Genomic DNA, 266,988 nt, shown 5'->3' with positions numbered 1-266,988 from the left:
TATGTCATTAAAAAATAAAAAAAAATTAAAAAGTAAAAAATAAAAAAATACTTACTTGGTAAAAATATATAGAAAAGTCCTTTCAAAGTCTCCTTTTTGTTATCAAAAGCATCCTACTTTTTCAACTTAAGGTATTTTTAACATACTAGGTAATTCTATTTGAAGTTAAATTGATCCAGTTGTATTCCTAGACTGGGCCCAGACTAGATAACCCATGGCATCTTGATAAACAAATTTCAGTTAAAACTCATACATTATCACACCTAAAAATCCTCCTTTACATATAACAAAACAACAACAACAAAAACTTATCCAATCATTTGTTTTACCTCTAGAATAGTCTGATGTTTCTTATTTTTCCCCCACATGATAACCCAATTGGTCAAAAACATGGTGAGGTTAGCTATAAAGCCTGCAACTGGGAAAAAAAAAAAAAAGGCAAACAAGCAAACAAAAAACCTTTCCCTTTATATAGATTTTTGTCTTCTAATGCAACATACTTTCAAATACCACTATAATATGATGAAGACATCATTCGCATCTTTTAAAGGTAGTCCCAGTCAAAATGTCTTATTTATTGTAATTAACTTTGACTTAGCATTTCTATATGAGATGGAGATGCCAGACAGTGTCTCATTTACCCATGCTTCACCTTTCACTATGCTTAACACAGAGTTTTTAACAATACCCTATGAAACTAGATTGACTGTTCATCTATCCTGAACGGGTTAATTCAAGTTCAGAGCATGGATCGTATTTCAGGCTTACTCGGCACGGCCTTTAGTTGAGTTAGTTATTTTTGGAATAGGCCAAGTTTTTGACAAGTTTTGCAAGAATTTAATGTTTATCCTCATCTCTGTTCTGGATGCGCTTGTGACATCGCTTCAAGGTCATAGGTGCTTAAATGTCACCTAGATACAGAAACACAGAACCTGGAGTCTTCCTTGTACCCTGCTGCTTCACATGAGCAGTCCTACTGATTTAACAGAGTTTTCTAAGCATCACTGTGTCAGACTAAATTTTCTCCTTCCAGTGGAAAGGTTTAAGTGTAAGCCCAAATTCAGAGTTCTGAGATGAGGACACCACCTTCAGATGAAATACCAAGCATCAGTGAGATTCCTCATCGTATTCATTTCAAGACATCTGGGCTATCATAAGGGTATGAAGCTTCAAACAACTTTGTAATCTATTTGTCCCGTACCAGTGAGAGATTTAGCCATTTCAGCCAAATGAAATGAGGTGTCAGTCCTCTTCAAATGCCAGCCAACAGCCAGTTTCATGACACAAACTCTGAGAGCTGGAGCACAAGAAAGAATGTGCATATTGTGATGTTTCCTCACGTTGTGTTTTAGTTGAATGTCAGTGTTCCTCTGGGGAGATCAGGATGGAGGTCATAGTATTGAAGAATGCTTTGATGAGATCTTGATTTTGTTCCTGCATATAGGGAACTTGACTCCCTTTGTTGGGAACTCGCCTCTGATTCTTCCACATTCTTTGACCTTTCCCTTAATGGCTTGGATGTGACCTGGTAGATGTTGATCTACAGCATATTTGAAATGACCTGGAATGGAACTGAGACTGGCTGCAAGAGTGTCACCTGGACTCTGGTGTGCAAAATGGACCCAGTATTATAACAGCACTTCTTCCATAAAAAAACAGTATTTCTCTTGCAGAAATTACATCTTAGGCATGCATCCTTGAGCTATCTTGTCAATTCTGTGTACAGTGTTCATATTTCTTGCTTTCAGTTTTGAAATCTATTCAAGATTTTTAAAGCAGCTCGGTCTCATATCTATGTACCACACAATACCATTTTTTCATATTTAACAGTAGTTTCTTTGCCTTCAGATTTATGCAGTCTGACAGCTCTTGATTTGTGCTGCAAAATTAGTCACGAGGGATAAAAAATACTTCAGTTAGTAGGGTGATATCATCAGCAGAATAAATATAAAAAACATTAAAGAGACTGTATTACCCCTACAGTCTCTTCAGAATAATTTAGGCACTGGCATATTTTTGTGTTTAATTTTTTTTCAAAGTAATTTTCTAGTTTTTTTGTTTGTTTGTTTTACATTTTGCACACAAATTGCTTATTCCTGCATGAGCACGGAATCTGCAGAAGATAAAAGAAAAGGAGATATCTAACAAATGAAAATGTCAGGCTGTCTTAGCCGTGAAGCTAAACAAAGCTTCATTAACAAATTAATCCCTTATAATGCTGAATGAGATAAAGCGCCTCTCACCCTGGGACCTCTACCACATGCGCAGAGCAGTCTCCTGCCCCAGCCACACATCTGCCCACCTGGGTAAGTTTCTCTACACGTAGCCAGGAGCTGTCCCCACAGACTTTCCAGAAACAGCTCATCTGGCGGGTGTTTGGGAGTCTCCTGAACCAAGACAGACACATTTGCAAAAAAATAAAATAAAATAATAATAATAAAAAAGCCAAATACTTCTGGTTTGTGGAAACTACGCACAAAATGTACCAATAGCAGAGTAGTGGTTTTCTAGATCTGTCTAGAGAAAATAAAAACGGATTCAACTTTCATCTGTTTAAGCTTAATTGAGCGTTGGCCTCCTCTGCAGGCAGTGCAGGCTGGTGTACCCAGGTGAGGACATTCAAGTTCTGGGAGAGGCATTCTGGAGAGAATGCAAGCCCAAACAAAACATAGCACATATATTTCATCTCAGAAAATTGTAAGGTCCAAGGCCTGACTCTACAGACACTTTCACAAGTTCATCATTTTTACTAGTGAGTGGACTTACTGAAGTGACAATTCATACCAAAATCAAACACATGCTGAACGTGTCTTCATGCATAGGGTCTTACCATGCATGAAAAAGATCCATTTTGCACATTAACCAGACTTACTAATATTTTCTGTGCAAACTGTATGGACACATTCATTGTTTTCATTGCTCCCTAAGGGCAATCTGCAGTTTGCATCCTGCAGAGGGCATGAAAGAGATGAACATGACAGCTGGTAATCACTGCTTGGATTAGGGCAAGACCTGCCCTGCGAGAAGGGCAAGTTGAGGAAATATGTTTTGTGCTGCAGGCTGTGTATTTGTGAACTCTTCACGGTTCCTAGTAGCCCCTCTCTGCACAGGGAGGTGGTGTCAGAGCTGCTACCATGGGTGGGCAGTGAAGTTTTGTGCCTGCTTGATGAAAAGGTCTGTGCACAGTACAGCTGCAGTGCCAGTGGGGACTCCAGCAGCAGTAGCGGATCATGTGTGGTAACTGAAGGAGCAGAAAGAGAGGAGAGAGCTGTAGTAGCAAACGAGATGTGTATTTTGAGGACATCTATTCATGATCCATGGGTTACTTGAGGAAATAATTTTCTGTTGTTGTTTACATACGGGTAAGGGCTCCTTCCCCTTTGAAGCAGGAGTGTGGTTCCAAACCGGGATGTCTGAAATGGTTTTGGTGTAAGCTGAACACCAACACTAGGGGAGAGCTGCTGGTCGGTTAGCTGATCTCCGTCCACATTGGTTATAGAATGGAAACTTGGAAGTTGCTTTTGGCACTCAAGAAAAATAATTTTGCTAAGGCTCCCCATATTAAAGTCTAATGCAAAGAATAGTTCCCAATATCTGGCTATAGGGTTAATCAGGCTGGAAGGTGCAGTCAGACCACCCTGTCTCACAGCAGGATCAGACCAGGTTATGCAGGACTATATCTAATCACCTGATACTGAGCCTGGCAGAAGGATGGATGACTGAATTCCTTTACCTTCTTCCTGACACGCATTTTTCCCTGCCAGAGTGTTTAAATGTATCTCCATAAAGCTAATGCTTTGGGAAAAGTTTGACACCAATCTATCCCTGTTTTCTTCATGTTGAGTTAAAAGGCCTGCAATGTATAAAATGTTTAAGAATGAGCAGGAAAGGTTAAAAATCATGATGGATCTAGTGCAAAGTGTTCTAACTGTGCAATTGTCGTCTCAATACATATGGATGTTTAGTCTGCTGTCTCTTGAGAGTGTTTGTGCCAGACTGGTGGGAAAGCACAAAAGCACACCCTTACACTACCCACAGGCAGTTCAGAAATGCTTCTTGAACTCCATCAGGTGCCCATGTCTCTGGGGAGCCTGTCCCAGTGCCCGGCCACCCTCTGGGTGCAGCACCTTTCCCTAACCCCCAGCCTGACCCTCCCCTGTCCCAGCTCCAAGCCGTTCCCTCGGGTCCTGTCGCTGTCCCCAGAGAGCAGAGCTCAGCGCCTGCCCCTCCGCTCCCCTCGTGAGGGAGCTGCAGGCCGCCATGAGGCCTCCCCTCAGCCTGCTCTGCTCTGGGCTGAACAAACCAAGGGGCCTCAGCTGCTCCTCATACGTCTTTCCCTCCAGACCTTTCACCATCTTTGTAGCCTCCTATGGACACTAATCGTTTTATGTCCTTATATCGTGGTGCCTAAAGCTGCACACAGTACTTGAGGAGAGGCCACACCATCACAGAGCAGAGCAGGACAATCCTTTCCCCCAGCTGGCTGGAAATGCCGTGTTTGATGCACCCAAGGTACAGTTGGCCCTTTTGCCTCTCAGGGCACACTGATGGCTCATGTTCAGCTTGCTGTTGACCACAACCCCCAGGTCCCTTTCTGCAGGGCTGCTCTCCAGCCTTTTGTCTCCCCAGTCTGTACATACAGCCAGAGATGCTCTTTACCATGGACAGAATCCATCACTTGCTCTTGCTAAATTTCATGTGTTTTGTGATTGCTCAGCCTTCTAATTTATCAAGATCTCTCTGCAAGACCTTTCCACCCTCGAGGGAATCAACAGTTCCTCCTGATTTAATATTGTCTGCAAGGTTACTTAGTGTGTATTCAAGTCCTGCATCCAAGTAATTTATGAAAACATTGAAGAGAACTGGCCCTAAAAGGGAGCCCTGCGGAACCCCACTAGTGACTGGCCACCAGCCTGATGTGACCCCATTAAGTATAATCCTTGGAGCCTGACCATCAGCCAACTGTTCACCCATTGCATCAGGTATTCATGTAGCTGTACCCTGTGCATTTTGTCCAGAAGGATACTGTGAGATACAGTATCTAAAGCTTTGCTGAAATCCAAAACCATTACAATAACTGGCTTCCCTTGGTTAAGCACATGTGTGTGACCTTGCCATAAAAGCAAATTAACAGGACTTTCTCCTCACAAACCTGTATTGGCTGTGCTCAATGACTGCATTGTCCTTCAGGTGTTCTTCAGTAACTCCCAGAATAATCTTCTCCATAATTTTACCAGGTACTGAAGTCAGACTGACAGGCCTGTAATTGCCAGTGCCTGCTTTCTTGCCCTTCTTGAAATTTGGGATAACATTTGCCAGTTTTCAGTTGACTGGGACCTCTCCAGGTAATTGAGTAAGTCTTGTGATGATACCAGCCAGCTCTTTGACTACTCTGGAGTGCCCAACCATCTCTTTAGAGCACCCAAGAACCTCCCTGGGCACCCAAGTCCATCTTTGGGGCACCCAAACATCTTCCCAGGGCATCCAAGCACCTCCCTTGGGCACATAAGCATCTCCTTGCTCTTTGTTTAATGAAAGTTCTGGAAAAGGACAGATATGATAGGGAAAATAGGTGGAATTTTTTAAGATGGTTGGTGAGGAGAGTGAAGACACTTGATATTATAAGGAAAAAAAAATAGATTTTCCCATTGGAATTAGCAGTAGTTCTAATAGATAATGTATAGCTTAAAGCGAGAGGAGAATGGAAAATCCTGAGAATTTTTTTATGTCTGTGGTGCTCATTGAAAGTACTGGACAATATTTTTTTCTTCATAGAAGTTACATGTTTGCTAAGGGTTTACTAAAAGTAAAAAGTGATACTGTAGAATCAATATCCAGCCTGACTCCAGAAAAGACATTGCAAGGGCTGGAAATTTAATTTTGCTCTTCTGACTTGCTCAAACCTTGGACTTTCTGCCAATCTGCAGAGCAATCACGCTAGAGAGTCTTATGATAGAAGCACCTGCTGCTGGGAAGCCCAGATTAAAATTACCAGCACACAGCGTGCAGGCTGCAGAGCAGCCAGCACGTCCTGGAGATGCCTGGGCTGCCAGGGCAGCTGGCAGCCGTGGGACACCCATTGTCACTTCCCTGTGCCTGCCGTCACCTTCGCTTTCCAGTGCTGGTACAGGCACTCGCTGCCAGGGCAACTTTATTCTCTCTTTCTGATTTATTTATCCCAAAGTAGGTCACTCTGTGCCATCTGTGGACGCTTAAGAGTTGCAGCAGGTTGCAGATTCCCTATCCTGCAGCTTAATATATATATATTAATAACCTCTTGTTCTACCTAGCTGTTGGATATACTGTTGGATATAATTCAATCGGGAAATGATTTTAGCAACTGAGTACTGGTATCGTTTATATATGAGAGTTTTGTGTAATTGCAAGGGGAGTTAATGCAGCCTGATATTTTCCTGATGGTGAACCCTGGGCAAGCCCTGCTTTCAGCAAAGAGGTACTCATGGTTGTCTTCTCCAGCAGCCTTGCTGAAAGCTTGAGGAATTAATTGTTGCTACAACGGTGATTTTTTTCAGTAGGGCTTTAGATTTGAAATGATGACATGTGAGTTATCCCCAGGAAGATTTCTGGAAGGACTTCTTTTCACATGGTTGAAATAGGGGATACATCCCTGGCACCACACAAGTCGTAACCAGTGCCTTATGGACAGATTTTGTATGTGATACGATAAGCAGCATTGACAAGGAATGGGGAGGTCACACACACGTGGTATAAAACATACATAAAACATACTACAGAGCACACAAATGCCTGTCGGTGCATGAACTATGTGTGAGAATGCAGGAGATGATGAACGTTTTAATTACAGTCACCAGTCCTGGCCATCTTGCTGTTTGAGGCATACCCTTATTCTTCCTGTTAACATTAAGCCACCTCCGTCACCCATTTTGTGAAAAGATTAGGGACAATAGGACAGTCAGGTTTCATAAAACCTATTCTTGACAGCAGTAAGTCTAGGATTATACAAGGTGAGTGAAAACATATTCTGTAAGTGCATTAAAGTATGCAATATTACTTAAATTAAATAAAGACTAAAAAAAAATAAATCTGTGTTATAATGGCTATAACCAGTTTCTTTATTCCCACAGTGAATTGATAAAGTATGTTTATGGAAATATTTATTTTTACATGAATAACTTAAGCAAATAATCATTATTAAATGAAACGTGTTCTGTTTGCATTTGCATGATTGGTACAAATCCGTTCAGTAATAGGAGCAAAACCAATGTCTATTCTAATTTAATTCCCAAGGTATTATGAAAGATACCAACACTTAATATAGTTGTATCTATGGTTATGCAGTCCCTCATACCTTGGTTTAAAAAAATAAATAAATAAATAGTAAAGAAAGCTTTGGGGGTAACGGATTTGCAATTAGACACAGCAAGCTGCAGGCTTGCTGTCTCAATAACCCCTCAGTACCACTAAATCCACAACAAAGTACTTGGTAGTAATACTGTGATGCCTAACAGAAATAATCCATTTAAGATTTTGTAAATATACCATATTTTTGCTTACTTCAAAACAGTATACTAGAATAAAATAAACTAGAGTGTTTCACATAAAGTCTTTTATGAGGGAAAACAAACAAACAAACAAACAAACAAAAAACTCCCTCTATATTTAAACTGGAATTTAAAGCACTGAAAATTGAGTATTGTATTGTTTGGGTTAAGCAGTCATTTTCTGTCTGCTTAACCCACAAACAGAGATTGTCTATGAACAAACAGCTGTAGTACTTTGAAAAATTAATTGATTAAAAATAAAGATCAGTAAGAGCTGCAAAATATTTTTTCTCCAATGGGCTAAAAGAGTTTGGGCCTGCCTGCAGTTCTGTTTGAATCAATATCAGAGTTAAACTTTATTTTCATCATAATGGGACCTGACTGTAACTAATTGGGAGCATACATATGTTAGTAAACAGGTATCTCTTTTGCGTTACTTTGAAAAATTTTGCACAGACTTCATTTTCACTTACATTTGCACTCATGGTAACATTAAAATAAATCAACCTTTTTTAAAAATTGACAGAGGAGAGAAGCAATTAAATGTGTGGAGATTTGTGTAACTTTTTTTTTATATACTTTCTGTTTAGCTGAATAAATATTTACAAAGGATATCACTCGGTCTCATGAATCCACTTAATTTTTGACCATTCCATCTGCCTGTTTTCTGTGTGGCTGTTCATGGTGCTGTCCATAACACAAGAGGTCATTGAGTAAACTGGTGAGCTTACAGCAGGAAAGCCAGTGGTAACAGTTGATGTGCAAGCTCTTCTTACTCAGGAAGAGGATGGCTTACTCAAGAAGAAGTGGTTTGTTTCAGAGACTGTAGAGAAGTTTTTGTAGCAGTGGAGTCTTAAGCTGTTATGGTCACTTTTCCTTCCCCTCTTGACTGATTGTGTTTACAGTCCAGTGAATAAATCACATTATGAAATGAATGGTTTAATTTACCTGTCTTTAAATGAGCAAAACCTGCCTTTTGGAGGTAGAAAGGAGTTGAATATCTAAAGCACAATCAATTAACAAAGCACCTAATACAACAAGGTCAGTAACGGGGCTGTTTTATCATTAAGTGTCTTGATGGGACATCCATGTGATTAGGCCATTTTCATCACAAATCCCTTCAAGTTTTAATAGCGTTATGACCATAATGGTGCTGCTACTACAGAAATGGTACAAATGTAACATTTGACCCATAGTACAACGTGAAATACATGACTTTATTAGAGGTTAAAATATATATGTAAATTTAACAGTGTAAGAAATAAAAAGTCATATTGGAAGCAGGATTTTTAATTGCAGCAGTGGGAAAGGTTCAAGGCAGTTTCCTCCAAGGCAAGAATCTTGATATTTGCCATTTTTCTTGCAATCACAAAACTAACAAAGGTTGAATATGGAAGAGAGAACAAGCAGTCAGTAAGCTTTCTGTGTTAAGAGTATTGGCTATTAGTAGAGAATTAATTCTCTGTTTATGTTCTGCTGTGCAACTTCAAGCAGCCCCATAGTAGCTGATAAGTTTTATGTTAACGAAAGAAACTAACAGGAGTTTATCTAGCCCTATCTTTCCAAGAGCTACCTTCCCTAACTGGCAATACTTAACTCATGTTAACTTCATGAACTGTTCATGAAGTTAGCTAACGCTTCTTGTTAAAAAAGTTACAGCCCAGATGGAAAAGAAAAAACAGCAGGAATACAGAATACAGCTAAATCTTGTCTGCATTCACACAGCTTTCTGAGTGCAGATGTAAATATGCATCAGATACAAGAGCACTGGTCTGTTGAACCAGTCTAAATCTACCAAAGCTTCCACCAGTCCCTGTGGTTAATGGTGCATAAAAGTGATTGTTTTGAAAATAACTCTGTCGGTTTACAATATTCTTGCCTCTCTCCCAGAGGATACCACCCACACAGCAGAGTCAGCAGGCTGAAAACGCAGCTAATTCTAAGCTGCTTCAGGATAAAGTCCAGCATTTAAAGCATAAAATGCCAAGGGGGGAAGGGGCAGCTGGAGTTAAGCTCCTGGACTTTGAAACAGCTCCCAGACATTTGTGTCCTTCATTCTGCCACCAGAGCTGGAGCAGGCATCCTTGGCAGTTACAATGAGCTGGGGGCAGTGACATCTCAAATAGCCACAGCTGTCTTCTGAGCAAATGTATCTGAGCTCCAAGCACAGTTTTCGCATTGCCCTTTTGGGTGCAGGTTCACAGCATTTGAACAATTGGTGAGGTCTTAGCCATTAAGTCAAATAGCTAACACATGGGAGACTGGGAAAGGAGGACAAAAAAGATCCTGAGGAATAAAAATGCTGTGTGAGGAATTTCCAATTTAACTCCAAGTTTTGTACATGATGTGACCAAATCTGAGGGAAAAAAAAATATATATTCATATTTTCTGACTCTGTCTGCTCTGGACAATGGAATTTTGACTATGCTGTGATTAACTCCTAAGTGGTGGGAACAATATGGAAGGAGGGAGAAGGGTTTGCTTTTCTGAATCCACCTATCGTGCATTTATTTTCCCTTAATAAGCAATGTATAAAATATTGTGGCCTCCTTTATCCATTCACAGTTAAATAAGACAATGTGCTTCAGTGATTTAAGACATCTCTCTTCTCAAGATCTTTAAAATTTGTGTGCTCTATTGTGATTGTGCCATTGTGATCTAACCAAAGACCCCCTTTCCACTCTTGCTTTTTAAACATGTAATCCACTCTCACTTCACTGCATGTCTTGATAAGTACTTCCTAATACAAGCCTATTTGTAAACCATGCTGGAATGTTATTTTAGGCAAGTCAGCCTACAGTTTCTACACATAGCATCAACATACTTTTGCTTTTAGGACTTACTGTACTATTGTTTTAAAGCTTTGGATTTTGCCTTGAAATCCAGGCCACCCTGAATTTAATAACAAGACTTTCATTGGGTTCAGTCAGATCTGGATTTCAACCTAAATGCCTAATGTTGCTAATGTGGGATGAGGTAAACTTGATCATCATGTTTTTTATGGCCACAACAGATGTTCCTTCCTTTAGACCAATGGAAAGGTCCAAAACCTCATCCACCCTCTAAAACAAAAATACAAGTATTTGTTTACAGCTTGGTTCCAGGAATATGAATTGAATCAGCAGCTGCGAAGTTTGTTTTTGTTTACTCACAAATAAATATATGCATGGTTCTTGCTTTTCTGAAACAACAGTGATGATGTCTGGATTGCATTTCATCTGTCTAGTAATGGTATTTTTAGCAGACTAATAGTGTGTTATAATTTGTTTAGCAAAACAGAAATGTCAGCATGATATCTTTGATCTTGTTTTTAAAAAATGCACTCATACATGTCTACTAAATCAGAACAACATGTTTTGTATATTTTTTTTATTTTGTAGATTTCTTATTTATGTCAACTATACTACAATATTCTCATAATCATAGGCCAATGTACAACTTATAGCAAATGCAACTAGTAAACAGAAATGTTTTCTTCTTAGCAGTGTAAATCAATGAATTTTAGAATGTGCACAAGATATTGAAAGTCTAGTGTCTTCTAGAATAGGGGAAAAATTGTGATAGTCTAACAACTGTGAGATGAAGTTTTGTAATATGAGGAGCAAAAGTATTATTGCTTGATTTGATAGGTACCATCACACCTCTGGTGTAAATATCCAGTAGTTCTTCCACGCAAACAATTAACACACACCAAGGAGAAGACACATAGGAACAACAGTAGGAAGGCAAGGGCTTTGTATAACAGGATTAGAAGCCCTCACTTGGCATACATTCATTACTTACAACTAAAAATACCTACACCTTTTGCTTTGTCTTTCCTAAATAGATCTGATTTCAGAATTCACATCTCTGTTTTAACTGTGACAGAGAAAACTAACTCTTGTGGTCTTGCTTACTCTTCTCCTTTATACAAAACTGTTCCCATGCTTTGCTATTAGCCAAGATCCCCCTTTCCTCTGATAATGAGCTAGAGCAGTAAATGTAGTTTAATTTTCTTTTTGCTGGATGGCCTTGGCAGGGATGCTCCCAGCAGCTCTGCCAGGATGGGATTGACCATCCTCATCTCATCCCCAACTCACTGAGCTGAGCTGAACCAACAACTCACTGCCCCCACACCATTAGTCTCATGATACCCCTTGCCCCCAGCTAGGCAATTCTGTCCACCCCACTCCCAGCACTGGCACATTTTGGACCTTTGCCCAAAACAGTTTATCTCACTATATCAGAAAGAAATTTCCTAACTTGTTGCAAAGTTTTTTTTTTTTTTTTTTTTTTTTTTTTTTTTTTTTTTCCTGCCATTTTAGTGAATTACATCCACTCATGTACAGATCCAACAAATACCAAAGACAGCATGTGGCAGGAGTTTTTGTCTGAGAGAGGGAAAATCATGGTGGAACTAGGGAAGACCCATGGGGGGCAGAGAGATATTATGTGACTTGTGAAACTGTAGCCAGCTGAAAAAACACCATTTTCTTTTCTGAGTTGCATCTCACTGACTTAATTTGCTCATTGAAATGCCCAGGCAAGAGAAGCTCCTGGGCACGAGAAGGTATGGAGCCCAGCAAGGCCCTCTGAGGGAACAGCACCCTCAGGCACACTCTGCCTGGCCTCTTGGTGTGCTTGCTCCTTGTAGAGACAGGAGACACTTGTGGTGTGATATCCCTTCTGTGAAGGATAGTCAAGCCCCTTGGAGCCTCTCTACTTTGATTAATTGCTAGGATGTCAAGACTCTGGTCTGTTTCATATAATTTTCCTACTGTATTCTTTGGGTTTATCCTGTCAATGCTTTCTGTCATCACCTATCATTACTACTGACATGCTGTCAAGGCCATCTGACAGACTTAGAAGCCTAAGATGTATCTGAGCTGTGATTCCAAGACAGCCTAAGCCAGTCCTAGACGGGGTCCAATCTGTGAACTGGCCTCCTCCCTGCTTCTGCCCTTTTGCTCACAGTCACCCTGGCCCTGCCTTGGCACGTCTCTGACTGCTCTCATCTGATCCCCATGGAGCCACTGCAGCAACCTGGCAGAACACTCACTTGCCCAAAAAGCTCCTGGCTTCCAGTTCTCTGCACTGTGCAGATGCAGATAGGATATCAAGAGAAGGAGGTCATGTCTGGGGAAGGAGAGGCTGAAGAGCTTGTGCTCTGTGTAGGATACTCCTCCTCTGCGCTGAAATGGGGCCTGAGTCCCCATCTGCCCCTCACCTTTTGCCCACTGGCAGCAAATACCTATGAAACCCAATTCAGGGTTCTCTCTGCTTCTATTCCCCTTGGAAAACTAGGGCTATGGCTTTGTTAGAGCAAATGGATGAAGTCCACACCCTAGATTTAATCCACCTGAGGAACCATCTTCATGTCACTTACATGTCACACCACAGAACATGCACATTTCCAACGCAGAAGTTTGAAAACTACTGAAAGCACCCACCTTTGGGTGAAGATCAAGTGTATAAAGCTGTACAGGGTACAGGATGAATCTGATCTAAGGGGCTGAGCAGAGCCCTGCTTTTGTTGAATAAATATGAAACTATAGAGTAAACAATACTGCCTTGGGGAACCGGGTAGTTAGGAACAAAAAGTTGTGGGTTTTGTTTGTTTGTTTGCTTGTGTTCCCCTTATTACAATTTAAAGTGTGAGCCAGCTCTCCCTAGGTGTGATCTACTCTTTTCTGAACAGCCACTCAGCAATGCAGACAAGTGAGTGCAAAAGAGGTTGGGTTTGATGGATGCCTGGAGTGGCTGTTGCTGAAGCATGCTGGTAACACCCTGCCTGCTCCAAAGGGCTCCCAGCCCTCAAAATCAGTAGACAAGAAGACTTTATGTGACCCTTTTGCTATGTATGTGCACTGTCTACCACTGACTGGAAGTATGGATGGGACAGTTGGAAGTCCAGGGTGTGTTTCTAAGTGGAGGCATTTGTCTGCTTGAAAGTATTTGAGGGAAAGAACAGACCACAACCACGGTATTTGCTGGAGTGTGTTACAAGAGTAAAAATAGCTTGTGACAAACACTTGCGTAAGGGGCATGAGTGCCTGAGCTCTGCTTGGAGTGACCGAGGGTCATGCAAAGTTTGGGTGGCACCAGGAAAAGGAGAAGGGAAACCTGATGTTCAGCATGCCAAAGCACTTCTCCAGGTGACAGAAACACTGTGGAGCAGAGTTGATAAACAGTTGATAAACAGACTGGAGAAGAGTTTTGTCCATTAAGCTGAACAAAAAGTAAAATTTCACTACTTCAGTAAATACAAGAAAAATGCCAGAATTAGTCTTTTTTTTTTTTTTTTTTCTTTTCTTTTTTTCTGCTGACTTCAACTTTGTCAGGTACTGAACAGTTAGACAGGCAAGGACCCTGCTATCTGGCTTGTAGCTAATATTAACCCATGACGAGCACTTCACACCCATTCCAACTACTGGTGAGTCCTCATTAGCTATAAGTGCACATGGGACTTCAAACAAAAGCTGTGTTGCACAACAGCTCCAGGGGGAAGAAAAAAAATATGCATCTGATCATCAGGATTTCATTATGAAAGTCAGCAAGGCCATAGGCAATCACTTGGGCTTTTGCAGCAGCATGGTGCACGCAGCATACTGGCAGCAAGGCCAAGGCTTCCCGAAATCGTCACACTGTCTGTGCTTGGGCTGTGCAGATGTTTAGCCCACACACTTGGCATTCTGTGCTGTGGGCTGCAACAAGGAAAGCATCCATGCTGGGTGTTGCTGCAAGTTCACAGCTGTGCATTGCCTTTGTCCCAAAGGAGCAGGAAATTCACTTTGCAGTGGAGAGGCTGGGACATAGGCTGTGGGGTCGGTGATATGCTGCTTGGGGAGATCTGGACCCACCATTGCTTGGTCAGCCGAACCATACGGAGACTTCAAGCACTCGGGCCAAAAATCCCACAGACATGTCAAAGGGGGAGCAAACTGCAAGCAGACAGGACTTCTGGTTGATGAAACGACTCCCTCCCTTCCACCCCATACAAGAGAGACTTGGAAAGAGGCCATCGGAGGGCCACCAAGGTGATCAAGGGACTGGAGCACCACTCCTATGTGGAGTGTCTGAGAGAGCTGGGACTGCTCAGCCTGGAGAAGAGCAGGGATCTCCTCAATGTACAGAAATACACAAAGGGAGGGTGCAAAAAAGGCAGAGCCAGGCTCATCTCAGGGGTGCCTGTAGCCAGGACAAGGCAATGGGCACAAGCTGAAACACGGGAGGTTCTGTCTGAGCACTGGGAAGCACTTCTGTGCTGTGTGGTCACTGAACACCGGCACAGGCTGCCCGGAGAGGTGGTGAGGTGGTGGAGCCTCCTCTGTGGAGATGTTCAGAAGCCACCTGGACATGGTGCTGGGCAGTGTCCATGTGGGAAGGGTACGGGGCAGGTGGCCAACCTCAGCCATTCTGGGACTGTGGAATAAAGGGAAAGTCTGGGGAACAAATGTGATGTTGAAAGACCAAAAAAAAAAAAAAAAAAAAAGGTCTGAGAGGCAGCAGCAAAGCCTCGGACTCCCAAAATGGCCGGCGGCGCCCGAGCCCCGACGAGAACTACATTTCCCAGCGCGCCCCGCGGCAGGGCAGAGCCTATAAAAGGCGCGGCCGCGGCGGGCGGCGCAGTGTGGGCTCGGCAGGTGCGCGCGGCGTGACCGTTGGGAGCCGTTAAGAGCCGTTAGGAACCGTTGGGAGCCGCGGGTGCCGATGAGGCCGCAGGACGCGTTGCTGGAGGAGCTGAAGCAGCGGGCGTGCGAGGGCGTGGAGCTGAACGCGGCGCGGCTGGGCGCCCTGAGCCGCAGCATCTGGAGCCGGCCCGAGCTGGCCTACGAGGAGCACCACGCTCACGACGCCCTCACCCGCTTCTTCGCCAGCGGGGAGCTGCCGGGCGCCGCCTGGGCCGTGCGGCCCCGCTACAAGCTGGGCACGGCCTTCCGCGCCGACTGGGGCACGGCCGGGCCGCAGGGACCCCCCGCCCCGCTCCGCATCGCCTTCCTCTGCGAGTACGACGCGCTGCCCGGCATCGGGCACGCCTGCGGCCACAACCTCATCGCCGAGGTGGGGGCAGCCGCCGCCCTGGGGCTTAAAGCCGCCCTGGAGAGCCTGCCGCAGCCCGCTCCCAGCGCCGTGCAGGTGGGAGCCCTCCTGAGGGTCCCTTCGTGCCTCCTTCGTGCCCCCGGTCGGTGCCCGCTCCTGACTCGGTGTGTTTCTGCTGCAGGTCGCCGTGCTGGGGACGCCTGCGGAGGAGCAAGGAGGTGGCAAAATTGACCTGATAAACGCCGGGGCGTTTGACGACCTGGATGTGGTGTTTATGGCGCACCCGTCGCAAGAAAACGCGGCCTATCTGCCTGATGTGGCTGAGCACGAGTGAGTGAGTGGGTCCACGTGGAAAGGGGTGTCTTGCTGTTGGCTTTGGTTCCCCTCCCCGAACGGGGTTGCTGCTTGGAAGAGGCTGAACTTAGGCAGGGGACCTCGCAGGTGCCCTCCAGGCAAGGAGTTTGCAGTCAGCTGAGGAGCCGTATCCCTCTTGTGGACTCTGAGCAGTGCAAAGTGCAGCGTTCAGCATGGCATTCACATAGTTGGCTGCTCAGGGATAATCTTGTGTCCCCCCCCAGGCCATTTTCTCTTGTGTTTCAGGGCTATTCTTATACGTGCATGTGATAATCCTTTGCCTTTAAAAAAATCATTTTAAAAGCACTTAAAAAAAAAAAAAAAGTATGCAAGGGGACATCTCACTGATTGTAGCTTCTTGCTTTCCTGGCTATCAAGTCATGTAGTTCTCTGTATATTTTAGTCAGCTGTGGAAGTGCTTGGTTTTTCTCCTACTTTTGGAAACAGCTAACCAGCTAAGCCTGACTGCTCTTTGGGTCCTTATTAATTTTTAGCCTAAATTTAATTATGGCCATTCAGTATCTATTAACTCTTAACAACAGCTTTGTCTTTGCCGAAATTATTTCCTGGCATTACTTCATGTGTACCCCCAATATGTGTAGGCAGCAGTCATACCCTCACTCCACTTTTTTTTGTTGGATAGCTCTTTGGGGACGTTGCCTTGCCATCTTTTCATTAGCTCTAGTGTTTATTCTCTGTGGTTGTTCTTCATTTGTATTCAGGGAGACTCATCTTGAAGTGCTCCTTGCTGGATGTTCCTAACTAGAACTGTTCACAGTTCTGCCAGGGGAATTATATTAGACCTTTCTGAGCTAATGCTGGAGCCACAGTGTCTTGTTTCCTGGAAATCTCAGCATAAATGCATCTTAGAGGGATGTGACTTTCAAAAGCCTGCCTTTGTAGGCACAGGTCTATTTCATAGACAGCTAATGAACTTTCCACTTAAGTCATTTTCAAGCAAGCAACTTGCAAAGACATGCTTTGTCTGGAACTGCATGATTTCTAAAGTATTTTTGAGTTTAATTCTATTCCTGATATGTTGGTCTGCAGGGTCATGCTGTTCTTTTGGTATTTGAAACCTCTTCTGTTTTCATAGGGTCCCAGCAGTAGTCTTACCAGCAGGTTTTGTTAGTACACTTTACTCCATGGTTACTAGTGATGCTCGATCCCAAGGACTGAACCTGCAGGGACTCTACTAGTTACTTCCCTTCAGTGCAAAGGAGATTTTGTGTTGAGTGTTTTTTACAAGTATTGCATTGGGTTCTCTAATCAAACATGTGACCTTCCAGACTCCTAAGTGCTTGATTTTATTGTTCCTTTTAATTTTGTCAGTGATCTTCCTAGTGAATAATTTACCTCAGTTACTGCTTAGTTCAATGGTAAAAATTGACAGGGTTGGCATGAACTAGTCATCCTTCCATAGTTAGTCCTCATATTTGCCTTCATTGTTCTTATTGCAGTGTCCTTTTGAGGCTTTGCTTGGCTTTTGGTTGCTGTCCCTTAAGACTATAATCTTCAAAATACAATTTTCACGGATGTATTTGTCTTTCTGTTAACTTCATCTCTTGTAATGGCCTTTTTTGGTTGATACAGTAACATGTAGGGATCTCCCTTCAGAGGTGATAGTCTCCTGCTGGATACAAGCCCTACATGGCCTTTAAACCTTGAATACGGAGGAGGCATGGAACTGAAGCACTGAGTGAAACAGCTTGAAATATTCAGCTTATCCCACGATTTATGTAATAATGAGATTCCAGAGGCACAAAGGCTGTTTTCATTCATTGCATTTGGCCTTTTGGTTGTTCCCAAGGAATTTAAGGATTACTGATCACTGCATTATTAGTTTTACTGTATCTGCAAACTCTGAATTCAGCTATCTTGTGTCTGAAGTAAAATGAATGTATTGGGATAACTGTTTTGCATATGTGCCATAACTTGCCAATTCTTAGTCAGTTACTCTTCACCTAATCAACCTACTTTTTTGTTGGTCAAACAGGATCCATGTTGTTCTGCTGATACTCATCAATTTGTTCAGGGTTGTATTATTCACCAAAATGTGTTTTTATTCTGAATGTGACATGTAGCAATAGAGGCTACAAGAAAATGAATGCTGAAAGAACAATTTTTGTTCAGCAGCCCATGGTTCTTGCAAACAAAAATGATTGCAACATGACTTTCTGCTTTGTCTCCTCTCCATTATTTTTGGAGAATAGCTAGGGATCTGTCCTGCCTTCTTTTTTGCAAGTTGATTTGAGGGACCACAGTCTAGTGCTTGGGATGTTAATGGATAAGTTTTCTTGATTACATATGTGATAATTGTAATTAAAACTCAGCAGGATGTAAGATTCCTGTGTGGAAAGAAAGGGGCATTACAAAACCTTAATTTGGATTGCAGTCATCTGTGAGGGAGACTTTGACCACTTCAAGCGTGGACTCCATTGTGTCCCTCTTTGCTCTCCAGTATTTCAGTACAGCTACAGACTTACAGCTGTGCCACGGCTTGGGACATGAGAGGTCAGTTCAGGATAAGTGGCTAAGTTGGTGTCTGTGCAAGGCGGGGACAGCCCAGCAGGGCTGTGTCTGGCTGGGTGAGAGCCAAGTGGTGTGTGTGTCTTGGTGGAGAGTGAGGGCCGAGGATGAAGTGATATATGTACAGGACTGGGTTTTGAGATCAAACCCTAGGATGGATAAAACCAGTATTTGTGTTTGAGAAATGGTAATACTTTATATAGATGTAAGTATTCAGTGTAATGTGTTTGCATGTAATTCAAAACACCACATAAATTACTTCATAAGCCTAAGAAGCGACACTCATAAGAATTCATGCTTGGCTTCATCTTGCTGGACATGTTTAGGTACAGTATTTTGAGTTTTGCAACTTCTGCACTACATTTCTCTATCTTTGCAAACATTTCTACCAGCATTTTTGAGGTGTGAAGGGAAAGGACATCTTTGAGGTAGCATGGTATGTATATTTTATATACTAGGTTGTGTTTTTATTGCACTTAAAACTTGTTTTTATTTAGGCATGGTTTGTATGTGATATTACTAATGTGCTTTTGCTGTCTTTTATGCAGCACATGTCTAAAAGTTTGGCAAGAACTAGGACAATCAATTTCTCATTTTGAATTGGAAAAAGTTTATTATCCTCAGAGAAGAATATTAGTAGCTTTGTCTCAGAATAGGCAGGCATAAATGGGCAATAGGCAGAAAAGTGGAGACATTCAATTAGTATCTGAAGCCTTCAATACATGGGAAAAGCTGTACATTATGGGAACTTTTGCTCACTTGGTTCTTTGTTTCATTCCATTAGTTTTCTAGAACTTTTTCAGGACTGTCCTGCACTCAAATACAGCTTAGCTTTGTAACAGTGTAGTGCTAGGTAAATTGTTTGGTGTTCTGCTGCACATAAGTTAAATATAATTGTGTGAACAAAAGGAACTTTGTATTTTAGAGGGTTTTTTAAGTAAATGAACAGCAAGTAAGCAATGCCTTTTATTTCCTAGCGTGACTGTGAAATACTATGGAAAAGCTTCTCATGCTGCTGCTTATCCTTGGGAAGGAGTTAATGCATTAGATGCTGCTGTTCTTGCATACAACAATCTGTCTGTTTTAAGACAGCAAATGAAACCAACCTGGAGAGTTCATGGTGAGATCTTCATTAAATCTGACGTCCAGCACGTAAGACTTTAGGCTGTTCAAATACTAACTTATAAAATCCCACAACTTAAGATACTGCATTATGGCATTAAATGACTAGTGTCACCTCAAATATGAAATTGCACTATTTAACTGAAGTAGTTTGTCTGTAATTTTTACAATCATGGTGTCAGAATTAACTGCTGGAAATGGACCTATGGGTCAGATTCAGAAGCAGACACTTGTATGTAAGTAGATAGGGGACAAATCTTAAATCTTTGCACCTGATGTTGCCATTTAGAATGAAACAGCTAAGTCTTTGTTACAGGGCTTGGAATTCCTTAAAGCCAATGTATGCCTTTTTGCACAGGCATAAGATTAAATGCTTCTGAAAAAGCATGTTTTGTTCATGCTGTGTTGATACATGAAAATGATTACTTTCTGCACCATATTTGTAGTAGGCATTCCATTAATTAAGAGTAATTTATGTTGACATTTATGTAAAGGTATAGTGGTCCTGTGACTGAAATTGATTTGCTGAAGTGTTAAAAACAAGCAATGGCAGGAATCTATAGTTCTGAATAGTGGACCAGTCAGATGTGTGCTGGATTCTATTGTTTAATACCTTGTAGGGCTTCAGGTAGAAATGTGTGTTCCTTCTGCAGTAAGATACGTTAACTGTTAAGTTTAACTTAACCTTGAATACCTTGCATTTCTTTTTGTGTGGTGAGAAAGTCGCAGAAGTTTAGGTGGAAGCTGCCCATTACCTGTAGGCACCAATTTCCCTTACTGCACCCAACACAGCTTTTTCAAAGTTGTTAAATTAAGAAATTATTAAATTAAGAAATATGGCCATTTCTAAAAAGACTTGGGAATGCAGAACTATTTGGAAAATTCTGTGAGCTACAAAACTTCCAGGAGTCCTGTGATCATTGTGTTTTGGCTGCTTGTGCTATGTAATACCTGTGCATATTTCTCTCCAGGATATCAAAATGGAATCTGGAAGCCCAAATCCTTTTCACTGTAGATGAGGATATGTATGCAGTTCTGCTGTACAGCTTGCCCAAATGAACTTCCTGCAGAGGGCACAGCCTGAGCTCTCTGTCCTATAGCTCTGTGGGAGACAAGGCATACCGTTACAGGCTTTGGTGTATGAAACTGTTGTTGCAGGTTAAGATTAAAGTTAAAGGTGTCCAAGTCTTCTATCAGATTTGAGCCTAAAATGGTAGTTTCTTAGTTTCTAAAGGCCACGTGGGTAAAATATGCAAAAACTATCTAAACAAACCTTGTAGGGGTAGCACGTCCTGAACTACAGTGAAACTTAAATTGCTGTGTTGATACAACTGCTGCCATAAACTTGATTTTCAAACTGGAAATATTTAAAATGCTTCTGGGAAGGTGTAAGCAACCAGAATGGTGCTTAATTTTAGGAACATTTTACTTACAGCAGTGTTGGAGGTCTTGTGTTGCAGCCTTCAGTAACATCACTAGTTGCCTTAAGTGATCCTAAAAATCTTAGTCTTAACCCACTAACAAACACTGAAATAGTTTCCATTATTTCATGTCTAGAATCTCTGAGCAGTGTAATTGAACAATGTTTGTCTAATATTTGATAGGATTCTCTTTTCTCCACTTCCAAGTAAACATTGCCCCTTGAAAAACAGGAATATATATTTTTTCCTTTCAAGCAGTATTAAACAGTTCGCAAAAAAGAAGTTCCACCTAGGAGCAGGATACGATCTGTAAGACAGCCTACTTCTTAAGATCATCTCTCCATTCAGTATTGCATATCGATACTGAAGAGACTGCATGCTGCTAGACCCTGTCCTGTTCTGTTCACAAGTGCATTGAAGATAGGGGGAAGCTGTTTGCTCATTAAGCAACTTGTTTTGAGCAAATGTGTCCTGTCATGTAGATTCGTGTGATTACTTATTTGCTGACTTCTTGGTTCCCTTTTTTGTGATGTCCATCTCACCTGAGCTGTTCCTTTTACGGACCAGTACTGACTGGTGTTTCAGTGCTTTGTTTACTTTGTATTCAAGACAAGAAAGCTCTACTTGAAGGGGTGGAAGTTCCTAGTCTTTATGGACTTTCTGTACCAGAGGTAAAGATATGTTGCCCATTTGCATTCTGATAGCGCTGTCTTTTAAGGCTTCAGTGACACACATCTAAATTACCCATCAGTAATTTTGTGCAGTATTTCCATTTAAAGCAGAAAAGGTAGTTTCTCAGGTTCTAGAGAAAACCAGTTGTTTTTGACATATATAAATTGAGGCTAGGAGACCTAGGAACAAAAGCAGCCTGTGTAAAATAGCTAGCTGTTACTGCATTAAAATCTAATGTGATACTGAGGTCTACAACTTTTTATTGTTAAAATAGCTGAATGCTACGGTATTTTATGTTAATGTCTCTGATGCCATAACTGAAAGCTATATAGTTGTTTCCTTGAGGGAGCACTTCACCCTTGAATAAAATTGTCCATGTTGTACACACTGCAATATTCCAAAGAATTGGTATGAGGAATCTAACAAACTTTGTCCCCTGGAGTAGGCCCATTACTCCAGCATTGCAAACAAATGTAGCTTAATAAAATTTCTGTCCCAGCTGGCAAAAGAAGTTGGAAATACCCTAGATGTGGAAACCTTTAAAAGATGGAATCCACAGTAGCCCTTATAACAGCTCTTTTGTCAATGGCAGACAGATTGCTTTACAATTGTGATGCATCAGATTCCAGGGGATTAATTATAAATGCTAGTTTGGTTTGGTTTTAGGCTCATAATGGATGTCTAACCAAGGAATAGGATGAAATCACACTGGAAAGCATGTACGCATCCCACTTAATCCAATGTGGTGATGAAATTTTGTCCATGCGCTACATTTTTGGCATTTTGTATTTCATGCTGAGCTGATGTTTTGGTTTTGTCTGTATTTAGTTCAAGTGAAGAGTTTCATGGCAGGGTGAAGATCAAGCAGTTGGGTTTAACACTGTTAACATGGCTTTTCTCTTTCTGCAGGCGTAATAAAAAATGGTGGTGTGAAACCTAACATTATTCCTTCTTACACCGAGCTGGAGTTCTACTTGCGTGCCCCATCAATGAGAGATCTTTCTGTTCTGACAGAGAAGGTTGAGAACTGCTTCAAAGCTGCAGCACTGGCCACAGGATGCAGAGTAAGTATGTATTCATGGTCCTGTGTTTCTGTTACACTGGAGATGAGATATTCCCTGTTCAGGCCCAGCATTTTTCTGCATGGTGTTTGGCTGGAAAAAATGTAAATTTCTGTGATACTGTTTGCTATTCAGCTGAGGTTTCTTGAGGTTTCTGTCAACCTGTTTTTATTTTTTGGCCTCTTGACATCCTTCTGAATAGTACATAGTCAACCCTTGAGCTTATCTGTTGCCTCTACCCTCCAGCTTTTCACCTGCTCCCCACTGGCTTGGTATAGTTGGCAAACTTGCTGCGTGCACTCTCACCTGTTGTCTGTAATGATAATAAAAACACTAAACCAGCAATGACACCAATAATTTACTGCAAGAAACATGTGATAATTTGGGTTTTTGTGCCACTGATCATAAACCTTTGAACCTCAATGTGTTCCATGTCTGCCACGCCAGACATCGTCATGAGAAGCTAAGTGTGGTTATGCACCATCTGCTCTTTAGTAAATCTATGCTGGATGTTCTCAACTGCCTCGTGGTTCTTGTGCCTGGGTATTGGATGTAGGATTTGCTTTGTAATCTTTCCAGGAGCTTGAGGACAAGATGATAATGTCAGTATGATGGTACAGTCAGTAATTTCCAAGATCCTCGTGGCCCTTCAATATAAATGTCACTTTTAACTCTTCCAGTCATCTGGAACATCCCTCTACTTCAGTGACATTTTCGAAATCATAGCTCCTTGGTTGCAGTGCTGCCCCCTTCTCACTGAGCACGCTTGGATGCATCCACCTGGTCCCATGGACTGCTTCATAAACAAAGAGGCTATGATTATTAGAACCGATCTAAATATAAAAACAATAAAAAAAAAAATGGTGGAAGACTAAATTGCTTTTGACCTAACTTAATAGTACCTGCAGTGGAAATCATTAGAAACAATTGCAGGTCATTTTTGTTTGCTGTTTGTGGAGATGCAGTCTATGAAGTCTGTGCTTCTGGAACTTGGCTGTCTAGTGCAAGCTTGACAGCAAACAAGCTGTTTTCATCAAGGCCAATGTTTGGCTGAATGTTACATTGCTAAAATAAACTTAGCACTTAAGTCCATTTTGATAGGGGCCTGAAACAGGGGCATGTATTTAACTTCTCCAGTCCTTGTTTGTGATTGTTTACATTAAACTGGCTTAGGTTGGAGAAAAATGTCTAACCACTTGTTTCTTTTGGCTAGGTGGAAATAAAAGGTGGAGAGAATGATTACTACAATGTGCTTCCAAATAAGAGCCTGGAGAAGGCTTACAAGGAGAACGGAAAGAAGCTTGGAATAGAATTTATATCAGAAGACTCTATTTTGAATGGTTTGTCAGGTAACTCAATCTGATTTTTTTTGTTGTTGTTGTTGTGACTTAAGGTTAGATTGATCAGCTTCCAAGTGTCTGAAATGATGGGTTAGAGTTAAGTTAAACAAAATGGGTCAGAGGAAAAGGTCAAATTAAAAAATTGAAGTAGTGTAAGAGGTTCGTGCCTCTGGCCTGTTTTTGTGTGCTTTGGAAGCTCAGAAGTAGCCCCAGCACACGAAAAGCTGTAATCCTTTTCTGTTATCTTTGGAAAATATTTCAAATATGAAACACTTAAGACTTGGAATGAATTGAGGCTTGTCATACAGAATCCTGCTTTATGCTATGAGTGGAGATGAGGTCTAGCTTCTAGAAACCTTGTTTAATAATATTGTCCAAACTTACATATAAACAAGTTTACTACCATCTAACTAAAATTTTAGATTTTTTTGAAGAGATTTTTAAGTGGAAGTATCTCAGGAACTAATCAAAACCTCTTTCCATTAACAGATAATCCTATGCTTCTAATTTTAGTTCACAAATTGAGCACATGGGTTTTCAAAAGGTGGTGATTCAAGTAGGTGCTCGCTTTTGGGTCTTGACCGTGTTTCAAACTACTTCATTTTTTTGGTCTCTCAGGCCTATTGTAATTGGAGGGTGAGTTCTTGAATGCCTGGGTGTGTTTCTCGTTACCCTTTATGTTTTTTTCCTTCCTTGAATCTTCTACAGGAGCTCTTTTTAAGTATCAGCAGCACTTAGAAGACTTACTACTGTTTGTAGCTTTATATATAAACATTTGTAGGCCACTCGTGTTAAAGGTCTTTCTTTGGTCAGAAAGAAACAGCGGTGCTTAGTAAAAAACTGTTATTCTCATTAGTTTGATCATGTTACTAATATCCCCTATATTAAATGCACATCATCTTTGGGTAGTTGAGATCTTGATGTTTGGAGGCAGTTCTCCAAACTTTTTGGAGGGGGGCCACAACATATCTAGTGTTATTTTGGTTGGTTTTCCTCTATTTGCTACTTCCCTTCCAAATTTGGATAATGTTTTCTCCAATTGTTTTTATTGTGTGTATTTAAAATCAGATTAAAATGAAAAGCAGTTTTTTCTTCCTTCAGTATGGTACATTTAAGTTTTAGGACTTTGCTCATTTAACCTAAGAACGGGTCTTACGTGAGGGACCTTATTTTAGAACGGTTACTGTAGTGAATTTTTCTGGAGCTGTTTTGGTTCCTTCCCTCAAAACATTGTACTAAGGGTTCAGGAGGTTGTGAATATGAATACTGGGGATCCTTTCAGTGAACTTGACATAAACACCTACTTTTAATAGTGCTTTCCTAGTTCAAGTTACATGATAGATTAAATATTAAACATTAACTTGCTTAAACTGAAACTCCTTGTATGTCTGTCTTGTCCTTAAATTGCCTGTCAAATGTCAAAATATACTTGAGAAATTAAATTTTTATTGCATGCTGCTGTGGGCCTTTACTGACTTTTCTTTCCACAGCTTCTCCTGTGAATACTGGTTGTGTTGGGGTCAGAAGTAATAAAGTGTAGTCTCCAGAGACAGAAGCAGAATTTCGTGTGCTGCAACCCTGTTTGGGGGAGGGCTGAGTGTTTTGTCTCATATTTTTCAAGACCTTTTATTTCTGTTTAGTTTTCATATGGTTTTCAATGTTTTCTTTTAGGATATCAGGTTCTTCTGTTGAAAGGGAAGGAAGATAGCTCAGTTGCTTCTCCATGTCTGTGCAGCAGAAAAGTCGTTAACAGATGAGCATACTCGCTGCCACCTCTACATGGGTATTAGTATCGGTCTGCTTACAGGTATCGCTCTAGGCAGCTAAGCATTGTGAAGAATTCCTTTAGTCTCTCAAATCACACTGCCTCATGGCATGCTCCACTTGTTTTGCACGCAACCAGAAGGATGTGACAGAATGAGGTAGCTTTGAGAAGGTGCCACGAGCTGTTCCTCCTGCTGGTAGATAGCTCTGCTTCAGGGTATTGATGACCTCCCACAGCAGATGGCCCAGCCTTAGTTGAGGCACCCCTGCTTGTGATAACTTCAACATTTTTAGTGTTCAGAGGTTTTGCTGGTGTCCTGTGGATAGCCGAGGCATAGTTGATAAGGAGCCAGTATGTTTTGAAAATACACTTTTGAAGTCTGGGGCTGAATATAAAGGCTTCCTGGAATCAGATGCATTTTCTCCTGTTCTCATGCTTGTGGTAATAACTGGCTTCCATGATGTGCTCAGTGACTTGAATAGGTGTCAGCATCTGCTTCAGGATATTTTTTTTAGAGGCCGGAGTCCCCAATACCCTTCTATTGAAGATAGTGCATGAATCTATATATCCTATTGATAACTGTGCTATTATTTATGCTTCCAGATGGAAATCTGATCTGTAGATCTCTAACAAGTATACAGTTCTGGATGGTTGTATGGAACCTACTGGGACATGCTGATAGGTTGTTACTGAGGGCCTAACATTCTTCTGATAGGAAGAATTGACTCTCACAATATTATTAAAAACTGTCTGACTTTTGACTTGGCAAACTCTCATCTTTTAAAACATCAATGCCTGGTTTAAATAACTTACATTCAGTAAAAATAACTTGGAACTGGTAATAGGTTGGAGACTAGTCTCTGTGGACTCACTTTTAATAACCATGTTTCCACATAAAATCTATACTCTGCAACCGATTAAATATGAAGTCTTAAGGCATAACTGATATCTTCTCTGTCATCTTACAAAGATGTCATGATGTGGATGCTGTCTGATGTATTACAAATTTTAAATCTTTAGAAGACTCCTTTCGTATGCTACCTCTAAAGAAAAAAAAACATTCTGATTGACCTGAAAAAAGTTAATTGGGATCTGCTAGTTGGTTATCCCCTTTTACCCCCGTATGAAACAAGGTCGTGTTATGCTTTCTGTGGTACCTGAGTTTCACAATAACTGGTGTGTCACTTTCTCCAGCTTCTAAACATCTTTTTAACAGTAGGGGAGAACCTGACTTTACTGAGTGGATTGCCTGTTTGGCTTTAAAAAAGTAACACTAAAACACTCAAGACATAGTTGTGGATTCTTGGATGACTTACTATAAAGGATTATCACCTCTGGATGGCATCTTTAAAGGGACAGCGTAGTACTTAGGGATAGTTACTGTCCTACTGATAGTGTTAGGTATGAAAGAATCATTAAAATCTGCAGCATTGCTCTCAAGATTTCTTGACATCTACAAAGTACTACTCTTGTTTGGAGTTTAGTTCTGATCTTGTTTTTTCAAGAACACTTGTGCTGTTAATGCTTCCATAACTGCAAACAATCAAAAAATACCAGAAAACAGTTGTCCTCAGTCTGTTTTTGTTTAAAAATAGATTTTGTTCTTCAGAGTCCCTACCTCATGTGGAACATTGGCATACTAGTGGGAAGGGTGACTGTTGGGCCTGATTTCTAGGGGCTGTACCAGGGTGTGAAATAGCTGGCCTGCGCCAAACTCCAAGGCTTGGAGCTTTCATCTTTTCTGAATTACACCTTACTATCAGGAGATGCTTGATGAAAATTTAACAGTAAATGGAATAGGGACATGTTGATAGCATTTTCTTGCAGTCCAGGAACAGATTGTTGTTCAGAAGCATACTGGAGAGAAGCATCTGAAGATGGCTAGTTAGGAAAAGCTTGGCTCTGTGATGGGGGATTTTTGTATGGATAATGAATAATTAGAAATGCTTACATTTTAGTACTTGGGACAAAGGATATTCTGTTTTAATTATGGGATGGAGATAATGTCTATTGTACATTTTCCTACAGCGTTTAAAACTCTTCAGCACATATTCACTGAGAATTTTCATGCTGCTTCTAGGTTCCACGGACTTTGGAAATGTTACCTTTGTAGTCCCTGGGATTCATCCTTATTTTTATATTGGCTCTGATGCATTGAATCATACTGAGCAGTACACAGAAGCTGCAGGTGAGTGGAAGTAGAAAACAGAGGTTCATGTTTAGAACCTGTAGGTGTTGCGGAGTCTGGCTGCTGACTCTTTGTGGTGGTGTATTTAGAAACTAGATATTTTGCATTGCCCAACATTAAAGTTTTCCCATGCTGCTGTGGTGTTCAGAGCTGATGTATAGTAAATGTGTGAAAGTGTAAGTAGTAGATACAGAAGTGGCTGCATATAAACAGCTATCCAGAAGTGCAGTAGCTTTCCTCGAGCATTACGAGATCCGAGCTGAATGTGGACCCTGAAACAATTAACTTAGCTTTTCTCTGCAACTCTGCAACTGACAATTTCTCTAACTTCTATTTTTGTATTTAAGATTAAATGTATATGGGAAAGATGATCCATTCCTTACACTAAAAGCCAGACTGCTCTTCAGTATACTGCCTACTCTGAAGAAGTTAGAAGTGTTAGCCCTGGCAGCGTATTTTTGAGGAGTTTCTAAACATGAGTCAAAAGATAGCAGTAATTTTTACTCATAAAACACAGTGCTCTGCAAATAAAGATAACATTTTAAATCTGTCTTCTAAAAAGAGAAGTGTGAACATTTGCTTTCCTATTTTCCATCTTGTTTACCTCGACAATAGGAAGTTAAGCACCTGCATGTAAAAAATTGTTTTGAGGCATCAGAAGATAGTCACACTTAATGCAGCTAGATTTTTGAGAATCTCTTCTTGTAATTGAATCTCCAGGATCTTATTTTATAAAATATGCTTTATGTGGTGCTCTAGTAGTTTGCGTCTAATATTAGTAATGTGGCTTGAAATTTCTCTTGCTTTTTTTCCATAGGGTCACAGAATGCTCAGTTCTATGCTTTGCGCACAGCAAAAGCTTTGGCAATGACAGCACTCGATGTCATTTTCAAGCCAGATCTTTTAGAACAAGTCAGAGAAGACTTTAGACAAGTGAAGCTAAAGGAAGAGGGGCAACTAAATCCAGCAGAACCTGGCAAAGAATCTGGTGTTGACACAGGAGCATGTGCATCGCGCTAAGCTTCATTAAACATCTCAACGAGTGTGACTTAAAGGAGACACTATTTGAATCCCAGGAGGGGCTGAGTAGGCGAGTAGCTGAAGAAATATTTTCTCCTGTGCTTTAGGGACTTTATGAGAATCAAATAGTATCACTGCTTTCAAAAATGTGCACTTCCATGTAGCTGTAATGTTTGCTGTAGTCAGTATTGTGATAAATTTCAGAGATCTCAAGTACGTTGTCTTTCAGTTGCAGTGTTGAATAAGTGATGGATCCCTGTAAGTGATTTTAGATCCCTATTTGGGATTCCTGAATGGGTTTTTAGATCCCTGTAAGTGATTTTCTCTGCAATAGTAATATTCCTTATATATAAATACGGCATTTATGTGGAAGCTTCTAAAATAAGTATTATTCACTCTGATCACAGGCTGATTCTGACCTATGAAGCACTTCTGTCTGGCTTTTTCTTGGGGCAAGACAGACTTCTAAAGCCTGAGCTGGTTTCAGTGGAGAGAAGGGTATATATATGTTTGGAGGCATGCCTGTTTTTGATGATGGTGGCTTCTAGTGATGGAAGTGTTTATACAGAAACAGGATCTCTAAAGGTTGACTGTCCTGAAAAGCATTGACCACCTTCCTTACAAATTTCTGGAGGTATTGTGGAGGGGTCATCAAAAAAAAAAAAAAGAAACAGTAAGCAACTAAATACATTGAACAGTAGCTTGTATGTGTTCTAGTGTAGGGCACAAGGTGTTGCACTAGCTTAACTGATCTAAAGAAAGTGTATAAATGTAGCTAAACTAGTGGAAGTGCTTTTTTAAAAAGGTGCAAATGTGGTACCATGAGTCAGTAAATGAAGGTAACCTTAACTTGCTGCGTGCAAGCTCCTGTAGTAAGCTCTGAGAAGCTTGCACTGAGGATTGCTTGTGCAGTAACTGGTTTCTCTAAACTGTTTGTTCCTGTATCCTTAGCATCAGATCTGTTAAGTCTTTCCAGTTGCCCTTTCTGTGTGGTGTGTGGTTAGCTTGTTTAATCCTTATTACCCGACTTCACACAGAAACTAAAACAGCAAGTCTTATTTAGGGGGTGTTCTGTGTGTGAAAACCTGTTAAGAATGTTTAGTTGGCTCATTAAAGGATCATATGAACACACAGAAGAACTAATTTTTTATCAGATACAAATTACTGAGAATAATGGACACGCTGAATGAAAAGCAGCTTACTGGTGGCTGACATTTTCCTAAATAATAGGTGTTATAGTAAGCTTCTGAAAAAAAGTCAGGCAAACTATACCCCAAGAAGTCAATAAACCCAAAGTAATTTCAGAAGCATTGTTTGTAACAGCACAGATCTCTAAATGGGAAACTCTAGAAGTCTAATCAGAATTTATATTTTATTAATTACTAAATTCTGTTTCTAGCTTCACAAGAGACAAATCCTGTACTTAAACTGTTTGCTCCCTCTGCATTTGTTTCTTTGCTACTTCTCTGTTTCTGAGATGTAGAGGTGGGATCCCAGTGGCAGGAATGTGCAGCACTGATGTGCAAACTGATGTGCATTACTGCCTGCTCGCTTCTCTGTCCAGACTAGCTGTTGGTCATGTCCAAGATCACTGAACATCTCTGTAATAAAAGCACATTCTAACTTTGTTGCAATCATTGCTGAAATTAAAATTGTCTGATGTACTGATTAAAAATGAATTGACACCAATAAAACAATGCAGTTGTGACTGATTTTTGTCCTGTGATTAATACTGGTGTGCTGCATTACTTCATTTGAATACCAGGTTTATTTTTTTCTTGTTTGGTATAATTCTGAAAGAGCAAGAGATTTTTTTTTGAGCTTCCCATTTCCATTTTTGTTAGCCAGTGAACTTTTTTTTTTTTTTTTTTGAGGGGTATAATGCTGCTCTTCAAATATGATGGTATTATAATCTTTGGGCTGTTTCCACTATTTAAACTTAATAAAATTCCTAGATTCATGTGAAACTTGTTTGGGATGGCTCTCCAGAGGATCTCAGGCTGTACCTGGCCCAGCCTCCAGGTTGAAGTGTAAGGCTAAACTCAGTGCTAGATCAAGTCAGCTTGGCTTCATCTGCTCAATCCTGAAAACCTCCAGGGGGAGAGGCTTTTCAGCCTCCACAGTCGTGTTAATTCTGCTTTGTTCAAAAACATTTGTTCTTCAGTTGGTAAAATTCTTAATTCCCAATTACAATGATGAGAGTTTGAATACAGAGAATTTGTCCCATGGGAATAAACCTTGATTTTCAGTAATCTGTGCTCATAAATCACAATATATATGAAAATACCTGGCAACTTCAAGTTGCAGCAACTAGAATTTTCCCCAAACTGTGTTTGTAATTTGAGAATATTTTAATATTTGTCAAGAATAGTATTTTGGGAAATGAATCAAAATGTGTTTATAAAGTTAATTGGTCAAAGGATTCAGAGACTACCTGATAGCAAATCACAACTGTTTGAGGATGAAGTGATTACATCCAAATTTTGTGAAGAACTTCAAGCCTGTGTCTGCCTGCCAAGCTACAGTGTTTACTTAGTCTGTCCCAGAACATGAGTGGAAGATATGCTTGACTTAAAACAAAAGCCTTTCCTCAAATGCTGAATGGGGAGTAACCTTTACGTTCCTGTGAGCTGTGTTTCTATAACCATGTAGTCCTTGTGCAATAAATGCATCAAGGAAGCACGAAGTTAATAAATAAATAAGAGGCCATGAAGATGGCTAAGGGCCTGAAGCACCTCTCCCAAGAGGAAATACTAAGAGCTGAGACTGGAAAATGTTCATGAGGATGTTAGCAATGTGTAGAAATACCTGAAGAGGCAAACTTCTCTCACCAGTGTCCAGTGACAGGACAAGAGGCAATGAGCACAAATTAAAAACTATGAAATTCAACCTGAACACCAGAAAAGACTTTTTTGTCCTGTGACTGTGGCCTAGCACAGATGCCAACGAACAGGATCAATGGTAGTTCTAGGTGATTTAAAACTAAATCGCCAGTAATTGTGTTTTTAAATCTCTTTAACAGATGAGGCCTTCAAAATTTACATCCGGAGGCCTTTGCAGTGCACTGTTGGCCTTGGTCACGCCTAAGGAGGATTCGCAGCACTGGGTTGAAAAGGAAAAGGTTGGGAACTGCTGTAGGCTTTAGATTTAAGAGAGAAGGTGGGAGGCAAAGTTCCCTTCAAAATGACTTTTGCTGAGGAATATGTGCCTCAGAAATAACAGGTCAATGCAGGTGAAGTACCGTAAGCAACTTCTGAAGTCCATGAAGGCACTTTCACCTTTCTTTTACTCATAACAAAGCAGCAGATGTAGAGTTATAGGGTTTAAGGCTTTTTTTTTTTTTTGGTGGAAATATTTTTGCAATCCACCAGTTCTTTCTCTACACTGAAATGTCGACTGCATTTGCTTAGACATGTTATACATACTAATCCTGAGGTTTGTATGCGTGCCTTGGATTCCCAAGTATTTGCAAAGATTTCCTTAAGCTGGCTTTAAATATCAAAAACTCATTTTTTGTAGACGTGTGATGGTGTATATAAATGAAATAGCTTCTGTAAAACATTATAAACAAATGCTTGCTAAGGAAATGTTCACAGTGGAAGATAACTCGCTTTGTAATCATTATGGTTTAAAAAAAGAAAAACCATGAAAGGGTTTTTGTGAGTTGCTTGTTATCCAGAAGAATTCATAAGACTTGGAACACTGGATTTGTGACATCCAGGCATCCTTCAAACCAAATTTAGGATTAAATAATCTTTAAAAGGAAGAAGAAGAAGTAAATTTATATGATATCCTGTCTTTTCCTAATGGTTAACGTTTCCTGGTCCTGACAGCAGCAGCCTTCCACAAAGCCTTTGTCTGCCAGCCTGTCCGGTTCTTTGCTGCTGGCGCCTGCATTTTGTTGTTTTTATTAGTGGGGTTTCCTCACCTCCACTTGCCAGCCCGGCAAGATTGCAGTGTGCCACGGTAGCATAACTGCTGTGCAAGGTATCAGTGGCTTTATGGAAGGAACAAAACACCCTTCCATCTTCTTACCTAAACTCTGTAGTAGGATATATGGTTTACATTTGCTTTCAGTTCTCGGAGAATGAAATATGCTTCACAACCTACACTTTGTTGACTTTCACGAATTTGTTTCAGCCTCCAAATAGCCCTCGTGCCTTGTGCTCCCCTGAGCATACTATGTCCCATTGTGGAACAAGCTGTATGGGAGGGCACAGCAGTGCTTTTCCTTTCCCATTGCTGCTCCTTCAGAGCTCCATCAGATCCCACCTTGCCATAGGAGCAGGCGCAGGAGAGGGGAGTCCCAGGGGCTTCTGCTTGATCCTCGGGGCTTGCAGGGAGCTTGGTTCTGGTTTGTACTGACAGAATCACTCAGGCATGAGATGTAGAAAACCAAAATCTAATTATTGTTATGAAAATATCCTATTTACTGTGAAAGAAAAGAGAAAATTGAATTTTCTTCGTGCCTTCTCATTCTTCTACCTGTTTCCGGCTGAATTTTCCTCTTGTTGCTTCACCCTCTCAGCACTTACCAACGTCTTTAGAGACTATTAAAGGCTTCCATCTCCAGAGCTTTTAATCTGGACGTGCTCCCAGGCAGAACTGGTGTCTAAGCAGGATTCACACAGCCCAACCAATATACCTCAACTTCTAGAGGCAGCAGCAGCCCAGACTGGGTGTTGGGTTAACCTCTGAGAAATTGTCTTAATTATATCACAAAATACCACCCTAAGTAAGAAGAGTGAGGCCTGTAGCATCCAAACAGTCTAGTGGGGGAAAGCTTTGTGTCATCTCCCCTGTGATTTTGACTTTGCATGCAGGCTTCTTATCTGTGAAATCCCAGGGTCGTGGGATTTAAGGACATTTGGTATTTGACTGGATCAGACTACTGGAGCAAACGGGTCTTACATACACGTATAAACTCACGGAGATCATTCTTTTGAAGGTAAAAACCACACAATGCTGTACAAATGTGAAGTTTTATTGTGATTTTGAGCATTTCTAGAAATAAACTGAAAACCAAACCACTCTGATTTATTGCGGAAATGAAAAGGAGCAGAGTGTTTATGACTGGATACAAACCCATACACTGCGAGGTTAAAAGTCCAAAAACTGTATATGTGGTTATGTTTAATGATTACAGTCATTAATAGCAAACACTGGCTGCATATGGCATGTCCTGTCCGTATAGAATACATCTATGTACACATTTATATAAGACTGAAAAGGCACTAGAGTTTCCAAAATAAAACACAAGTAAATTAACAACGTAAATCCAGACATGGGGGCTGGGGAATCTGTTCAGGAAGACATGTCAGGCTTACTCTAAAATCTGGCACTCCTGTTCATGCTATGCTTATAACTGTGGAGACAAATGGGTTCTTACAACACCAAGGATCTAAATACATTCCTGTGCAAGCAGTCCCCAAGAAAGCTTGGAGCTATTTGTGGGCTAAGGTGCCATCGGAATAAAAGAGGGTGGCCACTGCTGATGCTTTTGCCATGGTGAGCTTTCTACTTTCATCTGATTAAATTGTTTATGGTTTAAAAAATATATGTATTTTTAATTATCTCGTGAAAAAAAAATCTCACTGGAGAATAACAAGAAGGAAACTCGGTAAAAAGCTAAGATGGTATCTATATGAGATGAAAAAGTTGTATAGAAATCAGTAGTAAAGCTATCTTGTGGTTGGTTTTGTCTTATAATTACTGTAATTTTTGTGATTTTGTTGGAGTGTAAGCTATAAGTATAGCAAAGGTACTTTCCATGTTTCTTGATTTTTAGCAGTTGTAAGAAATGCTGTGTTTGTTTTTTTGTGTTTTTTTTTTTTTTTTTTTACATGAAATTTACTTACATATTAAATTAAAGCAACGATCAGCAGTGTTCAAGCAGCTGCAATGTCAGTGTCACAAGCATAATGCCTGTAGTAGCAGATCAGATAGTCCAGGGCAGACTCTGTGTAAGAGGATTCGCTTTCCTTTTGGAGACACTACTGCTTTGGTTTTATTCTCAGAGCAGCTACACGCATGAAAGACAACAGCATCTGCTGTGTAAGGGATAACGTTGTTGCTGTAGAAAATGTTCCTGCAGAATTTCATAGCCTTGTGCAAAGCCTGCGGGTGTTTGAAGTCCTGTTACCCCTGCAGCTGCAGTCAGCTGTGCAGACGTAGGTGGGTAACGCCTAGCAGCACGCCAACAGAAAGACCAGTTTTTCTGTGAGATACCTTCAAAACTCCGATTATTTTAAAGGCCCCTGATTATATTCAACCAACTCTTATTTTTCCTGAAGTAATTTCCTGAAATATTTTACTGCTTCTACATTACAGCTGGCTGCTCTGCAGGAACCGTGATGTCAAGTAGGGACTTAAGTCAGTGCTGAGTGCCCCCAGCGCCAGCTTTGTCTTCTTGTTCCTGCCCTGGAAGGTACTGAGCCTCCTCCAAGGGCATGGCGGGCTGTGAGGTGCCAGGAGAAGGATCCAGCATGAAAGCAGAGCCGGGTAGATGGACTTGGGTCAGGTGTCTCATGGTGGAGGCTCCTTTTCACTTCGTTCCAAAGCTTTCAGCATGGTAAATTTACTTCTACTAACATAGCTATGTTAGTAACTCTGACATGAAGTCCTTACAGCTGCTTTTGTGACCTGCTGAGCACCCTTCTTCTATGTTTTTACTAAATCTGGACAGAGTAGGCTTTTCCTGGAAGTGAGTGCACTCACCAGTGGCTTTAGCAGGGATGAGACTTCACAGGCTTCAGCAGTGTCTCAGCACTCGGGCTGTACGGAGCTCTCCTGTAGCACCTGGACTATCTCAGAGAGAAGTGGCTTCTCCTACAGTAGTTTCATTCTTTTTGTAGACACCCGGTTGTTGTCGCTGGATCACTGCAGAGAAATCTTTTTCCTCTCCCAGGAAACTCAAGAGCAAAACTCCCACTGACCTGAATAAGCAGATCCAAGGAGAGGTCCTGTGGAGGATTTGGCTGGCATCACAGAAAGTCCAACTTTTGTTCGGACTGCGAGATTCCTTAGGAAATGTACATTGCAAGTTATGTTTCAAAAGGTTAATCAAAACAGCTTCAAAATGCTTCTTTGTTTTAAATACAATTCAGACATAGCACAAGTCTACTACTGCTTGGCTCTGTCAGTGCAGTACTGCTAGCATGGCAGGCATTGAGCACTGAAAGCAAGCTTTGGCCCTCAATAACCTTGCCAAAGCATTTCCCAGTACTGGGTATTTCGTGTTTGCAGTAGCTGTTTCTGACCTCATCCTGCAAACACGCAACCATTTGCATATTCCTTGTATTCATCGGCATCAAGTGTTGTAAGTCTGCTGAGTCCAGAGATGTTTGCATGTGCTCAAGTACTGAAAGAATTAGGATTTCAGGGGCACACAATGGAACCTGCACCATACATAAGCAGCTGGCAATTACTGTCACTTCTTAAAATAGCTTACAGTGGCCTGTGAGGCACAAGAAGGAACATAGCACAGCTTCAAATAAGTATAAGGTTTTAGATTGTATATCCTATATTTATTTGAAATGTGAAACTTGCACAGTTATTTATGCCACAGATGAGTTGCATCTAATAAAAAAAAAATATAATCCTGAAAAAAATCAATATTTGTGATATTCCTTCCTTCAAATTTAAAACAATCTCTATTTTCTTTCTGTTCACCTATGAGACAGTACCTTCATGTACCATGGCAGTACACCGTGACTATGGAAGTTACAGATGTTTATGAAAAAATCGACCAGTATATCAAATTAAATAGAATGTATGCACCAGGGAATATTATCCTGGAGTACTTGTCGATGGCGTGAGTGTCGATCCTCATGCTGACGTATCTCTGGTTTTTCCTCCTGCCCGAGCCCCTCTCGGACCCCAGCGCCAGCTGCACCATCATCCTGTCCTGCTTGTCGCCGTTCTCGGACACGTAGTGCCCCAGCTCGCCCACGTCGCCGTCGTTGTAGCTGCCGTCCATCATCATGGGCCGGGGCTGAGGTAGGCTGCACGCACAGGGAAGCTGCGGACACAGGTCAGAGCAGAATGCTTTTGAGTTATGTCCCGGTATTCACAGGCATCCCATTGCTCCTTACCAAGTGAGACATGCCTGGGGAACTGAGGCTGCTGGGACACAAAAAGGAGAATGAGATAATGCAGCTGAGCAGCAGCTTTTTCCTTTTTTTTTTTTTTTCTTGTAATTTTTTTTTCTTGTAATTTCGTGCCTGCTGGACACAACGCAGTCACAGAGAAAGCAGGGCTGTGTGTTAAAAAGTTCCTTTGTCCTAAGCACATGTACCAGGGCGTGAATAAAGGTTGGATCTGTATTTTGAAGCAGAGAATAGGGCAGAGGGAACCTTCAACGAGGAACGTATCAGGCTTGGCCCATCTGAAGAAAAGAGCTTAGACTGAATTTTGGGTGGTTGTAGTTTAAGGCAGAAGGAGGAAGTTTGGATCATTGTGTGTAAGTCTAGAGTCTGCTTGGAGATAGATGTGGGAAATCTGCCATGTTATCTGAAACCCAAAACATGGTATCTGTGTGATGCTACCCACAGGTTTGGATGTTCAATGCACAAAAAAATATGTAAAGGGACAAACCTAAAACCTCTCCCATTTATACAGCCAGTGGAGGGCTACACGTTGAGGGACATAATGCCCTCGGGTCCTGAAGAAGGAGGATTGAACCTGGATGTCAGGTGTCTGTAGTAAATCTCTATAACCAAGAATGCTTCACTGCTGCTGTCTCCTTGCATGCACTGCATTCTCCCAGCCGAGAGCAACGCACTGTAGTAGCCTTTTTTTTTTTACATTTCCAAACATTTGCCATGCTTTTTCTCAGTGGCATAATGCTGCATCTGAAATAGAAAAACTCACCTTGTCCCGGAGTTTCCTCTCCTTCCGCTCTTGCACAGTGGTCAGGTAATTCACGGCCGCGTATTCCAGCACCGAGAGGAAGACGAACACAAAACTGACCCACAGGTAAATGTCCACTGCCTTGATGTAGGAAACACGGGGCATGGAGGCGTTCACCCCCGTGATGATCGTGGACATGGTCAGCACGGTGGTGATCCCTGGGAACACAGCAGCAGAGAGACCATAAGGCGTGATCAAACTTGACTTTTCATCACAAATACAGCTGCCATTACAATTTCCCGACATCTTAATTGACTTTGGTGCTAAAAGTTTTGCTCAAGGCAGTGCCCACATCTCAAAAAGCCACGGCCCAAACCTTTAAGTTCCCTTTCAGTGATGTCTCAAGGCAATGGATGCTGTTTCTTGTGGCCCACTGCTGTCTCTGTTATGTCTGTTCCCTCTCCACTGAGGAACATAGCTTTAACAATAAATAAAGCCCTGAGAGGTGTTGCCTGGAACAAATGGAAGACAGCTTGGACTCAAAGTCTGCACATGTACTAATTGCACTTTGCTAAAGGCAAAGCTTCCTCTTTAGAAGAGCTTAAGTCCATAACATAGTTCTGCTCCCGTGGCGACTCCTCTGGCATATGGCTTCATCTGTCTGAAGGCTGCTTCAGAAGGGAATGCTGTACCCCTCATGCTGCACTGCAATCTTATTTAACAAGTTAAAGAATGCAGCTTGGCTTGCTATGTTACCTCCACCCTCTCTCCTCCAGAAAAAAATCAATAAACTGGAATTTTTCGGGGCTGCTAATAGCGATTTTCACCTCTTTGCTCACTGAAGTCTCTGAAGGATACCAGCACTTTGGCTCTCTGTGTCCCATGTATCCGCTAACGGCAATAAGACAAGAGCGTGACATTTGCTCCCTGATTTGCACCAGGTGCAGCTGACACTCGTGAGAGCAGGGAAAGCAATTCTCTTGGCACTGCAGGGCGAACAGAGAGAGGTCCCCGGGCCAGTTCCTCCTCCATGGGAGGAATGTGTGACACAGCTGATGTCTGTGCCACTTATACACTGCATAGCACAGGTGATTTTGTCTTGATGGCCAAGGCCACAACTGCATGGAACTGCCTCTTAGGTGTGCCGAGTCCAAGATCGTTTTTACCTAAAGGGACTCTGGCAGGTACCGCTCGGCGGTCGATCCAGAAGGACACCCAGGACAACATGACCATGAGAGTGGCGGGGAAGTAGGTCTGAAGCAAGAAGAAGAAGATGTGACGGCGCAAGGTGAAGTTGATGTAGAGGCGATTGTACCAACCTGTAGGACAGGGAGAAGGAAACACAGAAGTCGCACCACACCAACATCAAACTACTTTCAGATAACGTGATGTACCAGGGGAGCTTTTAGGAAAACAATTAATAACCACAGACTCTTGCACTTTACAGAACAGACTCCTCACTGAACCAACTATCAAAGTATCTCAACAGGATCAGACCTTCAGAGAGTATAATACAGCCTGTACACTCAGGGACTCGAATTAAGGCCTGGTATGATCTTGAAGAGGTATTGCCTTTCAAGACTACCTCACCACAAAGATGTACGTCTCTGTCAGGGATCCCTGACATCTTGCAGGGGACACCTTGGCACAGAAAAGAGGCAGGTCTGGTGGGACCCATAAGGACCTCCCAATGGACAGTTCTCCGCAGCCAAGGCCAAGAGCCTTCAGCCCTGCCCTGCGGCCTGCTCTCTGCCAGGCCCTCTGGTACCCACCTGTGCTGCTGTAAAAGGCGAGCTTGGTGGTGGTGTGAAACTCCTGGATCAGGAACTGGGACAGAGATATCCTCTCATCTGTTTTTAGGGAGTCATTCCCATTCTTCCAGTAGAGCATGAGGTCATCTTCGGTGTAGGCATCTAAGGGAGCAGAGCAAACCTCAGTGCAGTGCACTGAACCAGCCACTATTGCACCTGCAGCCCAGGTGTAATAAAAACCGTATTAAAACAGAATTAAGATTATAATTCCATATTGCAAATTTAAGGAAAATAAACACCTCCTGAAAAGCTAGAAATTTAAAATGCCTCTGTATGAAATACAGAGGACAAAGGAGCCACCTGCGGGGATAAATTGGGTTTCTATCACATAGATATAAGGAACATAAAGAGAAGGTGATTAATACCACTGCCCTGTCATGGTTTCTACACCACAGATGAACGGGGAGGTGCACAGGGAAGGCATAGAGCCTTATATTTATGTGTTTAAGATCTGTGGTGCAGAAAGATACCTGGGCAAGGCGGTGCTGCTGGACACCACTGACCTACAGGCGAGTGTCCTGATGCCCTCTGGGGATGTGTTGGCAGCAGGGCAGCCTGGCTGGCTTTTAGGGACACTGGCAAAATGGTACTCAGCTGGCATTTGCAAACACTGCTTTGTTGCAAAAACTGTCTGATTCTAGTGGAAAAAATCAGGCAGGAAATTTTTCTTGGTGTTGGAGCTCACTGACTTTGGTTAGAGCTCTCACGAATGTGGCAGCTGCTTGTTGATATAATTAAATACACCACGGGGTGCAGCATTTAATTCCCCTGTGCCTGCACTTTACTTACAGCTTTCAATCTCCAGGGAACACGTCTGTGTGTCCAGGGGAAAGCGACTGAAATCCATGTTGCACATTGCTGTTACTGTAACTCTAGGAATAATTAAAAAAGAAAAATAATTAAAAACTTGACTTCTCATGTGACTGAAAAGTAGTAAAGCTGCAGGTTTGTTTTTTTAAGCAACTACCTGGCCAGTAACAGTCCACTGAAAATAAATATCTCCCATTCAGCTAAAACCATGCCACTGAAGTTAAAGCTGTTTTTTTTTCTTCTCAGTAAACCAGTGTTAGCAAAGGGGGCTAGAGAGTTAGGCCACAATGAACTGCTACTAGAGGGCATAAATATTGGAGATGAAAATGGGAAAGGACAGAGAGGGCACTTTATCCCTTTTGTCTGCCAGCAAATACCTCTCCACAGAGATCTGTACTTTCAGCAGATGCTTTGTACTATAAACTAATTTAGGTTTATCAAAGCCATCCTAGTGGTGTGAAGGATGCAGGTGGGTTTCTCCATGCCCCACAGTTTCCAGCAGCTCGGTGAAAGCCCGGTGGTCACCCATGGGTGCCAACCACCAGAGGGCACAGGCAGTGCCTCGACTTTGGGCTGGGGCTGGCGAGCAACCGAGACGGCTGACATGCTCTGCTCTGTACATCAAAAGCTCTGCTCTTGCTGTAGTCTGATTATGTCGTTTTTAATGGCATTATTTTGTGTTTGCACTGGAAGCTACCGTAAATCTTGACTCAACTGGCTTGAACTCGGGGAAGCAAACAAAAAGAAAAACATGAATTGTAATGGGGAGAGACTTAATGAGTTATAACAGGGTTAAAGATAGACAGACATCTGTCACAGAACGATAAAAACAAGATGCAGCCCCTTATGTTAGCAGTCTTCCTGCGTGTGTGGATTCACAGTGATGTTGCTTTCCTATCTGTGTTTTGTCTCAGAGTCAAACTGCTTGGCACAGATTTGTTGCTTAGGTGCCAGCGAGGTCTACAGCATTTTCCAAGAAAACAGAAGACAACGTCTGGCAAGAACCTTAAAAAGGCAGACACCAAGGGAAAAAACAAAATATACAGTTGGTTAGCAATGACCTGTTTGCTGCTAAGTATTCGTACTTCCCCAGGATCCATAAAGCACTCCAACGTGCAGTCACAACCGAATAAATTAAAGTGCTGTTGTTTTGTGCAGGGCGGTTATAAGCGATCTGCTTAAGCACAAGTCTGTGTGTGGCAGCATCTGAGTAGTTCGATATTCTTTTTGCATCTTTGTCAGACAGATAGACAGATAAAATGCTTTCAGTGCCAATGACTTGTATCATGCAGCTAAATGAGAGAGCGGATAGGCATGTGTGGTATAGCTGAATGTTGCATTGCTTTATTACATCATTTTGTTATCATTCTAAGGATCTGAGCAAACTTTCCAAAGGCCTGAGGAGCACCTGAACCTAGTCAAACACGCTGGGTGAAGAAAAAAGCTTTAATAACGAGAAGGCTGACACTGCCCAGGCTGTGACTCGCAGTAAACAGTATGATAAAAAATATCATAGAACAAGAAAATTCCTGTCACACCAATACCCCCAGGCCTGGCAATTTCGTGTAGTGTTTCCTTTCATAAAAGGAAAGATGCCTTGGTAGGCTGAGGAGCTGAGGAGGCTCAGCTCTGCCCCTCATGAAGGATGTTGTCTAACATGCCCTTAAGGGCCTCCACAACCATCCCAAGCAGCGTGTTCTGCAGCCTTATCATTAGCTGAAGTTAACTCCATGCATCTTGGTGCTCCTGACCCCCCTCTCGGCCAGATTTTCCTTCCTTTTTTATCCTTCAGAATATGCTATCTAGCTGCTGTTTGGTTTATTTATCACATATTTTGCTGTTTCTTTGCTATGGAGCTGATGTTGACAGTCTTGCATCAGACTGTTGTACAGCAATTTGCTCTCTCGTGGGTTTTTATGGGCCATTTGGCAGTACTTGTTTTCTAACTGAATGGAGCTGCAGACAGGAAAAGCTGCAGTACTGATTTCAGTTTCTTCTGGAGATGGACAGATGCTCCTCACTTAGCGCCTCCAAGCATGAAAGTAACAGTTAGAAAGAAAAAAATCCTGTTTTAATACTCTTCAGACTTATGGTCAGCAATGTTCAGCTCTTTACTGAGACATCTGTTTTGTGTTTGAAACTTGAGATCAGTGCTGTGGAAAAAAGGAAGGGAAGGGAAGGGAAGGGAAGGGAAGGGAAGGGAAGGGAAGGGAAGGGAAGGGAAGGGAAGGGAAGGGAAGGGAAGGGAAGGGAAGGGAAGGGAAGGGAAGGGAAGGGAAGGGAAGGGAAGGGAAGGGAAGGGAACTTGTCACTGCATGTGCTGAAGGACGCTGTGTTTTGCTGCTTATCATAAAGCTAAACCTGTGTTCAGTATGATTTATACTTCTTCATAATTATCTGTAAGAATAGTAATTATACATTTTGCTAGGCCCAGAGACTGTTACAGAGTGAAGGTGAAGGGATCCTGGGGGCAGGAACCAGCAATGCTGGCACAGAAATTGGCTTCATGTGAGGGCCAGTTGTCCTCCCAGTGATACACATGAGCATTTTTTCTTGTGATGAAGGATGGCGCCTGTTCTTCCTGATGTTGGTGGCTAGCCAATGCATTCAGACTTGTAATTTTTTTGTGTGTGAAGTCATGCAAAAATTAAATACGGGAATCAATTAAAGTACTTTCCGTTCCACACCACTAATAGCTCACACTGACCGAGTGCAGTTTTACCTGAGGCTATAAAGTACCTTCCCATCTGGCTGGACCCGCAGCATGACGTTGTCCGTGGTGGTGTCGTGGATGAAGGAGCGCTTGGAGTGCACAAAGAACATGTCAGGGACCCAGATCTTCTTCACCAGCCGGCCGTCAAACGTCATGCTCTGGTTGTTGGTGCTGGGGAAGGAGAGCCTCTCGTCTTTCCAGTAGTGTCTCAGGTAGAGCGTCATGGTGAAGTCCTGCAACAAACAGGTTTGTGTCACAGCTTATGCATTATCAGCATAGCAATGATTTCTCTTCTCTGGTACACACTGCACAGTACAAAGCGCTCTTCCTGAGGGTTTGGGTTTGCTTTTTTACTTATTTCAAGGGAATCTCTCATGTACCTGATGATAAACTCAAGCACAAGTTTGCACATAAGCATGCTAGCTTAGAGTGTAATGTAATATATTACCATAGTCTTTTAAATAAAGCTGCACGAGTTAAAAATAATCGATTCTGGCAATAAAATGTATTTTCCGTCATTATTTAGTCAATAGCCCAAGCTGACCCTGAATGATTTTTCTAAACCCAATGTGATACACAGCACTTTCCCCATGTTGCTGCGAGTTGCGGCCTGATGGTACATGAGGGGCAGGAACAGTATTCAACAAACAGAGGAAGTCCCTCAAAATCATAATGCTTTCCTAAAAAAAAAGGTGATTTTTGTTGTTGTGGATTTAACCTGTGTAGAGTGCCAGCATCAGTCCTGCATGCCCCTGAAATACCGCTTTAGCATCAGCATGAAGATCCAGGACAGACTGACAAAGCCTTACGCTGGTCCCCAGCACACAGCAGGGGTGACACAACTGCTAATGAGCCTAAGGCAGGTTCTGGAGAAAATTCTGTTCTCTGAAAACTCCTGCCGTCTTATGAGCACACACTTCCCAGTGAGATGGGTAACTTGTTGAAAAGAGTAACCGTTCTTTTGATGTGAGGGGACACTGAAATGGGTATTTCTGTTCTCATGGTAGTGCTGCCACATGAGAGAGACACTCTCATGAATTTTTCTATGCTGTTGCTCATTCTGCTGAAAGCAGAACTTACCAGTCTGAACCAGTGCAGATTTTAGGACGTCTGTATGGCTTCTGGCTGGGAGCAAGCTGGGCCCTGACCACTTCAGAGCATGGTCAACGTGGAACCTCGTCTGCAGTGTATCAAAGTGCCCTAAACCTAACACATTAATTAGTCTCCTCAGAGCTTTTATATGCTTTGACTTTGTAAGAAAATGTAAAAATCCAAATCCTTTGGGGGCAATTCTGGCAGTGTATCATTTTGTCTTAGAGAAAAGAAAATGTCAGATCAGCTTTTATGCCTTCTGCTTCAAGACATTTAGAGGGATGAAATGATAGCTTGAGTCAGTGGAAGTAATTGTTGGCAGATTCGAGTCAAATAACGTGCCCAGGAGGCAGCAGAGTCTCCATCCTTGGAGGCATTCAAGCCCAACAGGCAGAGCCTCAAAAAGCCCGCTCTATCTGACCCTGCTCTCAGCAGAAGTTTGGGCTAAATGGTCTCCGTCTGTCCCATCCAGCCTCAGCCCTTCTGTGACACTTACCATATCCACCTCAGAAATGCTGTCCAGACTTTCAACTTGGACATCCACCCCAACAGGAATTGCAGGGCCTGGAAAGAAAACAAGAATTGAGAAAGTATAAACTTGGTGAGAAAAAGTAGTCCTCAGCCTCTCACGTCTCAGAAATTAAATCAGATGTCCAGTCTGATATAGAAACAACAGAAAACTAATTACAAGTAGAAACGATTGGAATTCATAACAAATAACTAATAACAATCAAAATCAGCAATGAGTCTGACCTACTTCTTTTACTGTTACATCCTATATTCCTTCAAAATTTCAGAGTAATGTCTCTAGTGCTAAAGGCTAGAGCTCACCAGAGGGATGCCCTGCAGAGCTCCCATTCACACAGAGAGCAGCAATGGCACAGCTAAGGGGATGTGGGAGAGTTACTCCAATTTTTCCCTCACATCCTCTGCTCCCCTCTCAGGCTAATGCCACCTCTGAGAACTGCTCCATGTACTTGGCTTTCACACCACTCAGTGCTTAGCTGTGGAAAAGACAGGGTGATGGACAGGGCTGCATTACAGCACACAGGTGTGTGCACTGAACCTGGGGCTCCCAGGGGGAGATGTCTGGCTGTGACCTCGTGTTTCCCTCCTCCAGGCTTGGACTAGCCCCCCACATACCTCTGGCAATTACAGTACAGGAGATCTGTCAAGATAAATAATACTCACATTAGTGGACTGCTATGAAACTGAAACCTTTTTAAATTAATTGAACGTGTTAGTGTTTGGTATATTGAGCATTTAGCAATAAAACCTTCTTCCATCAGAGTATATAATGGTAGCCTGGATTTGAATGACCATCTGTCAGCCAGAAAGGGTAGATAAATTACAACATTCTCTAATCCACAGGCTGAAAGAAAGCGTGTTCCCCCTCATCCTTTTTCCCTGAAAGCTTAGCTTTCTGTACAGCACAGCCACAACACTGTGAGCAAGCATTAACACACAGCGGTCAAAATGTTTTATTTTGTGTTATAAATGACATAGCCAGGTCAGCAAGCATGGCACCTCATTTGGTTGTGCATACAAATTGCCATAGGAAGCCAGGTTTGTAGAATTTCCCTGTCATCCAGGAACACATGGAAGGTGTATTTGTAGATTTTGTCAGAAGAACGTGTCTCTGAATACCAGGAATATTAAATTGCCTCTAACTACACTTCCATTAATTCAACTAAGCTATTTGTTCATCCAAGGAAGAAGGCTATTTTCCTGTACATCTGTCCCCTTGAGCATGTCATGAATTCACAACAAAAATAAAAGTTAGAGACGGAAAAGGCTCTGCTTGTCAGCCTGCTTGTTGGCCTGACTACATGCTAAAAAAGAAGTGCTGGTGTAAAATAGGAACAATGACAAACGTGCAGGTGTCATACCTCCAAAACCTGGTCTCATGCTGAAGTCATGGTCATCTATTCGCAGCAGCTGTTCTGACTTTGTCAGTGGAGATTTGGTGATGTCAGGGCTTCGTTTCAGGATTGGGCTACTGGGAAGAGAGAAACACAGGTAGTAAGTCCTGCACGGTGCCTGTGAGAAGCACACACCCACTTCAGTCCTAAAACCAGAACCTGCCTGGGTTCATTTACCCCTTAAGCTACAGCCAGGCGAGTGCTTGCAGTAGTTCACAAAACTGTGATCACAAAACGTCCCCAAAACCAACACAGAACGCTTGGGCACCTGTGGTAGCTCTGGCACCCTGCGAGGACATTTGGTTTGTGTCTGTAAAATTGGCTGGGCTTATCACACAGTTTGGATACAATCACTCACGTGTATGGGCTGGAGAAGTAGTGTGCGTGTGGTTAAGTGGGGAAATGAAAAGTAAGAAGGAAGTTTTCTGACAGTGATTTCTGACAGGCCAGGAATTAGGGAAACAATATATAAAATAAGCTACTGGCTGTTGCCCAGGAACAAAATGGAGATAGGCTGGGAACCAGGCCAGGAGGCAGGCCGTCCCCTAACTGGGGATAAAATGATTAGCTCCTGCTCCAGATTTCCAACAGAGATAAAAAGGAGCATTAAAGACTAGAGTCTAGGATGGTCCTTGCAGAAGCTACTATTCAATGGTGGGCACAGGGTGCTCTGCTCCTCTTCCAAATCCACTTCTGGAGTTGAAAAGCTCTATTTGGCTCCCCAGACCTTTGGCTGGGACAGAAGCTGCAGCACCTTTTCTGCTGCCCAGTCATGTGAGGAGCCTTCCTGCGCTCCCAGCAGCCACACAGCAGCAGAGAGGGAAGGCTTGGCTGTTCCTTAGCTTGAGAAAAGATGCTATGTTCCAAGAGGCACTTGTCTGACTACGCAGAAGACACGTCAGCAATAGATTAAACAAACCCAGAAAAACAAAGAAAGTTGGCAGGGAATATTTTCCTGTGATAAAACTCGTCCTAAATGAGATTGCCTAACCATGCTGTACTTCTCATAGGCCCTCATAGGTACCTCAGAAAACCAATACAACAATCTCCTAACAGGGACCAGAGGTGTTACCAGTGACTCCTCCCTGAAGCCCTGAGCTTTTTTGAGACCTGGTCAGTCTCAATTTAGTAATTTATAGGAGTTAAGATTCCTCTGCACTCTGATGAGTCTTAAAGTCACTGCTTACCCCTAATGCAGTTTAAAAGGTGATCCCTGCTTCTACTTTAAATTTGTTTAATTCAGCCTCTTCCCATGGCATTTTCCCCCTATTTTGTCCTTATTTTGTTAAATAAAAAGACAGGGGAGTGTTATTACCAGGTCACTGGCAAGACCTCAGACATTCAAGAGGATCATCAGTGCTCAGAAAGACACTTTTCTCCCTGACATGAGCAGAGGGAAGGGCGAGCAGCGTGATGGAGAGCCATGCAGAAGGGCTCCATGCAGAGGGAAGGAGCACGGCACTGGCTTTTAGGGACTGAATATTGCTTCTCCTGTTTCACATGAGGTGATAAGCACACTTTTTGCTCCCCACTTTTATTTGTGCTCATACATGATGCATTTCATGGGCAGCTTCCTTCCACAGTGCATACCTCCTCATCCTGGGGGACCTACACATTTCATGCTTAACAACCTCATGTCCAGGCACATGCATTCGGCATATTGCCCAAATAGTCTATAGCTTAGGTAATTTGGGATGACTGACCAATCCTACAACTATTTGCCTCTCCACTGTTTTGTGCTCTTCGTAACCTTGACTAGCAATCATTTCACGGGTTTTATCAGCTACTAAAGATACTGAATAACAGCAGATGATAATACATTTCCTCACATTTCTATTTTAAACTGCTTGCTCAGAAATAGTCTTACATCTGCAACGAGATTCTGAGACACCAACTCCCCTGTATTTAATCTGTTTACAGTGGATATGTTATTCATTTGCATGATACTATCTAGTGGTAAGTTTTAGCCATATCTCCTGAGTCTTCACCATATACTTCACGGGCACCTAACTCTACCATATCAGCACTTTGGCCTTTGTCAGCCACATTTGTAGCCTTCCTAAATATAGTTTAATTGGAAAAAAAATAATAATTAACCTTCCTAAAAATAGTTTAACTGGAAATATAAGGGGAATACGTTTTAGGACTATATATCACTTAACTTTTTACATGTCCTTTTATATGAGCAAGAATGGCATTATTGAGAGCATATAAGAGCGCTTTTTGCATTCCCAGTCCTTATTCCTATGTTTAATGGCTGTGGTGGTTTTTAATTTATTTATATTTTCCTGTCACTGAACCCAACTGTTCAGTTTTGAACTATGAACATGATGCCATGTAGTGGGTGACATTGGTGGTAGGGGGATGGTTGGACCAGATGATCTTGGAGGTCTTTTCCAACCTTAATGATTCTGTGGTTCTATGGCTGTGATAATGGGGATCATTTTTGTTCATCTTAATTTTTCGGCCATACCTTTATTACAGTGGCTCACTCTGAAAATTTGTAAACTCCAATATGAGCAAAAAGCCGATAAGAGAAAATATTTTAATCTTGAGTAGTTATTTTACTTTTTAATTTTTGGTAAAAATGTGAAAAAAATATATGTTGATGTCTATTTTAAATAAAGCTGTTAAACCAATAGTTTTTATTTTGTTTTAAGAAAAAGAACCACTATTGTTGTTTGGTTTTCTTTTGTTTTCTTGCTTTGAAACTTTCACATTTTCAACTTGGTGAAGAACCCAGAAATACAATCAGAATAGAAAAAAATAAAATGCTCTGTCCTGCCAGAAATCATGTTTAAATTTGAAGTATTTTCCTTTCTGAAGATTAAAGCTATGTGTTGTTGTTTTTTTCCACTTCAAATTATTATTATTATTATTATTATTATTATTATTATTATCATTATCATTATCATTATCATTATTATTATTATTATTATTATTACTTTAAATTTTGCTTCTGTACTGAAGTACAGAAAAAAATCAAAACGTCTTTCAAGTAAAACAACTGGATTTGTCTTGAGTCTGGTAGGTCAGTATAAAAATAAGCTGGGGGGAGGGCTGTTCCCCAAAGTGATGCAATTTACGGTTTTTTCACTTCTGAAAAGGGAAACGTGCCCCAGAGGTGACAGTGGAAGTCAGGCTGGTTGTACTGGAGGTTTGGGGCTCTGCAGCTCTGAAGGAGGATGGGTTTTGGGGCTGTGCTGCTTCCCTGCACTGTCTGGTCCTGGCCAGACAGCCCCAAATTGTTGGATGTCTGACCATGCCAGGCAGGCACCAGTGGCCGCAGATAGTGACCGGGGGCAGAGGGGATTATACGTGACCTAAATACTGCCCCGCGCCTGACACAAATCACGCAGCACTGCAGTGTGAAGCCAAAGGGCCGCACAAAATGGCTGTGGCATCCAGCTCTGGCTCCACAAGGGGAGCTTGGCGTCCCCCCAGGCCTTGCTCGACACCATTAACAGCATGAATCCTACTTATGGCCTGTGTGTTAGACTCTTTACAGCCTCAGATGATTTTGCTTCCCTCTGCCTTCGCCTACCTGCCCTGCTTGTGCGCCTCGCCGTGGGCTTCCCGTCTCTGCCGCTGGGGCCGGCTGCAGTGAAACGACAAGAAAAGGGTGAGATGAAACAGCCTGGTTTTGGGACACCAACACACAATTTAACAACATCAGGAGGAAAACATGGTTGGGTCTGTGGTGTTTGTTGTAGCACAGGCTCTTACCTGGTTGTGCCTTGTCGCCAAAGGCCAGAAGAAATGGCTGCTCTGCCTGCTGCCATTTTGCTGGGAGAGGAGGGCAGAGCTGGGGGTGGGTTGTGAGAGAAAACATTTTGGGGCATTTCTGCCAGCAAAAGGGGCTTTGCCTCATCCAGGGAGCCCTGGAGTGCCCAGTCCCACCCCACCATGTCAAACCCTGTGTGGGTTACCCAGTAGTGTCCCCTGCAAGGGGATCTGCTGCCTTACTGGTCTTGGTGGGACAAAACAAGCAACGAGCCCATTAAACACATAAATCCTGGCTTGACAGCTAAGGAAACAGTGCAACGCATTAACAGCTTTGCTTGGTAGTCTTTGGTTTCTTGCTCACGTAGGGAAAGACTTTTATAGATAGACGTACACAAGCTGGCTAAAAAATGAAATGTAATGTACTCAAAGCCACAAAGGAATAGGAGAAACTGTGTGTAAACAGCGCTTTTAATGCATTACATCTACTCAGCTGAGAGAGTTGAATAGTTTCATGAGAAGAAAACCTTTGCAAAGTATTGCCTGGGGCAGTGGTGGAATAAATATTTATAATAAATATTTGTTGCTGTTTTGTATTGTCTCCCAGCTGTCTGTCAAGAGAGTCCCTGCTCCTCTCAGGTGTTTGGGAAATGTTTTATTTTATCATTAAAGGAACACAGTACTTTTAGAAGCATGCTAGCTTGAGTAAAGCAAACAAACAAAATTTTAAACATACTTGACACTCATCTTTAATTAAAACTTTTAAAAAATGTACTTATCTCTGAAGTAAACACTAGCTCTAACCAACTCTACTCATGAGACTTTTCACCCATTAACGTATATTTAAAGTCCTGCTCTTGAGACTGACAGAGAAGAAGCTCTGTTTGCAATGACTGTCACCACCCGAGTGCCATTGCCCCTTGAGTGAGAGGTGGCCAAACCCCAAGTTTTGTGGGCTGTCTTTTTTTTTTTTTTTCCTGGGCTGGGAACTCTCTAAACACTGATGGTGTTGTAGGGAGATGCATCTTTATGGAGTCTTCTGCCTTGTTGGTATGCCCTTATGCTGCTGCTGACGTGTCTTGCTGCTGTCTGCTTCTTGTTTGCTGGCTGTCAGGAAGTAATTTCACATGTTTTGGGCATAAGCAGATTCTGGTGATGAGCTGACCTACTAAAATGACTTTAAAGTGCCCTAGTAAACTCCTGGCTGGTTAGGAATACGGTAGGTATTCGAACAGGGATGAAGCAAGCCATATTTTTGCTATTTCTAATTTCCATTCCTCATTATAGAGTTTATCTAATGCTTCACATTGGCCCTGACCCTATCCCAGGTGCCAAGGGAGCCTTCAAGGCATGGCACCAAGGATTCATTGCCAAATCCTCCCCATCCTCCGCAACTGGCAAACCTGCGTGGTTCCTCTTTTCTTTTCCTTCCAGGTGACTCTCCACAGCCCCGAAACTAAGCTTTATTTCTGTATCACAAACCAGCTTAAAATGTCCCCCATGCTCCAGTTACTGCAGGACACCAGGTTCATTTGTGTTCATCTCCTTCACTTGTTAACACCGATCTCATTCCCCTTGTCCATAGCTCTGAGGTTAACAAGCTTCCTCAGCTTTTCTGTCTCCCCCTGTAGCAGCAAAACATTCGTACCTGTTGCCAGCCATTCCCCAGTTGCTGTGATGTGAAGTCCCATCTCTTTCTACTCATTGCATATATTTTCTGTTCTGGTTTCTGGGGAATACTCTGCTGGCTTAGTGATCAGTGGCGGCCACATTATGAGACCCAATTTGCCTTCCTGCTCGGGCTGTGAATCAATTGAAAGGTGCTGTGCCTTCCTCTAGCACATCTGCTGTCCCTGAGTGTTTGCAGCAGATAACTGTACTCAGGAGTTTCAGTCCAGACATTGCTCACAGATTGCTCAGCCCAGCTGCCTGCCAGCGTGGCCACAAAGTGTGATGGCGATGCTCCTGCCTCCGTCCGGATGACAGGCAGACTTCAAAACCAATCAGTCACTCAGGAGGTAAAATATACAGAATAAAGAACAATTTTTTATTATTTTTTTTTTTGCCAATGTCAATAGTTAACTCCTAACAGTTTTAGTGCCAAGAGGCATTTCATGGCTCATGAAGCTCACTGAGATGCTTTATGAAAAAGCAGAAAACATCACTGGAGCAGGCTGGCATTTATTTATTTCTCCCTGTGCGTTGCTAGAGCAGCTCTCAGGCCTCTGGTGGCACCTGGGTGATGCAGCCTTTCCAAAGTCCCACCAGCTGCCCCTACTACATGGCTAAACCTTAGGACTTCCAGGGAAAAAAACATTCAGGAAAAGTGCTACATACACAAGGCAAAAGGCAGTTACTTCTTTATAAAAGAAGTCTGAGATTTACTATGGCACTTATAGTCCCTCCAGCTCAGCAAAGAAAGCTGCAGAGTTAGGGATAACCATGTCTGATTTTCAGAAGAGACGTCCAAACATAACATATGAAGGACACAGCAAGCATTTCCAAATGCCTGGCTTCACAGGACATGTGCCAGAGGAGTGTCAGGTTCACGCTGTGCACCAGACGACCCACAATATTCTTCAGCTTTGAAATAAGAGCTTCTGAAAGGGAACACAAGTGATAGAAGCCCCTACGCATCTTAGCATTTTGGTCTGTAATTACTTACACAGGACACATTTCCCACCTATAAATCATACTCTGTTTTCTCCAGAAGAGGCAATATACCTCTATTGTATTGTATATTGTACCTCTCGTATACACAGTGACCTATTTTACACTCTTATTATGATAATCTTGTTAAGATCTGAGAACATTTCTTCCTTGAGGAATTAAATACAAAACCAGTTCCAATTCTTCAGGGAAAAAACAAATTTGGAGTATTTTCCTCAAGAAAAATGTGAAGGGAAGTTGCTGAAATATATAAGATGTCCAGGGTTCATTCATACCAACATCTCCACATCATGTTACAGGCAGAAACCAGGTAAGGGGTGCTGGGCAAGGACATGGTGGAGAGGCAGGAGGGGCTGATGGAGGTGTGGACAAATGTATAAAATGGTCATGAAAGCACACTAATTTTTTACTTAAACTGGGAGAGTTACAAAGTTGTGAGCTGTAGACAAGCCACAAAAACTGAGAAAAATTAATCACAACAAGTATTTTCAGCTTGGCATTTGGCAAGCTCTTGTTTGCCTGTAATTATGTTGGGTCATTTGTCCTTCTGATTAGTAGGTTTAAAGGTGGTGTGGAAAGGTCACCTCTTGCTATTGCAGGTGGTTAAATCTTTGAAAAGAAATGGGGGGAGAGAGCTATTTTCTGTATTCACATCATGAAGTCTGAGAAATAGTGTGATTCAGAGCTGTTCTACCATCTTATTTTTGAATGACAGAAAATTCAATGAGAATGCCATTTTAATGCAATATTTCTTGAATATAGATCAGTTGTAAGATTCAAAATATCCTGAGGCAGAAGACACACAGGCACTCATTACATTTTGTGCTTCCTTTGCTCTTTCCCTGGTCATGAACTATGGCAAGAGAAATAAAAATAAAGGAACCCATAGCTATTGATTATTCACAAGAAACGCATGTCACCTGAGATCCTAGCACTGTGCCTGAGGTTGCAGCAATGAAATTCCCTTCATGCATCCAGTGGGTATACGATTGTTGGGTTTTATGGCAGGCACAGCACCAGGGCTCGGCTCAGTGAAAAGGAGGAGCAGATGAAGGGGAGCAATGCCGAAAGGTTCAACGTCTGCCCCAGTCTTTGAAGAAAAGACTTCTTTTGACTTGTGAGCACAGTGAAGGGCATGTTAAGGAATGTGTAGGTAAGCTGGGGGTATTTAAATCAACTCATGCCAATGGCACTTCCCCCGGAGCACCAGGAGTACCAGCTGATGGAGTCTCCAAGCCATTAGCAGGTACCTCTGAGGACTCCTCACACCCGGGAGATATCCCTGAGGGAGGATGAATACAAACACAAAACATAGCTTTAAGCAGGGATGAAAATAAGGATGCTGGAGTTCTGATGTTTGGAAAGAAACTGGGACAAATTCATGATCCATTTGTATGCCCCCCCAGGGATAATGAGATTATAAAGATCACTCAATGCAGATCTTTACAATAATTGACGTCAAAGCAGTCTAATGTCCTTCTGACAATGTAACTGGCCGCCTTAGCGTGAGTAAGAAGAAAAGTAGATTTGAGGGAGGTTTTTAAAATTTCATTACTAGACCTGAGAAGTATGGTGTAGATGAAACTGTGACTTTGAGCGTGGTTGAACGACCGTGGTTAGAGCAACTGGCGTTACCTTGCTGTCAGGCTGGGGAGACGTATTAGATGACATCTCACAGATTTCATCCTGGGAACTACTAGCCAGCATGTGCAATCATAATGCAGATGACAGAACCAGAAAACTTGTGCACGACAGCATGCTTGAAAGGGATACAGACACTTTGGGGTCTATGAATGCAATCCAAAGCAGCCCCAACATCAGTCCACCAACAATAGTCCAGCATCAAAGCAGTCCAGCATCAATAAGATGAATTTCAGTTTGAAAAAATATATATAAAGAACTGTGGAATACAGAAAACTAATTGTTCAAATTCAGGCTGGGGAGTAAGCAGCCAATTAGCAGTACTACACTTGTCTTAACTCCATACAGGGAAATCTCTCTGTCTTCATAAGGGCAATCAAAACCATCAATGGTTAAGGGATTTGTTTGCACTGCAAAAAATACAGGACTGTAATGATTCCATCGTTGGGACAGCGTTAAGAAATATTCATACAGGCACAGGACCAGAGAAGGATTTAAAATAAATGGACCAAAGAGTAAGAGGGTACCAGGCTTCCACCCAGAAGCAAGCCAAGTAAGAAAGTGCTGAATTAGCATTTAAATTGACCCTGGTGTCACAAGAGTGACAACTCTACACTTCGGAAAAGAGCTCCAAGTAGAATCTGAGAAGCTACGGGCACCTCCACCGGACAGATTGCCTACAATTGTAGTAAAAACCACCAATAGTAGACATCAGGGAAATACAATATATATTGAAAAAGAGCTAGGGACAGTTTGACTTTTCTTGAGGGATATTATGTCCTTTTTAGAGAGTTCTCCAAAAGGTTAATGTACTTGCAGTCAAGATGACACAGTACACCTGAGTTTCCAAAAAACTGTTGACAAGACCATCCCAGAGGCTGGTAGAGACACTGGCAATTCAGGAAGAGGGAATGACTGACATGAATGACTACAAAATAAGAAACAAAAGGAATAATTGAGAGTTTTCACCATGAAGAAAGGTTGTCATTATAGTCTCATGAGAATCTGTGGTAGGATCTGTGCCATTCAATAAATTTGTAAATGATTTGAGCATTTCAATGCTGTTAGCAACACCAAGCACACCCACATCTCACATACCCAATGCCCATAGCAGGGAAAAAAAAGAGATGGAGGAAGAGGAGGGAGACCGGGCAGCTAGGAGGTGGGAAGGGCTTCCAGGCAGCCTGAACAGGGCTCTCTAGATCAGCAGGGTGACAACTGACAAGCAGTAGGGTGTAATTATAGAAAATCAGGAGTGGAACGGTGAAGGTGAACAGGAATTTGTTGCTGACGGCTTTTCATAACACGTAATAAGAAGAAAATTGAAAGGAAGTAGACAAGCACAGCATGTCACTGTGAAATTCACTCTCACCAAGGGCTGAGAATGCTAAAAATGGAAGTGAGTTGGAAAGGTGTCTGTTCACAGAAGAAAGACCAGAAGGATCATTTCTAATGTGAGTCCAACCCCTGAATCGGAAAATCAAACACTTTATGTGTAGTCAGGAGGGATAAAACTGCCTTGCAGTACCTCTGGGTTGGTTTGCTGTTATATTTTTGTTTGGTTTGGTTTGGTTTTCATTGTAATGCTGGGTTGCAGATATGCTTTTGGAGCCTCTTATGTCTCCTCACGCCAGCTCAGAAAACCCACTGGAGTAATGGCAGGCCAAAAGTCAGTATGAAGCTGCTGATCCTGACCAAGTAACACGGTGGCAACGTTGACAAGAGATTTTATCATCAGTCACTCAGTAAAGAGGCACACAGTACCTGGGTATGTGAATGTAGCTACAGAAACACTGGTAAAGATGGTAAAGACAAGTTTTCTGACACAAATCACCTGAATAGAGATAGAAAGCTATGTGAAGTGCAGACCCGAAATAAGTACCAGAAAGGATGAAAGGAGGCTGGTGATAATGATGAAAGGAGAAAATACCATTTGCATAGAAGCACTGTTTGCAATGATAAGCAGAGTGAAGACACTTTCGGCTGGATTTTGAGAAAAATACGCAAGACTTCCAAGAAAATTGTCGTGCAGGATTGCAGTGACTTGAAAGAGAAATGTGTGGAAAGGGACAATGAGAGAAGTAGCAAAGAAATAATGAAGAAAAAGATAATGTGTATTAAAATAAAGAAAATGAGTGCTGTTGGACAGAAGAAAAAAGATTTCTGGCAAGTGGAAGAAGAGGAAAGACAGGCTGCTGAAGGAGAGGAGGAAGCTAGAGAATAATGCTGGATCAAAGCAGCAGGAGCAAACCTGGCAGAGCTGGGAGACGGGAATTGGACGTGCCTTGGGGCAAATAGCTGAGGCAGGTGAAGAGGAGGGCAGAGGAAGTCAGAGGCAAAATAAAAGAGAAGTTGAAGAATAGGAAGCTTGCATGGGGGAAGCAAAAGGAGTACAGGAGATGGAGGTGAAAGGAGGAAAGGGAAAGGCAAGGCACCAACAGAGATGGAGAGACTCCCGTCACACTGGCCTGAAGCCCACACTGGGCTCTGAAGGCACTGCCGGTGCCTGTGGTGTCAGGGCACAGCCCAACCTGCTGGCCTGAAAGCTCGGTGCCTCGGGAGCTGCAGGAGCTCTGCTGGGCCTGGCTCGCTGCTGATAAAGTGCTCGCACAGTCAGTGCTTTCATGGGGCATTTCACAGGCTTATCATGCACTCAAGATCTGATCAAAGACAGCTTGCGTTAGTAAGCTTTGTTTATGCAAATAAATGCTTTCAGGATCAATTGTGAAGATAAGATACAAAGGCAAAATTCTGGGACAAGAGAAGAGCTTAAGGAAAAGAAATCCTGTTAGGGCTCATGGATGAATTTATGAGGCCAGAGAAAGCCATGAAGGTAGGAGCTGCCCTAGGTGTAGTGAGGGTACCAGGAGAGCTACATGAGATTTACTGATGCTGAGCCCTTGAGAAAGGACTGGGAGGGAACCATGGCTGTAACGATGCAGAGTGGCTCCCCTCACTTAGGAAGAGTGCCACTAATGGTAATAGCATCAGAAAATGTCATAAAGATCCTTGGCCGTGAGAGGGACCCTGTGATGACAAGCAGAGGGCTTGTTGTAGAGGATGTCAACCAACTGCTGGCAAAGATAGTTCTCACTGGCAGAAATGTGAAGAGATAGATCTGGAAGACTGGGAAACGAGTTGCTATTTGGAGACCAGAGGGAGGCAAAATGATTATAATGCAGGCAGGGAATGGCAGGGACATGGCTAAAAACGTGAAGCCAGTCTCTCAGCTAAGATTAAACAAACACAGGCCGTAAATCTTGTACAGTGAAATCTCTTTTGCTGAGAGTTACTTGTCTGAAAGGTGGTTATAAAGCTGTCCAGGGAGATTTTAGTGTTAAAGGAGATTTTTTTCCCAGCAGTTAGCTCTGTCAAAGCAACCTGGGCTCTGCTCCAGGCCAGTTCTTTTCCTTTTGCTCATCCTCTCTAGCAGATTCTGCAAGTCTAATTAGCAAGGCAGGCTTTGGCCATTTTGTTGACATCATGATTTTGTGGCCTTTATGCTGTCCTTGCTGTGATCCCCGTGCAGCCTGGTGGCTCTCCAAGAGCAGTTGGGAAAGCAGCAGACAGCCCTCGTGCTGGCTCTCAGGGTTGCAGCCTGGGCCTGTAGGAGTTTTGGCACTGTGCACCTTGCGGGCCCGAATTTGGCTTTGCGAGCCCTACAGGATTTGCACATGGCTGACTGCAAACTGCGAGCAGGTCTGCAAGGTGCAAAAGGTTTTGTTTGTGTATTGCTGCTCTTTAAAGTGAAGTTCCTGTGAGGTGATTTGTCCTGGAGATAAGCAAAAATCAGTAGCCGAGTCTTTGACTGGCACACAGACATTTTTACAATGAAATAGAGGGTCGGAAGGCGCTGTAATAAGTCCCATGCAGTAAAGGTCTCAACATTGCTGCTTTCACTGTGTATGCATACTTTCACCTGTTCTTATTTGCCATATTCTTGTCACACTCCAAATTGTGTCCCAAAGCCTCATCAGCTATATTTAAAGAATTATTTTGGACCCCACCCTTCATCAAGGCTGTCCCGTCTCTTGCTAGAATGGCTGCTCTGGGGTATGTGCAGTGCCAAAAATTGTGGCAGTGTCTGACACCGTGTCTCCCATCCACCCCATTCACCCGGTCAGCAGGAGCACAAGGACTGTGGGATCAACTGGATTTGGGCAGATGAAAGGAGAAGCCCTGGGGCTTGCAACTGCTGAGGAAATGGTGAGCTTTTATTTGAAATCAGAGAGTCTCGCTGGAAGAACCTAACACTTCCATCCAAATAGACAAGCCAAAAGAGTGCATCTCCTCCATCAGCTGCACCACGAGATTCAGGAGCAAAGCTGGACGCCTCCCTCAAGGACAGCAGGAAGCTGGCAGCACACCCGAGGTGACAGGTCCCTGCAGCAGATGCCCACTCTGCCTGCCAGCACTGGTGGCTGGCACTGAGCTCTGGCAGGAGGGCAAGTGGATGGTCTCACGCCCCCAAAGGGCTTCTGGAGGCTTGAAAGGCCATGGGTGCAAACCGAGACAGCCTGAGCAGCCTGTGGCCGTGTGGAGCCTGCCTTTAGATAGATTTCCTCCATCAGCCTCCAGTGAGCCTCTGCAGAAGACAAAGGCTGCGGTGAAGGGATGGATTTCCATCCTGGTGCTTGCCTCAAGCCTTATGAGCCAGAGGCAGCAGTGCCTGAAGAGAAGTAAGGAAATACATTGCTGTAACTTCTTCTGCATAATGGATACTCAGGGCTGAGTCCTGAAGGGAAGGGAAGCAGAGCTCTTCAGGAGCAATCTTCACTACAATTTTCTTCTGATGTTATATAGGATCCCCCCTCACCCTGTTTTTCTCCGAGGCTCTAATTCTGCAATGGGAAAAGGCACTGACTTTGAAATGCAAAGGAACCGTGCCTTCTTCAAAGCTCTCTCATTTGATCAGCATTTTAATGTACACTGCACCCAGTCCTGCTGTCAGCCCTGCGAAAGCAGCGAAGGGGCAGAGTCAAGGTGTGGGAAACATCCTACACTGAGAACTTTAAGAAGCTTGAGCTGAACATATCTAAGAGGAGATATCTAAGCTTGAGCTTCGAAGGAAATCAGATGGATGGCCAGAATCATCCTTTCTGATCTGATAGCAGCTAAGGCTGTTAAACCATAGGTCTGACATGGCTTGTCCCATCACAGGGAAAGTGAGCAGTGTACTGCCAATGGACAACCTCTGGCCACGCACCAGTGCTGCTCCTCTCTCCCCATCAGCCCTCCCCAGCATCAGCACCATGCTACTGAGACAGAAATAGGCCAGAAGGGACCTCCCAGGCCCTCAGAGGGCTGCCCCAGGGGCTTGTCCTGGCACAGTGACACCACATGTACAAAGAGCAGGTAAAGAGGCAGCTCCTGTGTGAAGTAGGCAGAAGGGAACACTGGAAAATAAAAAAGGACCACGCTTTCCTCACTTAAAAGAACAGAAACAGTGACTATAGCAAAGCAGAAATTGCATAGGTTCGGTCTGTCACAAGCAGAGGTACACAACATTTGAACAGCGATCTAAATGTGTCAGCTATATCCTCAAAACAGAGCAAAAACAGACAGACACAAACAAAGGGGTTTTCCTCCAGGTGTACCTTGCGATGTGCCCAAATATAAAAATCCTCCTACAAAATTGCAAATAGTCTCCAAACAGAATAGAAGTAATCATAACTCAATTGCCCAATTGTAGCAAAAAAAAACAACCTTCCTCAATCAAAACCTCCTAAAATGGCTGTCTACAAGACAGAAGGAGAAAAACATCACGTATCCTTCTTGAGAGAGGGAGAGAGGGAAGGGAAGAACAGACTGAATATTTCCATTCACTTTGAATATCTCCATTCAATATCCTGCATGCTCTCCCTGTTTCCTCTGTTAACTGACCATAGCCTTGAGGCTTGCAGAGAGACTCTTTTTTTTTTTTTTTTTTTTTTTTTTTTTTTTTTTTTACTCTCAGAAGCTCTATAAACAACCAGCAAAGGAATAAGAAAATAAATTCTGAATCTTTGAATCTTTTCAAATCACATCTCCAGTCAATCTAATCTTCATAGCATACAACAGTCCTCAAGGACCTCACTTTCCTCTCCACTCTCATGTAAATACTCCAGCATATTTCGACCACAATAAATATAATAAAATGCTTCTTTTCTGCACCATTCCAAACTTTGAGATAACTCACAAACCCACTTTTTTTTTTTCTTTCTTTCTTTTTTGGAGGGGGAAGGAAAAATGGTTTTCACTATAGAAAATGCATTAAGAATTATTCATCGGCAAAAACAGCACAAGAAAATATTTTTGACTGAGAGATCACACTCTGCAAATGCAAACTAATTGTCTGACAGACATTATATCTTGATCTGAAGCATTACATTTTTCCACATTGTAGCTATTTGAATGTAAAAAAAAAATAATAATGAAACTCACCTGCCTTTTTTGTACGCCTCATGTATTTCTTTTCCTTGTCGGTGGACTCTGCATTCAGTGGATAAAACCCATCCCCACAACAGCAGGAAGATGCTAAAATGCATTTTCTGGACAGTCAACATGTTACCTGAATGTTCTGTATCCAGAAATAGTCCATACAAGAAGAAGAAAAGCAAAACGTAGATCCTGTTTCTCTTTTTAAGACATTATCGGTCTGATCGTTATTGGAAGGATGTTTACTCATACAAAAAATCATCCTGCAGTATTTAATCTGGACAGTGGGGAAAGCAATTTCCACTAAACCTATAAATCCCTCTACGTCAGATGGCAGGGATTTTCTAGCAGTGTTGAATGCATGTATTCTCAGAGAACAATTATTTTTTTTTTTTTTTTGCCCAAACAGGCTATTTTATTAATTGGTTTAAATTGAACCCTCTTCTGGTGCCTCCCAGAAGTGGCAGATATGCATTTCTGTCTGGTTAACCGCGGTGGTGCAGCTGATCAGACAGGTGTCATAAGTCATTTTGTAATCCCTGAACTTATCTGCATTGTGGTGACATTTGTTACAGGCGTACCACAGATTTATAAAGTGTTAATAGACATATGGGTTTGCAGCAAGAAGTCTTCGTTTCCATTTAGCTCTGCAAGAGCGAGCTTTGATCCTCTGTGGTTTTCTAATTACTTTAATAAACAGTGGTACTGTGGCTGGAGTGGTCAGTGCCCTCAGGGCTTGTGCCAGGTATCTCACTGCTGAGCAGGGTCTGTGGAAAGCATCTGGGGACACAGAGGGACAGAAGGACAGCCTGAGCACGGGGCTATTTGGGAGGATCCTGTCAAAGCAGAGCTGCTTTATGCCTGAGCCACAGGAGAGCTCCAGGGCTGATGTGCTGGGTCCCATGTGGCTAACAAAATTCTCATTTTTGCTACCGAAAATCAAATGGCATGGGCAGGAACACGTGGTTGAATCAGCCACATTGTCCATTCCTTTGGAGCTCACTCCCTTGCTGTATAGCCCACAGCTTCGTGTTTTCTCTCCTTCTCCTCTGTGCCTCCCTGCAAGGCTTTACGACCCTAGTCCCACTTGTGCCTTGTCACAATGTTCGTGTTGGTTGCTCTTCACAGATGTTGCCCTGAACTCTGCAAACACCACCAGCCTTGTCCCATCCATCCCTGTGCTGACAAGGCACTTCTTCCCCTGCTTGTTAACCAAGGATTTCTCTTGCAGAGCAGTTTGTCAAGTCACCCATCTCTTTTCATGAAAATCCTTCTCCAAAAACCCTGGGGAGATCTCTACCTGATCTTAGCTGCTGTGGCTTTATTAACTCCAGTGAGCATTTACACTGCCATGGGATCCACAGAAACAACACATCAAAAGCCACTAAAGTTTCTTTCCATCAACCGAGATTCAGGAACCAGGAATCCACTGAGGTTACTTGGTGCTACACGTAAGAGAAGGGAAACCTTCATCCTCTGATTAACAGGGGGAATTTACTAAGAGAAGATATCGAGAAAGCCAAAAAATGTGTTCAAATGAAATATATTTTTAAATATTATCCTTGAGTTTTGCTCAACCTTGAGCTTCAGTAGATGAAGAGTTAATGTTGCCTGCTTTCTTTATGAGACTAAGAAAAAAATGAAAGATACAGCACTATTTTCATTCAGGAGTTAGAAATCCCGTGAATACTGAACCAGAAACAAATGTATAATTTTCAATGAACAGTTATTTTCAGCAAATTAATCTGTCTTTACAACATGTAGATTATCTGGGAGCTGAATGCAGTTTCCTCAAAAGACTTTATTATTTAGGTTTATCAGGTGATGTGTTTGGGGAGAGGAGTGGTTCCTAGGGATTCCTAACAAAACCTTGTAAACACAAACCACTGCTTAGTTTTACTTGGTTTGATAATCCCATGCATTTTTTCCAGTTCACCCATCAAATGACTTCACAAATATAAAATTAAACACATCCTCTGCATTCCAGATTCCCAGTTAGTAGTAGCGTGAGTACAAGAACTAAACATCTACCCACGTCTGACAACATTCACTGGAAATTTTTTAAATGTCATATGAAAACTGCAATGCCCTTGACTTTGATTGCATCAGATACCTTGTAGACAGTCAGTAGCTGATCCAGGAGCAAATCAAGGAATGAGAGCGGACTGTGGAGATGAAGAAAAGTGAGCAAAATTGAGGTTGACAACAGGAAAGGCCATTTATTCCCTTTTTAAGGCATCTTTCCTGGAATACTTTTGTGCTTGAAGTTGGATACTTCAGTACTTTATCTGGGTTAGAGTAGGAGCTGAATGCAAATGATAATCTACTAGGAAAAAAAAATAAAATAAAATCTCAGGCAGCTGAAAGAGATGAAACTGAACAGGAGTGGTTAAAAAAATGCAGAGTTATTGCCTAAGCAGAAATGAATATGGTTTGAATACTCGTTGTTGGCTCCCACCCTAGCCCTGGGCTGCCCAAGGCCCAGCTCCACGTCGGTGGGTGCTGCTGGGTGCTGATGTCCGCACGTGGCTGTGCTCTGCCTCCCTTTCCCCACGGGGCTGAGCGTCAGGCCAGAGGGATGAAGCAGCAGAAAATGCATCGCTCCTATTTTTCTCGTTGCCTCCAGAGCAATGCAGCCCTGCAGACCCATCCCCAGCCCAAGGGAAGGGCAGATCCCAGCAGCCGTACCATGCATGGAGGCTTGGCCTTCACGGGGATGCAGCCTCCAGCTCCTGTGGAGCTCAGGGACCAGCTCAACACTCGCTGCCCCTGCTCAGGGGCTTTATCACTTCAGTACCTTCAGTCCTCAAAGGATTTCAGTGGGACCTTGGGCTTTTACTTAGTAACTGAGGCCTCTAAGTGCAGGCCTCACCGGCTGTCTGGGACTCTAATCCTGTGTTTCCTGGGTTTTCGCAAACAAATGATAAGAAATGTCAGAAAAGTAAATATTTCATTCTGTTTGACCCAACTACATTATTCCGGTTTGTTAAATCAACAAGTTTTGGGCCAACTAAAGATACTTAGCACTACCCACTTTTTCCATTTGGTCAAAGAAAAGCCAACTCTTTGCCTGATTCTATTTATAACCAGCCTATCTTCAAAACGAGAGTGTAGTCAGACCAAAAAAATGAGCCTGATTTTTTTTTTTTTTTTTTCTTTCTCTTCTTTTTCCTTTGACTCAGCTGCATACCGAGATCCTGACCTTGCCAGGAGTAGGAATCCAGTCTGAAGAGCAGTCTTGTGAGCCAGCAGCCAGCACTGGAAACCAGAAATGCTTTCAGTGCCCAAGAGGTCAAGGAACTACACGGTGTAGGTGTCTGACACAATGACAGCTCTACCCAAATCGTGAACCCAGCCTTCTCGTCTTTAATTACACAGAGCTTCAAATTGCACGGTGATGCACAGAATACACAGTGTACAACATCCCTGGAGCTATAACCAGACTGCAACAGCCACACGTAAAAGACCCCATCACATTTACATTTTCTTACCTCTTCCTAATGGGCGCTTGCCTTTATCGAAGAGCTTTTAAAGCAAACACGGGTGGATGTGTCGTGGTACCTCTGTTGTGATTCACTTTTGCAATAGCCGGAGGAGCAGGAGGGTACCAGAGTGATTGATAGGATGCTGTTTGACTTCTGGGAAGCTGTTTACCCTGTGCAGCTCTGTTTCTTTCAGAGACAGCACTCTGTGTCTCCAGGGCACACTGCCAGAGTACTGTTTGTTACTTCTTCAGCAGATTCAGTCATGGATGTTGTCAGAGACTCTCAAAATCAGGCTTAATACGAGGTTAGTGGGGTTTCTGCAGCCATTACCCTTGCCTCTTCCTAACAAGTGTATTCCATCCTTTGCGTCCCTCACAAGAGATATGTGCTCACCCTGCCTAAGCTGAAATACATCAGCTGGATACTTCGTACTTGTTGGATACAGGACCAGCTGCAAGAGGATATAAGCACAGACACCAAACAAAATTTGGACAACCTGGGGATGAGGTGGTGTATCCACAGTACATCTCACTATGGTGGTGTCAGCAGAGGTGCTGGTTATCCACAGTGCTCCCAGCATTAGTGTGCTCTCTGCACGACTTGAAATCAAACTCTCCAGACAGCTGAGAGGATGAGAGGAGTATGAATACACCTGTGTACACTGAGCTGACTAAAACCAAAGGAGCCTGTGCAGAAAGGGAAAGAAGATAATATTTCCTTTGCAGGCACAGGAGGCAAATGCACTCTTTTCCAATCTGTAACTGGATGGACTGTGGTTGTGGGGAGCAGAGACCAGGAGCTGTTGGGCAGAGTGGTGCATTTGGGAATTTCCTAAGAGGAAGATTTTGCTTTTTAGTGTTAAAGAGCAGAAAATGAGATAGCATAGGAGTTCACCAGGTTGGGATCATGCCACGTTGTATAGACACCAAGGATTTCATCATGAATAGCTTTTGCACTTTATTATCGCATTTGTGTTTATGCTCCTGTCTCTCTTGCACCTTGCTTATAACACATCAGAGCAGGCTCCCATGCTCCTCATGCCAACGCTGGGACTTCTGCAGGGAGTGGTGAGGACATTGGTGGACCTCAAGAAATCATAAATGCTAATGAATAATTAGGTTTCAACACGAGGTGAATGGCAGGGAGGAGAGAAGTGCCAATGAACCCATGACCCCAAGGCCTTCTTATCACAGAATAAAAATCAGATAGAGGCAAGGCACTATACATGTGCCTCTAAGCCGCTATAAATCCCTAAATGGATTGTGCACTGTATAAAAGGAAAGGGAAATAGGCCAAGCCTGCACTGGGCAGAAACCCGAAAGGCTACAGCAAACAATGTGCTTGAGTGAATTGCAGTGCTCTGGGACTAATGCCTCTGGCTGCTGTTCCTCACTGCTCAACAAATAACGATGCTACAGCACCACAGCGAGGCAAACCCTTCATACCGCTCCCGCTTCACTGCAGCTCCTTGCTCGGGGAGGTCTTTGTCCACCCAATGCTTTTCTTTTCTCCCCTCACGGTGTGGTTTTGTGCCTGGGGAGAGCCACTGGAGTTCACAAGTGTCTTTCTGTGGTCCTACACTCTGTTGGAGAGATTATGTGCGTTGCGTGCCGAGCCGTGCCCTTTTGTTTCAGGCCGTCCTGTGATTTCCTGGAGCTGGATTAGGCGGCTGCGTGAGCGCTCGGCAGTGGGCACCGGGCCTTTCATACAGAGGTTCTGCTGCTCAAACTGGGGGAAGGCTCTTTAAGAGGTAAAAGATAGATAAAAGAGACTTTTAAAAAGATATTTTGCTCTGAGCAGTTTTAAGGGGCTGAATTAAAATAGTGAAATAGGCACTTCATTGCCTAACACAGCCCATTGGAAAGTGCTGTTTTCTGATATGCTAGGAGGAGGCAGAGGTGAGATGCTGAGTGTTAAGGATTCCCCCAGCACTTCCCATACATCCTCATCCCCGGAGTGTACAACACACTCATTTACCAGGAGGGTCAGTACCCTTAAAGGGTGCCAGATTTGCTCCCTTGGAAGATCCAGAACTAAAAGAGATGAAAGGGTTCAGACTGAATTGAAGCTATGCTCTGCACAACCTGGGTAGGGACTAATTTTGCTCTGACTGCTAGATTCTGGTCTTCAGCTCTTCTATGGAGGCCACACCATTCCCCCTTTTTATTTTTATTTTTTTTTATTTATTTTTTTCAGTACGTACATTTCTAGCTAAAAGGGTTTCTCAATTTCCTCTTCTCTACTCGCAGCCCATCTGCATCACCTCCATCCAGAATTTATTCAGCATTATGCTCAGTGCACCTGCTTTTCCATCAAGAAATAATTCAAAGTGCTTTAAATAGACAGCAATGGAATGGAAGAAAAAAGGAGTCAGAAATCCTTATACCACAAACACAGACACTGACAGAGCCATCTCAAGGCAGAAGCTAATGCAGGTGTAAATAACAGCAACAGAACCATCGGCAGCAGTTCAGAGGAGGCAGAAGTGCTTAATAAGAGTTGTTCTGCCAATATTCGGAGGGGATTAAGTGAACAACCAGAGTAATTACAGCTCTCAGCCTGACACTGATCCCAAAATATTGGAATGGCTGATATGACACTCAATAAATAAAGAGTTAGAGGGCAATTTAATTAATGCCAATTAGCATGGCTTTAAAGAAAATAGATCTTTCCAAGCTAGTTCTCTTTCAATTAATTTAAAATGTATTTGCTGGAGGAAATGAATCTATGCAACATGTGTCTGTAAGGCATTTGATGTTGCACCATATGGTGTTTTCATTAAAGAACAACAATAATACAGTATCAATATTAGGTTATTCATAAAATAATGAAAATACTTTAGAACCGGATAAAAATACATATTGAATGTGATTGTAAATGGCAAATCTTCATCAAGGAAAGTTAGTATCTTCATATTTGGCTCTTTATTCTATTCTGTTCTTGTCAATGAGCAAGAATAAAATGTGGACTGCTTCCTGACTAAGCCTACAGTACCAGAAAGCAGACCAGAAAAACTGAAGGAGTCCAGAAACTGGTGGTGTCATTGGCTACAGCCTACTGATTTATGCATCTAGAAGACAAGAATGTGGCTTATCATTTTAGCACAGGGAGGAGAAATTCTGAAAATCGATGGAGAATTTATTGGAAAACTCCCCCCTTTTTCCAGTTCTTTAACTGAAGATGGTACACTTTTCTGAAGGACACGGGCTGCTTCTCAGGCAAGGATAAATCTGGGGAAGTCCAGCAGGCAATGCAGCAATGAGCAGGTTGGATGCTCAAGCAGTCACTGAGCCAGGCTCAGAACAATTCTTTACTGGCACCAGCTAATGTGGCAAATCATAGCAATGCTTTTCAAAGACAAATTTGTTCGGATCTGACAACCTTTGCTGAATTTGGTAGTGATAATTGTTGAAAGCCTGCACAGAAGTTCTCTCCATTGCTGGCTCTCATGATCTAGAGCTGTGTTCCTGAAATGTGCCCAGTGTGAAACGTCTTGGATAACTCGGTGTTGTTACTGAGATTCCCAGCAAGCTTTGAGCACCTTGCCAGTTCCATGGCTTTCTGTTGCTTTATGCAGAACATAATTAGGTAATTTTTCTGCAATTGCTCTGTCAAAAATACTCTTATATGACCTGAAGATGGCCTTAGCAGGACACACTCTACACGGTCTGTGTGCTTACAGGAAACTTGTTTGGTTTTGAGGTAATTCATTCAGTGCTGCCTGTGCTCAGGAACCTGGACTTCATAAGCTAACTTTCAGCTCTCTGTTTTTACCAAAATCCACCAGCTTTTCACATACACTTCTGTGTGCTTCAGTATGTTTTCTTTCTCTAAAATCTTTGCATGCTTTTTCCTTAGTCAATGTAAAGTTTCTGTCTACACATCTGGTCTCAAGAGGACTTCCCTTGGGGTCACCATCACCTTGGAATCACCCACTTCATGGACGTCCATCTGACAGACCCACCAACCAGCCACAAATCTGCCTGGCCATCACTCCTAGCATCCCCACATTTCACTTGCAGCTTCAGCGTCAGTTTTAACTTTTTCAGTCGAACACTAGCCATCTGCATAACATCAGCCATGAGCACATGAATGGGACAACTGAGAGAGACACTTCTGAGCGACAGAGTCGACTGGCAGCCTCTGGACTGCATCCAAAGCACTCTGCACCTCTCAGCCTGTACTATGGAGGGGCTCATCTGTCCAAATTACCTATCTGCAGTGCTGATAGCTACATCCAAGCCAACCATCAAGGGCTGAGGGGGAAGAGTTTCCAGGAAACGGCACGTTATATCAGGAGGTGGCTGTCTGACATCAGCCAGGTGCAGCTGGCTGCCACACAAATATTTGCACCATGGGTTGCTCCTCGGGGACTTGTGAGAGCCAGCCTGAACCCAAAAACCTGCAAGCCTAAGACAGGTTTGGATATTCTAACAGCTAGGCAAAGATTTTATTTACTCTTTTTATTATTTTATTATTTTATTTTTTTTATTTTCTGAATGGGCAGAGTCTATGACGTGTGTGGTTAACATTAGCAAGTCACATACTTCTATTCTTGCTTTGTTCTCATGGAGTCTCAGATGTTGAATGTCCACGGATAATATGTCCCAGCAGCTTCCTACGTGTTTCCCCTCTCTGGAGTCACTGCAGACTTTTGCTCTTGGCACAAAGAAATCCAGCAGCTTTTGTTCTCCACTGTGAATGTGCTGCAACATTTCCAGCTCTGTCAATTCTGAGGTATTTCATGGTTTTGGACTGACGTTGGAGTATGACTGCAGATCTGGGCAGCTCTAACAGCAATATTCCTTGAATTTCTGTGCTGAAATGGCTTTAGTCTGACACTTGGATGTACTGAAGCTCTGTGAATTATACAGTCATTTGGAAAATTACCAGTTGGCTCCTTCTCCTCTGCTACCGATCTTCATCACCATAACATTGATGTCTCAAAGCAGCAATTAAAAAAAAAATGAAGAAGTGAAGTGTATTATAAACTGCACAGAAACACACCAGCATGGCATAAATAGGAGGAGAACAGCAAATAGGAACCACAAATCTATATCACGCCATTCTGATTCCTATGGCCATCTTCTAAAAGCTTCTGGATGTGCTATTGCAGATGAAAAGACTCTACCAAATTGCACAGATAAAGTTGTCTGATAGTTTCACCACCACAGCTGGTTCCTGCCTCTGGCACTCAAGGTACCAACAATCCTCGGTCTTCAGATGTGTAACAAAACAGAAATGCCACAGCAGACGTGCCCAGCTGTGTCTCCCTTTAGCCTGCTGCCAAGAAGCGTAACCCCACTGCAGTGCCATGGCTCTGTCCTGGAGTTATTTTCTCAACCAATATATTTCCTGTCAGAAATGCTTATGCCAGATATCGCTTGGATTTGAGCTTAGATTTATTATTATTTATTTTAACTGAATGAATTGCCTGCTTTGTTGTCTCCCACAACCTCAGTTTAGTGAAGCATTCATTTGCCCAGTTTGGCTTCCAGCTCTTGTTAATGTCTCTATATGACTGGTGGGCTGGATCTTCAGTGAAACACACTGTGTATTTCCTCCAGCTTAGCTTCTGCTCCTCTATCTCCTTGTCTGCAGATAGCATATGGTGTAATACGGGAAGACAGAAGACTGTAATTAGTAAAACATCAGTCTGATCATAATAATTAACTGAAATAAAATATTAATGAGAGGTCTTGTTTCGCAGCAAGAGACTGCAAGAGTGCAGGAATCAGCAGACAATTATGTAGCACAGAGATCAGTGCCATTGCAAATGAGCAAGCTTAGTATATCTGTAGAGCTTCTAGAGTACTAGAGCATCCTGCTTGTCCCTCTGCAGAATGAGGGGGTTCCTCAGGGGCCAGCACCATCAGAAGACAAAGACCCACTGCCCCTTCTGTCACCCAAGTGACACCTGTGAAGAAGAGCAAGTGCGGCAGTGTCCCAGACTTTGAAGGTGACAAGCTCAATACTGAAGTGTGTGTCTTAAATCCATGTGATCCAAACAATTTACACCCATCAGCTTCCCTTGCACCAGCCCTCCTTGCAGCATCCTTGTACAGAAACCAAGAGAATGGATGCCCAAAGCCTGCAAGCTCTTCTCCATAAACTCATCGAGCCCCATCTTGGAACACTTTAGCTTCTCTGATCTCACTCCTTGGTGAGTAACGCAGGTCTTCAATATGGTCAGAAGCTTTCTAGTTTCCAGTTTTGCATTATTCATGATGAGCTCGATTCATATAAACCTGTACCAGCTTACCCTTTGACACCGGTAATTCTCCTTGTCTGGCAATTATCCTTCCTGAAGTGTTCACCGACAGAAATCATATGCCTTCACAGCTGTGATTTTGCAAGGCTCAACAAGAAAAGCTCTTTAATTCTCTCCTTGTTAGACAGCCTTTCCATTTCCCTAACCATCCTAGAAGTCCTTCCCTACCCCTGTACCTGTTCACATACATATTTCTTCAACATAACTAACCAGAATTGTACAAAATGTTGGAAATGAGGTCTTACCAAATGCTCTACACCTGGTGATAATATTTCCTACTTTTACCAAAGAAGACACTTGGTACCTGCTGGTATATCATTTATTCTCTTTAGAATCTCTTTTTTTTTTTTTTTTTTTTTTTTTAAATTTTCAATGTCCTGTCAGTAAGGGAGAGCAGCACACAACCCTATTAAATGTAAGGATCCTTTGCCTGGCTCAGCCTCCTCTTCGCCCAGGGCCTCCATGGAGGCTGCTGAGTTTTCTCAGGAGAAACTCAGGGATTTTCAGGGGTTCAGCTGACCTCACAAGTCAGGATTTTTAATCCTGTCATTTCTGCATGACCAGAAGCAGCTATTCACTTCAGGCCTCTGTGGTGTCACGGAGTTGTGCTTGGAACAGAACTTTTATTAATTTTGGTCTTCATCTCATTTACATTTTTTTATCAGTAGAATCTTGACATTCATTTTGCAGCACAAAATATTGTGGTTTTAGTCAGATTTTTTTTTTTGATATGACATCAATGTCATAAAGCAGCTGGGCTTTGATGTGAAACCATCAGCCTTGGAAGCTGGTTTCTTGCTATTCCAAGAAACTGCTTGGGAGTCAGATAATTTATTGAAGTAACCACAGTCTAGAGCAGATGTATTTATCCCATGCTGTGGTTTTAATTTCTCCATTTGGTCTGCAAGAACATTTGAGTCTTCATACAAGTATGAACTGAGTCTTAAGGTGAAGTATTAAAGTTTGCATTTCTTTTCTGATCAGTATACAAGCAACAGGCTTGTTTTCCTGAATGATCTACTAAAAGAAAGTCTTGAGGGTGCTTTCTGCTCTTACACCTGAGAGTTTCAACTTACACCAGGATTCTCAGGGCCCTGTACCGTTGAATTTCACCTCCAAGGGTGGCATTTCCACAGCCTCCGTGAGCAGCTTTTTCCTTGTATTTTGCTGGAATTTTCTTTGCTGCATCTTACGACTGTTGCCTCTTGCTGAGCATCACTGAGAGTGGGTCTGTCCCTCATGGAAAGCAAAAAAGCCTTTTCCAAAAGCCTTCTCCATGTTCTGTCACCATTACTGGGCGAAGCAGCGCTTCCCATGCTGATCAGGGAGCAGTGATTCAGCAGGGGACAGCCAGCTCAGCAAGGGCAGAGAGGCCTTGACCTGCCACGAGCAAAAGCTGCACAGAAAAATAGAGTGCCAGATGTTGAAACGGAAGGAGCTGCGGTGTTGGGATTGTAATGTGGTAGATGAGCTGTGTTGCAGAAAAAACACAATTTTTTTTTTCTTTCTACTTACCCACGTGGTTTCATCATTGTTTCTTATTTTCCCTTCCAAACCAGGTCAAAGCCAGTCATATGAATCTATACACATCCAACTAAAGCGGTCACATGCTGAAGCCACTGCAGAGCCACTGGAGTGTATGAGAGAGCAGTGCTGGGGGAACTGGGGCACAAAAGGTCTGTCAGGCAGTGTTTATCTTGCATTGCTCAATTGCCACATAAAATAGAGAACTGGATGTTCCCTTCCTCTCAAGCACACTAGCAGAATGGTGGAGCTAAGACTTATTAGGCACACCCATAAAAGAGGAAAGCCTCAACTAATGCCCTAAAATAATGAATATGGGTTTTGTGCGATCTCACATCGTTGCTTTCTGCTCATTTGTCCTCTTCCTGTGTCTGTCCTCTCTTTACCACCTCAGTTTTAAGACAATGCAGCCCTGAGTCACCGCCTGTCCCCCAGGACATGTCTGCATTGAGGTCACCCCGCTTCTGCCAGCAGTGCTGGCTGCTTGCTCCCCTATGGCACTGGTCCTGGGGATGGGATATGGCTCTTACACCCAGCACCAAACCTTTTGGCTGTTCCTGTAATCACAGTCAGGATCATCTGCAATTTTCATTTCCATTGGGGTATAAATGCATAAAAGAGAAGGAAACAAAACAAAACAAAACAAAACAAAAGACGGAATTTGTAATATTGTTCACTCTATTTTTCCTGTGCTTTTCCATCCAGAACACCAGCTTGGTACTTTTTTTCCCTGCCAGTGTTGCCAGCTTCCTGCAGCTGGAGCAGCGCTGGTTTCCAGCGGTGCAGGCAAGTGGTTTTTGGGTTGAGCAGGCAGAAATACAGGCAGGCAGCAGTGCAGGCAGGCTCCCACCTGCTGGACACAGGCAGCTCTGCAACCACCCTCCCTGGCTGCCCAGCAGGAGGGTTTCCCAGGGCAGAGAGCTGGTGGGCATCTCCAGACCCCCAGCCTCCTGTCTGGGAGGTGACGGGTGCTTTGGTGTATCCGGGGAGTGCACCTCAGCATGAAAAAGAGACCATAGTTAGATGTGTACTTGTGTCTGGAAGAAACAACACCTTCCTGGTGCCCTCTGGGGAAGGCAGAGGAGAGGAAACATGCTAAAGGCCCATAAAACTGGGGGTAGTGTGGGAAAACTCTGAGAGAGTTTTTTTTTTCTCTGAGGCGAAAAAAAAAAAAAAGTTGTTCAAAAATGGAAATATGATCACTCTTTTTCCTGTATTACATGCCATACAATCACCGTAGAAAATGGAACTGTGCATTTTTTCCAAAAGTGTACTTTGCAAGAGTTACCAAGAGGCCTGGGATGTGCTCCTGTTGACCTGATTCTTTTAAAACCCCAAAGCCCAAGAAGACATTGGCATTTCTGCCAAATGTTGTCTGTGCTTTTTTGTCTTCCTCTAGTGCCAGAGAAAATTTTAAAAATGTCTTTTATTAATTTGTGCATGCTTTTTGCACATGGCTTCTGCAGCTCCTTAGAGGATCTCCCCTTTCCATGCAGCATTACAGACACTGGCCAGTGTGCCAGGCCCACAAAAGCCCTTCACAGTCCCCAGGCTGGCAGCCTGCTAACAGCAACATCTTTCACAGGCCCCAAATTAGAAGAAATCCAGCATTTCTGAGAGATGATTAAGATGATCTAGTGGAGCTGTTCCATCCCTGATGTCAATAACCCGATGTTTTATGTCTCACTGCTCACCTTGTGTCAGCACCACAACATTTGCTGATGGTTTTTAGCGAGGCCTGCAATCTCCACTACATCACGTGCAGGCAAAAAGGAGCTGGATTGTGCTGTGTGCTGCCACCATTCAGGGCCCCTTCCCACAAATGTATGCAAATGGAAAGAGCTCGACTCAGTGTCTCAGAGACATGCAGCACTCGGCCTCTCTGTGGCAGCAGCAATTAGCGGCAGTGTTAATCACCCGTTGTGATTAACTCTCTGGAAGTCTCCGCCGTGACAGTGTCCCCGCACCAGCCCTTCTGGCTGTTTGAAGTCCTCGCCTGCACAGGGCTGGCTTTGTTCTCACACCTCCTCCAGGTTTAATCCGCTCTCTGCAGCCTGGCATCACTGCAGGAATGCAAGGAGAAATGGAAAGAAGAAAAAACACACAGACATAATCTGAGACACCCCAGCCGTCCCTGTCTCTTCCCATTTCACCTGCTCAGGAGAGATGAGTCTCATCTGTCCTCGCCTATTTACATGGCACACCTTGGGGGGGTTCCCACCTTAGGAGCATTCATTTTGTGTAAGTCAAAGCATTGAAAAATACAAAACGGTGAAGTAAAATAAAGTAATTCTTGCTTTATACTCCAGTTATAACCTTCCTTCCACATATTTTCTGTGAGACCATCAGAAAACCGGTAGGCTGGCTCCTACCAGGTGATGAGTAAGATGAAAGAGCAGTAAAAGCCAGCACTCACAGGTGTAACTCTTTCCCTTTCTTGTGTGTGAATCACTTTAATTGTATCAGTACCCTTGGGATAACCATAGCGATTTTACTTCTTCACAACCAAAGTTATTATAGGCATTATTTAATGATGTTTCAGCGGGTTTGGCTCTCTGGTTGGTTTTATTTTTCATCCCACAGCTCCGGGAGAATGCCTTGGACCCTTGCCCTGCAGGGTGGCCCCATGGTGTCCCCTGCCAAACCCCATGGGCCTCCTGCTTTCTGCTGGCTGTTTCACACGTGGCCATGTCACCCCGGTGTGTCCAGGTCCCCTCCTGCCTCCCTGTGCTGTTCTGTAGCATATTGTGGAGTTTGGGTCCAAGTGATACGGCCTGAGCTCCAAGTACATATTTTTGGGGTCTATTTTTCCTGTGGTGGAACAAAGCCGGATTTAGAGGTCAGGTGTGGGTGGATGATTGCAACCCCTGATCCACGGCCAGAAGCGTTACATTACATAAAGAGGTTTTTTCTTCATTAGGGATTAATCTGTGCTAACCAACTGTCAACTGTTGGTAACGAGGGTTTATTAACATGCCGCCCTCCCCGGACTGGGGGCATTTAGCTGACTTATTACGTTAGATGTAATATGAAAATGCACTTATACATATCCCAGGCGTTCAGAGGCCCAGCTCGCAGCCTGCCTGCCCACGCAAGCAGTGCTGCAGGGGGTGAGGGCAGGGCCCGGCCCTCTGCCCTCCGCTGTGCTGCCTGGCTGCGGGATGAGGCACTTCTGTGTGAGAGTTTATTCAAGTCAGGATTGGGATTTGGTCTCCCCTGTAGTAATTTTGTAAATGTTCAGCAACTCCTCACTTCTGGGCTGTCAGGAGGGGTTAGCAGGTGTTACGGGAGAGATGAGGGATGCTGCTCATGGATGAGCGGTAACCTCCATGCAGCATAACAAAGCGCTTAATGAAATAGTTTAAAAACCCATACACCGAAAACATAGATAAATAAATAATCAAATTCGTGTTGGGCAGAAACAAGGGGCATGGCAGACAGCAGAAGATGGCTGGAGGGGAGGCTGCTTGGCAGCAAAGTGTGAAGTCATCCCCGCTGAGCTGGTTACCTGAAAGCAGGAAGAGGGGAGGGCATGGGCAAAGCGCTCACGGTGTTTGGGCACGTCCAGGCTCAGGGAGAGAGATGGGAGCTGGCACAAAAGGCAGTGCAGACACCCCCGTGCCGAGTATAACTAGACAACCAGGATCTACAAGCCTGAATTGGCCCTCTGAAACATGTGGAGAGAGGGTGGCACATAAAGGTGTGTCGACACCGGGCTGTACTGCAGCATCCACACTCTTGAGAGTCTCAGGCATGAAATTCTGGACTTCAAGTGCCTCAGACATAATATTTTGTTTGTTTGTTTGTACAAAGTCGTTTTATCTCCTACCAATTAGCCTGGTTAAACCAACTGGTTGAATAGATGGATGTGGTAAGGAAGTAGCCTTGCGGGTGGGGTTTGTACTTGAAAAGCAGCCTCGGTGATCTCTTCCTCTGGCAGAGCACTGGAGCTGTTAGTCACACATTTTGATGGGTGACTTTCGTCACCAGCTGTGACGTGGGAAGAATATTGACACGCTGTAGTGTTTATGTCAGCTCCCAGAGGACTAAAGGAGAGAAGCAGAAACATAACAGCCATGATTTATTTAAAAAAAAAAATATATTTTTTTTTTTTTTAAGGAAGCCACATTTAGGAGGTGGGACAGCCCTTCCATGGGAGGCTGAGCTTGGGGAAGGGCTAGCCAGGGGCAGCATCAGCCCTGGGCAGCATCATGTCAGGCATCAGGCATGTCTGAATGACACACACTGAGCTCGTGCCCCAGCCTCATGCTGTATGAATGCTGGGGTGGGCTCCGGGCAGCTTGGCAAGTGCCATTTCCAACTAACAGCTCAGTTCCTAATTGAGTTACAGTTTTCACTTCCTTGGTCATTTAGGGCACAGAGTGCCTGAGAGCCTGGGGCAGACCATTTGGCCCCACGTAATCAGCAAGGCCTCCCATTTCGATCCTGTCCTTGCTTTCTGTGCCGTACACCTGCCCCTCTCCAAACTAGCCAGCCTTGTGAAGCAAGGGCTCCTCCTCCTCCTCCCAGGGCCATCAACACGAGGAAAGGGAGCTCCGATGTGCCAGGAATCTGGCAGCAAAATCCTGCAAACACCCATCACATCTGCAGAACCGCACTGATCTCCTTCATGGACGAAACACAAATACAGAGCCTCCCACCCTGCCCTGTGAGGAAGAGAAACCTTTCTTTCCACTCTCCATCCTTGGGGCAGATCAGAGCCATCTGGCAACACCAACCCCACAAAGAAAGGGTGCCTGCAGGGGCACAGCGTATGGGACCATGGGTTGAGGAAATGTTCTTTGTTACCACCCCGGGGGAGGCAGTTTGCAGTCATTTCATGCTCACAGCTGGGGGTGACCGTCTGAGCTGCTTACAGTCTCCAGACCCAGCTTGAGCAGACTTCCCTCCCCATGGTCTTACAAAGTCTTCCTCAGCACCACATCGAGCACCCAGCAACGTGTGTGAGATGCCAAGGCTACTTCTTGCTGCGGTGATGTGGTCTTTCTCTTGCCCAGCTCCTTGGAAAGTGTCTTGTCTCCCCACCTCTGGGCTGATTAATTCTGCCTTTCCTATTTTGTGGAACAACATAACTGAAACTGTAGATGACAAAAATGCACGTATTTACTTGGAGGCCATTGCGATTACAGTCAGCTTGAGGCACTGAAGGTCTCCTCCCAGCCCTACCTTTAATATGTGTTTATTATGCACCTATATAAGAAAGGTTTAAAATTTTATGGTTGAAATGAATTTGGACCGTAATAAAAATCCAGATAAAATGGAAAGAGCCAGGAGGGTAGAGTTCTGCCCCATTTCCCAAAATATATTTGTTCAAGTAATTCAAACTGTCGTTACAATTAACTTGTTCTTTCATTTCCCTCTCTGAATTCCCTCTAAGCTAAACACACAATTTTCTTCTATAAATCTGTGTGACAAGTAGAGCAGTAAAATCTTTATTTTTTTTTCCACATCATTTATATGCATTTTCCACGGATTGGGTTCCCAGGCACATTTCCTAAGCTAATTTCTTTGGTTGCAAGGGCACATATCAACATTCAGAGCACCCCGAAAGTCTTGTGGGAGCAATCCCATTTGGACAGCTGGCTAAGATGAGTCATGTATGTTTACTAAAAGGCAGAAATCAATCTTCTAGTCATCTTCTAAGGGCTTTCTATTTGCTCTGAGGAACAGGCAACACGAGGCTGCCCTGGTTAGGGGGTCTCCGAAGGCAGGCATGGGGAATACCCTTCATGGCACATCAATGTGATATGAGTGCCCCGTGAAAGGCTGGCTAAGGACCAGCTAATGACACAGGTGGCTGGAACCGAATCCAAACTTTTTGCCAAAACAGCTACATCACCACACGCCACCACCCCACTCCACTGCCCCATGGCTTGTGGGGATCCCCCCACTTCAGGGCTGGGTCCTGCTGCTGCCAGCCATACACAGGCCATCAAATCTGCTTGGAAATCAGTCACTGGCTGGGCCCCACCACATCGTGCCCACAGCAATCCCAGCATAGCACAGCAGGGCTTCCAGCTGTGCTGCTTGCTACCTGTGACCCCACAGCTGATATACATGGGCAGGTGAAGTCTTCTTCTATAGAGACAATGAAGGTTAGCGTCAAAAGCTGGTGGCATAAGGCATGGTTTATTTGGAGAACATTGTATGGACAGCCATGGCTGACCTTGAGCATCTCTTAGGAACCAAGAGCCTGGAGCTTTTCTGCTGAGTGCTTTGGGAAGTTATTGAGGGCATTTACTGTCTAGGGCCTTGGTCGGCTTGTGGAGTAGAGCCTGACTAAAGGGAGCCAGCTGAAGGACTTGTCCCACACAGCAGAGGATGGCTTCTTCTAGCCCAAATCAATGCATGCCACATGATGATGTGTGATATCCAGGCACCAGCTGCCTTGGGAAAGCTGGGTCCTCCCCTCCTCACCTGTGGTCACCCCATATGGCCACAAGAACTGGACACAATGAGCAGCAACTCATCCTGCTCATGTCTGGTGTCTCTCCCCACTGTTCTCACTTCATCTGAAACAGTAATTCCTCTAACCAGGAGAATAATGACCCCAATGCGTTATTTCAAATGTCTTTTTTTTCGTAAAGGAATTAATCAGCTTACTGTGATACTGGATTACATTTTAATTTTTATAGTGCTAAAGTCTTGCTGTTTGTAAATGCATTTTGCAGTTCTTTAAATTTCAGGAGGGCAGCATCTCACTTAGTTAGACCATGCTTTACTCTAATCCTTTCAATGTGGAAATTTGACAGACAATAGCCATTATTCAGTGGTCCTGGTATCAGTTTAGCCCGTGCACATTTCTTTTCAGTTGTATTGTCTGCGTTAGGGATAATAGCAAAGATTGGGCAGCTGGGAACTACAGGCAGTTTTATCTTCCATTACTAAGTGTGGAGAGAATCTTTTCAAGACACAAAGGATGAATTATACGTAAAGCTCTCATTTATAGTCAAATGGAGATATTATAGTCAAATGGAGAAATCTACCTGCCCTGAAAAACGTGCCCTGAAATTTAAAGTAATTATTAACATTTCTTCAGCTGTGGGCTGCAGTTTTCACAAAAGGTCTCTGTAGCTTATAGCTGTAATTAATGGCTCAGTTTTTCCAAGGAGCTTTGCGTATTTCAAAGTACTTGAATGCTTCCACTGAATTTCTTCCACCTTTTGAAATGCTTTTTATTTAAAATCAATTACAAATGAGGTGTTTATTCAAATCCTCTACCACTGGGCATTAACTTGTAGCTAGCAGATCTCCAAACAGAATTTAAATCACACTTTAAAGCTCACACCATTAAGCGAACTCATTCCCATCCTTTCCATTTTCTGTTTTATTAACAGGTTTGATTACAGTGATCAGCACAGTGGTTTGTACCCCTTGTACAACAGGTTTAGCACCAGCATTCCTCACAAGCTTTCTCAACATGTCCTTTTTCAGAAGGAAAACGTGAGAGAACCCATAACTTTTATTTATGGAATAACTTGCGAATGCCTCGTTTCATGGCCCTTGGCTGTCAATAAAAGACTTTCTTCAAATCAGCATAATCTGTAAATTTTCTTGGGCATAATAAGTGTTAATTTACATACTATATGTTACAATTTCACATATGTACACTCTTTGACACAGGTACACATCCCAGTGTCTTCCTTTGTTATATGCTACCCGTATATACATTATACATATGTGTACATATATATGTGTGTATATATATAGTTGTTGGTTTTTATTCAAAGACATTATCTGATTAGACAGTAGTAAGAATATAATGCAGGCAGACGCAGAATGATTGGAGCCGACATTTTGTCTCCTTGTGGTTGGACCAGGTTACTCAGAGATGGTGTACTCATGGGCTTTATTTGCCCAAATCCCTTGTACACTTCTGAAAATCCTGTCCTTCAGTAGGTTAATTGTCCAGATGCTCAGTGCATCACAGAACTGGGTTGCATCCATCCAACAGTGGTCAGAGCCTGGCTTCAGGCACTATTTTTCAAAATATTGGTTGGATGGATCTTGTGATTGTACATTACTGCCCGTGAAGTCTCTTGGAAACCGGGAGAGATGAAAAGTGAAATACATTCTCAATATCATACTTTAATATTTGCTCTAGCTTCGTGCCTAGCCATTTTCCTCCTAATAAGCAGAAAAACACATTTCATAAGCTGCCTGAAGCAAATGCCTTGGTTTTATTCACAACTATATTTTTCATCTGTTGTTTTAATGAGTAATAATTATAAGCAGTGCCCACGATAGAGATTTTTTTTTTTCCTTTAATGGAAAAATACTCCTCTTGATGACGTTGCAGGCTGTATAATTGTGTCTGGTAGAAACAGATGTGGATGTTTCACCACACACCAATCTGTCAGTCACGTACACAGGCGTGTACAGTAACAGCAAGGTTCAGGAACCATTACTGTGCTCCACACACATGCTAGCTAAGCCGTTCAGCCCCTCCTGAGGTAGGTAAATGTCATTGCCCCCCATCTTCCAGATGGAGAAGCCGAGGCACCGGGAAGTTGAATGGCAGCACCGGGCCTGGTGGTGCAGGCCTGCCGGCCTCCTGCAGCGCATGGCCCCGGCAAAGGCCCCTGCCTGCCCTGCTCCCCTGCCCCATCACAGTGCTGGGACACATCCTGCTTTAACATCTCAAAAGTTGACTAGGCTCTCTTTTTTTAATAGTTTTTGCCTCTTCAATGTGGTTATCCCCACTTGTTGATGACAGAACTGTCCAGTAGGGTGTGGTAAATGCTGATGGCTCCAAGAGAGGAATGTCAGGCTGGGGGAGAGGACAAGGCTTCCTCTCAGACACTGTCCTCCCATCGCTTCCCTTCTGTAGTGATTTCAGGGCTGTGTTTTCTTACTTCCATGACCACACAGGACTCCGTAAATGACAGTTATTAACATGGCTGATGAAGGGGGTACACCGTTCTTAATTTAATTCCTCTGATCAATTTTGTTTCCAGTATACCAGCGTGACCATCGGTGTGACTTAGGCAGCAATATCTGAGGCACAAGGAAAATTCTGGGTGTTTTTGACAGCCCGGAGTTGACAATTCCCAGCCCACTTCTACATCTCTTCAGATTTAAGATGTAAGATTTACGGCGACAGTAAGCAGGAAAATTCACACACCAACAAAGAGTTACAGTTTTATTATTTGCTTGTTTGTTTCTCCTGTATTAATGTGATTTAGATGAATCTTCCTGGCCCAACCCTAGTCAGATGTGTAATTGAATCTTATCATTGAATTGCTTTCTAACTTCAGTCCCAGATCTTCATACTTCAGGCTTTGCCCATCCTGCTGAATTTCAGCTTGGCAACCAAATGCTTTGATGAATATAATCTCCTCCACAGCCAAAAAGCCATGGTGTTTTTTTTTTAAATAAAAGGCATGCAAATTAGTCCATCATTGTCTTGCTGCTATTGTGTAGAAACATTTGGGTTTTGTTGTCCGTGCTGTTAGCAAAGGAAGGGCAGATATCACTGGATGGAAAATGAAATGCCAAGCTCTGTAATTTTTTACAATGCTTTCCAACAGCTTCAAAGGACTTACATTGACCTTGTAGCCAGAGGCCAGACAGGGTTTCACTGAATCCCACAGTATTATTCTTGCCACTTCAGTCTCTGACATGTCTATATTTCTGTGGAAAGAAGTTCTGACAGGCATCTCTCCCACTTGATCCAAAATCCCTAATCAGAAGGGCAATGTGTTGATTTGGAGAGGCATGTCGGGATATACTGTTTCTCTGTGGGCTGTGCTTTCCTCACAGGGGTGAGGAAAATCTTTGATAGTTACCTGTGCTTCTCTCAACAATGTTTTCTACTTCTGAAGAAAATGATGGTCCCAGAGATGATGCCCATTCCCATGCAGTGACTGTGCATGCTCCTCACAAGTTTTCCTTCTCATTTTAGAGGTGAGGTGCTACGTATCACGTGCTACACTTAGCTTATATGGAAACACATGCCTAAACCTCCCTGTTTTCATTATGCACATACCCTGGGAGCCATCTGCTGTGAATTCATGGGCTATGAATTCATTGTTCTGTTTTATCCACTCACTCAAACATACCACCTGCACTCTGTAACCAGCCCTGTGGATCCTCAACAACCAACAGTCTTGCTGGTATCGAAGTAGGTCCTGTCCAGAGAGAACACAATTTCGACCCTAAATGGATGTTTGGCTCATAAGTCAATGGAAAGAAACATGGTATTCATAAGCCAAATAAAAGTCGTTGGTCAAAGAGAGATTTTTGAAAGGAGAGACCTCATTCAGACCCCTTTCAGGAGATGGACTGCCCAGGCCGCTCTTTGCAAGTTGCATATGTCAAATTCCCCAGGACAGCCTGTTTCAACGCACTCTCTGGTTGTCCATTGCACAGCAGGCAGCTCCAGTGTTGCCAGCCCCAAAGATACATACAGCACCTTTTGAGCAAACAGTGAGCATATATTTTCAAGTATGAGAAACAGCAATGTATCACAAAGCAAACGGGAGCTGGGGAGTGGGTTGGAAAGCAACTGGCACAGCAGGCTTCTCCATGATGTGCATGAAGTTGCCCACTGGCACGTGTCCTTCACTTTACCTGCCAAAACAGCTGTAAAATGTTCAGATTTCTGGCTTTGCATCCAAACTGAACTTAAAAAAGAACCAACCAAGAGAGTTTTGTAAATGTCTTTTGCTTCAGTCATTGCTGTGCAGTCGTGCCTAGCTAAAGACAGACCAATATATCAAATTAAAAAATATATAGGTGCCTGGAAATATTAATCTGGAGTATTTATCAATTGCGTGAGTGTTCTGGATGATGCGTAAGCCCACATGGCCCTTCAGGCCTCTCTTCCTTGATGAATTAGATGCGTTGCTCATGGCTAAGTGCACAACCATCTTTTCTTGTTTTTCTTCCTCTGGGACCATCTGGCTTCTTGTATATCCTGCCAGGCTGTTGGCATCAGATTCACTGTAGTTTCCATCCAGCATCATAGTTTTTGAATGAGGTATTCCACATGTACATGGAAACTAGGAACACAAACAAGAAACACAGCTGAACACTGGAAGAGCATGTTAACAACAGAAATGGTGTCTTTCTTTTAAGAGTTTTCTCAGCTAGTTCTGTTCAGCCTTGCTATCTTGAGATTCCTTGTTTTGCATTCTTTGTGCTTACAAACATTCAAAGGCGAGATACAGTTTTATCTGTGTCAGTGGGTTATTCAGTACATATTATGGAAAAAGAGCCAAGTTCTGTTTCACAGATAAATGCATTTCCTGTGTAAAACTGGTTTTAAATGAGGGTAAGATTCAGTTAGAAGTCCAGTGTAAAATCCCAGCTCTGTTTAAGTCAATGTCAAAACTCACATTGATTTCAGCAGCGCCAAAGTGCATCCCACAGTGAATACAGGTAGAATTTTGAATAGCAAATACTATACTCTCACAGATAAAATCTGTATGTTTTCTTTCTCAGCAACATGGATTATATATTTATATGAAATAAAAATGGATTCCAAAACCTCCTTTCTGTGAGGTGTTGCTGCCTCTGACTCCCCACAGATTGCTCTGTGCTTTCCTCACCCAGTAACACTTTGCCCCCAGTTCCCTCTTCTGCCAGCTTTGATGGTTGGATTATTCAAGGAATTGTTTATATAAGTTCAACTAATGTAGTAAAGGATATATACACACAAATACAGTATATTCAGGATGCTGTTGGAAAACTCCACACTGAAGACTTGCTCCTCAATTTAACCAACAGCTCGTGTTGCTTACTGAAAGCCTGGAAAATGATTTATGAACTGTTTTCTGTGTTACAGTCATAACCAAATGCTTTGATAGCAGCAGATGGTGTTAAGAAAGAAAATGTGACAAGTTTGTAGCCCGTTTGCTCTAACATGTTAGTCCTATCACTCTGGGAACTTTTTGGAGCACTTCATGTGTACAGTTGAATAACTGGGTTTTAAGACATACTTTATGCAAAGCAGGTGTACATGCAACTTGAGGGGTTTTTTGTTGCATAAAGAGATAAGCTTAGTTTTATCTCTCTTCAAAGATAAATCATATCTCTTTTATCCTCCTCTCTCAAACAAAATAAATAAATAAAGAAAAAAGAAAAAAACAACCAACCAAACCAAACCAAAAAAAAAGGAAAGAATTATGTTAGACACTTTATCATCAACTGATGACAGATCTGGGAGATGGTGGGTGGAAGGGAAAGCAGTTAAAGGCAGCAGGCTAATTGTTGCAGGACCTAACAGAGAAAGAAGTACATTCTGCAGATGTACTTTTAGCCCCCAGTTCCCTTGTTGCAGTTCCTTTGGTTTAATGTGCTGTGTGCTGACAGTCACCCACGTGGACAAGGGAGCCTGATGTACTAGAAGGCCACCTCCACACAGTCTTAAATCATACCTGTCTCCACAAACACATACACACAGAAGGACGCTGCATAATTTCACCCTGCAGCAATTTTAGTCTCTGTCTACATCAATAAATTAAATACTGCCAAAGAGTGTCCCTAGGCATGGGAGCTTAACTGACAACACTACTGAAGTGTCAGAAAGGTCTCTGGCCTCAATTTTATCCAGGCCAACAAGCTCCAAAACACTCCTGTGTTTGGTTTGGGAATTAGCTGGGCACTTTAAAAATTGTGAGCATAAACTTGGCTGTTAGAGTATGCTTGGTCTCACAGAACAACGCTGCCAATACACCTACTGAATGCAACAGAAAGACCAGGTCAGCTTTAAATATAAATGAATAAATAAATAAATGGCTAAACAAGATCAGTTTTCCTCACCTTTTCCCGGAGTTTCCTCTCCTTCCGCTCTTGCACAGTGGTCAGGTAATTCACGGCCGCGTATTCCAGCACCGAGAGGAAGACAAACACAAAACTGACCCACAGGTAAATGTCCACTGCCTTGATGTAGGAAACACGGGGCATGGAGGCGTTCACCCCCGTGATGATTGTGGACATGGTCAGCACGGTGGTGATCCCTGGAAAGAACCAAGAGAAATAAATGTTACTAGCTGATCCAGTCCATAGGGCTTTTGCCTCAAGAAAAAATAGAATTATGCTCTACAGAATGTTCTGGCAGATAATAGATGTGAAGTATTTGTTGATAAGTATCTCTTCTGGTGATGCAAAACTGCTTTACCACCTGCACTTTGTGCATATGAAGGGCTGAGTTTCAAGGAAACTCAGAAAGCAACCTGACCTCTGGTCACAGCAAAAGAGGATTTGATCTAAGTCACAGGCACTATAACAGGTATGCAATGAAGATAAAATAAATACTTTTAATTGTGTGGTAGAAAGGTTTTATATTAAAGAGTGCAGAAGAATGGCATGATGTTTTTACCTGTAATACTTTGCAGTTTGAGCAGTGGGAATTAAAAAGTTTTGAAAACCACCCCATGCTACCTATATAGATGTGTGCATGTGTAGCTATTTGTATGTAAATATATATATATATGTGTGTGTGTATATATATTTAAATAGATACAGATAAAACCCTGCAAAATAGTATATGCTTACTTTGAGTAGTCATGGAGACAAAAATATTTACAAATTGTCAAAGCCACTTAAGTAGAGAAATGTAGCCACAAAGCATTGACAGCTACTTCAACCTTTTCAAAGTAGTGACCTCTGCAAATACAGTTAGTGTTGTTCATTTTATCATCATTTTCTCTTTTATTTCTTCCTTTTCTTTTTTTTTTATATCCACTGAACAGACTTCTTTCAGTGGAGTAGATTTTTGGCTGCCTCTTCTCATATGTTTGCTGCAGCGCACAGCTTTCTAATTGAGACAAAGTGTGGGGCTAAAATACTGTTTTATGCTTTTAGTATTGGAAACCTTATATATCAAAATTCAGAGATTTTTCTTTCTCTGATCTTTGTACGGAGTAATAAACAAATCATTTATTTCTATTCTCAGATGAAAGCATTTCCTCCAGCTCTGGCACAGACAAAGCTCCTCCTGATGGGTCTTCAGATGTCCAAAGATGCAAAGTGGTGTGTGCAGGATTTTCAAGCCTTCTCCTTCCCACTCCTTCAAATGAGAGACATCCCCACTCCAGAACCCCTGGATCCTCAACACAGGGCACACTTGGTTGAGAAGACACACACCTGGGCAGGATCCTGCTCTGTATCCAACTCTAGGCACTGATGAAAGCTGTAACAGAAGCCTTAACCTCTGTTCAGGTGCTTAAACTGTAAAACATGACCCTCACTGACAGCAGCACGCGTCTCAGCACTACAGGACTGGGCAATGGGATAAAATCTTGGTTCACTGACGTATGAATTATGAAACCTCTCTTCTCTGCCCACTTTTCTTTTTTAAACCACAGCTCTCTCTGTCCTGAACTAAATATAGAGGATTGCTTGGCAATGACGGACAAACTGCAAGTTTTGCAAGATATTAATCATCAGATAAGAGACAGTTGCTTCCCCAAAAACTTTAACAGTTCCCTTTCCTGCCAAAACTTTCACATTCAAAGATTCTCACACAGTTGGGATTGCTCTTACCCAAAGACACTCTGGCAGGAACTGCTCGGCGGTCGATCCAGAAGGACACCCAGGACAACATGACCATCAGAGTGGCGGGGAAGTAGGTCTGGAGCAAGAAGAAGAAGATGTGTCGGCGCAAGGTGAAGTTGATGTAGAGGCGATTGTACCAACCTGTGAGAAAGGAGGAAAGGCAGAATCAGTGAGAACAGCCCAAATGGCAGGTGCAGCTAGGCAAGATCTTCCTTTTGATCTTTTGTTTCTAGAGGGTAGAGAAAAGGCACACAGATCCTTCAAAACATGAGTTGTCCAGACAGTGGAGGCTGCATTTCAGTGTCACACAATCCTACAGGAGACAAGTGCAAGAAGGAGTTGGACAAGAGCCCTCTCACTAGCAGTCAGCATAGCATTAGCAGTAGCTTTAGCAACAGCAGCAAATCAGAAAAGTCCAATACCTGTGCTACTGTAGAAAGCCAGTCTTGATGTGGTGTGGAATTTTTGTATCAAAAACTGAGACAAAGAAATCTTCTCATCCGTTTTCAGAGATTCATTCCCATTTTTCCAATACAGCATCAGATCTTCATCAGTGTAAGCATCTTAGGGAAAGAAAAAACACAATGTAGTGTGGTTTTAGCTTGGAGGGGAAAAAAAAAAAAAAAAAGAAAAAGGATTAATAGATCCAGAGAACAGCAGACAACAGATTAACAAACAGAAAGTGGTCTTTAATGTGAAGCAATACCACAAAAAAGTTTTCTAATAACAGCGAGTGAAAATGATCTTATCATATGATACAGCAGGGCAACAACAACAAAACAACATGGCATCCTGATTCAGGGAAACACATCGTCTTTTTTACTCTATATTGGTAAAACTACAGGAAAATATGATACTTTTCTGAGCATCACATATCAAAGATCAAAGTATTGCTAACTCATGAGAATAATTCAGGAAATAGCTATGCGTAAAATGGCTGAATTTAGAGGAATGGGGAAATGCAGATACCTCAAGCTGTCTTGGAGTGACAATGGCAAAAAAACGACAAGTGTGATTTGAAGCAAAAGTCTAGAAATGTTTGAAGACTGTAAGTGAAAATCTTAAGGAGTTATTTGATATATTTGGTGGCAGAAATGGGGAATGAAGGGGTTGTCAAGGTGGCTGAGTGCTGGAGCACAAGGTGTAGGGGGGTTCCACAAAATCCAAAGCTGCATCAAAGGATTCTTTCCAAGCAAGTAAAAGGCAACTTTTTCATGATGAGGGCAGTCAAACATTTGAATATGTAGCACAGAGAGGTTGTGGAGCCCCTATTACCTTGCAGATGTTTAAAACCCACTGAGGCACAACCCTCAGAAAGCCACTCTAAAGTTCTCCCTGCTTTGACCATGTTTGACCAGTTGGTCTCATTATCAACTTAAAAACTGATATAAATAATTGCATAATTCTGTGATTCTATTAGTTCTAAAGGAAAATTTCAATTAAATGGCTGAGAGGACTTCAAAACAGTTAGACATAAGTCTTGGCCCAACCCGGAGAAAGTTTACAGAACAGCCATGAAAATTTTACTGTTCATTTTCTCCACAGAACAACTCCTTCCCACAGAAGCTGACCCCAAGCCACAGAGTTTGCAGGATCACAATTATCATACATTAGCCATGTGGCTGATGAAATTTAGAGAAAATCAATGATCATTATACTCTACTTTGTGCTGTGACACTTGAAGGCACCAGCTGCCAGTCAGCAACAATGAACAGAACTCAACTTCTCCCCCCAAATTTCTCATCAGCAAGCTGCTGAGAACCAGTATATGTTGAACACTTCTATTGATTTTGTTTTTTTGTTTGTTTGTTTTGTTTTGTTTTTGTTTTGAAAGTGCCATCTACCAAAATTCATACAAGAATGCTTTCTGTGCCAATTCCCGTGTCTTGCAGCATAAGGCCCAGATGTACAAGCCAATATGTCAATACAAGGACTATCAGGGACTTTGGTGAGCTTTTTTTCGGGCTTTAAAACAGACTGTATTCTGAAACATGTCCAGTTTTTGTGAGTGCAGCAGCTCTGGAGCGTGCCTAGCTAGGAACACAGATGCAACGTACAGCTTTCCAGCTCCAGAGAACACGTCTGAGAGTCCAGGGGGAAGCGGCTGAAGTCCATGTTGCACATGGCTGTCACTGTGATCCTAGGAGGCAAAAATAAGAAAGGTTGTTTTCCGTGAGGAGCAGCGAAGGGAGAACATTAAGACACACAGGCAATTTTACGTCTTTAAAGCCAGCAAAAATCCCCAAGAAAATGCCTAGAAATTCTTCAAGTAGTAGGGAGATGGATTATATGCAGAAACTCCAGTGGAAACTGTAATTTCAATACCTGTCAAGGAACTAAAGTACTCTCTTGGACATTACAGTAATACTAATGTCAATACGGATATTTCCACCATGTTTTATATCCAACTATTTCCCTAGAAGGCAAAAACAAAAGAATAACTTCACCATTTGTGTTTCAAGGTCTTCTAATGTCCAGTTTGCTTAAGATTTCCTCATTTTCCCCTTGATCACTCTCCTCTCTAGTCACATCAACAATAACCCAAACCTGAGGAGTATGACCAGCCTTACTGCAAGACAAAAAATTCCTCCAGCATAGATATTATTAAGGCAAAAATAGTTTATTTCTGTCCTCAGACCGATTCTTTATATTTGTGCAGTGCATTTCTGTGGCAGGGGGTGTAAGATGGGTGCAGCTGTATTTCAAGGCATGAGATTTGCCTCTGTTAAGTTCACATCATACTTAAAGAGCTGCAAAAATCACAGCTCCAGTTTTTAAATGAGTCCACTTGTGCAGAAGATTGCGTAACAGGTTTTTCAGTGGGTCGGTGAACTTGCTCTCATGGATGGTTTTGCAGAGGAGCTCCCAGTTCAGTAGGGGCAAGTCAGCTGTGAGTCATCATTACAGAAGCTGACTTCTTTTGGCTGTGACCATTTTCTAGATTCATTGCAGATGTCTATAAACAGCTGTTCTTTTGTTCAAGGGACCGTGATCCAAAACCTACGTATTCATCACCCCAGGAAAGCACATGCTGTTTCTTTTAACTATAAACTAGAGCAGAGTTTTGCCATGTGAGCCAAACTTAAAAACTTCTGTCTGGTACCTTTGTCCTTTCCAGTTCCAATAAAGTATCTTTAACATCTTTAGGTGCTTAGTTGAGTTGTGAGCAGTCAGACCTTTCCTGCAATAAATGGCTTCAAAAGAGGGAAAGTGTTCCTAGATGTTTGGACAAGATGGGATTTTGTAGTTCAGTAGGACCGGGCAAAATGGAGTGCCCTTATAGTACGTCTCTCTTTCTTACACGCGTTTCTTTATGGTTTTAATAATTTGTCGAGGGTTTTTCAAATAAATTAGAACTGTATATGGAATATTTTGGATCCAGTGAACTTTAGGGCACCCTGGTTTGGTTGGATATTGTCCTGCTTAGGAAGATATCATACACTATGCTTATTCTTTCAAAAGAAATAGCCCCCTGCCTGAATTGAATAAATAAATAAAGTAATAAATAAGTAAAAACACTTCCATAGCTTTTGAGAAATATTTTAGCATAACTAAAGTGAGTAAGTTCCAGAAAGGTCCTAGAAAGGAAATCCTTGTGCCATGAAACATTAAAAGGTCGCTGTACATTGAGGGCAATTTTCCTGTCCTGGGGAATGTCCTTTTGTCTGGGTTCTTTATTTTTTCTCCTCTGGCAGTGTATTTTTCTTTGAGTCCTTTTTTGCATTCATCTGAAGGAAATGCAATCAGCTGGGCTGTGCCTCCAGATTCTTCCAGCCAACAAATCTGGTAGAAAATTGGGGACTCCAGTGTGTATTTAGTACTGCTGTTTCAGCTTCAGTAAACTTAAACCTTTACATCAACATAAAAATGAAACAAACAAACAAACAAAAACAACATTTTTCCAGACAAACAGGAAGCAGAATAGGATAATTATAGAGGTCACCATCTGGTACATCTGCAGCTTCCAGTTTAATCACACACTGACCCCAGGATGAACATCCCCGCTTGACTAAGCCTTCCTCTGACTGCACAGACTTAGGGGAATGCTTCCCTCGGGGAGATTATCCTGTTACTGCCCACAACGTGGTCCCTCGCAGCGTCCTGCAAAGCATCTGGTACTGGAGATGCTGGAAACGGGGCTCTGCATCAGCTGTGGGAGCAGCAGAGCCAGCAGCAGCAGTTTTGGTGGTCACCATAACCACATCAGGAGCAGAACTGACAGCAAAGCCCCAGGGAGCGTCCAGGAACCATGGGGCCGTGCCCTTACCTCATGCTGTAGAGGACGTGCCCGTCAGGGAAGACTCGCAGCATGATGTTATCCGTGGTCGTGTCGTGAATGAAGGACCTTTTGGAGTGCACGAAGAAGACGTCTGGGACCCAGATCTTCTTCACCAGCCTGCCGTCGAAGGTCATGCTCTTGTTGGTGGTGCTGGGGAATGAGAGGCGCTCGTCCTTCCAGTAGTGCCTCAGGTACAGAGTCATGGTGAAGTCCTTCAGGAAAAAGGGAGAGAGCCAGAGAAAGGGCTGTCAGAGCTGCTTTTCACATCTAAAACACACCAGAAAGAAAACTCACTCCCAGCAGGCAGATGAAATCCATCCCCTCTGGACTTCTGTTTATTTTCTGGGGCAATGCTCGGTGTGAATTGATAGTCCTGACAAAATAATTTCAGCCAAAACAAGGCATAAATCCACAAACAGTGGATTGTAGTGCCCAGTAAGGCGGTCCTGAAGGAGACATGAACATGCCCCGAGAGAGGCACTGCCCTGCTGGGAGGATTCTTCAATCCCTGCAAAATTATCCTCAAGGACTATGGCCCTGGGAGTATGTTGGAGAGGGAAACCTTTCAAAATAATCTTAATGGTCGGGTTAAACGCTACGTAACTCACCCCTAAAAGAACTGAACTGTTGCAAGCAGCAGCCAAGCGGGGGAAGTGTTTTCCCTACCAAACAAGCGTATAAATAAAGCTCTCTGCTAAGCTCATCGAGGGGGCAGGAGCTGCAGCCACACGGAGGAAAACATCTGCTTGCTGATCCCAACCTGGCAGCTGCTGCGTTCAGAGCTGCATCTACTCCGTTATGCCGAGAGATCAAATACACTTTTTTCTTTATATTCCCAATTAAGCAAGTGGTTATGGGAGCTGTAGCTGTCAGTCCTGGGCAAGCAGCAGCCCAGGCTCAGATCTCTTCCTACCCACTCAGCAAATGCATTTTAAAACCACCACCACCTCCTCCTTTCGCTGACGACAAGCCATCATCTAACCCGACTTTCCATTTCAGAGGGCTCCTCTGGCAACAGTCTCGCACTGCCTGTGGGTTTTTCAGGAATATATCAAATATATCAATATATGTACACATTTGCAAAGCTGGAGGACACCCCAGCTTCCTCTCTGACCACAGTGGAGACCCACCAGAGAGTCACCTCTGCTCGTCCATGTGCACCGGCAGCTTGTTCCCTTCTGACCAGCACACATGCTCGTTAAAAACTGAAACAAGGGGGTTATGTCACAGCCCCTGCGTAGGAAAGTCCCTTAGGAAACAAGTTTTGTAGAGAATCAGGAGAACAATAAATACCTGCTGGAGGCCCAGTGAACATACAGAAATACACACCCTGCATCTGGCAGCACATTTTGTGTTTGTGCCATGCTCTGGACAGCCTTGAGAGCATCCCCCGCTATCCCACATCGGTGCTGGATGGACCAGTACCATTTTAAGACCACATGCTTTAACCAGCCATGGCTGCTTTCCTTGGCATGCTGTTGTCCTCTCCACAAACACCCACTCACCTGCTGGGACAGACCACTAGAAAAAATAAACTAAGGTAACCCAGGCCGACCTTGCAGGGCATCCTTCCACCCCAAATTCAAGTCAGCAGCTGCTGTGGGAAGTGCTTGCCCTGCGCTGGGAAACTGGGATGCAGAGTTATTGTAGATAGCTAAGGGAAAGAGAGCTAGCCTCACAACTTTCTGATGGGTGAGATTTCTGCTGAAATCAGACGCTCCTCAGAGAAAATATTGAAAGCTATTTACGTGTGCTACATCGGTCTCTGTGCAGCTGTGACATTGTCCCGATATATGAATGCTCCAAATCTTGCAACAGCCTTTTCCTGTGCTTACAGCTCCCTCACATGCTTCATTGCATGCATCCCCCAAACCCTCTCTTTCAATAGTCGGGCAGGCAAGCCCCATTCCTGTGAAGATGTAATTGCATTGCAATAGCAACCTAAAGCTCTTCCCTGAGGTCTTCATATTTTGCCTAAACACCTCCAGATATGGTGCCCAAGAACGAGGAGGAAACAGCAGGAGGAGGAAGGAACCAAGAAGCTTCCTCTTCTCCTCTATGTTCCCCTTCCCACTTTGCTTTCAGTCTTTTTATTCCACTTCCTATATCCAAAACCAGCCAAACAAAAGGAAAATGCTTCCTCCTTTCACTAAAAACACCTTGAAACCAGTTGAGGGTTAAACTGCCTATACCATTTCCTTTTCTTAAGTAATAAAAAACAAAGATACTAAATCACAGCTGAACTCAGTGCAAATTTCTTGAACAGGGACAGTGACTGAAGAGTAATTCCCCACCACCAAATTCCAGTTGGCAGAAGTGGTTCAGCTCCCCCCTTACAGTTCCCAGCCATGTGTCCCAGCAAGGTTACTCCTAGTGATGAAGACACAGAAGCAGCTTTTTCTTAACTATGATACCAATTTATTTTTCTAACGCACCTCCTCAAATCATGCATTTGAAGCAAATGAACACAAAGGTTCCCTAAGGAAGAAAGCTCTTGCAAATAACATGGCTTACATGAACCTGACCATATACTTTCAAATATTCATGTGTAGCTGTTTAATTTTTTAGCTGTGATAGAGTCTTCATAGCACTGATTATTCTCCTATTTACGGTCCCTTTTTCCTTTGTAGTTTTAATCTTCATCTGAAGGTACAGAGATAAGCCTTTAATCACCATCTGGTTTTAGCAAGTCTCTTTGTATTTGCCAAACACTGCCATCACTTTCATGTGACTGATAATTTGAAACCCGTTGAATTTCAGGTGGGAGGGACTTTTTGTGGCTAGGAATAATCGAGCCTTAAAAGAGGATTACGTACCATGTCAACCTCAGAAATACTGTCCAAACTTTCAACTTGCACATCCACCCCAACAGGAATTGCAGGGCCTGTAGGAGAATGAGATTTATATATGTAAATAACTGTTCTTTTATATCAGCTGCATTTAATTAGCACTACAAGGTAGCGTGCAGAACATTTCTGAGCTTACGGTATGCTTTCCTGCCCATGATCCTTGAACAGGGGGGCAGGGAGCAGAGTCAGTGAATGACAGCAGTGCGAGGCCCTTGTGAAATGCTCGATTCTCTTCCCCTTAGCATGCACTCTGTCCAGCTTGGATAAAACATCTACATTTGTTCTTAAAAGCTGAGCCAGCTCATTGTAAATTTTACATCTTTATACGAGCCAATTTAGCCCCAAGAACAGGGAGCTGAGAGGGAAAAGGTGCAAGCAATGAGCTCTTCCTTGTGGGTTTCTCATTTCTTAACAACACGTGCTACATTAATCCCTCAAGAGCCCATCACCATTTTCATTCATATGACCCACTGATGATGTTAAGGGTTTTTCACAGCTGTTCTAAAGTTAGCAACCAGGGAATTCACAAAGAGTAAATGAGCAGAAAGCATCCCATAATAGAGGGAAAATCCTCTGCTCCTAGAAACCTTGCATCAAAATGTCACTGTAGACTGCTGCAGCTCTGCAGATGTGTGGGACTTGCCCAGCAGAAACGAGGCATCTCAGAACTGTGGTGGCCTTCACGAAGGTTTGCAAGGATTTTTAGGACTTAAATGTTGAACCTGACCAGAAGCTACATGATAAGTAAGAGGGACCACAGTACAGTGGATCTGGATCAATATTTGCACCTGTTGCATCCACGCAGGCCATCGGTGCTGGGCTGGGTGCAGGCGGCCTGCAGCAGGCCCTGTGGAGCAGGCCCCGGCTCCTCAGCACCACCAGTCCCAGTTTAAGTGACTGCTGCCCCCAGCAGTGAAGCTGAAACACAGCCAGCCCAGCACCTTCAGACGATTCCTAAACGCTTACAAATGCCTGCATGTCACAGTCAGACACACTGCCGTGCACTTTCCCTGGCTCTATTTTAGCTGCTTATCCACTCCAAGGAATCACTGGAGGCCGAGGAAATTGTCTCCCTGTTGGTGTTCGGTTCTCTTTCTCCCACATAACCAACATCATAACTCATCAGAGAGAGGCAAATCCACAGCCAAATCTGAGAGCATCTTTTCCTTGCCACCCTTGTCACGAGTCCTCCTGACTTGCCCCTTGCCTTGGGTGGAGAAATGGCTTAGGTCCCCTGCAGCTGTGTCATTCCCAACGTGCCATCCCGCAGACAACGACCAGCACCTGGCCCTTCTGCCACACCATGAATTCGTCATCTCCTGGTGTGGCAGGAGATAGCGGTGGCTTTGTTAAGTGGAAATACCGTGCCAATAGCCTCGTCCTCTTCAGTTGAGTAGTTGTGGAGGGAGATAAGCCTTAACAAGCAAATGAGTTCTTTGAGTGCTGTTTTTAAGGAGTCTGTTGGTTAATTCTGGTCCTTTCAGTTCACCTAAGAAGTGACGTTACATCTCACTACAAGCCCTGCCTATCTTACACCCCACAGCTTCCAGACTGCAAGAGGCACTTTCTGCATGCGGGTGCTTAATTTAGCCGTCTTTCAGGAAATTGCCAGCCATCCAAAGTCTATTTACTGCTGCAATTTCCGCGCTTGACTGAGCACTAATCATAGACTTAAAACCAGAAAGAACACCAACAAGAGAAGAACCCTGCCACGCTGGTGCTTGTCCCTCTCTTCTATTCCTTCCCTATCTGCACTTGAAGATAAAAGACCATGTCCATGTTCAGAAGAGACAATTCTCTTTTTTCATGTTCCTGCAACAAACGCTCAGCTCAGCTCCTAGATAAGCAGCAGTTACCTCATTGCAAGAGAAAAGCCCAAGGTTCATCCTGAAGCTGCCGTGACAATTTATTATTTACAGTTTGTTAAAATGAAGTGTATCCAGTGTGAAGTTGGACAGTCTGGAAGGCCCTAGAAAGAAGAAACTTGAGGCTGTGTTGTACATCAGCAAAAGTAGTTTTTTCTTCCCTGCAATTAATTATTAATTTGATGGATGATAAAACAAGGAGAAGAACAGAGATGGAAAAAATTTTTGAACTATGTGTTCAGACACAAAATCCTTATCTCAGTACAAAGATGACACTGTAGAACTTACTGTTCAGCCTGGAGAAGAGGAGGCTCAGGGGCGACCTTATCGCTCTCTACAGATACCTTAAAGGAGGCTGTAGAGAGGTGGGGGTTGGCCTGTTCTCCCACGTGCCTGGTGACAGGATGAGGGGGAATGGGCTAAAGTTGCGCCAGGGGAGTTTTAGGTTAGATGTTAGGAAGAACTTCTTTACTGAAAGGGTTGTGAGGCACTGGAACAGGCTGCCCAGGGAGGTGGTGGAGTCACCATCCCTGGAAGTCTTCAAAAGACGTTTAGATGTAGAGCATAGGGATATGGTTTAGTGGGGACTGTTAGTGTTAGGTTAGAGGTTGGACTCGATGATCTTGAGGTCTCTTCCAACCTAGAAATTCTGTGATTCTGTGATTCTGTGATCAGTGGAAATATTTACTCTGCCTTTCTTTAGCACACTCCCACTACAAGCAGCAGGAGAAACCATTGGTTTTCCCTTCTCCCTGCTCCTCTTTCAGCATGTGGGGCCGAGGTGATGAGAAAGCATGTAAACAGGAACGAGGGGATGCTAAGACACCGAGACCCCAAGGAGGAAGCTGCAACAAGAGTCTGGGCTGGGCAGGATGAAGGACAAATCAGCAAGTCCCTTCACCAGGTGATGGCTATAACTAATAATGATGATTAATTCAAATGATGATTAATGCTAATTGCTGTCAGTGTTACTGCAAGGGTGACAGGAGGAAGATGCTGATGCTTGGGAGTGAAAGTGAGCAGGCAGCACAAACCACTGTGCAAATAGAGCAGTGTGCAGCACAAGCTAACTTGTGTAGGCAGAGAGAGGTAAGTGAGAGACAGAACTTCAGGCAAGGACACGTGGGATGCAAGGGATGTGCACAGAGACATCACCCATGCTTGTACAGACTGAGAAAGCAAGGTGTGAAAATGAGATGCTTTGTGAGATCCTGGGAAGACTTTTAATCCTGTGTTTCTGCAAACTAAATTGTTCAACCACTGGGGCTCCAAGTTCTTCCCCAAATTCATCGCCAAATGCCACCAGGGATGACTAAACTGACAAAATCTCTTTACTGGAAGGGAGCAGAGGATGAGGAAGGTGTGAATGGGAAGGGGAAAAAAAGCTGAGATTGCACCTGGCACATCGAGCAGGTATACAGGGGACAAGTAACTGGCACCAGAAGGAAAAAAGTCTTCATCACCTAGCGTTTACTTCTCATACACAATATTTTGTCAATATATTTTTTTTTTTTTTTTTTTTTTTTTTTCCCTTCAGAGATGGGAAATACAAAGGGGTCAGCTTGGAGATCACAAGCAGGAAAAGACCTAGACACTGTAACATTGGAGGCATCTCAAAGATCAGGCTCCTCTCTAGCACAACTGATAGGAAGCTAAATGGATTGCAAAAGTGGTGGATTTAGCCAAAGAGAGGAAGCAAGGCTGCTTTGCTCAAAGCCTGTAGCCCAGCAAGGTTTGCAGATCATGCTGAAGGGTCTCTGAGAAGCGTCAGCCAAATTCATGGAGTTATTCAAATTAAACATGAGCTCAAGTATTTATAGATCAAGGTCTAGAGATAAATTGTATAACCTTGACATTTCTTCCAGAAACAGCAAACATCAACATCAGTCATCTCCATCACTGTCCACAGCAACATCTTGCATAACACAAATCCTAATTCAGCAGGACTGACACAGCCAGAAAGGGGAAAAAAAAAAAAAAAGTAAAAAAAAAAAGTCAGACTCCTACTTACAATACAGAAATGAACTAATCTATATCCATCTATAAACTATTCCCCTAGCATCTCAAACACAGCACAATGGCAGCTTCTAAGCAACCTCAAGACACTTGTGCAAGTCATTAGCAAATTTGACAATATTACCATCGAAAATTGAAAACTGGAGATCATCTTTTTGAAGATATTTACATTTGCCTGTTGAGAGGGGATTTAAGCGATCTGCAGCACAATCTGAGGCTGATGAGAGCACTTAGGATTTACTTGTGATATGTCTTCTGTGAAGACAGACTGAGGGAGCTGGGGTTGTTCAGCCTGGAGGAGAGAAGACTCCAGGGAGACATTACAGCAGCCTTCCAGTGCCTGAAGGGCACTGCAGGAGGAATAGGGAGGGACTCTGTCAGGGAGTGGAGTGAAGAAGTTCTTTACTCAGGGGGTGGTGAAGCCCTGGCATAGGCTGCCCAGAGAAGCTGTGGATGCCCCATCCCTGGAGGTGCTCAAGGCCAGGCTGGATGGGGCTTTGGGCAACCTGGGCTGGTGGGAGGTGTCCCTGCCCATGGCAGGGGCTGGAATTAGGAGGTCTGTAAGGTCTGTTCCCATCCAAACCATTCTGTGATTCTGTGATATGACAGAGCACCATTACACCCCATCACTGTAGACGTACACCTTCCAAAACTGCTCCAGTAACATCTTATTTCTCTAATTTCCCTTGTGACAGTGTCTTTGCCTCATACCAAACTTGGGTATTAGAAGGACACAGAGGAGCCAGCCTGTCAAGGCATTTGTGGCTCTATAGGCCTTTATTCCTTTGCAAAGCTCACGACCTGATATCCTGAGGACCAGTGGTGCGAGCACTCCCTCATTTCTCTTCCCTCTGCTGAAAGGTGCTGAGTTTTGTGACCTGCTCTTCATCAAAAACCACTAAACATTCAGCTTAGGTGCTGCCCATAGCAAAGACCCGATACAGAAGGCCTTTAACACAAGATTCACTTTGCACCTGCAGTCAGTGGTCAGATGAGAACAGAGCAACCCAATGCTCAGACACAACAAGCCACCATTTTGGGTGGGTCCTGACACCAAGCTGACTTTGTGGCTTGATTCACCTTGCAAAAACCCCATCTGAATGCCAAACTCTGTCCCAGGGTACACAGGACATCCAGTCTGGGGCTAGGTAACCTCTCAAGGGAGAAAGTTTCCACAAGTCCAGCTGAGGAACAACTTCAGAAGGTGCCTAATGTCAAAGCCTGTCACATCCCAACCATCTTGGCCTCTAATACCACCCACTGAGGAGCAGCAAGAACACTGCAAAGGGCCAGTCAGTTCCTCACACAGCAGAAGCAGGCACTGGCCACAAACTTGATGTTGTTTGTTTTTGGTTTTTTAACACTACAGCAGGTGTTGGAAGATTGGGGGAAACATGCCAACCACCGTGAAAATGCCTTCAGACAGTTTTACATTCCTGTCCTGAGACTAAAGCTTCGTGACATCTCTCATTTATCTCTTTGGCAGTGTTTTCAAAGGCTTGGTGTGTTTCTCTGAGTCGGTCTCTCCGTCCCCTCCTCTATCTCTGAAGGACAGAGGCAGACTTCGGCCCCGAGATACAAATATCTACATGTGAAACAAGCAGGTCTGAGACTTTTTTCTGCTGCCAGGGATTTTGCAAATGCCTGAAGTCTTGTAAATGTTCCTAAGAGATCCCCAGGCTGTAAAAGCCTTCAGGGTTCCTGCGTGTTTGTGTATACATAACACACACGTGTGTGTGTGTGTGTTATGTCTGGGGCCTTCATGCACTCAGCAGCTGCCACAAACTCACCGATGGCCTGGCATCGAGGGAGAGGTGAGTTTTATTCCAGCCCTATTGTGTCAGTATTTGTGACACAAACCCCAAGTGAACGGCTGATGCTTCATTCATCCCACCACTCGTCCACCCTGACAGAAATACTGCCCACGGAGGGCAGCGAGGACAGGGCGGTGGCAGGCTATCAGGCTACGAAGAAATGTGATAAAAGTACAGCACGGGGCTGTTCCTAGGCAAAGAAGATACGGCTATTTTAAGTATCATCTAAAGCTGCTTATTCACAAGCTCCCTGTAAAATATGAGATGTCATAGATGAAATGCTTAAAATGGATGTTCAAGGAAGGCAGCAAAACAAACATTTACATAATCTTTAAATATTAATATTAGTAAATAATACCTGAACATCTGCTAGCTCGTACAAGGTCACTGACATGGAGATAACTCCCCAAGGGTCAAACCGAACACAGTTTATTTTAGGCTGTGGACACTACTTTGGGCACCAGCAAAGCAAAAATCTTTGTCATTTACCACCGTACCCAATGGCCTGTCTCTAATGGGCTGAGAGCAGGCGGGACAGTGGTGCTCACTGGGCTGTTAACAGCACAACTTACACAACGCTCGCCTGCTCGCTTGCTCTTCACAAAAGATACTTGTTCTTGAAAATCCTTTCACTTTCCTCTAATGTTTTTCTTCTGTTTCATCTTGCCCAGCCTGGTCACAGCTGGGCTGGGCTGGCGGCTTGCTGGCTGCCCTCTGCAGACCAGCAAACATCACCGTAGGCATGATAAAGCAGCTCCAGGCTCCATCCCCTTTTTATAGCATTCATGAAGTTGTAGGCTGGTCCACCAACATTTTTGAAGGCTAACAGCCTTCAATACAGTACATTATTTCACTGAGCACATTATTTCACTAAGCTTCAGAACCATCGCATTTACAGTATTGGATTTTTTTTTTTTTTTTAATAAACTAACATATTCACAATTTCCTTATGATGTGTTTGGTTTATTTTTTCCAGTTGAGTTGCTTTTTCCCGGTTGGAACATAACATCCCAGTCCCAGCACACTGTCACAAGGACAGACTCTCCATTAGGCCGCGGCCCCTGAGCTGCCCTGAGAGAGCAGAAAATGTCTCAGGGCAGTGACCAGTTGTGGTCACACACATCCCAGTGGCTCTTCTACACTGCTTCAGCAGTAAAACAGCCTTCTTACTACATGCAGGTCAGACTACTTCAGTTTGACTGGCATTACTGCAGTAAAAAGCTGAAGGAACTCACAGTGCATAGCAAAACACCCCGTGTAACTGTTTATGTCTGCTTGGTGTCAGCTAGGCACAGAGATAATCCTCATGGGCTCCGTGACACTGAAAAACAGTAAAAATGAGATGTCTGCAGAAATACTGTGCAGTGATGACACTGGACATCAAAACCTGTGCCATCAGCACAGCTGAACTAAACCCCTCGTATTTCCCTAGGGCCTCAGCATGGCTGAGGTTGGAAGGGACCTCTGGGGGTCATCTTCAACATGCCCCTGCTCCAGCAGGGACACCCAGAGCAGGCTGCCCAGGACCACATCCAGGAGGCTTTTGAAGATCTCCAAGGAGATCCCTATTGATCTTGTGGTTGCTCTTGTGGTTGATCTTGTCTTAGACAAGATTTCCTCTGGACAAAAATACTTCATTTTTTCCTAGCAATGAGACCCACCTAACGAGCTTGTTACTGTGCAGCTCAACCAAGTCAACTGAGAAGCTTTTTGTGACTTCACAGCTACAAGTGGACATTAAAACCTGCAGCTTGGGCGTCTTCCCAAAAGAGAGAAATACCTGCCAGGAAGCTCAGTCAGACTCTGAGGAACACTAGCACAAAGGAGTTGGCGTTAGCAGCAGGAAGGAGTGCAGCTGCACAGAGCACAGAAGGCAACGGGGAGGGGGTTAGGCCTCTCTGAAGCACCTTGAGGTATCTCCTGAAACCATACACATCCTCCCCCTTCACACTGGTGTAAGGGAAAGACATCTGGCTAGAGGCATGGTTATTATTTTTTAAAATAAATGAGCACGAAATTAACAGAACCATTTTTTTGTTCTCACCTCCAAAGGCCGGCCGCATGGTGAAGTCATGGTCATCGACTCTGAGAAGCTGCTCCGTCTTCCCTTTCCGAGTTTTGGTCATGTCGTGGTTCTTCTTGTAGATGTGGCTGCAAGAGAGAGCAGCGGCTGATTGCCACCTGCCAGGTTTCACGGGCCCTGCTAAGGCTGTCAGTGCTACGGTACCATGAGAAGGATGATTTTTGGGAGGGGTCACACAATGTCATACGTTATTCTGGGGCTGTCTGCCCCATGTGTATCAGCTGCTGGTGCAGACACAGAGCTCTGTCTTCTGGCTCTAAACAGTGACAAAAAGTCACTCATTTCCATCCACAGCAGCAGGAAAAGAGAGTTTTTGTAATAAAGAAGTCAGCAAGATACACTTCACTTTTCTGAATATTTAGGGGGAGGTATAAAATAATCAACTCTTTATTTGAAGATCGAGGATTATATGAGGACAATAGCATAAGGATGAAAGCAAGCCCCTGATGAAAGCCACTGGAGTGGCAGAAGTGGGTAAGTAAGCACTTTCAGAAAACCCCACTCAGCAGCCCTGGCCATGCCCCAGTGGTGCAGGAAGGAGGGCTTCAAATTCCTCAACCCCTTTGCTCGAGGCGTAAGTTCTGACACAGCTGTAAATGTTGACACAATATATAATATACCATGTGTCAGCCACTTACTGAAAGTGGCTTTTATTTATTTTAAACAATAAATAAAAAGAACTACATACAAAAGGGTTAAAATGCATTCGCCTGTGTGGGAGGAATATTACTGGCTGGTAAAGAACAAACATCTTGGAGACAAAAATAAAGGGATTACTCTAGTAGGTACAAAAAGTGAGAGTAAATTAGGATTCAAATCTTGATCAAAAATTCAGAGCTTACAAAACAACCTCCACTCTTATAAGCATGGCTGTGGAAAGCCTGCGCATGTGCTCAGGAGTCATTAAAATACAAATCATGATGCATTTTTTTGGAAAACGCAGGGCTGCTGACAAAGCACCCCACCCTGCCTCTCCTGTAAACTGTCATCGAAGAGTGATCTTACCGCATCTGCTCAACTTTAACCCCTGTGGAAAGACTCAATAGTGGTGAGACACTGCTCAGGGCAACCTCTCTGTCCACAGGGTGAAAAGTCAACAACAACAGTAATAAAGCAGGAAACACTCTGATAAAACTTTGGCTCACATGCTGTACGAAAAACCCTGACAGCATCATAAGGCCATCATGTACATCGATGGCACAGCCTCCTGGCAGCACCAAGCTCCCATTGATTCATTTAAAACCATCAAACGGCACACAGGAGTAGCAAAGAAAACTCGGGGGGCAGAGGGGCTGGGGACGCTGGCGATGGTTTAGGGGGAAGGCGGAGATATTCAGGAGCTTGCTGAGAAAGGGGTGGTGTTTACCAGCCACCACACAATCATCAGGTCCTCCCCATCCCTGCTCTGCACATCCCGGATGATTCAAAATCTACAGATGCAGAGGTCTGTCCTCTAATTACGAATCCATTTAAACCTTTTACAAAGATGTTTCATAGAGTAAATCCAGTGCTCGCTGTCTTTAACATATCTGATTATAGGTTTGCCAGGGTTTCTTTCTGCTTTCTTCATATGCTTTCTGCAGTGTACGACTGTTCATTTAAAGCCACCCACCTTCTTTGCACTTGACTCTCCATTTTTGCTTGGCGATTAGAAGAATGTCTTTTAACCATAAATAAGTAATAATAATTAAAAAAAAATCTGTTCTATTGCTGTTCATGTTTTTCGTTTGCTTGGAGCGAGCTTTGTGCTGCTGTGCCCTGGTGGTTGTCTTCTGCTTCTGGGACCCAGCCCAAGGCCGGTGGCGTAGCATGCCCAGAAAATTTACTGAAATCCTCCAAATCGCTACCTGCTTCCAAAAATCTTGGTAGGAGGTCTTTAACTAACAGAAGTTGAAAGCAACTTCTGGCTCAAACACAGCGTTTCTGCTGGCTGACATGTGAGGTGGGGGTGCAGGAGTAAGGGAAAGTCAGGGGAGCAGCTTCTCCTCGAGCAAGCGTTACCCACTCAGCATGGTGAACGAGGTTCCCTTCCCACAGGGAAAAATAACACATTGCAGAATGTAACACCAAGCAAAAGAAGAGATTAAGATGCAGAGGCAACTGTTCAGCTGGCATTTCTTAATTTGGTTCCAAACTTCACAGCCCTAACTCTGCCACAGCGTGTTCCTCTCCCGTGGAGGCACAGGCTCAACAGCTTCTAAATACACACTTTGTGGAGACCTGTCCCAGAGCCTGAAGGAGCAGTGAAGCCAAGCACTCAGAAATCCCTGGCAAGAACCTCTACAAAGTGTTCAAGCATCGAAGGGGAGGCCTGCACTCACGCAACCCAAGCAAGATGCTCAAAACACCATAAAGAGCTTCAGATCAGGTTGATGTATCACATTAAATGGCACAAAATATCAAACTTCTCAAACGTAGGCTCCCAAACACGGGAATAAATCTTCCTGGCTAAGTCACTGCTGTAAAATAAATCTGCTATATTCCTCACGGTAAATCATCAAGAGAAATACGAAGCAGAAGATGTGATGCAGTTACTAAATAAGGATGCTGTTCTCATTTCTCTTACATGATTAGAAAACCAGCATGGGAACAGGTTGTAATTTGCTTTTACTAGAGCAGGCCGCTGTTCACGGCTGATTTAGACACTTTATTTTTTATAGGTAACTGGAAATTTAAGCTATCTATGTCACTGCTCCATACACTCGTTTTGGTAGTATAGCAGAATTCTCTGTATTCAAAATGTCATTCATATCTGACACTTCCAAATATTTGATTATTTTATACTTTTAAATAAGTACGGTGCTTGCTGTTTAAAAGGATATGTACTATTTTGTTACTCCAAAGTAGATGATCTCTACCATACGTGAATGGTTTGCAAGAAAACGCTAATCTCAAATGTCCCAGAAATAGAAAAATTTTCAGAGTTAAACGAAAGATTTCATTCAATAATTGAGATTCTGTTGAAATCATTGGCAAAACTTCAGACAGCTTTCAGATTCCAGGATCAGGCCCTAGCTGTTTCAGCTTAATAACATTTATGTCACTGAAAGCATATAGACTACTGTATTTTTCAAAAAAGCTGTATAAATCTAAGAACACTTTGGGGACTCTCTGCTTTCACTTGTATCACAACATTTCTTCTCAACGTGTGCAAGTAACAACACACCCTCTAAAATAAAAAAGTTCAGTGCAATAGAGAAATTAAAAAAAAAAAAAAAAAAAAAAACACGCCAAAATAAGTAAAAAGATGAAGCTTTACAGCCATAGAGAAGCCATTTAATAAGGATTAACCCCATTTTATTTTTGAGCCCTTGGAACAATGAACAATCTTGTAAGATATAATTGCCCCTGGATGACATAACCACAAAAAAGGATAACATCCTTTGGGCTGTCTGGCAGGTTTGGAAGATTATCTTTTCTAATGTAAACCTCTGGTCAAATCTCAGCAGCGTTAAATCTAATAAAGTTTACCAAGACCTTTAACTCTTGCTTGTGCATTTGCTTGACTTTAATATCTATTTTTAATTTCCACATATTTTTTTCAAAATACATTTAGAATTTCACATTTACTGGGTAATTTTCTGTGTGTTGTTAATGCCGTGCATGCAAAGCAACACCCCAGGTTGTTTGGTGATAGCACAAGTGAACAGAAGCAGCTCAGACAGTCCGACAGAGCAAACAGCCTCCTCTGGAAACACTTGCGTTGGTCTGACACTGAGGAACAGGTAGATTTGAACACCTCTGTTCAGTGTTCACATTCAACATCCCCGAATTCTCTCTGCAGCTGGGCTGTTCACACACGGCTAAGAACACCTTTAGCACAGAGCATGCAGAAGTTGTCAAGGAGGCTACAAAACCCGCCTCATGAACCGCATCCTTACACAGCTAAAAGCGAATACGGTATCAGAAAGTATTCGAAAATGTGATTTGTGAAGCTGTTCTCGCTATAGACACGGACACACTGACAGGGCAGGTTTTAGGACTGTGCAATGCTGTACTTATACAGGAACAGAAATGTAGGTATTACAATAACCCGTACCTGGCTTTCTGCACCTCCGGCTGGCTCGTCCACCTCCTCCTCCTGTGCTTTCTGCTTTCCACAAGAAGAACCAAGCAGAAGATGAATAAAAGGAGCTTTGTGAGATAAGGCATGCTGCTGGACGCGGCTAGACACGCCGTGCTGCCGTAACCCACCGCGGCACGAGTCCCCCCGGCTGCGAGCATCGGGGCGCCGCTAATTCCAGCATCGCCTGGCTGCCAGCCATCCGCAGCAGCAGCGCTGCGCTCCCGATCTCATACTTCAGACAGGCTTTCAAGGGCTTCTCCCTCCGAGCTTTCCCCTTGCCACCGCCTAACGATTGGCCGTCGCTCCCAAAGTTTGCCTCGCCAAACATTCCCGCTGGGTCCTAGAGGATATTTGCTAAAGCCATTACATAAAAACCGCAATTCGGCACGCCGGCTTTTTGCTCAATCCCCTAATCTCAGGACGGTGCTATCCTTCTGCCAGACTGTGTAAAACCGTGCTGTCCCTTTTCATCAGGCTTTCCAGCTTTTCTGTTCGCTCACATGGTGACTTTTTCAACCGGGAAGCGACCATGCCATCGTGTTTCAGCTAAGTACGTTTCACAGTGGCATACGTAGTGCCGTGGTTTTACACCAGTTGAGGTTTTTATTTTCCAGTTTAGTCAGCCTGGCTCTTTATGCTGTTGAAGATAAAAGATGAGCTATTTCCACTGAAAACGGTTTTATTTATTGTTAACTTTTAGAGAAAGACGAAAAAACAGAAGCCCCCAAGTACCTACACATGCAATAGATTCTTCACATAAATTAACAGCTACCATTTATTTTTCCAAACAAACAGTGGTACAGTGAGGTGTTTTGTTTGAAATGAGAACTTGAAATAAACCTGAAAATCTCCAAAGCAGCTCTTTTATTAGTCACAACAGAGAAGCAGTTTTCAGAAACCATTTTAATTTTTTTTTTCCTAACAGCACCTCCACAGACGGCCTCTCTGCAGAGGACTTATCTGCCCTGGTCATGGGAGGGGTGATGAACGGGTACAAGAGCAGAAGTCTGACTGGAACAGCAGCGTGGCTCTAGGAAAAAAAAAAAAAAAAAAAAGGAAAATAAACGTGCATTCAAAGCAAAGCTTCCCAAGGAGCAGGAAGGCCAAAACCCATCTCTGCTGTTCTGTGTGCCCAACCCCTTTCACAACGCTTCCCTGCGAGCCCAGGTTTGCCATTCTTGAATGGAGCAGGTACTTGAACAAGAAACCAACTGGGAAATACAGTACTTTTATTTAAGAGGCTATGGGACCTGTGATTTTGTTTAGAAAAACATTTCTAACAAAATAAATATACAAATAGGAAACACATCACTTACACAGAGGACACCAAGCTGTTCTGCAGTGGAATGTGAACTGTTTAATAAAACCTTTCTTTTTTTTAATCTTTGTTCCACAAACAGGACTATCAACAATCCACAAGTGTCAAAAAAAAAAAGTTGTTGTTTTTCATTTTAGATTTCAATAACCCCCCTCTTAAACACAGAATGGGCTTTACTTATTTTATAAGTTGTTATAGCTACTTTAATGTTTCAAAACACTAATACACACTACATTTAATGAAAGTTAGGAGAGCTGTAGGTAGCTTAATAAATACTGGCTTAGAACCACGATGAAAACCTAACTTAACTCAGTGTTATTTACAACAACAGAAGATCAGCTGAATTCCACTGTCTTTTAAATAAACATTCTAGAGTGCATTCACATCAGAACACAGGTGGAAAATTATTCCACTGATTGCTTTCCTCTACTTCACTGCAATACTTAAGACTCCACAAACAAACCCTCTTAAAACCTTAACAGTTTTCAGTCTACCCCCCAAATGTATGATTTCACAGCATCCATGAATATCTTAACCGTTATTTATTTTTAATAAACCAATAATACAGAAAAAGCCTCTGGGTCCAATACTGATTCCAGGTTACAAACCACTGAAACAAAACAAATAAAACCCCTGTGATAGTTGAAACATAACCAAAGGTTGGCTTGAAACAGTTTATTACTACCAAGGTTTTAATAAATATTTCTTCTTAAGCAAGTTCACATATATGAGAGTTTAAGTATAATAATGTTTAAATTTTCTCTAAGAAATAAAACCACATATGAAACATTCAGTTAAATGCCTTATGTATATTTCTGGTATAATTAAAACACAATAGCTCTGGGTAAATAATTATATTACATATTTATAACTATTGCAAGAATAGACATGTTTATATAATCTTCAAATTTTAAAAAAAAGCAAGATATACATTTGAGAGTATTAGAAGAGGACATTCAAATCTTGCAAATAAGATTATCCAATCTTATTTCCCAAAAAAATAAAAATCAAAATAATGCAAATAGTTTTCTGGCCCCTTCTCACCTCCCCTACTCCTTTCCCCCTTTCACACATGCAAACCAGAATTTCAACCAATTTATGTGTTCCCACCCAACTAGAAATGTGTCATGGTAAACAAACGTGGTTACAAAACTGTATCCCCTCCAAATTAAGAGCTCACTGGGGCCCAAACACATCGTAGTGTTTCACTTCTTAATTCCGTCTCCAAGGTTAGATATTATACTAACTTAGATTGGGTCATTAACTGCATTTATGTTATATTAACAAAAAAAAAAAAAAAAAAAAAAAAGTGAATCAACCACTTTTTAAAACTGTCTTTTTCTAGTTAATAAATTACTGAAACTGACTCCCCTCACACATGCCTTAACCTTACTATTCCACCACACTGTTTCTCCAAGGATATAGTGGGCACTAAATTAACACTTGCTGTAGTTAAACAGACTTTTCTTTTCTTACAAGTAATGTACCTGTAGGTACATTCGTAAGGACTTAACGTGTAAATACAAAAGTAATTTTTGTAAACAGTTCTTATGTCAAACCCAATATAGAATGTTCAGCGAAGCCTTCAAGTCACGGGTCTTTATGAGAGAAACAGCCTTATAACTCAAATATATACTCGTTAGCCAAACATATTCTTCGGAATATAAGAGCTGCCAGCGCAAAAGTCAGCAGGACGATCAGAACAGTTGACCCGGTGTGGTTGGCGTTGACTCTTGGCTGCTGCACCCGATTGAAGTCGGTCGAAGACGGGGCCCGTCTCTGACTCTGCTGCTGGGCACGGCGCTGCCGAGGGCTCAGAGACGTATTAGTGGACACCGATGGAGCACGCTCCTGGCTGGACGCTGCGCTGCTGTTCTGAGTTTCGGACTGAAAAAGGAAACACAAAGAGTTGAAGCAAGACAACACAAAATTAGCGATGAATAAAATCATCAGAACTAAAATGTACTCTCCAGATAGTTCTTAATACTTGAAAGTCTGATAAAAATGTCACTAGTAGTTCTGAGATAACTACTACTACTGTTAGCATAAGGACAAAACTGATTTATGTAACAACCTTGAGAAGTCTATTTCAAGCTCCTAATTAGCAGTTCTACGGACATGAGAAGCCTGAAGAAAGCCTGTCAAACAATATTTGAATTCTAGATTAGTTTCAGATCAAGATACGTCAAATATCTTTGTCTAGAACCTGCTTAACTCCTTGCCATTCAGTAATCCTCCAGACCGTAGTTTCTGAAGATTCGTAACGTCACCTACACTGAAGAGGAAGCAAGTTGGGGAGGACAATATAAGAAGGAGAGAAGTCCAGAGGCCTGTAATTAAGCACTGCTTCCTGTGGACAGCTGGGTTCTGCTCTCATCACCACCACTGGGGAAGCAAAACACAAATCAAAATCCCTGGACACAGATTCCTGCACCAGTCCCTGAGCTCTGTACCTATGCACGCACACACCCATTGCCCTCTGCTGGTCACAGGTTGGGCTGCCACCACAGGCAGTGACAAAATAAGCGACAGCAGCTGTTACGCAGCTCAGGAGAGTGGCATCCTAAAGCAGAATCATCCTTCAGTTTGTAAGGTCGAAGCCACGGGCTCTGGTATTCCACTGGCCTGATCCTGCTTCTGATGCTGAAAGGCTCAAACTTGCAACATTATAGTGTTAAAACAGTGACACGGCACCGCTGTTGGAAATTAAAATTGAACTCTGTCAAGATGTTTAATTCTTAAAACAGAAAAGCAGCTGACATGACTTTTGCATATATATAAAGTCTTCTTTTCACTTCTCAGAGCAGATTGCAGGTACTTCCTTGTAATTCAACCTGCAACTATTTACAAAGCTAGCTTCCCCCCCTAATAAAAGAGGTTATCATTACAGCAGGCAAAAAGGGAATTCAGGAGGGTTTGTTTGCTTCCAAACAAAAGCTTTTTAATGACACAGTATCCATAACCTTAAGCACTGCTTTGGCATGAGAGCTGCTATAACCACAGAAGATATCCTTCCCACACCTGGCAGAGAGGGAACGTCCTCAGCTGAGTATCAAGTTTGGTGATGCACAAGACAGTAAGCCACACAAAGTCCCATGACTCTTTGGCCATATATTCTGTATCTGGGGGGAAAAAAATCTTCAAACTGTCACCTGGTGAGTGATTTAACTAGCCCAGGGAAGAGACCTTCCTTTCCTCCCTACCCATCACTGGTATTTCCCCCCGTGTATTATCAGCAATAACATACCAATGTAATTCCTTGCCACATTTGACAGCCTGCCTGTTTACATAGGTTTCTCAAGCAAGCAAGCAGCCTGTGTTGCTTCAAAGAAAAATATTTTTAAATGGATTCATTTCCACCTGGGGTTTTATCAGCAGAGACAGCCAAGAACTTCACAAGCAGCTGTGGTCGTTTAATAACCGACAGGCTCCACCACACTGCTCTCCCCCTCTCATTCCTCAGAGGGAGAGGGGAGAAAACACAACAAAAAAAAAAAAAGAGAGAAAAGCTTGTGGGTTGAGATAAGGAGCAGTTTAATTAAAGGAAAAGAGAAAAAGCAAAGGCCACACAGAAGCAAAAGGAGAAGACAGTTATTCTCTGCTTCCTATCAGCAAGCAATGCTCACCCATGTCTTGGGAAGCAGGACCTCAACCCTTTCATAACAACGTAACTTTTTCATCCGTCCACTTCCCCGGGTTTTATTTCTTAGCATGACCTCACAGGGTCTGGGATATCCCTCTCTCAGGTTAGGACCCAGCCTTTGCCACTCCAGCCTGCATCAAGCAGTCCCACAGACCACAATAAGAGCATGGACACTTTTAGGTGGTCACTGGGATGGCAGGTGGCCATCTGTAGCTGAGTCCGAGCTATCTACTATACCTTAACTCAAAATCATTCTTCTGTCAGATGTGGTAGAATCCAGTTTCTTAATGAAAAGGGCAAGTACTTTCAACACGTCAACTTCCAGCAGGACCTTGCTTGCAATCTGAAAACTCAAATGGGAGTAATCTACCATTACTTTGCCCTGAGGAGATATCAATAACTACTGAAAATTAAAAATAAAATAAAAAAACATGCATTTTTCTGGAGTAGCCTAGTCAGAGGCACTTTGTCAGACCATTCTGCATTGGCTTCACGCTCCTCACAAGTACACAGTACTAGGTGAAAAGCCATCTTCATCACCATGTGTTGCACTGGAGAGACCACCTCTATCCCTCCATCTGCTTTTTAAATGACAGGAACTCAGGAAACATACACTCAATATTGCACTGGGAACGTACTTCATTTACAGCTGGAGAACAGGACAAGGAGGACAGGGTAGTAATTTTAAGTGTTGCATCAAAACACTGACTATTGGTATGGCAAAATAACACACACACACAGGAGAGATGTACTAGTGTTGCCATTAATATAAATAATTGCCATTGCTAAAACAAAAGTACTTGGTTTTAAAATTCAATTTGACGTAAAAACCGTGGTTATCTGTGAAATATTTTAAGTCTTGGTGGCTCATTAGTAAGCTGTATTCCTGACAGTGATAGCTGACAGAAGGGAAAGTAAGTTCAAAGTATCTTTTCTTCTAATGGGATGAGAAATTCTTCAGCAATAAGAGCCCCACGCAGAAGAGATGGAGCAGACTCAAAGCAGTGCCCATGCCAGTGACCTGCACGACTTCAGAGTGCTCTTTCATGCAAGAATTCAGCTAAACCTACCCCAGAAGAAGCATCACCGTGCTCGCAAATGCCTTGCTATTAATTCATTGCAAAACCCTCCGTCCACTCAAGTAGCTTAATGGTACAAATCACAGGACAACTGCTGCAGAAAAAAACAAACTCACCCATGAAGCAGTCTGTAGGTGATTGCTTTCCTAGTGTAAAACCTAGCCTGCTGATTTTCACCTCTTCACCTACAGTTAGACCCTTTCCTTAGCATCTATTTGTTATAAGTGTCCCAAGACCAGAAGAAAGATAACACGACACAGGCAATATACTCCATTCTTCCTGCTTGATTACTGCTACTTTTTCCCTTCCATAATGTGTAACAGGACATAAGGTCCCATGACTTCAGAGTCACACATATTACATCTACTATTTTACAAAAAATTACCCAAACTAATTCAAGGATTTAGCACTGGGTCTGCCTCCACTCTTTTTATTATCTAAGTGCATAAATTTCAAGTTCACAACAGCAATTCTTCTCCAATAGCTTTTAATTCATAGAATCATAGAATCATAGAATATCCTGAGTTGGAAGGGACCCTTAAGGATCATCAAGTCCAACTCTTGACACCGCACAGGTCTACCCAAAAGTTCAGACCATGTGACTAAGTGCACAGTCCAATCTCTTCTTAAATTCAGTCAGGCTCGGTGCAGTGACCACTTCCCTGGGGAGCCTGTTCCAGTGTGCAACCACTCTCTCTGTGAAGAACCCCCTCCTGATGTCAAGCCTAAATTTCCCCTGCCTCAGCTTAACCCCGTTCCCGCGGGTCCTGTCACTGGTGTTAATGGAGAAAAGGTCTCCTGCCTCTCGACACCCCCTTACAAGGAAGTTGTAGACAAGTGCATTAAACACGCACTTGTGAAATAAGGGGTAAACATTTTATCCATAAAGAGAAAAAAATAGTTTTGATGTTGTCCCATCTGTGATTTTCAACTTAACATAATTAGGCCTATAATTAGGCCTTTCCACAAGAACCACCAACTTAAAAGAAATTTTTACGTTCAAGAAGCCCAGCTGAGCAGAAAGAACCTGAGATTTGCACGGACACTTTCGTGCCTATTAGCACATCAAGGCCTCTGGCCTGTGTGTACTGTGTGAAGATTTCTGTACGTTTTCGCATGAATAACGGCTCCAGAAAATTCCTAGCATCCAAAAGGTGGCAACTCAGAGAAACAGGTATTTCTTTAAGCTCAAGGAATGTTTATGAAACAGTGACGTTCTGCTCCCTTAAAACATTAATCCACTTCCTCATCATTTACAGTCTGTGACATATAAACATTTAATATACATTACTATGACATTTAAAGCTTTCATTTCACATAGGACTGCTCTGCTGTAAGTTAAGTTCATCATCACTCATTAGACCAGCATAATTGAATGAAACTGTTCTCAGAAATGGGAGTAATCAAAATCAGCCTTTTCTGAAGTCTCTTTTTTTCCCCCTCCCTCAAGAAAATGCTACTGATGCTCTGGTATTTTGGCTAGTTTTACTATATTAGCCAGGATTTGTATTGAGAAGAATAAAACAAAATGGTTTATTAAATCCTGAACAATCTGGAAAAATCCTTCTCATGGAAAAAAACGTATGCTATTAGCATGTTTATATTTCTACATAGCTTGAAAATATGTTGCAAACATGCAACAGATGGTCTGACGTTATTTGACGTGTTTTAGTTTTTTTAACCAATCTGCAGCCCCATCCTCTCTAAAAAACACAGCTTAGCTGGGATTTGTCTGCAATTTATCAGTGAATTTAGATTGCATTTGCCACAGTCGGAACAGCAGCTGCCTTGGCCCACTACCAGGCCTCGGTCACTTCCGAATCTATTATGTAAACCCTACACCTACCGGCATTAAGACTTGAATCTCATATCATTTACTTCAAACAGTAAGAATATTTTAGTCAAATTTACTTAGACCATAAAAGCAGGAAGATATTCTCAGTATTTAAAGGCTACAAATTATCACTGCAGCAGCTTTTGCCTCTAGCTAAGAATTCTATTGAAGAACATCTGTGATCTATTATGCGGAGGGTAAGTAGTACCTAAGACACTGTGATACTTTAATGAAGTGTTACCCCATACATTAAAGGATCTACTGGGAATGTGAATGGATAAAAGAAAGCTATTTGAAGTTTGTTTTTTAAAAGAAGGAAGTGAAAACAAAAGATCTTTATTTCCAAAAGCAGCATCCTATTTGCTGAAGTTTTTATAGGGATGCAGAAATTTGACAAGAAACATATGGACTCCATGCTCGGGATGAAGCCTCCTATCAGCTAATAGTACAGATTTCGTGTTCAGACTATGCACGTTGATAAAGCTCAAACATGGACCATACCATTGCACTGGCTGGATCCTGGAATGCTCGAGCTGCACCATCCTGCTGGGGCTCAGGCAAAGCGGCAGAGTGGTTCGATCCTGATGAGTTTGAAGGCTCAGCATCTGACTTCCTCGATGAATTGACTTCTGCCTACAAGGAATAGTACATAAATACACTTCAGAGGCAAGATCAAAATCACTCCAAACAGACTTGGCTCTTCTTGGAATGCCGATTCTAGGGCACGCTGAATCTAAGATTTACTGAAGTGATCAAAACGTCAACTGCATTTCAACTCATCATCAGGTTTAAGAAAAACTAACTCTTAAGAAAAAAGGCTATAGATGAATAAACATCAGTTCAGACAATATCCCAGTTCTATTTTGCATTTGTTGTTCTATTTGTTTGTACATAATAATGGGTATAACATTACAAAAAAAAACCAAATGAATGGAGCTAAAAAAAGTATTCAGAAGATCCAGGCCAAAATTATGCCAGAAATAACAACTTTATTAAAACTTCTGTTTCTCATGATCCTTAAGTAAGGGCTGACTAATGCTGTCACATCTGGACAAATATAGCCTGTTTCTCAGCAGGGATAATTAGCCTCAGGTGCGTGCTATGTTAATGTTAATCTAGAGTGGTTCTAATCCCGAAATTGCCTCAGAGTCAAAATGGGTGCACGTGCACGGCCTGATTCTGTGTCAGGCAGCCATAAGTCAGCTTTCAGTATTTAAGTTTCAGCACAAGAGCAAAAGTAAAAATAGTCTTAATAATACCGTATTATATGATTTAGAAAATGTCTAATAAGCACCAGTTCCCAGAGGTTAGGCCTCATGCTTTTGGAAATTTGAGACGTTGGTAGATCTATAGTGACACATCGAGGATCATTAACAAGACTCTTGCTAAAACAATACACGTGCTTGCAATAATCCCTTTGGAATGGAGGACATCACATCATAGTCCTGAAACGAAACACTTTACAACATATACATATCCAAATTTAATTAAAAAAAGAGGAGGAGGGGCATAGGACCAGGTCAGTTTTTAACCACCAAGCCAGTCTTTCTCTCTCAGGAGTAGTGTTACACCTCTCTGATCACGTTATCTGGATTTATTTTTTTTTCTGCAAAAATCACAATTCCAAATCTAAGAACTAGTACCTGTCTTCAAATACTGATGTAAGTAATGCTACTAAGAAATACAAACAGTATATTAGAAACAAACCAATTATGTAGATAAGCTAATAAGATCACAGGATAATATTCTTCCACTTTACTATCTGGGGGGAGGAGAGAGGGGATTAAATTCCCTGTTTCTTGATATATAATTTCTCGTTTTCCTGAAATACTATGTCACTGAAATGATCTGAAGATGGTTTAAAGATTTAAAAATACTTCCTTTTGCACTGATCTACTATAAACTCTAGTATTAGGATAGTGCAAATTATGACTCAAATGTGAGCCAAGCCAAATTAACACAGAATCATGGAATAATTTAGGCTGGAAGGGATCTCTGGGCATCACAAGGTCCAATTCCCTCCTCAACATAGGGTCATGTCCACTTGAGTTTGGAGCATCTCCAAAGCTGGAGACATCACAGCAACTCCAGGCCACGTGCTCCAGCACTTGACAACCCACATGGTGAATATTCTTTTTCTATATCCAGCTGGTACTTCCCTTCCTCAAACTTGTGACCACTCTTTTTAATACTTCTGCTTTTTCCAAGAAGAGTTCCTTTAATCTTTTCTGTTAATCTCTATGAAGCATGTACACTGAAGTGTGCATTTGATTTATTAGTTTATGAAAGGATTTCTAGTATGCTAAATATAGTAATACTAAAATTAAAAACATATATATATATATATATATATATATAGTTTAAAATAAATACATTTTAAAAAGGTACTTCAAAATTTCCCAAATTGAGTTGTTTTTTTTTTCCAAACTAGTCTCTTTTCTCCATCCTTTGCCGGGTCCTCTTACCTCTGCTTCTGGAAAAGCTAGAGAGAATACAGACCTCATGGAAATATCAACATATTTAAACGTAATAATTAGGGTGGGTGGAGAACAAATTGTACTAGAGTATGCCTTGTGATGGCACCATGTAGATATACCATTTTTTTTCTGTTTTACAGAAATACAAATGCTATTATTCATATCTTTTTTTTTTTCTTCCAGCGGACTAGAATTTCTGGTATATAGCATCTGAAATGCACAAAGAATACAGAAAACATTTTGCAAGTCAATGCAATTCTGATAAAAAAAAAATGTAATTCTCTATTAAAACAGAGAAACAAACGTGGAAGCTCAAAGAAGCAGAAAAACTAATTAGGAAATGCCTTTTCCCCCCGCCCCCCTGAATTTCACATTCCTTTCCCAATACGAATCACAAGCACTTAAAAAAAAGTTGCAATTTTGCTTAAGGCTGGTATGAAAGGATTTCTTATAATCCCAGGATCATCTAGAAAAAGTTAGGGAACCTCTTCTGTATAGGTGAAGATAATGCAGACATTGCCAATATGTTGCTAGTAGAGAAGCTCACCCAATTATGCGTCCAACCAGCAATTTGATGTGAAAATCTTACCCCATAAATTGATAAGGAATATGTCCAAATTACTGAAAATGTTTGTATTCCTTGGTACTTATTCATACTATTATTTTGCTACAAATTTGTAAGTTGTATATCTCGGTCTAACATCACATAAACGTTAAACATCACAAAATATCACAAAGCCAAGCAAAGCAGAGACAGTAGGAAGCTTAAAAAAATTGACTTGAGAAAAGGAGGGAAAGAGCACCCAGTGAAGAGGACTAATTTGCCTTGTATTAAAACAAAACAGAATGAAAAATTGCAAAAAGACTGTAGAAACCTGAATTTTTGTTCATTGTTCCCTCATCGAATGCTTTCTCTTAGGAGATGGAGTTAAACATGTGGATATATGAAATGCATCAATATTTTTTAGAGACTGATGCCCTTAAGTTGTTAAGGTTAAAAATGAAAAAATAAAAATGAAAACTTAGCATAAGCTAAGTTTTCTTAAAAAAGAAATTACACTTAGATATTTCTAATATTTCTGTGATAAAGATTAACAGTGCTTAATCGAAAACCAATCCTACACTTTTAGCCCTTATATATTGTAAAGAAGCCAAGAGCAGCTAAGTCCCAACTGTTTCTCTGGGTAGCTCAGCTTGAAAACTCTGTGTCTGTAGTTCCTCATCCTTGTAAAAATATTTAGAAGTGTTTTTACCATAAGCAGTAGTACACACAGACTCAACCACATCAACATGTGTAGATGTGAGATCAAAAAGGAACACGCAGATCCTGCAAAATTGGCAGTGATGCTCACTAGCGGGCAATCTTCATTCTCAGGGAACACAAAAAACACAGTTTTTGGAACAGTGTTAGAAAAACATTGGCAATGAAAGGGACATACTAGCACTCCCACCCTGAGCAAGGATGCATTCTGCACCAATGCCACACTGCCATATTGTATTTCACTGTAGATCCCTGCCTTCATGCACAGCACTCTTCCTGAGTGGAAGAATGATGAGTTTAGCGGAAACCCCAGAAAAAACAAACAAACAAACAAAAAAAAAAACTGTACATGCAAGACATGCAATTTTCTAAGGCACATGTTTGACTAAACAAACCTTACTTTTACTGAAACACAAGCTAGAGAATACGTTTTTGGGTAAGAGTCACTTTCATACCAGAGTTCAACTTTCAGTATCTTCATCTGCAGAGTAGCTCAAAAGCATTTGCAACCATTTTTCAGTAGGAATATGTTTTATTCCTTTCATAAACCAAAAGAAAAAAAAATCACAAAGGAAAAAAAATTAGGTTAGCTTTGCCCAAACTTTCCTAATATATTTATGATAAAACTAAGTCTGAAGAATTTAATCATCTTATTAGTGACTAAAAACATGGAACTAAAACTAACATACACAATTTTTACTGTAGTGTTCACCTCTGAAATTATAACTAGTCAATCACCGCTTGAGATGCAGAGTTTATTTATTGTCACATTCACAGAGATCTACTCTCATTTTTCTCTTTCAGTCTCTCCTTTAAAAAAAGGTTCCACATAGTGATTTGTGAAGGTTTATACAATAACGTATTTCCCTCAATTTACAAATTTTTCATCCACTTTTTTTTTTCATATTCTGTACAGCAAAGAAAAAAGTTTAAACAGTTACTACACCTTGAAGCTAATTTGTCTGGCAAGTTCTTTAGCCTCCTTGTCCGCCTGGCTTGACCCACTTCCTGATGTTAGTGGTAAGAGGGCTGTCTTCATTGATGTGCCACACATTTCACAACAGAAGTCTTGTGACCTGGCCACAGAATGACATAGCTCAGAATGAGATATTCTCAATGTTCTCGTGTGCTTGCTTAAGCAAACTATTTGCAAAACAATCCACAGAAAGGTAAGTAGTTTCAAGACTAGTAGCTTAGAAGTACCTTTCCCCCCCCCCAAAAAAAATGCATTACCTTGAAAAACTGTATTAAGAATAATCTATATCATAAATACATATTCCCTCCAACATTTAGGAAAATATTATCTTACGTACATATTACAGCAACCTAGCACTATATCAATAAATTTTAACTATGTTAAAACTTATTTTAGATACAAAGCAAATTAAAAGTGTACATTATAAAAAGTTAACTATTATTACAAATACTAAATGATACTCAGGAGTCTGCACCTCAAGTCCAGGAGTTTCAGCTTCTGCAAGAGCATTACCTTTATGCTTGCACACGTATTTGTCTACAGGGCATACTGAAGGCAGCTCTTCATGCTGACCAGAAATACACGTTATTATACTACCTGGACCAACCCAATAAACCCTACAAGTTTATAAACCCTACGCAGGGTTTATAAGCTTTGACACAGTGCTGTGCTGCAGCTTCTGATTAGCTCAGAGTATAGTAGAATAAGCTTGCATCTGACTGCAAAATAAGGCACTAGAGTCCTGCTGATCGTTTAGTTCAGCTTCCTGGCTAGAAATAAGGTCAAGTAAAACTATTTGCCCAAGTCCATTTCCAGTCATGTTTTGAATACCTCTAAGTTTGATAAGGACTCCACAACCTCTCTGGACAACCTGCACCAGTGTCTGTCCACCCTGACAACAGAAAAGTGTTTTCTTGCATTCAAACTGAATTTCATGGTTCTCTGCTTCTGCCCGCTGCTTCTTCTGGGCACCACTGAATAGAGCTTGCAGAGGCTCAAATATCTTCAGATATTTGTGCACATTGCTAACATCCCACTGACCTTTTCTTCTCCAGACTGAACAGTTTCAGCTCTCTCAGTCTCTTCATATGAAACATATTCCGGCCCCTCAGTCATCTTCACAGCCTGCCACTGAACCCAATCCAGTAATTCTGTACCTATCTTGGATCCTGAACTGGACACAGCCCCAGCCTGGACCCTGTGCTCCAAGTTAGTCTCACCAGCACTGAGTAGAGAGAAAGGATCACCTTCCTCACCCTGCTGGCAATGATCATCCTAATCCAACCCAGAAGGCTGCCAGCCTTCTTTGCTGCAAGGGCATTTGGCTATCTCGTGGTCAACTTGATGTCCACCATGACCTGCAATTCTTTTCCTGCCAAGCTGCTTTCCCATCAGTTGGCCCACAGCACATACTAGAACACGGGGTTATTCCTCCCCAGGAGCAGGACTTCACCTTTCTGTATGTTGAACTTCATGAGATTCCCCTCAGCTCGCTCCTCCAGCCTGCTCAGGTCCCTCTGGATGGCAGCACAACCCCCTGCAGTATCAGACACTCCTCCCAGTTTTGTACAGTCTGCAGACTTGCCGAGGGTGTACTCTGACCCATCACACAGGTCATTAACGATGCTGAATAGCACGGGGCCCAGTATCAACCCCTGGGTACACCAGCAGCCACTGGCCTCCAGCTGGACTTTACACACCTGATCACAGTCCTCTGAGCCACGCGGATCAGTCAGTTCTCAACCCACCTCACTGTGCACTGACCCAGGCTGTGCTTCATGGTATTTCTCTATGAGGATATTAAGGAAGATAGCACCAAAAGCCTTGCTGTAGTCAAGACTGACAACATCTGCTGCTCTTCCTTTGTCCACCAAGCTAATCGCTTCATTGTAACTTAAAATTAGACTTGTGATTAATTTCCTAAAATTATTCAGAAGCTGTTACTTCAGATTTTTTGTTGTTGCTGTTTCATTATGTACTTGAGGGAAACGAGGCATCATCATTATGTTTGTTTTCTCCATCACTCACACTAACTATCACCTCCATCACATTTATTTTCCTTCCACAGCACAATTACCACCATATCATAATATTAATTATATCTCTAAAGAATGAATTAGAGATGAACCTCTAATTTGACCACACAATGTTGGCAGGAACACAGCCCTCTCAAAGTATTTCATTTGACTGTAAGTTCTGAGCTTGCACAATATTCAGGAAAAGAATACAGATACAAGGCATAAAGCTTTTGTTTTGTCTTTTAATTTAAAATGAATGTGAGAGAACAGTCTTGAAGTGACTTTTCCTATTTACTCAATGCCTTACTGTAAAAGAGAATACATATGTATGTACCCACAGTAACAAAATTAGTGCTTACTTCTTTGCAAGAGCTCTTCTTTCTTCTGGTGTATAATCTAGAGATCCTATTGCACCTTCACCTTTGGTTGGCATAAATCCAATAATGGCTAGTAAAGCTGTTCTTACTAAAATTGGGAAACAGAGATATAAATAAGGTTGCAGAAACAATGGTTACTTCATCTTACTCTTCACTTACTAAGAAAAAGTTGCAGTTCTGCCCACAAAACTTCACTTTGTCCAAAAAAGCAGTCTGAATTTCATACAAGCAGCACTGTTGGCTTTTTTGTTCGTTTTATTTTATACGGAACAAGAATTCTCTTTTTTTGAGCTTCAAATTATAAATGAAAGTTAAGTCCTTATACTCCCATCAGCCAACACAGAGAAGGAAAGCTACGTTGTTACAACAATGCTGCATAAAGATTAGAGTCCAAAATTTCAAAAATGGGCTCCAAAGAAAAATGGGTAGACAGATATTAATATAAGTGTGCATGTGGTGGAGCACCAGCAATAGAAATTGCACCCTATATTCTTATCCTATATTCTTACTCAACATGAGGGTGATCATCTTTCAGTTCTCCTTAAGATTTGCAGTGTCAATGTCACTTCCATTTATTCTTCTAATACCGTAATAATAAAAAAATCCTTACAATAGAATCAGTAGCTTGTAATTCAGTTGGGCTTTGTCAAATAAATCTATGCAAATAAATCAATTAACGCATGCAGAAGCACAACGTGTTATTACTTCTCACTCCTCGGTGAAGACCAGAAGTACAGTAATTCCAGGGTTTCTTAGAATTCAGGTAGGCACACAGGAATTCTGCTTTACATCACTAAGAATTAGTTTTCTTGATGAACTGTTGGTGAAGTAGTACTGCAGTATAATTTTTCAGTTTAAAAATCTAGTTGCTCAGTGCAGGTAACATTTTCCAAATAATTTATTACTTACTACTCCATGAAGGCTGCCATGTTTCAGGATGATGCCCTGAGATGCTTAAACAAATTTTCTTCCCCACTTCAAACCTGCCATTGGCCTTTAAAGGAAGAATAAGGATATCATAAAATGTGCTTGATTTTTTTTTTTGTACAAGTTATAACAATGATCATCAAATAAGTCTATATACAAACAATACTTGACAATTGTATCACTGCCAACCTCACAAAAATGGCATTTGGCTTTTTGAACACCGAAGTTTGCCATTTGCCTCTATTCATGCATGAAGAGACCCTTAACTGATATCTCATATGTCCCAATTCAACACAATGGCTTTCCTGTTACTCCTTTAATCTGTACAAATCTGGAGAGCCTGCAAAGCCATAGGTCTGTGAAACTAGACAGAAATATGGGCCTTCACTGATACCATAGGTCTTCTTTACACAAGCCAAGAGACACCAAGAGGGCCCACGCAGGCAACAGAAAGTTTCGACAACCACATCAGCAATTGGGATTACAACTGGGGAAGACTAGGTGCCAACTTTCATATAATGACAGAACACCAAAGTCTTGGAAGACTTCTGGTATTAAATTCTTGAACACCTTGAAAGACTTCTGATATTAAATTGGCAGCATTAACTGTACTATGTCACCTTTCTTACAAAAGTAAGTTCTTTCTTACAAAAATAAGTAAATTCCTTAAGTACAGGAACCTCTCTCTGATACCCAAGGTAAAACCAATGAATAACGTAAAAAAAGGAAAACTAGTAAACGTTCTTACCGTCAGCAAAATAATGCTTGGTGGTTTCATGGGATACTCAGGTGGTAATACTATTCGCCCGTGATAAATTCCTCCATCAAAATCTGAATCTGGAGGGCCTCTAACAGTAAAGTGCCATTCAAAAAGATTATCCTAAAATGACCACAAAAAGAAACATGTCAAAGAAGTAGACATCTAATCACCATTTTCTTGCAACAAGGACAGGCTAAAGAAGAAGCAAAGAGGGAGTTTTAGGAAAATAGAATCAAATGGAGAGTAAGACATCCAACAGTATACAAAGATTTTGCCTAAAAGGATAAATGGTTTAGCTTCCTGGTAGTTTTCTTACAAAAGAGCTTTGTTGGTAAATTCAAATTCATTATTCAAGGTCTTCATACTACTTGCACCAGTTATGACAAGAGTTTTACTCCCTGATAGATGGAATATTCCAAGACAAATGAAGGAAAACTTGGTCTTTGCCCCATTGAATATAGTTTCTACAGAACTGAGAAGAGGCCCACTCCCAGCCTCCCCTGTCAAGGTCCCTTCTGTGCCCAAGGCAACTCAGGTCCCAGAGAACTTCCATCCTCATTTGTTTCTCCACAAAGACTTTTGTAACATCTACCTTGCCTTACTGCAACAGGCAGAGTTTGGAACACTTTTGTTGCGCATGTAAATAACTTTTCCTCAAGTATTATTTCTTGGGCGTTCTGTGTTTGGTTTTGTGCATCGGATCTTGGGATGCTCACAACTCCCTGAATATTTACGAACAGAACAACTCCTACTGTTACCACAAGTCCAACGAAGCTTGCTGCTGGTGAATGAGATCTCATAACTAATGCTGAACATTGGTATCACATGGCTGTGACTGCCCATCTAGCTGTAACTTTTTCAAGGATGGAAGGGAAATGTCGACATTTCCAGCATTTCCCATCATCTGTCACTATTCTCTTCCCAGTAAGTCACTGTTCTAACCCCCAAAAATAAGACTTTCATTTAAACTACAATAGCATGAACTAGACATTAAGTTTCACCTCAGAAAGTAGAAAACAAGTTACAGACCAAAACTAGTCAATAATAACAAAAGCTAGTCAATAACAACATATATTTTATAGCACCTAGAAACATGCTACCAGCTTCAAGAATGTATCCAAATGTCAGATTTTAAATACATTTGCATATGGAGAACATATAGTATACACCACACTGCCTCATTACAAGCGCCTGTAAACACAGGGAGAGACAAACCTCCAAGGGCTGTGCATGATAATGATCTGTAGGATCCTTCAGTTCTGCAGCCTCCTTCATCAAACGTTTGACGGCTGAAAAAGAGAAAGCACAGAACATGAAAAGACAGAAGAAAATTAATGCATACTGCACACAAAAATGCGTAAACATTTCCTGAAGAGCTCCCTTCAGCTAAGTTTTTTCAACTCACCGCAGCTTCTTCACTGGAGTTAATAATCCGAGACACAATATCGATTACTCACACCGAATAAATCTTTTAAATGAGTCATGTAGCACAGAGTTATGAAAAATATGCTGCGTGGTCTCCAAGTTTCTCAAAAGAAACCCTTAACACTGTGGCTAAAGCAGCATTGTGTTAGTAATTGCACCAAAGACTGAAGGAAAACCAAATGTCATTGACAGAGTTTCAGTATTTAAACAGAAGATGTACACGACCACCAAATCTAATATTTCATCATAACAAGCTTTTTCCTGACACTTCTCGTTGACTGTTACATGACTAGTCCCTTAATTAATCCAAAAAGGGTGACAGTAAGACTTGAGAAAAACCATCACATCAGTAGCAGAAGGAGATGTGGTTTTATACTACATTTGATAATGCACATGCCCAGCTAGAAAAAAACTGACTCAGGTCTTTGTAATTTGAACCTGCTACTGAGGTAGGACACAAAGGTATTTTTCTGTCCTAAATTCAGGCTAGTCTTCAGCTACCCTTTCCAGCCTTCCACTTCAGAACCAGCATCATCATCTGTATTTTCTGTATCACCTTCTTCTTTTCCCTTCACTAAGTTTCGTCCCATCACTTCTCCAGCCAGGCACTCTCATGAGCATCGTGCATTAACTCCTAATAAACTCAGCCAAATCAGAAAGCAAATTAAACACAGCCATCACAGACAAGAAAATGCAGGATGTCACCCCATGAATGAGGTTAGGTAGAATGTCCTTACTATCCCCTAATTACTGAAAAAAGAAATGAAAATATCTGTCACCTCTTTAAGAAGCTATAATGGGAGCAGGAACCCTTACTCCATCACCCGTGTTCAATTCAAACCATGGATGTCCCTCTCACTTGTGTAATTACCTAAATACAAAGAAGGAGAAAGACTGCCCAAAGTCCCTTTTAACAACAGTGTTTGGTAACACTGTGAATGAACCATAACTCTGATTTACAAAGATGGATGGATTTACTCACCTTCCTGATGCTATGAGTGAAGCTACTCTAACCTTCCCACAGAGTAATCTGAATTTCAATTTACTGTCAAGAGTCCTTTTATTTATTTGCACTAGCTGACAGGTATAAACAACAGCATAAAGTTTGAAAACTTCACTTCTTACAGCCCAAAAAAGCAAGCCGACTACATGGGAACTGGCTGCTGCCAGCCTTCCTCCTCCTGCCACTGCCTCCAGGAGGTGTTGATAAAGCCCTGCAGAACCCACCAGGTCCCGCCGCAGGCAGCAGTGGCTGGGATCCACCAAGAACAACTTGGCTCCTTCATCTGCAATGAGGTTTACCAGTCCATTAGTGAGGAATAAGGAAAAAGTCAGCCTAGACAAGAAAAGGTCTGTCTGGATACTTCCCTTCACAAGCCGAAGAAGGAAAAGTGGGAGACGGAGCAAATCCCATCAAGAAAAACCATCAGAAGACCAAGACGGCTGCCAGGTGTGGACTGCAAGCACCTGGGCTGCTGGTAGGCAGGATTCAAAACCGTAAGCAGTTTAAAGCACGGCTTGGTTTGTTTGTTTTGAAAACAGAAGCCAGGCTACAGCTATTCTGTTTTAATGAGCCTGTGTAGAATATATAGGAAAGAACCTGAAATACTGCTCTACTCTTTGAACATGAAATAGTCCAAAATACATCATTTAGCTTTTGTACACCATAGAGATACTATGCTCGTATGAAGCTTTCAATATTAAACAACCGAACACGCCTTACGAAAAAGCAGCACGTGGATTTCCACGTGGTTGAGAAATGTCAACGCAAGTTGCCCAGATCTGGCTTGATCACCAAGGATTCACCCTGAAAACATGGAACATAATGCTTTTCAAACCCACTAAATTCGTTAAATACAAGTTGCTGTATTCACAAACACAGCCCCTCCTTTGGCTAATGGAAACCGCAGTGGAAAAAATGAAAATCATTTCCAAAAGTCTGCCTGCAACAAGTACCCGACACTCATCCAGGCTTCATTAAAAAGAATTGTGATGCAAAACGCGGCATTTCAGCCCACTTGAAATCACACTGAGTCATCCAAGGAAAAGTTTGGCAGTGGCAATTCTGAAAAATGAGAACATTTTGGCCCCATTCAAAATAAAAATTGCAAACTGTCATCAAGTCAAAAAGCCTCAGTTGTTTTTTTTTGGGGGGATAACACAGTTAACAAGCAGAATTTATGTGATGTACACATGTACAACTTGATGACTTGCAGATTTATTTCTGTCAAAAGATGTGTCCTGGTCAAATCCTGCTTCCTGGGATGTTTAAGCCATCCCACAACTCCTCTTCCATACAACAGCTTCTCCTGAAACTGCCCTGAAGTCACATTCACGTACTCCTGATGTTTTGCCCATTTAGAATAGTCGGCACCCGATAGTCCAAAAAAATACTCTGTACAAAAAAAAAATAATCAAATGATCAGCCTTCCTAAACGTAAATATTACTGCTTAAAGAAAGGATGGGATTTGAACATCTGTGGTGTTCATCTTAGATTTGTAAAAATAAGGTGTAATATTCTACTGCTATTGTGAAAACACAGCCTTAAAATAAAGCAATTCCATCTAGCCTTTCAGCAGCCTACTAACAAAGCTCTGTATCTAACGAGGTGGAATTTTAGCTCATTTTTACATTATCAATGAAGGCTATGTAGGGCAATCAAATTGAGTTGATCAAGATCACTGTGTGATACTAATGGAAATAATACATAACAGTGCAAAAAGTTGTATTTTCACATAACAAAGTCGGCACACTTTTCCTCACTGAAAGTCCTGAAAACGTGATCCAAGCAATCCAGTTCCAACTGCCTCTAACACTTGGATTGTCAGTGAAACAAGTCTGTGTTTGTGATCAGGCTCACACGTGGCAATATCTTCCTCCAATGGATAGGAACCAGTTAATTCTACCCATTTTCAGTTCTTCTGTTTGGGGAAGAAAAAAATGTACAGAGACAAATAAAGCAAGGACCCAAAAATAGCTGGCATAAAGCTAGGGAGCTCAGTCTTTCAAGTTGACTTACCTGATCTGGAAAAGGAGAAATAAAACAATCTAATAGCTTCTACTGCTTCAGGAAGTGCTGCCTGCTTTTTCTGTTTTGTTTTTGTCTTACGGCAGCTATAAATATTTTTTCAATTTTTAATGAGATTTAAAGGTCTATGCAGGAGAAATACAGGAAAAGCAATCTTTGGTTTTCAACGGCTCTGCTGACCAAGATAGGCAAGGTGCAATTTACTTATCAAATCCAAGTTTTCCAAATAATTGTATTAATAAAAGTCCCATAAAATATCTCTGGGATGAAGGGTTTTAGAACTACTACCTAGAGCCCACTTAACCTGTAAGCAAAACGCAGGCCATTTTCATTCCTGTGTGTCTATTAACACCACCACTACCTACAAGGAGAAAAACACCATTAGAAAATAATAAAAGAAAATAGCATTAGCAGAACGAAAGAGCGTATTTCAACAAAATTGCTCGATGAACTTTAGATGGATGACGTTTTGGGAAAGTCCTTTGAAAACCAGCTGCTTTTCCCCCCTGCGTCACCCTGTCCCATGGCCAGGGACCATTCTGTATTTGTAGGGAAAAGAGAAGCCAAGTTGCTAAAGGCAAGTTGAATTTCAGCTAAATGGAAAAATATCAGTGAGGTCAGTTGGCGGTTCCACCGCACAAACACTCATCCTGGCTCATTTTTTACTGCACGATCCAAATTTGTGTGTGTTTGTTAAGCACACAGGATTTCTTGTAAGACAACAACACTCAATGAGCTTTCACATTTTAAGCTACAAAAATAAAAGATCACTGAGTGGTGTGGTCAATAAACAAGCACCAAGAAAGCATTTAAAGCAAAGAGTCATATTTGACTCTTATATCCAGCTTTCCAGGCCAGATAGATATGAAATACTTCTATGACAGCTGTTTAATATGGACAATCACACTTTTAATCATAGTTTTTAATGTTTGTACTCTCTAGAAGCTGGCTTATTACAACTATAAAAAAGGGGACAGCAACAGGTTCCCGCCAGCTACCTGCAGTGTCACCAGGTAACTGCGTGCTACCTGCTCCTTTACAGACATCATTTTCCTCTACAGCTTAAAATATGCGAATGATATGTGATCATAGTGAATTAAAATACAATAAAAGGGGAAAAATGCACAGGAGACAGAGTACCCTGAAATAAAAATTATTCTCCTTGTGCAGAATAGTGCCAAACAGCATCTACTCTAGAAATAAAACTGCACATTACTTACACTTTTGTCCTCCACCTCTACATTCTTTGTCCCTATTCATTTCCCTCCCGTTTTTCTTATCCCTTCTGAGTTCACATCTGTCTTCAACTAGGTTTTTGAGCTCCTGTAAATATTTTTGTATGTCATTTCACAAAAACACCACTTTACACGTAAAATTTGCATAGCAGTTTATATAGGCACGTAGCCTTTAATCAAGACCACATTTAAAGTTTCCTAAACACTAAGCTACGTGGAACTTCTTTGTGACAGGGACACGTGTGCTTTTCTCACATCATCCAAAAATCAAATTCCTGGAAAAGAGGTGGCCAAGTCCTTAAACCACAGATGAGGAGAATATACTACGTATTCTGTTTCTTTAATGCTCTTCAACGATTCTCCAAAATTTCCTGCTGCCTCAGTCTATGATGGGACAGCGGACTCTGAAAACTCAACAACAGGAGGCCCTTGCATCAGCCCAAAGCTCATTTACATACAAGGATTTCCAGATTTTGAGTCTTCTAAAATTAGAAAGCCAACAACAGAAGCAACCCATAACGCTAACAACTCTTCTCATGGCACCAGTGACCACCGTATCAAACCTTCATCCTCCAGCGATGGAGGAATGGGCAAAATGAAGAAGAAATTAAAAAGCTGGTCTCAAGCAAACTGCATCACCGTTTCACAGTCATCTCTAACTGAAGCCTACTACAGTTTCAACATTACTCTAAACATCTTAATCTACAGAAAACAATGTCTCTAACTCTGTATTACAGAAGTCACGCTCCTCTGTCTAAATAAAAGCAAACAGAGACAATCAGGTCTGCTTGCATCACGTGCTGCTTTTGCTACGTTCTCTGTTAGAGAAGTTCCCATTTCATGCTGATCTTTTGAGATAATACAGAAAGGTATCAGAAAACTGAAATGTGCAATTGCAGAACTATAACAATTGTCTGGAGGAGACACAGGTTCCCAAACTGCTTTTATTTTAAAACCCAGTTTGACAGCTGCTTTAACTTTTGCTACAATAACAAACGGATGCACCACTTGCCAAGAAACACCATTTGCCAAGAAGCCAGCCGGCTGCTGTACGTCTTCAGGCCCTCGGATACATCCTTCCCAAGGCCCACAAGGTTCCTGCACTCATTCAAAGTATTTAAAAGGAAAGAAAAAGGAGTACTTTTGACTAAACTATTCTCTTCTTGCTCTCATCCTCAGGAAGGACGGACCTTTTTTCTTTGTCTCCCTGGTACAGCACTTTTTCTGCAGCTACATTTCAAAACTGTTCAGTCAACTTAACACAGAACAGGATAAAGTCTATCAAATTTAAAGTGCTGGTTGAACGCACTAAGATCAAACAACGTCTTCAAGTTTAATCAAATTTTAATGTCCATTAAACCTTCTATTTTTCTAAAAATCAATCTTTATTTCATTCACAGAAGACGCTTAGCAGCACAGCACCCACCGGCTATTTCCTATTGACTGGTTGTTATGCACAAAGAACTGATGCACGCTTGGCGGTGGGGAATACTCCTTACTTGTCAAAAATATAGACTGGAGAGAAAAGTACAGTTCATAGGAAAAGCATTTATTTACCCTGCAGCAAGCATAATACAGATGATGGCTAAGAGGATCACAATCTAGGCACGCTGTGTTCCCTGCATGCCCGGGATGCACAGGCACTGTCCCTGGGCAAACGCAGGACGTACGTACGCTCCATTTGCTCTCCGCAGCCCCACCAGGCAGCCTTGAGATAAAGAAGTCTGCTAAAAACAAATAAAAACACACTGAAAACAAAATATCTCTGTTCTTTGTAGGCTCTATGTGAGTAGCTGTTCATAATTCCTCACACACCTCAGTGCTAATACCTGCTAAGACGCCTGGTAACATCCCACGTGAAAGAGGAGGCCGAGGAATCCTGTTGCTACAAAAGCATGACTACAAGATTTGGGGTCTGCCTCGTGGCAGCCTGAGGGTCACAGCGTTTGAAAAAAGCCAAGCGCTTATTCCAAGTAGGTGTCTTATAAATTTCAGCAACAGGGCTGTTCCTGAAGCATGGCGAGCATGAAGTCTGTGCTGTGGTCAGCCGAGCTTTAATACTGCTGGGAGAGGTTTATCGGCCATACGGTAGCAGGCCGTATACATTGACTAATCCATTGCGGAATCCTAAAGACAGAAAACAGCTTGCCCTTTTAGAAGTGCCAAGAATAGAAATAAAAATATGAAGCAAAACCTTAAAAAGCTTTGCCTTGCTGAAGCAATACAAAGACCCCTGAAGCACAGCGTGTGAAATTCTTCCTCTTCCAAAAATTAATGGTGAGAGGAGAGAGTTTCAGGTGAATGTCTCTGTACCCCCTTGCCCTAACAGGGTGACCGAGAGAAGCCAGCACCCCAAACCCAGACCCTCAGTGGTCATACCACACGACTCTGGATAAGGCAGAAGTGCCAGAGCAGCCACAGCGCTCATCAGAGAGGCAGCAGGTGGGGAACAACTCAATTCGCCTCATGGAGAGACACCACCTTGTAGATGCGCTGGGATGAGCTAACATCTACTGGAGAAACCCTGATAAGGAAGGAGATGAATATATGGCCTAGCAGCAGCCAGCAGCAGGACAAAGCTGCGTAGCAATGGTGCTCTTAATGTAGTCTATCTGGAAGCATATTTGTTCACAAACCCAGTCTAGCACACCTACTCGCAGAAGAGGTGCCCACGCAGCCACGTTATCATCACTGACGAACTTCGGCTCGTGTCACAGCTTTACAGCAGAATCTGGCTTCAGAAGATTGACAAAAGCACAGGTTTCTGCTAACAAAGTTTTCCTATTTAAACTGCTTTTCTCTAATTGTACTCATTTTTTTAAAAAACTACCATAATTGTTAAAGTACCATACTAAATGCTAAACATTGTAGGTGGTATTTGCTCTCTTTAGAACTACTGAGCAGGCAGTAGTCACCATCTGGAATCAGAGTTTGCTCAAGTCCAGAAGATTTCAACAGGCAAAGCCTCTCCTGCAGGTACAGAGCAGTTACTTTCTGTCACTGTTTGAAATGGTAAACACGGTGGATTTGTTATTAAGTATTTCAGTATGTTTACATTAATTAAAGCCACCGTAAGATTAGGGCATTCTACATTTCTATCTTCAGCCTTCGGTTGAATGGGCAAGTATAAAAATGGATATTAGAATGCACATTTAACCATAACAAATCTGTAAAACAGATAGAAAGATTAAGTAACTGCATACGCGTGTATACCTGGTTAGCAAAAAGAAGTGGTAGGCTAAGGGCAACGGCTGTGTACAACCCAGTCAACTCATTTTAAAGGCCAATAACAGTTGAAGAAACAAGATTTATTCTGAATCTTTTGGGTACTGAATACCTTTTTCCTGTATTTTTAATGAAAGACTCCAACATATTAAGTGAATATTGAAGTGTTTTACAAAACAAACTTTGTATAGACTTCATGTAGACCTTCACTGTCCATATGCCACGGAGCACATCTGACTCGGGGAAGTGGTATTGACCCACTGTATGAATCATTTGCCTGTCCCAAGCGAGGTTTGTTTGCTGTGGAGCTGCACAGGTGGCAAAAATTGATTTCAGCAAAGGGATTTTTGCCTTGAAAACCAGAGGAGCTGGTACCAGCGGAGAGGAAAAATTCTCCCCAAGGAACCCACGCGTGGGTTGTGCCCAGCTCCCACAGGCACACCACCCAGGTCACCGCCACCATCCCCAGTGACGTGGCACACCAGGGGTGGTGAGGGTGTTTGGGTGGCCTTGGCAGCTCCCACAGCCAACATGCCCAGCATGTGGGAGGCAGGGAAGGGGGCACCGAGCCTTCCCCTGGGCACAGTGCGGTGCTGGATACACGCGAGGAGAGCACCGCTCGCTCTGCGCTCCCCATCGCCCAGTTATGCAACCTGGGCGTGAGGACGAGGAGAAAGAGGAGGAGGAGGAAGAAGAGGAAGAGGGAGGGGGCAGAAGACACACTTTAGCAACAGGTCGGCCACCCGGGAGCTTGCTGTGCCAGCAAGCCTGCCATTGACACCGGCCTAGCCCCTCCCCGCCTCGCAGCGCGGCGGCAGGGCTGCGGGACGGAGCCGCCAGCACCTGCAGCGGGCAGGGGGAGCACGGGCAGAGCCCGGCCCCACAGCACCGGGCTGCTGGGCCGAGCCGAGCCGAGCCGAGCCGGGAGAGGAGATAAAGGAGAGGAGATAAAGGAGAGGAGGCGGCTGCGGCACGGCCCCAGCTCCCCCCCAAGCCCTTCGGGCGGTCCCTGCTGCGCTGCCCGCGGCCTTACCGGGGTTCTTGAGGTTGTAGCGGCCCTCCATGGCGGCGGGCAGCGCGGCGCCGGCAGCGGGGGACGAGCGACGAGGAGGAGGAGGAGGAGGAGGAGAAGGAGGGACGGGAGGAGGAGGAGGAGGAGGAGGAAGGCAGAGCCCGGCCCCGGGAAACTCCCCTGACGTGGCAGCGGCCCCGCCGTGGCCGCGGAGGGAGGCACCTGCCTCAGCAGCACCGCCCCCGGGCTGCGGCCATAGCGCCTGGTGTTTGTTTTTTTGTTGTTTTGTTTTTGTTTTTATTCCTCTGGAAGGAAGGTAGAGGGAGGTGGCATCCCTGAGGTGGCACAGGGGTGTTGAAGGAGAGGCTGGACGTGGTGCTTGGGGACACGGTCAGTGGGTGATAGTGGTGGTGGAGCAGGGGATCTCGGAGGTCTCCTCCGACCCTAATGGCTGTAAGGAGCCCGAGGACCTCATATCAAGAGCAGAGTGGTTTAAAAAACACTTCCAGCCCTCACAGGCCCCACCGACGCCTCATCCAAAAAGATTTAGCTGTAAGATTTACTATCACCACGTTTTCTTGCTTATCACACAAGGCTAAAATAGTGCCACGCACCAATTAGTTTAGGCAAGAATTACCAGTCAAAGCAAAGCTCGGCCTGATGGGCAGATCCCCCTTACCATGTCACGAGGCCAAAGGAATTTTTTTATTTGCATCTACAATTTTGGTCTCTCTGCTGCTTGGTAACAGCCACAATCCACTTGGGATAGCACTTGTAACAACTTACAGCTAAGGAAATGCATACCAAATTAAAGAGTTCGTGTTCTCAGCAGTCTCAGTTTCACTTTAATTCACTGCGAATGAAGAAACATGTCTGAGCTCTTACATGCTTGTCTTCAACAACATGAGCTTGACACCCTTGTTTCTAGTTCAGAAATTCTCCTTAATTTTGTCTAGGCCACTTTTATATCCCTTTCTTCCACGTGAAACTAATTTTTGGTGCATTTTGATGTCTTAGTTCTCTTTTCCAATTTCCTTCTTTGCTTGAACAGCAACAAAAAGCAGTTGTAAACAAAAAAAAAAAAGTTGCATACAGATGATGCAGAGAATAATACACAGTTGCACACCTCCTCATGTTCTCAGCATTGCAAAATAAGGTGTTACACTTCCCTTTCCTGTTCTATTGTGCAGTGACATTGTGGTAAGAGCAAAAAATTAAAAAAAAGTAACCTGACTCCATCTTACTGAGTAAGTGCATTTTCAAAAGGGAAATGTGAACTTCCTTTTTACAGGGGAAAACTCTACAAATAACGAGTAAATGACGTGTAGCAGAAGGGAAGGAATGGCTTTGGGATTCCCTTGTACTCCAAAAGCACCCCATGGGATATTTAACAGCCAACATGTCTCGGTGACATCTCAGCTTTTCTCATTAACAACAGCTGACACAACTTCCTGAGACAGTGAGCTGAATGCCCTGGGTGTCACGTTTGGGAACCATTTTGATCATTTCTAGCTGTTACGTCCCGTCTTTCCTCACTTGTCCGAGCCACCTTGCTGTGCAGCAGGGACTCTGGGACTCTCTGGGACTAAATCTTGCCCTGCCTCAAAGCAGCAGTAGTATTTTGCACTCAGAAATCTGGAATTCTATGTAAAAAGAATTCGGGATCTGCTTTGATAGGAAGTATTTCAAATAATGGCACAATAATGTGAATAATGGCATCAATCGAGGAGTGATACATCCTAGAGCAATATATAGAGATTATAGAGATATATACCAGAGCAATACAGAGTTCAGCTTTCTCTCCTGGGCTCTGGTTTTTGGGCTCTGGTTTTGAATCTGGCAGCGATGTAATTTCATATATTTCGAAAAGGAAGCACCTGTAGCTAACATGAAACAGGGTTTTTTAGCCAAAAATAGAAACACAGTCACTGTGACTACATAGCAGCTAAACACTATTGAAAATAAGCTGAATAGACAAACGTGAAGTAACAGAAATTCACTGACGGGTTGTATGTTTTTTCCATTTAATTAAGTGACATCACGGCCTGTTCTGGCGCTGGGCAATCACGTGAAATCCCACAGAGCCAGCAGCAGGAGACTGCTTTTATTTCCAGACATATTACACAGCTAGCAGTCTGGAATGACAGACAATGAATGCTGCCAGGTGCCACGGTTTTGAAATCCCCGATACCTGCGAGGCGGTGTTGTAACTCAGTGCACGGACAGAAATCTGGGGCTTAGCTCCCCAGCTGCTGGTGACAGACTGGGAGCAAGCAGTGCAGGGCTCTGGCACACTCAGTGTTGCCAACGCAGAGTCAGCTTCCCTCCTCTTCCTTCATGTGACCACCAATGCCCTGTCTCGGTTTGGGTTTGTGTTTTCACCTCCCTTTTGTTTAGGCTTTTGCTTGGAGGGGCCATTTTGTTCTGGAACATTTTTTCTTAAAACAAAACGCCAAATATAGTAGCAAAACTGCAGTCGAATCCCACGCGCTAACAGCACTTCGCATAAGGCAGCTTGTATATCCTGTCAGATGATCTAACTTGGTGAAAAATTAAACATGCTCAGCTGAAGCGTATGGAAACTGAAAGTTTGCCTGACCACTGCTACGACAAATATTTCCATATTTAATACTGCGCTAAATCCTTGCAGACAGATTTTATACAACCCTCACCAAACCGGTTGCAGAACAGCTAGAATAATCAGCTTTGACAAGTCAATATATTAAAAACTGCTTGGCTTCAGTAAATCCTTACAGTGAGGCACGCCCTCAGTTTGACAAAAGAACCGCCACTGATTTCTAAGATGTATTTAATTTCTAGTTTCTAAGAAAAATGTTTTTGCTCATGTTTCTAAGTACTTTTCTGCAGCTGTGAAGTACTGAACTGTTTTTCTTTTGGAAGAAAGATGCTGAGATGACCACCTAGCTTCAGAGCAAAGGAACATACCCTTCTGTTGCAAAAGATGCTACAGCATTAACGACAATCATAACACATGATAAAAGGCATAGTTCTTCAAATGCACCCATTCTTACCCTGAAAGAAAGAGCGTAAATGTGGGCAGAATCAACCTGGATAACTGCAGATGATGGATGAACATTTCTGAGACTACCAGAGGCTCGTTGAATGGACAGTGGAGAGAACCAGGAACATCTATAGCTCAGTTAATCCGACCAGAAACAGATGTTAGATGTTGATCCAGTGAGTAACACGTTAAAAGTTAATGGAACCGGGGTTCTTTGCATTACACAAAGGAGGCTTAGGCAGCCTAATGCTATAGTTAGGTATTTTCACATGTATGCATAGCTGTATATGATATATATAGCTCCCTATATCTGATACAAATGCATTTCCCTTCAGTTTAGAAGAATTACAAACATTTAACTTATTTTTAACAGTAGGACTCCTGCTGAACTAACGTTAAAGGGCCAAGAAGAGAGTTCAGCAACTTGGGATGGGGATCACAAAGTTCTGCATGCGGAGTTGGGGGAAGATGGACTCCAAGAAGTGTGAGTTACTCCTGATGTCTCTCTCTGTTGTAGTTTCTTGTAGATCTTAGGGAATTAACTGGCTAATATGGCGTTAAACTATTATTCATTTATCTGTGCAGGCCATGTAACTGTGTGAGGTAAGCTATATTTCAAAGGCGTATACTGCACATTAATTGAATGTTTAAAGCCAGTTCGTAGTGGTTTTTATATGCTTTGTATGCTACCTCATAAATTCAGCTACAAATCATTTCTTCTAAAGAAAGCCTGAGATCACAGAGGAAAATACAATAGTCCTTTGTGTGAAGCATTCATACCCTTCTTTCACAAACTCTCAAAATGTAGACTAGTTTGCTTCATTTATAATGCTACCCCTTCGATGCAGACAGTTGGCTGCAGAATCAAACACTAATGGAATTAAGGAATATAATATTCCTGTGTCTGCCTTAACAGTGGGAACTGCTATGACTCACTTGGAGGAGAAATCATCATTGTGCTCCTTGATGACTAATACAGCCTTAGCTTTGTGCTCCTTGATGACTAATACAGCCTTAGCTTTTAAATCCTTTCCGTGAATTCGGACCTGGTAAATCGGGATACCAGTGCACCTCCTCCTCGCTGATAAAACGAGCGTAGCGTTGTGTAACAAAGTGCCCTGTAATAATTGCACAGATGCACTGAACTTCTCAGGAAAGCAATTACTGCCTTTTCATCGAGCCTAGTTCTAAAACAACTATCTCACAAAACTGGTGGCTTTGCCAACTGATTTTTAATTAGTGTTATTTCAGAAACGGAACAAAGAGAATGAGGGGAGAATTTACCAGATCACTGTAAGCACTCAGGCAAGCAAATGCCTGATGAGGATCATCAGTGACGAGTTTGTGGAGTATCTTACAGTAGCCAGAGACATCAAAATGAAGATGAGACATCAAAATAAAGGCACGCTGATTGCGTTATCACCTTTTTGTTCCCCTGAAGAACGAGATGTATCACACCTGTCACTTCACTCGCTCCCCACTGGCACCATAGTTGTAATAGTTCAGATTGTTTCCTGGTTCAAAATAAACCTGCACAGGCGTATGTCAAAGCTAAAGCTGCCGAGCGACAGCTGTGCACGACTCCTGGCTTCACCAATCTACTTATTAGCTTCAGTAAGTACAGGTAATGGCAGAAATTTTCTCTGGTACATATTCTCTACCCTGCAAATTGCAGAGAGAGATGGATAGCTGGCAAGTAGATGTGAACTGCTCCAATCTAAAATTATTTTGTTCCTATGCCACTGCTAAGGGACAAAATGACAGGCACAGCTCTTGACTCCTTCCACACAGCCAGTTTTTCGTGATCTCCCCTCTTCAGGCCCAAGCACAAGCAGAGAGTTACTTTTCCTTTTCGCCACGTGTTCATTATGCGAATTGCTCCCCATGCCTCTTCGCTTTAAGTGACTCCCATAAGCCTCCTTCTGGGAAGGGAACATCTGTATTTACAAAGCAGCCAGAAAGCAAACAATCAGGATTACCTCTGGTGGACTGCCATCAAGCAGTCCTTCTATCCCATCCATTCCAGAAATGCTCCTTGGGACTCTAACATGAACTCCTTGCACGAACCTGCCCGCACACAAGCACTTGCATACAGCCACTACTGACTCAGCAATGCCAGTAAAGGATTTACAAGGAGGTTCTTAATTAACAGCTCCTCAAAAAGTGTTTTACAACCAGTATTAAGGATGATTAAAGCTTACTATGTCATTAACCAAGATATATTTAGTTATCAGATGTCTGCCAACCCCATCCAGGTATCTGGGACACCCAGGAGTTTCTCAGGTGGGCAGTGGAAACCCAGGGCTTGATTCCATTGCACACACAAGCATCTGATGTCACATGAGGAACCCCACGGTATGCAAGACATCCATGTAAGCAGAGAGGTATGGTTTGGGAAACTTAGAGGATACTGGTGCTGCCCTGAAGGAGGCAGTAGCTGAAGGCCATAAAGCCCTGGAAATGGCATGAGGGACCTGTAGGGGCAGCTGGACTAAATTCCTGATCACAAAGGTCAAGAGAGCCTAGAGAGAGGCTCTGCTGCCCAAATGTCAATTTCTACCACCTGGCCAATTCAACTTCTCTCGGGGCTCCAAACGACTGCATTAACGAGACTATTTACTCGACTGCCTACTACTATCAGGCTGCAGTTCCTGCGGTTCGGGTGGTTGTGATGAGGTTCGGAAAGATAACACCAATAAAAAGTTACAAGCCACTAGACCAAAAAAAAAGAGTCAGAGGTCAGTCTGGTGACGCTGGGTATTGAGGTCTCATACAGTCTGTTGCAAGGGGAGGTGAGCATGTTAACGCTTAGCCTAGTAACTTCTAGCTATCCGCGTTAACCATGACATGATTACACTTTTAAATCGTGTGTACACACTTGCAGAGGTGGTGTTCTCTTGCACGCCTACCACTGTGAGTTGGGGGAGTGCAGACTGGCAGAAGATGCAGACAGCAGGGGGATTTTGTTACTCTGAAAGCAGAATAACAAAAGCTGAAAACAATTACGCAGTCTGGTGTTGTAGCTTTTGAAATTTGAGATTTATAGCTTGGATTTTACGGGGACTACTACTGGTAGCAATATCAAGGGGAGGGAGGGAAGGGAAATGAACTTCTCCCACCCTGAGGAACCTTTAAGGATGCCCTCAGTTCATAGCAGCGGGAAGCTTTTAGGGGCGGGGGTGCACTGAGAAAAGCAGGTAAGGGATACATAAGCTGTCAAGAGAACACTGAATTTAAAGCCAATGCCCAAGTTTTTGCATTATGGGCTTTATGACAAACTGCACAAGTTGGTACGATGCCTGCTGGTCTACAGGTACACAAACGTGGAACTGAAATATGAAATTACTGAAGGAATGGGACTGGAGGGGTTGAGCTGACTCGTGTGTCCCTGCTGCAGAGAGCTTGCGTTCAGCACTTACGCTGTGAGAGAGGAGTTTGATGAATGGCATACTGACAGCTGGCAGAAGTTCAAGCAGCTGTGAAGGGAGTATTGGAGAAGACAAAAATTGTGGATCAGATTTGACTCACCAGAGGATGATTCAATCCTTGAAAAGGGCACTGCAGTGAAGCAGAGTACGGTGGCACCCCCGCGCACGATTTAGAGATGATGGTAGCCCCTGGGACTGGGTGACTTCCTTCTGATTCGGCTCTGCTGGATCACCCCGAAGGCCCATTCCTGTTCTCTCCATATGCTGTTTTGCAAAAGCAGTTGGAACAGATGTTTCCTCCACTCAGATGCGTCTGGTTATCAGCACAGTAGTCCACAGAAGTGATGTGGATGGGCATGAGCAACACTGGGAAATGAAAGTAGAGCTGATCTAACCTCTGCAAAGTAGGGAATGTAGCACAGGTCCTAGGGTTCCTGAGAGATACCAGTGCGAAGTAGATGGTGTGGCTCCTAGAAACCCTAGGAGTTTCTGGTGAAAAACTTTTATGTTATTGCTAGGACATCCACAACTCCAACCAGTCAATACTCACTGGAAGCACAAACAACGACCCAACGGTGTATGGGTAACGTGGAATAACAGAAAGCTGAGGAAGGACTAGAGCAGTATTTATCAAGGACTAAGGAAGTGAGCTGGGACTACAGCACCCCCAATGTCTGTGCTCTCAGGGAATTGATACAGTCCTCACAACTCAAAAGCTTTTCATCAACAAGCTGAGGTTCCTCTTGGAAGCAGCCAGGCTGTTTGCTCTCCCTACGCTGAGCAGAGGCTCCAGAACATCACAGCTCTCTGGATTTGGGAATGGATTTCCACTCTGCGTGCTCATACCCGATTTTTTCTCTTGTATTTGTACCTACACTACATTTTAGTTCAGAAGAGTCCAGAAAGGATTTTAGTCCACACCAAGTAGACAGTAAAACCTACACAAAGAATAAATCCTGTTATAATAATGAAGGCAGCTCTGATACTGTTCTGTTACTTTTGGGATACAGCTATGTGGACCTTTGAGGACCGTATGGCGCAACTGAGCTCACCCAGCCCACCTCCACATAGTTTAACGTGCATCCTACTGTGGTAAACCCATGGTCTTTTTTTTTTTTTTTTTTTTTGGCCAGCATTTTGTGAAAGAAGGCATCTTGGAATATACCATGAAGTGTCTTGGCTTACATACTGCAGGTAAGCCAGTCTTTTTGTTGGTGGTGGTGGTAGTTGGTTTGTTTGGGCATGATTGTACCAACCTATAAGGTACCCATCAGCAGGAATCCCAACCCTTCACTATTTAGGCTAGAGCATGTTTAGTCTCAAGGTAAAAAAAGGGGGGAGCAGGTGTGGCATCACCTTTTTTCACTACTGTCTTTTTTTCACTACCTACTGGTACTCAGCAATTCTGAAAGAAATAATCCTTCTGATAGCAGCTCCTGGTATCACCATTGGGGAAAATATTCAGAGTATTTCCCCTGACGAGTCTCCAGAAAATCTGTTATGTTATCAAAAATGTTAGCTTTATCCAAGAGACAACATTAGAATTTTTTTTTCCTTAGACATCTTTATCTATATGAATCTTTTCTTTTTATAGATGTTCTAGAGCCAATTAGGAAATGCTTAAGATGTGACTGCCAGGATAAACTATAATTTAAGTATGAACCTGTATTTGTGTGGTGTACAAACGCACCCAGATTTCATAAGCATATGTTTTAAGGATGTTAGTAGCATTTAATGGATTGTATGCAACTTAGATTTTTAGTACTCACTATTTTTTCAGTAGATTTTTGCTCAAGACCTAGCTCGTAGCTCCTAATGCTTATAAACCAAAGAAAATAGACCAAGGAGACTGGTTGTCTGATCTGCCTACAATGAAACATCAACATACATCACAGAGATAACAAAATCAGAAAAGAAATTGCAGAAACTATCAGGGAGAAAGCAAATGAAAACAAGCAATCTGTTTGAGTCTTTTTTTTTTGTCCCCTACCATTTCCAAAAAAGAACCAGAAACAAAAGTATTGAAATCAGCCATTTGAGGATAAGTACAGGACCTAATGTGCAAATATTAATACAATGGAAAACCAAGTGGGATGTCAAACAGGTGTCACCATAAAGAATCAGAGGAGCCTGCAAGAGTCCCCCAGACAAAGCTGGGTTATTTCTCATTTCCAACACGTCTGAAATGGGCAAAGTTGATGTGTTTGTCTGTAATTGAGTAAATTCAGATGTCTCTATCAATAAACATTTAGAATCCAAACAAGATTTTGCTGTCAACCATCTGATTTCCCTAAAGAACAGGACATAGATAAAGCAGCAGCATCAAAAATCACTATAATAATGTCATGCATATCATTCAGTAGGCAAATGCTGACATCCCATTTAAGACAAAATACCCCAACAGTCAATTGAAGACAAAAATATTCTGCCATGACTACTGCAAATCAAAGGGACAGTACATGTGTTGTTAAAGCAAACACTTGCTACTGTGTGCCATGACCTGTTTGGGCTTACTTGCTTTAATTCTTCAATTTAAACTGATGTGTGAAATTGGAGGGAGGCTATAGGTCAGCAATGTTGGAAATATACCATTTGAACAATTTCTTCAAAGAAAAGAAACTGCTGCAGTCAGAATGAACTGAGACTTCACCGCAGTACTGCAGTTTCACACGCAAGAAAACACAGAATTTTAGTTTTAATGAGGAAAAAAAAAGTTCCAGCACAAAACATGAGATCTCAAATGATGCACTTGAATTCTGCTTTATCAGAGTAGTTTTCTCCTGTTGATTACACTTCCATGCTAATGCACAGTATGTTCATGTCCACAGAATTTTAAAAAGATGCTTCAGTACTGCAGCATTTTAAATAACCACTTCCCACTGCACGTTCTGGGATGCATTTTAACTCTTCAGAGAACCCATGTCATTAACTACTCAGGGCTGCTACCTATAGAATTACTTAGAGACATCCTCAACCACAAGTTGTTTGAATCAATGTTTTAGAGTTATCCAGCTCCTGACTTCAAAGTGTTTGTGAGATACTAAATTGGTTTGGGTTTATTCTAAAAAAGTGTTTCAAAGAAACATGGCTAGGTTAGTAATGCCTCCCCGTGTTTAGGCAACTCAGATGACACTCAAAAACGGAGACTCACAGCTCACACATTTTGGAAGTATCACACTACTCAGGAACTCTTTACTTCTTGCATGAATTCTAATCAAAAAAACAAAAAGGTCTCTCTACATTGATTTGTCAGAATTAGCTCTTAAAGCACATGGGGTATTTCATCCCTTTAAAACTAAAACCTCAATAAAATTTAGAAAGAAAGAGGAAGAGAATGAGAAAATGAGAAAGAAAATGAGAAAAAAGTTCTTTAAAAGACAAACAAAACAAACCCTTGCATGCCTCAGTGCTTAATCACTTCAACTAGTACATGAAAATCTGAGTCACTAAACAGAAAATTACTCAAAAGTGAAACACACGAGTCATTGCCTAAACTGAAAAACACCAAAGTTAGAGTAAAATTAATGTTTTTTCACATTCTTTCAACTTCATAATTGAACATGTTTGAAACACAAATCTGAAGAAAATCATTCTTACTCTGACAATATCCAATTAGAAGATTTGTATTAGCTAAAGCCACCTCCACTAAATTATACAACGTAGTCAATGTCAAATTCTTAAGGGAACTTAATGGTAAATGAAAGGCTTAATTAAGTTGATAGTCTCTCTAAGTACACGGGTATGCATGACTATATAGATCTCAGGGCAAACATGAGAAAACTCCATTCTTTAGGTAGCATTCATACCACAGCCAGTGTAAGACACTTTTTAAATGTCTCGTCCAACAAATGATGCACGCTGGTAGCTGTTCTTCATCTCACATAAACCTGAATGGAGGGAAGGGAGAAAAACAGAGATTGGGTCACAATGGTGGGTCTCAGAAAAACGAAAGACAAACGTGTGGTGGAAAATTCTGTCCGTCAACAGAAGTCCTGGGGACCGGAGAGTTGTGAAAAGGCAGCTCTTACCCACCATTTCTGGGGTGAGCTCTGAAAAGAACTTTACTTTAACTTAGGGGCACGGTCAGAGAAGCCACACTCACCTACGACAACAGGTGGTGACAGGACCAAAACCGAACTCTGTATTTTTGAAGTGTTCTGCTTTCATTACAGCTACAGTCATTATTCTTCACGCTGCCACCAGGACCAATACTTCTGACTACTCTCAACACTTCTCACCTTCCTCAGCACTCAGAACTGCGTTCCTGATCAAATGGTACATTATGCAGCCTAGATCCCTCTATTGACTAACAGCTATTGCCAAGAACTCCACGTATACTCAATAGCCTCATGCCAAAATGGCCAACTTGTTCCAGAAAGATAAGCAAGTCACGTGTACCAGGCAGCAGTAAAGGGCTTGGAAACTACTGTTTTTTTCTTTTGGCAGGTGTTTGTGCAGAGAGCCATTGCATTCAGTGCCAAAGAGCCCTCCTAGTTCCTATATTCAGCGCAGTATTAGAGCCTCAAGGTCTATCCATGTGTCATATATAGCATACAGAAACTTTGCATTTGCATTCAAACCACCACTAAATTTAGCCTTGCTTACCGCAGGTTAAACCCTTCCTTTCTCAACAAAAGCCAGCAAACACTGGGAGCTCTTTGCTTGCTAGACACGCAGCACTATACCCTGCCTTAGCTAAGCCAAAACTTTCAAATTCTGTCTCCCAAACTATCAGCTAGGGGCAGATTATTGTAGGACTGAGTAAAGCATAGCTCCCCTTACCCGTTTTTGGTGTGCTGCAAGCTGCCCTCCATGCAAGTCAGGCTCTTCCCACTCCCAAGAGCAACACCTCTGGAACACATGTGCAATTGGTTTGCAGTGGGACTGGGGGAAAAAAAAAGAGCTCTTCTTCCAACTAGGAACTGAATAGCAGGGTGGAAAGGAAATATGCACAGATTCTTCACTGCACCAGCTGCAGATGTGCAGGCTCTCAAAACAAATTTAGTAATGTAAATTCGACCTTTCAGATACACCACCCTCCTCCGAAGCCTTATAAAAATACCAGTGCAACATAGAGCCATTTTACAAAACAGTTGTCTTTATAGAAAGGTATTTAACTGGTAAATGTGCTGAGGTAAATAATATAAATAGACCCAGAGGGCATTACCAGTGTTATGGAGAACTCTAGATGAAATTTGGCCAGAAACCTGTTTTATAAAAGCTAATATTTACCTACCAGTTATGATCCCTGGTAAGGTACTTATTGCTGTAATACTTCAAAATTATTCTTCAGATTATAAATCAAAAAATATATGAAGTTAGATCTGTATGAATGTTAGGTATTAGCTGTCACAAATTTTAAAAGGCCTTGTACCAAGTTTTCTTAATTGTTTACTAACCAATTTGATTGTAGCAGGTAAATAAACTACAGCATACATTTTACCTGACACCATGCATCAAAATCACCATAAAAACTAAGTTTATCAAAGTCCAACTCCACAAGGAAAACATGAAAAAGTGCAAATTATGTACCCAGTATTTCTGTCACAGCTGTTTTTTCTTAATATGGCATGAAAAAGGTTTACAGCATATATTAAGAAAATTCTTACAAGTGTTCACCTCAATGCTTATATATACAACATTTTGCTCAAAGTGCTCACTATATTAAAAAAACTGATTGGATAAAAATATTTAAACAGTGCTTTCTGAACATTCAGGGAAAATTCATATAATACATCAGTCCCACTGGTTTTCCTCTTCACGCAGTGCAATGAGATGCAGAAGTCACATCAACTTCATGAAAGTTTTGCTTGCCACAGTCTACAAAACCTCAGTTACAGTGGCATTCTTGGTGTCCCATTGGGAGTGGGTCTCTTGTTTTTTTGCATGTGGCTTTGATGTTTTCGAGATCTTACTACTTTCATTCTCACTTCAAATACTTCTTGTATGGCTTTCCGAAAACAATGGAAATTGTAGTCTATTAATCCTACAGAGACAAAAATGTTTTCCATATTAATAAAGACATTTGCACAAATTTTACACAAATTAAGTAATGACAGATTTGTTTATATTCTATATTTACTGAAATACCACACTCCTCTTTCTCGAAGTCACAATCTGTGAATTTTCTAAGCATTTTTTTCTATGCTAAGCAAAAGTATATTTGATAAATACAAGCAATTCAGTGAGCATTACAGTTCCATGCTGTATCCTGTATTAAATACACATATTAGTCTTAAGAGAAGATACACAGAAGAAGTGCCTTGGCAGATTACAAAGCTTTAACTTACTTAAGAGCACTGGAGAAGTGTTCAGCATACCACAATAAAAATTATTTCCCAAATTATGGTGTCATTTTGTGACTTTGCGTTACATAGGAACTGTGATAAAAATAAGTAGCACCTAGTAGTCAAAGAGTTTTCATTTTGATCATGCACAGGCTTTGAAATGGATACTCGATAGCCGTGTTCCCAAATAGCAGCCAGTTACACTTAATTTTACACTGTAATTGAAAAATAACACGATAGCTATGTTGTTATACATACATCCATAGTAGGCAGTTAATATTAACCGTGTGAGTGGGTTGAACGTGATCCCACAGAAAAGCTGTAAAGCCATATTGGTAGTCACTCCAAAGATTTGCTGGGTGCTACAAAATGTCTAATACAGCAATACACTTTCAGAATTTTGGTACTGAGCATAGGTCCTCGTACAAGGTAATTGCCTTCTTAATTAAGCTTTCTTAAATCAAATACCATAGTGTTTTCCACCTAAATTTCCTTAACAGGAAATGATCCATATTTGAAATGGTTTAAATCCACTATGTCATGCTGATTTACTTTTTTTTTTTTTTTCCCCAGGATTTGTTTTCCTTCTCCCTTAAGTTCAGACAAAATATTATGTGGAAGTTTCCAGACACCAAAGTTAATCTGCATTATAATACTACAACTATGCTGTTAAGGAGTACTGACTACTGCATGAAGAGTCTCAAACTATGTAAATAAAACAATCTGACAACTGTGGACAAAGCCTAATGAGCGTTTGTTCATCAAGGTGTATTTTCTGAAGCAGCCCTGTCAGTGGGTATGCTAAAGTAACATTTCTTAGTGCAGAGATGAGAGGAGTATTGTATTCACAAACACACCAACTGGTGAATTAATCTCACAAGGGTCACAGGCCAAAATGATGGCTCATTCTTCCACTGTTCAGTTGCAGTCTCAGGACATGTGACAGAGGCCAGGAACTCAGTGACCACCACAGTCAGCAGAGTGATAATGAACTAAGCGTTCAGTATTGACCTTGCCCAGGGTCAGATCAATACAACCAAGAAACGTTACACACTTTTAACTGCAAAATATGAAATAGAAAAATATGAAAAATGCTTCCCAAATATGCTGCTTTTTGAAAGCCTTCTTTCAAAGAAAAAACAAGAACATATTTCTATCAGCCAGCTTCAGTAAAGTTCCCTTGGTTATGGCACTCAAGCTGTTCCAAATGCATATGCTGGTACCAATAGGTACAAAGCAACGTTAGCCAAGATAAATTGACACATTCTCCTGTTGCAGATGGAAGCTTTATTGCACTGGATGTAAACTGTGTGCTTTCATACTAGAAAGCTGTCAAATACGTTTATGATTTCATCTTATCTTAATGCCAGCACAAATACCTCATGCTTTCAAACACGTTATGTAAGCTCTATCAAGTTGTACTTACCTTCAATATTTGCCGTACAGCTAGAGACTTTATTAGCTAATGACAATCATACAGTTATGCATTAATTCATTAGTATAAAGTAAGTGCAATGCAATTTCAGAAAAGGGAAAAATACCTTTTCTCTCAAAGCTTTCTTCTCTGACGAAGCAAACAAGAGCAAGGAATTTTGTCACCTCTTTTAAATAAAGGACAGTTGTATTGTTCAGTTTTATGATTGCCATTGATTCTTTGTCATAAGGAGTTCCACTGCCATCATCTTTAAGCCTAAAGGGCAATATTCAAACAAACAAACAAGGTAAAACACCAGGTGTATTAACAAATGTATTTCCATATTGGTTCTTTCACCCAATAATCTCAAATTTTAAGACTGTTTTTTATCTTTCAGGGAAACTCTTTTCTAAGCCACCCACTACGTAAAAACTATGTAAACTACATAGACATAGAGATTAAATAATTTATCCAAACACACAACAGATCTTAGATCTGGGGCTAGAAATCAGATTGCCAAGTATCTGAACTGGAACCCTATTTTTTGCAAACCATTTACTACAAGGCTGTCTGCCTTCTTTTATTCAATGCACTGCGTTACAACTTCATCTAAAACACGTGAACCACTAAATCTGTACTGATAATTCCAAATCCAACAACCTTGCTTAAGCAGTGGCAGCTGACTGATAATTTAAGCCATCATGAGACCTTCCTCATGAGACACATTGGCTTTTGCAGCATCATATCATGGAGATTTCTCTTTCACAGATGATGCCTCATGATGATCGCTGTATTAGCTTCGGACCTTGTAATTTTACCTTCATTCCTGAATGCACACACAGATCTTGTTAAATGGGAAGTTATCATCAGTCTCCCAGAATAACTAGCATTAATAATATATTAAAATAGCAAAACCCACAGACGCTCCAGGAATGAAAAACAAGAAATTAATTCTAGTGTCATATCTTCAGTCTATACCTAAAAAACATGACAGATTTCTGGTGGCAAATGCTACACGATCACACAAAGTCAGTGGCAGAGAGACATTTTGGGATTACAATGCCCCCCAGGTGACGTTGTGCAGATAATAATTAAACGCAGTCATTTGAACTACACAGCTTTATATTTGTACAAAAATAAAAAAGCTACAGAATCAGAATCCTTGACTGCACGCCTCTCGAAAACACAAGTTCTTGTAGAGTTACTGAGGTGACCAAATCCAGTATCTGAAAGATACACAACTTAAAAGTTTTACAGAGGTATTGAACAATTTGTTGTTCTTTTCAAGTTCTGATGTTTATTGTGCACCTCCACCTCATACTTTCTCCAAGACTGCAACAAAAAAATGGTAGGAATCCCAGACTAACAAGAACTACCACGCTTTTATAAGCATACTGTGGATTAGCCGCCAAGTAATGCACTAATTCTTAGTGTGCCCCCGCCTGCTTCAGGAGCAGCTGGCATTGCACTGGAGCAAGCCATAAACACCAATATAACCTGCAAGGAAAGGAGCAAGCTACTCCAGAAGTTCCCCAGTTGCTAAAGGACACAGAGGGGAAGCTGAAAAAATACCAACATAACACAGGGAAGAGAGGGCAAACAATTGAAGGAAGAGTGAAGCAGCTCCCTGCAGTAGAGGCCACTAGCTATTAAAGTAAACAAAACTACTATAAAACTACTCACCACTCCTTCCTACAAAAAAAATAAAAAATACATAGAAAGAGGAAGGTCCTCACATGAGAGGCTGAACAGGGAACAGTTTGTTGCTGGCAGTTTATCTGCACCTCAGAGGCCTGCCATTTCCTCCTCCTCCCCTGCCCTGATAAATTACTCCTCCTCATTATTGTTTACACCCACATCATTCCAATTTTGAGATCATTCCATGAAAGACATTAACAATTTACTTACCCGTATATACACGAAATGTCAATCACAACATCTATCATATCACAGCAGAGCTCGTAAGTTTGCATATCCACTGGAGTGCTATCCGTTGCAATGTAGATCTTACTGACTACATCAAATAGAAATGCTTTTTCGATCCCAGAATTCTATTAAAAGAAAAAAGAAAAAGAAAATGTAAGCCACGTCTACAAATTACTACCAAGCTTTTTTTTTTGTTCCCCTACTTGCCTACTATACAAAAAGTTAGGCTGAGTAAGCGGGAGTTAATTTGCAATCAAGCTCATTTTCAAAGAACTTTAGAGCACTGAAGTATTTGTAGCAAGCTGTAATGGCTGAAGATCTTTCAATGTCTCTGCCTCTGAGCCAAGTCAGACTCCCCAGCTTCCTCTCTGGAAAGCATCTGGATAAATTACATTTATTTTCAGTGGAAAATGCGAGAAAAAATTCCAAGATTAAGATTTTGGTGTCCTGTTTCTGATTGTGACAATGGACATAAAAAGAACTGAACACGTAAGCTGATGGAAATGATGAAAAGGAAAAGTTGAGGACAAAGGAGGCAAGTAGGAATCAGGAACTAATTCCTCAACGAAAATGAGAAGCAGTCTCATCAGGGCCTGTAGCTGTTCTACTGCCTTGTTCCTTAAATCTTTTAGGATCATAGGAGAAAGACCACTGTTTCGATAGCACTCTTTCATTTTTCATGTGGAACTGGTGGTTAAAGTTATTTTTATGATGTCAAGGCTTGCTAGTACTACAACGTCTACGCTCCTGTCATCCTGCCAAATTGATCAAGACTCTCTCCATGCTGAAGCTGTATCGTATTTGCAGCTCTCAGAGGCTAGGCAGGAATGCTAACTCAGTTTCAGCTCATACCCTTTGTGCAGATAAGGTAAACTATCATAAACCTCTCTTTCCTGGAGGGATAAAAAAAAAGGAAAATGTGTACTGTTTAACTGAAAGCCGCAGCTTTGCTTGCTGATATCAAGGGTTTGCACCTGGGCAGCTGTCCCAGGATGAACACAAAGGACGATTTCCCAGTATTGCTAAAGCTCAAGCTGACAAACATGCTTCATCATCCAAATACACAGGAAAAGAATCCTCTTTCTCCCATCAAACAGTATTTTTTTCCCATATATGGGCTTCCCTTTCAGTATGGTTTGGGACTGCTGCCACAGCAGTTTTGTAACTGTCAAAAACACTCTGAAAAGCCGTAACAAGTTTTATTAGTTACTGTTTCCTTTGTAGTTACAGAAATTTTCTTTTCCTTATTCTTTCTTTTCTAAGTGAGCAATTTAACACCTAATTAAGAGACTAAAAAGTAACCCTCACACTTTCCAATTCCTCTGAAATAAGCAGAAAGATTCCAGCCCCTGGTATGCCATTGTACGGAGTACAAAGGCAGCAGTACTTTGGATATTTTCATTTTAAAGTTTAATTCTTCTACTGCTGGACACACAACTAAGATTGGAAACACCCATCAATAAATCAATAGCAGTAACAGATTAAATTCTTCTAGTTCTTTATGGAACTTCATGTATGGCCCATTTCTGTAATTCATTAATAAAAAAAATAACTTTTCAAGACCAAGTACACCCTCTGGATATCTTATGTCCAGGAGCTGAAGCACACAATGTACAAGGAGACTCTGAGAGAACTGGGTTTGTTCACCCTGAGGAAGAGAAGGCTCGTTGCTGTCTACAAATACCTAATGGGAGGGTGTGTGGAAGGCAGCACATCTCTTCTCCAAGCTACGGTGTTGAAGGACAAGAGGCAAAAGAGCTGAATTCGGACTTGATACAAGACAAAAAAAATGTTTTTTGGCATCAAGCACTAGAAGCATGACAACCTGAGAGGTTGTGGAGCTTCCATCCTTGGACATACAGATAAAAAAAAAAAGCTGAACAGGACCCAGCCATATCCAACCTGCTCTAAGTACAATAGTACTGAAGTGACAATATTGTAGCATCTAACAAAGAGAAGTGGCATACCCATCCCAGAGCTCTAGCAGCTGCAGCTTGTGTGCACTTGCAGTGACAGTTTAAAAGGTTTGCACCTGGAGAAGTCTGCCATGCCAGCAGCTACACGTGCTGGTAGCTCGGCATCCTAACTTAAACTATCATTGTCTTTAGCTGAAACTAATACATTGTGGTGGGATTTGCTGAGAAACTGGTGTGCATTTGCTTCTGTCAAACTCTGTATGGTGACAGAAACCTCTGTGAAAGGGTAGGACGGGCTGGCAGTATTAGTGACCACTGAACTGTACCCACGTGACCTCACTGATTTCGTTTGTCAGGGTTTATATTATGCCTCTAACTACAAAAGCAAACAATTTGCCAGAATGTTTGTGAGGAAATTTCTCAAGGAAAAAAGATACCAGTACAAACAGTGATTATGAAGTCATAAGAAGTCAGGAAACACTGAATAAAAAAATAAAAAAAATAAAAAACACTATTCAAAGAGACTTTATATCATTAACAATCAGATAGGGAAAATGACAGTATGAAAGCAACTGTTAGGTTGGGTAAACAAGCCTATCCCTTTCCTTCTTTGGCCCTAATATGTTGTTTTGAAATGAACTTCAAGGATATCACTAGTCATTTGTAGAGAGAAATGAATTTTGGACAGTTAAACAGCTTTTGTGGAAAGAGAAGATTTCGTGTACTATAGCTTAATTTATAGATAATTAAATTGTTAAACAAAATTATACTTAACTTTATGTTCACTGTGATAGCTTACTGTTTTTAACAGCACTTAAAAAGAAAAATCCACATTCCCATGGCACACAACTTGACTGCTTGCTAAGGCCGTAGGAATAAAAATAAATAAATAAATAAACAGCCTTTCCTCTCTAAGAAGCTGGTAGAATGTTAGCCAAGATTTACATGGGTTCTGAATGCCAAACCAGCTATTACTTCACACTGTACAGACAGTTAAGACAAAAAAAATGTAGAAGCAGTATTAGCATGCTGATGGATGCTCAAATATACAAGCTGTACAAGCTAACACACTGTGCCACTGTAAAAGTGGTGTAAAAACCTGAGGTGAACTCAGGGGTGATCGTAGATCTATTTCTGTAGTCACCAGCTTTTGTGTTGGAAGTGTTCGTGGCATAAATGAAAGCACATCCTCATGAATGTTGCTACAACTCGCACAGGAACACCAACACGCCCACACTGACACCCGACACACTGGCTTCCCGAGGCAAGGCATGACCAAAATCTGTGTCAGGATTCCTAACCTGACTTGTTGTCAGTAAGTTGCTAAAGTAAAGAGGCGCCCACTAATTCTACGCTGGAGGATGATGTTTAGTCTTCCTAAACTTCTTATTAAATCGAGTCATTCCAAGTCTCCTGTCTACAGACACAAGATGCTCTTAAAAACAGAAGGCAAGCACACTGAGGACACAGCCATGCGGCGATGTCTTGCTCTACGCCACTACCAAACTGGATTATGCTCTATTTGGAGCATACAAACACAGTCTGAGACTCCATGTATGGGAAATATCTCTCTCAGAAGCACTTCTCTGAACTTCCCATTCATTTGAATGAGTGGCTCCTCCTTACCAATTACATCTCATATTCTACATGTTATGGGACCTTCCTCAAGGGTGTCCCAGATGCACAAGCAACTGCCATCATCCAGAAAACTGCTTGTGCTCAGTTCATGTGGTGGTTTGGTACAAACAGCGAGGAGACCCCATAAAGAGATCAGACTTACAGTACGAGTGACTGGGGTGGCTCTGGCACCAGGACAATTACCATTCAGACAGCCTCCTCATTAATACTGTGCAGCATATTCAGAATAATATCAAATTGCTCCAGAGCTATAATCATCCTCCTTTCATTATTTTTCTATCCTAAGTGGCTGGATGATAACTGGTGTACAGTCCGGCCATTTTGGTGGAACCAGATCTTTGTAATAAAACCTTCGTTATGAAATGTCATCATCGATTGCCTAATAGTAAGAAAATAAGCTTTGGAAAGACATTCCTAGCTCCCCCATTTCAGCAGCACATCCAACTCCCTCTCCCTCAATTTTCACACCCCACACTGAGAAACTGTGAAGTCTAATTTTATCTTGCAGGCTGTTGAATGCTATTAAGTAAGTTTCATTACTTCAGAATCACAAAAAGGCAAAACAAAACGCCTTGCTTGGACACTGAAGTTTGACAAATTAATGCCAGATGCAAGGTGCAAAATCATAATGCTGTGAGAAGAAAAGGTGCAATTTTTGGAGCTGGATCCATGACCACCAGAAGGAGTTCCCCTTTTTCACAAACTACTGCCTGTGTTCGCCTTTGCTCATGGCCACATGTCCCTACCTCTTATCTTGTGCCCAAACAGGAGCGTGTTGGACTCTTCCATTAAAAGCTTTTGACTAAATTAAACCATCAGAAGAACCGGACGGCCTTCTGCTGCGTGAGCATGTGTCAGAGTGACTCCAGAAGGGAACAGGCATGTGTCACAACTAACACAAAGAGGTAATGGGAGCACACGGCCAGGAACAGTCAAACAAGCAATTACCTCCACAGTGGTAACAAGTCATTACACAAAGCTCCCTAACTGACCTAGGAGTAACTGTGGAAGCTGTGAAAGCTGTCACGGCCTCTACCTCTAAAAACATTAGGATAAGAAGATTTTCTTGAGAGGTAAACTTCAAAGTAGAATTAATTCTAGGATGTACCATAGCCAGCTCTACGTAAGAGGTCAGACTAGATGATGCTCCTTTAAGAATTTATCTGCACAAATTCCAAGTAGTACTTAAGCAATGCATGCAGCACAGACCTTTGCAACATTCACCTGGATACATGAGCAGAAAAGTGATGGCTGCTAACCCACTGTCGTTTTCACTCAGGAAATACTAAGTCTCAGCAGCACTGTTAGACAAATAGGGAGGTGAGGCCTAGCTGCAGGTGGGTGCCTTCCATCTAAGCTTTGATCATTTCTCTGAAAGCTCACAATGTTCACAATCTCTCAGCAGGCAGTGAACAGAACAGCTGAACATGCAATGTTGGACATAGCTAGGTCTACAGACAAAGTATGTAACAAGTACTTACTGAAATAAAGATGTTAAGCAGATTTTCCAGTGTTGGGAGCTGTGGAATCAGTTTCTGTACCACTTTGCTAAATGCTTCAAATATAGAATGATCATATATGCTTGTCAGATAAAAGCTGGAAAAAAACGTCACCACATTTTCCTTTTAGCCACATACTGTGAACACGATGTACCTTTCATACTACGAGTGAAATGAAATATTGTCAAACAGCAAGTGCCTGCAATTACACAATTACCCCTTGTGATAAAGTCACATGTTATGATTGAAGCACAGGACTTCACACAGAAACTAAATTCTCAGGATTATGCTTGGCATGGGTCTACGCATCTCTACACGACAAAAAAACTAGACACTGCAAATTAGCACCTGATGGAGAACTTCATGATGCAACTCCCACCTTGGTAACCTTAGGAAAATATTTTTCAAATTGCAGGAGAGGAACATTACTGAATAAGCCTGTTGTGACTCACTTTTTGAAAGCTGTGGTCCAATTTAACAATGCAACAACACCATTTTTTATGAGCGCATGAGGCGGCATGTCAGCAAAACAGGTCTCTCTGCTTACATGAGTATTTTTACTTGGCTTTAAGGGCTAAGGATGACATGAAAACTTCATGTTGCCTAGTATCCCAGTCTGCATCAGTCCCTTGTTTTTAACTACTTGCTCCAATAATCTGCTTTAACACCAGACACAAGGAAAAGAGAGAACACCTGTTTTCCCACGTGGCTCTGAGAAGGCCAAAGCAGTGAGGACTAGTGGTTGGGAGGGGGCTGTGAGGCAGAGGAGGGGTTTGAAGGAGACAAAAGTGATGTAGACAGTGCATACACTACCAGCTGGTTCCACTGCCCATGGTTCTTACTTCAAGACGGCAGCTGCAGCAAAAAAACTGGTAGGACTTCAGCATATTTGTTGTGCTTTTAGGCACTTCCCCTCCTTATCTTGCCTTCCAAGGCAACACTCAGAAATAAAATACTTTGTTTGGCTCAGATCAAATACAGTATCTGTGACTAATTTTTTCCTCCGTATGTCAAAATCTCGTTTCCCACTACTTCAAGAGAATGCAAAATAATATCTTGTTAAATAAACTGCTTTTCTTCAACTTAAGGCTCTCTGTGCAGCAGCTTTTCTCACCTGAGGTGAATTTTCTCCAATCCAGCATCTGCAAGGTCATCATTTGCCCTCTGGTGAATATCTCTTTGCGTTTCAATCTTGTGATCATCAGATAAACCATCCACTTTATGGATAAAGATTTCAAAGTTGATGTCTGGATTCACTTTATAGGCTCTGGTCACAGTAAGATGCAGCCGAGCTAATGCTTCCATGTAATCATCCTAATGAAGGAAAAATAGAAAACCTAGGAAAGTTCTTTAAAACAACTGAAATTTTACAATAATTACTTTTAGAAAATGCTACAGCTCAACAACGAGTATTTTATTTCTTATGACAGACAGCAGCCTATATCTAGCAAGTGCATCAATTTCTCGCTGTCAGCATTTGGGAGTCTGAACAAGAACCTTCAAATGCTAAAGCAACCTAGTTAACTGTTTCAAACATCTTGCAAAGGGAGACAGACTTAAAAATAACCTAGCAGCTTTTCAAGTTTTAACGACTTTTTTTTTTTTAATGTGTGTTTGTAACCATAAGTTATTTATTTCCTTTGAAAAAATCTACACGTTCCAATTTATCTGCCTGTTGCTGAAGGAAGAAAAGACAAAAGTAGTTTAAATGCACCCCCCTCCCCTTTTTCTTCTTACCTGAGAGTCAATAACAAATATCAGTGCTCCAGTGCCTCTGAAAATCATCTCATAGTCAAACGTAGGGTCAAAGAAGTCAATTTGCCCAGGAAAATCCCATATCTGAAAGTTGACGAAGGAGCTGTTGGACACGTCCTCTCTGCAGATCTTGTTTGTGCTCTCCAGGAAGAGGGTCTCATTCGGTGACATTTTGTGAAAGACAACTTTCTGAATGGAAGACTTCCCACTTCTTCTCAAGCCCATGAGCAGGATCCTTGGCTTAACTTCAGTACTGAAGGGATCGTTGAAATCCAAAACTGAATAAAATCATGCAAGAAGAGTAACATATTATAACAACATAATTAGTGACTGACAGACAATATGTATTTGACATTTTTTTTTGACCATTTTTACTGGATTTATGCAAATATTGCCGATTTTTAAACTTAGGGAGTGGTCCTGCTGACATTTTAACTTGGATTCTTTGCCCTCAGTACACACCATCATAAAACCTACTTCTCACCTGTAACAGAGACTGCAGAAGGTATGATAGCTCAGTTTCTATTGAGAAAAGAATATCCTTTCCAGCTATCCTTGTCAACTGATAGCTAGGTCATGAAAGCAAGGAGCGTGTTTGTGTTAGTTATGTTTGTGTGACTTCAAAAAGCTACGTGAAGGTTTCCTTCCTTTAAAAAAAAGAAATCACACATCCCAGGAGCTATAGGAAGAAGACAACTCAGCATGCAGACATTTCCTCTATGGGAACTCAAAATAGCACTGAGCTCATTTGTAAGGTAAAGATTTCACCCACAGTTGAATAATTTGTGTTACTTATCAGATAACAGCATCTTACAGACTGTAAGTTTACAGCATATCCCTCACCTGCGTGTAAAACAAATGCTTGGGAACGAAGTGGTTCAGTTGTGTTACCTGCCCTAATTTGAAACTGGTGTGACTGAAGCAGAACATTCCCAAGTGCTGGGGCAGGCTGAACACAGTAGCTGTCAGGCAGGCCTTCTCCCACCTACCGCATAACAGACTATTCAACGTAACTCAGGGCACCGCATAATTGTATTTCTTGCTCTTCTTCTGCTAAGGTGAATTTTGAATTGCAGGAAAAGAGAAACACATTTGTTCAAACAAACATCCTTCCTCCATATGCCCTGCACACTTCCAAGGGATCATTTTTACTCCAAGAGTACCGAAATCCAGAAGCAGCTGCACAGAAGCAGCAGTGTGAGGCTGCCCATTTATCACATAGCCCTGCGGACTGAAAAACGCAAAAAGCTTGGAAGAGTCCTTTGCCCAGGAGAACAGTTTACGTCCACACGCAGTTATCAAATCTGTTCTCACGTGAAAGCCAAGCAGGATGTGCCCACCAGGAATGTCCGGAATCTTGTTTGTGTCCCTTTGTGCCTCCTGAGCGTTTGTTATCCAGGAACTGGGCTTCACAACTGGCTGGCAGTGTGTGCACAACATCCATCCCCCTGGCACCACCTGCTGGCTCACGAGCAGCCACGCCACTCAGCGTGAGCCCAGGGCACCCCAGTGACGGAGAGCACAGGCAATTAGGACAGAACTAATTATCTGTAAGATCCTGTGCGTTTTAAATACATTTGAAAGGCCTTGCCAGGTCTTACCACTTACTGTGCTCCTGTCAATTGCCACCTACGGATGCAGCAGTGCACAGATGAAAGCCTTGAAGCAAAACAGCAGCAGGGTGTTGGTAAGGCAGCAATGGACAGGTCCTGCTGATCCACAGGCAGCGGCATTTAGGAAGTAATAAAGCCCAGACAGCACACTGCAATATCATCACCACCAATATCATCTTTCTGGGACTGCAAGAAGCATGTGCCTACAATAATTCACGCTTACAGAGGAATAATAACAGGGATAAAAATAGGACAATCTGACAGTGTTTTACGTTCCGCAGGGCACAGGCTTGTCAAGGAAGCAAACCAGTCACAGGATTTAACAGTTTCTTTCACCCTACTCTCTTCTTCACCCCACAAATTCTCTACAGCTGCCAAAACTATAGCCAATATTTCATTAATGTTCATATATCCATACATCCTGCAATTTGCACCTTGAGTGTCAGGAAGGAAAATATTTATTCAAGCTTTACAAGACCTGGTTTGAAGAAAATTCTTTATAAAGGCATATAAGAAAACCAGCCTTTGGGTCAATGCTTTATTGCACGTTTCAAAGAATGAAGAAACTCCAGTTTGCTCTGTCCACACCAGAACTTACGAAGCCCAGTTTGCCATGGATTTTTACTCTGTTTCCCTTTCCTCTCGCCACCACGACACCAACTTCCCCTGCATGTCTTATGACACATCCTCCAAGTAACAGATACGGCGTGCTGTGGCCGACCTGCAGCTAGACACGCGCTGACTGGCTCGGCACAACGCGCGTGTGCTCCGCTCAGCCAAGTGCTGCCGCAGCAAACATGTGCATCTGCTTGCCTGTCTCTCTGAGGACGCTTTCACTGGGGTCTCTCCTCTCTTCTGAGAGCTAGTTTTCATCAAACTTGCATGAACTTTATCATCTTTGAGGCTTCTTGCCTTCAAATTCTGGTGAAGGTGGTCAGCAGTTTCCAAAGTGCTGACAGGTCATGAGACAAGTAGAAGAGAAGCCAGCTATAAATCATTCCCTTTCCTTTAAGGGATAAGCTAAGAACTCAAGTGTATCTAAAAAAATATATTTTAAATAACTTGGGGCTTTATATTGTTGCTGTATTACATTTTTCCAGGCAGATACATTTTTATCGATCATAATCCTTACTAGAAAGGAATTGCTTTATCCCAAAACCATTGTAAAGAAGCAGAGCTGCAAGTGCACACAGTTACTAGCAAGCAGAATGCCATCTCCTCTGCTAGTAAGCCTGTTACTTAGCCTTTGAAATTCTGCCAGCTGAAGACAGAGAAATGTAAATTAATATTATCCAAACCTGACTAGATAGCAGTGCTGCTGTAGCACTTTCCTTGGAGAGAGAGTTAAGAGATTACCTTATATGTAAAGGAATTGGATGATGCACTGCCTGCCCACATTCCTTTCCTGAGTGCATGACAACTCCTTCTTTAATTTGCCATAGAAATGCCAGTAGATGTAGCCTTGCAACTCCCCAGACTAGGTTACTAAGTGAGATTATAATGGGCGTAAGAGAAACACTGAACTGTGCTCTATCCCATAATGGGTAAGATAATTTTCCATCTCATTAGATGAAACACATTTCCTGCTTCATTCACTTTTGCATAGAATAAAATGTCATAAAATGGCAGTTTCTAACACTTACCAGCAGCCCTTCACATTTCAACTTTTCTAAGCGGCCATTAAGAACAGAAGTCTTGCTGCTGGTTCTAACTCTTCAGTTCTAACTGCTGGTTAGAGGCCAGAGCCGTTGAAGTATTCACAAATTAATTTTAACAAACCCCAAAGCACTTTCCCAACACAAAAGGACTGCAGTTACAGAAATCTGGTCAGGAATTGGGTGATGTCCTTGCTTACAGAGCGTAATTCGTGTGTATTGCAACACGCAGAAGAGCCCAGCTCTGAAGAGTCGAGAGCTGCACGTAGCAGTCCCGACCTGTTTCACCACGACACACACAGTATCAATAATCCAACATCTCCTTCACATTATTCAAGATGTTCACTGATTTTTTGGAAACCTGTCCCAAATTTCCTATCAATTTCAGTTACTTTTCAGAAGCCTGTGGCTATCAGTGCTTCACAGCTGTACGTGAAGGGGATGCTGTGGTGGCAGGTGTACTCTGAGATCTCACCAGTATCAAGGCTCTAGCTCTCAGCTCACCTGCTCAAGCTATGCCAGACCAAAAGAAAAGTTTTTGCTCATTTTATCATGCACAAGATAACGAGCCTGAGTCTAGTTTCAACTCATAGAGCTAATAATGATTTATGGTAGGGTTGTATTTTTGCCCACTAATGCAATTCAATTATGTTATTCTGAAGTTTTCACCCTTTCTGCACAGAGGAGAACGACCAGTCCCATACTTCTCACTCCTGTGCCTACAAGGCCCATTCATCTCATGGCATTTCCAGTGCTACTGTCTGCAGCTGTGACGCTTGCAGCATGCTGTCAAAACTTATGAAACACATGCATTCATACACTGAACATCTTCAGCATTAAAGATGGCCTTAGCCTAAGGAGTTAACAGAAAAAGCTTATATGCAATCACCCATGCTGTACAGCTCCTGTGGGTTTATGAACATTGCAGAAATGCCTGGTGGAAGGAAATTCTTGCGGCCAAAGAAAAACTCGGAACCAGAAGACCTGGCTCTCCCCTGCCACAAGTGTGGCACTCAGCGAGGGTATGACTTGCGGAGTGTCTGAGGAAGTAACCTGTGAGGTTTCCTTGCTTGCAAATACGTTTTAGTGGAGCATATCAAAAAGATGACTGGGCTTTACGTGAACCAAGCCTTTAAGGTCTTTGAATACAAACCCATGTGTAAAGTCAAAAGATGAAGCAGTCATTTCAGCACAGGTCAGAGACAAGAAACCAGCACAAGGTAAGAGATGACCACCACAAAGCTCTGAATTTTCCAGCGTGCCCACAAGCACAGATTACATTTTTACTTTCGGCTCTGGCTTCCCCCTTCACTTTCAACAGCCACGCATGGGGGCTGTCCTCCTTGCACTGCCCTTTCCGTTATTCCTCTGAAATGGAAGAGAAACACTGAACTGCGAGGCTGTGACGCTGGATGTGGGACTGCTCACCGTACAGACCTGGGAAGGGGTAGGGCAGAAAATGGGAAAAGGAAAGCCCCAGAGCCCTGCAGCCCGGTTAGGTACAAAAAAATAAATAAAAATTAAATGATCCAAATCTCACGGTGCTTTTTTTAACCCTCTTTTTCAGATCCGGAGCTAACAGAAGGCCAGGGGAGCCGGAGGGTTAAAATAAGCCTCGCCTTAATCCTGCACGGGCTGCCTTCAGCTAGCCGGGACGCACAGGCACAGGGCTGTTCCTATGGGGTTCCACATTCACAGCGTCACTATGGCGAACCACCCCCATTTTTTAGCGATTTTTGTTTAATTTTCTGTTAGCGGGGAGCTGCCCCGGGACAGGGCCTGGCAGGGCCCCGCCGAGTGACAGCCGCAGCTGCGGGCCCGTCCCCCGGCAGGCCGCGGGCACTCACACGCCTCATCGCCGCCGCTCTCCGCGTCCCCGTCCGAGAACGAGCCGGCCCCGTCGGCGTAGCCGGCCAAGCCCGCGATCTCCTCCTCCTCCTCTTCCTCCTCCTCCTCGTCCCCTTCTTCCTCCTCCTCCTCCTCCTCCGGCAGCTTCCTCGGCGCCTGGCTCATGCCGGCCGCGCTCCCGCCGCTCCCCCTCTGCCTGCGGGGGGGACCCGGGTGCGGCGCGGCCGCCGCTCCCCTCCCGGCCCCTGGCGGCCCCTCACGGCCCCGCCGCTGGGCGGAGCGCGGCGCGGCCCGGCCCGGCCCGGCCTCAGCGCGCGGGCACGCGGCGAGCGCGAGCGCGCACGCGCGGCCCCGCCGCCGAGTGGTGGAGGGCGCCCGAGTTCTCCTCCCAGTCCCCCCCCACCTCACCAAGGCAGTCCTGTGAGGCAGAAACACGGCCATTAGGGGTGGAGGAGACCTCTGAGGTCCCCCTGGTCCAACCACCTCCTACCGCCACCGTCACCCACTGAGCGTGTCCCCAAGCACCACGTCCAGCCTCGCCTTCAACACCCCCAGGGATGGTGATGCTGCCACCTCCCTGGGCGACCCGTCCCAGTGCCTGACTGCTCTTCCTGAGGAGAAATGTCTCCTCATTGCCAACCTGAACCTCCCCTGGCTGTTCCCTCTAGTCCTATCACTGGTTATCTGTGAGCAGAGGCTGACCCCCAGCTCCCCACACCTCCGTTTCAAGTACCTGTAGAGACCCATGAGGTCTCCCCTGAGCCTCCTCTTCCCAAAACCAAACACCCCCAGCTCCCTCAGCCGCTCCTCACAGGACTGGTGCTCCAGACCCCTCACCAGCTTCGCAGCCCTGCTCTGGACACACTCCAGCACCTCAATGTCCTTGTAGTGAGGGGCCCAAAGCTGAACCCAGCACTCGAGGTGCAGCCTCGCCACAGCCGAGTGCAGGGGGACGATCACCTCCCTGCTCCTGCTGGCTGCACCATTCCTGACACAAGCCAGGATGCTGTTGGCCTTCTTGGCCACCTGGGCACACTGCCAGCTCACGTTCAGGCATGTTATGCAGGACAACTCAGAAAAGCTGTAGTAGTAAAAACTCCACAGGAGGATGGGATTTTTCAGCGCCGCTGCCCTCAGTGAGGCTCCTGCTCGGGGGCTCCTGGTGCTGCTCCCAATGTCTTGCTCCACCTGGGGCACTGGAGCCATCACCCCATAGTGACAGGACTGGAGAAGGTAGCACTGGGAACTGAGCTCACCATGCTCCAGCTCCATGTTTTTCTGTTTCTATCCCCTTCGTGCCGCTGTTATCAGGAGGCTTTCCAGGCTGCCCTAATCCACTTGAGATAATGGAGGAGCATTTTTTTCCATAGGGGAAGAAGGGGAGAAATCTCTTTTTATGCCATGCCATGACAAATTACCCATATGCAAATGTGTTGAAATGCCTTTCTTTCTCCTCAGCTCATCCACCAGCTTGGAAGTTTTGCCTGAACAGATTTAGTGTCCCAAAAGGCTGCGTGAAGTGTTTCAAAGTTAAGTGTGCTATCAGGAATTGGGACCGAGAGCTTTTACCAGTGAAGTTTCTAGCATTCTGTCGTGGGACGGCCCAGCGGGACATGAGTCTGTTGAAAACTCCTGACTGAAAGCGGAGACAAGTTTCCAGGTCTGTCATAAAGGGCCGTCTGTCTCACTCCGGTACCGGCTGATCGCATCTGCACCGAAAGGGCTGTTAGGTTTCAAGGCTGGCGAGGGGAAGTGAGCCTTGCCCACAAACCTGACTGACGGTATTAGGTTTCTTTTGTACAAAGAGCTATGAAACATCACCAGTCGCTGAGAATAATTTGGAGATATTAAAATGCTAAATTAGGGTGTAGAAGCTCAGGAATGACAGGGCTGATTACGATGCAGTTCTTCCCACAAATCTAATGCCAGCGACTGCCTGCTTGGCTACGGCTGCAGGTTCAGAGCCACTCAGACTCCAGGCTCAACTCCAGATAGGTTTTTTGAGTAGGGCTGAAGCATTTCTGCCAACCCCTCGGCAATGTAATCTGACCTGGGCTCTGCATCAACTTCAGGAATTACTCCTCCTCTGTCTCTGTGCCACCAAGTTGTTCTGCGTCCCCGCTGAACTTGGCTTTTTCTCTTTCTTTTTTCTCCTTTTATCTTTTTTTTCCTTTCTCTTCTTGTCTTCCTTTTTTTTTTTTTTTAATTTATTTTTTTAAATCTTTCATCATTTAACTTCACAGCCTGTAGCACATAATGAAACTGCGCCATGCCTTCAGTCACGGGACTGGCAGTAAGGGCAGGTAGACACGGGGCTGAGTCTTTGCACATACACTGTGCATAACATTGCATGTGCTTGGACTCTGTCAGAAAGGAGCCGTGTTTCACAGACAAGTCAAAAACTTTCTGTCTCAGGCAACTGAGGGAATTTATGAATTCCTCTTCTTAACAGGAAAAAAAAATAATACAAAAGTGGCTGTCTGGATTAAACAAGTTTACAGTAATTGAGCATGGGTAAGGTCCCACTGACACGCACATAAGTGAGGGAGCCCAGCCACGTCTGGGTTTGTAGGATCACGAAAGCATCTCCTCGAGCTTCTGCTAAAGGAGAAAACCTCCGTTACATTGCTTGCAGATCAATGCCAAGGAAACCTTGTCTTCCTCTACGTGTTAACTTCTTGTTTCTCAGCCGTAATGACCAAACACAAAGCAGTCCTGTAGGTGGGACTCCTTTAACACAAATCTCACGGGTTGCTCGCATTGCACCTGCAGCAAGGAGAGGGCTGGGTCCCCCCGGCCTCTCACCTGGGGGCCACCCCCTTGCCCCCCTTCCCCGCTGCAAGCCCCGGGCCCGCCGTGGCGCTGCCGCTGGGTGTCGCCCTCGCAGCGGGCACGGCCCCGGCGCCGCCACCGCCACCACCTCCGGGGCCGGCGGCCCGGGGGAGCCCAGCCCGGCGGTGGAGGCTCCGGAGGAGACGGTAGGGCTCGTCCCGGGGCTGCTCGGAGGGGAAGCGGGGCCGGGGAGGGGGCTGCAGCCCCGGGAAGGGGGCGGGGGCCCCGCGGAAGGGGAGCCCGGGGGGGTTAGGGCGCTGCCTGCCCGCCCGTGCGGGTCCTCGTCGGGTTTGGGGAGCCGCAGCGCCCTGCTGCCAAGTTGTGGGGTGGTGTCCCTGCTGTTGGCAGCACCCCAAAACTCTGCTGGAAGCGGCCCCGCGGTGCCGGGGAGCTCCCCGCTGAGTGGGGCCTGGACCCGGCATCGCCAAGGTGCCAGGAGCCCCCGGGCTGGGGTGCAGCACCGAGAGCCCGAGGCTGCCCTGTGGCTCCTCTGAAACCTGCCTGCTCTTGGGTTTGTGTTTCTTTGGGGTTGTGTTCGGGGTTTGGAGAGCGCACGTGTCCCAAAGGACGGGTTGTCCGCGCCCTCGTGCTGGAGGAGAAGACCTGGAGGCACAGAAAGTGGCAGGAGGATGGGTGGGTGAGCTTCCCCCCACTGCCTGTCCACATTATCTTAAAATGATCGACCAACATTAACGCCAGGATCTGCCGGGAACATCTACAAATCTATCTATAAATCAAACACGTGAAAATCTATCAAAAACTAAACACGCAGCATTAGCTGGGCATGGTGCAGACCCCCTAGTAGCACTGTCTGAGTTCATGGCTTGTTTTGAGGAAGAGAGTGTTATTTACTTAACTTGCTTGCTCTCCAGGTGACACGTCCAGGTGTGCAGCTACTCTTGTAGCAACTTATTTTGGCAGGCTCAAGTTCCAGGTATTTGGTAATCTCCGTTTTCTGGAGACTCGGAAAACGTGCTGTTTCTGGAGATGCACGATCACGTTTCCGATCGTCAGCTGCAGCGCAGGCAGGAAGACGTAGCGTAATGGCTTAATGCAGAGCTTAACAACAAGTTCTGAGCAGAAAAGTTACCTCCCCTGAATGTACCAAAAGTACCATTCACTAGCTGCAGAACATACTGGGCACCTGCCTTTAGATTTCGGTGGGACAGAAGGTCTGTGAAGTCCATGTTTAGGTGCCCGGTGTTGAGGTGGTGCGTGCTGGTTTGTGCTGGTGAGGCCCCGTTAGCCTGGCAGGAGGGGATGGGGATTCTGGAACAGAAGTGCTCTTGCTGCTTCTCTCCTCCTTGTTTGTTTGAAAAGAAACTTTAATCAAATTCAGAAGTGACTTTGTGGCGGTGTTCCCTTGGGAAAGGTTTTTTCTTTCCCCTGCTTCTTGATATTTACCCACACCGCGCTTTTGACCTCATGTTAGAGACTGACTTTGAGCACTAGAAATAAAACAATCCATAAGGGCTCAGTAAAAATAAAGTGAGCAGCCTCCTCTTCATCCAGGATCTTTTCTGCAAGCTTTTTACAGAGCTCTTTTTTCTTTTCTGGGGGAACAGAAGCGGTGGGATGTTGATGTAAGTCAATATGCTGTAGTTGCAGCACCTGGCTTAGGATCGTGCCCTGTCCCAGGTGGCGCGTACTGGAGATCACGTTGTCAATCATATGATGTTCTTGCACTTGATTAAATGAATGATATCTTAAGGAATGAGGCACCTGTGGGGCATGGTAGTAGTGATTAAGCCCCAAGTGGTATTTCTTCATTTATCTTCAGCTTCACCTTTGCACTTTGCCAGTGAGTCATGTTGTGATGTAAGAAGGAACCTTGTTGCCCCTTCCTTGCTATCTTTGTGCGTAGGACTAACAATATTTATCTGTACGGATGGATGGCATAACAAAGAATGTTTGTAAAGCACTTTAGGTTCTTAAATTAATTACGCCATCTGACAACGGTGTTATATTTATTTACTCTCATTAGTTTGGGATTTGTCATTCAGCAGTTAGGACTTAAGATAAACTTCCAGAGAGCTCACAGTTGTACCTTTTCTTAGCGATACATCAGTGCAGCACGTCACTAAAGGCAGTATTTTATTTAAAACAACAAATGAGGTACCATATTTCACTTGCAAGATTGGCCTAGGGAGATATTTGTAGGAGACAATAATGAATTGTTATTGCTTGGGGTGGGGGAACTAAGTTGTTTTATCTCATTGTTTATTAAGGAATGGAAACATGTGACTTTAAAAATGGTCCAACCAAAAGTAGAAGGTGTAGAGCTGCACTTTGGAGGGACCTCAAGCACTGATAATGTGTAGTAAGGGCGTAATTACCTTCCCTGCCTTGTGTCCAGCAACCAGGTCTCACCTCCATTCTCTTCAGCATTTCATATATGCGTATATATGTATGTATGGTATATATGTATGGATGATATAACCTTATTATAACAAACTGTCCTTCAGCAGTACCAGCTAACAGGGAGTGGAATAGTCAAGAAGTAACTGAGCTGTTCCTAAATGGTCCACGATTTAGCAGTGGTATGCACGAATATTTGCTATTATTTTACTCAGAAATTATTCTGAAGTCTTTTCTCAACAGAGTTGCATGTAAGGTGGATATACTCCTAGAAAAATACGGTGTGTATGTTGTATAAAATTATTGACAGGCAGAAATCTGTGTCGTACATAGTTTAATCTGTAGAAGGTGTAAATTCCTTTAGTACCGAGGAGAAATGGAGTGCAGCCTTACTTGTTATGCAATTACGGGTTGCTTAAATTTTGTACCAGGATTTTATGGATTTAAATTCGTCTCTAATTTTTTTTTGTGCTACTCAGGGAAAAAACAAAAACAAAAACAAAACTAACCTTCTAATCAAAACTCAGATTATCGTCTGGATGAGTAATTACATGAGGCAAAGTAGAGATGAAATTTCAGTATCTCTGACAGGTGCGCTTGCTCCTAGTATTTATTTAATTCTTAAGATGCTCTGAAGGAGACTAAGAAAACTGTAAAGTATTGGTGGTAGTAGATTAAAGGGATGTTGTTTGCTGAGGTTTTGTGTTTACTACTTTGGTGCTCAAAGGCATAATATTTCTGAGGATTGGAAGAGACAAAAATTATTAGTAGTGAAAAACTCCCATCAGCGTATTGTAGAGCATAATGTTCTGACTGCATTCACAGTTTACCCTCCAAAAGTGTATCGCTTTGGAAAAAAAAAATCAGCCACCCATTTAGTAAGAAATAAATATTTTTTAAGCAAATGTGAGCTTAGCATCTTGCTGAGAAATTTAATCTAGATATTTTGTTGCAATTGAACCAAAGGCTCTTTTGGTCCTAATGCTTCAACCAGAAAAATACTTTAATTTCTGCCTATTTGAGCTCAAATAATTACATGTGGGCCAATTGCCATCGGCCTTACAGTAATAAAAGTATTTCTTTAAAACTCAGTTCAGTCTGGGAGCTTCTAGTTCTGGTAATGCCATGGAAGCTCTGGCTCTCGATTCTTGAACATAAATTGTTTGTCTGCTTGCTCTGAATGTTTTGGTATAGGTTGATGAAAAGGGCTGTTTAAACTTTGTCACCTGTGCTTACCCAACCATGATTATGTTCTGAATACAGCTTGTGAATGTTTCTGTTTCAAGTGTGATTCTTTAACTGAAATTAAACCTACAAATCCAGATCATTTTCTAACTAGCAAGAGCGTGAGGGGGCGGAAAGTCTGGCTGAGCTGCATGTTGTGGCTTCTTTCTAAACTTTTTTTTTTTTTTTTCTCCTCTTGTCCGTATTTGGTTTATCTCATGCTGTCATCCAACAGAGTACTGGGCCTGTGAAGGCAGGTGTTCAAAAGTTAGGAAGAGCCAGAATAAACACGTGTGAATTCCTGCCTTATTTGTTGCATAGCTTTCAAATGCACGCATGTCAGGATGTTCTTGGAGCACTGCTTCCCTGGAGGATGTGGGTTGCAAACCCAATGCTTTGGGTTGGAAGGGACCTCGAAGCCCACCCAGTCCCACCCCCTGCCGTGGGCAGGGACATCTCCCACCAGCCCAGCTTGCCCAAAGCCCCATCCAGCCTGGCTTTGAGTCAGCGTTTCTGCCACATGTTGCTTGAAATGCAAGGTCCTTGGAAGCAACAGGGAGGCTCTGTCCGACTGCCAGCACTCCTGTCCTGCTGCTGCTCCTCTGTGGCTCCCTCCTTCTTATTCCTCGGGCCCTCTGCCTGTTCTCCAAGCCCTAGGTGCATCTCAGGCTACCAAAGAGTTGAATCTTGAGCTCTCTGACCCTGCAGGGGAAACTTGCCCATGAGGGAATCGGGCTGTGGTTGGGGATGGGGTTTGGGCAAGTGATGGATGGAAGTTCAGAGCAGTGGTTGGTGGCCTTCAGGGCAGAGGCTGGCGGGGGCATGATGTGCTTAATGTAGGTCTGCCATAATCCTGGGGAAAAAAGGCATGAAAGGCAAGGCTTTTTAAAATTATCATGTGGTCAAAAGTGTTTTTAAGTGCTCTTCAAATCATAAAATCTTATTTAAACCAAGCTTCTTCAAAGAGTTTTCTTACTTTCCCTTTCTCTCCCGTGACTTGCCTTCCTCCTCGTCTAAGCACCATCTGCTCCTGTGAAGAGAGCCACTGAAGGTAACATTTTTGGGTGCGTGACCTGGCAAGGAGATGGATGAAAGCACTTTCATCTGCATTATGGAAAATACATTTGGATTTGATGGAAATTAATTCTATAAGGGTGCGGATCGCTGTGTCCGCATTGCAGTGGGCTCGTTGTCTTTTCCAGGTTGAGCTGCCAATTAGTTTAAGCCGGAGTGGAGAGTGTTTTCTGTTGGTTTTATCAGCACCTGCCGCGTGACATCTTAGCAAGACCTGTTGCCAGTCCATTTATATTGTGCTGACCTCTTCTGAGTCAAAACCCCTTCAGTCTTCTCCTATGGGTCAGTCACTGTGGAAGGTGCCAGCTTTGTGTTTGTTTTAAGATGAACCCACCACCTGCAGAAATTGCAGCCTGCTTGAAATCCTCCATATGAGTAATTTCCCTTCATTTTCTTTCTGACCACTTTTGCTAGAAGGCTGTGTCTGGCTGAAGAGGATTAGGGCTGGGGGCCAGGGGCTGTGGAATTATCCACCTGCCATCTGCAGCCTTCTATTGACATTATTGTCCTGGTTTAAATCCAGATTTTGAAAGTACAGCACTTTCTTATCATTTTGTCTTTTCCAGACCTGGTAGCAGCTTCTGAATCCTTGCAAGGAAGTGTTGCAGGCGGGCATCGTAGCAGCTGCTATGTTTTTTTTTTCATTTCGGAGTCTGGAGGTAGTTAGGAAACATAATAAATGTTTTGCTTTGGTGTGTATCACGTTATCATTTTTATGGGCTGTCATGTGGTGCCCTGCAGGCACATGGGAGAGCGTCGGCCCAAAACACTTGGTGCTGTGGAAAAAGCTCTGAGGCAAGAAGTAGCTGGAAGGCTTTTTTCTTCCCACCCTGGCATTAGACTACCTACAATTTCCACTTCTTCCATGGCTGTCTGAAATCCCGCCTCTGGACTTACCAGGGTTATATCAGACGTCCCCCAGAAAAGAGGTCATGGAGGATCGTGTCACGGCCCTTGGAGCAGATTTAAACTTGCTTCAGCGTGGGAGGAGGTACCTCAGCTCTAACGTGTGATGATTTCTTCTCGAGGTGTGTGCATTTCTTCCAGGGACAGCTGCTCAGTGCGCTTGAACGCCCGGCATCAGTGCAGCTACAGCTCAAGGCTACTGGTAGATACAACCAGGAGACTCTAGCCTGGAGTAAGCTGAGGTGTGAATTTTAAGTACCGTGTTTTATGAGTGAGTAATCAGCTGCTAAGTCGGGTCCTTTTGCTCCACTTCACCAGCTTGGAGGAGCCCAGCTTTATGAAATGCCGACCTGGCGAGCACTGGCTGAGGTTGTAATCCACTTCGCTTTCTCCGACGCCCTGACGGTAAGCAAGGATGCATCTGCACGCTGACAGGAGGGCTACCAGCAGGCTGGGAAAGCAGGGCTGGGTTTGGGGCACAGCCCAGGCAAGACAGGGCCTTGAAGTCAGATGTCTTGGTCACTGGTAGGCTCAACATCAGCAAGAACAAATCTTTAGAGAGAATTAGAGTACGAGGGAGAGAACTAGAGTATGAGAAATAGAGCCATTTCTTCTCACCTGCTTTGAGCCTGACAAATGCCTGATGCTTTCTAGTATTTTTCAAGCTGATTTTCCTCTACTTAATTGTTCCTCAAATGGAAATTGTCTGGCCTTTGGTTGTCTCTGTTCTACTTCCTTGAAATTTTTCTAGTTTTGCTTATTTTTTTTCTGAGGGAGTGTGAGCTGATTACAACTTCCAGGATGCAGTTGAATGTTTTACAGTACTGAATAAAGGTGGGTTTGATTTTGATCTCTGCTGTAATAATTTCTAGTGCACTCTCTGCTTTTTGACTGTGCTGATACTTTTCTAGAATAATGTTTTAAATCTGAGATCTCATTCCTGAATCATTTAGAGCCCATCACTATGCGTAGCAAGTTGAGGTGCTGTTTTTTTCCTGCTGTGAACCTCTGAACATCAGTCCGTGTTTAAATGGTACTGATTTTTGCCTGTGTTTTTACCAGCTGGTTATTTGGTGTCATTAAGTCCTTCTGTATCTCTTTGCAATCAGCACTTGCCTTTATTCTGCATAACTTAGTATTACCAGTGGATTTTGTCACTTAACTGCTCCAATGTTTCTCTGTCTCCCTGTTGGGATTCATTCACAAGGATATTGAACACAGTGTTCATGATGAGGATGGCTATGGGGCTGCAAGCCCTCCACTATGATGACTGAGTGAGTGCTCTTTCTTTGTACTGTTTATTTTGTGTCTTCTAGTTGTTGTTTTTTTATACAGATGAGGACTTATTATTCCATAGCTGCCTAGTTTTTATAATACTGATTTTTTTATTTTTTTAACTTTGATCTAAAGCCTTTAAGGGAACAAATTTCCAAACGGGAAATAAGTGAAATGGACGTTGTTCATCTGCTCAGCTTCAGAGACTGCAGTGGTGCTTCCAGCCTTCAGTGCCTGGCTTTTTTCCTCACCCTCTTGGAGAATGGCATAGCTACAGGTGAAAGCAGAGAGGAGGTGATTTTTTTTCCAAGCACATGGGAGAGCTGCTTGATGCTGGAACGCACCATGCCCCTTGGGGCTGCTCTTAGCATGTGTATTTGGGGGTTGGACGTGAGTTACCATGGCTTGAGGAACAGCTTTACACCACTGAAGGTAGCACACTCACTGTAATGTGAATGAGCTTACTTAAAACATCTTTCTTGTGTCCAAACAATCAGCATTCAGCTGTAACAAGTCCAACATTGCAACTACATCCCAGCTATTTTGGGGTTTAGTTTTGGTCAAAACTGAATTTCCTCAAATTCTATTCCAAATTCCCTTGGTGAAATTATTTAATAATATAATATATAATAATATAATATAATAATATATGTGATAATATAAAATACAAATTTTATGAAGTTTATAAAATGTAAAATACAAATATACAAATATAATTCTTTAAATCACTTCTAATCCTTGTTCCTTCTACTTTTCAGACTGAGTTTACCATTTCTAAATATAGGCCTCTCTTGCTTGCTCAGAAAGGTATCAAATCCTGTTCTCAAGGAGAATGTTGCACTTCATTTATTTGGAAGCAAGATGGGACCCGGCAGGAAAAGTGAATGGCAGGATTAAAAAAATTAGAATGAATGTTTGCACTGCATAGCATGCCACACCAGTAGATAGAAACTGAATTTGCAGTTAGAAACTCTGCTATGCAGTCTTTGAGGGAGTTTCTTAACTGAAAAGAAAATATTCTCTCTCTATATATATTCCCAGATTCATTGTGTGCCTACAGGTGTATATTAAGTTAAAAAAAAAAAACAAACCACTTTTTTTTTTTTTTTGACTCTTCTCAGTTTCCCTTTATTCTAGTCTACCAACACATGTGCTTGGGAAGTCTGAAATTTCTAGCTTCCACACCCCATTACTCTTTCATAGAATTTATCCTTTAATGTCTAGTAACTCTGCAGACACACAAATGAGGATGCTCCTGCTTCAGTTATTAGAATTATGTCGGGTTTTTCTTCTTTTTGTTTTTAATCCTCAAAGTAGAGTACTTGGCATGGAAGCTAGAAGCATATTTTATTCAAAACCTAGCATCTAGAATTTGGATGCATGTGTTTCCAGCTTTTAAGAATAATTATTTTTTTGAAATACTGTATTAGAATGAATTTGCTTATAGATCGTACGTGGGTTTTGCACATCCAGCAAGTGTCTGAGTATAATTGCATGGGATAAGCTGATTTTGGTAGCACACAGACAGATCGGGAAAACAGGTAGTGGTGCATTCAATAGAACTGAGCGCAGCACTTTAAATAAAACATCTTAAATGTTTATTTGTTCCCCTCATGATTTGAAAGGAAGAACCTCTCCCCTTGACTAAGCTGAAGCATGTGTATAGTGAAGTCTTAGGTTGCCGTGTAAAGAGCCAGTTTAATCTGGGATCTGGCCTCTGTGTTTCCCAGAGATGGAGCAAAGCGTCAGTGAAATGGAAATCTTTGTGTCTTTTGTACGTCTGCAGTGCTTGTGAAACATATGTTTACTCTACTTTGGAAAAAAAAAATAAAAAAATAAAATATACTTTTCAAGTAAGCTAAGCCAGGAAGGGTTAGCAGAGCAGAGTGGTACTGTAGAGGAATTTCTTGGCACGTGATTAAAACACGTGCTGGAGTGTTTAATGTTAAGATAATGGATTGCTGTGTAATTCTCTGGAGCTGTATGCTGCCATCCTCCCCAAAACAGTAAGGTTTTGAAAAGTGTACAGGTAGTGTCTCAGTCTGATTGTTTTGATAACCTAGCACAGGCACTGTGATTTTTAATAGCACAGGCAAGTATCTGTGGCATGTCAGTGTTTTTTACTTAAAAAACAAAGAAACAAATGAACCCTCAGTTTACTAGTTCTCACGCTTTGGATTTTGAAGCAATATACATTAATATTCCTTCCTCTCTGCCAACAGAGCAGTTTCTCTGGTCTATGTATCTTAAACCTACTAGTTCTCCAAATATACATGGTCTTTCAAGTAAAACAGGATAGCACAAAAGCTTTTGCAATGCAAAAGTTAGCAGATTTCACCACGTACTGTTAAAAAAGCAACACTTCTTATGCTCTGTAACTTGAATTTTCATTTTCATTTTTTAAATTAAATTTCATTTAATTTGATTAAAACTTAAGAATAAAATGATAGTAAAATAATTACTCTAAAAAAATTGCACGAGTTTATGCATGAATAATATTATTGCCCATAGATAGGTAATTATCAACAACTTGTGTGTAGTAGAGTTATAATTAGTTTACTGTATTAAAACTCAGACCTGAAAAACAAAACTTTCAGCTAGACTTTGCATGATGAAATGGCTTAAAGATGTATGTGTATTATCGTGGGCTTCTTTAAAATGAAATGTTATGCCGTATTTTCTATTTTTGCCATATCAGATCAAAACCTGATTTACCCCCTGGTGTGACCAATCTCATTTAATTCAGTGATTATGTCCACGTGAGTAATACTCAAGGAATTTGGCTTAGTATGAGAAACATCTTCCCAGAAGGAGATGTAATGGACTTGCACTCAATATTAAAAAGAAAACACAAAACACACATACAAAAAAAAAAAGAAGGAAGCCACAGCTTGGGTTTCCTTGTCTCATAGTATAAGGATCTTCAGTGAAGTCTCATATTCCATGACATTAAATCTGTGGCCAAGATGATATGATATTGGGCGATTTCTGTACCTCAACGTGCAGGTCTGTGCTGCTGCTGAAACAATAGACTGAGTGTTTTAGGGTGCAGATAGCCTGACTAAAATGACACGTGTCGCAAAAGCTGATACGCTTTCTCAGTGGAAAATGTGCAGTAGATAAATGCTTGTGGACTGTATGATATGTCACAATCACGGGAGTAGTTAACATGATAAAAAAAAATAATAAAAAATCAGCTTTCTTTCTGTTTACAAAACTGGCCTTATGGTGGGACTGGAAGAAAGAGAATACAAATATATAATACATTCATCTTATTTTTTCTCCTGCTTTCTGCCTCCCTGTATTGGGCTGAAGATAAATGGGCAGCCTAACTGCGTGAAAAAGAAAAAGGCACCAAAGTCAGTCCTCCTTCTCTGTGGTTTCCTCTCCGTGTTATGCATCGTGAGGCTGCTGGCTGTGTGGCAGCACGCCAGCCTTGATAAGGTATGGTTCCTGTAGTGCCGTGAGATCAAAACTGTGCCGCAACTCCTCCTTAATCACGTTGAACAGCCACGAGTCCAAAGATGGATTGGCCTAGTTCAGGAATTTAGTTTGAAGTTGTCTGTGCTGAAATGCCAAAGTGTGTTTTAGCCATATTAGGCCTCGGTTGTGGTTTCAAGGTAATGAAGATGCCCCTTGATGTTTTCTCTGTGGTGGTGCTGTCTCATTTTCCCATACCAAATTCCTCTTTATCTCTTGCCACTTCCAAGAGTTTCTCTGTATTGTTCTTCACCTTTTTTTCTTCTCCCCTCTTTTGTCCTGGACGTATTCTCTCATCCTTGATCTAAGACTTGTCTGGTCATCTTTGATCTGCTCCCTTACAAATCTCCTTCTCTTTTGCTAGTCGTGTTCCCTACAGCGGTTGCTGACTGCTGAGTCACAGCTTTGAACCCAGACGGTCACGAAGAGAACATGAGGTGGTTTAACAAACCTTTACAAAAAAAATTGTGAGGAAACAAGAAAGGATCCATCTCTCTCAAGCTCTTACAGGTGCTCTTCAGCACAGTGGTTGTATGACTTGCTCTGAGACTTGTTAAAGGCCAGCTACCTCCACGTTCAGGATTTTCCTCCTCACCCTCTCTTCTATGCTATCGTTCTTAATTTACAATCTTTTTTTTTTTTTTTTTTTTTTCCTGCTTTCATTTCAACCTTAGTATATTCAGGTCTCGGGGCACACTTTTCCATCTCAGACTATTTTTAACTCTGCCTCTTGCAACATAATGGCTCGTAGGCTTTGCTGGTGGTTGATCTAGCTTTGTTAGGCTTCTGGCAATGCAGTGGTTTAATGATAATGCTGGTCTGCTGTGCTCCTTCATAGGAGTCACAGGTAAAGGAGCATCTCTTGCTATCCTATCAGACAGGAGCTGCCTCCCTCAGTATTTTCTCCCCCATATGTGATAAGAATGAAAATGGGATCCATCTGGGAAGTGTCTTTTGGAATATGAGAGACGCGTGTGCTGAGCTTCATGAGGGCAGGGAAGCAGAAGGCCAAAAGGAAAATCCTGCCTGGTTCTGGGAACAAAGTCCAGGCACATGAAATCCCAGTAATGTGGGCCTGCTCTTCTCCATAATTCCACCTTTTCTTTTTTTCCTGTATGTTTCCATCCAGGACGTGGGCAGTCTTTGTGGACAGACGGTTTGGATATTCTCCATGTGGTAACGCTATTGCACAACCTGGTTCCTTGTGGTAGTACAAAAGGAAAAAATGCTGAAATTTCAAAATAATTATTAACTATAAAGCAGGTATGCCGTGCTGCGTGATCCCTTCCAGTACTCAAAGTAAGGCCATCACATTTGGTTAGGGCTGTAGACTAATTGGAAACATAAGGAGATTGAAACATGTGTCTTCCACAGTTGCTGCCAGTGGCTGACCAAGGAGGGGTTTGCTGTAGGAGGTCCTGACTTTACAAAGGTACAGTGCCTGGCCTGCACAGTGAAGCTTTGCCCTCTGCCCTATCAGCTTCCCTTATTTGACACAAATATTTCTAGTTTCTGCCTGCTTGAGGAACCTGTCGTTTGTGTGTAGCCATTCGGACAGTCTTCAGCAGGAGCTGTGATTCTGTCCTGCAAGGAGGAGCAGCTTCCGAAAGAAGTCATCTCTGTCACAAAGTCTCTTCAGTCACCTGAAACAGCTTTTCTGTTACTCTTTTGGTTTTACTTTGTGTGTGCTAAGAGCCTCTGCTACAGGGGATTTTTGTTTCTCCTGACTGGGTATCACGTATCCGTGCAGCAGATGGCATGGGTCTGACAAATGGCTTTTGGTGTAAGGGTAAACATAGTGAGAGCACACCCTGAACCATCGGCATTTTCCTTGGTCTTTTGTAGCATCACCTGAAATACACCCTTGTGCAATGCTCTTTATAGTCACCTAATGCGAGATCCAAGCTTTTGGGATAGCTATCTTCTTCTGTTACTTGTATATTTGTACAGCTGGCAAGACTGTCGATAGGTACATGTAAGAGCAACGTGGTATTTAAGGTGAGTTTTGTTTAATTGAGCTGTGCCTGCATTGAGAGAGGTTATGTAATACTAATTTCAGTTACTTTGCCTAAAAGTGCCTGTTATCAACACACAGCTTTTTAAAATTAATTAATTGAGATCCTAGTTTGCAACATAAGTAGAACAGAACAGACGCATATATGATTTAGTTTATTTTGAGCGTGGTGCGGAGGCATTCCTAATGATTCAGATGTTGAGCAGCAGGCTGTTGCTCTGTGTGGCCTTAGACTGCCAGAACAAATGAGGAAGGATGTTTTGGGAACTAAGCTAGTTAGTGGGTTGGAAGAAAAGAGCCCTAAGCCATAGTTGGGCCCAGTTACCAGACTGAGATTCCCACAACTGGACTCAAGTGTGGTGTGGGGAGAAGTCTTCCGCAGTGCTTCCAGAGAATTTAGCAAGTATTAAAGTAAGCAGAGAGTATGTCCACGACCCACTGAGAGCTCTTTCAGCTCTGTGTCTGCCATGGGATCGAGCAGCAGGGTCAGGATTTCCAAAGGATTGCATATCATGACCAGCACCACAGAGATTACTCACAAACCTCATCTCTGCAGATACTGCTGTGGAGGGCAGCTTGACCATCCATCAGAAAAGATGAAAAAAAATAACTCTATTGATAAGCATCAGATGTTTTATAGCGTTACAGCTTCACAGGAGGATTAAAAGTGCTTTTTGCAGGTAATATTTCTTTATAGTAGTCTTCCTTCTGGAAGACCTTGGAGCATGTCAGTGTCTGTGTGGCATCTCACTCTTCCTGTCCCTGACTGTTTGTTGATAATGGTGAGCACATCAAGCACTAAAATCTTGCTTCTCTCAGGAATCAAGTCTCCAGTCAAGTACCCGGACTTGTCAACCTGGTTGATCCTTCCCCATTTTTTAATTACTTCAGACATCTGCCTTCCCCGATACTCTGTAATTACCTAGGGGTAAAGTTAAGCTGTTCTTTTCTGTTTGAAGCATTCAGTGAGAAAGGCTTCAGAATACCCTCAGACTGATACAGGACATAAAGAACAGGCATGCGTTCCCTCTCTGTAATTTGCATGTCTCATCCATGTGCTTTGTCAGACTTTCTGAAAGGGTATGTTTTTACTGGATCATTACAACCACCCTGATAGGTGATTTGCTACACCAAAGCAAGTTATCCACCAACTTAAAAAATCAGAACTGATATTTCAGGTAGTAATTGCAAAGTTTATCTCTGAGCATAGGATAATGCCCATGGTGGTAGTCTGCCCTTGCAGCTTAAGGGATAAATCCCCTTTCAGTTTCAGTCTTCTGCTTCTTTGCATTACTTGTGCTACCTCTTTGTTTCAGTAACAAATCCGTTAGGAATTACAAAGGCAAATGTAACCCTTTTATACCTACTGCAGTCGTGTCATTCATTCCTAGCTCCCTTAGGCTGACGCTTTGGAAACCTCACTTACAAAACGAATGTGTAAGCAGAGCAAAGTCATAGACCAGTTCCACTGTTCTAACCTCCCTGTGTTTTTTTGTCTTGTAAAGCACCACCAAAAACCATGTGTGACACAGACCTAAGCATCACGGTGTTGCATCCTGGCGTAAGAACAGTTCATGAGGAAAATAAACTTTATGCCTACTCAAATTATTGATTCGGTTGTGTTTGCTGCAAGGAGATTGCCTTGCTCTGGGTCAGGTGGGGTGTGTGCTTCGAAGAGACCATTGCTGCTGCCACCTGACTGTGTTGTGGCCTTCAGCAGGGAGGTGGAAACAGATAAAAAACACTTGGAGATGTTTTCAGTGTGTATATTTCTCCTTTGTCAAAGGCAAACTGACCCAACACAACCTGCTTATGGGAACGTCAATAAATGTGTGTGGACCTGCTTGTCTGTTAGTTAACTAAGCAGTCATTTAAAGGCTTGTGGTCTTCTTCAGTGGCCAAACAAAAGAACTTCAACCAAAATAACAGAACATTTTCATCCAGTTTTGTACCGTTTCTCCGTCAATAGTTAAATCAGAATGAATTGAGGGAGTTAAATGGTTCAGGTTACCTGTGTGGGACTCTTTGGACTGGTCCTTATTTTTACCTGGTGACTGTCTTTGTTTTGTCACGAGAATAAAGGTTTGAATACATTTTTACAAATCTCTGATTTCTGACATAGCTACACATTTTATTCGTTTTGATATGCTTAACTAAAAATCATGAATCTGTACTGTGTAAGCCACTGGATGTATTGAGGATGGAGGACGGAACAGCTGAGGTTGGGAGGGGACGCTGGAGGCCATCTTGTCCAGGGCCCTGCTCAAGCAGGGCCGCCCAGAGCAGGCTGCCCAGCCGCCTCAGTTTCTTCTCTGTGTTTTACACTGGGGTTATATATCTAAATGTTTCAATGTTCTGCATCTTTAAAGGAATCCAGGTACCCATATCTCAAGGTTTTATAGTGGTTAAGAAGTATATTTTAACATCTTTTTGGATGAAAGATCATGGCAAGTTTTTGCAATAAACAGTGGTCCATTAGGCAAGATCGTATGTCAATTTTGGTACCGTACAGTCTGTAAATACTGCAGCTAATGGGTACGCAGATGGTTTGATTTAAAAGGTGGGTTCCTAAGTATGGCTGAGAAGAATGGGGCTGGAGGGCATGGGGGAGAGTGTCTCAAGAAATGACTACACACTGTGTGTGTTTTGGGGGTTTAGGATGTTGCTTAATGCTTGGTATCTAAAGTATGTGAGTGTTAAGGAGTTTGAAAGGACTGGGACCTTGGCAAACACTTAAAGCTTTGCTGATCCTATTCTGAAAGTGTAGCAGGGGCAGCATGGTGTGAGGCAGGTCAATGCAGCCTAAGGGCTTTTGCAGGTGGGTCTAAAGACCTCTGTCAACAGGATTATTCACCCACGCCTTGGGACTGGCTTCAGAAATCAGCATGTAATGCATAAACTGAAGTCATTCCTGGACTCCCAGCTTGTAACGTCTGAGTCAGCAAATGTTTCTTGCTAATATACTCAGCCCAGTACATTTTGATGAAGACAAGATCTCATACCAAAAACCTGCTGCTGTTGTTGTGCATTCTGTCCCAGCCAACAACTTTCTCAAGCATAACCCCTCCTTTCTCCCCCCGAAGTCTGCAATTGTAAAAATCCTCCTGTCGTGTCAGCACATGTCTTCGGAGAACCCGAGGGGCATTTTTAATGAGAACAGCTTCAGAATTCCTGGCTTGATTGATGAAGGAAAGAGAAAAATATATGTATCACAGAGACAGTATCCTCTTACCTATTAAAGTTTTTGCATTCTACTTAATGGTGATATCTGCTTAACTTTGGCAGATGCAAATTGAACAGCCAAATGCTTGCCTGTTTTCTGCTTACAAGTGTAGACTCTTTCTTTACAGTTCCAGAGAGAGAGAAGTGGAAAGCTATAGGATTAGAGGTCTTTGTTTTAAATTTTGGAAGAAATAAGCAGCCAGGACTTCAGCATTGGATGTCTTCTGGAAACTTTTCCTGTAACTTATCTGTCAGAAGTAATACTGAAAATGTTTTGAGCAGTTTGCTTCACTCCTTCGTTTTTGTAACTTTTACAAAGCCGAAAGAACAAGGTAACAGGTCTTCGCTTTCAGTCCCCATTCTTCAACCCTGTATTAATGTATGAATTTCATTTTTTTTTGGGTTCCATTTTTGAGCTAGACTTTATATTACAGCCACAGAAGCACTGCCTGTGCTATCTTTCTGGATATCGAATGCCAGCCACTCCATGTGCTACCTTTCTGCAGTTTATTGATATCGAAAGCCACTCCAGCCTGTGCTGAGGACACCAATTACACCAGGTGCCCTAAGTCTTATCTGCATCTACGTTGCCTTCCAGAAAATGCCAAACCTGTTCTCATTTACGCTCAACCCAGCCAGCAGACATCATTTCTCACTGTTCGATAGCACCTCCCTCTCTCCTCCCTCCCTCCAAAAAAAAACCTTGACTCCCAACATTCCTCTCATGTCTTGCAAATACCTGTGTACCTTGGCAAGAAGCTTATTGTGTTCCTCACCAGTGGCCAGTCCACTTCTCCTGTCTTGTATGCTTATTTCTTCTAGCACTTACCCCTGTAATTCAAGTAGTGGAGGAGGTGTGTACTGTGGTTTTAAATTTCCCAATACAAACCCTGTGGATTATTAGCATAGGCAAGCAGCAAGAGAGAACGTGGAGGCATGGGGTGCTGCTGGATACTTGGCTTTTATTTAAAAAGGAAATTAAACGTGAAAAACTAAGAAAAGAATGGTGTGGAGCAAATCTTCAAGACATGATCATCTACATGTCGCTCAGTGGGAGGCCTGCCTTGTGTGTGTACAGGATAAACTGAATGGGGCAGAGCTCTGGAGAGGTAGGAATGTGTTTTTGTGCAGAAGCCGTGAACTGGAACCCAAGAGCAAGCTGGCACCCTTAGAAACAATGGATGACTAATTGGGGTAGTTCCTGGCCTATGATTTGCTTTTCAACTTTGGTGTCTTATTAACTCCTTCAGGGCAAGCATTTCCATTGGTTTCTTGTTGCAGTTCTAAGCCAACAAATCCACCAAGATCAGAATAATTTTCTGCTCGCCCTTTTCTTTTTCTATTGCATGAATCTACATCACATAAATCTGGATTTTTAATTTTTTTTTTTTTTTACTTTCTTAAAATTTTCTTAAATTTTCTCATTTTAATAACTACCACAACAGAGAGGTTAGATGACTGGGGAAATTTTGGGGGGCAAGACTAATGATAGTCAATTCACGTCAATTTAAATCAGGAGAATGGAATAATAACCAGATAGTGTCCCTCGTCTGAAACTGAACAGAACTGTCCTCTGGAAGTGCAGAGAAGGTATTCTATGAGAAGAGACCGGTGCTCTTCTACAAGAGTTGCCAACGTGCCAAGTCCAATACTTGATTAAGGAGTTTCTTGCTTCTGTTAGCTCTGCAGACTTCGTTTCAATCTCTTAATTGATTTTTGTGAGCTTTGAATCAGCACAAGCAAGAGCAACATCCTTCTCATCATAATGACAGTAAAACCTTCTGAAACGAATTTCTGTTTGTCCTCATCATATCGGGCCTGTTATTAAACCAACATGTGTTCTGGCAAGGAGAAAGCTTTGCAAGCAGAACTTTTCCTAAGGAGATGAAAATACAGATTAGTAGGTCTCAGTCCCCAAATCTGTTTAACGTAAAATCACAAATGCCTAAGAGAAGATCTACAAGCCTGATGATTTAAAACCACAAACACCCTTCTCTTCTATAAGCAGCTTTTCAATATTACTGTGTATATCAAAGCAGAAAGAAAACTGCTCATTAAGGGTACAGTCTGCTGGATGGTTCTGGCAGAAATTCTGTTCCTTAAGACTGGGTAGGATTGAGTTTAGGTTCTGCATTTCTATATAGCCTTAGCTGCTTCCTGCTGAACTACCCATTTTTTTCAGTAGCCTGAAACACATTCCAGAAATGTCTGTGCAAGGGAAAAGAAAAAGCATGCCAAGGCTGCTGATGAATAAAAGGCTTTGTAATGAATCTTGTAAAATTGGACCTTTTCATTCAGAGAGTGAATCTCCATTACTGAGTCCTTTGTTGCCTTCTTTTGAACCAGATGGGAGAGGAGGAGATGCTCAGTGTTGTCCTGTGACACTTGCCTCTAGCCTACCTGAACTACCAGAGGGATGGGTTGTTTTGACTGGGGCTGGGAGAGGAATGGGGGAAAACGCAGAGGAGGTTGATTCACTCTGGTTTTGTTTGTTTTAAATCTGTAGATACATCAGCAGTATTACTCCACTGTTAAAACTACCTGGTTTGGGAAATTTAAATTTACATTGAAAGTTTGCTTTTGATCTATACTGATCTGGGCTAAGAGATGATAAAGAAAACCTTCAGTTTTAAAATCATTATTTAATAGACATTCAGGTCCTGCTGACTCCCAGTCCCTTGGAATAAATCTCTTGAAACGGAGTGGTTTTTTTTATTATTATTATTTTTTGTTGTTGTTTTTTTCACTAGTAAGCTATTTCCCAACAATGTTGTTTGAAGATTTGTTTTGTTAGTACATCAACTTGGAGCTTCCTCCATGGTGAATTTGGATTGCATGTGTATTTTTATCTAGGCTGTCAGAACCCCAAATATACAATCTCCCCCTGCTGAAGACAGCATATTTCTTACAGTCTTCTTGGTAATTACAGCTAGAGAACAACCCTGGCAGTTCCCAGCGAACAAGGCGATAAGGGGTGCGTGGTAAAGGCTGGGGAGCTGTGCTGTGTCCCACACATACACCTTGGGAAAATGATCCATCACACTTTAAATAATAACAGCTGATTACTAATAGGTAATAATTAACACACACACACATAGACATGGGGGTTGTAACTTCCAGAATACACCGGGGAACTTGATGCAGTGGAGGAACTGTGTGAAGGAGCTGCCTGTGGTTTGCTTGTTGTAGGAGTCCTTGCTTGTGAAAGCTTGCAGTTAGCAGAATAAGCCTCATAAAGTTGTCTGTAAACTTCAGTTTTTCATTAGGTATGACCTGTTGTCATGCATAATATCTCTTGGGGAATAATGCTGACAAGGATATTAATCCATCAAATGGAATTCCTGTGGTGTTCAACATAAAGGAAGAAGTTCCCTTTCTTAATAGTTCAGTACTTCTGGCCCTACAAGTAATGCAAGAGCTCCTATGGTGTGATGCAAGATGTTTCCATCATTTTAAGTGAAATTCTGCAGCTCCGTTACAGCAAACACTGCAGCATCTGCCAGTCCCTTGCTTCGAGGGGGCTGCCCTGCCTCCACAGGCTGCTGCCAGCTTTCTGTGTTGGCTGCTGGCGTGTTTGCTTGGCAGTCGCTCTCACCTGGGAGAGCTTTTCAGAAGGCTCTAACCCATATTTCCTATTAAAATTTTTTTTGGACAAAATGTCTCACTCGTCAATTAGGCTGCTTCTTTCCATCCTGTGTCCAAGTTCAGTGTTTGACTTTGTGATGTGTGAGGGATTTGGCTAGGAGGTTTGCCCCTCTGTGCTGTTTGTTCTTCTGACCGGCTGCAGCAGCTGACAACCCTTCAGATCTCAGGGGGAGACCCAGTAACACACTCAACAGGCAAATCTCTCATATTTTTTTTTTCAGTCCTGGAGGAACCTGCCCTGGCAGGGGGCTTGCTGGGGAGCTTAGCAAGGTCTGTGGGCTGGCTAGGTGAGACCTTTCTTCCTTCCCAAGCAAGAAAGGAGAGAAACCAGAAGTGGATGTGAAAGGATTCAGAGACAAAGCATCCTCCTCTCCTGCTGAGGGGAGATGATGGCTCCTCTCCTCAGGACACTTTCCATGGCTTGGTTTGTCCTCTGCCCCACTGAAGCTGATACTGCAGGGATAAAGCACTTTGAAGGGAATGAATGATGTGTCATGAACCAGCAGTGCTGCTTTTGCTCACTTCGGAGGATCCACTGGAACACCCACTCCTCTAGCTGGGGAGCACAGCACCGACTTTTAGGGAAGAAGCAGACCACAGATGGTTGCAGAAAAAGGAGCTGTGGACCCGGGAGGTTCCCCACAGTTGTGCTGAGATACCCTAGGCCAGCAGGGGACTCGCTCTCCTCCCAGCAAGGAGACTCCTTCAATCTGAATTAAATCGATAACATTACTGTAAAACGGACCCACTGATCTCCAGCAAGGTGGAGGAGGTGGCATCTTCAGTTCCCTTCAGACCTTGCCCTTGTTTATTATGGAATTGTGGAAAGTATTCCTTCAAGTCAAAAAATATCAAATGTTGTGAAAATCACAGCGTGCAGCTGCCTAGGAAAGGTTACAGCCCCAAACTGCCCTTCCTGCAGTGCAGAAGGGAGGAATTCTCTGCCCAAGCTAAAGCTTTTTGTGTTTTTAAGTCTGGACATGCAGCCACATGCCTTCCCAGGGACCACAAGAGGATGGGACAGGTGCTGTGAGAAATGTTCTTCCAAACCTCCTGAGGAGGAATGATGCCTGCTGCTCACACATAGCTGCATGTGGAGCTGGGTCTCACAACAAGTCGATTTGACCAACCGTCTAGATAAGAAATCTCATAAAGAACCTCTAGACCCAATTTATGACCACTTTTTTTTTTTTTCTTCATGAGGAAAAATGATGTTGACAGGTCTCTTGCCGTATAAAATAATCAGGGCCATTTTGTCTTTGATCCCTTAGGAAGGTGGAAGGTAAGGTTTTACTGTAGCATGAGCTTTTAGTTTGCTGGTCAGGTCATCTGATGTGGGTGTTCCTGCTGGCTTTATTTCGCCTCTGTTTTACACAAAGTGAGCCTGAACTGATTACAGCCTTGTCTTTTGTGGTGGATGGACAAATAAAGCAGGACTGATCTAATTATTTCTTCATAGCTGCCTCGTGGAGGACACATCCATCATTTTGTGGGCAAATTTGATAACCAGAACACATTGTCTTCATTTTTGGAAGTGTGGCTTGTGAAGCACATGTTGTTCTTTGGAAGTAAAGCGTGTTTTAATGCACAGTGAAAGTCTGACAAACACTTGCATAACACGGGGAAAAGTAGCTTCATTCTCCCATCTTTAAAGATTGGTTTCATCTTGGAGCTCCTCTCCAAAAATATGATTAAAATAAGGCACTGTCAGTGGTTGCCTTGAACAGTTAAGCCACTTAAGGAGTCGGGATTTGGAAAGCTTTCTCAAAATGAGTTAGCAGCCTCAGCGTACTGTTCTCTCAGAGAAAGACATCTGTGTGGCTTTCTTCTTCTGTCAAATGGTATGTAGGTATATTTATAAAGATTTATTCCAAATATTCCCTTGCTGAAGAAGGATTCCACCATCATTGGATGTAATTGTATTCCCATATGAAGCCATCCTCTGGCTCACTGGTATCTCATATTTCTTCTGTCAAGAAGATGATATGCAACTCAAGTCTCAGAACTGAATTCTTGCTACATTCGTAGTACAAATTAATTTATTTAAGAAGTGGCTCTTCTCTCATAATCTACTGACATACACGCTTATTAATATTCTCTAACCTCATTCTTTCACAGAGTAGTTGAGTTTGGGAGGGACCTCTGGAGATCTGAGGAGGCTGCACACCGCATATTAGAACAGCACATTAAATACCTGGAGGGAACTACATCCTCGTACGCTGTGCTGTGCTGATTGAAGGGGAAACCACTTTTGGTTCAGAAGCTTTCAAATGCGCTTCTGATCCCCAAATAGTAACACGCCACTATTGATTTTGTGTCCAGTCATCATTTCAGAGCTACCCTCACATCGTTGTCCTTTCTTTGTCTGTCACCCTTGATCGAGCTTTGGAGCGCTGAGCATCTGGTGAAGGTGATGACAGGACTGAAAATGTAACCATTCGGAAGGAGGCAGCAGGGATGCTTGCACCAAAAGGTTGATGTTGTGGATTCAGCTTCACAGGTGAAGCAAATCTATGAGCCATTTGTGTTTGATACTGTGTGTGAATCTCAGGTCACTGTAGGGCTTCCCTCCTGTCTCGTGTTAGTTGCTTTGTCAGATCACTAATGGTCATGCTGTTAAGAATCCCCTTGATGGATTGTGAGGGCTTAAGGCAACCATGCCAAGTTACGGGCTCAGGGCGTATATCAGACACCAGACCAACAGCTTATCTCTAAATCATGGCACAGACACAAATGCAGATCAGTAGTACAGTTATCCAGCTTGAAATTTCTCACTTTCCATTCATACATTGGCAAGGAGGTGCAAATTCTTTTCCTAATATTTTTTAAGGAAAAAAAAATAATATTGGGATAGTGAAGCATAAATTTGGTGAGAGGAGTAGGGCGACAGGCAGGGTGCCAGCCATACCCAGACTTTTCACACAAGAGCTTCTGACAGTGCTTACAGGTTTTATTTCATGAGTTCTCAACGCCAGCATCCTGAAGGCTGGTGTAGAAAGTGTACATTTCCACTCCCTCAAGCTGTAAGGGGGTTAAATCTAGGATTCCCATTCTCCTTCCGTGCCCTTTAAAGGAAAAGGTTGGTGTGGTCTTGCAACCACAGCTTGCTCTGTGTTCCTTTCTCCAGGACCAGAAAGCTTGGGGTGGTAAATGACAAAACTTGACTTGCTCAGGACTAGCAGGAGGTGCAGGCTGTCCCCAAAAAATGGGCTCGTTGGCACACCTGTGCTCATATGTGTAACCAGGGGTGTTAATCCGGGTTGTTGTTACTTCATTAATGATTTTACAGCCTGTCCTGTGTATCTTTTTGCCTATGATATGGTAAATTCATTTGGAACCAGCAGAGGAGAGATGCTTTGAATCCATGTGGCCAGTGAAGAGAGCTGCACGGTCCCATGGTAAACATCACCGTGGGCATGTGAGAGCTGAAATAATAACTGTAATAGTCTGAGGTATTTTACAGACCCTCAAGGCAAGTGCTTGATATTATTTGCTTTTAGATATGAATTGGAAGCAGTCTGTGGATTGGGATTAGGGAACCTTTGCTTTAGCCTTGCATGAGAGGGGAAGAGCCCTGGTGAATTCCCACGTGCTAAGGGGACTTCTTGCAATACCCTTTATCTGCAGTACAGACGTTATTAGGTATTCAAAACAGATTCCTCTTGAAAACAAATTGCTGAATTCCCATATTTAGCCAACAGACCAGAAAGGCATTACTGCCTTCTGCAGTTTTTGCTCGGTGTCCTGCACGGCGCTTTTCTGTTCGTGCCTGTTCCCGACATCCAGCTGGGCAGCGGAAGGAGCGGCAGGAAGGAAGGTCACTGCGTGCTGTGAAACCTCTCCCACAGCCTCCTGTTAGCAGGCTCTTTATTAATTTATTTATTTTTTTGGCCTTTGTAGCACCTGCTAGCTGCCCCTCTGGGCACATCTGCGCAGGCACCATTCGTGCAGGCCCAGCTCTGTGCTACACCCCGACCAGAGCAATGCAAACGCATGCCTAACTTTTTTTTCCCCTTGTTAGATTGACCTTGGGAGTAAACCTGTTCCCTGTGCTATTTCTGTTTCAGGTATGTGCTGGGTGGAAGTATTAAGTGTTGCCAGAGTTGCTGGCTACTCCATGGTTTATTAAACATAAAGTAAACAGACTGACGCTGAGCAGCGTCTGGAGAGGTGTGCGATTTCTGCTCCCTGCTGCCCTCAGGGACCTCGTTTCTCTTACCTGTGTTATTGTATACAAGAAGCTTAGCTTGTCTTTATGATCCCAGTTGTCAGTAAAAACAGCCAGGCTCAGTGCATTAGAAGACAGTGTCAGACCTGAGCTGTTGTGTGGTCCTAGGGATTTCAGCCATGAGGTGGGCACTGGGTCCAGTTTCGGTCTGTTTTTTCCAACCCCACAGGGGTAACTGCAGCTGCTGGATCCGAATCCTGAGCAGCTACAGCTGTGGGTTACTTCCAGCCCTGCCTCTTCCCTCGTGGAAGTGCTGGTAGCCTTTTCTTGAAGAGAGCTGGTGGCTGGGAGGATTCCTTATGCAGGCTGCATCTGCTCCGTGCCTCCTGCTCCTGTACCCAAAGCAGGACAGCTTCTGGTGGCTGCCGTGCTCTGTTTTTATCAAAGCATTCCTCACTATGCCAGGAAATATCCAAATGAGAACTTCCAACCTTTTCTGGCTTCTTCAGGATAGATGGATGTCACCCTTGAGAGTGATAAATACGAGCTTGAAATGCTGACTTTATATTGCTTTTTAATTTTTGTATTCCTTCCTGTTTCAGCTGGAATCGTAGAATCCTTTAGGTTGGAAAAGCCCTTTAAGATCATCAAGTCCAACCATAAAGCAAATTAAAAATCAGTTGCATAAAAGTCTATAGGATAAGGTCGTGCAAGTTAGCAATATAAATTCATCGTGTGTGATGGGAGCATAAAAACAAAATGAGAGGTTTCAGGGGGTCTTACGATAGCAATTCGTGAACAGTGAGTGAAATAACAGGCTGACATTTGCTAGACTTAGTGGGATCCCAGATACAGACCAGCAGCAGATTTCATCGTACATATTGCTCCACCATTTCTTTGCCAGTGCAGAAGACCCCACCCAAATGGAGACAAAACATCTTGCACGCTCCTATGCATATGATCATATCTGGAACGAGTAAGTACCCTGTGCTGGTTTTAATTCTGGAGATTTGCTGCTGGTTTCAGCCTCTGGAGGCTGGGGTATTGGCAAGTCTTTGAACAGAAAAATTCAATGTTACTTAGGTTGTTTTTTTTGTTTGTTTTCTTTTTCCTTCTTCCTTTTTTTAATTTATATTTTTTTTTCCATTGAGGCCATCGGTCTTAATAAAAATGACAGTGTATTTTCTTACGTCATTTTCTAAAATCAAAGCACCGGGGCTAAATAGCTGAGCTTCATTAAGGAGATGAACAAAAAGAAGCATCTGGCAGAACAACAGAGGACAGTGTAAAAATAGAGGCATATGCTACTGTGAGTAGCATTAGTCATTTCTGATATTATTTTCTGTAGGAGCCTTTGCTCCATTCAGGGTAGAAGACTGCGCCAGCGAGGCCCATTTTCAGGACATTCACACGGTGTTCCTTCTTCCTGAAAATATGCCTGAAGTTTGGGGGAGTGGAGATGTCTTATGGCAAGGAGAAATCTTTGCCACAGGGCTAATTTGATAATGTATCCTAAATAAATCTTCAAAAAGCAAATCAGCAATTTTTGTACTGCCTTTAGTTTATTTGATTAATTTTTTTTTCAATACACTCTTTTCCTAGAACATGAGTCCTGACTCATTGTGATCAGTCAGTACAAGGATCCTGTAGAATACAACTTAAACAAATGCACTCTGTGTTTTTACATATTTGTTTGTATAGCCTGTACAAAGAGGGCAGCTTGCTTTGCCCTAGGTTTCAGAGCTTTTGCCCTAGGCTATAATGTTACACATACCAAATATAAGTCCATATTTCAGGAACATTAATATTTTTTCATTATTTTAAGCTTGAGTTAAAGAGTCAATTTCAAACTTCTGTCCTTGTTTCCATTTTTTCTTCTGCTCTTCTTCATTTTGTCCTTTTTTTGTTCTTTAAGCTACTGACTCTATACTTCCATCTTTTATATTTCCTTTTAAGAACCATGGCTAGGTGCAAACAGTACTGAATTGTCTTTCAAAGTGCCATTGTATGTCACAGTAAATCTGGAGCCGGAATCTTTATAGCTTGTAAAACAGAAGCATAAAGAAATTAAATTAATTTCTTAACAGCACAGAGAAAGTCGCCATCGAGCCGAAGAATGTAATACAGGTATTCTGGTCACATCACTGGACCCTGCGACCTCTGTGTCTAATTACTGCTTTATTTCTCTGTCTGACCTTTTCAGCTTTTTGTCCTTTTTCTTTTCCTAAGTTGAGCTCATCTCTGCTGATAAAGGTTGCTTCAGGCCTGGGCACTCTGCAATTGCTTGGAGGTACGCACAGAAGAGCCTCTTCGCTTGGCTCTCCGTGATGCTTTCCATGGTGGTAATAACATAGGCAGGATGCTGTCTTGTGCTTTTTTTTTCTGATAGCATAAATATGCTCTTATAATAATACAGTGTGATTTTAGACAAAATACCTATTAAGGAAGATTATGGAACACAGATCTATTATTGACCATGGAGAATAGGAGTTTTGGGATTTTTTCTGATTTGTAGGAAGAATTATGTGCACTATTATATTTAGAGACTTAATGTTTCTTGAAAGAGTGTTTTTGGCATTTTGTTGCAAATTCCCTCATGTTGATAATCCCTTAGCCAAAGGGATTAACTTAAAGTTTTTGTGGTCAGTAATAAATATAATAATTGTGTGTGCTGAATGCTTCTAATTATAAGACAAAAAGCGCACTAATCCCTTTTTTCTCTGGTAAAGATGTCACAATTTCTCCCAGAAATAAATTTGCTCAGCTCTTCTGAAAGCGGTGAGACCTGCGCTGTTTTGGAGCAGACGCAGGAGAGGTTCAGTACTTGTCTGAGGCTGTTTCTCTTCGCTCCCGTTCTGGTGGGTTTGACAGTGAATTCAGGCATCACGTTTCTCCGTGGTAAAATTCAGCTCTTGCCTTTCTTCAAGAAGATGCTGATGTCTTGGGAGTTGTAATCCTGTGCCTGCAGAAGGAGCAGGTGCATCCAGAGATTTGGCCAACCTCCTTTCAGCGGTTTGTGGGGACAGGACAAGGGGCAATGGCCACAAGATGGAGCCCAGGAAGTTCTGCACCAACATGAGAAAGAACTTCTTCATGGTGAGGGTGACAGAGCACTGGGACAGGCTGCCCAGGGAGGTTCTGGAGTCTCCTTCTCTGGAGATATTCAAGGCCTGTCTGGACGCCTACCTGGGCAGCCTGCTCTCAGGAACCTGCTTTGGCAGGGGGGTTGGACCCGATGATCTCTGGAGGTCCCTTCCGACCCCTACAATTCTGTGATTCTGTGATTATGTGGAGTAGAGCCAGCATGGGTAGGTGCTGGAGAAAAACATTGCTTTTTCATGCAGGGTTGTTGATACAGATTTTTATATTTATGTTAACAAACATTTTCTGATGTAAATTGCCGTACTTCTCTACTAGTCCTCTACAGACAGCTGAAAGGATTTGAAAAGCAGCTGCAAATGCTCAGTTTTTAATGCTTATTTGTAAAGTAATTTGGTTACCCGAAATGGGGTGATGTAGTAGCTACTTCTCTTAGAGGAGAAATACCCTGCTGAGGTTTACTGTAATTTAATTCTCGTGATCATATGCAAAGTTATTTAAATTGAAAATACAAATATCAGTGTTCATATGTCACTTTGTCCCCTGTTGAGGTGGAGAGATCTGGAGGAACACGAGTAACTTGAATAAGTAGCCTGAGGTTTCTCTATCAAGCTATGCTAAATTAATTAAACATGGCCTACTTTACAATAGCAGTGCTTTACTTTGTGCATCAGCTTAATTAAGGGGTTTTAAATCACAGCCTAAGTCATACCGGCATATCTTGTTCACAAAAACGAGCCTCTGTATTTTTTTGCTTTGCCTACTAAAATCCACAGTCCTCTATCCACTGGTAACGTGTCCCAGCCTGAAAGGTATATTTTATCATTCAGCTTTGTATTCTTTATTTGCATTTTGTTTGTGATTCACTGTGCCCGACTGCTAGTTGCCTCCGGTCGTGCCGCTTACTCAGTTCTTTCCTATTTTTGCATTTGTACCGTTGATTATCCCCGTCTAAATACGGAACTTTGCACTTCATTGACTGCACCCTCTATTTCAGACCAGTTCTGCAATTTGAAATTACTCTGAATTGTGGATCCTGTCTCTTTCCAAAGGAGTTGAAACCTTGCCGATTCCAGTGTCACCCACAGAGTTTAGAAGTGTGATTTCTGTTCCCTAGGTCACAAATGGGACTACTGAAGAAAACTCAACCCAGAACAGATGTGATGCATGCGGGACCCTGTTAGAAATGGCCAGACAGCTTGATAAGGAAGCACTGATAGCTACCAAGTACAGATTTTCTAAACCACTTGTGTACCTATCTTGCGTGTATACGTTTTATTTCCTTAGTTCATGTGTCAGTGTCAAAAGTTTAACTGTCAGGATACAGACACTGCTTTTATTCTTGCCTCCTGTCAGATTACCCTGTCAAAGGAGAGCATTAGATCAGGCTTAATCTTTTGACAACTCCTGTGCAGTTTGGTTTTTGTTACCTCACTGCCACTTCTGTATTCACATTGCAGCTGCTCAGCAATTTTTTGTGGTCAGTTAAGGTAAGATGGCAAATTGTAGTTCTTTTAGTTTCTCCACGTTCTCAGTGACAGCATTAGCCTACCTTTGTAGACTTTGTCTCCCCTCTTGTCAGTGAGTTCCTCTGAGTGGGATGTTTGGTAGGTATATTAAGGTGGATTTCATTAAGCCCTGCCAATGTGGTAGTGTGTAGTAAAGTTACTTATTCTTGGACCTGTTCTTTATCTTTGCTGTTCCCTATGGCTAATCCTTACCTAAAGTAATTGTTAAGTCTTTGGTTGCAGTTGATACTCTACAGATGTTAGTGAATAAAGCATGAGATTGTATGTGCCTGCTTGCATCATCTCTTGTTGTACTTCCTCCTCTTAGTTCTAAAGCATTGATTCGATACTCATTTTTTGAGCCCCTTCTGAACTTGATCCTTGTCTGATTTTTATCCCAGCGTGACTGTACTTGTCCTTGTCTTTGTATTTCGTATGATTCATTTCTGATTTCCATCTACAGAGATCCTGAAAGTTCATTTCTGCTTCGTGCCTTCTGTACCTGTCGGGATGGGTTTGGCGTTACGTTAATAAATAGGGCTGCTTTCAGTAACCACTGCATTTATTCTCCTCTTACCTTGTCTCAGACAGTGACCAGAAGTGGATGGCTAGGGAAGAGAAAGAGAAAGAAGAAAGAACAGCAGAAATGTTATTTCCTCCTAACTCTCTCCAGAATATTATCAGTTCAGGGACTTTCAGAGACACACGTGGTTTTGTGTATTTGTCATCCCTCAGTAGATTTATTTTCCTCGTACTTGACCTCTCTTCCTTGTCCCCATATAATCTTTCAGTGTCCATAGTCAAAGAGTTGCAAAGGTCTCACCCTCTTCTTGTTTGCTTTTAAAACAGGCTTCTCCCAGCTTCCTCTCATTACTTATTTATTTTATTTACGTCAGAAAGAGCATGGTGAACAGTTCATCCATGTGCCACTTACACTGAGCTGTCAGCTCCCTGCAAAGTTTCCTCCGTCCCTTTCTGGGAAGTTCTGGCTCATTTAGGCTCTCGGTGTATGGGAGCTGCTGTCTCTCCTTTGGGTGGGGAGCCCGGGGCTGCACGCAGGATTTGAGGTATGTGCTTGCAGGGTTTGGCTGTCACTCTGATTTCCTAGCACGGTGAGTCCTGTTGTTTTGTTATCACGTTCATCCAGCTGGCTTCTCTTTCACTTCAGGTTTCCTGAAAGCTTTGTGCCCTACTCGCTGGATGGAAATCTTAAAATGTGGCTTTAGCCTGGCCCCGGGCAGAGAGGGCCATCCCCAGCTCCTGAGACTACAGGGCTGCCTGCAACCTGTCCCCGGTGCCTTTTGCATGCTTTTCTTCAGCTTTTAGGGTCTGTAGAATGAAAAAGCACTTGGCAGTCGAAATCAATGGCTGTCTGGCTAAACACATTTGCACCTCAAGGACCGCTGCTGGCCAGAGAGGTGTTTAATCATTAGATATTACCCTTCTGTCCTCGAAACAGAGCTCTGGGAGACACCCTCCTGCCCTTGCCTTCCTCCCTCCACATCCACAGCTTCTGCTCGTGCACAGCCTCAGCCGTACGTGAGTCATCCGGGGGCACTGGACTGCACATGGTGATGGGAACTGGCCAAAAGAACAATCAGCAATAGCCTAGTATCTATTTCCTAAATTTTCACAAGCAGCTGTTTGTGTTAATTGTGAACCAGTTCTTTTGCTGCAGTGTAGTTGATGCTGAATATTTTGTAAGGCTATATTCACACAGTTGTTTATGTCTCCAGCAGAACCTGCTTGTGATCTTCCTTTTGTGACCCTCCCAGTGCTGTAGCTGTGGATCATATTTTTTCTTACAAACTGTGGCATTATTTTGGAAGTGTATCCGGCCTAGAGAGCCAATGCAAACACTTACATATTGTATGTGAACTGAATGACTGAAACATTATTTTGGGCATACGAACATATGTAAAATGGTTAAGGAGCACTGCTTATATTTCAAATGAGCCATGGTTAATAGTCAGCTTTTAGGGAAGAGTGATGACAGAGCGGTGACAGATTCGGGTGGAAGGGAAGAAGTGCAAGGCGCGGCGTGCACGCTCAGGAGAGCTGTGTGACAGCACTGAAGGCACGGCGCTGTGTGCTGAGGAGAGAGCTGTGTGTTTGTACAGGTCTTAGAGATGAGGCTGCGAGATGTAAATGTCAGCGTTGCTTCTGTGTTTTTATAAAGCAGGTGAAACCGGTGACTGGGAAAGTTAGGCTCTGTGAAGTACTCAGCAGCTCTAGGAATCGTGCCGCTTCACTTACTCTGTGAAGGGAAAAAAAATATATATTTTGTGGCAGTGATGCATGCAATAAGCCCCAAAGGCTCTGCTGTTTATCCTGGCTGCTTTGCTGTCTGCCATAGCAGTATTTCAAATGCCAAAGCTTGTATTTTCTGCCTGCGTTGGAGGTCCCCATGGAGAGGACCAGCGTGGTTAGGAGGGGAGTTTACCCAGTTCTAAACTGCAAGCTGCAATAATGCAAGGAGTGCAATGGGCAATTGCACCAAAGTGATGCATCTTCCTGAACATTATCCAAAAACAAAAGAAATAGCAGGATGGATTTTTCCTTTCCTTTGCCGCTTTTGCAGTGATGCTTATTACTCTGATATGGCATTGACAGTCTTTCATGGGACATCCTAAAAGAGTGATGGAGACAAGACTGAATTTCTAGTGTAAATAATCAACAGGAGTTTTCCCTTTCCTTACCTAAATATGTATATTAATATTATAGAGTCACAGGATAGTTTTTTTTTTGGTAGCAGGTCATTTTTGAGAGTCTTTCACATAATTGTGCCAAAATGCTTCAGTGACTTTACTAATAGTGTCGCAGAGATAATTAATAACAGAGAAATTAAAAAGCTCAGGCAAGGAAGATACATTTTCACCTGGGGTTTAAAATGACTTGGAAACTCAACGACGTAGAGAGATGCACGAAGGCTCATCCAGATGATATGAGCTGCAAAAAGAAGAGTTTTGTGCCAGCATTGACAACATGATTCTGGAAAGCAGTGCCAAAATGCAACACGGCAGACAAAGCTTCACTCAGAGGCTAGGATAAGACTGTCAGACCTATTTCTGTAGCTGGCTCATCTGATTTGCTTACAGGCAAGGAACAGGTGTTTTGGCCCATCATGTTATTTAGTCTCTTTTAAATTTGTTAATGCATAAAAATGTGAGAATTTAGCGAGAGATCCTTTCTCCTCCTGCTTCCTTCTGTATTGAGGCTGCTGTCTGTATTGTTCACTTTTTACTTTTTGCTCTTTCTTTCCTAACACTCGCCCAGTGCCTGAAATAACAAAGTTTTTCACTTCAACAGCAAGTGGAACACCTGCTACGTGAAATCTCTCTCTTCTGAGTGAAAGCTTCAACCAACACGTCTTGCCGACGGAGATTAAGGTCTCAGCAGAGCTGTCTGGGCTGGACGTCTGCTTAATACAGGGCCTCTTCATTGTCATTCTGCCTTTCTGCTCCTCCCCATTAAAAACCAGTGACTCTTCACCGATTCATTCAGGACACTGAGAAAAGAATGCCTAATGCTGCAGCAGACGTGTACACAGATAAATAAAATGTAGAGCATGCATTCAGCTGGTAAAATGAGCTATTTTCCCACGTGGAGGGGGGATTAAGCAGGCTATGTATTTGCCTTCTGCAGCTGCTCCGGGAAGCCTTTGACAGACAGCAGTGAAATATATACGCACGTGTGCATGTACACATGAGCGCAGAATAACTGGTTGTGGTTGCTGTTTGTGTATAATTTTGTTTTGTTTCTGTGTTTTGGTAAAGTCACATGGCAGTCTGCAATTATTTTTTTTTTTGCCCTCTGAAGGTTTGAATGGTTTTGCTGTGAAGAGCTACAGAGCGTTTCCACTAGCACATCGACAGCACACTGTCAGCAGAGAGAGTATTTATTCACCGTGGTTTGTCCAGGGAAGAAGCAGTGCAAGGAAATGTGTGTAGGTGTTTTTTGGCCAGGGCGTGATGCCCTCGAGACACAATCCTTACTGTAGGAAATTGCACAATTTACTCAGTTAGACATGGGTATGCTGGTAGTGTGCAGTAACCATTAGAACCATAAAAACACAGAATCGTTTAGGTTGGAAAAGACCTCTGTGGTCATAAAGTCCAGCCGTTAACCTAGCACTGCCATGTCCACCACTAAACCAGGTCCCTCAGCACCACATCTACACGTATTTTGAAGACCTCAGGATGGTGACTCAACCGCTTCCCTGGGCAGCCTGTTCCAGTGCCTCACAACCCTTTCAGTGAGGAAATTTTTCCTAATACCCAGCCTAAACCTCCCCTGGTGCAACTTGAGGCCATTTCATATAAAGAAGACTCAACCAGGAAGATGCCTTTTAATTTGTCAAAAATCCTCCTGATTTTTTGATCAGATACTGAACTAGTTCTGAGTTGCCAGCGTGTCTTTGGGAGTTTTGTTTTAGATGGTTTGTTCATCATCTTCATGATGCCAAATGTATTTTCCCATTTAATATAATTTCCTATCTCCAACCATGACTACATTCTTAGTTAGAACATAGTTCTCATCACACATTTAGGTGGTACTAAGTCAGAAAAGGGGGAAGCTGTGCTTCTTCTAGGTGATGGAGTCCATCAGAGAAGCCTGGAAAGGAAAGGAAAGGAAAGGAAAGGAAAGGAAAGGAAAGGAAAGGAAAGGAAAGGAAAGGAAAGGAAAGGAAAGGAAAGGAAAGGAAAGGAAAGGAAAGGAAAGGAAAGGAAAGAGACCATCAGGTAGTCAGCTATACTTCACATAGGCAAGGTGGTGACAAATGAATGTTTCTCACTTCAGTTTGTTCATGCAAACTAATTTGATATGAATGTTCTGTACTAAAATGGAACATTTTGTGCTGACTTCATCAATAAGCAATTTTTGACAATTTTTCCTGATGTCTTTAAGGAGATAACTGCTTGCCACTGCTGTTAGATAACAGAGTTGCTCGTCAAGTGTCAGAAATGTTTATCCAGAGTTTTCTCTGCTTTTTTGTGATTGAATCCTTCCAGACACAGAGTATTTACAGTGGTTGTCCTAGGGTTAGAGCTTGTAGAGGACAGTCCCAACGTCCCCTCCCTGCTGAGCTGCTGGTGGCTATGCCAGAGCTGGCGTTTGGTGCTTTCTGCAGCTCCCTTCAGTCAAAGTGCACCTCGCTGGGTGGGAGGACAATCGTGAGAAAAGCCCACAATCATGTGGAAAGCCCAAGAAAATAAGCTGTCTTGAACACGTGCAGATCCTGTGCAGGGTAGCACAGGTGGACTGCTGAGGTGGAAGTCGCTCTGAGGAGAGACAACTTGGCTCCATCTGTGAGCTGATGAGGAGCAGAAGCTTTTTTTCTCCTATGATGAGATGGTTATGTGCCCTGGTGGTGGGCTTATCTTGCCCCAGGGCAAGGTGTTGGGGTTAGGGATGGGCTTTCCTGGGGCTCTTGTGGCCCTTGAAGTAGAGGGGCTGAGGATGCAGGTAAGCAGATGTCTTGATGTTCTTCGGATGTTCTGTGGAGAATATAAACCCTGGCTTTATGTAGTGCCTTCACATCTTCTAGTGGGAAGTCCTAGGGGAGTGTAAAACATTTTCCTTCCATTTAACTGTCCAGACGTTGTAGAAGATTTTGCTTCCTCTCATCAGATAGAAGCACCGTTTGCACAGGTTTCACCAGGCCGCGCTGGCTGCCTTTCCTTCATCTCCCAAACCATCTCCTCATGGAGCTGAGGCAGCTTTTTCTTGTCACCTTCCTCACTGGCAGAAAGTGTGATCACAGATTTCAAGCATCTGTGAGGTGGTAACCACTTCCCTTCGGTGTGCAGTGCTGGCACCAGAAGCCTGTGCTCTTCACCTGACACAGTTGGTGGATCGTCAGCTACGGCAGGCCTTTGGTCTGTGTTTTGGCACAGAAACAAACCTTGATGCTGAATCCCTGCCAAACTGTGTGTCTGAAACTTGCTAAAAAATCAGAGTGTTTTTCATGGCTTAACCAATTCAGCATGAGCACCAACATTTCCTTAGAAAAGCCGTGACAGCAAAATATACCTGTTTAGACAAGTGATTATATCAGGGACTTTCTGAACTGCGAGCTGCACTGCGGAAATAGGTTTTTCTGATTTTAGTTCATTCCTAAAAAATACAAAACAGAATCTTCTTAAGAAACATCCAGAAAAACTTTGAGCTGCCATGTACCTCATCAGCCTGCACAGATGTCAGGGACTCGACTGCTCAGTCCCATGCAGCGTGGCTGGAGCTGGCTCCTGCCTAATGCCTGTTCTGAGCATAGCTGCGCTGACTGTGGTTCTGCATTTCCTTCTTGCTTAGCCTCGACAGACTTTTGCTTTTGTGAATCAAGTGTCTGACAGAAGCAAGGATAAAGAAAAAGATCCTCTGGCTGAAGATCAGCGCAGGTGACATGAACAATCTGGGTAAGAGGATATGTACTTGAAGAACAGCGATTGCTTTCTTCATGAAAGGCACCTGTGTGTCCACTGCCTTCAAAATGTACAGGTTTCACCCCAAATCACAAGGTAGCAGTGGCCATAAATGCCTGCCTTTACCTTTCAGTTCATCTTACTTCTGTTTTAATTCTTAAGCATGGTAATGTGAGCTCTTATCATCCCAGCATCTCCCAGCAAAACTTACACTGCTGCTTTATGAATTGGTGTGGTTAGGAATTACAAGTCCATTTCAAGATTTATTTATTTTTAATGCTTTAAACTCTATGGCTATCTGAAACTGGGATCTTTCTTTGGCAGTGATGCTGTGGATCAAGAAAACAAAAGTCAGACCTCAGAGAGAGGGTATTTGCATGAGTGCTGCTTCCCTTTATTTAGGGAGATAGACCTCCAGCATAGGATGAGCTAAATTCTTGCAGCTTTGCCAAATGAGCTGTGGCATGCTCTTACTCATGATGATACCGCAAGTAATCAGCTAGAGGTTACTTTCCTGGATGAAATACATTTAAACTGCAGTGAAGGAGAGGACTGTGATTTATTTTGTTCGTTTATCCCCATGATATTTGCATCCTGCAGTATGTAAGATGAGCAGCTATTTATAATGGGTTGTTTTCTTCATATGACACCATAAATCAAGAGGGAGGTTTAAAAAAAGAAAAAAAAAAAGTTATCTTAGTAACATCACCTTCTTCTCTGAAGAACCCAGGAGGAGCTTAGATCTGGATGCTCCAAATGAGTGCATTATTATCTTTGAGTAGAACAATATATTTTTGTGTTGGGTAATATATCTATGCCACCTCAATATAGGAAATGCTTAGAATAAGCCTTCTTTGTTTTTATTCTCATTCCCAGCTCTGTGATAAAGAAGTAGTTATAAAACTCTTCATCAGAGCTTTTGATAAACATTTTTTTCCTGTAGGTTTCTGAGTAATTAAGGTGTAATAATGTGTTTGAGATAGACTTGAATACAAAGCACTTAATAACAGAGTGCTGTACTAGCCATTACAGAACAGCTGTATTTTTGCTTTACATAGTGGAGAGGTTATAAATTAAGGTGGTGTACTGTGCAAACCCGCTTCTTTTTTTTTTGTGTGTGTTCAACTTTACTTACATTTACAAGAACATGAACATAAATTTGACAAAAATATGTATAAACACTTAAGATTTCTGCATTAAGAATGCAAGAGCATGAATTAGGTGTATTTGGAGAAACAGAAGATAAATTTAGCCTGGGATCTGTGTGTAACAGGCTCAAGTGATGCCAGTTTAAGAAGCGTGAGAGACTTGGAAGGAAATGGAGCAGTAACTGAAGAACTGTTTTACTTTGCCTGCTTGTATGTGTGTTTGTCCTACGGCTGTGGCAGTGACACTGGGCTGGCACTGGAGCAGTTTGGTGCACTGAGACCATAATGCCTGTTCCATGCCAGCATCTGGTGAGATTAAGCATTAGTGCTGCTGTTTAATGAGCAGCACGAATGTTTCATTTGCGGATGTGAGAGAATATTTCGGGTTGTTTTTGTTTCCTCTGGTTTGTAGCCAACAAAGCCGTCAGGATGAACAAAGCCTTCCGGACTGCCTACTATATAGATTAATTTACAGCTGCCAGTTTATATTAGTTGTTCTACTTATTCTGCCTGAGTGCTTTTCTTGAGGAAAGGGGTATTTCATAGCTGATTGTCTTGCAAAGAGAAAGGAATTAAAGAAATGTAAGGCAAACAAACTCCAGCTAATGAGGCAAGCTTTTGGCAGCTGAATTGTTTTATGAGAAAAGTCTGAATTTAGGAAACAAAATGTAAGTTGGGTTTTGAACTTTGTCTTTAGCTTAATCCACTGTGCTTTGGCCAGATGGAGTGACCCAGTAGGGCTTTTTTGTCACCTTTTCTCTGCTCTTTTGGGAATGAGAGCAGGGGTAGGCGATGCACTGTGGGTGGACTACAAGCTCTAAACCAATTTCTCATCTGCTTTTTGACAATCCTGGCTGTACTGTAGGTTTTGACAAGCTGAGCAGTGTACATCTCTTGCCTCTGGGCTCCTAAGTTGCCTTAGGTTTATCAGGAGCCCCTAATGCCCTTTATATTGTGTTGTTACCCTGTAATTCTCCTTCTCCCTGTCAGTGTCATGGCATAAATGACAAGGTCAGGCTTTCTGGACCATTACCAATTTTATATTCATATGGAGATTCACTTAGAGGTGACCCTGCACATTAGTGGTATCAGTGAGGACATGAAAGAAATACGAGAGTTTATCCAAGATCCTGCTGAATATGACCAAGAGCACACATACCGAGGTGTAAGCAGTTGGTAGGTGTTTGTTCGCCTTTGCCTTCCTCCCCCCAGAGTCAAAATAAAGACTGGCTGATGTCTTAGCCCAGCATCTAAAATAATTGCTCTGAGGGCCTAAAATAGTACAGAAGGGGATTACTTGGTTTACTTAGAACAGAATTGGACACACTGGGAGATGCTTCCTTTTTCCCTGCCCCCAGCAGGGCTGAAGCTTTTTTATTTTTAACCCAAATTCCCAACAATAGGATCAAACTGGGGCTCTCGTGTCTAAATATAATCCTCTACAATCCCACAAAAAGGGTTCCTTCCCCCTCCTGCCCTCGCCTGGGTTGCAGGATGGAGAAATATGAAGGCATTACAGACCTGTTTGGAAATCAAATGGAAGACAGAGAGGCATGAAACCTCCCAGGAGTGAAGAACAGAGCTCCCACTGCTCCCAGGCTCCCCAAGGGAAGCTGCCCAGAGAAACCGTGGATATCTCTTCCCTGGCAGTGTTCAGGGCCAGGTAGGATGGGCCTTTGGGCAGCCTGATCTAGTGGAACAGATATGTATGCATTTATATACATAAATATATATATTTATTTATTTTTTCCTTTTTTCTGGTGAGAAGGTGGTTTTGCTCCATAGTAGGTAATTAGTAGAGGGCATGATACCTGCCCTCTGATCTCTGATGTTAACAGCTCTGATGTTAGTATGTGTGCGCTCTGTTTAATAAGAATGTTTTTTATTTAGTGTGTCAGAAGCTACTGTGTGGGGAAAAAAAGGCTTCAAACCTTATAAGCTGGGCTTGCGTTTCAAAGACAGCGTGGCAAAATGGAGCTGGTACTGTGTTTCTTCACTGGGTACTTTGACATGCAGGGGGGTGCTCACAGTTAAAAGTAAACTACCAGGCCACCTAAAACACACCAAAACTCAAAGCAAAATAAAACCTTTAAGGGAAAAAAAAAAAAAAAAAAAAAAAAAAGAAAAAAAAAAAAGGCACTTCAAAGGCCTCAGTGGTTTTTCACTACTTTTTCTACTAGCTCTTTTGATGTTTCTAGTGCAGTCAAAAAAAATATTGATTAATCAGGGTATGGAAGATTTTGGTCAGTTTGTATATATGGTTTTGATTCATTTCACAAAATCGCTGTTACTTGGGGATTCAGTTGATGTTGGACTTAGCCATTTTTACAAGAAGGATAGCTGATCAAATAGAAGTGGACGTGCTGCATAGAGCACTCTGACGGCAGCAGCAATGATCTTCCCCAGGTTCACTCAGTGCTTGTGGCAAAATGTCTCAGCTCCACAAGGACTCCTTCAGGAAAATATGTATTAGTTAGGAAAAGAGGAGTTATCCTTCACGGGGTAGCTGAATCTTACTTGTTTTTTAAAAGTCAGTATTTCTAAAATTTGGTTATAATTTCAGAAGAATAAATATAGGTCAATGTGGATTTGCAATCTATTTTAAAACCTGAATTTCTTGTAATTTGGTAATGACAAGTTTATTCAAGTATATTTATTCAAGTATAAATGTTGAAGCAATGTCCAATTGCTGCTGAAGTTTTAAAGACAGGCCATGAGTGGTGAAAATTGGAGGCTATAGATATGGATGTGGACGTTGTAAAAGGAATAAACTTCAGGGAACTATATTCTTTCCTGCAGATACATGGATGGACTCTTTAAGTTTGTTTAGCTTAGTTCAGTTTCATAGCCAAGTAATCCAGAATGGAGAAGCTAATTCAAGGAGGAGCCAACCAATGTTTAAAGTGGTGTTGAAATAATGAATAAAACTATTTAAAACCACCAGATTTCAACATTGTAATTGAAATGTCATATACCTGTAAAAGCACCTCTGCACAATCACGAGTAGTAGTGATTGTGTTATGTCAAAGAATATACCCAACATTTCACTATTTCCTAATACTTTCTGCGGAATACACTTTTATGAAAATCTAATATGTTAAAATAGATATTTCTAATTTTACTCTAAAGTGTAGATTTTGTTGCAAATTGCTGTGCCTTCATTGTCACCAGATGCTGCAATTTCACCTTTCTTAAATCACATACAAAAGGAGTTCACTAAACGACATCGGTTCCTCCCAGTGCCTCTGCGCCTGCTGTGCAAAGATCTCTAAGGAATCCCGGGTTTGGACCTAGAAGCTCCAGGTGGGCTGGGTTTCCTTCGTGAGGTCTAAAGCAGAGTGAGATGTAGTTGTTTCCCTTGCAGTTGGGGCAGCTGCCTGCGAGGGGGTGCACGAAATGGAAGAGGAGGAACTCCTCTGTGTGGGTGCCTTCCAGATCCACAGCCTCCTGTGACGTCGCCCCCTGTTGAGTTATGCCAGCTGCTCTTTGGCATATATAATGCAGATAAAACCAGTCAAATATTTACGCCCTGCAGAGGTTCTCCTCCTTAAAACAAACAAAAAACCCGTGAAGGCCCATGACCCGCGATGCCCTTCCGTGGGTTGCAGTGTAGCTGCAGTGTAGGTCAGGATGAACAAAATCTGCCCTGTTTCTGTGAAAAACCATTCTCTCCAAACCAGCATGGTGGTTTGGCATCCTGTTACTAATAAAAGCACAACGAAGTTGCCTCTAATCTTAGCACACCCTAATTTTAAGTCCTTCCCATGGAATTAACTTGTTGAAAAATAACTTCAGGGCAGACTGATCAAAAGTGTGAACGTATCTGGCTTTCCTTCAGGAGATACATCTAATTCCAATAATATTTTATGTCACAGCTCCTTTTTTGAACTGATGGAGGGTCACAAATGTTGACATTTCTTTCCACTTGGAAAAATCTTTTTCGGTTCCCTGACATCTGTTGAACCTTCCTTTTCTTCTTTTTCTTGCTTGCACATGGAAGTTTGGCAGATAAATAGGATTTCTTTTATTCTTTAAAACAGGTCTGCCACGTTTTAGGTGAGCAGAGAGGAAAAATTGAAATGCAGTTATGTGGCTGGTTGGCTGGCTGGTATTGATTAGATGTTCAGAATGATTTGCCTTACAGTTGGGGTTGGCTTTATGAGTGTTTTTCTTCACCCCGAGCACATTTGGGTTTTGTTGCCACGCACTACAGCTGTAGACAGCCTCGGTACCTGAGAGGTTGCTGACTGCTGCCCCTCATTCCTTGTTTTGAGTTGATAGAGGATAACCTTGCATAATACTCCTATTAAATATTTTTTCCTGTTCCCAGTACAAACAAGATGACCAATCTTTTTTTGTGTGTCTCAAGTTTTGAAAAAGATATGGCCATTTAAATTATTTTTGTGACTTCTATGCGTGTTACTGAATGATTGGTTTTGTTTTTCAGAAATCCCCTTCTGTTATCTTTGGCAAGGAAATTTTAGTTTAGTTATTACTTGATACCTATTTGTTGTTTCATGTTACAGCTGAATCAGATTGTTTTTATTAACCACTACATGCCTGAACTACATCCCCCTTCAGAGCAGCAAATCAGAAAATCTTAAGATCTGCGTAGGTGGGAAAGAGCAGGAGAGACCTTATCAGTACCTGGCTTCTTTAATCCATGTAGTTTTTTCTCTGCTCTATTTTTGTATGTATCTAAAATCATTAGACTTAACTTGAATCAGAACAAGTAACTGCAGAGTTGCTTAATTTTCTTCTTTCTCTTTCATTGTGCAAAAACCTATATCCAAGGGACTATCAGTAGAGACTTCATCCTTGTCCACATGCTATGGGGAAACTGCCCTGCCATGCAGATAAGCATAGTACAGGTATCCGTCAACATCTCAGTTAAACTTAAACATTTTTAGGAGTAAAAACGTTGACAACTTCTGTGGTTGAAGACCTCCATGTCAAACAGCTGCATGGGTTTCCAAATTTTCTTTCAGGTGCATGAATGACTTAAAAAAACACCGACTGTTGGCTATATTTACAGAAATATATGCTCAGAGCATACATAATTTATAAGAGCCTGTAAAATAATATGTGTGCATAAAAACCCACTGAGAGACTTGAAATTACTTTTTTTTTTCCATTTGAGTGTTTTCAACTCTTGACTTTTTTTTTTTTGTGGTGTTTTTATTGGCGCTGACAACAATACTGTTTCAAAAAGAAGACTTTTTCACTCACCATTTTCATCATCACATATATTCTTTTTACCAAGATCTGACAGGCTAACCTTGAAATAACTTTTTTTTTTTATTGCTTACTCTCCAGAGAACAAATGAAGCAGAAAACCTTTGTTGCTTCTTTTTTGTTTGTTTGGGCTTTTGGAGGTGTTTTTCAAGTATTCCTGGAAAGTAGCTATGAAGTTATGTTACTGGATTTTGAACTTTTTTCCCTTTTTATTCCTACTGCAGATGGGAAGCAGGAGACGTGCTGGGCACAGCACCCACAAGCATAGTGCGTGTGCTGTCAGAGAGGTCTGCCTGCCTGTCCAGGCTCATCTGAGCATCCTCTCTGAGCTGCATCTCGTGTGTGAAGGCAGGAGACGACTCAGTAGTGGCAGTACGGTGTGACCCAGCAGTAAGGCTGAATCCCAGATTTGAGCCTCAATATCCAAAGCAGGAATGGGGCTACTCTAGTGCACTGACATAAGTGTATTGAGAGTATTCATTTTAGATTATATTTAGACTAGGAAGAGTAATTCCCGTATTTTCTAAAATACTTTAAAGACAGCAATTTTGAATGCACATGAGAAAGGTCATTTTGAGCAATCTCTCTTTGGGTTTTTGGGGCGTTGCTGTAAGAGTGGGCTAGTCAAACTTGGACACCACTCTCAGCCAACCTGTCCCCCATCCAGAGGATGGAGGTGTAGTTCCTTCAGAGGGCCATACAAAATCCCCAAACTTGGTGTCTGATCTGGGCTGCTTTCTGAAGGAACCTCAGCGTCTGTCTCCGTAAGTTTGCTCTGCAGTCAGTGAAGACACCCCTGGTTGGGTGGTAGGAATTGGCTTCCCTTCTCTATCCCATGGGTGGTTTTTTGTTTGTTTCAGTGTGGATCTGAGGGGGAGAAGTAGGGTAACATGAACATCAAATTATTGGGCCATGGGACATAGATGGGGTGGGGAAGGGAATTTGACAGCTTGTTGATTTGAGTGAATTCCTGTACCTGGTGCTCCTAAAACGCCGTGTATTTTAGAGGGGCCTGAATAAGTGACATTTGATGGGTTAGCCTTTGTGTCGTTACCTAAAGAGCTTTGCTATTTTAATGTGGAGGGCACCTCATTCCCACGCTCATACTGCTCTGTAGCCTTTTGTTCCTCTTTGCCTCTCTTTTTTGCCCCTTTTGGATGGAGGAGCATAAATCTCCTGGAAACATCCAGCTGAAATGTCAGAGTACTTAATGAAACGGTGACACAGCTAGTTACATTCAGCACAAAGAACTTAAACAAAGGATAAACTAAGCCAGCAAGTTGACAGATGTAAAGATATGTTTTCCCTTAAAAGCTGTAACAGTTCTTTAGTGTCTGTGCATTGTAGTCTGTTGCAGTATGTGGTTTTAACCTGTGTGCCTTGCAGTGAACGTGTACTTGGCTGAATTCATGTTCCTTTGGCAGCCGTAACTTTGAATTGCTTAACTTCTGTGTGCTTAAACTTCCCATATGGTATTTTGCCTTTCCTCATTTTTTTTTCCTTTTGAAAAGGAGCATGGAAACTGACAAAATAGAGGGAAGGAAGGCACAGTGGCGAAGTGGTGTAATTGTGTGTTTCACTTCAATGCATTTTTGAATTGAGAAGTGTTGTTGTTTTTTTAAAAAGTCACGTTCTGTAGTTCTGCCACAGACTGGAGGTCCTGATCACGTGAAGGAATGTGGGCAGTGTTTGAGCAGCAGACATTAGGACCAGCAGAAGAAATTGTTAGGTGTGTTGTACTACAGATGGCTGGAGATGGACAATATTCACAATTGTTCAGAGAGCCAAAATATCTAATAAAGAATAAAAGCCATTTACTCAAAGGGTTTTTTTTGAGATTAGATGTACTCAAAGTGTGCAAAGAGTGTTTTTGCTGCTTGAGGATGCCAAATGAGGGATAAGTAAGAGGTTAAAAGGTGCTGGGAATCCCATAGCCCACAGACAGGAGCTCAGGGCTGTAGTTAAAGCACAGAAGACAGTCTACAGACAATTTCTAGCTCTTTCTGTAAGACAATGGATATAGAGAAGCCCTCTCTTTCATGGGTGGCCAGTTCAGTGTTATGCATGGGGTTCACACCATCAAGGCAAAGGTGTGTAAAAATGCAGGTGAGCTCCCTCTGTGGTCAGAGCAGGGGTCAGGGACACACTTCCCATGGTCGCGTTAACATCCTCTTCTCTTTCTCCATTCACTGTGGAAGGAAATTAAAGTCCTTTGAATCAAATCCTTTATAAAGTCTAAGTTAGATGAGGTATATCCAGCAGAGCGACTATCATGAGGCTCTGGCAGAGATGCAAACGCACAGTCATTAACCTCTAATTAGTCTTTAGTGAATGAATTTGAGGGAACGACCGATGTACTGCCCGTAATGGTGTAAAACAGCAACCTAATGAGTGGGAGGAACAAGGACCTGCCGAGAGCTGGCTGAAGGCTCCTGGGCTGTGTCTCTTCCCTTCCCCCTTGCCCCTGGGTGGATCAATGGGAGGGGAGAGCAGTCGTGTAAAGGCTTTTGGCCATCGCTCTGCGATGTTGGTTTGACACGTGCAATTTACTTGGAAAAGCTTAAGTAGCCTTAATAGCAGAAAGTCCGAGCAGGGCTGACAGTAATGGTCTCCCCTGTGGTCAGTCTGAACAAAGAAATTAAGAAGGGGATGAAGGCAGAGACCAAATTGCCACCTCCCCCTGTGGGCGCTGCTGCATGAAAGCAGGTGGGAGCTGTGGCCGTGGTGTGGGATCTCACTTTGCCACCCTGCTCTGGCTTGAGAGAGGATTTTGCCATCAATCCAACTTTCAGTTAAAAAATACATCGCTGCTGCATGTGCTGTGTATGTCCTGTCTGTTTTTTGTGTCTGCTCAGTGCTCTTTTTTCAGAGGTGTTGTGCATTTTTCCACTTACGTAGCACGGCAGACCGAAGTCTCACCATTAGCAAATAGAAGAGATGTGTCTCAGGAGGGGTTGTGGGGCTTTACCACTCGAGATTTTTATCAAAGATGGTGATTGTTTGTGAAAAGCATCCCCTCCACCTTGCTCAGTTTTACTGAGGATAAGCACATCACCTTTCTGTGAATAGCTGATTTGCTAAGGTCAGTCAGTTGCTAAACATAAAATAAGCATGTGTCCCCGGGGGTTAGAAGGTAAAGACTATATAAGAGTTACGGCAGCAGTACCGCTGTTGTCTAACCTTACCAGCCTTGGCTGTATAAGTCATTGTTTTTTCTGACGTCGCTCACTTTGCCAGATATACCAGGTGAGTGGTGGGGCTTAACACAGAATCACAGAATCATCTAGGTTGGAAGAGACCTCCAAGATCACTGAGTCCAACCTCTGACCTAACATTAACCAGTCCTCCACTAAACCATATCCCTAAGCTCTACATCTAAACCTCTTTTAAAGACCTCCAGGGATGGTGACTCCACCACTTCCCTGGGCAGCCCGTTCCAATGCCTCACAACCCTTTCAGTAAAGTTCTTCCTAATATCCAATCTAAAACTCCCCTGGTACAACTTTAGCCCATACATCTATATCACCAAGGTGGTGACATAGATGCTTTGCATTCTATTCACTGAATGTAGCTATATGAATGTATTTAACTGGCAGCTCTACAGAGAAACAATACTGCTCTTATATAATGTAATAGCTAACATTTATGCTGCTAAAATATATATATGGTGCATAACAAGTATTGGTTTTGGCTGAAAATGGATTTGTACAGATTAGTTTGTATGCTTTTCTACGTGCACACAGTACAAATGAGCTCTGTGTATATTGGATGCATGCTATATTTAACCTCAGCTCAAATATATGACACCGATAGCAGCAGCTCAAAGTTGAGGATAGCTTTAGTAGTGGCTTAGAGTCATATTTTCTTAAATTTAAGTTTTTGCCCTGCTTTGGTGTATGAAAATCTTCTTGTTGATCCCCAACGATTAGAATTTGCTCCCTTGCATATATCACAGTTGTGGAGTTGTTGGTTTTTAACTGATTAGTGCATACATCAAAAGCGTGAAGGTTTTTTAGATGAAGATGCTCCGATGTTGAAAGGTCCGTAATTCATTCACTGACAGTTTCTTCATAAAAGTCTGCTTTCAGGAAAAATGAATAGGAGAGACTTCATAACACATTCCCAGAAATGCATTCAGAAATTGAATTATGCAATCAGTGAGCTCAAAAATATTACTAATCGCTTTTGAGTCATTCGGAGCTCCTGTGGAAGCAGAAACAGATAGGCTTTTTCCTCTGCGGTATCAGTACATCAGCGTGCAGCTAGGACTGCTTTTAACTTTGCAGTGGAAAGTTACTTGTAGCCCAAAAACTCCTTTTTGCTCTGTCAGTTTGGACTGCAGTCAGCACCAGCCACGTTGCTTGCTCGGAAAGCCCTGGAGGCACGGCGTGACCGCAGTGGTGTGCCCTGGGCAGGAATTACAGCGCCTCTGATGAAGTCAAGGATGTGAACCAGGATCGACAAGACAAGTCCCCACTATTTGTGAGGAGTCTCTCCTTTCCCCAGGTGAAGGAGCAGCTGGTTTTCCCCATCTGCTGCTAAATGGGCCAGAGCTGGTGCTGGTCTGCACCGGCACGGGCTGCTGCCCCTTGGCGGGAGCGATGCTGTGAGCACAGGGCCCCCCGCGTGGCTCCCGGTGCAGCCACACAGGCAGGAAATTATTCCTATTATTGTATTTTTAAAAAGTAAATCAAGAGTGAGGTGAGGTTCTGCTCCAGAAGACAGCGTTTCAAGTATTGCAGTACACAAGAATTCCGTGGAAATCTACAAATGTTGCCAGACTTAAACAGTTTCCCTGTTTTACTACTAAAAAGTAAAATGCAAAAAGAAAAAGAGTGTTATTAAACTTCTATAAGAAGACTTGCGTGCCTAAGACAAAAGCCAGCAGGATGTAATCTCATTTTCCTTGCTCAAGACAATCAGAAATACCTCCCCCTGAAAGGACTGGCATGCATTTTTCAGTGTAGGAAACACACATGTTTTTCTCAAAACAATTTGCACTAGGCAGTTCTGACAGCTTATAAGGGTGTAGTAATTTTTTATATATTTATGTATTTACTTAAGTGTGGCCTGGATAGTTTTCAGAAGCCAAATGCAAAGATGAGTAGACTGCAACAGTTGCACATCAGACTTTCAGGAAGCATTTCACTGTATCTTCTGTTTTCTCTGCTGGATTATTGTCTTGTCTCGCTTTCAAAGGAAGAAAAACCAAAGCAAATATTAGCAGAAGTTTGAAGCAAATGAGAGATTTGGTCACTCTATAAAGCAGGATTTTTTTCTTTCTTTCCAAGGCAAGAACATGGTAACCATGCTAGGTATTTCTTCTCTGAACTAAACTTACTCTGTGCAATTTTCATATCTGGAAATCTCTCAGCAATCACTGAGGTATGATATTTCCCTTACTAATTCTTATATGTACCCTAGGCTTTTGTATAAAGTGGCAAAAATGGGAAACATGGGAAGCTTCTGAACAGTTAGCCTAATAATGGCAGTCTGCCAAATGATTCTTGCACCTTTTAGCTCTCGTTATGTTGGATAAACCTTTGTCAAGTGAAATGTTCGGGTCTCCCAGGAGGCCTTAACAAGTCATGAAGGGTGTAACTTACAAACTGGAAATCCTTAACAACTTGTGAGCAAGGCAATGCACACACATGTACACATTATGTAATCTATACCATTGGCTCTTTGGGGCCCCGCTTGCTTCTTTACCTTATTCCAAGCATCATTCTGGTATTTTAAGGATGTTTAAGGATATGTGATTTTTTTTCTAGTGTGCCTTCTGTCTCCATGCTGGAATAAGACACGACTCTGCTCTGACATCCCTGCAAGGTGCTGCTAGGCTGGCTTCGTGCTGCCTGGCTGGTTTCCCGTGGTTCTGGTCGATGGGTAGTGCTGCCAGCCCTTCAGCTTAATGCCAGTCGGCATCCACAGCCCCTAGTTAGCTTTTTGCCAGCTTGGGCTTGTCCCCGGGGGATTCCCTCTCCTCTCCCAGTTCTCTTTCTGTCTAGGAACTCAGCAATTGCTCTGAAAAGAAAATTGGCACGGGGCGTTTTTTCATTGCTTGTACTCTTTTCTCCCTCCTTACAGCTCTTCTGGTCTCTAGCACAGGCAAAAGTTTTTCACCATCTTTGCTTTCCCTTCCACTTGCCTTGCTGGTCATGAGCCATCCGTCATTCCTTTCTGTTGCTTTTACCTCTCTTCTCTTACTGTCCAGCCTCACCTCTTGCTCCTTCTCTTTTACTAGCATCATAAGCTCATTTGATTCCCTTCCAGCTGGAGGAAGAAGGCCAGGCCATCACATTTGCACCTCTAGGTACCTTCTGCAACTCCTTTCATTGCTAAAGTTATTGTCAAGAGCTCTTGGTGCATACCTCTCCCTAATGTGCCCTGTGCCTTTTCCTTGCCAGCTTGGCACACTTTATTCTGGGCAGTGTCTCTACTGACTTCTTCCTCATCAAGATTTACAACATGTTCTTACTGTCAGCTGTCTTCAGTGTATTCCCTGGGGTTGTTTTTGAAATCCTGCCCACGCTTTTGTGCTCCTGTCCTCTTGGAGCGTTTCTGCCACCCCAGCAACTTGCTTGCAGGATCCTCCCCCAGCCAACTTTTTGGTATTTGTTCTGTGTGGTTGTGCCCTTGGTTGTTTGTCTGTGTTTTCTGCACCTTCGGGACAAGATTACCTTGAGATAAACTGTAACTCAGCTTCTTTCTGAAGTTTTGTCCATGTTGCAGCCAATTTCTGGCCCCTTCTGCATGGGCCAGAAATCTCTCTCTTGCTTCCCAGGGGACATGGAGATGTCAGCTGGTATTTTTCTATTCCATAACCTCTGACTTGTTCCTTTTCCAAACCATAACCAGCAATTCCTTATTTTTGATTATTTCAACACCATCATCCTTTCTTACCACTCAGATTCGCAACAAGAAAATCTTTAGTTCAGGGATCCTTCACGTAATTGTGACCACACCGTACCTAAACCTTGCCAAATTCTTCTGCATGCATCTCTTTGGTATGTTTCTGTACTGTCAAATCTGCATCTGTAACTTATTTATCAAACTCTGCACATCTGGTACTGTGACATGCTTCGCTGATGCCAGTAATGTTAGGATTTTACCCTCCTGCTGCTCTGGAATACCCCTCGTGGCTGTTCCTCTTCCATCTGGTGCTCGGAGCTCGATTTCCATCCTCTTCTGTGTTTGTGTGGTCACTGCGGAGGGTCTGGACAGTGGCACAATGCCACGAAACCCCATCTCAGTGGTGGTTTTCAGAGAGGTTGAGCTGTCGTGGCAGTGATACCCACCTCAACAGTTGTGTGCTGGGCTGGAGGAGCAGCAATAACTAAACGTTTCTTCTTCTTCTTCTTCTTGAAGTTTGCTATTGCTGATTTTAGCAATTTACTTATAAAATATTGTCTTCAGTGGTCCGTAAACCTGCTCTACAGATGACAATCAAGCATCACATGGCAATTCTGTCCCTAACATAAATGAGCTTTTATGTCTGTTGGCTTCATTTCACAGGGGAGCTATCTGTATTTGTTCTCAGGTATACCATAAGTTCTGCTCAGTTGCTGTTGGTTGGGAGATGGCATCAGAACAGAAAACAAGGGGGAAAGCAGTGAAACAGTTAAAAATAAATAAATAAATAAATAAATAAATAAATAAAGTAAAATATTTTAGGGGAAGATTCTGGGTATGCTGTGGTGAAGGCAGCAGATGAGGCTGAATCAGACCAGTTGTGATTTTCCAGAACTGATTCACAGCCTGATTCAGACTAATTTTTGCAGGAAAATACACATTTTGATAGTACATATGAAGCACAGAAGGGATTACTCTGATTGTACTAGAAACAGGTGTTTCAGCACACAGCCAGAACTGGACCTGAGCTAAACTATTCTTTTTTTTAAATTTATACTCTTTATGACTTTTTCCTTCCATTTTTATCCATCTTTAGTTGCTTTTCTAACTGCCTTTTGTGGGCATTAGGTGGGGAACTGGTGTTTTGCCTTCTGGCAGCATGCAGTTTTCCACCAGGTTTCCACTGATGGATCCAAAGTAAATGCGTTTACTCCAGCAGTTTGCAGCAACCACTTGTAGGTGCATTATAAACTAATTGTATATTGGAGAAGCATTTAGCCATGTGTAGATGAAGTGATAAAAGAGGGAAATGGTTTGTATGAGCCACTCAGTTGAACTGAGGCTCCATAAAAGGTGCTGATCTGCATCAACCCAGTGAATGGACTGTGAGGAGCTTAGGCACTCTAGCACAAAGGAGGGATGAGGTATTGCATTAGCAGGCAGGCTAAGTGCACTGACTGGCAGGATATGGGGTTTGGAGGCATGAAGATAAAAGCAGAACAGAGGGAAGAAAAAGAACATCCCAGAGAGACAGTAGTCACTTAAAAATGACAACTGAGATCCTTTTCAGTTTATTTATTTCATGTCTTTAATTAATTTTTAACCTTTGCTTTTATTCTAAGTGTTAACACCTCAGTTTGTAGCCTGAGAGACATACAGGATATACTATGGCTGCTTCTTCATGTGTCTTATAAATTTAATGATGAAGACTGCCTCACTTATAAAGATCAAACTATATTTATTCAAATGTAAAAGAATTACTTCACAGTAAGAAAATTAGTTTCACCATCATTGCCCCAAAACTCCATCGCAGTGGAAGATGAAGTGTGAATAAAGAGCAATTCAGCTCATGCGTTCCCAATTGAAATTCGTAAGCGTGGAAGAGGGAGGCTGAATCTGATTTCTTCTGTGTGGAATATGAACAATAATTTTTTTTTTTTTAAATGGAAAGACAGCAGGCAGAGATACCTGAGCATTTGTGCCTTTTCATTTCCATTGCGGTGTCTCAGCATCGTATATGTGCTGAAGCGAATCTGGGGCTGCCTGGTGCTGCTGGCCTGCTCCAGCCTCACCTCCACAATAACCTTCCTGCAGCCCGAGGTTAGAGGCAGAGAGAGGTGCCAAGACGATCAGCATTAAGAAGTGATTTACTGAGCAAGGAGCGTACCAGTTACTAATGAGTTGCTGACGCTTTGCTCATCCTTGGGAAGCGCGTTAACGGGCCTCAGCAAGACCGGTGGCAATATTTCTCTGTTAGATTTATCTATAAGTAAAGGTCATGTGTCTGTGTATCTGAATTCGTGGCAGTGACTTAAGCCCAGAGCTTCTCTGAGAAAACCAGTGAACTGCTTAAGGGGAAAAAAAAGGAAGAAAACTGTCCATGTAGGAGTCAGGCTCAAAGGTGATCTGCAGATTAGCTTTTATTCTACATTTGTTAAACTGTCCCACAGAGGACATTAGGATACTAATTGCCAATTACTTGTTTTAATTTTCTATGTACCTGTGTAAGCTCCCTTCAGAGCTGACAACGCTGAGGGTTCATTTCATACAGTTAAGATCTTGCACCTTATTAGTGTCACTGATTATCCCCTTTTAATCAATGTGCCTCTTCCCAATACTTATGTTCAGCAGTTACTGCTGGAGAGCTGAAAAGATAGATATTTCTTCTAAAAATAGAGTTGAGCTTATTTTAATGTGCAGCAGTGCGCTGAAAACATTGGGAAGGTACCATCCTTTTCATCCTGGAGAGCTGGCGTCTTTCTGGCATTAGAGTCATACTTTGCTGACAGGAATGAATGGAGCTCCCAGCTACAATGGGGTACTCTAAAAACTGTCCCGGTGTGTGCATCCATAGCATATTTGTCAGTGGAGATGCCACGGTGAGGACAAACGTTGTTCTCAGTAAAGGCACTGAAAAAACATAGGTCATAATGGAAGAATAAAGGAGAAAATTTTGCCCTTTGCATTCCATTTTTTAAATTATTATTTTATGTTACTTTATTTTTAAATTAAGCAAGTCTAAAATAGACTCATCAAGACCTGTTGTGCTCTCTGGACCGTTTCATATTGTAAGTACTGTAACAAATAATGTGGAAGCTACCAGCATGTTGTGGTGTTTTCATAAATTGCAGTTCACGTTCTAGATACTAATCACCAGGTGAATATTTGTGTAGATGTAAAGTTACTTCTGTTAGGCAGAGGACAACATAGAGTTTCCAGGAATTACAGATAATAAGTAAGATACTGAAGTGAAATCATGCTAGCTGTGTTCCTGATGTACCTGATCTGCTCCTTGATCTCCCAAGGGACTGCAGGGACCTAACTGGCCTGTACTTTCCTGGGTCTTCCTTCCCATCTGTCCCATCTGAAGTTGTGTGACATTGGACTTTTTCCAATTACAAGGGACTTCTTCCATATCACAACGATTTTCTCGGATAATAGAGAAGTGATCAACCAGTTCTTTCAGGACCCATAGGTGATTCCCATCCAACCCCAAGGATATGAATGCATCTAGCTTCTCTCAGTGGCCTTTGCCCTTTTCTTTGTTGCTGTCCACGCCAAATACACAGGTACTTACAGGGGCCTGGAAGCAGGCTTCTTCTATGAAAACTGAAGGAAAAAAAAAAACACACATATTGAGTACCTCAGGCTGTCAGTATTTGGCCAGTAGGATGAATTATCTATCAATAGGTTGTCTTCTCTGTTCGTGAATGAACTAAGGAGTTCTCTGCTCTTCCTTTTGCTGTTGCTATACAGTACTGCAGTTTGGAGAGGAGCAGCCGTCCAGCAAAGCATACGAGCAGACCTGCACAGCATAGAAATTACAATTTTTGAAACTGGGCACCAAAAATCAGATACCAGAGTTTAATTCTGTGACTTGAATGGTTTGATTTATCTTTTCAACTTGCTAAGTACCAGCATCAGTTCATGGTAAGGTAAAATATGTAGCCCTAGAGACATGGGCTATACTATAAAGCAGCTGGAATAAATAAATAACTACAAATGATTTGTGAAAACAGCCCATATTTTGTTTCCATCACTTATTGCAACAGCAGTAAATTAATCCAACATTTGTACAGTTTGGTGAAGGAACCAAGACATGATTTCCATCTTGTGAAGCATTGTACGAATAGGAACATAACAGCCAGCGTTTGTGTTTGTTGCAAGAGTTCCTTAAAAGTGTGACTAATTAGTGATGACTTAACTTTTACAGCAAGGATAAAAGGAACTGAACACGGGTTTTGTTAAGTTAATCTTCTTATGTACTCTGTGAACTGGGTTACAGTTTAGGTTCACCATTTCTCCGTTTCGTATTGTCAGTGGTTAATGTTTGGGTGGAACACACCGTAAAAGAAAATCCAGGTTTATGCTGTGAGGAGAAAAAAAGAGGGTTTGAACAATTTTTGTTATATTGTAGCTTGAATTAGGATCAGTGTGGTGTTTGGATTAAAAAACAAAACCAAACTTTGTTCTGTTTTGTTCAGCCAAACTCATTTTTCCTCAGACATGCTGAGGGTCAGCCTGACCCCTCAGGCGGTGCAGGTCTGCGCATCCAGCAGCGTGTCTGTGGTAACAAGGAGAACATGCAGGACAAAATGTTTGTTTTTTGCCCTGTCAGACCTTGTAAACTGGTCGTGAAGCTCACAGCTCTTAGCTCCTGACTTCATTCCTGGACAGGCTGTAGGAAAACACAGTGGGGCAAGGTCCTGCTGGAGAGCCCTGCTGCCCAGATGCGGCCCAGGACTCGAGTTTCCCTCTTCAGCTGTGGTGGTGTTGGGGTCTTCCCGCTGTGCAGCCTCTCACACCAAGAGCTTTCTGGTGTCAAGACTAGGTGTGTTGAAGCAGAAGCTGGAGAGCTTGGGGCTTGCTGCAAGCACCTTTGGGCCCAGCAACCCCAAGTGTTGCTGCTTTACTTGGGTTAGGACTGTCCTGAACGTCAATGAAGCGACCTTCATGTTTGCAGTAGGCCTTTGGGACTTGAACATGGTTCCATGACTGTGGTTCTTCTGCTATTGCCTGATTATCAGCACCTAGTAGTTTTTGTACTTATTTAAGTGACTGCTAGAGGGTCAGAGTCCATGCTCTGCCTTGCTTACAGAAATAAGAGCTGAAGAAACATGAACAAGGACTTTAAAGCATGACATCTAACTCACAGTGGATACTTTAAGCAGCTGATGGGTCTTCACTCTACCTTAAAAAGGAAAGAAAAGAAAAATCAGTCAATCATAACAACCATAACCTGACTTTGTTACTGATAGTGAAGTTTCTTGATATTCAAAGAGGACTTCTGCATTTCCTTAGAATTGCCCAAAACGCATCTTGAAGGGCACTGGGAAAAGGTTTTTGTTCAAGAGGGGGATATGCAGAAGGGAAGGAGAGATGTATAGCTGTTTTATTCTACTTTAAGCAACACTGCTTTTTTTTTTTTTTCCCTATTTTTTTTTTTTGGTTTAACAAGAGAAAAAGAGCATTTGTGATTTTTAGAAAAGGAAGGAGTGGAAGCAGTGGGACAAAGACTTAAGACACAGAAGCTTAATTTCAACAAATGTAGGGGTAGCAGTATTAATATCCCATGAGATTCACAAGGATTTTGAGAAAGGAAGAATGGTTTCCAAAGAAGAAAGTTTAAACTTTTGCCTTTGATGCAGTGTGAGACCAGAAAACAAGCAAACAAACAAACAGATAAGTTGTGGTAGGTGCACCTATGGCAACAGCTCTAAAAAGAGATGAGCTGAGCTCTGGAGGTCTCTCCCAGATATCCATTTCTTTAAGCCTAACTTTAGGCTACATCTTTCTGTACATAATCATGAACACGGATGGCTATTATATTCTAGCTGTAGTTCAGACACAATTTATTAATTTAGTTCTTTAAATCTCAACATTTTTAATTGTAATGAAAAATTTGTGAGACTGGAATAAAATGACTTGCGTATCTCAACGTTCTTGCTTTGGAATGAAGACTCTTGAGCAAGCAGTGCTGGTGCAACTGGTTGTCTGCAGCCTGCTTTATGCCTGCCTCTCCAGCCCTCACTGCTGCTTTGGGGAATGTCTGAACTCCAAGGGTTCCTCTGAAGGGAGGTGGCTTTTCCTTAAGTGCAAGTGTTTGATTTGCAATTTGAATCTATACTATGTTTTCATAACAAATATAAAAATAGAAACCATGTGAAACTGAAGAACACAGAATAAATTAACTTGTAGAACAGTGAATTCATTATAACTCTGGATAGAGAAGCAAATAGTGAGTTCATGAAAATAAAATTAGAAGAATAAAAAGAAACGTGAATAAGATGATCAAAAATACTGTTGGTACCTACACAACTACTGAAACTGGCCTGAGGTGAAGGTCAGCTCTGTAGTCTGAGAGGTAGGCACTATGCTGCTTCAGCTGAGATCCTACCTTGTAATATACTTTGCTTTTAGGTAGCTTATTGCATCTTGATTTGGATTGCTGGGGTAAAAAAAAGCTTTGAACTTCTCTTAACTGCCTGGCAAGTGTAATATTTTTCTCCTGCTGATATTTGAATGTGTTTTCATATTATTTTAAATAGAAATGTTTAAACCTCTATGCCATTCAGACACTTTTCTTTTTGTCTGTGAGTTTTCTCTCCATCTGTTAAAAAAGAGAGTCAAAAAGCCTTCCAAAAACATAAATAGCATTTGTAAGTGGAGAATAGTTATACTTGCCATAAATTAATTCTGCTTCTCTTTGAACTTTACAATAACTTAAAGTTATTCTTACAGAAATTACTGTTGCCACTTCCCATTTTCCAGCCAGTTTCTCGTGATACACAAATGAAAAAGCAATTATAACACAGTCAGCAAAACAGTAGAAAAAGGTCAAGACACAGACATAACTAATGGTTTGTTTTCTGACATCTTTCTGTATTACCGTGTTTTTCTACATAATCCCATCTGATCTGAATATATTGGGGAAGAAAAGGAGAGGCAAAGCAGCTGAATTATGTAGAGATGTTAATTAGTAGGAAAGAGGGACAGTGAGGTCTTACAACAGCATTTTCTAATTGAAGTCACAGAACTGGCATTTCAGCAATGATTTCTGCTTCAGAGATCAAGAGAGATTATTTATCCTTAGCAGTGTTCTGTCTGCAGCTCTCGGAAATTCAAGCAGGCCAAGTGACTTCGATCATTTGCAAACACTGCTGAAAAAGCAGTGGAAGTGTACAGAGCCCCAAGGGTTCATTTCCAACCCGTGAAGCCACCAACTCCCATGCAGGCTATTTGATCTCCTTTCTAACTCGAAGGGGAGGGAGTGACCACTGTGTCAGTTTTGCTTAACAAAAAGATTTATTTGAAAATACATCACTCTTTCAAAACAACAACAAAAACATGCTACAGAGACAGTTACTTTTTTTTTCATAATATGCAGGTGAGTTTTCTGAAACATATGTCTAGTGTTGAGGTCATACACTCTTTTGCAGCCTTTCTTTCACCTGTATGTGACAACAGTGAGACCTGGCTAGTCCAAAAGACCAGCTCCCAGTAGTGGCCTGAAGTAGATATGTAGTGAAGAGTGCAAGAATTGGTCAAGCATGGAAAAATGTATTTTTCTCATTCTTCCTTTTTACTGTTTTCTAATATCTGCAGCAAATAAATCCAAGAACATTTTCTTGAAAAATATTTTTACTTAACATGGTGTTTTTCTGGTAGTAAAACCTTGACCTTCCACCTCCAATAAGGTCAGAGACATTTGGAAGAAAGGGCAAAGCTGAGGTCTCAGACACTGAAACCTCTTGGGTCTTCAGTGACAGAGGGGTGCTGAAGATGAGCTGCCTGCACTAGACAGTCCGCCTCACAACGTTTTTTGTCACAAAAGATAGCAGCCTTTGATATAGAAACTTTAAATAGTGCTCTCCCTAATGTTTGCACTGTTTATGTGGATAGCTCATGGGCTACTGTCACTTACAGAAATATACTACCAAAGGTTTCTATTCTTCTTAGCATATGACTCTCCCTCTTGGTTACAGACAGATGCCTTTGCTGAGCACAACAGAAATAGGGACACCGAGTCCCTATTTCAAGCTGTTGTTTGGTACTTGACATGTGAGCGCTGACTTGGTCCTTCATATCCCCTGATGGGCAGCAAACCTTGGGCAGCCAGGTCTTTTGGGTCTTGCTTCTCAGACTCACGTACCCGAAGAAGGGATGCAGCTGATTACTTCTGTCAGTGATAGAAAAGCCAAAATTATGGCAGATGCTAGGCGATGTGTGGTGGCCATGTAGGCCAAGACTGGTTGTTCTCTGCAGTCCGAGAAGATGAGCATCCTGTTCAGTAGAAGCTGGTCATTTAAACATCCCACAAACAGGTATCATCCACCATCAAATGTACATCCTGACCACTCCCAAATAAGCATGTTGGATGTCAGGGCTGCTTGCCTCTTTCCACCCATCACATACCAGCTGGTTGCTCCGTCTGCTGCAAATGGGGGACTTGGGGCTTCTGGTGATCTCAGTGAGGCATCATCCAGTGGCAATGCCTCAGTGAGGCATCATCCAGGAGGGCTCTTCACCCTCCTGTTGATGGAGTACTTCCCAATCCTTCACCCTGCTGTAAAAGGGCACACCGGTAAGCTGCTCTGTACTGTGCTGCTCTAATCACGTCCAGATTTGATGCCAGCTTTAGCAAAGTTCTCCTGCAGTTGTTACTAAGACTCTTAATCCCCAGCTATTGAAAAGCAATTACTCTTTCAGAGTTGCCAAGAGCAAGTGGGTGAGGAAAAACAAGCCCTCAGATAAGTAATTTAGTGTTTTTGGTGGTTTTTGAGGCTTTTTTTCCCCCCCAAAAATGTGTTACGTGTATCACTGATCCTTGCTATTTCAGTGCCCAGCTTCAGCTTTCTGTATAGAAAGCAAACTGGTGAGAAGAGGCAGGGGAGCAGCCCTCTTTATGCTTGTCAGGGCATGTGTGGATTCTCAAAATGAAGATGTCACGAGTGCATGCACTCCTGTAATTAGCCTGATAAATAAGCAGTATTCCCGAGAGAGCTGCAGGTACTCCAGGGTAACTGTTTCTTACCCCAGCTTATGACGGGGGTGTAGTGTCTGAGACAGCAAGAAGCTCTTGCTCCTTGAATTTCAGAGTAGCAGTTCCTTCCCACTTTGTTTCAGCTCCAGTATTACAGCCCTACAGCAAAAATAATAATAATAAATAAAGCATTCTGTGCATAAGGCTGCAATAACGGAATAGCGGGTGATGCTTCTCAGTCTTAATGAGATCAGGGCAATAACATACATGTAGTTCCTCATATTCAGTGTATCTGCATAAAGATGTGGTTTACTTAGGTTTAGTTCTGCTGCTTCAGCGTCTTGCAAATGATAATCGATTGTTTTCCTTCTTACAAAATTTTTATGAAGCACAAACTTAGGTTGTGACTGAATGTATGTAATTTTTTGCTTTTGGGATAGCGGGTCCCCCATGGGTGGGGGCAGCTCCCCCCAGATCCCCTGCTCCTGCGTGGGCTCCTCTCCATGGGCTGCAGCTCCGGCCCGGGGCCTGCTCCTGCGGGGGCTCTCCATGGGCCGCAGCCTCCTCCAGGCCACATCCACCTGCTCCCCCGGGGGCTCCTCCACCCATGGGGGTGCTGCAGCGTGGAGATCTGCTCCATGTGGGACCCATGGGCTGCAGGGGGACAGCCTGCTCCACCAGGGGCCTCTCCCTGCGCAGGCTGCAGGGGAACTGCTGCTGCCTGCCTGGAGCACCGCCTGACCTCCTGCTGCACCGACCTTGGGGGCTGCAGGGCTGCTTCTCACACATTTTCTTACTTCCCTTTCCCAACTGCTGCCACACAGCAATATTTTCCCTTCTGCTCTCCCAGAGGCCCACCCGGTGTCACTCCCTAGCCAGCAGCAAGTCCCTTTTGGAGCTGGCTGGAGCTGGCTCTGCTTTGACATGGGGCAGCTGCTGGGCTCTGCCCATAGAGGCCACCCCTGCAGCCCCCCACTACCAAGCCCATTCCACGTAAACCCCTACACCTAGGGATAGTTGAGACCTGTTTGCTTTGGCAGTGTAGGCCTGGAAGTTTTCTCATCTGTTTTTTTTCCCAGCAGCTCACAAATACTGCTAAAAAGGTAGTCTCTCTGGAGGTTAGACTTCAGAAAGGATGTAATGACAGGTATAGCAACAAAGAAACCAGAAAAAGCAGCAAGAAAGGGGAGCTAGTAAAAGTATTTATGTAAAGAGAACAAGGGAAGGATTGCAGGCTGAAAATAGAAACCTCAGTGGATCCCCCTGATGAGTTCCTGCAGCCAGCGAAAAGTCTGCTCAGTCACGTCCATCTAGGTGCCCTGGCTGAAAGGGGATATCCGAACTGGGGTGACAGCACAAGTCATGGAGAATGGTACGAGAGGAAGGAAAGCAGAGCGAGTCCTTTTCCTGATTTCATTTGTCATGCGCTTTCTGGGAATTTACGAAGGTGTCTGTCTCATTTTCCTCGCTTGCGTAACCACGCAGCTCTCACTGCTCGGCCTTTTCGAAGATCAGTCAGTGGGAACCAGCCTGGCACGCCGTGGTTTGAACCTGGCTTGTTTGTAGTGGGAAGTGCCTGTGAAAGCTTCAGGAGGAAATGACTGCTTTTGCCCAGGTGGATTCAGGCAGCCGTATGTTGCAGAAAGCACTGGGGTTAAGTTTCTTTAAGTTTTCTGCTTTGATGCTCCATTTATTATGTGTTTTTCCTCATGCAGAAGCAGAGTGCCGTACCGTGGTGCAGAGGCTCGCTGTTGCTGTCAGCGCAGGAAAAGACTGAAGTTGGCATCTCTCTTATCCCCAGCCAGAGGCTGCCCTGAAAGGCACAGCTGTAAAATGTTCATCAGAAAAAAATGAATGACAGATCCCCGAGAGTGAGTAAAAAAGCCTTTTTTCCTTTTTTTTTTTTTTTTTTTTTTTTGCTAAAATGCAGAAATATACTTTGAAATGCACTCAAATTCCTGGGTAAATAACAGAATGAGAAGAGCTCTGAGTTTTACTTGAGGAGCCAAGTTACTGTTTTTACATCACATTGCTCTGTTCTTTGAAGCATGCAGTCCTTGCTGCCACCTCTGCTGTCTGTTTACATCCCTGCTACTGTGTATCTGAGGCTCAACGTTAGTGAAATAAAGTGGCCAGTGTTGTACCAAAATGGGATTTCCCTAAGCAAGAGGCTGGCACCTAAGAAAATGTGGTTTGTCAGGGAAAAGATCAGCTGGGAGGGAGCAGCTCTGGGGCTGATAGGAAGGCTCCATGGGACAATAACCGGACAGCTGTATCAGGAAAGGAGATGTCATGTTCAGTGGGCCATGTTCACCGCTCCAGTAGGGAAGCTGTGCTGCTAGAAGACACTTGAGCTGCCTTTTCCAGGACACAGGCAAACAACCAAAGTTTCCAATGGCAGAAAGACAGAAAGTATTGTTGGGTTCAGCAAATGAAACATTGAGAGCGTGGTGCGACTGCTAACGCCCATGCAGAAGACAAGTCATTACAGAGATTTGCTGAGACTTTCTGCATCAGTTGTTTTTTACGTTTTATTCCAATATGAGTGCTTTAATTCTAAATAAATCACAGTGATTTACTGTTGACAGGAGGTGTCATGCTGCAGTCGGGCAGGCGCAGTCCTCTAGCAAATTGCAGAAAGCTGAGTGCTTCTCACAGATATTGTGGGGAGGGCTCATCTAATCTAGCTTGAGATGTTTATAGTGCTGTATCCAAGATGATGTTTAATGAGGTAAGTAATTTTAGAACGTGATTCATCTGACAGTTGAAATATACTTTAGGATGGTATGAATTATGCCTCTCGTTGGCCTGAAGTTGGAAAAGTCAGTTGTAGGTGTCTGCCCAGTGAACGCTTTTCTCTAAGTTTGGTGTTGTAGTGCTGTCTAGAGTGCCTCTGAGTTTTAGGGAGGCTTTAAAATTTGTATTCATTTGTCTGTGATCAAAACAGACAGAGGTGGTGATAAAAAGCTCCTCAGTCTTTTTATTTTCTTCTGTTGTCATGAATCTGAGATTCAGCTGCAGTCATCTATGGCTGTCTCTGGAGGAAGATTATTTAATATAATGGAAGTGATAAGTTTTGAACTTTCTGAATTTTTGAAACACAAATTTTAGCTCTATGGCAAAACTGGCACGTGAGCTTCTGTCTTAAAAGTATAGTCCATGCCATACGACCTATAAAATAAGAATTTACAAAAATGTGACTCTGTTTTTTGGATGGATGACAGAGGAGTCGGAACGTTTCTGGCTTTTAATCTTTTTGTGAAAATTTTTCAAATTTCACTGAAGCTGGAGCGGACCTGATTGTTTCTCACGTCTATTTGGAGAAATCTTCCTTTATAGAAGAGGTGATGGAAGGGAAGTATGAGAGTGACCCAGACTGCCTAGGTGGGTGGTGGGCATAGTCTGGATATTGATTTTGGAGCTCTGTACGTGTGAAAAGAAGCAGAAGACAACAAAGAAGGTAGCAAGGAAACCGCAGAGAAGAATGCCGATAATGCTGAGAAAAAAACTTGAGTGTGCTCCAGGATGATGTATTGCAGGAGTGTGCTCGCACTGGAGATGCTGTCCTGCTGTTTGAGCCTCTGTAGTGAAAATCTCGAACTTCCCTGATCTCGTTCCAAGAGAAACCATTTGAAGTGCAGGCTTAATGAATTAGTCTGTTTGCTGTGCAAACTATTCTGTGTGTGGTGTGTGCCCTGCTATTTTATATATTTTCCTCTTCATATGAAGAAGTAATTTCTTTTTCTTGTGGTGTAAGCCTTAACACAATAAGCATGTGTACAATTTTAAGCATGTGATTTGCTTCGATGGCTTCAAGTGGCTATGGGTAAATTAGGTAGTACTAAATATCTGCTCAAGAGCAAATCCCCAGAAAACAGTGAAAACGTGGCGAGGTGATTAGGAAACAGTATTATCCTGGTGACATTTCTGCGTTACCACATTGGGTTAGGCTCTGAAGGCAGTTAAAACTGCCTTTGATAGATCATATAAGCAGTCAGGGCACCTGATTCATAAGATTTGTAATGGCCCTACTTACACTAATTATCAGCGAAGCAGAGCAGGTCTGTAAGATCTATTACATTGATTGCAACAGGAATGATGCAGTGCTCATTGGCATCAGTGTTTTATACGAAGAATTAATAGTGCAGTTCAGCTGTTGTTGCAGAATGTGTTTCCTCTTGGTGGTGAGGCTTCATCTGGGTAATACTGACCTTCCCCTACTGTGTTTGCTACTGAGATTTGGGGATTTTGGTTACCAGATTTTACGAAGCAGGATTAGCTGAGGCTAAGGTGGACGTTCTGCGTGGTAGCGTGGTAGCTGTGGTTTGTTTAAAACATACTGACAATGATGCAATTTTCTGGACCTGTTCAAGAGAGTACCCAACAGTCAAAGCAGCAACATTAACCTTCTCCACGGCAGCCCCTTCAGGTGTAGCAGCTGGAAGAGAAATCAAGACATCTGCCGAAAACTTCTGAATTGATTTATGACCCTCTTGGAGGAAAATATTTTTAGCCCGTAGTGATTGATTTTTCACAATTCGTGAAGAGATTTATGAAGCAAATAACACTGGCCTATCCTTCACCATTTGTTCTGTATATACTGCCCTTGATGGATGTTATACATGAAAGGGTCAAACCCTGAGGATATTTAGTACTCATTTTGCTGACATGAACGTTAAAATCAGGGGTACTGTGTGTGGAGATGGGATGATGTCTGCATGAATAAAATATTCTCTCTGTTCACCCACAACACAAACACATTTGTTGGTGCCTGAAAATGTGAAGTACATCCCTAGCAGAGGAAGATTTCCCCGTAGTAAGTTACAGAGCTTCCTTCAGACCTTAACTTGAGAGAGGATGGTACCTGCAAGGTAAACTCTCAGTGTCTAAAGAGTCTTTCTCCCAGTAAAGCCTCTGTCTCTAACGTGTGACCGCCAGTGCAACTTCTGGCCTTGCTGGCGATTTTTCCAGCAGGACAACCCCTGCACAGCTGCCTCCCACCACCTTTGCAAACCAAAACGAGATCATTGATGCCATTAGCATTAAGAGATCTTAGAGTTAATAGCAGCATAGAGGAAGGCAGCAAAAAAATCTGCTGTGATGCAAGTAACCCTTTCCAAATTGCATTATTTTCTAAAACCCTGGTTTTTACGAACCAGTCTTGTTTTTTGCACACACATACAAAAAATAAAAAAAGGGTGTGTGTGTTCCAAGTAGATAATCTGTTGTGGGTTTTGGCTTTGCAAGTTACTACTGCTCCTGTCCCTCCTGCTTGCGCAACTACCCAGAAATGGGCCTTGACATCGGGCCATCAGGCTCCTCACAGTTAATTAAACTTGTTTTTCTCGGTGCCTCCTCTTTCTGAAAAATAGAAGCAGTGTTTACCTGTTCGTTCACAGGTTGGGTGGTGGAAGAGAAGCTAGCCTTCAGCTGTGCAGGAGGCTGGAGCAGGTACTTCAGGAGGAGAGGACATCTGCAGGGATTTGGCCTCACTTCTTCCTGTATCAAGGGGGTGAACTTCTGCAGGGTTGGGAGCTCGTGTGGCTGTAAAAAGTGATCTCTGCTTCCTACAAGGTAGGGAATGACTGATTTGGCTGCAGAAGAAGCTCGGGGAGTTTGGAGTGGGCTGGGAAGTGAATTTGATCTGTGTGATGCAGCTGCAAGAAGAGACAAGCCTGGCTTTGGGACTCTGGGATGCGGAAACGGTGCTGTGGAAGAGTCCTCTGCAAATCCTGTGTGTAGTTTTGAGTAAAAAGCCTCAGAGCAAACATAGCAGAGGGCTGGAAAAAGTGATCTAGAAGGAAAGGATGAAATAACTTTGCCGTGTTTTAATCTAGAATAGAAAGTAATGAAGGAAATGAAAGATGAGAGAGGACTAGGGACTCCCATCCATGAACAGTGATCTTCCATGCATCGTTATTGCCCTTGTTTCTGTGCCATTACACATTTCCACATTTTAAAAATTATATGGCAGTCCAATCTATCTGGTGAGTCTGCTGACAAATGGTTTCATTTAATGTACATTGCAATTATCTGTCATCTATGAACGTCTTTGCACTGGAATCAGAACTGGAGCCCTTCCGTTGGCGTCATCGAGCATCCTGCACAGTGATGAAGCAGCAGTTCTGGCTAGCTGGCTCTCAGCAGCTGCAAACCTGGCATGGGAATGAGCTTGTGGGCCAAAGGGGAAAGCTTCGTCCCCTTCTGGTGCTGCAGTGTAACCCAAAATACCGAGCACCATGAGGAGGGCACAGCACGCCAGCTTCATTCACAAAATGAGAGACTATTTGCTACCTTTGACTCAAACATACAAGTTTGAAAAGGTAGGATAAAGTCCCGAAAACCCACGCTTTTTCAGCAGGTTTTTCAGTCACTAAAGACACTCTCCTCTCAGGATCTCATCAGAGGTGGCTTTAATTCACTTCCCAGGATGTGGTGACTGTTTCCAGGCCTCTTTCGAACCCTTCTTAGGCTGGAGAAAAGAGCCCTTCTGGCACGTTCAGCAGGCCTGCTGTCTACCCCGAAGCAGAGCTTCCCTTGAGTTGTGTGCAGCTGCTTTTAACCCATCCACAGCGCTTTTCCTCAGGTGTTGCAGACAGCTTCTTGGCAGAGAGGCTCTGGAGAATCAGCTCGTGGCTTTGGCAGCGGGAGCTGCAGCGGGAGCTGTGCTGACTTGCCGAGCTGTGCCCTGCCCCGTGCAGCAGTGCGTGACCTCCGCTTGCACTTCCCCGCTGGCGTTCCTTTTCTCTCGCCCATTTTCCGGGGTGTGCCAGCTCCCTCAACTTCCTCGTGCTGTCCTGGTACCCCGTGGTGGGATGTGGCTGGACAAGTCATCTTCTATTGATGGTGAGAGTGCACCACAACAGGTGCAAACACTGCTCCGTGGGCTACAGTGGAGACACACAGCCCTTCTACCCACACATTAAATTAACATAATGGTGCCTTCTGGCCTGGAAAAGCCTGTAAACGTAGCAATCACTTTTTTTCTCAACATTTTCCAGCATGTCTTTGTGCAAAATTTACCTGGGTTTCCTTTACATGCTGGCTGAGGGATTGTAGGGTCACTCGTGGTGCCAGGAAGAGCGTCCAGAGCAAACCCACAGAGGAGGAGACCTTTGCAGTGCCACGCCAGCCTGAGGGCAGCGGTGGCCCCAAACTGAATGACCAGTGCTGCCTCTGCTACGGCTGATTTGGGCCGTGATGCCTCTAAAACCATCTCTCTGGTTTGCGGTGGGCTTTGGTGGGATTTGTCTGGCATTTTAATTGATTGCCAGGTGGCTCCCCTGCTGTAGGAGGTGGCGAGGAACCGTTCTCCCATCCAGAAATCCCACTGTGCACGAGCATAATATAAAACCCCGCTCTCCCACGGGCACAGCTGTGGCCTGCGCCGTTCCCAAGGGTCAGCCCCAGCACTTCTGTTAAGCAGCAGTGAGCTGGAAAGACCTCCTCAGTGCTTTTATGCAAATGGCACCCGGGCGCCTCTGCCATGTGTGTTTGCGGGCAGACACTGCGTGGCAGCAAACAATAGGTATTGTTTTGTCATGTAAATACCGGGGGATGCTTGCTGGGAGCTGGGCTGGCCTTTAATGAATGTTTTTGGCGTGTGTGTGTTGAAAGAGAGGGTGGGGAGAACGACAAAGTTGTGAAGCTGGAGTGGGATAAGCAGAATGAAATGCTGTCACGTTAGGAGCCACAGGAAGTGCGGAGTATGCAACCTGCCTGACGGATAACAAAGGTCGGGGCTGCATGGAAGCGAGATAATGAGGGGGAAGGAGAACAATTGCCTTCACACAAGGAGTTCGGTGATGTACAGCCGATGACTTGCAGCCGCCTCCGTGACCCTCATCGCTGGTCCCCGTGCGTCTGCGTCTCCGGGCGCGCTCTGCGCAGCCGGCTGCTTTGGGCAGTATCAAGGCATCGCCCAAGAGCTTCCCAGCAGCTGAGGGACCTCACCCAGTCAGGCTGAGGATGGAGGAGGTACTTGAAAGGATGAATCAAAAGTATTTTTTGTCCTAAGTTGGTAGTTTTTCCCTGTATTCCAGATGTAGCTGCTGCTGTTGCAGTTTTTGTAATGACGCCTTGGACTCGTTTTTAACTTTCTTTTGAGGCAGGAGGGGGTCGGAGGCAGAGTCTTTCCTTTAGCGAAATAAATATGTTTTTCCTGATCTGTTTAGACAGGATTCATGGGAGAGTTGGAGAAAAATCACTTAAAGGAAAGCAGTGCCGCAGGTCTTGGAAAAGACCTCTGAAAGTCAATAGAGAGAAACAGAAGCTTTATCTGCATCTCGCAGTAAGTGAAAAAGTGAGCTGGATTCCTGGAAGCTCGTTCTTTTAAGGCAGTAATCCACCCTGCTAACGCTGTTATCCTGAGTACAGGATTTATGCTTATGTCATGTTAAATACAGCAAGCTCCTTCACAAAAAAGGTGGACAAGAAAAAGAGCACTTTATAGATTGTAACACACTGTTATGTACTAATAAGCAAAGAAACCCATTTTCCTCTTGAGCAGAGCAAGTAAGACAAGGGCAGTATTCAATGCAGGAAGTTTTCTTATCTTTCTTCCCAAGACTTCTGATTATTATAAGGCAGTAGCTATTATTTATCATCCCATTAAGAAATGGTCAGACTCCGTAACTTACACTGGGCTATTCTGAAATACTTTAGAATGAATGTTATTTGTATTGCATGACATGAAGCTGCCAGGCGATGGGAGTTTGGGTTGAAATACTCAGCATAATTTCTGGTGATCAACTGCAAGAGCGAATTTGGCGTCCCTTGCAGAAAAAGGGAGTCTTTTTTATTATTATTATTAGTATTTCATCCGGTGCCTTGGTACAGTGCTAGTGGATACAACCAGAAGGTTTTTGTTAGCTGCCCCAGTGTTCCTTTATTCGGGTACTGATTGAACTCAGTGACCTTACAGTGCCAGCACACGGGTCACTCAGTGTGACTTCCATTTAGCCCAGGGGAATTTATGAAGTCGATCAACTTCTGCCTGAAGCCTTTCAGAGGTTTTCAGCTTTCTTTTTTCCCCTCCTTCCTGCGAGGGGAACCTTTTCACCCTTCCCATGACTCCAGGAGAGGCTGTCCTCCAGCCTGCCCGTGCCTGCGATGCTTGCTGCGTGCCGGCCCTCCCCGCAGCCTTCGGGAGCACCGCTCCTGCACTTTTGGTGCCCCATGCAGCTGCTGGTGCAGCTGCTCAGCAGCCAGTGCACGCAGGTTGTGCATTCTCCCCCTGCCTCACAGATGAGGGATGCTGGAGCTTTACGCCCCCACCACCGAGCAGCCTGGCGTTGTGCAGCTCGCAGCCACACGTTTCCTGGAGCGTCCGTAGCGCCGCCTGACTCATCGAGCCGCTGAGATCTGGGGACACACGGCCGGAGCCCGCTCTCCGGAGACGTTGCCTCATCGCTGTGGGTCTGCAATACTGATCTGCCATGTCAGCCCTGGCGTCCTCCGTCGCGCCCCGCTGAGCAGGGACCATGGTGCTGTCGGGTGGCATCGCCGTGGGCATCGCACCTGGCTGGTGTCCCCACAGGGGACAGGCTCTGCTTCTCCTACCTGCCCCAGGTAAGCATCTGATCCTCAACAAAGAAGCACAGCGAGGGCAGCTTATTTTAAAATACCTTAAAACAAAATCCTTTTTTTTCTTTTTTTTTTCCTTTTTTTTTTTTTTCCCTTCCTCAGTTCCTTGGCAGGAAGTCTGAGTGTCCCTGTGCTCTGTGCTTCCCAAGAGGCCGGGGGGCAGGAGGGCAGCTGGCATCCCTGGCACGGCAAAGACCGTGGGCTGCCGCTCGGCACAAGCAGCAGTGATTTGGGGTGATAATGAGGGATTTAATCCTGGGCATTAGGCGCTGGCAGCAGGGACGTGGTGCGGCGCCTGTGAGCGCGCTGTCGCTTCATTTTGCACTGTCTGGGTGTGAAAGGGCAGCCAAGCTTTTGTTGGCAGTACGCGGGCATCTGTTACCTTCTGCCTGGTGCTGCCTGGGCAGATGCATTCGAGAAGAGATGCTCTGTGTGTCGGAGGCATGTGGAGAGTTAAACCCTGCACGGGGAGAGGGTCACGGGTCAGGAGAGAGAAAGTCATCCCCCTCCCGCTGCCACCGTCACCCATCCCCTTTCCTCAGCAGCTCAGGAGAAAGGGAAAGTTGCTCTCTGGGTTGTCTGGGCTTCCTGTCCTGACCAGCCACGCTTTCCTGAGTTGCAAAGAATCGAAAGTGCATGCAGCTGAGGAAATGCAAAGCAGCCGGAGTCGGGAACGTGAGCTGCTGCATGAATATCCGTCTGTGAACCAGCCAGGATCGGGGACGTGGCTTGTAAGGCGGCTGCCCTGCTGCAAAGGAGACCCACGGCTGCAGGAGGCTCAAGCAACATGATGGGAATCCGTGTCGGACTGGTAGCTGAATCGATTCCTTAATATGCTTTTATGTGTGGTCTGATCGGTGGAAGAGGCACGGAGGCAGAATACATCACGGAGCAGAGCTCTCCCAGGCAGCCCCTCCGGACCCGCAGGGCACGACAGGCTGATCGCCTCCGGGAGAGAATTCACGGCAGCGATCGGGAAGGAGCAAGAGAGAGAAAAATCGAACTGGGAAGTGAGTACAGTTTCCAGCACCTGCCTTTGCGTGCCTGTGGACGTGACCCTTTCCTGGCAGCACTGAACTTTGCGCGGTCGCAAGTCGTCTGGGTGTTAGCCTAGCTTTGGGATTGCTGGCGGTGCGGGTAGGAGGTAACGAGCATCAGAAATCTGAGCAGAAATGTCAGCGGGTCAGGAAAATGTTAGCATTGAGCCGTCTGCAGTGAATGCTAAGAACCTGTCGGTGTCAGCGATGGTACTGGTTTGGTTGTTTTTAAGGCAAGGGGTGGGAAGAGCAACCTGGTGCCTGGCGTCCGAGCGGCCAGGCTGGGTGTGAGGGTGGGGACAAGCACGGGTCATTCAGAAGCCACCACGGCACAGGCAGGCACGAGGGCTTTCTTCTTCCCTTCCATCCTTCCCGTGTCACCAGGGTGTCCAAACCACGTCCATTTGCTGAATAAACGTGTGGCTATTTCCATGTTGCTACAGGCATGCTGGCACCTAACACGGTAAAGAAAAGCTGACCTGAGTCCTTGCCCTGGAGACTGCATAACCTCATGCTCGTCCTTGCACATCAAGGGGCAATTATCTGGAGTTGTTTCCTGGCTTTGACATAACTTTTCTATTAACGTTGGAGAAAACAGCAACTTTTCTAAGAAGAGCACTTTTTCTAAAATGGGTGTAATGTTTGTGAGCACAATGCTCACCTCAAAGGGTGTTATAGGAATTAATGCTCATACAGGTCTCATCAAGATTCGGTAATACAGATTGTTATAGGAGTGCGGGCTAATTCTGCTGCTATCATCCACAAATTAACCCACGTGGTTTTAACAGGGGTGAGCTGTTGGCCAAAAATTTGTCTTCCTAGCATGAGGATGGAAATTGAGCCTTCTGCCCTGGCGAGGCTCTCCCTGCTGAAACTGGAAGCCAAACGTCCATGCTGTGAGTGGTGGGATTATGGGGGAGGCGACCAAATCCATTCAGGGGGCCAGCCAAGCCAGGCAGGAGCGCTAGCTTGTCATTATTGCTGCTTTGGGATGGATCCAAAAGGAGAACAGAGGTGTGAAAGACCCTGTACTGCACATCTCCACATCATCTTGTCCTTGTACCTCTTACCCTCAAATGAAGTGAAGTCTGTAATGCGATGAGCTGATAAAGAGCAGTGCAGTGATATTTTGAGAGAAAGATCTGTGCACACACACCTGCCATCTGGAAAACGTTTTTGCTCTGCTGAAACACTCAAATACCAAGGTGTGAAATACTACAGAAGTAAAGGTAAAGCTGCAATCCTCCCAGACTGGGAGGATCCTGAAGCTCCATGTGGCTAAATTTTCGGGGAGCATCACTTCTCAGCTCTGCTGGTGCACTGGACAGGTTGTTGCAGCCAGGGAAGAAGGCCTCGCTCACGGCCACTCGCCCGGTTTGCATGAGGAGTGCTAAATCTGAACTGTCCCCAGGGCCGGCGTGCCACAACGCCAGCACCTCCACGGGAACACAATTTCTCGATGACAGCAAAAAAGATCAGTGTTTCCCCGTCGCAGGTTGAGATCCCTCCCACAGGTGTCCTTGGGGTGGCTCAGAGGAGGCTGTGAAGCATTTTGTACCAGTGAGGGAGCAGTCAGCTGCCTTTAATTGCTGGCTGCTCTCGGGCCTGCCAGTGCAGATTTGTGTATTTCTATCCCCAGCCCATAACCGCACGGTATCCTCGTTCCCTTGGCCGAAATGGTGCTGTGAGCAGGCGAGGTAGGTAACTCGTGCTCAGCTAACCTAAAGTCTGGGAGAGGGAGAAAGACAGAATGACAGGGGGCCACACAAATACAAAAAGGAGTCGTGCTTTCAGAAAGTTTAGGGATTTTTGTCCCACGTTAGGGGAAGGAGGGGGCACTGAGAATGTGCTTCTGCGTGCACTCCCTCTGCCTTGCAGTGATCCTTTCCAGGAGGCTCAGAGGGTTGTTTTGCTGTTGGTGTGTGACCCCTCTCCCAAACCAATGAGCAGATGAGCACTCGGGGAGGAGCTGCTGCAGTGCTCCAGTCTCTGACACGTCGCTGATGGCAGTGTTGTTTTCTGATCCACAGGTCCAGAAGATGGCATAGGAACAGCGTCGCCTACCAGGGAGCTGGGGTCCTTTCTCACCTCCGTGCATGCTGCTTGAACGGACCTGAAGCCTTTGTTTTTGGACTGAAGAAACCTGCGCACTGCTTGCCTTGAAAACCTTTCTCTCCTAATTCATGAGCCAGCAGGATGTGGTCGCTGTGCTTTCAGAACGGCTTCTCATAGCTGCGTACAAAGGCCAAGTGGATAATGTGGTGCAGCTTATCAACAAGGGTGCCAAGGTAGCAGTTACCAAGGTAACAAGAGAAAAACGCTTTACAAAATCCCTGGGAACTAACATAACTCCTAAACCATTGTCTGTGAAAATGCCCTTGCAGCTTGGCAATTCTGAATGTAATTGAGGTTAGCGGTGGATTACAGTGTTGGGATTTCCTTGGAGTTTAGGCTTACTAGCTCGTGTAAATTTACAAAATAGTGCATGTCGTGTAGTTAGACGCTTCCCGCACACGCATGCACAGCTGTGGTGCACGCTGAGTCTTTCAAAACGTGCTGTGCTGACGGAGGGGCTGCGACGTTTTTCAAAACCTGCATTGACTTTGGGACAATGTGCAGAATGATGGATGGAGCAATTCATCACTGGCAGGGGAAGCTGCTCCAGAGCACTGGTCCTTCTGGCTGAGGGGCTGGGGGAGTGCCACCTGTTGTGGTAGGATAAAGGGATGCAGAAAGCATTTCTTGCCATCAAAGGCTGTCGGTACAGCGGCCTCGCTTGTATCTGACATCTGCACTGATTCCTGCTGTGCAGCCCCCATTCAGTTCCAGGCTTGGGGTTTGCAAACTGTGGTCCTCTACCTTGGAGGCAGAGTCAGTATCAAAGGGTTTCTGCTTAGATTTTAAAAGCCCAAACTGAGACTCACCTACTGCTCTCTCTCAATAATATTATAAATAGTAATATAATAGTAATAACAATATAAATAATATTAGCAAATAAAAGATGAGGCAGAAGTGGCTGTTGCAGAGACTGTACACTCAGCAAGAAGCCCTAAACAGAATTAGGTAAGTTAGATCTTTAGAGCTGCAATATAAAGTCTGGGCTGTCCTGTTTTGACAAGCTACTGTTTTCTATCCTACCTCATCCTATTTCTATTTCCATATTGGTTTTGAACCCTGTATGTATGGGAGCAAATATTCACAGACAGAAAGCAAATGTGAGTCCATCAGATAAGTCATCTATTTTTTCTGTTCTTATCTGTCCATGACAGTCGGTTGCAATTCCTTTGTGGTGTTTGGGCTGTGGACAGCATTTATTTTGAAAGGTGGAGTGATCCAAGGGCAGCCAATTTTAGTGAGTTTTGCACGCCAAAACTAAGCGGTGTTTTGCTGGTAGATGATATACACAGATAAAAAAATGTGAATGGTCCCATAAAGATACCTGGGTGGCTCTGTTGTCCATGCATCTCTGTAGCTGATCAACAGCTATTGGAGGTGGTCAGTAGTAGAAATAATTAAATATGTTTGAACGGTAGGGTTTTTTTCTTGTTTTGTGTGATGGTTTTTGTTTGGCTGTTTTTTAAGATACTGAGCTTTGAGGTTATTGAGGGACCTACCTGAAAATATACCAAGTACTGAAAGGGTGCCGCGTACTTTGTATAAATTTGTGCATTAAAGTAATTTTGAATCCAGCTTCCACACTGAACCATAAAATGTGGTGTAAATGCAATTTTCAATCAGAAAATCAGGTTCATTTGATCAATGCAGATTTGCAAGAGTTGGAAAAAAATTATTTCCTGCACAATGTAAGTGGCTTCTTGTTTCTTGCTCTTACATTCGGGGGGTGTTTGGGTGGCACTCAGGCACTTATCCCACCCACGTAGTGAGCCAGGTAGAGGAGAGCTCAGCGTAAATCAAAAGGCTTGACACCAAAGTGCTGCCCTCATCCCAGCCCATCACTTCAGGCTCAGAAATGTCCCACGCAGGTCTGCCGAGCATCTATTCTGCAGCTGGCTCTCACCCAGCCAGCCAGAGCCAGCCAACTGCACAGGGAGAAAACGTGCGTATTTGCCTGTGAAAGGCTTTGTGAACATGCATACCTTGGAAGAGCTTGGCTTGCTGATCCAGTGACACAGAGGCTGGGAGGAGAAAGAGCCATTCAGAGTCCAGGACGAGGCTGGCAGAAGAGCAAGCATGTGTAAATTCACCTCAAATATATTTAAACTGGAAATTTTAGGGGATTTTTCAGCCATCAGAGCAGCCAGGTTCTTCTGTGCTCTTTCAGTAAGTGGAGCAGACCCCCAGAATAACTACTTTTAAATTACAGGTTGCTCGTGTTAGGTTGGAAATTAGATGGCACGCTTGTCAAAGCAAGGAATTATTGATTAAGCTCTCAGATGAAGTGCCTTCTTCCCTCTCCAAGATAAAATTAATTGCAAAATGAAGCCTAAACATAAATTTATAAATTTATTCACATGCCTTAGTTCTCTTTTACTCGTGTATCTTCTGCTTTTATTTGCAATCTTCTGTTTGTTCTGTCAAATTAATTTTAAATTCTAGGGGTTTGGTCCAAAGAAAAAAATGACTTTTGTACCTCTCAGCCAAAATTCCCCCTGACTTCTATCAGAGCTCTGTTGCAAAAAGACATGCCAAAGCAAAGTTGTTTGGAGAAAATGTTCCCTCACCACTTTAGACTTGAAATGAGTTTCTGATATGCATCTGTGAGCGCAGACCAGTCCTTGTGGAACAACACCACGCTGAGCCCCAGCTTGAAGGGACTGAGGTCTAGACCTATACGCTGTGCTTTATTCCAACCAGGTTAATTGAGCGTGGCTTAAGGAAAATGAAGCCCGTTTTCCATAACAAACCAAGGACTATTAAATGCTGGATAGCTGGCAAGCTCGTCCGGTTCTAATTTTATCTTAAATTTGGAAAGTCATGCGATCTGGTTAATCGCTGCTTCAGTAAACAGTAATCCAGCTGCAAAATGGTGCCCGAGTTCCCTCTAGGATGGATTTGGTTCACTCTGACAGCACGAAGAGCAAGTCCAGCCCTCATTTCCAGATGAAGTCAGCATTGAAGTGTGTGTTTCAGCATCTTCCCTGACACCAGGATCAGCGAGAGACGGGTGGGATTCCAACACGCAGGTTCCTTTAGGAGGTATTTTGGTGGATGTGCTGCCAAAACTGGAAGATTAAGAACAGATCCTGCTATGATTAAGTCTATTCTTCCAATCTATAAAGCTTGTCCCATCTTTCAGTGCTTTTGTAGGAGAGCTTTCTTTCAGTAAACTTGTTGACAGCTTCGTCTTTGAAATGTAAGTGCTGGGACTTCTGCTGAGCTGCTCTGTCTTGCTGTCCTCCCAGAATGTCATTTTCCTTATCCCAGGTTATTTTCCTTTTTATGTTGTGAGCTGAGATAGGGCAGGGGGAGGGCTGAGGACCACCAGAAGGGGCAGAGGGGAAAGGGAGGCAGTGATGCATCGGATAAGACCAGCTGTTCTCTCGACCTTGTCCCCAGCATGGTGCCAGAGGAGGGGGGTTACAGCTTCATTTCACCTCCCGGCCTTGAACTGTAGCATGCCAGGAACTGCAGCCCTTGCTGTGGGCTTGCTTCACGCCTGGAGATGAAAATCCAGCTCTGAGCCTGTGTTAGAGCTCACCAAACCAGCGCGTTACTTGGTGGTGGGTTTCACTGGGGCACAGAATTAATGCTGCCCAAAAAAGCTGGGTATCAGGTGGGGGTGTGCCACTGGTCTGCTAAGCATGAAGAAGATTGCCATAGGAAGTAATAACGTGGTACAGGCAGTTTTAATGCCGTTTGCGTTGGGTTTTATGGATTTTTTTTTCAAAGGAAAGCAGAACACAGCTTTGCTGCAGAGCGCAGCGTTCAGAACATAGCTCTAAAATTGAATTCTGCCAGGAAAGGATGAGCGTTTGGGGAAAAATGTGAGTGCTGCTGTTTTGATTCAGCAGTTCTGTTTGTTTATCCGTTTGTTTCTTCGATTTGGGCTTTGGACTAGTCGTGCCGTGCCCCTGCCATCTGGCAGCACGTCGCAGTGCCGGGGTACTCGTCGACTCGTCATCGAGGTTTCAACTTGAGAGGATGCAGAGTTCTTGAAAACAAATATTTTCTTCCCAAGTGAAAAAAAAAAAAAAGAAATCTGTTTTGGTGCTTTCACATTTCTGTGCTACTTCAGCTTGAAGAACTCCTTATTGTCTTAAGTGGCTGTTTTAAGCGATAAATGAAAACAAACAAAAGGGAAATAGCAGACATTGAGGGACTTGCTCAGTGCCTGCTGAGGCCAATGGGAAGCTTTCTGCTGACTTTCAGCTTATTCATGGGGAAGAGCATAACAAATCATCGGTGTGAAGAATGGGACAAGGCTGTTCGCATTTTCAGGCTTTCCATAAAATGTGGCCAGGCATGTTTTTGCACAAATGCAGAGTGGATGAATAATCAGCAGTGCTCGTGCAGCACGACGCTGGGGTGGGGTGGAAAACTGGATGTGCTTGTGGAAAAGCATCCACAAATATAATGAAGACGAGGGAAGATCCTGCAGGTCGTGGTGCAAAGCCTGCCTGTGTGCACTTGGTGGCAGAGTGCACGCCTGGAGCAGCTCCTCCACAAAAATTCTGCTTTTAAACTGTACGTATTGACAGTTGCCTGTCAGCGTTTGGAAGTTAGAATACAGGTTAAATACAAATATTAATAATAAAAAAAATCCTGCTGAAATTCATCTGGATGTTTACTGTGCTGGGCTGCAGCCTGAGACGCCCCACAGCCAGAGCTCTGTGTCACGGCTCTTGGAGGTGGCAGCTTTAGCACAAGAGATCCCGTTTATTTTTAATAAGCCAGTGACACGGGGGGGGATTTGTGCGATTTGTGGCCTGCTGAAGCAATTATTCGCATTTGAACGAACGCCCAAATTGCATCCTTTTTATGTGAGTGACTGCTTTATTGGTTCATTAATCTGAGTTGTAGGAGCCTCTCATTTGTGTTTCTATTGCTGCCTGTGATAACCTCAAAACCATTACAGCCGATGTTTGGAAATGCCCACAAACCTTAAAGTCGGTGATCCTTCCACTGCTTGCACTGCCTGCACCGGAGGAGCCCTGTACAAGTCCTGCCTCTCTCTCCTCTTGTTCTGATGTTACCGGGAAGGAAAAGAAAACCTGGCCTCGTCGGTTCTCGCAGCGTTACGATTAACTGGGAGATGGCCAGTGTTTGTATGTGCCCTGAGGCACTGCATGGACAGGTGAGGGTGGCGTGCCCGGTGAGAGCTGGATCTGGAGTGGCTTGCACCTTTTCCTTGTGAAGCACGTGGCTTGGATGCCTGCCTCCGGGAGGATTTCCCCATTGCCATGCACTTGTTATGGGGTGCCTGTCTACATGAGGTGTGCTGGGTGAGGAAAACACATTCCTCGTATTAAAAATAAACACATACTCTTCTTCCAGAGTGTATTTTTAACAAAGGACCTTTGGCTGCACCTCGGTGGTTTGTTTTTTTTTTTTCCAGGAGTTAGAGATGGTTATCTTATCAGAAAATTTCCCTGCTGGAATATATCCATGAGGTTGGCAGCGCTCTCGTTTCACAGCACACGAGCTGCCTTCAGCCTGGGTTTGTTTCTGTTCTTGTTTTTTTTTTCTTGCTCCGTGTACAGATAACAACAAGTTGGTTTTGTGATACGCTAGCAGCCTGCTGGGAAGTGAGACACGCCGATTAGGTGATTTATTTATCGCAGTTAGGTAATGCAGAAGCTCAGAACCCATAAGCCTGGACGTGCTGGAGCACATTTCCATAATCCACGTGTATTGTTCGGAGCCGGGAATGATTTGTCAGCCTTCCCTCAGGTTCGTTTTCTCTTTCTCACGTTGCCTGGAGACTTTTATGCCTCCTGCCACTGAGTTACCTGAAACTGAGCCCTGGCTGTCCTCCAGGAGGCTGTGCTCTGCGGGGCCGGGGCAGCCCTTTGCTCCACGGCTGCCACCGATGGACCAGTGCAGCCACTCAGCTGGCACGGAGAGGCTGGTGGGGACAGCATGAAGCAAGCCCTTCCCACACCTTCTTTGTTCTGAAGAGGCTGAATTCCCAAGACTTCACCAGCCAGGAAGGGATGGGAATTGCTGGGAGCAGCAGTGATGAAGAAATAGACATAGAGCTGAAGAGTAGTGTGACACTCAGAAAATCATCTCAGAAAATGCCTGGGGGAGAAACTGTGAAGACAATTTGACGTCTTAAAAATGACAGGAACCCTGTTTTCTTCTTTGTGATTAAATACAATTTTCAATCAACATTTTTAGGTTTGTTCCTGTCTAACAGTTCATAAGGCGATGCTTTGAGGTCTATATTGGGGAGGCACATGTGTGTGTGTATACATATATATGTATATACACATGCTTCTTAGAGCAGAAGTTAATTCTTGGCCCTCCCCTTGTGAGTTTTCTTTTTGAGGTTATATGGGTTAGATTTTCAGGGAATCACTTGCTCTACTTTTCCTCTGTTGTCCAACCTCTTCACTCTTTGAGCCTCTTTTTAACGTAGATTCTTGTGCCCCTTATAGGAGAAGCAGCCTATTTCCCTTTTTCTGAAATGCTTCACTGTAAATTGTGCCACGGGATGATCAAATGGAGTGCAGTTATATGTAAATATTGTTTTCCCCACGTCATTTCACTTAGATTTTTGTAAGACATTTGTTGGTGTTTTACTTTTTCTAGTAATTTGATTTTACTGTCAAATTTCAATCCGTTTTTTCTTCTAAAACCATACATCATTTATCCATCTCTCTAATTAAAGCATTTCTGTCCCTCTGCTCATTAATAATTGATCTTGATTACACTATAGATTGATTTTCTTGTGAATATTTTATATTCTGTTTTTATATGGGCTAGAGCTCGGTAATGTTTACAAGTGTTGTCTAAAAACACCTGACAGATCTTTGGCAAAATGAGGTTGGTTGTCATACACATCGTCACCTGGAGAGACTTACAAATCTTCCACTGATTTTAAGAGGATAGCACTTGTTGAACAAAACAGTCCAGAAGTTCTTGTGTCTCTTGCAAAAATGCTACCCAACACAATATTTGATTTTGCCTGTTTTACCAAGTTTTTACTTTGTTTTACCAAGGAGGGTTGGAAGTGGCTGACAAATCTGTGCTCCAGAGGGACAGAAATAAAAAGGTCATGGATTCTCTCCAGGCATGGACACAAAACTGGCTCCGAGTTTGTAAGGATGATCCTTACATAGGTAGAATATCCCCTTTGTAGATTACCATCAGGATAAACTGAAATGTTGCAGAACGGGGAGGAGGAGTTTTATGCATATACAAAATAAGGGAAAGCCTTTTGTACACTAAAGTATGTCAACTGCTGCTACTGCAGACTTCAAAGAGAGAGGTATATACAGAAGAAGGAGGAAAAGGATATAATTCTGGTAAACTATTACATGTAAAAACTCACCTTAAATTATTTTTTATTTTCTTCTCATTCATAGCATGGCCGGACCCCCCTGCATCTTGCTGCCCACAAGGGTCACCTCCATGTTGTCCAGATTTTGTTGAAAGCAGGTTGTGACCTGGATATTCAGGATGATGTAAGTAGATACAGCTTCCCTGTTTGGGGTGGAGGGAAAAGGGCTTTTGTGCCATCAGTAATTTGCAAATAAGCATAGGTCTTCTCTTCTTTGATGCAGGATTAAAAGAAAGCAAAATCTGTCTCCGTTTTTTTCTAATTTGGAGATGCAGCCTCTAATTTGGAGACGCCAAATTTGCATGAGAGACAAAGTAAAACGTGGTGTTTCTCGACGAGTTGCTCAGTCCTTACGCTCCAGCTGCGGAGCTTTGTGCGAGCTGTGATTGTGCAGGGCTGGTGTGGGTAGCAATGAGAGCCGTTGGCTGCCGTTGGGTACAGAAAGTAAATTAGAGCTCGTTACACTGGGCAAGAACCCGCTGGAGGACCTCAGGTGGAGGATGTGATCCGTTTTGCCTGAAGTGGCAGATGCTTTTGTGTAGGTGCATGGCACAGCATATCGGGCAACTGCAGTGGGGAATTACCAAGAAGTGATCCCGTTGGCTGCCGTGGTTGATGCGGGGAGGTCGCATCTGTCAGGCTGTTGGGTGGTAAGCATCAGCACAATGCAAACAGCTTCGAGGTTAGTAAATGGTAGCTTGTTTTCATTCGGTCAGCTGTGTAGGTTGTTGGAACTTCCTCGTTTTCCATTAACTTTCTGACTTTCCATAAAAATTTCTAATCTTGCATCAGGCTTTAAGGCACGTTGGAATGACAGGTAACAGTTTTAGCTACCTCACTCTGATGAACAAAAACGCAGGCTGAAATGTGCAACAGCAGTTGAATAGTTATGACTTCCCTTCAGTTCGTTGCTAACTTCTGATGTCACACTGGCACAAATTTGAGGAATGGTTGCTTCGTTTCCCTCTCTAATAAGTAAGATTCTTATGGGACCTGGAGGCCCAAAGGTTGCTAGTAGAGGCACCCGTATGACTATTATAAGGACAAAGAAGATGTCTAGGTGCCTTTTGAAAAGCCATTTAGGCATTTGTTTGCATGCAAAGGATCTTAAATATCTGTAGAAACTGGAAAACTGGTTTTCTTCTCCACATGAGCAGCTGCATCCCCATGAGGTGCAAGCAGTCAGGCAAGTGCACGCCTGTAAAACTGTGGTATTAGTGCAGCCGACTTTCTACTGGGGAACTTGTTTTTCTAGGAGGAAAATTTCCTTCTTGCACTCTTTATGCTTTCGCTTTGCCCTTCTGTAAAAAGGAGCAGATTTGCAAGTGTAATGGCAATATCAGTTTAATCAGATATATCCTGAATATGTTTTTAGACATAAATGCAAAAATGCATAAAAGCAGAAATGATTCATCAGATATTTAAGACAAAATTGCAGGCACTTTACAAGTACAGTCAGTGTTCCCGAGAATTGCAAGTAAGACTGCAAGAGCTTCCACTGATTTGCTCAAATTGGGTTTCTGTGAAAGCTGCTTTTTGAGTGTCTTTTTTTTTTTTTTTTTCAATCCTCCAGTCCTAAAATCTAGACTACTTATGTGTAAACGTGATTCATTTGCCATAATGGAAGAAGAGTAGGTCGGTGTTTAGCAGTATTTTGATTTAGCGAGGAGTCTTGCACTGCAGAAATATCCAGCTCATAAAAGGCCTTATTTCACTTGCCTGGCAAGCTTCTCTGGGGCTTTGTTCACAACAACTGGATACCTCTTCTTAATGTGGTGACTGACCTGAACAGAACAGGTGCATGCTTGATTTACAGATGCTATTTCTTAAAAGCACAGTTTGATTTTGGCTCTGTATTTAGTGCTAGTCATCTGGTTTGGGCTAAGGAGAACCTCAGGAATTGCTGAGACTCAGAGGGTGGGTCTGGATTTGACTCGAAGGAGTAGGTGGAAGGCTAAACTCCACGTGAGGATTTTTGCTTGTGAAAGGTATTAACTAAAATATTTCTGCTTTCCTTTTGCATAGGTCATCAAGAAGGTTCTCTATTTATGTTTTCTCCTTGTATAATTCATTTTTACACTTTATTTATGCCATACAGAAATGTTCATATTCTTTTTTAATTGCAATCTATTGATTATGCCTTCAGTCACTCTTACCCTGTGCTTATTTGGCAGTGAAGGCACTTTAGCATCAAGTGTTGATTAACATCATTGCATTTCATTTCAGGAATACTGATTTAGGTTCAGAGATTAAATTGCTCATGAGAGTGGGGAGTATCGTATTTTATTGAAAATTAAATTACTTGATTTTTGTCTGCAGAATTATGATAACAGAAAGAAGTCTTCAGGTTCTAAAAAATACGCATATTTTATTATTTTTTTTTAATAACAAAAGAAATCAACATTTTATTTTGGAGTTGACTGTAGCTAATAAATGCAATACTAACTCTTCATCTGCTAACATGATAAGCAGAAACTTAAAAACCGCTAAATGTTTTGGAGAGATTCAAACACTAACTTCATGTTCTACAGATATATTCTTTAGAACACGGCAAGAGCCGTGAGAATTAGTTGAAGAATGACCTCCAGTGGCCTGGAGTGGGATTATTATGAATTTCAACCGGTGGAGTCCAGCTCTGTAGAGTACGCAACCCCGGGAGCTAATTCTTTCCTCCTCCCTGGCAATCCTGAAAACTCTTACTGGGATCCCAATGCAATCTCTGACTGGTCAATGAGTATTCATACAGCACACACCTCAGAAATAGTCAAGGAGAAAGTTGTCCCGGTGAAGGAAATCAAGGAAGAGAAAGATAAGAAAAACCAGAAGAGAAAGGCTAGAAAGGAACCTAGAAGATCAGAGAGAGAGAAGGAGGTTAGAAATCTTGTGCGTCGATCCTGCCTTGAGCTTCTCTTCTCCCATGGCTGCATGCTGCAAACTCTTGGACTGGCAGCCTGGCATGACAGCTCTTGGAGGTGCATGACTGCATGGCGAGCTTTGTGCTGGGTGCTCCGCATAGTTTCCTGCCCTGTATGCGCTTTCTGCAAATCTAACAGGGGAAAAAAAAACATAAACTTTAAAACCCTGAAAAGGCCCTGAAATTTCTCTTCTGGAAGTTCCACCTTAAGAAGCAGAAAATTAATTTCAAATGGAACAATAATCCAGAGGTCAAAATCATTGCTAGTTGAATGTAAATATGCAAAGTGGCTTATTCTTATGCTCCCATTTAAGTCTCGTTTAGCGTCATTTAAGCTGTAATTTCTTTCATTCATGTTTATTTTTTCACGCCTTGATCACTTCTGCTGGCCATGCATCATCATTTATTGTTCAGAGTGAAATTCTGCTCACTGTGTATTTGTGACGAATGACTTTCTTCAGCAAAGGAGGAGGACACTGGCACTGAGAAGCACTAGGGCACATCCAGTTGCCTTTGTGTACAAAGGCTTCAGAATATTCAAATACGCTTAGATGTTCTTCGGAGTATTTTACACTTGATTATATTTTCACTTTTGAATGTTTTTCGAGAACTTTATACTATGCATTCAGTGATTTGATTTCAAAGTATGAGACTTCGCAAATGCTATCCAGCTCTTTGTATCAGGGAGTGAAGGCATGAATTTTTGCTGTTGATTTTGATGCAGTTCTGTATCAAAACAGTTTGGCAATTTCTGCAAACATGAAAAGACAGTGAGGAGGCAAAGCATGACACTGGAAGGGGCTTTAAATGAGACCATGGAACTGATGGAGGCTCTGGAGAAGAGGAGTGTGTAGGAAAACAAATTACAGTGGTTATAATATCTTTTAAAACATAGAAGGGAAAAAGTAACATGTATTACAAGCCAGTGTAAACTAGATCTCATTAAATTTGGGGGTTAGAGTCTTTGGGATTAGAGACTCCAATACCTCTGTGATAGTCCTGTACCGTGACAGTGGCAGGATGGCTGTGAGAAGTACTAAGAGGTACCCGAAACTCTTGATCGTGTTATTTTCTTGTCCTTGGAGTGAACTTCAGGTACGAAATAGACAGGTGTCTGGTCCCAGTGGTTGCATTCACTGCTTTAAGTTAGTCAGCAAATGAAGAAACTTGAGGTGCCTGGAAAGTAATCACAAGCACCAGGATGCTGAGCAAACGCCACCTTGCCTTGCCAGCACAAAAATGATAAAAGAAAGAGTAATGCTAAAATCTGTGGAGAAGGTCGGGATTTAGGTATGTGCCTTTCTTCAGGGTTCATGGCCTGCAGCTCTCTGCTGAAAGCAGGCATTTAAGCTCTGTCAGGAGCACGGTTTTAGGCTCTGGAAACCTACCTGGGCCTTTTTATGCAATAGCTCTGCTGTATGTAGAGCACTCGGGATGTCCAGTCCCTTATACTCTGCCCAAGGGGATGCTAACCGTGGTGGGCCTTGTGGGGTGGTGGGCCTTGTGGGGTGGTGGGCCTTGTGGGGTCTGTGTGGCACTTGTTCCAGCAAGCATGCTGGGAGGTGGAGGGCAGACACCTACACAGTGGGCTGTGGCACTGCTCGGTGTGAGGGACACCTCGGGTTCCTCTTGGGTCCCATCTTGGGTTCCATTACAGCGCTGGTGCCTTGTGGTGCAGGACAAGCTGAGATGTCCTCAGTGTTTGGGTGGAAATGCCCCTGTCTTAGTTACTTTCAGGGCTAGGCAGCAGCTAACACAGGGGATTTGAGAGGCACTGCTGTAGGCTTAGCTGCCTTACTTCTACCAGGTCTCTCTTAAGCACCTGAGCGTCCTTTTGGCTTCGGGCCCACGTCTGCATTTAGGCAAGCTCGCTTCTGTTGTTTCTGTCAAGGTCACATTTGTGTGACACCGGAGTTATCGCTCTTCATTGTTCCTGGTTTGCAGTCTGTTCCTAAGGCGTAAATCACTTACAAATAGGATCATAAATTGTGCCCAGCATAATAGTCTGGGCAGTTAATGTGCACTTTCAGGTGGATTTTTTTTCCGACTCTCTAGACTGGTCCCTTAATGCTTTGCTGAAGGCAGAACTCTGATGAACGCTTTCAGAGGCAGTTATTTTAGCAATTAATAAAAAGATGCATGAGTCAGTGATTGCACTGTGTGAAAATGCACACTCTGAAAGAAATATAGCTCATCTGTTATACGTGGCTCCATAAAGGCAAGTTCCTGGTTTGCTCCTCTACTAGTGGGCAGGGCAGATGGGTTAACAATATTGTGATGCCCTTCATATTACTTATAGCTGGGTTATGTGATGTGCCTGGGCTGCTCAGTAGCTCACAGCACAGAGGGAATCGTGGGCTCTGGGCTCAGTTTCTGTGGTGTGCAGCCAACGTGTGTGCTGAGGTGTGAGGGAATGGCCCACCAAACCCTGCCCTGAGGGCTGGGGTTGTAGGGACCATCACCAGAAAATCAGGATCTTCCTGCTCTTCCCTGGGAGGTGCCTCAGCCCAGCAAGGCAGGACCAGAGATGTACTTTGACACTCCCTGGTATGTGAACAAGGTCAGGACCTCGTCCATTCATTGACCTGCTCAGGAGGCTGCCTGAGGACCAGAATATTGCCCGGGAGCAAACCTGGGCATGGCTCCCGGTGCCACCCCACATCTTCAGGAGGAGCTGCCCAGGCCCGGGCTGGGCTGCTCTGGGCGCAGCAGGCCCTGAGGGAGACCTGCTCCTGCAGCAGGGAGGTGCTTTCAGATGTGTTTGGTTTGAATTTAACTAAGATCCTGTCAGAAGTAGCTGCCATATCCGCAAACCCCCCAAAGCTGAATGTCCTTTGACCTCACTGCAATTACTGTCGTGAGGCTGGGTGAATGACAACGGCAGCCTTGACTTCAGGTGTACTCAGCGAGGGGATCCTTAATTACAAACTAAATCCCATACAATCCATTTCTGCCCCCAGTCTTATCTCCACAATCAATTTTCCAGCCTGCAAAGAAGCAGTAAGCAGCTACTCATTGTCAAAGCTCCGTCCGTCCCCACGGCAGGTGTCATCTTGTTTTCCTCCTGGTTGTAATGTCCTCTGGAGTTTTGCTGGGGTAGCAACTACAGGTTGGCAGGATAAGTTGATGGATTACATTCCAGGTTGTGGTCGGGAGGTGAGATGGCCTTTGCACCGTTCACATTACCCGTTGCTCTGCAGTAGGGTGTTAAGTTCTGCCCTGGCTTGTTAGAGAGCAGATTCCTGTGCAGGAATAGTTACTGGAAGCTATCTGACACTTGCACATGTGAGATGGTATATTTTGGAAGATTTCCATAACATTTTGGTTATCTTTCAATGTAGAATAAATACACAACTTCAGGGACCTTGCAGTGCTGTCAGTTTTGCCATAGTTCACGTTTTTCTAAAAATCCAGGTTCCTGGGACTATTCTTGTGTTTGTTTTAACTCTCGTCAAATACAGTGGGAGTCTTAGTAGGGCAAGAAGAAATGTAAGCATATGGCACTTCTACAGATGAAATACAAATAGCAAAAGAAAAAAAAAAAACACACCTCAGTGTAGTTTTTTAAGTCAGCTTTATGAAAATAAGCCAATTTAATGATTTGCTGATGTTGGGAGTTAGCATTGCAGGGGTTACTGCGAGGTTGGGGTTGGCAATGCTCATTTTGCCCCTGTGGATTGATAACTGTTGTGCTGTCATTAGCATAAAAGAGCCCCACTGAGAGCAATTTTTAAGTCAGCTGCTAATTGCCTTTGAGAACAGATTATTCAAATTATCCAGTTATTTAAGTAATTGTAGGCTGTGGGATAGAAAATATGGAAATCCCTTTAGTTTTAGTATTTAATATCAGGTAATACCGGATGATAAAATTTCTCTACTACAAATCTTTATATCTTTTTAGGACTAGCTTCCTGCAAGCCTTTATTTTATTCATTTTTTTTTTAATTTTAATTTTTTATTATTATTTTTTATTATTATTTTTTTTCTTCTGCAGGGTACACTGCATCTCTCCTTTGTGTATTTTTGGTGGACATTGTCTAGATAAACAGAAGCAGATTGGGCTCCCACTCTGCTGTTTATTCATCCCCAAAAAAAGGCTGTGTGCAGCTTTGAAGCTAGTCTTTGTGCCTGCGCTCCCAGGCTGTGCTTCAGCACTGCAGGTTCAAAGCAGCTTCAAAGAAGAAACACGACAGGTTGTCGGGGGAGCACAGGAGACGCTGCAGCTTGGTTTCCCATTGATCGGTGTCTTACATCCCTACGTGCTGCTGCATAAATCCTCCAATTTCCCCCCTTTCCTCACCATCTCACAAAAATGCACATAAAAATAATGTCGATAGCCCAGATGGGCAGAGCAGGGTGAGAGATCTTGGCCTCTCTAGCTCAGCAAATAAGTTCAACAGTTAGAGGGGAGATAGATGGGTGGTCAGGTGAGATGCATCAGCATCGTTTCTTTTGGAAACTTAGCCATAAAAGAAATAAATGGATATAAGAAACTTGCTTGTTGCTGCAATGTGGCAGGTCCATGAGAAGGGAAAGTCATTTGGACCTTAAGATCACTCAGTTGTTTGAATGAAATAAGCTGAATATCTTGCAGTTGTGATCCTCATCATAAAATTGCCTCCACTCTTAGCACTAATTGGTAAATCCATCAGAGGTGCTGAAGACACCAATCTCATCTCATGCTCCTTATCCTAAGCAGGGCTGATGGAGCAGTCAGAGCCCAAATGGGAGAGCCTCATCCTGTTAGTGTAAGTAGTGGAGGATCATTGTGATGAATTATGACAGCCTGTAATTGCCTTTAGAGATATTGTTGGTTATTAGGTACATAGTGCCAAATGTGTTAGATTCCCTGCCTTGTAATACTGCCGTATTTTTAGAAGACTTCAGTGCTGTGTATGGAATTGTGATGAGTTGAAAACTTCGGAAAATAATTGTTTTATAGGTCTCTGATGCTTTTTAACTTCATTAATCTTGGAAACTTTAATGATAGTTGTTTATGGGGACTGTTTTCAAAGGCAGCTTGGATTTAAACAGCACGTGTTGAAGATGCAGCCTGTGTGTGTGCTGTGTGTGTGTGTGTTGACTGTGTTTGTATTAAGTCAAAATTGGGTGGCAACAATACGGATTAAAGATGTGCTTCTTTTCACAGGGCGATCAGACAGCATTGCACCGGGCTGCTGTTGTAGGGAACACCGATGTCATTGCAACTCTCATTCAAGAAGGTTGTGCTTTGGACAGACAAGACAAGGTAACAGGCAAAAGCAAAGCCCTGTGGGGTGGCAGCTTTGCCAACCAGTAATATTAAGATCTCATTGACGGAGAAATAACAACCATACTATGCCCTACCCAAGACACTACACAGTTTCCCTCGATTATCCCAGAAGCTGAGAATCCCAGGCTGTAAATCTAGTTTGTAAATAAAGATAAGTCCATGTTCCCAACAAAAGCTTTTGGGCTATACTCTGCTTGCAAGGGTAAGTGGGGAAGAAGTGGAAGGTGAAGGCAGCAGGACGTTGAAGATAGGAAGAATAGAAAGGAAGATGTACCTAAGGTGTTTATGGAAGTTACTTTAAGTTTTAGTCTGGGATATATCTGCATCTGCTAAAAATAAATAGAAAATTAGCTAGCAGGAAAGGAAAGAAGATTTATTTCTCAAGTGACCAGGTGACACATGCAGCTGCTGCAGTCTGAATGTAACATTACTCGGTGTGAGGACCCAGTGCACTAAACTTCTCCTCTTGTGTGTGTGCTCTTCAGGACGGGAATACCGCTCTTCATGAAGCTTGTTGGCATGGATTCAGTCAGTCTGCCAAAGTGCTCGTTAAGGCAGGAGCTAACGTGCTTGCCAAGAACAAGGTGAGACACATACAGAAGGAGCTTTAATTTCTAGTGTAAGGTGGCTGATTCTCATCGCTGGAGACTTTTGGTCATGGCATTTCTCGGGAGGTTGGAGACCAGCTCCTCATGGGACATTTTTGCTCTTCTTTTGCATCTGTTATGCTTGGATGGTCCCGCCACAGGCATGAGGAAATTCTTATTTTGACAGATGATGCTGGAGGAACTCAATTGCACTTTGATACATCAGTTAGAGCAGAGGAACACTGCAAGTCCTGTGGAAATCCCCACAGTGCTCTAATTTATATGGAGTGTATTTGTGGTGATTGGTGTGGTTTAAAATGAATATGAGTTGTATTAATTGGAATGTGGCATTCAGAATCCATTTTCAGAAAATGAACAGCCAAATGAATGTAAGCCTCGGAGGGAAAAAGTAGTTGTGTATCTTTTGTGAGAAAGCTCTTCCTGATACATAAGTGTAGGCTCTTACCAAAAGCTTGTAATGAACCTGGATTACCCTTCTTTTGGTATTTATAATATCTTGAGAGCACGTCAGAGGAAAGAATAACAGAGCAAGGCATTTTAATTCCACACTAACTGTGATATTTGTGGGAGACTTGTCTTCGGTTCACTAATTCAAAGGTGAAGGAAATAGCAGTAGCAGCCCATGGTATGAGCTGAGTTAGGGCCCACAGTGCCAGTGGGTTGGTCAGGTTGCATGGGTAGCACCATGTCCTTTGTTACAGGTAACAAAGGGTTTTGGGATGTTTTTATGGGATCTCTGAGCTTTTTTTCAAGCAAATGACATGATATTTTGGTAAATTACAACAAAAAGTGCCAGGGAAGAAAGGCGAAAAGGGAGGTGTGGTGAAATATTTGAATAAGAAAGCCTCAGCATTGCCTTGGCACGGTTCTCTGTCTTTCCATGTGTGTGTATGCATATATTTGTACAATTGTGGTCACTTGTGGTATGTCGTTACATCATCTTTGATATTATTTTATGTGTACTCCTTCTTTTATATTGTTCCAACTTCCATTTTTTTTCCTGTGTTGTTCATCTCGATTTGCTCCAAAGGTACTTGAGACCACTTCCCATGCTTACACCTAACAGACGATAGTACCTGACTTTATAGGCTGCTGAACCATGTAACTGCTGTCCCTGGATGTGCTTGTCTCTATATATGTGTATCTATGTACAAATGTATGTGCTTAAGAGGCAAGTCGTGTTATCCTGCATGCTCGGATGCCTTAGGGTGTTAGAAAATTTAGCTTGTAATACAGCATCTGTCAGCTGTTTGGAGACATCCTCTCCTAAAAAGCACACGCACAGAATGGCTTAGCAGTGTTAGCATCTGAGAAATGACCGGAGTACTGCCTGAGCTCCTTCTGTGCTGATCCTTTGATGTCTTACCTGTGCAGTCCTCTCCCTTTGCATTTGATCATTTGATGCTTTTTAATGGACGGGGCCTTTTCTCAGGAGCTGCTGAAAAACAAGGGAACTGGTGCGTGCTTGCACTTTGACCCTTTCTGCTTTCAAGAAAAAATGAAGAGCTTAATTCTGCTTAATCCCAAAATGGTTTCCTGGTCTCTCAACTTGCAGTGATACTGATGACAAGGCATACTTTTTCTGACAGCTTTCCTGGCAGCCAGGACTAAGAGCTGTGTGCAGGAGCACCTTGCAGTCCCGTGGCTTATGCCTGGGCATCTTGAGGCTTTGGCTGAACGGCTCTCACTGCCTTGTTAGGGGGACAGGAACGGGCTGCTGGATTTGTCAGATCCTGCCAAGCAGCAGAGGACGGGAGGATTTGGGTGTGTTTTTGCTGTACCTCCTGGTTAATTTCTCCTTGGACTGCCTGGGGGACACTTGTGCATACACACTTCTTGCAGCACGGCATCCTGAGCACAGGATTTAAAAGAGCAATGCAACTGAAGACAGTTTCTGTAACAAATGAAATGCAGAGGCCACACAGGACACCAGGGATTTTAAAGGCAAGACAGGTGGCATTTGAGGAATGGGACAACATGTGGGGAAGGCACCTGGGTACCCGTATTCCTCCTGCCCAGCAATCACCCTGAATACACAGTTTATTCCCAGTTTATTTTCAAAACCCGAAACATTTTCAGGCCAGCAAAAGCCAAATGCTGTCAGAAAAACTTGTCAGACCAGCAAAATGCTTCACAGGGTTAAAAAAGCAATACGCAGGCAAAGTCTTTTTTTTTTTTTTTAATTATTTTATTTCTTCCAGTACAAAACTTCATGTTGGGAAGAAGCAAGTTTCCCAGCCCTGGGTGGATCTTCTTGTGGGGAGACCTGCGAGGTTTGGTTTTGTAAAGCTCCTGTCCAACTTCTGAATACGACTTTTGTGTTTTCCTGTGTTTCTCTAAGGCAGGTAACACCCCTCTGCACCTGGCTTGCCAGAACAGCCATTCCCAGAGCACTCGTGTTTTGTTACTTGGAGGATCCCGAGCAGACCTCAAAAACAATGTGAGTTTGGAAAAGGACACGTGTTCATTTTCGTGTGCCTCTGTTGTAGCCATACTGCTTTAACTCGTGGAAGTACTCAGGTTTTAAACCGTGATTTTTGTCAAAAATTCAAAACCAAACACTTAACAAATGGTTGTTCATGTTGCATAGAGGAATGCTTGCAGTAGGGCTGGGTGAGGCGTTGCTTGCACCCGGCTCCTGAGTGGGGCTGGAAGGAGCCTTTTGGGGTCAGAAGCATGTAGTGTCGTGTAATTCTGCAGTGGGGCTCCTGTTTCAAGAAGGTGGGAATCTTACAGGGGTTTTATGCCAGCACGGTGAAAGCCTTCAGGCCTGCCCTCACAGCCAGATCGTGCATACTGCGTGCTGCTTCCTCCCGTGAGGTAGATTCAAGGTGACTTCACAGCTTTCCTCCTGTTTTGTAATGGATCTGGCGTGACAAAGGCAAAAACCAAAACAAACCAAACCTACAAGTGGAAGCCAGATGTCTTTATCCTGCTGAATAACCCCGGGGCAGAAGCACGCAGAAATGGAAACGTGGGGCTCTGCTCCCAGCTCAGCCCCAGCTGCCCCTGTGCTGCCCCTCCTGGGAGCTCAGCTCAGGCCCCACTCCTCATCTGTTCTTCAGCATGTGTGACTTTCCAAATCACACTGGTTTTTGGGGGCAGGAGGACAGATGTAATGCGAAAATGTGAGTGCAGGGCTTTTTAATCACGTCGTTTTCCATCAGTGGTTGAAGAATTGGTGCCCCCTCCCTTCCCTACCCCAGCTATCGCTCAGCTTTGTACCAAAGGGAAGACAGCATTGCTGGTTGGCGGGGGTGGGGGGTGTGACGTTTGCTGCTCTTTTTGGTTTAACAGGATTATTGCATCCTTGAACACCATGACGAGTGCAAGCTTCCCTACTGCAATGACATGCTCAGAGCTTTGTTTCTGTTTGCAGGCAGGAGATACCTGTCTGCATGTGGCTGCTCGTTATAATCACTTGCCCATCGTTAGGGTGCTGCTCAGTGCTTTCTGTTCTGTCCATGAAAAGAACCAGGTCAGTGCATGAACCTCATTGCGACTCTGCGCCCCTCACACGATTTTCTCGTTGGAAAGAGAGGTTCCCACCCAGCAACCCCACTTCCCTGTGTGGCTCACTGTGCTGCCAAGTGCCTCGGCTTCCCAGGGTAGCTTTAAAGCCATGGCATATCAGTGGTTTATTATTTTCCCATCACATTTGCATCTTTTCTTTAAAACATTTCCTATTTATGAGGCGCTGCAAAGCTGTGTTGGTGCACAAAGGGGTCTGGGGAGAGAGCAATGGGTCTGGGAGAGAGGCTTGGTCATTTTTTGGGGCCTGTTTTCTCCTCCATCACTGGGTGGTAACGATATCACAGGGGCACTGTGATGCAGGGCTCACTCATGCTCATATGCTGCAGAAGTGCAAATTTCTCTGGAATCCTGCATTTTGCAGTAGTGGGAATAAAAATACAGAAAAATAGGAAAAAATATGCTTTAAATTCAAAGCAATGATCAGTTTAACCTAGGATTAATCATCATGGTTGTTATATAGGGAAGAGATTGCTTGCTGTACCTGTAGCACAGCCTAATTGTGTGGAATGGATTTAGTGCAGTAAAACATCTTTTTGCACAGGGGGGCACCACTTTCCCTCTTTTTTTTCCCCAGTACTACCCAAAGGTGCTCCATATTTGCACATCTCATGGTTTTAGTAGTGGACACGCCTCATCCAAGTAGCAAACAGTAAGATTTCCACTGGCCTAGAGGGGACGTGCCTCTAGAATTTTACGTAGACAAAAAGAAATGTGCCTTTTTTTTGCAGGGCAAAGGGGCCAGGAGGGCATTATATATGGGTGCAGTGTCCCTCGGAGAGCTGCTGGCTCCGTGACCAGCCCCTGAACCCGATCCCAGCAGTCTTCACCTCAGTACCCAGGAACAAGGGCCAGGCCGTGTTTGAGTGCTGGACCCATACCACCTCCTGGCTTTATTCCAGAAGCTGTTTTGTTGGTTGTTTTTTTTTTTTTTTTTTTTTTTTTTTTCTCCTGGGGAATCTCATGAAGAGAAAACTGACCGTCTCACTGCTGCTAATTATCAGATAATTTCTGAGTAACGCGATACACGACCACCTGCACACCAAGGAGTCAGAGGTGCAGCAAAGAAAACCTTGCAGCGGGCAAACCCATCCTGCCCTCAGGTGTTGTATCCGCTGGCTGGAGGGGAGCTGGGCTGCCTCCAGCTGTGCCGTGTGTCACTTCATTTAATCAAAGCCCCTCACCAGCACCTTGTTTGCATTCCTCAAAACGAGGCCGGAGTAGCTCTTTGCCCCTCCTGTCCCCTTCTGCCCGGCTCTGCGTTTTTGTGGAGCGAGCCTCACTGAAGCTGGGTTGTTGCAGCATTTTAAGCACAGGTCTTCTGGCCTCTCAGCACCCCACAAGAAGCTGAGATTTCTGCCGGGCGAGACCCGAGGCCGCATTTTACACGGCTGCTTTCTGCTTTGTGCCTTGCAGGCGGGAGACACGGCGCTCCACGTGGCTGCTGCCCTGAATCATAGGAAGGTGGTGAAGCTGCTGCTGGAGGCCGGGGCCGATACGGCAGTTGTCAACAACGTAAGTAGGACGTGGAGCTCCTCTGGGAGTTTGTGGTCGTGCAGGCTCTCTGACGCTCCAGTGTGGGCAGAAAATATTTGGTGTTGAATTAAATCAGGTACATGGAAGCAGTTACTCACTTTGCTCTTTTGCACGGGGCACGTACTAACCTCCGGGGGAGAAATCCTCCATTTCCAGTGTTCTGAAGGAAATGCTGTTGTCTTTTTCCTCTCAGGCAGGTCAGACCCCTCTAGAGGTTGCCAGACAGCACAACAACCCCGAGGTTGCGCTTCTGCTCACTAAAGCATCCCAGGTATGTTGCAAATGTCTTCTGTTGGCAGCAAACTCTGGCCCTGACACAGGTGGGGCTGAGACTGGTTATCCCCAAGGGGCCACAACGCCGTAGTCTTAGCCTTCTGCCATGAAAGGTGCCTACATTTCTGCTGGGTGTTGCTTAAATACCTGCTCTGCTTGGCCCTTCAGCATCTGGGGGTGTTCTCTCCTTTCTGTATTGCCTGTTAGGAGAGGTGAAAGCTATGTCTGCTTTATTTCTCGGCTTCTGTATGGGGAAGGAGCATGGCATCCCTGAGTAACAGTGCCCTCTGCCTCCAGGTCTCACGCTTCAATCGCGGCAGAAGCCTGAGGAAGAAGAGGGAGAGGCTGAAGGAGGAGAGGCGAGCTCAGTCGGTGCCACGGGATGAGGTGGTACAGAGCAAGGTACAGCCTGGCGTTACCAACTCCTCCTGCTGCCACAGAGGGAGCCTGAACAAAAGCCACTGGGGCTCAATCTGCCTGGATCACACCTGGGGCTGACAGCAGCAGCTCCCTGCATGGGCCAGCCAGGGGAGGCCGGGTGTGTTCTGCTGCTGGGTGCCCACCCGGGTGTGCAGAGCAGCTCAGGACTAGGAAATGGGAGAAAACTCCTTTTCCCTAATGTCTCCCCGACTGCTCTGAGCCCCCTGTGTCTGCTCCACGCAGGGCAGCGTCTCGGCTGCTGACGACACCCAGAGCAGCGACCAGCCGCCCCAGAGGAAAACAGATCTGAAGGATGAGCCCCGGTCCACCTCTCCGGATCCCAAAGGGAAGAAGAGCAAAAAGAAAAAGCCAAAGGAGAAGGTATCAGTGGGTTTAAAACAGCAGAGAAGGGATTGTTGTTGAGTACGGGTGTCCCTCTGGCGTGGCAGTGAGCCAGGGCACCAGCTCTGCCCTGCTCACGGGGCAGAGGCAGCCTTTGGACAAAACTGGTTTCTGGTGGGGAAATTCTCCTGTTGAGGACACATGGGTTTGTGCATAAATCTGTTTTTTTTTGCTGACAAAAACCACGATTGAGGTGAGTAATGCAGCTGGATTTGCGTTTTAATCAGGTTTTTGCAGTAATTATCAAACAGGATTTCTCATAAAAGGGTTTCCCGCCGGGAACAGTTTACTGAGGGGCTCATCAGCAGGTAAAACGTGGCTCGTGCTTTCTGCAGGTTTCAGCACTCTCTGACCCCATTTCCCCGGCCGACCAGCAGACACTCCCTCGGCCCCAGCAGAACCTGCCAAAACGCAGAAGTAAACACCACTGCTCCTCCCCGCCGCCTCCCCACGAGGTCCGGGCCTACCAGCTCTACACCCTCTACCGAGGGAAGGACGGGAAGGTGATGCAGGTGAGTGAGCTGCTGCCTCGTGGGGGGAGGCACGCTGAGCAGCACTCCTGGCAGGTCAGACAGAAAATGCTCTGGCTCAACTCCACGTCATGGGTACGAAGTAATGACTGCAGATTTATTTTCCTTGCTTGGGTGGTGTTATGTACGCTAAGGAATGGGTAAGGAGTTTTGCTCTAGAAAGTAGTAACTTTTTGGAGGCAAGGTGTGACCGGTGGCTGGGAATGGCACTGGAACTTAAAGGATACACGTTGAAATATTGAGATTTCTGATAAGGAAGGCAAAAGAAATTTTCCAATGAAAATAAATGAAAGTTGTGTGAGCACTGACGCTTACTCCTTAAACCCCATCCTCCAGTCCACTCAGTACAGTCTGTCTCAATTCTTTGTTTATTGCAGCAAGTCTTTGGGGATCCTGGGATTACTGGAGGCAGGAGCTGTAGAGAAATTGGTTTACAGACTGGGAGTAGCAGCTCCTCTACAATTATTTCAGTTAAGAAATGGTTATTTTACTCCACTCAGTTTATTTTATTCTGCTAGTATTTACCAGTTCACATTTCTATAACAGCATGAAATCAGCCAGCAAATTACCCCGTAGACATTGCAAACATCTGCACCGTTGTTTTCTTAGCGTTGCCTTCCTGCACCTCTGGGAGATCGATCCTTTCATTTCATTAACTTTTCACATCCCCCCGCAGCTATCCTTGTTCCCTTGCTGGAAAGAAATTCAGGAGATCACTCAAGTCAGACTTCAGAGGCTTTATACGCCTTGTTCTCCAACAGCCCACTGTGTGACACGGGGGAAATTTCCAGGCAGGGGCATTATGGCATTATCCTAATAGGATAGGGAGGAAAGGAGAAGGACTGCTCAGATGTTAAAATGAGTATGTCCCTATCTGATGGGCAGGTAGGTAAGATGTAGGGAGCAGGAAGAAAGGTGTAGGGAGCAGGTAGGATCTGTACACAAATCTAATCGATGAACAAAGATTAGCTTAATGCAGACAGACTCCCTTCCAGCATTTCCTGAAAATACAGGGCAGTGTCACGCAGCTCAAAGGCAGGCAGCTGGAAGGTCAGCCAGATGCCTGCAGGGTGACGGGAGGCAGAAGTGAGACCTTGCCTTGCAGTATGAAAAGTGAGTACATGATTGGCATTAGGTTAAAAAAAACAAATGCATACACAGCCACAAAAATCAGACCGTACAACTCAGAATTACAGCACTGAGATGAGGGTACAGGTCTGCCAGGCGCTGCCCTCTCCTGTGGCACACAGTCAGTACCCCAGCATGTATGAGCTAACCCCGCTGCTGCTCGTAGCCCCAGCGTTGGGAGTTGTCCATATAAATGAGATTAGTCCATTTCTATGCCATTTTTCCAATTAATGTATGTTTGCTGAGCTGTCAGGTAATATTAGGAGGGTGAGCTATGGTACGTGGTACAGAAGAACTCAATAGTGACTGTAAGAAGCTGTGATAATGTTCCAAGTGCACTAAGAGGCCAGCAGGATGCAGCAAGCAAATTTTTGACTGTTTTCAGGCGCCGATCAATGGATGTCGCTGTGAGCCCCTGATAAATAAACTGGAGAATCAGCTGGAGGCAACCGTGGAGGAAATAAAAGCTGAGTTTGGGACAGTACAAGATAAGATGAATGTTAAGCTGGGCCAGATGGAAAGCAAAACTCAACATCAAGTAAGAATATGACCTGGAGGTCTGTTCGCCCGCAAGATTATTAGAAGCATATCCTAAGCATAACGAGTGTTTTCATTGTCATGGTTCGTTTATTGCTTCTTGCCTTGTAAAAATGAACCTGAAAGCTAATACTCAAGACCAGGGAACTGTGACATTCCACGGGGAGCTAATGTTGCAAGCTGGGGGCTTGAGAAAAACACATCTAATGTGCAAGTGGCTTCAGGTGCTTCTTCAGACAATAAAGCTAAACTGCTTGAGGGAAACTTAGGAAGAGAGAATGCTGTCCTGCAGCTGGTAGTTTCATAATTGTAAAAACCCCTTTTGCTGAATTCTCTTTACACTGATGTTTGAGACCGTTTAAATTATTTTTAATGTGTTTTTTTTTTTTCATTAAATAATTTTGCAATCGGACCTTTTTGCAACCTACACCAAATTGTAGTTGGCATCATTCCTGGACATGAAGACTGAAAGACAGAGCTTACTTTGACTTGCAAGGTCTGCAGATGGGAGTTCTGTTGTTTTTTTTTAACATGATCGCCTTGGCTAAATCGTGGCTTTTTTTTTTTTTTTTTTTTTTTTTTTTTCCCCAGCTCCGTGTTTTAGACAAGCTGATGGCAGAGCGGCTGTCCGCAGAGAGAACTGAGTGCCTTCATCGCCTGCAGCAGCATGCTGAGCTGGAAAAAAACGAGGGAGAGAAGCGGCAGGTAGGGCTTGAAACGGCTCCTCCCTCGCAGCTCAGGTGGATCCGCACAGCAGTTTTGTTCCAGCGAGCAGAGAGAATAGCGGGGAGTTACCTGAACTGCTGGAACAGGCAAAGGGACTTCGGGGAACAAATGAGTCCTGTTCACCACCTGAATCTCTAGACCAAAAGTGTAAAGCTGTTGCATTAGGAACGGGTGGTGTGGAATCCAGTCTGACTGTTGCTATTTCATTTGGTGGGCCTGAAGGTGGGATCTCTAACAAAGGTATCTTTTTTTCTAACATAGTGCTTTGTACAAATTCCTACAACTGAATTTGCACCAGTTGTGCTTTAGCTTTCCTTTTGTTATAGGATGTCTCTAGTAACATCTGCAGAGTCACAAAGGCATAACGTCCCCGTTGGTCCTTTAGTTTCTCATTCACTTGGTTGTGTGCCCTGGAAATCTCCCCCTTCTCAGTCTCATCTTTTTTCCCCCACATACTCAAGGCTGCTGTTCTTCCCCCTGACTTTGGCAACAGCACGCCACCTCCAGGCTGCGTACTGCTGCCAGTAGGCAAGTTCTTTTATAGGCTTGTTAACCACCATTACAAGAGGAACTGTTCCAACAGAGAGCCAGCTCTTGCTCCTCTGGCTTCTGCACAAACTCACCATTAAAACATTATAAGAAAACCGTATTTCTCCACTCACAGTAAGCTTAAAACACAATTTGTTTTCTCACTGCTGGGGTTCTTCTGAGAATGAAGAAATGAATACTCGTTGTTCTAGTAAAAGGTTATGACTTTTTGTAAGACAGTTCCAAATCTATGTTAAAAGGCTGGCTGCTGTGATAATCCCAGTGTAAACTACTCACACCCACAACACAATTTTCTCCAAATAAAAGTACTTAAACTCAAAAAGCTTTATTTTTTTCACAGCAAGAGGCATAGGTATGATATTGGCTTCTGTGATGTCTTAGGCTTGTGCTCCCACAGGACTCGAAATTGCCATTGAGTGGTATCAGCTGTCCGTGTGCTGCTGAGTCCAGCTGAAACTACTGAAAAAAAAAACGAGTTGGCCTTTTCTGAATGCATGAACGAAGTGTTCAAGCTCATAAGAGGGTCTGACCTAAATTCACAAGGCCATGTATGTACCAGGGAGAAGAGCTGCTCATTTTCAAAATGATCACTGGCAAATGCCCCTGCAGTTGACACTTATTAAGCACTTTTGTAATTTAAAAGCTGTTAGTAATTTATCATGGGTTGGGCTCATCTTTATCACTGAATGAACAGAAGAGCAGAGGTTGGTACAAGGCTGTGTCCTAGAAGTGTCTTGAATTGAATTTCACTCTCAAAAAAATGGCAGCACTGAGCACGTGATGGAAGCATTGCACTTGGAAAGTGCCTGGTATTTTATGATTAAATAAGTTGGCCCTGATCAGAAGGCTTCGAGTTGCATTAGAAAAAGCAGAGATTCAACTAGAACAGGTGCTAGTTTGGACTGAAGTGGTGCCTTTCCTTAGCTAACGTGTATTTCCTCATCTTTTCTGATTTGCAGCACTCTAAATGCTCCCTGTTGCAGTGTCCGTATCTGTCCGGGCAGCTAAACCCACCAGGCTTAGCTCTCTTTGTCCTTGCTGCCCATCCTCAGCAGCCCAGCAACCACAGGCTGTGAAGCCAGGATCCTCTAACGTGCATCCTCTTCCTCACAGATGTCCCTGGTGGATGAGCTGAAGACCTGGTGCATGCTGAAGATTCAGAACCTGGAGCTGAAGCTTTCTGGAGACTCCAGGTCGTCGAGGCCAAAATCAACGCTGTCCACCTGCGAGTCCCTGGCTGAGACCCTGGACACGGAGAACAACCCCCACAGCGCCAAGGACGGCAAAGCCCCCCAGCCCCTGCTGCCGTCGGAGGGCTCCCACCAGCACTCCTGTGCCACGCTGCCCAACAGCCTCTCGGAAGACGGGGGAAGGAGCAGAGGCCCCGGGCCAGAGCAGGGCTTTGGGCAGTTCTGCATGCAGCAGGACGGCGCCTCGGGTATGCCCCTGTCAGGTACTTACCCCACACTCATCCAAAAGCAAGCTCTTTACATAATGGGGGGATGCTTGTGTTCACACCACCAGCACTTACTCTCTCTGTGTGCTTTTTCCCACCTGTATGCATTGGGTCTTGGAACATGCTTCAAGGCAGCCATCAGGAATATGTAAATTTTATTTTCACTTGGCTGGGATTGCGCTGGATCTTCCTAACGTTGCCGCTGTGTCTTTGAAGCCCAGACTTGTGATGCTCTGAATATTTACTGCAATTTCTCCAGCTTCCCAGTCAGAGTTACTTCAGCCCTGTCTGCCAGGAAAGTGCATAGATTATCCAAAATCCAGTGAAGAAAGGATCCTGTCTTAAGAGCTTTTCAGATGTATGGATACTGTAATGGCAGGGGGCAAGGATGTGAACCTGAAATACTCATTTATTTCCCTTGTTAATATTTATAATACAGGGATATAGAAAAAAAATCTTCCACTTTTTCCACTTTTCTTTTTAGTTATTAGTTCATTATGGAATGGGAAAAAACACAGCTGAAAACACTGAAGCCCATTTGGGATTTTGGGCACCTGAGGATAGAGAAGACCTTGGTTCATGCCACTTCTTTGTGCTTGACCAAGGAAGCTTCTGAGTAAAATGAACCAGTCAGAACACAATTAGAGCCTGGGGTCTCTGCATCCAAGGAAAGCACCCTGGGCTTCTGTAAAATCTATCCCTGTACATATCCCTACAGGAAAAGTAACAGAAGCCCCTACAACACACACACCGCATGGTACGTGGGACACTCCATCATTCAGCACACTTTGTATAGCAAGGATTTTTGAAGGCTGACGTGCATGCCTGTGGCTTTTCTAACCCTGTGTTTTTATTCTGTAGGTGCAGAGCAGCAGCTGATGGCTGCTGGACCCGCTGCTGCTTCAGCCCCTGCTCCCGACGTGAGGCCGAAGGACAAAACCGGCGGCACCGGCACCTTCCAGCGGTTCCAGCCCGAGTTGCCCTCCGCCGAGCTCGTGGGCTCCAAACTGCGCCACGTGAAGGTTCAGGCGGCCCTGCAGCCCCTGGCCGAGCCTGCCAAGGCCGAGCCGCCGGGCGGCTGCTTCGTCGACAGAGGAACTCAGACAAAGAAATCCAGCAAGGGCGCGCAGCCGAGGCACAAGGCGCCGCACCACGCCGGGGCCCATCAGAGCCAGGAGCCGCCCGCGGGGCAGGCGCCGGCCCCGGCGCTCAGAGACACCTCGCAGGCCCTGGAGCTCACCCAGTATTTCTTCGAGGCCGTTTCCACCCAGATGGAGAAGTGGTACGAACGCAAGATTGAGGAAGCCCGCTGCCAGGCCAACCAGAAGGCTCAGCAAGACAAAGCTGCGCTCAAGGAGCACATCAGGAGCTTGGAGGAGGAGCTCAGTAAGCTAAGGACCAAGGTGCAGAAGGAAAGCTAGCGGGCGCCAGGCGGGGCGAGGCCAGCAGCAGGACGCCCTCTGGAAGCGGCAGGAATCTGGGCTAGGTGTGGACACGTCCTTGTGGTGCCTGGCCCGTCCAAACAAAACGCTCTTTTTTCAGGAGTAGAAATAACTTGGGACACTCCAGAACCCAGGAGCTTTGTATGCAGAGTGTCCCGACCACCAGATGCTGCAGATCGACCCCTTCCTCCTTATCTCCCACCACCCGTGACATTTTGCACTCTCAACTTTCAGGTGCTGCTTGAAAACAAATTGTGTTAAGAACCAAAACCGCGTGCCGAGAAGGGAATTTTCTCATTTCCACGTCAGGCAGGTGTGGCGAGGGGGTTCCACACGTAAACCTGATGCCCAGACTGACATAAATCCCTGTTTGGGTGTTGGAGAGCCTGTGGCTCCTGCCGAGGTGAGCTGCCCTGTTAGGTACAGGGGCTTCTGTTGCCACATTGCTTTTCTTTGGGTTTACATTATTAAAGGAAATGCTAAATCAGGACTTTTTACGGTGTCCTGGTGGCAAAGCGCCTCGTGGTTACGCAGTTGTGGGGGCTGTATCGAGTGATCTGGCTGAGGAGTTCTGTTTAGGGCACGGATGGTGAGTATTTTACCATGACCACGCTCCACTTGCTGAGTGTAATTTTTATGGAAAGCTCTTCTCCTTCAGGCAGCAAACAGCTGAATTCGCTGAAGAAGCTAGGACGCAGTCCTGTAAGGAAGTGAAAGCTTGGTTCCCTCTATGCAGACGTTTATTTTTCCGTAGGGTCAGGCTTTCCTCCCAGCTGCCTTTGTCTGGACTGCCTTCCTTCATTCCCCTGAACAATTCCGCTCTCTGTTTTCCCCCACATCTCTAAAGAGAGGGACTGGGCCCTGGTGACTCTCCAGGTCTCAGGACTGATCTCCAGCCCCGCAAAACAGAGCTCAGCAACATTTTCACACTGTTATGGATGGTTTGCAACAAAAATCACAGCTTGCAGTGACTTCCTGACAGGCACCACACCGTAATTCACAGAGGGTCACATTTCCACTTGTGTTTGTTCCAGCAGTAACACCCAAATTCATCAGCCACGTTTGGGTCCTGGCGCGCTGCGTGCACGAGGGGCAACGTAACTTGTTCCTGCATCCCTGTAGGGTTCCCTCCGTGCTCCTCTGGGAAGGCTCCTCGAGATCCCCTTGCTACGAGTCAATGTGCTCAACGACCCCTGACAGAACACTTGTACAAAACCAATTCAAATACAAGGTGGCAGCAGATGCCAAGGAGAAAGATTTATTTTTTCTATACCGCGGAGCCCTAAAATTAATACAAACCACTTTCCAGTATTGAAGACACCATTAACGAACTAGCAATTAAGCTTTTTGTGCTCTTAGCAGCTGTATAAAGCGAAGAAGAATTGTACTATATAACTATTTTTAAAAATTCCTATTAATGCACTATCGAAGCAGGAAGTGTGCGTGCAGCTACGGCAACACTAGTTTTATTGCTCTGACTTCCATAGGCATATAGACACTTTCGTATGTTTACAATTTTGTTTAAGCGACTGTAGGAATGCAGAAGCATGCTATTTAAGTTTTATATCCCCTTGATAAAGTGACTTGTTTTGCCAAGTAATTAAAATACGTGTTGCTCAGAATCCTTGCGTTGCCATGTCTTCTATCCAGAGAAAAACAGATAAAATCAGAAGGGAAAGGAGAAAATTGGACTGCAGAGTCTAAGCTTTTGTTATTTTGTGTCTTTGCTATAAAACAGAGAAGCCAGATGCGCCAGCTATCACAGGGTGAGGCTGCAGGGACTGAGCGCCGCTGTTACCTGGCAGTGCAGAGGCTGCTGCATGATGCTGGCACTCGCGTGTTCCTAACCTCTCCCACACGTGAGGGAAACACAAAGGCTGTGGTTTTAGCGAACCTCCTGAACATGCACACCTGTACAAGCCTTGCAGCAGGGATTTCAGGCAGTAACTTGGCTGTGGAGTTACTGATCTTAGAGGTTTTATGAAGCTAACAAGTGTACTTACTCTAAGGGGGGACTTTTCCCTAAAATTCATTCCTACTCCTCTGCAGTTCCTCCCTCATTCAAAACTACGGGAGTTGAAGAACTTTTTAAAATAAAAACAACAAAAAAACAGCTGTATTATCTACCAGTAGATAACGTATTATCTACCATATATACTCCCGGCCTGCGCGACTGCAACCGGGGCCGCAGGAGGAGCGCGGAGCCTTGCGTCCCCTGCGAAAGAGCCGCGGCTGGCAGGGATGGAAATAAACCACCAAGGAGAAAAGTTTGTGAAAACAAACTGGCATCGACAGCTTTGTTCAATGCAGCAACTTCAGGGGCCCAGCCAATGCCATCAACCATCTTTATCAACAGCTAGGATAAGAACCTGACACTAGTTTTATTTTTATATATATAAATGTATTTTTTTTTCTTTTTGACAACTGCCACTATGGCTTCCTTACCAGGTGAAATCCACATGCCTGGTAAAAGCAATCACTCCTGCTTTATTCTCCACCCGCTCCTGCCGTTCCCCCCCTCAGAGCAGTGCAAAGTATGACTCCGGAATCTTACCCTCTAGCACCTTAATTATTTGAAATTGTCCTGCTCAGGCTTCAGAGAGACCTTCCTCAGTAACGACAAGGATTGCAGGATTACGGCTAAGAGATCCAGACACCACCTCCACAAACAAAACGCTCGTTTCCACCCACAGCTTTTTTCTCCCGCAAGTATCAGCTGCAGAAAACCAAAGCCAACTTGTTTTTCCCATTACCTTACCTTATTTTCATTCATTTGAATTTGATGTCCTGCAGAAGCAAAGGGCCGTGGCTGTTGTAGATGAACCCAGAATGGCGACAGCAGCCCCAGCCCTGCTCGTGCAGCACCAGCTCCAGTCCAGCACTGTCCAGGCTCAGGAACTGAGGCTGCAGAGCAAGCAGCGTGCCCAGGGCTTGTTGGTGCTCGCTTTTGGAGCATTAACAGCAAGGAAAACGAAACAGAATGATCAGAACACTGCAAACCTGAAAAATAATCCCTCCTCACTCATGGAGCTTGGTCAGCCCTTTCTACTAGAAAACACTGGCTAAACTCTGAAAGCACGACCTGAAATGCATGCAGCTACTGAGGAGTATCTACTGCTGTCCAGCTACTTCTGTCGAGAAAATCCCAGCTGCACCTTGGCATTTTCATTAGTAAATTATATGAGGAAAATAAAAGATACGCTGCAATTCAGGGAGGTAAAGGCATTTTCAAACTACACAAACTAAAAGTAGTTATTTCCTATTTGTAATTCTGCCTTAAATTGATTTTTTGATACTACCTTCAAGATACTTCCTATTAACATGAGAATAACCATTCCGGGGGCTAAAAATCTCTCATTCATTGTCATACATACAGACATGGCTTTTTAAGTTTTATTTAGCTGTAACTGAAAATCAACATCTACATTAAAAACTTTTTCTTTTAATGTAACGTTTTATTTTCTTAGACACTATTATTTATCCCAAATGCTGCTTCTTTCTAAATTCAGGAAAAAAAATCCTTGTGGTGGTAACAGCCGTTCCTCTACCGTGCCAAGTGTTACCACTTAGACGCACCACAGTAGGAACCAGACAAAATAATCTGTTTTATATTTATTTTCCATTTCCCTAGCAACACACTGCTGTTGTAATCTGGGGGGCTTTCTGCTTTTCCTGCAGCACCTGCTACATCATCCATTCAGTTTTTCGGGGTCTTTTGTGTCTGAGTGATTCCCACGTGGAAGAATAACCAAGCCAAGAAGAAAGGGAAGAAAAAAAAAACAACACACCAAAACCCCACTGTGGTAGATTCCATCTTCAAACATTACCAGGATGTCATCAAAGCCTGCTATTGTAACCAAATTCTGTTTTTCAGCAGATGAAAGTCCAGCTGTCAAAAAAATGACACTCAGGATTTTGCCAGCTTAAGTGTTCTTTGAAGTTCCTGAAGTTGCATATTGCCTTGAGTGATCATCATCCTAATTGCGTCCTGTAAAACAAAACTGAGGCTACTGAACAAACACATGCACACAGGTTTTACACAACTGCACATATTTTAACACACTGAAGTATACATAGCTTCTTACCAGCACTGTTGTGATCTATTTCTAGCATGTAAAGTAGCACTATAGTTACTGCCACGGTTAAAAAAAACACCAAGTAATTAATTTTATCCAATTCCTTAACAACGTGTTTGGGGGCTGGTTACATCTTTGCTTTAAAACTCAGATTTGGACTGGATTCAAACTCCTGGTAGTATTTTTTTTTTATGCCTGTGTCTACTGCCTTTACAGGTACATAGTGACAACTGCGTATTGGTGTTACGAAGACAGATGTTTAACAGAACAAGGAGATATTTCCATCAACATTATTTTCTAAGTATTGTTATGCTTTGTCTGCATAATTCACCCACCAGTTCCCTGAGCAGTGGTTAGAAAAAGAAACAAACTAGAAAGCAAAGGGCAAAAGACAGGAGAAATAGGAAGGTTTCTGCAATTCAGGCTCATATGTACAGAAATACAATTTCATTTTCTTTGGCTGAAATATAGATGAAACTAAAGATTAAAAAAATAAGCTCTAAAAAAGCCTGAGCGATAATGAAGTAAGATTAGTTATCATGCTATTCAATGCAATTTTTCTGTTTTAGGCAAGCAGGACTTGTTTGGCTTTTACCTTCTTAATCCCAGAACGTTACCTGGAAGTCAGAGCACTATTACCCCCGTGAAGAAACAGAAGGGATGATATTCAGAGATGCTGAAGTATTTCTCCACACAAATACCCCTTAAGAGAAATTAGTCACAGCTGACTCCTTACAAGCCTTGCTGTGACACTCCCAGAACAAAACCAGGTGGCCAAGCACAGCACGCATCGCTCCACAGGCAGTGTTTTTGGGATCGCCCATTTATTTCCCCTCCTCACCTCTTCCGTAGCATCCTTATTTCTTCTGAACTCCTCCCTGGCCCACTCCTGCAGGTAGCGGCGATCTGCCTCGGCGGGGACGTCCCGCAGGGCCCTGAGGATCCTCCTGTAGAGCTGCAGGACCTGCTGCCGCCTCAGGAACTGCAACACGGAGCCGTCAGCCCGCCGCCACGGCCCCGGCCCCGCCACCAGGAGCCGAGCTGCCAGCGGCTCCGTCCTGCCCGGGGAAATAACCGCAACGCCCCGCACCTCCCTCCATAACACGCCAAGCGCTGGTTCCCTGCTGCGTGCCCCGCCACCCAGCCCCGGGTGAGGAGAGAAATTCCCCCTCAGGCGCTGCCGTTTTGCCCGCGCCGCCCGCCCGCACCTGTTTAAGGGTGAGCGCCCCGGGAGGCAGCCGCCCGGCCGCCATCTTGTGCGGCTCCGCCTCCAGCGCCCTCAGCGCCCGGCCCGCCCCGCCGGGAGGGGCCCCGCGGCCGCCATTTGCTGCCGCCGGCCGGGGGCGGGCGAAAAGAGCGAAATCACTTAGGGGGCGGCTGCCTGAGGTAGCTTCGTGCTTGCTTGTACCGAGTTCAGTGCAAACCCTGTGCTAAGTACGGAGAAATAAAGATTTGACTGTACTCTGAGCATTGTTGATCAAAGTGTGGCTCAGGCTGCAGTCATCTGTGCAGAAGATAAGCCCTTGAGAAACTACAGCTTACAGTCAATGTCCTTGCCCTCTTCAAGAAAAGTGTGTGGTTTTTTATTATTATTTTTTATTATTTTTTTATTTTGTTTCCCTTCCCAGTATATTTTCCTCGAGTTCCCTACTACAACTACACAGGATACCCCTGAAGTGACAATACATTCCAGACAATTTCCTAATCATCTAAAAATACCTATTTCCACAGTTAAATTTCCCAAACCATTTGTACATTTGTATACATTACATATTTGTGTAAAAGAGACCTACATAACCTTGCAGGGATATTGTATACTACCTGACATTTAAATTCTGAGGGGACACCGCTCCCCTGATAAGTTTTCTGTTGTGAAATTTGCTCATTGTGTATTAGTGGGGCAAAGCTGTGGTACCAGTTGAAAAGGAAAGGTGAGAAAACTCCTGATCCATCTCATACCTCAGGGGCTTGGCACAGCTGCATCTCAAAACAGCAACCGTGATATTTTGGTTGAGATTTT

The 266,988-nt window shown here is 43.2% G+C and overlaps 7 protein-coding genes across 30 annotated transcripts; 2 read left to right on the top strand and 5 right to left on the bottom strand.

Moving 5' to 3' along the window:
- The first annotated feature begins 15,108 nt into the window (after window positions 1–15,108).
- On the top strand, window positions 15,109–30,726 carry PM20D2 (peptidase M20 domain containing 2). 3 transcript variants are annotated; one of them, XR_003496532.3, is made up of 8 exons: window positions 15,109–15,638; window positions 15,724–15,872; window positions 19,403–19,545; window positions 22,550–22,704; window positions 23,915–24,050; window positions 25,713–25,848; window positions 27,887–27,994; window positions 28,812–28,827. XR_003496532.3 is itself a non-coding variant. In XM_027454910.3 (7 exons), the coding sequence occupies exons 1-7, from the start codon at window positions 15,213–15,215 to the stop codon at window positions 29,012–29,014; spliced, it is 1,320 nt and encodes a 439-aa protein (XP_027310711.2). In that variant the 5' UTR covers window positions 15,110–15,212; the 3' UTR covers window positions 29,015–30,726. The 3 variants fall into 3 exon arrangements, 1 of the variants encoding a protein (XP_027310711.2); XR_005264378.2 differs by having other exon boundaries at window positions 25,713–27,994; window positions 28,812–28,853; XM_027454910.3 differs by lacking the exon at window positions 25,713–25,848 and having other exon boundaries at window positions 15,110–15,638; window positions 28,812–30,726.
- Window positions 30,727–33,980: 3,254 nt separating this feature from the next.
- Window positions 33,981–64,682, bottom strand: LOC101800026 (gamma-aminobutyric acid type A receptor subunit rho1). Of its 6 annotated transcripts, none has more exons than XM_027454900.3 (10): window positions 64,155–64,682; window positions 49,757–49,810; window positions 46,180–46,289; window positions 44,787–44,854; window positions 43,208–43,431; window positions 40,465–40,547; window positions 39,637–39,777; window positions 39,031–39,183; window positions 37,886–38,082; window positions 33,981–37,034 (listed from the first exon to the last, which is right to left on the bottom strand). In XM_027454900.3, exons 3-10 carry the CDS (start codon window positions 46,196–46,198, stop codon window positions 36,747–36,749), a joined length of 1,173 nt encoding a protein of 390 aa, XP_027310701.1. In that variant the 5' UTR covers window positions 46,199–46,289; window positions 49,757–49,810; window positions 64,155–64,682; the 3' UTR covers window positions 33,981–36,746. The 6 variants fall into 6 exon arrangements, with proteins under 6 accessions (XP_027310701.1, XP_027310703.1, XP_027310700.2 ...); XM_027454902.3 differs by having other exon boundaries at window positions 46,180–46,286; XM_027454899.3 differs by lacking the exon at window positions 64,155–64,682 and adding an exon at window positions 60,670–61,190 and having other exon boundaries at window positions 46,180–46,286.
- A 14,586-nt stretch (window positions 64,683–79,268) lies between these two features.
- GABRR2 (gamma-aminobutyric acid type A receptor subunit rho2) lies at window positions 79,269–106,018 on the bottom strand. Of its 4 annotated transcripts, XM_005012363.6 has the most exons (9): window positions 105,412–106,018; window positions 101,334–101,440; window positions 93,562–93,629; window positions 90,734–90,957; window positions 88,524–88,606; window positions 86,889–87,029; window positions 86,455–86,607; window positions 84,730–84,926; window positions 79,269–82,967 (listed from the first exon to the last, which is right to left on the bottom strand). In XM_005012363.6, the coding sequence occupies exons 1-9, from the start codon at window positions 105,594–105,596 to the stop codon at window positions 82,659–82,661; spliced, it is 1,467 nt and encodes a 488-aa protein (XP_005012420.2). In that variant the 5' UTR covers window positions 105,597–106,018; the 3' UTR covers window positions 79,269–82,658. The 4 variants fall into 4 exon arrangements, with proteins under 4 accessions (XP_005012420.2, XP_021123073.1, XP_012948304.1 ...); XM_021267398.4 differs by lacking the exon at window positions 93,562–93,629 and having other exon boundaries at window positions 105,412–105,552; XM_013092850.5 differs by lacking the exons at window positions 101,334–101,440; window positions 105,412–106,018 and adding an exon at window positions 93,731–94,903.
- A 632-nt stretch (window positions 106,019–106,650) lies between these two features.
- On the bottom strand, window positions 106,651–132,228 carry UBE2J1 (ubiquitin conjugating enzyme E2 J1). The gene is made up of 8 exons (XM_027454909.3): window positions 132,056–132,228; window positions 123,324–123,397; window positions 122,097–122,228; window positions 121,331–121,415; window positions 120,404–120,509; window positions 117,997–118,126; window positions 113,814–113,945; window positions 106,651–108,643 (listed from the first exon to the last, which is right to left on the bottom strand). Exons 1-8 carry the CDS (start codon window positions 132,084–132,086, stop codon window positions 108,374–108,376), a joined length of 960 nt encoding a protein of 319 aa, XP_027310710.1. The 5' UTR covers window positions 132,087–132,228; the 3' UTR covers window positions 106,651–108,373.
- Window positions 132,229–141,142: 8,914 nt separating this feature from the next.
- RRAGD (Ras related GTP binding D) lies at window positions 141,143–160,491 on the bottom strand. Its single transcript, XM_027454908.3, has 7 exons — window positions 160,035–160,491; window positions 154,902–155,197; window positions 154,279–154,478; window positions 153,147–153,261; window positions 148,094–148,236; window positions 146,313–146,461; window positions 141,143–144,470 (listed from the first exon to the last, which is right to left on the bottom strand). The coding sequence occupies exons 1-7, from the start codon at window positions 160,474–160,476 to the stop codon at window positions 144,319–144,321; spliced, it is 1,497 nt and encodes a 498-aa protein (XP_027310709.3). The 5' UTR covers window positions 160,477–160,491; the 3' UTR covers window positions 141,143–144,318.
- A 2,381-nt stretch (window positions 160,492–162,872) lies between these two features.
- On the top strand, window positions 162,873–262,514 carry ANKRD6 (ankyrin repeat domain 6). Of its 14 annotated transcripts, none has more exons than XM_038176093.2 (18): window positions 162,873–163,013; window positions 221,196–221,351; window positions 224,880–225,054; window positions 232,133–232,405; window positions 239,594–239,692; window positions 247,632–247,730; window positions 248,240–248,338; window positions 250,704–250,802; window positions 251,742–251,840; window positions 253,310–253,408; window positions 253,623–253,700; window positions 254,000–254,104; window positions 254,366–254,503; window positions 254,860–255,036; window positions 256,568–256,720; window positions 257,311–257,424; window positions 259,108–259,447; window positions 260,312–262,514. In XM_038176093.2, exons 4-18 carry the CDS (start codon window positions 232,286–232,288, stop codon window positions 260,869–260,871), a joined length of 2,379 nt encoding a protein of 792 aa, XP_038032021.1. In that variant the 5' UTR covers window positions 162,873–163,013; window positions 221,196–221,351; window positions 224,880–225,054; window positions 232,133–232,285; the 3' UTR covers window positions 260,872–262,514. The 14 variants fall into 14 exon arrangements, with proteins under 14 accessions (XP_038032021.1, XP_038032020.1, XP_071892292.1 ...); XM_072036188.1 differs by lacking the exon at window positions 224,880–225,054 and adding an exon at window positions 168,748–168,834 and having other exon boundaries at window positions 162,995–163,013; XM_038176092.2 differs by lacking the exon at window positions 224,880–225,054.
- Window positions 262,515–264,271: 1,757 nt separating this feature from the next.
- Window positions 264,272–266,334, bottom strand: LYRM2 (LYR motif containing 2). Its single transcript, XM_027454895.3, has 3 exons — window positions 266,177–266,334; window positions 265,810–265,950; window positions 264,272–264,880 (listed from the first exon to the last, which is right to left on the bottom strand). The coding sequence occupies exons 1-3, from the start codon at window positions 266,219–266,221 to the stop codon at window positions 264,800–264,802; spliced, it is 267 nt and encodes an 88-aa protein (XP_027310696.1). The 5' UTR covers window positions 266,222–266,334; the 3' UTR covers window positions 264,272–264,799.
- Window positions 266,335–266,988: the final 654 nt, after the last annotated feature.

The sequence above is a fragment of the Anas platyrhynchos genome, chromosome 3 (assembly GCF_047663525.1).
Source record: "Anas platyrhynchos isolate ZD024472 breed Pekin duck chromosome 3, IASCAAS_PekinDuck_T2T, whole genome shotgun sequence".
Classification (NCBI taxonomy): Eukaryota; Metazoa; Chordata; class Aves; order Anseriformes; family Anatidae; genus Anas; species Anas platyrhynchos.
Note: the sequence above shows the minus strand (reverse complement) of the source record. Positions and strands in the feature narration are given on the sequence as shown.

What these genes read in the sequence shown, in the direction of transcription:
- PM20D2 (XM_027454910.3), top strand. Translation starts at nt 15,213, where the DNA reads ATGAGGCCGCAGGACGCGTTGCTGGAGGAGCTGAAGCAGCGGGCGTGC. An exon ending in ACCAACCTGGAGAGTTCATG is followed by an intron (nt 19,546 to 22,549) that starts GTGAGATCTTCA and finishes CTCTTTCTGCAG; the next exon opens with GCGTAATAAAAAATGGTGGT. An exon ending in TATTTTGAATGGTTTGTCAG is followed by an intron (nt 24,051 to 27,886) that starts GTAACTCAATCT and finishes TGCTGCTTCTAG; the next exon opens with GTTCCACGGACTTTGGAAAT.
- LOC101800026 (XM_072036193.1), bottom strand. Translation starts at nt 50,120, where the DNA reads ATGGTGGGGTGGGACTGGGCACTCCAGGGCTCCCTGGATGAGGCAAAG. An exon ending in AAGGTACTTTATAGCCTCAG is followed by an intron (nt 40,548 to 43,207) that starts GTAAAACTGCAC and finishes AATTATTCCTAG; the next exon opens with AGTTACAGTAACAGCAATGT. An exon ending in CGCCTTTTACAGCAGCACAG is followed by an intron (nt 39,184 to 39,636) that starts GTGGGTACCAGA and finishes CCTGTCCTACAG; the next exon opens with GTTGGTACAATCGCCTCTAC.
- GABRR2 (XM_005012363.6), bottom strand. Translation starts at nt 105,596, where the DNA reads ATGCTCGCAGCCGGGGGGACTCGTGCCGCGGTGGGTTACGGCAGCACG. An exon ending in CCGGAGGTGCAGAAAGCCAG is followed by an intron (nt 101,441 to 105,411) that starts GTACGGGTTATT and finishes TCTCTCTTGCAG; the next exon opens with CCACATCTACAAGAAGAACC. An exon ending in TCCTGCCAGAGTGTCTTTGG is followed by an intron (nt 84,927 to 86,454) that starts GTAAGAGCAATC and finishes GGTTCTTTCCAG; the next exon opens with GGATCACCACCGTGCTGACC.
- UBE2J1 (XM_027454909.3), bottom strand. Translation starts at nt 132,086, where the DNA reads ATGGAGGGCCGCTACAACCTCAAGAACCCCG. An exon ending in ATCATGCACAGCCCTTGGAG is followed by an intron (nt 122,229 to 123,323) that starts GTTTGTCTCTCC and finishes TGGTCATTTTAG; the next exon opens with GATAATCTTTTTGAATGGCA. An exon ending in CCAGACAAATTAGCTTCAAG is followed by an intron (nt 113,946 to 117,996) that starts GTGTAGTAACTG and finishes TATTCCTTGTAG; the next exon opens with GCAGAAGTCAATTCATCGAG.
- RRAGD (XM_027454908.3), bottom strand. Translation starts at nt 160,476, where the DNA reads ATGGCCGTGTTTCTGCCTCACAGGACTGCCTTGGTGAGGTGGGGGGGG. An exon ending in TTGGAGAAAATTCACCTCAG is followed by an intron (nt 153,262 to 154,278) that starts GTGAGAAAAGCT and finishes GTTTTTTTCCAG; the next exon opens with CTTTTATCTGACAAGCATAT. An exon ending in AGAAAGCTTTGAGAGAAAAG is followed by an intron (nt 144,471 to 146,312) that starts GTATTTTTCCCT and finishes TTGTCTCTGTAG; the next exon opens with GATTAATAGACTACAATTTC.
- ANKRD6 (XM_027454888.3), top strand. Translation starts at nt 242,146, where the DNA reads ATGACCTCCAGTGGCCTGGAGTGGGATTATTATGAATTTCAACCGGTG. An exon ending in CTGTCCATGAAAAGAACCAG is followed by an intron (nt 251,841 to 253,309) that starts GTCAGTGCATGA and finishes TGTGCCTTGCAG; the next exon opens with GCGGGAGACACGGCGCTCCA. An exon ending in AGGACGGGAAGGTGATGCAG is followed by an intron (nt 255,037 to 256,567) that starts GTGAGTGAGCTG and finishes GACTGTTTTCAG; the next exon opens with GCGCCGATCAATGGATGTCG.
- LYRM2 (XM_027454895.3), bottom strand. Translation starts at nt 266,221, where the DNA reads ATGGCGGCCGGGCGGCTGCCTCCCGGGGCGCTCACCCTTAAACAG. An exon ending in GGGCGCTCACCCTTAAACAG is followed by an intron (nt 265,951 to 266,176) that starts GTGCGGGCGGGC and finishes TCCGTGTTGCAG; the next exon opens with TTCCTGAGGCGGCAGCAGGT. An exon ending in ATAAGGATGCTACGGAAGAG is followed by an intron (nt 264,881 to 265,809) that starts GTGAGGAGGGGA and finishes TTTGTTTTACAG; the next exon opens with GACGCAATTAGGATGATGAT.